General features: G+C 49.3%; 3 protein-coding genes and 2 long non-coding RNA genes across 13 annotated transcripts in view; 2 read left to right on the forward strand and 3 right to left on the reverse strand.

The window, feature by feature from the left end:
• Window positions 1-33,901: 33,901 nt before the first annotated feature.
• On the reverse strand, window positions 33,902-54,168 carry LOC136151875 (uncharacterized). Its single transcript, XR_010660099.1, has 3 exons — window positions 53,980-54,168; window positions 34,102-35,194; window positions 33,902-33,986 (listed from the first exon to the last, which is right to left on the reverse strand). It is a non-coding gene; the product is annotated as an uncharacterized lncRNA (long non-coding RNA).
• On the forward strand, window positions 53,032-173,668 carry EXOC2 (exocyst complex component 2). 4 transcript variants are annotated; one of them, XM_065913310.1, is made up of 29 exons: window positions 53,032-53,431; window positions 79,933-80,090; window positions 84,511-84,687; window positions 87,105-87,231; window positions 94,461-94,574; window positions 95,941-96,065; window positions 97,261-97,341; window positions 104,018-104,163; window positions 104,294-104,375; window positions 105,090-105,192; window positions 108,319-108,437; window positions 114,602-114,727; window positions 117,388-117,512; window positions 122,498-122,563; window positions 122,736-122,893; window positions 123,259-123,380; window positions 124,653-124,714; window positions 129,226-129,306; window positions 129,541-129,600; window positions 130,293-130,354; window positions 131,807-131,873; window positions 135,371-135,487; window positions 141,572-141,713; window positions 163,813-163,868; window positions 165,855-165,977; window positions 169,085-169,146; window positions 170,446-170,505; window positions 172,115-172,217; window positions 172,609-173,668. In XM_065913310.1, the coding sequence occupies exons 2-28, from the start codon at window positions 79,973-79,975 to the stop codon at window positions 172,206-172,208; spliced, it is 2,775 nt and encodes a 924-aa protein (XP_065769382.1). In that variant the 5' UTR covers window positions 53,032-53,431; window positions 79,933-79,972; the 3' UTR covers window positions 172,209-172,217; window positions 172,609-173,668. The 4 variants fall into 4 exon arrangements, with proteins under 4 accessions (XP_065769382.1, XP_065769381.1, XP_065769384.1 ...); XM_065913309.1 differs by having other exon boundaries at window positions 172,115-173,668; XM_065913312.1 differs by lacking the exons at window positions 172,115-172,217; window positions 172,609-173,668 and adding an exon at window positions 171,340-172,107.
• A 30,822-nt stretch (window positions 173,669-204,490) lies between these two features.
• IRF4 (interferon regulatory factor 4) lies at window positions 204,491-228,200 on the reverse strand. Its single transcript, XM_065912551.1, has 9 exons — window positions 228,161-228,200; window positions 226,769-227,044; window positions 225,605-225,791; window positions 224,752-224,840; window positions 223,970-224,114; window positions 221,871-221,978; window positions 219,262-219,615; window positions 209,763-209,875; window positions 204,491-207,818 (listed from the first exon to the last, which is right to left on the reverse strand). Exons 2-9 carry the CDS (start codon window positions 226,982-226,984, stop codon window positions 207,675-207,677), a joined length of 1,356 nt encoding a protein of 451 aa, XP_065768623.1. The 5' UTR covers window positions 226,985-227,044; window positions 228,161-228,200; the 3' UTR covers window positions 204,491-207,674.
• A 17,011-nt stretch (window positions 228,201-245,211) lies between these two features.
• On the forward strand, window positions 245,212-255,223 carry LOC136151785 (uncharacterized). The gene is made up of 4 exons (XR_010660089.1): window positions 245,212-245,550; window positions 249,678-249,734; window positions 250,005-250,169; window positions 254,004-255,223. It is a non-coding gene; the product is annotated as an uncharacterized lncRNA (long non-coding RNA).
• A 2,122-nt stretch (window positions 255,224-257,345) lies between these two features.
• The window catches only part of DUSP22 (dual specificity phosphatase 22), a 46,875-nt gene continuing 17,888 nt past the window's right edge, over window positions 257,346-286,332 (reverse strand). Inside the window, exons 4-9 of one of the 6 annotated variants that reach the window (XR_010660052.1) lie at window positions 273,573-273,622; window positions 265,148-265,222; window positions 262,780-262,951; window positions 261,326-261,444; window positions 259,510-260,685; window positions 257,346-259,027 (exon numbers count right to left, since the gene is read on the reverse strand). Coding sequence is in view for 5 of the 6 variants with exons in the window: in XM_065912665.1 (XP_065768737.1) it covers window positions 260,490-260,685; window positions 261,326-261,444; window positions 262,780-262,951; window positions 265,148-265,222; window positions 273,573-273,622 (612 nt within the window). In the remaining variant the exon portion in view is untranslated. Of the gene's footprint in view, window positions 261,445-261,469; window positions 262,462-262,779; window positions 262,952-265,147; window positions 265,223-273,572; window positions 273,623-286,332 lie in introns of those variants that run through there. The other 5 variants (XM_065912665.1, XM_065912670.1, XM_065912667.1 and 2 more) reach the window with 5 other exon arrangements.

Genomic DNA, 286,332 nt, shown 5'->3' on the forward strand with positions numbered 1-286,332 from the left:
GTAACTGAGCATGATGATAAGCAAAGCTAATGAAAATATATGAAGATGGGCACAGACATCTCTTAGAAGATCTTCTTTAAAGACCCCTCGTGGGCACAGGGACCTCCTAGAATTAGCAACCAGCACTAACTCTTCTTCTAGCATTGGATATGCATCCAAGGCTATTTCATTGCCAAGAGCATTCCGAAGGAGGTTTGAGTCTGTTAACCACTTAGCCATGCTTGGGTTGACCTTCCCTTGGAAAAAGAAGCCCTTTCTGCTGTTTTGTGCAACTTCTCCTTTTAGAGCTCAAGTCCCATTAGACAGTAGGCAGAATAAAGCACTTCTCGATTTCCCCTCTATTCTAAGCCCTGTGTAAGAAATAGGATCCTAAACTTCTGAGTATTAGGATTGCTGGCTCTGGTTCAGACCAACTAGAGCAGAGCTGACTTCACGGGAGGTGGCGAAGGGGCAGGTGGAGTGGGCCCCACAGTCGCTGTTCACAGTGACCGAGGACCTTGCTCTTCTCTGAGTCTCCAGCACCCTCATCTGTCCGGGGAGGTGTAACCCAGGTACAATCCAGGCCTGATTTCCAACCCCCCTGCCCCCATCTGATGAGCAAACCCCACTCTGTTCAGTTCAGTCCAGTCACTCAGTGGTGTCCGACTCTTTGCAACCCCATAGCCTGCAGCACGCCAGGCCTCCCTGTCCATCACCAACTCCCGGAGTTTACTCAGACTCATGTCCATTGAGTCAGTGATGCCATCCAACCATCTCATCCTCTGTCGTCCCCTTCTCCTTCTGCCCCCAATCCCTCCCAGCATCAGGGTCTTTTCAAACGAGTCAGTTCTTCGCATCAGGTGGCCAAAGTATTGGAGCTTCAACTTCAGCATCAGTCCTTCCAATGAACATTCAGGACTGATTTCCTTTCAGATGGACTGCTTGGAACTCCTTGCAGTCCAAGGGACTCTCAAAAGTCTTCTCCAACACCACAGTTCAAAAGCATCAATTCTTCTGCACTCAGCTTTCTTTATAGTCCAACTCTCACATCCATACATGACTACTGGAAAAACCTTAGCTTTGACTAGATGGACCTTTGTTGGCAAAATAATGTCTGCTTTTTAATATGCTCTCTAGGTTGATCATAACTTTTCTTCCAAGGAGCAAGTGTCTTTTAATTTCATGGCTGCAGTCACCATCTGCAGTGATTTTGGAGCCCCCCAAAAATAAAGTCTGTCACTGTTTCCACTCTTTCCCCATCTATTTGCCATGAAGTGATGGGACCAGATACCATGATCTTAGTTTTCTGAATGTTGAGTTTTAAGCCAACTTTTTCACTCTCCTCTTTGACTTTCTTCAAGAGGCTCTTTAGTTCTTCTTCACTTTCTGCCATAAGGGTGGTGTCATCAGCATATCTGAGGTTATTGGTATTTCTCCCAGCAATCTTGATTCCAGCTTGTGCTTCACCCAGCCCAGCGTTTCTCCTGATATACTCTGGCCGAGGATAAAGAAGGTTGCTGACCCTCAGGGCAGGCAGAATGGCCACACTGCTATGTCGCAGGTTTGAACACTGAAAATCTTTCAGCAAAGACAGTAGGATTGCTTGTAAGGCAAGACGTAGAGAGGATTTGTTCACAGGAGTTTGGAGAGGACCGTTTCTAAGTTTCTTCACAATTGTCATTTTAAAATTCTTCTTACCTTCCATGAGCTTTGTTACTTCTGCAGTTTCTTCCTGTTTCACCCTCGTTACAGGTAAGTTATCAGACCTCTCTACACAGACTTCAGGGAACTCAATACTGATTGGCTGATCAATGGCTTGGTAGTTTTATGTTGTTAGTGGACTTGCCAAGTATAAAATTACTATGCCCTCCTTTCCACAAGGCCGCAATTTATAGTAATACAGCAGTTAGGGCAGAAGGATAAGAAATAGTGAGCCTGGTTCTAGGGTTTGGGAAGCTGATCGTGCTGAGACAGAGGGCGTCTGTCATTCCTCGGAACTTCCGCTCGTGGGGGAAGCCTCTTTTTGGTCTCACATCCACAGCTAATCAAAATCACGACAGGGTCAGGATGAAAGACCCCGTCCCACAGCATCCCACGTCATCTTCCTCTTTTCAGAGTCTTCTCCGGTCGACTTTGAACTGGGTGTTGTATCCTGTTCAGGGGCCCTTGACCTGCTCTCGTTAAATCAAAAGGAAACTGAGTCTCAGTCTTTACCACGCAGAAGCCTGCTGAGGTCTGTGTGCAGCACCCCCAACTCCCCTGGAGAAGGGAACAGCCATCCACTCCAGTATTCTGGCCTGGAGAACTCCATGGACCATATAGTCCATGGGGTTTGCGAAGAGTCGGACACAACTGACCAACTTTCCCTTTAAAGACCTTGAAGGTGGACACAGACGTCCCCAGCAGGAGGGAGGGGAGCAGAGAGGTGGGTAAGGGAGGGGAGGGGAGGGGGGGAGGGAGGGAGGGGAGGGGAAGGCAGGGGAGGGAGGGGGGGAGGGGAAGGCAGGGGAAGGAGGGGAAGGCAGGGGAAGGGGAGAGGAGGGAGGGAGGGGAGGGGAGGGGGGAGGGGAGGGGGGAGGGGAAGGCAGGGGAAGGAGGGGAGGGCAGGGGAGGGGGGAGGGGAAGGCAGGGGAGGAGGGGAGGGCAGGGGAGGGGAGGGGAGGGGAGGGGAAGCAGGGGAGGGGGGAGGGGAAGGCAGGGGAGGAGGGGAGGGCAGGGGAGGGAAGGGGAGGGCAGGGGAGGGGGGAGGGGAAGGTAGGGGAAGGAGGGGAAGGCAGGGGAGGGGAGGGGAGGGGAAGGAGGGGAGGGGAGGGGAAGGAGGGGAGGGGAGGGGTGGGGAGGGACTGACAGGGCCGCAGACCCCTCCAGCCCCACCCCACGTATGGGCAACCCACATGGCACCCTGACTTTTCCAATACTGAGAGAAAAAGCAGCCAGGGTTTTATGAGAACGAAAGGCCTGAAGCCCTTCAATTTCCGGTGTTAAACAAAAGAAGACACACGAGAAAAGCCAGTTCAAGTGCACGCCAAAAGCTGGACAGAAGAGGATCGGCATTTAGCCCGAACAAAAGGAAGAAGAGAAATGGTCTCGCTATTTGGATGGAGCGGTGTTGCCTCACAGGTGTCTTTTCATAAATCCCTTGGGCATCAGGGGTGGGCTAGCAGGCCCGCATCCATCAGAGAGAGAACAGGCCTGGCCCTGCATGGTCACCGAGCACAGCTGCGGAGAGGTGAAGTCTTATTGCAGATGCGGACGGTGGTCTTGATTTCCGCCTGGGTGGGCCTGGAGCCCAGAGACATCCAGATTTCTCTGTGGGCCCACAGCCCTCGGAGAGCAGGGCCGCCCGCCCCACCAGGGCAGATCTTCTGTTAAAGTGCCCATCAGAGGCGTCAGGCAGAGGGGAGTCGGGAAAAGCTACAAATCGATTCCAGACCAGCTTCTCTCAGGCCTTCCTGGGAACACTTGCTGGATTTACTGCGGCATTCCTGCCCGGCTGTGACTCTGCCGGTCACTGCTCCCGAGTCTCCTGGGAGCAGGCTGGGGCGGTGGGCGGTGCAGGAGAGCGTCGCCTGAGCTTCCTGCAGGTGAGACGCGGGTGCCACCTGAGGCCCGCGTGGCCACCACCTGCGCGTGTCTGGGAAGTGCCTTCCCGGCACCTTTTACTGGCACTTGGATACAGCCCCTTCTGGGAAGCGCGCGTGGACCATGTCTAGTCGTCTCTGAGGAATCACGAAGAAGCGAGAACTGAAGGAAAGTGTTGTCGGGCGTGTCTGTCTGTGGCCTGGGCGGGCGGCTTCGGTGATGCAGCTGCAGCAGACGCCGGGCTGGCAGGACGGCTGGTGCAGGAGACACAGCCCACGCCAAGCGACCGCCGGGCCCAGAGAGAGGAGGCAAGAACAAACCGCCGAAATTTAGCAAGTTTAAGAAACAAGGTTCTGACTGCAGTTTCGCACAAATAAGTACACGGTTCCAGTACAGACAGCATCGCGCTCTGGAGGAAGGCCTGGGGTGAGGGGCCACAGAGACAGACAGAGGCCCTGTGGCTGGGAGCTCGGGGTCCCATCGTGGGGTCCACGGGGCCCGGGGCCCCGAGCTCTCAGAGTCCCATCCCGGGGTCCTCGGGCTGCCAGCCCCAAGCGCTCGGTCCGCGGCCAGACCGCCCTCCTGGCTCCGCACCCGACTCCCGCGGCCCCCCTCCCCACCCCACCCAGACGCTGGTGACACCCACAGGCCACGCTTACCTGTAAGGAGGTCTCTCCCACTCTTCAGCTTTGGAAACACGACAGCCCTGTCCATTTCAAGGCCAAGTTCAAACCCCATCTTCCCTGCCTGGTTCTCCTTTCCTCACCAGTAGACGGTCTGCTCTCGCCACCCACGGACGCCACGGCTCAGGGTCCCGGGGACGCTCAGTGGCCTCACCAGAGAGGATCTCATCCGAGATGGATGGTTGCCTGTTACGGCTCCTGAACAGTTCTGCCGGCGGCTGAGCGTGTGAACTGTACTTTCAGAGTCTGTGCTGGTCACATAGGCCTATCTGTGTGGCGGGGAAGGAAGGGGGTCTGGTGGCCACAGTGGGCTCTCACCTCCGTAACCCCAGGAGGCGGGGCCCCACTCGGCCACACGTCACACGGCACGTGACGCCGGTCGTCGTCATGAGGCTGTAGAGCGCTGGCCAACGTGAGAGTCAGTCCCCACGCGCCTTGAGAGGGTCAGGCCCTGTGTTTGTTGACCGCCAGTTCTGGGTCCACACGGACGGGCCCCTTAAACGAAAAGCTCCACTGTTGTCAAGGCCCCTCCACCCCCGAGGGAGGCGGGTCTGCAATATGCCCCCAGAGAGAGCCTCAATCCTCAGGGAACAATGCTAGGTGCAGAGAAAAACAGCAGTAATTTATTAAAAGGTCAGGGGGATATGCAAGCATTTTCCCCCTGAGGCATATGTAGACAGAACTAGAAGAAAATTGGAGCATAAAATATATTACGTTTCAAGCCAGTAAGCAGTAGTTCAAAAAGCTGTAAAGAGGTATGACTACACCGTGAACCTGGGAGCCGGTCTGCCCGGCTCTGCTCCGGGCCTCGGAGGGTGCTGGGGAGGGTTAGGTCCGTGATCAGGGTTTACATTAACAAACCCAGGTTGTTTTGGAAACAGATTTCTTCTAGAATGTCTTAATGGGCTCTTACTATTTTTACTGAATTTCCCTAATTCCTGCTTTTTGCTGGGATTTCAAGTTTGCCAACTGTGGCAGTTTAGGGTCTGTGGCTGACGACCACGAACCTGTGAGCACAGCGCCCGCGGTCCTGGATCCCTGGGACAGACTTACACACAAACTCCCCCGGAGGGGCTCCGGGCGCAGGTCTCGCTTGACCCATGCCAAGATGCAGAGGGTGAGTCTGAGCTCCTCCTGTCAACCTTGAGCTTGGATGTGAACACCCTCTGGGAGCAAAACAGACTTGTCTACCACTCCACCCGGCCCAGGGACCCCAAGGTCACCCGACCCCCATCTCCCACCAAGATGGCTCTGCTCAGACGCGAAGGCTTGGCCTGTGAGCGTCAGTTGAAAGAACTCTCATTCCGCCCCTGCACACCCCACCCATGAAGACCCCATAAGGGTTTATACAGCCTGTGGAGCTTGAACACAGACACGTTGTTGATGGAGAATGCTGGGCACTTTGCCCTATTTCCTACTTTGAATTTATTATTTTCTCCTTTTAAAATATTTTTTGCAGAGTGTAAAATTTGGATCAAGCCAAAACCTCAATCTTTATTTTTTATTTCTGAACGTATTGTGAGTAGACACTTGAAAATAAATGTCGAAGTACTTGGTCTCTTAACTAATCCATAACAAAGAATTTAAAATAAACTTCCCGAGACGCTTATCAATTACACGATGTACAAAAATTCCGCAAACACATGAAAATCTTACTTTTAAACATGTTATTTACATTATAAAAAAGATATCTTCAACATGTTTTTCTTCAACCTCCAGACAGCTTTTCAGATGAAGTACCTCTAAATTTAAAGCAATGATCCTATTGTTAATCTGAAACAAAATTGCAATAAGTACACTCCAAATATTCTGGAAACATGGGGGAAATAGTATATTTATTGTATTTTTTCAGGCTAGAGATCAAACCTCTTATTTTAAATTTAGTTACTTTACCTAAAAGGTGTCTGGAGGTTGAGGGGAAACATATTAAGTATATTATTTGAAAATGTAACTAATAAACTATTTGAAATAAGTTTATCCTCTGTTGCCAGACTTTTCAGACAGCCTGGATATTATTTTGGCTCAAATAGCAGAGCATTTTACATGCTAATGAATTACATATGGGTCGCAGAATTACTGCCCAATAAAAACTAAAGACATGAGCATACATATCGATCTACAGAAAGAGGTTGGTTAGGCAAGGGCAGGGCCAGAGTCTCTCTGAACCCTCGTCAGAGAAAAGAAACTTGAACAAAAGCTGGGATGGACACAGCCCCCGGGGACCGGGGTTCTGGGAGGTGAGAGGTTCCTGAAGGCCTGGGTTGTTCAGTGACCCATTAAGCAGGCCCGGCGCCTCTCAGGCCTGCTCACCATCACCTCATTTATTCCACACACATCCTGAGTCTCTGCCCTGCACCAGCATCACCATCCCAGGGACGCTCTTTTGGGCAAACAGGCACCAAGTCCCTGAAGGGCATAAGGCTCGACAGAGGGCAGTTTCACTCACAGCACTGAGCCCCTGCCCCAGACACTCCAGGGACCTGGGCCCAGGGTGCTGGTCACCCTGGGCACCCGACAGAGATGTGGTCCCCACGTCCTTGGGAGGTGGCTCCTGGGCACCCCACTGCTCACTGCCCCAGACATCCCTGAGATGCTGGCAGATAATGCTAATCTGATGCTTCTGATGAAGAGGCAAGCCCTACACATGGTGTTCAGTCGCTCAGTTGTGTCCAACTCTTTGCAGCCCTGTGGACTGTAGCCCACCGGGCTCCTCTGTCCTTGGGGATTCTCTAGGCCAGAATACTGGAGTGGGTTGCCATGCCCTCCTCCAGGGGACCTTCCCAGCCCAGGGGTTGAAACCAGGTCTCCCACATTGCAGGCAGATTCTTTACTGACTGAGCCATCAAGGAAGCCCAGGAATACTGGAGTGGGTAGCCTATTCCTTCTCCAGGGGATCTTCCCGGCACAGGAATCGAACCGGGGTCTCCTGCACTGCAGACAGACTCTTTACCAGCTGAGCCACCAGGGACACACAGCTGGTACCTCACTCTTTAACTCTAATCTCACTTTAGAATAAGCATCACAAAACACATTCGCCTTTCATCTCTGACGGGCTGCATTACACAAATCTGGGCTACATTACCTGATTAGATTGTAAATGGGCAACACTACAATTTATTAATTGCCTAATGCCAGTTGGGGCTTCCCTGATAACTCAGTTGGCAGCAAAGAGTCAGACACGACTGAGCGACCAACACTTCCACTTTCAATGTCAGCCTAAGTGGTTTAACATGATTGCTCCTGCAACTCCTACCAAGAAGCACCAACTATCCGTTTTCTCAGCCAGGTGCACCCATCACAGTCACGGGAGCCAACGTTCACATGCCGGCACAAGCACAAGAAGATCCCTCTGCTCTGGGAGATGCAAGGATGGTGTTGGGGACACACAGGAAGGTCTCCACACCTACTCCTTCCTCGTGCTTCTCTGCTCAAAGCTCTCCCTATCAGCACAGTCCACAAGGGACCAACCCTGTGCCCGGAGGGCACCCGAGGAGATACTCATCAACCTTCCTCCACCAGATCAGGTTCTCAGGAGACGGCCAGAGACCACCCCGCACCAACCTTCCTGACTGTAAAGGCCGCCCCTCACCACGCCCCATGAATTTCTCCCTTCTCTGAACTCTGGCACTTGCTGCCCACCCCTTCACCCAGTGATCATGACAGCAGGCATCACGGAGGTCCCGGCTGGTCCTCGGTGCCTGCCAAGAAGCCGCTGCCAGAACCCGCGCTTTCCCACTGGCCCCACCCGACCTGCGAGGGGGAGGCCGGGCGTGGCAGCCGTCTCCACGCTGGGGTGGAGCAGCCTCAGGCCATCTGTGCTGCAGCCGGCTAATCCTGATGGGACTAGCCAGTGCCCATGGCTGGTCTCACCTCTTCTGTGGTTCTGCCCCAGCTCTGGGTCACCCCTAAACACACCCAGGTGGGCCTCAACCCTCATGCCAGTGTCTGCTTCTGGGGCCCAAACAGAGACCACCAGGCCCCACCGTTCCCCTTCCCTGGAGCTCTGGGAGGTTCTCTCGTCGCCCTTCTGGGCTCGGCAGAGGCTAGGGCTTTGCAGAACTGACTGGATCTGCATTCTCCTTCTCTGCCCTGAAACCAGTGTGGTAGGTAACTCATGAGGTCAACACCCAGGTTGCCCAGGAGCGGCGGCTGCACGCCCAGAGGCCTATGGACCAGGCAGGATCTGCCTGCCACCGATCACGCGGATTCCACCCAGAAGGAGGTTCCTGGGCTTACAAAGCACGGTTAGTGTTTGGGCTTCCTCAGCACCACTTCACTAAGCAGGTCAAGGTGAGGTTCTCCGCTGGATGGGCTCGGCACCAGGCTTTGGTCACCTTCTGTCGAGTAAACACGCTGATTCTGATTCACAGAATCCAGTGTTCACATGAAGACCCGCTGTCCACTGTCCTAATGAGAGCCCCAGATGGCTCCACGGGGCTGAGAGTCCCCACTAGGCGCCCTCCCCGCCTGGAGGGAGCCCCAGGAGACCCTTCCTCTCAGGCACAGCCACCGAGGAGCTGCTTGGATTGGATTTGCATGATCACTTTTGCTGTCTCTGGGTCATTCATAAATTTTTGCAGTTGTGTTTGGTCACACGTGGAGAAATTTTTCAAGCATTTTAAATTCGGTAAAAATCCAGAAGAAACATTGCCAAATCTGTTCCCTTCTTGCATTTTAAGCCCATATACATTTAAAGGGATATTCAATCCTTTTGTTTTTGAACTGGTTACCCACACCCCCATTAAAGAGTTGTCTTTTAAAAGCTGTTGGCTATTCAAGGAGTCTTGGGAGCCCATTTAAAATCCTTTTTAAATCCTTCTCTGAAACAGGAAGCTGCATTTTGCCCAGAGTAAACACTCTGACCTGAGTGCAAGCTCAGGTGTGTGAATCTCCAGGGGAAGCCTCGATCAAGGCAGTCAGCGTCAGAAAGCAATAAAAGGAAAATTAGAGGCCACGAGGAACTTGTTTGTCTTCGATGACCAGAGAAGATGCCCGTTTCCCAGCATCTCGGGAGCTCCCAGGGCGGGCGGGCCGGAAGGCTGGTCTGTGGCTCCTTGCCCGGCTGCCTGGACTGCGGTCAGCCGGACGGTATGCGGCCCCAGCGACCATCTGGACTGTCTCACCCCTCACACTTCATGTCGCCTGTCACCAGCCCTTGGGGGGCACACGCCACCCAGGCTGGAAATAGCGTGGTGAGCTCCCCTTTCTCTCGCTGCTTCCTGCCTCTTCACGGAGATGTGGGCTTGAGGAAATGCATGGCCGCAAGAGCAAGCACTCACCGGATGACTTCAGACGGCAGCAGTGCGTTTCTCCTCCTGAAGTTCTGGAGCTGGCCACCCGGCCTCCTCCCTCCTCAAGTATGACCGCATCCTAACTACTAACACCTGCAAAGACCCTGTTTCCAAACAGCATCACGCTCTGAGATCCCAGGTGGACGTGACTTTCGGAAGGATGCTCTCCCACCCCGGAGCACCCCCTGCTGGCCCCCAAGTGTGCATTCGTCCCAAGTGCAATTTACACTCACCCTGCCCCAGCTTCCCCAAGGTCTTATCTCAGCGTCAACGCCAAGTGCAAAATTGCAAATAAATCTCATCATATCAGCCAGACATGGATGAGACCCTGGAAAATTCGGAGGTGGGCGGACTGGCTTTCTAGTCAAGGTAGGTGGCAAAGGGGCCACCTGTCTCAGGCAAGTACAAAGCAGAGCAGGTAAATTCCGTCAAGTTTCAAGGTCTGGTATAACATAATAGCGTAACCCAACAGTATAATAATGCCCTGGTCTCCATGCTTTGGTGCCACAGAGACTCCAGGAAAAATCCAATCAGCTGGGAGGAACTCCAGCAAAAGGACTTCATAAATAAGCCCAGGGATGTGTTGGGCTGTGTGACAGGTTTTCCAAACAGGCATTCACAGTTAAATTGCTGTACTTACCCACAGAGTTCCCAACTTACGCTGAGTCACAGAAGTTGGGGGCCCACGGGCTGGGCACAGCGGGCAGGGGCTGGCCCTGAGCCGGCAGGGTAGGTGAAAAGGAGGGCGAAGAGTCAATCCAATCTTTCTTTCACATCCTGCTGTCTTCATGTCCAGTTCCTCTTCCATCAGCTTGGCTAATCGTGTAGTTGGTTTTTTACACCAGTGACAGGACCTGGAGACAGAGGCGACCCAAGGCAGCGACTGTCAGCAGAACAACAAGGAGGTAGCTTTGGAGTGAGCCGCACTCACGTGGAGATGTGATAGAGGGGCCAGAATGGACCAGCCAGCTGGTGATCCGGGGCCTCCTGAGCAGGCAGCATGGGCAGCCCCGGCCCCACACCCTTGCCTTACAATCTGGTGTGCAGGGTCTCCATCCTGGGAACTCCAGCAGAGCAGACGGCCTCTGCAGATGCCATCGAAACCAAAAAAAGCCTCTGCCTTTCCCAGGGACCCCCAGGCTCCGCTTTGCTTGGAAGCACCACTTCTCCTTATAAGAGACAAAACCTAGAGCTTCACGGTTGCACAAACGCGTCACTGACTCTTGACTGGGCCCAGTACTTGAGATCCTCCCAGATCCAGCTCCAGCCCACGGTTGCCTGTGCTGCCAGCGGGAAGCCCCCACCCCAGACCCTCTCCTGTGACGTCCTCCCTCCTCTCTCCCTCTCGGATGCGATGCCCGAGTCTCCTTGCTGCTTTGGGAACTGAGGACCACAGCTGGGGCTGGTATCAGTGCAGTTCTCTCACCATCGGTAGGGATGGAGTCCACTCGGACTCCTTGGGCTAACATCATGCATTTGACAGGACTGAGGCCTGGCTGGGCTTCTGTCAGAGACTCCGTCTTCTCTTCTTCCCAGCTCCTGGAGGCCCCGTGTCTGGGGCTCAGGACGCTTCCTCCCCTCCACAGCCAGCCGTGTCCCATCTCTCTGACCTTCTGTGGTCACATCTCCCCCAACTCGCTTTTCCTGCCACCGAGCCCACTTCTAAAGACACTTCTGGTGACCCTGGGTCCCCCTAGATAAGCTAAGATCATCCCCCTACCTCAAGGTCAGCCAGTTAGCAGCCTTAATTCCACTGGCAAGCTGAGCTTCCCTGTGCTATGGAAGGCAGGCTACGCCCAGTTTCCAGGGCTCGCGGTGGGGCAGCTTTTGCTGGGGAGGAGGGAATGTTTCGGTACTCCCATACATGGAGGCGCACATCTCTGTCATGAGCGTCTGCCCTTTGCTTCCATCACGGCCTCACCTCAGGCTGGTCTGAGCCATTGCTTGCTCATGGATGTATGCTCCGCTTACTTGCTTCTTGAGGGCAAGGACCATGCTTTAAACACATCCTGTATCTGAGGTAACATCTAGATGTTCCCACGAAGGCTTCCCTGTCGATTGCAAAGGCTGCCCTCTCTGTAATTGTCTTGCAACCAGAGAGGCTCTTCATATGACAGATCATATGAGACGATCACAAAGCCATCATTAAGGAGATAAAGTCACAAATATCTTAAGTTATCAACACCTATGAAAGATTCCAAGGAATGCTACCGTTTTATATAATCTCTAAAAATGAAGCCAATGGATTTCAAGGCTAACAAGTTCAGGCTCACTTTAACAAATCAACTTAACTGTAGCAACAGATCTATGATAGAGGATCTTTTCACACTTTTCCTACAAATCTTGGTTTAAAAAAGGTGTAAAGCTTAAGATTTGGTAGTGTGGGGTAGTTACAGAGACTTTTTTTTCTAATATTCTCTATACTTTTATGTTTATTTAAATTATTTTATAATTTAAAATATATATATATTTCAGAAGTGCTTAGAAGTAATACAATTAGCTTTGAGTTTAACAATTGAGACGTCCCCCAAAAAAGCTCACAGAGAATGATCAACATTAAGAAACAACCATAATAAAGTAACTGGACTTTTCAGAAAGAACACATTGAGTATCCAAAGTGAATGAACAAGAAGCACACATTAGATGAATCTCTCTGCGAAGAAACTGCCAGGCCAGCCTCAACTTCTCCCAAAGTCAAAAGTGACTCAGGAGACAGGTGACTTTGCCTGTGATGGCTTACTGACATAGAAGAAGGCCTGAGAACGTCACATCAACTGAACGCTCACATAAAAAGTCAACAGCAAAAGCACAGAACGTGAAGGAACTCAGTTCCCATGACTCTGAACTAAGGAAATCATTGAAGGGTGGACTTTGGCCAAAAGCTGGCGGTGAGCACTGAATCCATCAAATTGCAGGAGCAGGAGTTTAAATATGGGTCAAAAACAGTATATTTTGTTAATCTTGTCCATGGAAATAATGCCACAAACGGTGTGAGAAGAAAAAAAGAAGAAAGTGCAAATAAAGCATAAATTTGTTAGTTTCATCCTCATCTTTTACTCTGGACAGAGTGTTATGCCACTTGGAGCTGATGAATCAGGTAATAAAGGTATATTTAAAGATATAAGATAACATAAGAATAAAATAAATAAAATTGCTTGATGGGGGAATAAAAAGAAGGTGAAAAGGGAAAATATATTAATCATAATAATATTAATAGAAGGAAGTCAAAAGATATTGTCTAAAGAAATGGAAACTTATAAAGTTGATCATTAGAACAAACATCTAAACCATCCAAGTTATCAGAAGAAATAGTGAAAAAGGAATTAAAATAAAGCCATATTATGAAAAATTTAAATGTAGATAAAAGGTATAACGTTAATAATCATGGCACGTAGCAACTGGTATAAGAATCAGACTAACAAATACAAATAGGCAAAACATACTTAATAATAGAAGCAGACTTAGAAGTTGTACTACAAAGCAAAGCCCAATATTATGCCATATCTAATCTAACCATAGAGCTTCCCACATAGCGCAGTGATAAAGAACCTGCCCGCCAAGCAGGAGACACGGGTTCGATCTCTGGGTCAAAAAGACTCCCCGGGAGGAGGGCATGGCAACCCACTCTACTGTTCCTGCCTGGAGAACCCCCATGGACAGAGGAGCCTGGCGGCTACAGTCCATGGACTGCAAAAGAGTTGAGTACGACAAGCAACTGAGCAAGCAAGCAATCTAACCATTAAAATAAATGATGGTGAAACATATTAGGCAAATACAAACCACAAACTTTGTTTTTAATGTTATTTAAGGCTGACTTTAGAGCAAAAGTATTGAGTCAAGCAAAGAAGGTAAATGCATTAAATTCTATAAACCAAATAATATAGTACCTACATTCATAAATCAAATAAATAATCACTATAAGAAGAAATAAACAGAAGTGCATTATTCTCAGAAACCTTTATTTCACATGTCTCAACCCAGGACAGATCAAGTGATCAGAAAGATCTAATTAGCACAGTGAGGCACATCCCTGCAGCGACGGGATGCACCGTGCAGGTGACCTGCCGGGTTCTGGTCAGACGGTCCGCCCCGGCTCACTTCTCACCTGGGTGGAAGGAAGCCCGTGGTGCACACTTCCCGAAACCCCACGGGCCAGCCCCTCTCCCGAGCTGTGCTGCAGTCCAGCCAGACCCATGCAGGTGACACTGGGCTGTCCACACAGAGCCCCGGGCGCGTGGATGAGGATCCCAGCTGCGCAGGACCAGAAGGGAGGGTAATGAGGCTCCCATCAGCAACTTTGTCCTTTCCGTGGGTTTCCTTCCCTGAGGACGGCCTCAGGTCCCACCTCCTCTTTCCCTACAAGACCTGCAACAATTCCTCCCCAAATCCACTTTGCAGAGCCCACTCAGAGCCTCTCAGTGACAACCCCCTTCCCCAGGCTGGGTCTCATCTCCCAGGGCAGGCGGCTGTAGATCCCAGCCCCCGATGTACACGCCCAGGTCTGCTTTCTTAGGAGGCCTTTCCCCATACAGGGTCTAAACTGGGCTTTTTTCAAAAGGTTTTTATAGAAATCCTATAGCGAGTACCCATTGAAAGTCTGAGTTTACGGTTCTACAGAAGATACAAAAATGAACCGATCTTTAGCTCCACCTGAGATGGGGAAGCCAGGTCCCTGGAAGAACGGGTGGCCCGTCCAGTCCTCAAAGCTGATGGGCAGTCAGCCTGTCCTCAGCCTGTCCTCAGAGCCCAACCTTCTCACCATGAAAGAGCACCTCCCAGTGAGGACCGCTTTTCTGATTAAATTGGCTCCTTCATCTTTTTCTCACTGATCAACTGAAGCTACACTTAGTCCTGGAAACTTCAAGTGGCTTCTCTGAGGACGTAGGCTGTGAATGTGTACACACTGTGTGTTTCTTAGAAGAAAGAGCTCTAATCAATTCAAGGTGTCACTCTAACAAGATCGAGTTTTGACCCCGATACATGTCAGTGACTAATGTCATGCATTTCAAAGCAAAGTGTAGCCCGATATTGTCTGGGTAAACCAGGCATGTAAATTAACTCAGCCGTAAAACCTTCTTAAAAATTTTTAAAAGAGAGGGGCCTTGGCAAGTCATTAAACTGCAGAACAGCGTAAGTACTTCAGGCTGTCGGCGCGGCCCGCTGCCGGCCTGGAGGTTATGGCGGCAGCACCCGCAGACTGGCAAGGCCGGCGCCTCCGCGGGCAGAGATGCTTGTACCCAGGGTCGTTCACGCTGACCCCGCTCTCATGGAGCAGAGGACAGGGAGACGACGGTGAGGCGAAGTGGGCGAGCAGCCCCACCTCCCACCTCCGGCCCCGGGGCTCGGCCGGTGTAGACGAGGCAGCAAATGGATCGGAAGGGACGGCCGTTCGTCCTTTTTCTGTCCAACACGGCTGACTTTGTGGCCAAGTCCATGACGGCGTCCTAACCCATGGGTGGCAGCTGGTGAACTGCACGGCATTAATGTCATGCCCAGAAATCTGAAATTGCTTTTTCTTACGCTTCGGTTTTTAATACAGAAACACATTTGAAATATATTTTCCTGGTAGGGAATGAGATTGGCATAAAGGTAAACAACGGGAAGACTGTTCATAGCAATGAATTTGTGCAGTGGATTTTCATTCCAAAACTTCAGAAATTAGAGACTGTTCACCAGATGTTGTTAAAAGATTTTTTTTTTTTTTTACTAATTAACTACTAAATCGCTAAAAGGTACACTCTGGTAAGTCCTCTTTTAGCTGAAAATGTCTGTGTATTGTTAACTGTTTATTGAACAGAGTAATTCTACTGCTTTTGCTGTTAAATGATATTGACATTTTTGAATGAAGGTTTTTGGTCAAGAGAATTGAATGTGCCTTCTGGCAGTAACCTTACATGTGACATTGAAACAAACAAACAAAAAGCTTGGACATTTGTATTCTTTTTCCCATTTCTCTTCCCCAGATTCTCTGGGTGTGACTCACATCAGAACATACCTAAACATGAGGACTTTGTCACTTATCACAGAGATGTTTGGGGTGTATCACTAGTGAGTTGGTGGCTGCCGGAGCTGGGATCCATTTCGCCATGAAACAGCTGCTTTGCAAATGCTGGGGCAGCTGCTTGGTGATGGCAAAAAGGGAAAGATGATTCTAAAACAGACGATCTAACCACCATTCTTTTACAACATTGCCAGAGTGTAATGCTTTGTGCAATAGGCTTCTTAGGACTAGGGCACCGCAGCAGAGGGAAGCTAGTCTCCGGGTGGAACTGTCAGTTTGCTACAGACCTCCTTCTCCATGCAGAGCATTCTAGTTTAAGAATCTCAACTTATCTGTTATATGACTGGCCCTTCACAAAGCAGCTATAATTAGGCCATAGGAAGAGGGTCATGGCGGGTCGCCCCTGTGCTCTGACACACTCCTTTCTTCTCTGTCCCGGTTCCCACTGCGCAGCAGAGCGTGACAGAAACTTGGCTCACTGCCCCCCAGAACTCCTTCTTCCTTTAAAGACACAGTTCTGAGTCTTGTGGAAGACACGAGTTGAATGCAGCCCTGTCTCACAAGGAATCTGTGCAGTGGCTTTCATTCCAAAATCCAAGGCAGATTTTTTTATTTTAGGTTTCCCTGTCAAAAAGTAGATTTAGACATCAGAATAAGTCATGCAAAGGCCTAACACCAGCTGCGTCTACACAGCAAAGCAGCAGTTGACAAACCAGCTCCCTTAATCCAAGCCCGAGTCTGGAGGCGTTTATTCTTCTTGAGCACCTGGAATGGTTCTCGGGAAAGCCCCCAGGTGGCCAGTTTCTCAGCGTGCTGTTTGCTTTGCTTACTTAAAGCTTATTCCTGCACAGTCAAGGCTTCACCGTGAGGCCAAGAGATCTAGTCTCTGCCAGTCTGCTCCTCAGCACAGCTGTTGGGATGGCCTGAAATAAACAGGAAGACTCCAGCTCTGCAGTCCCAGAACAGGCCCCTGATCTGAATGATCTCTGCTAGCTATGCAAACAGGCCTGGAAACACAGAGGGAACTGACAAAGGCTCCAAGTTCACTGCAGTACAGGCGATAAAAACCATAGGGCATTTGTGGTGGAAAATGGGTAGATCGAACAACTCAGAGTAGGAGGTTACGTTCAGTCTGGAAAGATGTGTGGGTGGCCAATGGTGGGTGGACATGCAGGACGGCTGAGTTAGCCAGGCAGGCGAGGGTGACTGCCAGTGGTCCAGCAGGCTGGAGCAGGACCTCTGAGAGTGGACGGGTGATGAGCTTACCTTGGCCAGAGTCAGGCAATGGAGTCCCTGGACACACGGAGGAGTATGACTTTCCTCCATGTGGCAGAGGCGTCTTTGGCGAGCCTGTGTTTTAGAATGATCACCCTATGACAATATGGAGGTGGGTCGGAGGGGCAGTAAAGAGAGAACCACTGGGAGGAGAAGTTCTGAAAATTTCAGGCCAAACCTCCTTGTTGAGTGGACAAGGATGGTGATGAAGGGGGTTCAGATTGCTGTCTCCATGGAGGGCTCATCCCAGATGCAAGGAAGGAGTTTGGTCTGAGGCCGGATGGTCTTAGCAGGGTGCTTGTGAAACACGGCGTCTGAGCGGCTTTCCTGGTGGCCCAGTGGTTAGGGTGCTGCATGGTCTCTGCCAAGGGCACAGGTTCAGTCCTTGGTGGGAGCTAAGATCCTGCAAGCTACTCGCTGATGCCAAAAAAGCCAACAACAACAACAGAAAAAACATCGTAGCTGAATTTCCAGCAGATGGGTAGAGAATTCAGGAAGGATCACCTGAGCAAATATATGCATTATGTATATATATAATATGTATAAAATGGGGCTTCCCTGGTAGCTCAAAGAATCTGCCTGCAATGCAGATGACCCCAGTTTGATTTCTGGGCCAGGAAGATTCCCTGGAGGAGGGATAGGCTACCCACTCCAGTATTCTTGGGCTTCTCTTGAGGCTCAGGCGGTGAAGAATTCGCCTGCGATGTGAGAGACCCGGGTTCCATCCCTGGGTGGGGAAGATCCCCTGGAGGAGGGAACAGCTACCCACTCCAAACTATATAAATATGTATTTTATACAGAATTATTCTGCATCTCTAAAAGTAATACAGGCTTATTTTAGAAAGTTTAGGGCAATCAGTAAAGTGTGGAACATAAGCTCTGCAGTGGGGCTGGACATACAGATTCAGCATTAAATATCCTGAATGATCATTGCCCCCTAGTTCACATGTGAAGCATACATTTTCAAAGACTCATCATATGATAAAATGCATTTAAAAGCAAAACTTAATTGTATACAGGACGTACTTTGACTTTCACGAGCTGAGAACAGCCTTTAGAAACCGAGTGGCCGTTAGAAGGAAGAGGTCTGTGTTAACTGCACGGAATCTAAGTGACATTCACATCCACCTGACTGAGGCTTTGGGTGCGTGGGAATGTCCCTGCCACTCCCCCAGCCCAGCAGGCCCTTTGGACATGGTACCGAAACCTCACAGCCTCGGACTCATCTACAGTTGACACAGCTCCCATGAACACCCTTCTGTTGTCTATGGATGGAATTCTAAGGTCTCAGGTAGTAATCACCCTCCACACGAGCAAATCCAGGCTCCCAAACCCAAGAATCTGGCTCTGTCTTTGGTCGTCTCTACAGCTAACGTGCATGACGAGGTGGATCCTGGCTGAGGCGAGAGTGAAAGCCAGCCCCCACCATGTCCATAGGTGCATCTCACCCATGTGGAACCTACGCACTCCAGCTGTTTGCAAGCAGCCCGATTTGTCCAGGGGTGCATTCCACGTAGTGTGCTGTCTGGAGTGGACAGGTAGATGCCTTCTGACACATAACCTCCAAGGTCTAGATGGAGGACCCTTGCACTCAAATGCCTTCCTTCCCTGTTCATGAGGGCTTGCGGGAGGTGCTGGGGAGATGCCACACTTGGGGTGCCCCGGGTGGCGTGGGTAAGACACAGTGAGCCCGTTCTGTGGAGCGGTGTGCAGATGCAAGCTGGGGCTTAGGAGGCTGAGAAGCAGGAAGACGTCCCAGTGGGGCTGAGTCTTGCCCCAGACATGGAACAGGACCCTTGAGGACCCTCTTGGGTGTAAGAGCCCCCACCCCAGGGCCCCTCTCTCTTGAACTCAAGGGCCTTGCTCTAGACCTCCCTGGAGCCCCAGAAGCCCAGCTTAGGAGTTAATAATGAAGAAAACATGAATGCCTGGTGGGTGACGGAAAGGAGGAGAAGTTAAACAACAGAGCAGCAGAGCCCAGGACCTCGGCTCCTCCCTGAAGGGTGCAGGACACAGTGACTGACATGCATTCCTAAGTGGTTTTATGGAAACCAGACTCGCCGTGATGGAAACTGCTGACCACAAGCACATGGACCCCCGACAGTTTAGGGCCAGAAGGTTGAGGATGTGGCCTCCCAGAACACCACCCTGTCACCCCACCACCCACCAGTCAGGAGGGTGTCTGCAAGCTGATCTTGCTTCCCAAAACCCTCTCCCTCCTCCTGTTGTTAGAATCCCTTCCCTGACAACCACCACCAAATTCTGGTCTTCCAAGTATGAGCTGCCCGTTCTCCTTGCTGGGAGCCTTCAGTAATCCGGGCTTTCTTTCAGCACAACCCCAAGTCAGCAGATCGGCTTTGCGGGGCAGGGGACCCAGGTGAGTTCAGAAACAAGAGGTCAGGGAGGAAGGCAAGTGGCCTAGTTGTCAAGAGGGCATCCAAGGTGTCGGCCCTGATAGTGTGGACGCTGGAGACAGGGTGAGCGAAGGAGAGATTCCAGGACAGTTCTCTGAAACGTAAGCAGGCGGGATCTAGAGAAAGAAAGAGTCTGAGGAGGAGAAGGGTCAGCCCCCGTCATGGAAGGGCCTGCTGGGGAGGCACAGAGGGAGAGTCAGGCTTCAGATGAAGAAGGAGGAAAAATGTTGAAACATGTGTTCCAGATATAAAGGAGTTCACTAAATATTAAATGAGGGAGTCATAAGAAAGGTCCAACTACTACTTTGATAAGGAATTAATTAATGAAAGCAAAAGGCCAGCGACCCATGTTAAAGCTGCCAAGCACTTCCCGCCAGGCAAGCCTGAGGCTGTCCCACCCTCCTCCCCTCATCTGGGTGCTGGGTGCTGACGCGGAGGCAAGTGTTTCACTAGGTCACTCTTTGCAAATCACAATTTTAAATCAAGAACTTAGCTTGACTGTCCAACATCTTGTCAAATGAATTCTAATTGATGGCAGCATTTAATGCCCATTGGTCAGAACTTCAAACGTAAGGGTAGAATTATGGGAATTGACCCACTTTCCCAGGGTTAAATCTCCTCCCACATAAAAGCATATTCTCCATCAGTGAAGCTTCGTAAGCCACTGACACATTTAAACACTGCTGGAGTTCTGATGTGAGGTGAAAGATTGACTTGCGAGTACAGTCCTGTCCCACTAAAAACTCTCCTAGAAGCTTTCTAATTTGGTGCATCAGGAAAACCAAGGAAACAGGCTTCTGACTTTAATGCTGTCATTAAATAAGTCCTAGGAAGGAACATATTACTTTTGAAATTATTAGACCTTAGTGGCACTTAACTTCTCCTTGCTCTTACTTCCGTTGCCATATTCTAGCATTTTTCTTTAAAAATAACTGCTTTCCCTTGTTACAGAACACTCAGATGATGGCAGCGCCTGGAAGCCTGGTTTTTCCCCTTCGTCATGAAATTATTGGCATCATATCATCCAAAAAGTGTTCATTGAATAAAGGAAGCCAAAAGTGTTACAAGACCATCTTTTAGAACTAGTTGTTCTTCTTATAGTGGCAGTCTAGTATAAAGCCTGGAGAACTGGATATCCACAGAATCCAGTCCTTGAGGGAGCAGGCAGTGTGGTGGAAGTGCCGGGTCCCAGAGGACGTCTGCCTGCCTGGCCGAGAACCGGGCTCTGGTCCCCAGGAGGAGATAGGCTCTGGAGTCTGCAGGAGGGGCCTTCGGGTGTGTGCTCGGCCCGGGTACCTCAATTTTAAGTCTCAGTGGACTGCCCCCAGGAATAGAGGGACAAAGCCAGGACCTGTACCACTAGAAGATTCGCTGAGAAACTAGAAAACAGCTGGAGGAGGGGCACTGCTTCCAGCCAGAAGGGAGGGGCACAGGGAAAGAGGAGGCCCGCTGCACCCCACTCCCCTCTCACCTTAGTGCTGGCACCCAGGGACTCACTTTCTTTTTATTCCCCCAATTATCCACACTTTCTTTCCATCAGGTTGTTTTAGCTTGATGTGAAATACTTGTACTGAAGTCAAACTCATGTCAAAATATGAAGGGCAATTTCAATTAAAAAATGACCTTTGTTGCCCACAAAAAGCACAGTTAATATGTTAGCATCTGTGTACGCACAGTCACTCCGGAGGACTTGCGTTCACAGCGGTTTCATAGTAACCTGCCTCCTAGACCTCATCGCCAGCACCCTGCTCTCGGGAATCAGAAACGCTGAGCCGGGCCTTGTCTGAGGCTGAAGCTGCCCACCTCCCCGCTTTGCCATCAGACCTTAACAGGTGACCCTTCAGAACCACGTCAGGAATGACGTGCTGAGAATGACGTGCAAGTTTCTGAAAACCAAATTCACATACCCCAAGCAATGGCCACAAGTGGGGTTTTATTTTAATTTTCCAATATTTGAAAATAGTCCCGAATAGGAAACGTAAAGTACTCATTTCGAGGAATGGCCACTCACCAGAATATGTGTCCAGCTTCCCAAACAACAACACTGAGGAGGCCAACATTCACTCCAAATTCAAAAACTTTATGTTATTTTTTTTTTTTTTATGTTATATTTTTAAAGTGATTTCCTTAATTTATTTTAGAACTAGTTGTTCTTCTTATAGTGGCAGTCTAGTATAAAGCCTGGAGAGTTGTTTCTGACAGCCCACAAATCACCTATAGAAGACGACAGCCATTGAAATAGTAAAGTTAATATTTTCTTTCTTAAGTACTTGAAGAAATTAAAATAGATGTTGTGATTTGCTATTTTAATTGGATTCAATTGAAGCATACCCCTAGCCTTCAGACCTAGCGTCCTGAGGACAGCTGCAAGCCAAGAGCGAATGGCCCTCCTCACAGCTCTCAGAGGCAGGACTCTAGACTGGCCACTCTGCCTCCTGCTCACCCCAAACCCAGGAGGGCACTCCAGCCTGGGCACCTCTGCCCCTGCTGGTCCTTCCACACAGACAGCTCCAGCCTGGCGCCCACATCCAGGTCTCTGCATCTTCTCACAGTGTCATCACTTTATGTGAGCCCCTCCCCAGCTCCCCCGCCCCTGGCCTCCTCCTCATCTTCTCCTTTGGTGAGAAGATTCAGGTTCTGTTCTCTCAGCTAATGTCAAGTATACATCACGGAGCAGTCACCGTCTCCACATGAGGCCCTCAGACCTCACCCATCTTAGGGCTGGACGCCTGCGCCCTGGTCCGCACCCCGCCACGCCTCTCCTCTCCCCTGTCCACACCTGCTTTGCCTGTTTGGGAGCCCTGTGTTCGGTGCACAAACATTCACAGACATCACATCCTCTTATTGGACTGACCCTTTGTCACACAGTACTGTTCTTATCTCTGCTCACCATGTTTGGCTTGAAGTCCTCAGCCTTTGCTTCTTCACAGCCCCTGTCGCAACTGACGTCTTCACACTCTTCATGGGTTTTGTTGTCCGTGTTCCCTGCTGGAGTGTAAGCCCTGCACTTGCAGGGAGTTCCATTTTGTTCCTGCTGCATCTCCAGCACTGGGAAGAGAGCCCAGAACTCAGCAGACAGCAGGGAGTGTTCTCAAATGAGCGGATAGAAGGGGCTGCCCAAGCTCACCTGCTTCAGGTAGAAATGCCGAGGGCCTTCGGGGATGCCGGGGTGTCAGACATCGAGGCTGTCGGGTGGCCTCTGAGCCTCGCATCTGCGCCAGGATCGTAGAGCAGGGGACACTCGTTAGCGCTCATGCCTCGCTTTGCCCCCTGTTGAATCAGGTGAACATTGGGGAAACCTCCCTGACGTCAGCAGATGTTGCCAAGCCCCCCCCAATAACTCCAGGGCCGGCCCCCCAGAGCTGGAGCCCAGGGCCAGGAGCAGGCCCACTGGCAGTCAGTGGCCTCCTCTCTCGGGTGCTTTCCACACGGCAATTTTTCTCCTCACTTCTGCTGTTTCCCCCGGTGAGAGAGCTAACTCCTGGCGTTTTCGGTGGTGCGTGTTCACTGAGGGATGAGAATGGCGGTTAGATCAGGACAGGAGGTGCGTGGTGCCTAGGAGCCCTGAGCAACGCGATCGTCCTCCAGGACGGGAGCCTGGCCCAGGCAGCTCCCGCTGGCAAGACAGGGCCAGTCCTCTCTCTGCAGGCTCAGCCGTGGAACCTCAGTGCTGTCCCAGCATGAAGAGTAAATGGTGTTTCACATGGCTTCCTCTGCCGCCCGAGGTCCAGCTGCCGCCCGAGGTCCGGCCTGGCACCCCTTGAGTGGGCTCCCCCTCTCCATCTGGAGAATGAGGATGCCAAGAGCTTCCTCCTGGGGTCCCCAGAGGCATCCGCAGGGGTGATCTGCCCTGCACAGGGCAGTCCTGCCGGACAGCGAGCCAGGAGCGTCCAGTGTCCACGAGCAACACGGGGCTCGGCCCTGCCTCTTCTCAAGGTGACCACAGCCAACAGCACATGAGTGGTGGCTAGGATCAGGATGGGGGTGCTGAGGGAGCCTTTCCACTTGTTGCTGTTTCTACCCTCAAGAAGAGCCGAGGTATTATTGTTTGCTTTTTTAAAATCGGGTAGTTTATAAACAGAAGTAACACCGATTCACCGCAAATGTGGGGTGCATTCCAAACAATTCCATGCTTCCAAGTCCCCAGAGGCATTTTCTCCTTGCTCCCGTAGGTAGACAGCAGCTGGCCAGCCAGCACCTCCTCCTCCGAGAGCCCACACGGCGGCATGAAGCTAACCCGGCTGCCCCGGCCGCCGGAACGAAAACAGAAGCACGTGTTCCGAAAGGGACTGAACGCCGCTGCCCAGAACACACAGCTCAGACACCTGCCTCATGGAGGAGCCGCTGCAGGCACCTCACGGCCGGCCACCTGGCTTCCCTTGTCTCATTTATTATTATTAACCGTTTCAAAAACACTTCGGAGATTTTCAAGAAAGGAATAGATTATGATCTCTGCTTTGAGTGTGGTCCGGCAGAGAGGCCCACTGGCTTTTTAAAGGTCCCAGAGTGACATGGTTCATCTTAACTGATATTTTCCTTTTAAAAACAGTGGTCCTTTTGGGGAGCGCCCAGAAAGGATATTAGGGATTATGTTTGAATAAAAACACTGGAACTTGCTTTCCTGTGCCCCCTCTTTTTCAGGAAAGAAATCCTCTTGGAATGTGGAAAAGAAATGAGTTTGAGCATGCTAAATCCAGATCCCCCAGCCCTGACCAGCCCTCGTCACAGGTCAGCACAAGAGCAGAAAGCCCTGGATGCTCACCTCCCTCCGGGAGTGGGACCGTGCATGCCTGTCTACGTGAGACAGGCGGGTGGTCTGCGGCTTGGGTCCTCCTGTGAAAACAAGGGCACACACACATGCTCCAGACAGCTCCCTGAGGGGGCCTTCTGGGGGACCCCTGGCCCCCAGTTATTCCAGCTACAGCTGAAGAGCCTCTGGCTCTCCAGACTCTTCCGATGCACGTGTGCATCCCCAGTTGCTCAGTCATGTCCGACTCTTTGTGACTCGTGGACTGTAGTCCACCAGGCTCCTCTGTCCATGGGATTCTCCAGGCACAACACTGGAGTGGGCTGCTATGCCCTCCTCCAGGGTATCTTCCCAACCCAGGGATCAAACCCACGTCTGTTATGTCTCCTGCCTTTGAGAGGCGGGTTCTCAGCCACTGCTGCTGCCTGGGAAGCCCTCAGATTCTCCCTAAGTGACTCCAGGAGTCAGGCTTTGCTGTGTTCTCCTAACGTGATGCTTACTGGACTGGCCTAATCAATCCCTGTCTGAGAATAACCTCCCAGCTTCATACGTGATTCTCTTCAAACCCTAAACTATGGTGGCCTCTCCTCACCATCCTCCAAAATGAACGTGAACCGGTGGATTTCAGGACAGCCAAGCCCCGGCTCAGTGACACACAGGAGCAGATGACCACAGTGACCCACACGACCCTTTGGTTCAGCCCAAACTTACCCGAGAGCACTTGCGAAGTTCTCACTTAGTGTGACAGCAGTCTGTCTGCAGGGCTGGGCCACATGTAACCTCACTCGTGGTAGGAAAAAAACAGGTAGTTAGGAGGGGTATTGCCTTCCAACACTGACCCACCCCCTCTTCCCACCCCCACCCCCCGAAAAACACACAGGTGTTAGCAGTCTCCTGGGAACTGGTGAGAAGCTGATTTCTCTACCTGGCATAAGTACTTCTCCTGAATTCTTGTACTAACTGAATCATTTCACATATTAAAAATGTAATAAGTGCCCCCAGTTATGGAGAATTTTACAGCTAAAATGTAGAAATACCATAGTCAGAATATTTTATGAAAGAGCCAAAACACGTGGTAAATTAAGATTGATTTGCATGAAACTTTGCAGATGCCCAGATAATATAAAAAGGAAACACACATTGCTTGAACCGCGTGGCTGTTTTATTCGATTGTCCCGTCTGCCCTGACTCCTGCTTCTGATTTAACACCTGTAAACGGCCATGGAAATTGTGTATAAAACATGCATTTCATATTGCAGAGGTAGGAAGTTCAAGCTGTATGAGAGTCTGAATTTTATTAGAGTTTCTTACTCATGCCTTTTCCCAGCCTTGAAAATGAGGTCAATCATTTTGATCACTTTTTGTAACTGGGAGGGTTTGGTGGCAGTTGCCAAAGCAGGCAGCAAGCTGGGAGATGTTGCTGGGCGTGAAGCACAGCCCAGAGGTGAACCAGACGAGTCTGAACTTAATAATGAATGTAATCTACTTTTAAATTAATTTCCTGAACAAACAGAAAAGTTGGAGAAGCCCCCTGGTGGCTCCTGGAGACAAGGGGCTGGACGAGGAGAGGAAGGCCCCGCGGCCCCCAGGCAGCGAGGGCGCTGTGCTTTCCTGGGTCCATCCCAGCCTTCTGCTTTCCACGGTGGGACTCGATCCACTGCGACAAGCATCCGAAAGCTAAGGCGTCAATCAGAGCAGCTCTTTCCCAGGCCACTTCTGGGCGCATCCCTCTGGCCATAGACTCAGCCAGAGCCTTCTAGCCAGAGAGCTGGGCCATGGCTGTCCCTGCCGAGGTGCCTGTGTCTCTTCTAGCTTCTTGTCTGCCCCCTCCCCCCCGTAGTGCCACCTCTGTGTCTCCCGGTCTCTCTGTCTCTCTCTGTATCCCTCGGTTTCTCTCTCCATCTCCGTGGCCCTCAGCCCTTCTGGCTCTCCATCTTCACGCCTCTCCTCACCTGTCTCTCATCTCTGTGTCTCTCTTCACCTCTCTGTATCCGTCTCTCCATCTCAGGAGGATGGTGCCCAGTCCCCGCGACAGTGTCTAGGAGAAAAGTACATCCTGGGTCTGGAGGAAAGGGAAGCGGCCCGAGTCCTCACCAGCAGCCGCAGTCGGGAAGGGGCTCCTCGGTCTTCACGTCTCAGGCTCAGCCATGCATGGAGAATCTCCCGAGGACACTCCCGGCCAGACTCCCAGACATGCTGCCTTTGTTTTTATAAATGCAAGAAATTGCCCACGATTTTAAATCTAGAAAACAAGTGAGACAGCTTTCTGAGCACAGCGCCCGTGGTGGGGGACCCGGGACACCCCTTCAGGTCTCCCTGGCGCCCCCGGGCCTGTGTGCCCTGATGCTCCGTCCACAGCCTCGGTCACAGGACGTCATGGGCACAGGAAGCAGGGCCAGTACTATCTTCACTGTTACTACTATTGTGCAAAGCTCCTGGGCAAAACTTTCAGTACCTACTTTCTAAATTGACAGAATCTATTGCCAGGCTTTAGAAATACGTGACATGTGAACTTCCTGATGTTCAAGCTGCTTTTAGAAAAGGCAGAACCAGAGATCAAATTGCCAACATCTGCTGGATCATCGAAAAAGCAAGAAAGTTCCAGAAAAACATCTATTTCTGCTTTATTGACTATGCCAAAGCCTTTGACTGTGGATCACAATAAACTGGAAAATTCTGAAAGAGATGGAGATACCAGACCACCTGACCTGCCTCTTGAGAAACCTGTATGCAGGTCAGGAAGCAACAGTTAGAACTGGACGTGGAACAACAGACTGGTTCCAAATAGGGAAAGGAGTACGTCAAGGCTGTATATTGTCATCCTGCTTATTTAACTTATATGCAGAGTACATCATGAGAAACGCTGGGCTGGAGGAAGCACAAGCTGGAATCAAGATTGCTGGGAGAAATACCAATAACCTCAGATATGCAGATGACACCACCCTTATGGCAGAAAGTGAAGAGGAACTAAAGAGCCTCTTGATGAAAGTGAAAGAGGAGAGTGACAAAGTTGGCTTTAAGCTCAACATTCAGAAAACAAAGATCATGGGATCCAGTCCCATCACTTCATGGCAAATAGATGGGAAAACAGTGGAAACAGTGGCTGACTTTATTTTTCTGGGCTCCAAAATCACTGCAGATGGTGATTGCAGTCATGAAATTAAAAGATACTTACTCCTTGGAAGAAAGGTTATGACCAACCTAGACAGCATATTAAAAAGCAGAGACTACTTTGCCAACAAAGGTTCATCTAGTCAAAGCTATGGTTTTTCCAGTAGTCATGTATGGATGTGAGAGTTGGACTATAAAGAAAACTGAGCACTGAAGAATTGATGCTTTTGAACTGTGGTGCTGGAGAAGACTCTTGAGAGTCCCTTGGACAGCAAGGAGATCCAACCAGTCCCTCCTAAAGGAGATCAGTCCTGGGTGTTCATTGGAAGGACTGATGCTGAAGCTGAAACTCCAATACTTTGGCCACCTGATGCAAAGAGCTGACTCATTTGAAAAGACCCCGATGCTGGGAAAGATTGAGGGCAGGAGGAGAAGGGGAAGACAGAGGATGAGATGGTTGGATGGCATCACCCACACAATGGACATGGGTTTGGGTGGACTCCGGGAGTTGGTGATGGACAGGGAGGCCTGGCGAGCTGCGGTTCATGGGCTCGCAAAGAGTCAGATACAACTGAGCAACTGAACTGAACTGAACTGAACTGCTGAACTAGAACTAGAATCTAACTATCTGAAAAACTCCGTCTGCCTGCTGCAGCAGCTCCATAAGCTCTGTTTGGTGTGAAAACACTCAAATCTCCTGTTCTCCTGGCGCCTCCAGCAGTGGAGAGGTGTGCTCTGATCGCGGCAGACAGGTGGATGTCAAAGCCTAGGGACAGGGTGACCCCAGAACTTTAAAGCTGTGTAGTTCTTCCTCCTCCATAAGTGCAAACTTCCCATTCTTAATTTTAAAAAAATTGCTCTTTATCTAAATAGCAAAACGATAGCTATTATTTTTAAATTGATTTTTTTTAATCAAAGAAAGGAAAGCAGAAATCTAACCAGTTGTTGCCTTTTCCCCATCTACCACATGACCCTAGGCCTTCATTTTCAAACCTCCTTTCTGCTGGCAGCTTGTGGCGAATGTCTGGGCTGCCTGTCCTGCCGCTCAGGGCATGGGCAAAGGTCCTGGGGCTTCAGAGATTGGGGGAAGCTCTCGGGTGCTGGGCAATGACATCAGGAGATCCTGATGCAGGAACCTGGATCCCTAGCAGAAAGTGACTGTTTCACCCTGTTTGTTTTGAGTTTCCACCACCTGTTAGTTACTCAGGTTCACTAACAGCCCTAATTTGCATGTTGTACTCTGTTTATTGAGCTTTACTGTTGATAACAACCTGGACCCACAAACTGCTTAACTAAGAAAAGTCTGAATAAAATGAACAAGTCCCAGAACAGGTCCATGCACTAACTGGATAATTACACATCCACTCATTGGAACTGCCACTCCCCCCCGCTCCCAGTCACCAGAACCCCCTGCTGGGCTCCAGTAACACAGTAGAGCTTCGGCACAACTGCGGGATGAGAAATCCCAAGGGTCACTGTGATCCACTTATAAATTATAATTTCCCTCTGTGTGGAAGAAAATATTCAAGACCTATATCATTCACATACTTAGCAATGAAAACAACTTATTTTTGCCCTACTTTCTCAAATTGCTTGGAGGTGAAAAAATGTTAAACGGATAATATCTTTCAACACTGAATTGATTTCTCAGCTTAATTTAAACATGGAAATTATGTGCCAGATGGCATAATCAACATGTTCTGTTGAAAGATTGCAATTTTATTCCTATAAGAAAAAATAAAATAAGCATTTTTCCACGTGGTCTACTCAGCAGGAAGGAAATTTTATACACACTGCCTCCAACAATGCCATCTTTGACAAGAAAAATGACAATAGCTTTGAATGTATGAACGCAGCCCTTTGTTCCACCCTGCCACAGGCCCACACGGGAGGAAAAGGAGCAAACAGAATCATCATGAATGCAGTAAAACTTATCTTAGCGCTGCTGGACATTTAAAGGCTTTCAGAAAAGCATTTCATTTCCAATCATGTCATAACTCTGTTTCACTCAATATCCTGAGCTTCATGCTATAAAATCGGAATATGCCCTGGTGCTCCCCTCCTGGGAGGTTGTCCAGAGATCTCCGAGTCTTGGGAGAGATGGGAACTGCCTGTTTTCACAAAACCCATTCTGTTTTATGTGACATTCCCACTCCTGCACGACCATAAAGCGCTTGGCCAAGGAGCTCAGTCATGAGCTAAAGAGAAAAGCATGATGTTTACAAAGAGGGACGTGCACGGTTCATTGTGCAAACATCTGAGTGTGGAGAAAGGTGGGGTGGGGCAGAGGAGGCAGGCGCAGCCCAGCGACTGACAGGCGCCCGTGTTCCTGTGGGGAGAGCAGCACTCTTCCCACGCACAACAGCTATTGCTAGGGGAGAGGGGCCGCTTCTACTTACCATGAGCAAGCACTTAGTGTTAGAGCAGATCCTTGGAGTCAAACGTGTTCCAATAAAGCAGTAACCTCTCCGTCTATGCTTTATGGGTTCAGTCAGCACTCATAAGGTCACAGGGGTAAGTTCTTTCAGCTCCAGGTTGAGACTCTTCCCTCTAATCTTGAAAACACCTGTATTTTGATGCCTCATCAACTCTAGGCACCTCTGGCCCAAAAATGACACCCTGCTTGGCAGTATTTTGCTAAAATATGTTTTCCAGTCTTCTCATATAAAAATAACTACTGAAGATGCATTCACTTATCATTCAAATGCATCTCAGAAAAACCATATTATGTTTATTCAGGCATCTAGATCTTATTCTGGAGTTTCAATTTTTCCCTTCATTCTCATAATTACATACTCACCACCATATTCTCCTACACAGGATTGCACGATAGACCATCTTCTTTGAAGTTTACTAGGTGTCAAGCAGATCGCTATTTACACATGGTTCAAAGATGACAAATCACACCAATTGACATGTTAATCACTCTGTACCTGCGATGTTACAAGTTCCGCAGGTCTGGGGTCAAGTATAAATTTTCTAGGTGTTCCAACTATATTTCTATCCCCACACCAATGAAAATAGCATGAATCAAGGAAATTTATTTTCAAATGGTTGCTTTTTAGCTTACATTCTAGAATAAGTAGCCCAAATAAGTGGAACATGGGGTGGAGGGAGTAGCTTTTATTTATCAAACAAAGCAACAGAAAAGCCGCACTTCAGGAAGAGAGCAGAATGAGGAAGAATGAGGTGCAGAGACCGTGGAGCCTGTGTCCGGAGCAAGGAGAGATTCCAGAAGGAGGTCTCGGCATTGCTGTCGAAGGTGGTGCAGGGTCGAGGGTTCAGCTCATCAGAAGTCGCTGGTTAGCAGTTAGGCCGTGAGGCGAGTCTGAGCCCAAGTGTAGGGTTTGGGGTGTGAATCTGCCATGGGTAAAGGGGCAACAGAGAGTCTTCTGCAGAATTTAGAGCAGTCGTTCTCCATTTTTTCCCTTGGAAGGAAGAGTGAATGCCTGCTCCACCCTCAGTTCTTTAAGTACCATCGAGTTTCTCAGATCCGTGTGTCACTTTTGCACTCTACTTATTTTGCATATGAGTGATATGGAGTAGTCTGTGTCCTAGTGTTGACTCTTCCCCAGGGCAGAGCCTGAGAAAAGACTTGGGTGCAATGAGGACTGAGAGAGAGAAAGGGGAGGCAGGGGAGGTGGGCGGAGGGTGCTGAGCTGGCTGTGCGGATGGAACTGAGCTCTGCTGAGATCCGACTGCGAACCGGCTCAGCAGAAGTGCCCTCTTGAATGAAGCCCAGAATAATCATTTTCCTTAACGACCCTTCACAGACACACTGAGGGTGTGGCACAGCCTTCGGGGGTTTCTGGCGATGACCTTGGTCTGAGACCCTGCAAAGGGCACGTTCCTGTTGCAGAGACAAGGATGGGGATGAGCGCCAGGGCCGCGGCACCCTCATCCCACAGGGTCTCCAGTCAGAGAGGGCTCCATCTGAGGGGAAGCCCGCCAACAGGCAGCACTGCTGAGAAAGGCTGGCCCGGGCCACTGGAGAAACAGTGACTATCTGAGCATCAGATGGTTGTTGTCTATGATCTGAATGTAGGTACAGAGCCAGCTGTGGCTCTGAAAACCCTGCAGGACAGTGGCTAGAGTTCCAAGTGTGAGGATCAGTTCTGTGGTTCTGGACTGACCTGTGGTTTCACATGAGAAAGACCCACAGCTGTTGAGGAAACCACAAAGGTCCGGGAACAGCAGGCAGAGGTGCATAGAGCCGCAGAGCCTTCTGCAAACCGTCACAAGGAGCCACAGGGAACATCGAGGGAAAAATTCATTCCCTGGTTGGGAACTTCAGCTCAGTCGCTCAGACGTGTCCGACTCTTTGCGATCCATGGACTGCAGCACGCCAGGCCTCCCTGTCCTTCACCAACTCCCAGAGCTTGTTCAAATTCATGTCCATCAAGTCAGCGATGCCATCCAACCATCTCATCCTCTGTCGCCCCCTTCTCCTCCTGCCTTCAATCCTTCCCAGCATCAGGGTCTTTTCCAGTGAGTCAGTTCTCTGCATCAGGTGCCCGAAGTATTGGAGCTTCAGCTTCAGCATCAGTCCTACCAATGAATATTCAGGGCTGGGAACTTACTGACTGTTTAAAGTCAGGGATCAGGCTGCTCAGATGGGGAAGGGGGTCTCCTAGGTTTCAATTCCGCAAAGAAATAGCAGTTGAAGCCTACATTTTAATTTCCCATTAAGGACAGTTAAGAACATAATACAGCAGAGGGGTTATTTCAGAATATGTCATTGTTTCACTTTGGATTTGGATCCCATTTCTGCATCTCTGTAGACATTAGGAAGGGATGTACCTTTGCAAACTTTGAAAAATACTGAAACTTTGTTAACAGACAAGCTTTTACAGGAGAAACATTCAAATAAGGAAAAATTTCACTTCTCCAGCTTCAGCTTTGGCATTAGCACCAAGCCCACCCCCGAGCAGACAGTGGCCAGAGCAAGAGGTGGCTGCCACAAGGAAGGTCCGCTGAGGGCTGCGGCGGGCCCCCCAGAACCCACAGACTCCCCCTGCTGGCAGCTCCTTCAGAGCCGGGAACAGGGCACCGCAGAACTCCACAGACAGAGCTTAGGGTGGACTTTCAAGTCCCCAGCAGCTCCGTGGCTAATGCCTGTCCCCTCTGAGACAAAAGTTCCTTTTCCTCACTGCACTGGAAATACAGGGGCAGGGTTTTACTTTGTGGCAAACTCCAGCACAGCATTTGCTTAATCATTCTTTAAACTAGTCCTTAATATCATAATTTTAATGCTAATACTTACACATCCTGTCAGAGACAGTGTTTAATATTCAAAGCGCAAAAAGACAAAAGTTAATTCTTTAATTATAAATTGTCTGCTCTACAAAAATTAGGAAGACAGAAACTGAATATCCTTGCAAAGGTTTAGAACATTTAAAATTAGGGAGAAACTTCAATTCTCTGACTTCAGCTTCTTTTGTTTCCCGTTATTTGAATTGTTTTATATTTAATTCATTTTATCATTTTTAATTTATTTACTTTAATTGGAGGCTAATTACTTTACAATATTGTGGTGGTTTTTGCCATACATTGACATGAATCAGCCACGGGTGTACATGTGTCCCCCTCCTGCCTCATGTGATCCCTCAGGGTCCTCCCAGTGCACCAGCCCAGAGCACCCTGTCTCATGCATCAAACCTGGACTGGCGATCTATTTCACATATGATAATATACATGTTTCAGTGCTATTCTCTCAAATCAAAATCAATATCGTGAAAATGAGTATACTACCCAAAGCAATCTATAGATTCACTGCAATCCCTATCAAGCTGCTGCTGCTGCTGCTAAGTCACGTCAGTCGTGTCTGACTCTGTGCGACCCCATAGACGGCAGCCCACCAGGCTCTGCCATCCCTGGGATTCTCCAGGCAAGAACACTGGAGTGGGTTTCCATTTCCTTCTCCAATGCATGAGAGTGAAAAGTGAAAGTGAAGTCGCTCAGTCGTGCCTGACTCTTAGCGACCCCATGGATTGCAGCCCACCAGGCTCCTCCATCCATGGGATTTTCCAGGCAAGAGCACTGGAGTGGGGTGCCATTGCCTTCTCCACCCTATCAAGCTACCAATGGCATTTTTCAAAGAACTAGAACAAATAATTTCACAATTTGTATGGAAATACAAAAAAACCTCGAATAGCCAAAGCAATCCTGAGAAAGAAGAATGGAACTGGAGGAATCAACCTGCCTGCGTTCAGTTTCTTTGGCATTGTTGTTTAAGTGCCAAGTCCCCCCCTCCAGACCACCTGGGGTGAAGCCCTTTCCCACAGCCCATCCGTCAGTGTGGCCATGGCTCCTGCCCATCCCCGCAGCTGCCCTGGCCTCGTCCTCATCCACCCCCATCTCTCGTCCCCACCCACCCCCATCTCTTGTCCTCACCCACCCTGTCTCTCATTGACGCACTCGAGCTTGTTCCACTGTCCGCCCCATGATCTGCGGGACTAGCCCTGACCCAGCACACTCCTGCCTCCCTCTGGACACACCCAGTGCTCCTTTGATGCCCTTCCTGCTTCCTGAGGGGGTCTGGGCCCCTCTAACCCCCAGGGCATGAACCTCCACCTGCTGCCCTCTGCAAACAGAAGGAAACACAGTCCCCCAGGCCAGCGGGACACTGGGTCACCCAGGGCCAGCCAGACCTCTGCTCCCACACCCACTTGCCCCTCACATTCACCCCCTCACACCCACAGCTGACCCCCCACACCCACCCCTCACACCCCCCTCAAACTTGCCCCCCCCACACACTCCCCCCAACCCGAGTCACCTTCTCAACCTCCCGGCCCCTTCCCCGTCTTGCATCATCTCACCAGCAGAAGGTACATTCATCCCGGTCAAGGGTCTTTTCTTGTTCAGCCACCACCAGGTTTGGGTGCCAAGCGCTCATGATGTGGCCTGTTTAGTGAACCAAACAATGAAGGAGTCAGTGATGCGGTGAGCTGTCTGGGACTGTGCTGGTCACCCCACTGGATCCCCTGTGTCCAGGGCCTGGGCCTGTGACCATTTCTACCTCAGCTCCACGTCCCCGGCACCAGGCAGGCCTCCACTCATGCTCTCCTCCTGGCTCTGGTCCCAGAGGCAAATGAAGGATGAATGGAGACACACGGAGGCGATTTCAGCAGTCCAGGAAAGAGCTAAGTGCCTGAGACACGGCCCCAGGATGGCTGGTGGACAGCGAATACACTAGAGATATTGCAGCAGTAGAACTGAGCATCTTGGTGAGAAGCTGGGAGTGTCCCCGACAGCAGGGCTACAACAGAATGCCACAGATGGGGCTGCTTCAACAACCCACGCTTACTCCCCCAGTTCTGAGGCTGGAACCCGAGACTAAGTGTCTTGCTTTCTTCTGAGGTCTCCTCTCTCCTTGACTTGCTGGTGGCCACGTCTCACAGTGTGTGTCTGTATATGGGCAGCAGTCCTCGGGAATTAGGGCCCCACCAGTGACCTCCTCTAACCTTAATTATCACCTGAAACATTCATCTCCAAATACCACCACACTGGGGTGAGTCTTCCACATGAATTTGTGAGGAACATGATTCAGTCCATAACAAGAAGAAGACTCGTTTAGGTTAAGAAGCATCTATAATGATTTCCAAAATGATATGAGTTGCCTAATTGTTCTTCATTGCTATTACAGATGTCTGATTTATTTTATATATTAAGGACATTAAGTTCAGTTCAGTTCAGTTGCTCAGTCGTGTCCAACTCTTTGCAACTCCATGGACTGCAGCACACCAGGCCTCCCTCTCCATCACCAACTCCTGGAGTTTACTCAAACTCATGTTCATTGAGTCGGTGATGCTATCCAACTATCTCATCCTCTGTTGTCCCCTTCTCCTCCCACCTTCAATCGTTCCCAGTATGAGGGTCTTTTCCAATGAGTCAGTTCTTTGCATCAGGTGGTCAAAGTATTGGGAGTTTCAGCTTCAGTATCAGTCCTTCTAATGAATATTTAGGACGGATTTCCTTCAGGATGGACTGGCTGGATCTCCTTGCAGTCCAAGGGATGCTCAAGAGTCTTCTCCAACACCACAGTTTAAAAGCATCAATTCTTCAGTGCTCAGCTTTCTTTACTGTCCAACTCTCACATCCATACATGACTACTGGAAAAATTAAGGACATATGGTCATTTTAAAGGACAGGAAAACCTTCTGTTACTTGAAGAGCACAATCTATAGACTAGCTTTAGAACATAGGATCCCTCAACTTCCAAACCAACACCTGCAAACCTCTTTGAACCAGTTTCTGTGTCATTTGGATGAATGTTTCTAGCGGTTCCACTCCTTAAGTGCCTGAACCATCACTGCTGCCTCTCAATTCTTTTTGGAAAGATTGGGAAGTGCTGAGGACACCATGGTCCCTATGGAAGTGCCAGTTGAAGGCTGAGGGTTTGAAGATCAGAGGTTGCACACCCCAGGTGGGACAATGTCAGTGATGGAACCAGGGTGCTATCCCCAGAGACCCCTGCACCTCCTCTCCTCCTCCCATGAAGCACACACAGGCCACGTCTGTCCTCGTGGAAGCCCCTCCTGCCCCAGTCTCCAAGACCTCCATGTACCACACTCCACTGTACCGATTGCTGGGGCAGAAGCAACACAGCCAGGTGTGCCTCTGCTTGAAGCTCCATCACCCTCCAGCCCGAGGGGCCCTCCTGCACCTCTCCTGGCACCTCCATCCCCAGCTGCTCCGTGCTCACAATCACCCTCAGGACCCTTGCTCTCAAGGTCACATCTGTGTCTCTAGCTCTGTCCTTGCCCAGCAACTCCAGCTTGACCTTCATCCACGCAACACCTTCAAACAGGATTCCTGATGGTCCCCTCAAGGCATGTCCATCACCATCTTCGGCACCAAATTCACTCTTAATATTGATAATAATACCCACTAATACACATATGCCTATTAGAGGCAAATCCTGTTCTCAACAGGAAACCTGCTCATTTTTAAGGTTTCACGTATTCTGCTCTGAGCTTCCTTTGTGCCTTAGTTTCTTAGGAAAGTTCCTTCTATAGAAAGAAGGAGCATAATCACAGGACAAGGTCCCAGCTATGCTCCCATCGCAGACCTCCCGCCAGTTGGACCACGGACGCTGCAAGTCTGCACCGAGCAACTTTGCCCCACCTCCAAGAGAGCCGTGCTTCCGTCTCCGCGAGAGGATCAGCTGATGGAGATAATTCCCACAACAACTTCACACCCAGGAAGGAGAGCCCACAGGAGATGCTGCCTCTCAAAAGTGCAGCGGGGAAACTATTCAGACACAACCTCAAGAACAGGCTTTGGCCGCAGATGCAGGGGGTCTGCGATGCTCCGGTCCACTCTCCCAGCCCCCCTCCACCCCACTTCCAGCCCCAGAAGACACTCAGCGACTGGCCCGGTCCCACGTCGGTGGGCGCAGGGTGGTGGCTGTGGACACGTGTGTCCCTCCATCCAGCTGCGGGGGCGTCTCTGTTGAAGGGCTCAGGCAAGCGGCTCAGTTTCACAGCCGTCAGGACTCTGGATAAACACGCTTGACTGATTAATGATAACAGCTCTTAAACCCCACAAACGTTTCCAGTACCCAGAAATGTTTATTTTTTATACTAAATTAAATTCATTTTTCCTCTCACTCCCTCTAAGGAAAACGGTGACAAATTTAAATCCCGAGTGGCCCACTCCCCTGGAGGTGGCCCTCTGCCTTGACCTCTAAGCAGGCTCTGGTTTGGGTCTGTCTTTCAGCGGGAGGCGGGGGAGGGGGTTGAAGGGCAGGAAGAGGAAAGTCCCGGGCAGCGCCCTGAGCCCACCTCTCCAGCAAGAAGGAACTTGATGAGTATTTCATGTTTACCACGTACCTGGTGAGTAATTAGATGGAAAAGGAGACAAATCCTTCAGGAGCAACTGCCTTGCGCCAGACACCATGATGCTGAAAACAGAAGACGTGGTCTCCATGGCTGACGATCGGAGGGGCTCACGTGCCCAGAGCACCGCCAGGCGGAACCAGGGCTTCACACGCATCTCTCGGGTCCCAAAGCCCATTTCCATCTCTGCATGTTTATCCTCACTGCCTCCAGTGAGGAGGGCAGCAATACACTCTGACTTTTACGGTGACTATTTTATTTATATAAATCATTCTGGTCTGGTCATTTTTCTGCTAAGAAATTTGTTCCCTCTTGGAAATCTATATTGGACTAGACAGTCTTTGTGGTTCTTTCCATGTTGACCCGCCCCCAGCAGCTCCCACCAGCTGCCCACTGACCAGCAGACAGATGCACTCGGATGAGCACGTTCCTCCAAGGACTGCCTGGCCCTGCACGCCAAGCCTCCATCTCCAGACTCAGGGACATACTCAGCGCCTCCAGGAGCTGAGACAGGACAAGAGATTCAGATTTTTTGGAGCATCATTTTAAAATACTGAGCTGAAATAAAGCCATGGTGTGTCAGTCAATTTAAGGACAATCAGACATTGCTTTTTTCCAGTTTTTTTTTTTTTTTTTAATTTTAGTCATTGACGAAATTGTAAAGGCACACACAGTTCCATATAAAATAGGAATATATACAGCTTAGTTGTGAATTATGATCTTCATGGAAAGAAGATATGTGATTTGCTGCTCAGGAAGAGTTGTCGTAAATGTTGGGCAAACCTTGACGTCTCTGATTTTTTTCTACATGTTAAGCACAGGCCTGGATTTCCTTCGCTTCTTAAAGTGTGACAATTTCCTAAGTTATGTAGACATGAGGAAGGCCAGCAAGTTGGACTGGTTGCTCTTCACTGAGCGCCCGGGTTCAGGATGGCGGCTTAGCCAGACACCGGCCGGCGCTAGGTGGGGACGCGGGAGTGAGAGCAGAGGAACCACGCGAACGCAGCTGAACCGTCAGCAATTGCCGGGAAAGAGATGGCATTTCAGTACCTTGTCTCCCATCGAAACAAACGCACACTTGCCCTGATGTAGTAAATACTGTTTTTTGGAGTTAAAGGTTCACTGGAAGAATTCCAGGCCTTCCTCCTGGGGCATCTCGGCAAGGTGAACCCGTGAGCTTGGAATGCTGAGCTCTGGCTCATTCCTCAGAGCCCAGCAGAAAGGCTGCCTCCTCCAGGAGGGCCTTCTGGATGCCCAGTGGTGCTCTGTGCAGGCTCTCCTGCTATCTTAGAGACCGACCATTTTCTGCCCATCATGGCAACCTTCTCTGGCATTTGCCTGCGGGAACGCACGGCCCTGGTGGAGGCGACCTGAAGTACCAAAGACAGAAAGCTCTCCTGCCTCCTTTCTTCTAAAGACCCTCCTCTCATGGCGCCTAGCTGATGCTTCTGACATTTGGTCAGATGAGGGTACTGAAGCTGGGTGCATGGGCCTCTGCCCTCCACAAGCCCACTTTTTGAACTTAGTGCAAAAAGCTGGGACAGTGATGTACAGAATCCTGATCACGGTGAAGCAGTGCAGAAGGACGGGACCTCGTCAGCAGCACCGCGCTGCCTAAGCGGTGCTTGCTGCCGTAACAAACAATCCCAGACGCTTGGAGCTGACAACCGTGGTGCTCCTCTCTGGCTCTTGGGGTCCCCATCCTGGCTGAGGCTCTGCTCCACCCAGTCCTTCTCCCAGGACCTGGACTGAAGAAGCTGTCTTCATCCAGAACAAGGCAGACATCCTCCAAGAGGGGAAGAAGGGGACAGAGCCGGTGATAGCCACTCGCTGCCGCAGCTCCCACGTACAAACAAGCCTGGGTAAGACCAACCCCAGGGGGGCGGGGAGCCCATCGCAGGGACGGGAGGACTGTCACCCACCACGACCTGTGAGAAGGACAAGCCACTGAAGCCACTCAGAAGGAAACTAGCCCAGCAGGCTCCTGCAGAGTCTTACTGAACAGTCACTATACCGGCTGTCGCGTTCTAGGCCTCAGCTTCTTCATCCATGAAATCAGAGCCATGTGGGCTTGAGTCGAGCCCAAAGCCTTGCCATGTAGTTATCTGTCTCAGTGTCTTATCCAAAGGGCAAACACCAATGTCGTTCCTGTATTTCTCACCAAGTGTGGCGCGTGAGAACACTTGCTGAATAAATAAGTTCAACCTAATGAATAACACACTTCAGTGGGAATTCCTTAGATGACTTCCTGGGAGTAGGTTTGATGGCCTCGGTCATGGCAAAGACGGGAGAGAAGAGGGAGAAGAAACAAGGAGGTGGCACTCGGGGGCCTGGGGATGCCCGGCTCATGGGGACCCCCAAGGGCAGCTCCCTCCCCCCTGGGCTGGACCCCAGATCTCCCCAGGGCTGAAAACTGCTTAACTTACTAAATGTAAAGGCATGTATATACACAGAGAGAAACTAATGCAAATGGAAAGAGGTTTCTTTTTTTCCCCTGTTTCTTATTTTGTGTAGGAAAACTGGGTAAAGAACACACCCCCAAACCATAAGATTTCAATTATTGTGTAGGAAATGCTGCAGCATTCTGTGAAACGGGCATTCATGACTTTACTGTGAAAATGAAACGATAGCCTTTCGAACCTAACAAAATAGCTGATTTGCCAAGAAAATGTTTCCAACAAAAAGGAACCCTCCAGGAAGAAAAATAGCCAGTGCTCAGGTCCCCTTGACTCTGGGTTTGTAAGGTGATGAATTATCGGTGTTTAAAAGCTCTCCTATATATATGATAAATGCACGGTATCCTTGCTTCAACAATGACAAAGCATCATTTGGATTTCACGCTTCATCCTCAGCTGCAGAGACAGGCATAGTCTTCCACCAGCCCTGATCCACCTGTGAGTTTCCTCCTTGTTTTAACAATTGTAGTCCACAGCAATGCCTCAGTTATTTCACCCCTTGTTGTAAAAGTAAATCCAATGTGTAGATTCACTTTCCATCAAGGTAGTGTGCAAGATGACCCAAGGCTTTAGTGTGGATTGAAATTAAATATAAGTAGACACACAGCACAGATAAAACCCATCAAAATAACAGGGGCTGCTTTGTGAGTTCAACCAACAACGTGCGACTGTAAAACAACCCTTTTTCTTTAACTAACTTCAACATGATGAGCTGCAAAACTCCAAACGCCGTAGTGAAACTTGAGAAGTGAAAGAATAAGCCAGTGAGGGAACACGAGAGTCAGGTACAGACACACAGACCTGAAGAGTCTGTGGTCTTCCAGCTCTCCTACCTTGAAACCAGCGACTGAGCATCTCAGAAACACACTTAAGGAAATGAAGTTCTGCAGCGTCACTGTCCACCCCTCAGACACCTGTCCTCAGGAGAAGCCAGCCCTTGCTTTGGGGCGGGAAGGGCCCCCAGTCCCCGGCTCACGACACGCCCACGGGCTGCAGGCTGAGCCACCACAGGGAGGCCGCCCACCTGCCTGACACTGTGACTCGCGAGCATGTTCTAATTTTTACCAAGTGTCTGGAGCATTTCTGTTTCCAGCGGCTACTGCTCTGTATGTGAGGGACAGTGAGAATGTTCAGGAAGCTTGGGATGTAACACATAACGCAGCAGAACTTTGAAGTGTTCCTCCACCACGACACCCATGAGCCGTGCAGCCTGGCAGCTCCCGGGCAGGCTGGGAGGCCCGCCGGCAGCCCCAGCCTCAGCGCCCCCAGCGGGCTGCAGTTTTCCTTGGAGGCGGGCCATCTCCACACCGCCCTGCAGCCCCTTCCAGCCTCCTGCACCGCGTCCGTGACCTTGCCTGGGGCGCCGGGACGGATCTCCTGCCACTTCCTGCATTCTGCACAAGCTCTAATTGAAAATTTGGGTGGCCTTGCTTATTTACTTTCCGGGAACGCAGTAGGTTATGTTTTCATGGCATTTTCTCAGCAGTTCAGTGTTTCCACTTCAAACTAGGACAATGAGAAGAAAACGCAGTCCCCGTCAGCAGAAGACGACTGTGCCCCATTTGGCTTTGCAGGACAGTGTTTATAAATTGCAACTAAATGTAAACCATCAGAAATGCCTGTTTTTTTCAGGAAACTAAAAAGACAAGTTGGCTTTCTCCTTTAAAGAAAGAAAGAAAGAAACCCAGTGATGGGCTCAGTTACCAGAGAAAATGAACAATGAATCGGAGGTAAAATTCAGAACTCTTTGGTAAAATTCAACAATTGACTGTCCATGTCTGAATCTTCATAAGATGCTTTGGCTCAATTCCTCTGTTGGACTCGTGCATGTAAGAAGGCTTCATGGCAGCACTGGAGTTTCTTAAAGATCACAGCCTGGCTGGCATGGGCATTTCTCTTTAGGAATACGAAGTCTAACAGTGGAATTTTTAATTTTATCAAGATGTTATCCCATGTTGTTCTAATAATCTACCACTGCTGTAAATTTTGTACTGCCTAATATTCAAAGGGGAATCTACTTCAATGTAGTTGTATAAAAACACAATTTTGGCAAAAATTGAATTATACACATGGCTTAGAGAATTTACACCTTAAAACTGACTTTCCATTTCATCCTGAATGTGTGCGTCTTTCATTTCCGAAATAAGTGCATACAGAGAGAGTGAATTTTTAACATCTGATACCTTTTGCATGAAATATTTTAAAATCATAATTTAGAATAGTTGAAAACAAACGCACATGTTAAGTAAATTAGTTACCAAAGACAAGTACTTTAATTTGGCTCCCTGAAAGTATGCCCAGTTGAGGGCAAAAAAATTTTCAGTTTTGTGTCCTATGCAGGGCTGGTCGAGGCCACTTTCTTAGTCAGGAGAGCTGCCTTCCCGTGGTCTGTACATATTTCTGCCACTGGTGTAATTGATGGGCACACTAACCACACGTCAATTCACCTCAAAGAGGACATTAATAAGACCGTTCCATGGAGCAAAACTGCCAAGGCTGAGATCTGAAAGTAAAATCTTCAAATATAGCTGTTCTAATTAGTCTGGGCAACTGATTTGGGAAATAAAAAATTCCATCTGTTCATTTTAATCAAACAATCAATAACACTAAATTGGTATTCTGAGTTACTTTTTAAAACATAAATAAATAAATTGCTATTCTGAGTTACTTTTTAAAAAATTTGAAAAATAGTGCTAAACTGTCAAAAATAATCAACGACAATGGCACATATCTTCACATAAAAATAAATACATAAAGGTGTATGGCTGCTCAGGTGATCAAACTTATTAAAACTTCACTATAATTCTTAAATGGAATTCCTTTTCCATATATATTTTGTCTTAAAATTAAAGGTGCTAAAAGAGGAAAAATGTCTGCTTGGACTATGCAAATATTGCTGAAGTACTGATCTTGAATATACAGATGTGAGCTGAATAACATAATTATGGTTTTTCATGTGCTACTGATTATGTATTTGAAAGTCACTCTATAAGGAATGCTGTGCCTGTAATAACGGTAACACTTCATGTTTACACAGCTCTTCATAAACTACAAAAGTATTTTTCAGCATATGTAATTGAGGCTCACAATAATTCTCTGAGGCTTGCTTGTTTAAGAGGCACATTAAACCATGTGCTTTAAGAAAAGGTATTAAAGGAAAGTAAGTCTGTTTATTAAAAATACAGACATAGTCATGGAACCAAGCATGAAGAATAGGAAAATATTACAGCTTAAATAAAGAAGACACTTGACCCTGGATGGCCGTGCCAAATGTTTAATCCAGTGCAGCTCTTTTGACCTTCTCAATGGCGTAGAAAACAGGCTGGCAGAACTTCACTAACTTGGTAAATTCAGATAACGTTTTAGGATTTTTTCATTTCACTTGTTTTAATAAAATGTTAAAAAGAAACCACGTTATCCACATTCATATCATTTTTTCCAGTAGTGGTCTCTTCTCATGTCTGTCTTGTTGGGTTAAATTAGACCTTTAAAGGAAATAAATGCCATCAGAGGCAGTCCATCAGGAGACTCGCCTTCGGCCGTTAAGTCAGAACAGACACAAGGGGAAGGTAACGCCTCACTACTTGTACAAAGTCTCAAAGCTAAATTATGTGTTTCTAATATTTCCCACTATCGTTTCCACTTTGCTGGAGTTAACAATAAATTTTAGCATGGCCGATGATTTCTTCCCTAGATGTGAAATGGCAAAATATTTTTAAAACGAAGTGGACTTCACAGGAGAAATGAGAACCAAACCCCTACTTGTGACCAGCCCTGCCCTGCGTCTGGCAGAGAGCTGCTGCCGCTCCCAGGCCGGGCTGTGCAACGCTGACTGTACTTTACAACCAGCGCGCTGACATAGTTCACAGCCGAACTTAGGAACTGCCCAGCAGACATTAATTCTGAAAACGTCTAAACCACTCCTGATAAAACGCCCAGCCTGGGCTGAGGGCTTCTATGACAGGGTGGCTGTTACCTGCAGTGTGGGCCATGGGGACACAGGCGGCCCAGAGGGTCACGCAGAACAGAAAACTGAAAGCCTGAGTATGAGCATCTCGGCTGTGCCCCCTCTTGGGAGGTGACAGCTCGGACACCAAATGAGGTGCAGGCACCCTGTTGGAGAACGGGACGGTTGGATCTGTGTGTCGTTTTCTGCGTCTGACAGCCAGCTGTACACAACTGACAATTCACCTGAGTTTGACTAGTTTATCCAACGCACAAGGCAAAATAAACCAGGCTGGCCCTGATTTCTTTTTCTTGAGAAAATAAGCTGGTTCTTCTGAACACTTCTCTGTAAGAGAGGCAAAATGCAGTGCATAGCTAAGAGAACAAGGCACCCAACAGACTTCCAGGCCAAGGCTCTGCCAGCATGGACTGTCCACTCACTTCAAGACGAAGAGACGAAGCCCAGACCCTCCCAAACGTGGTTCTCCCATTACACGGCCTCCGACACTCTCAAGAGCTGTTGAAAGCAAAGCACGGTTTACAACCTTCCTGTGATGAGGAGGTTGGCCACAAAAGAGAAGGGTGTCAATCGGAGAATGTTTTAAAAATGAAAAAAAAAAAAATGAAAAAAAGAAAAAGAAAAAAAGAAGAAAAAAAATTAGAACACTGCTGTCAGCCTTCTTCTCACACACAGAATTCTGCCGAAGGCCTCAATTCACAGAAAAGATGAAAGAGATGCAAGGAAAATAAATATTTGAACTGTGATTGATGAGACAGGATGAGGAAGGTGGGTTAAACCGGGCTAAGACAGTGGAATCTCAACATCCAACGCGTGCAGTCCCCACGGCGCCCCAGGCCTCACGCCGGCACCCGCGGGATTGGGCCTCCCGGGGCTGCCCCCCACTGTCGTGTCGTCTTCTCAGCTGCTGATACCTCCTAACTCGGCTTTTCATTCTGGGGGTGTGTGTCTGGATATGGGTGTGTGTGCATGTGTACATATATATGTGTGGCTGTGTACATATGCATGTGTGCACATATGTGTGGGTGTACTTATGCATGTGCACACATGCATGTGTAGGTGTGTGCACACATATGTGGGTGTACATGTGTACATGTGCATGCATGTGTGTGTATGTGTGCATAAACAAGGTGGCCTAAAGAAGGTGAAAGCCAAAGCCCCTGCAGTCAACATGAGACTCTTAATTTTCTCAGAAGTGTTTGCTCTGTTGAGAAATGGAAATGGAAGGAGGGGTGCGCAGGAAGGGAGGGTCCCATATGTGGACCCCCCATTCCCACTCCGTCCTATCCCCCATCCTCACTCGTCAGCTGAGGGTCCTCGTCTGCCTGCCTGCTGCTGCTGCCTTTTCTGGTTTCCTAACAATTTTTCTCCTCACTATGAAAGTGTGATTTTCAGAAGATCAAAAGCTACAGGATATAATCAACCACTGTGAATCTAAGATGAATTGTTTTTGCAAAAGGGGTAAGAAGCTGACACCTGCTGCTCCCATCACTGGCAGGTTCAAGGCCACCACCCCTGCCCTCCAGGCTGGCACCCCTGGACTGGCCTTGAGGAGCTCCCTGCGATTATGTTTACAGGGGCCTGAAAAGAACTCAACACCAGACGGAGAGGTTTACACCCCAGACTCCCACAGATGATGTATGTGAAGGAAGGTTTGGTCTGTTTCTCAGCAGTTGGTGACTATAATTAATTGTTAATATTATTAGCAATATTAATTTTATTATAAATATTACAGGTATGTTAAAAAGCTAAGTCAGTCTAAATTCATATGCCAGAGTTACTAAAATGTTTTATTTTTAATTTTTTCATTTTTAAATCAGCTACTTGCTTAGTCTTCCTAGAAGTGCGGTTCATTAAAATGCTTCTACGAAGAGAACTATTTTAATTTCCACTTTAAAAAATGTAAGGTTCCTAAAGGTTATAAAAGTTAATTTGCTGTTGCTGTTTATATGCTAAGACAACATGAAATCTCACTGGGTAAAGGAGATAGCTTTGATTCCACAAAAGAGTTACCTGCAACCTATATTTTATAAGCAAGGCCAGTGTTCTAAATTATTTAGGTTCATAAAATGTCGTGAAATATATAACATTTATAGTAATTTAAAACCGTTTAACATCCAGTTATTAGATTCCTAATCAGGATGGGCATATTGTTTCAAAGCACGTTTGAATGATTTGTTATTGTCCTTTTCCAAAAATAGTGATAATATGTATATTGAAATGTATTCTCATATGAAGCTTACCAATGGCCTATATTTCTATGTCTCCATAGAGATCACAACAATGTGAATGTGTGCGCATATACTGTGGATATATATACTGCTTCCTACACAAACAAGGTTACATTGAAAAATTCAAAGGTTAATTGTGTATAGGTCACTCGCTTTGAAAGCAGCAAGTTTATCAGGGCTATTTCCACCCCTAACATGGCTTACATAACTATCAACTCAAACCTCACCAATACCCCCGTCCTTTACTTGTTTCTACTCAAAATTTGCTGATTTGAGTATGTTAGTGTCTGCTTGGAAAACAAGCGGGAGAGTCAGATTCTTCACTGTTTAGCTGCTATTTTCTTATTTGTTAAACGTCTTCCCCCAAAAGATTCTCTCAGGCAATCAATTTGTTTTGGCCTGAATTGTAAATATTTATGAAACAGGACCTGCACACAAAAAAATACAAAGACGAAAACCAGGATTTTTCATTTATCATCCTCACCTCCCACCAACCCAAAATAGACCTTTCTTATTTTACTTCTGAAAAATAAATATTGCAAAAAATCATAATTACAATGTCTTTAATGGCAGATAAGCTTACTTCACAGAAACCCAGAAAGGACATGCAGGAGAGACGAGCAGCACCAGACTGCGAGGCGCTGCTTCAGTACTTGTGGGTCTGAGAAGTGAGCGCGGACGGCTGCCAAGAGCTCACATAGAGTGTCTGAATTCCTGGTGGGGCGATTAGTTTTGTGCAGAAAATAAACTTTCGAAAGTGCTTTCTAGAATTCAACTGCCTCTGGCATCAGTTAAACATAGATATCTTAGACATTTTAAAAAATTACTACCAGCTCTATTGAAGTAGAATTGAACACAAAAATCACACATATTTAATGCATACAATTTGGTGAGTCTGGAAATTAGACATCTTTAAAGGAAAGAGTGTGGTGGTGTGTAAACCAAGAAAGGAAACCCATGTGAAAATTCTGTAAGTATAGGAGATATACTAAAAATTCAAAAAGTTTGCCTCTGTTTGATGTAGGACACTGTCTGGTCTCATTCAGGAAGACATTCTCAGTTCTTTAAGAACTAATTTGTCTCCATTTCTCTTACAGTATGCCGACACCCCGGGGGGAGGAGCAGACAGGGCCGTACAACAATGCACTGCACCCTTTATTTGGATGATGTTCCACTTTACATTACAATTTTTGGTCTGAAATTATATTTACTAGAAAAACTGCTGCCAAATTTAAAGTCAGTCACTAGCTGGGCTTCCTAGGTGGCTCATCGATAAAGAATCTGCCTGCCAATGCAGGAGATGTGGGTTTGATCCCTGGGCAGGGAAGATCCCTTAGAGAAGGAAATGGCAATCCATTCCAGTATTCCTGTCTGGGAAATCCTATGGAGAGAGGAACCTGTTGGGCTACAGTCCATGAGTCGCAAAGAGTCGGACATGATTTAGTGACTAAACTATAGCAACAACAGTTAGCAGCATGTTTTATGCAAAGTACTATTAAATTGGATGGTGTTTAACTTCCTTCTAGCTATTAATCCATATTGTGTCCTGTCACACCACGACTGGTCGCTCTTCAGTTAGACAGCGAAAGAGAATGAGCACTTCAGACCAAACCAGCACTGTAGCCAAGGAAACTATGTTTTATAAATTCTGGTTCAAAAATTATTCTCCCAAAGAACGAAAACCTCCTTCTAAATGTGTTTTGACAAATACATGCTTACAAACAGAAGGCCACTTAACAGCAGTGAGAATGGCATTTAAACATACGCAAAGCTCAGATGGTATGAAAGGACTACCAGCAGTCCCTGAAGTTTCCTTCCACAACCCATAATCAGCAAACAGAGCATGTAAATTTCTAGGATAAAATATAATTACAGCATTAGAGACATAGTCTTCACAAATGCTCTAACAAAATTTTGTTAGGGAGCCTCACACATCTACAGTTTGAAAAGCTCTTGTATATTAGAAAGACAGCACATGCACAGGGGGAAATCTGTCAGCGTGTCTGCACGTTGGAGTGCCTCGGATAGCGGGATGGGTGCACAGCATGATACGTGTATGTAAAGCCTAACAGTGTGAATCAACACTGCCCCGTACATCTGGGATCCAAAAACACGAGGCCAAGCTTAGAAGGAATTACTTTATGGAAAGGTAGGAATTCAATAAAAACACAAGGCTGACAGTCACCTCACATGTCTACATTATACTCTTCTCCTCTTATTTTCCTTCACACCTAACCTATTGTTGGCATTCCAACTCAGCACCCAGCCAGGGGAACAGAAGCAATGCAATCAGTTCACAGGGTTTGGGGGAGCTCGGAGGGGTGGATGTGATTCAGGACAGAGGGGCAAAAGTCATGCAAACAGAACAGGATCAATGACTGGCTTCAGGTTCAGAGAAGGTAACTTAGAAGTTCTGTTTTAAAATGGACTGCCTCATAGGTGGCAAATTTAAGGAACAAAAAATTCTTTTAATTGAATACCAAGAGCAGTTAATGTGACCCACTACCACTGGCATATAGAGTTATTTGGAGAAACTCCACTAACACCTGCCATATCCCGTCCTACACGTATGGTCAGATGGAGTTGCTAGAGGAAGGTCTGCAGTTCAGCCAAAATTCACTGTGAAGAGCTGCTTGTTGGGAAGAGGGGTCATAAAATTTGAGAGCTTAAAGGACTTTTCAGTGACTCCAACCCACCACCTTATTTTAAAAATGAGACGACCAGAACTCTCAAGGGGTCACAGAATGTCTCTGATCAGGGTTCACATAAGGCCAGGCTCAGAATGTGGGCTTTTGGACTCTCAGTATAATCAATCTGTATCCCTACCTATCTATCTGTCTATGAAAGTGAAAGTGTTAGTTTCCCAGTGGTGTCTGACTCTGCGACCCCGTGGACTGTAGCCCACCAGGCTCCTCTGTCCATGGGATTCTCCAGGCAAGAATACTGGAGTGGGTTACCATTCCCTTCTCCAGAAGCCCTTCCCAACCTAGGAATTGAACCCAGGTCTCCTGCATTGCAGGTGGATTCTTTACCATCTGACCCACTGGGAAAGCCCACTATCTACATCTACATTTATACCAATAGTAATATAGTCAATTCCTGGTTTTTCAGGGACCGTGGATATTTGTTTCTTTATTTTTAGTATGTCACTGTTCAAACTCCACCGGGAGCACAAAAATAAAGTGAAAGTGAAAGTCACTCAGTCGTGTCCAACTCTTTGTGACCCCATCTACTACACAGTCCATGGAATTCTCCAGGCCAGAATACTGGAGTGGGTAGCCTTCCCCTTCTCCAGCGGATCTTCCCCATCCAGTAATCGAACTGGGGTCTCCTGCATTGCAGGCAGATTCTTTACCAGCTGAGCTATCAGGGAAGTGCACAAAAATAAGTTCTTACTCAAATCAATTGCCTACACTTTATGTCATCACTTTTGTTATAAGGGTCCAGTCAGAAAGAACAAAGGTACAGGCTGTTGTCTGAAGAGTGGATTGGAGAAGAGTGGATTGGACATTACCTTGGCTTTTAATTTTTTGTGCACTTGCCCCTCTGTGCCACGAAAAGTGCAGAAGGAGCTCCACCCTGCTGGGGGCCGGCTGACACTGGGCCCTGAAAGCAGCAGCTGCTGCTTGCACAGGGCAGAGCTCCCAGGGGGAGGGGGCTGGGGGCGGGGTGGGGGGCCGAGACAAGCCCCCTGGTTCATGTTCACTACCCAAGAGGGGACAGCTTAGTTCACAATGTAGGTAAACCTACCGAAGACAGGAGGAGAAAACTGCCTTCAGGGAGTTTAAAGTCTCTAACCGACTTTGTGGCAAACAAGGTGTTAGCCGAGCAATGAAGACAGATAAAAATCAAAGGAATAAGATCTGAGGCCAGGCTATGTGTGCATGCGAGGCATTCCTGAAACTCCTGAGAAGCGGGAAGCCTTCACAAAGAAGTATCCAGAGGACTGGGATCCTACACGAAAGCCAAGAGGCTGGCAACACCTCTCCCTGCCTGGGTGGAACCGAAATGGTGACATTCGTGCACAGCAGAGGAGAGGGGCCACTCAGTTCCCCAGGCCATCAGGGCAGGATCACATCAGTGGAATTAACTGGGAACATGGCACCATTTTCCATGGCCACTGACAGAGGCAAAGTGGAAAGTCTGAAGACAAAACACACACACGGAAAAACCTACAACAAAGCAAAAAAAGGCCCCAACCACCTCCTACTGCCTAGCTATTTAAAACAAATTAAAATGCAACCTTGCATTCAGTGAAGGCCTTCACTTAGAGCATAAAGAGGTCTAAATTCCTAGTCGGAGATCCCCAGCAGCAGCAGGACCTAGCAGGGCTGCACACCTCTCATCCCCCTAGCAGTCACTGACTTCCCGCAATTCCTCTGTTCTCTTCCAGACCACCTACAGACACACCCAGGAGAGAGCCCGAAATAAACACAGCTGGGTCTTTGTGCTGGGTGGCAGCCGTGGAGTTACGCCATAACCTTGTGTAGACCAAGCTTTATTTACAGTTTTCTTAACAAAATATGCAAATAGAAGGTAAGCTGAAAAATACAAGGGCTCTGCTTTGCAATAAAACTAGAGACATTTACTTTGAGTCCTTTGTGCTACAGAGCTTTGAAGCTGGAGACAGATAGATCAAGCGACCACAAAGGCATTTGCTAGGAGTACAGGGTAGCAAGACTCCTTAACCAGTAGGCCCAATTCAAGAATTGCTAAAACAGCCTCGTGACTGTTACAACCTTGGAGGATTTCAAATCATCTTTGTGGTCTTAGACCATAAGGATTCCAGCAAAGAATGACAAAGTTGGGTGGTACTTGATAAAACATCTCCACAATTCACATATTGTCAAGATTTAGAGTACACTTGCTTCTAAGTGAGCATTAGGCATATTTTGAAACAGACTTTCTCTCCAACTCTGCCACTATCATAATGTATTGTCATGACATTTTCAGTTTTCAATTCAACACTTATTTAGGTTATGGTTAGAGTCATTATAAGGCAGCTGGCCTTTTGTATTGAACACCTGCTGTGTAAGGCTCTGTGGTATCTATAATACAGACAGGAATTTGCCGCAAGGGGCTTTGTTAAGCGGTGAATTAACACAACAAACAATGGTCAGTCTTTGGTAAAAAAGATCACTAGATATGGCAGATTACAGTTGGTCTGAGGATTAGAATCTGTACTAATTACAGTCCATTACAAGCTGATATGCATGTAGCAGGAAACACTTCAGGTGCTCTTTCTGTTAAAAAAAAAAATCTATAGAATAGCGAACTGTGAGGTCAAGTGTTTCCTGACTGAAACCAAAGGAATTCCATGCTTCAGAAATATCTTTTCCTCTCTAGGTCAAATGAAATCTGATGCAGAATTGAAAACACAAGCTATACAATGGTATTTAATTGCTTCAACAGCTACTACAGCAATTTGGGATTTAATGCTTTCATTTCTGGCCAGCTTCTACATGTATGGCACTAACATGTGCCAGCTGGCTCTAGAATGTGGACCAGAAGTTTAAGAAAAAAGAAGGGAAACACTATCAGTAATTTTTACATTAGTAAAAGACTCTCTCTCCTTCTTCTGATTGTTTGTCTCAGGGATACAGTATTACTTCTTTTTTGATCCAGGAGACACCTGTGAGTCCTCAAGAGTCATTCAAACCAGCTTAATGGCAGGATCGCCTGACTTGGGAATGACGCATCATGGAGACAGAAGGAGCAACAGAAACAGGTTCAGTTTCACCAGGAGGCGGTACTACCAGCTGCCTGTGTTTAAGGGGAGTGATCCTGGGGCAGCTGAGTTACTGCGCACGGGAGGGAGCACTCCCTCCGAGGAGAGGGGGAGAAAAACTGAGAAAAACTCAGAGGGTTTGTTCAAAATTATTACCTTTTTCTCAGGATGTATTTCTCTAACAGGTGTTCAACACATATTCAAATTGTAGTAAGTGTAGGCTCCTTTTTTTTTCTGTGATAATGACTATCTTGGCTAGATTCCCCAGAAGCTGACCATGAGATATGGTTTCCAGGCTACTATATAACTTGGGAGGCGAGGCCAGGAAACACCAGAAGGGGATAGGGAAGTGAGTGGGAAAGGGCAGGAAGCAAGAAGAGGTGTGGGTGAAGGGGGTCCCCTGGGTACGGGGCCCCAGTCAGAAGTGGAGCTCTGGACATGCTGGATCTGCTTCCCAGCGGCCCGGGGAGCCAGGCAGCCGGTCTATCCCTGCAGCCTGCTTTCAGCGTGCCCCATGTCCAGGGAAAAAGCCCCGAGGCACGGGGACAGGCGTGAGAGCAGAGGGGCCACAGCGGGTATGCATGGGCCCTGGTGAGTGCTGCTGCGCCCGGCTGTACTCAGGTGGTCCTGACACCCGGTCCTCACACTGATGCCACACCCACGCCAGGGGTGCTGACAGGTGGGGCTATGGGCTCCCGCCACCGTTGGTCCTGGGGCCATAGATTTATCTTCCTCCTTTACCACTCGTTCTGGATTTCCTTCCCTCTCCACCAGCCGGTCTAGGCTGCTTGCTTGACGATGAGACCAGACCTTTGTCCTTGTGGGGTCTGAGCTCCTGGCTGCCATGCCTGCCAGGCCAGGGGTGCTGCTTTACCCATTTGCTGGAATCACCAGGCACAGAAAAGATGCCCAGGGAGCGCCTTGAGTCCAGAAGTATCCCTCCCTGCCCCGATTTCCCCCTAATGAGAAGGCTCATTTCTCTGTCGCCTGTATGAGGAGCCCGGAGGAGAGGTCTCAGGGTTGAGGGGACCCTCTTACGCCCTGGCAGAGCATCCTTCCCTGCCGCAGAAGCCAGGGCTCTACTGGAGACACCGCACCAGTGTGGTATGAGGTCCACAGGAGCCCTTGCGGCCACACAGCACTGCACCACAGCGCTGTTCCCGGCCGGAGCCACAGCCGTGCCGTTGAGGCCGTTCTACCATCCCAGCGGGATGGCGGCTTCTGGGTGCGCGATGCGGGGCAGGGCAGTGCGTCTGCGATGCCGGCCCCTCTGTCACAGCGCTTTCCCTCTGAAAGGCCTGTCCCAGGTGCCACCCGGGGCTCTCGGGATGAAGTAGAAGACACCGTGAGCGACGCTCAGCGCCTGCTCGAGCCCTGCCGTCACAGGAGACTAACCCGAACCCGGCTCTTAGGAAACCGCCAGCCACCAGCTGCTGCCTGACCTCTGGGAAGGGAGGCTCAGTCCCCCGGCTGCACCGCGGGGCGGACGCAGCGCGCCGTTCTACCGCGGTCAGCACCGCGACACCCCCAGAGCCCGGGGCGACACACGGGCCCGTCTGCTGGGGCACCCGCTGGAGTGACCACACAGCCACGTGGATAGGAGAGCCGGACAGGCAGCAGCGCAGGCCCTAGCCGGCCACGCCAAAATTGAGCCCTGGACGCGCGAAGAGCCCTGCGGCCGGAAGAGCGCGCTCCCTTCCGGTCCCGCCGCGTCCGGGGCGGCGCGTCACTTCCGGCCGACCCGCGGCCGCCGCTCCCTGTCAGGCAGCCGGTTTTCTCTGGCCAGGCCCGCAAGGGTCTTCTTTCCGTGTCCGGGGCCGGCGGCCGAGCCCGAGTGTCCGCGCTTAGGGCTCCTGGCCGCTAATACCGCGGCCTCGCGGGCAGCGTGTCGCTGCTGCCCAGACGCGGGTCAGCCCGCGGCTTCTGAAGGACCGGGGTCGCGGCCGGGTCCTCGGCTCCCACCCGTCTCCCGACTCTTGCCCCCGCCCCGCCCCGCCCCTGAGGCCCGGTTGTCGGGCGCTCGACGCTCGGTCGCGCGGTCGATCGACACCCTCGGCGCTCCGACGGCGGAAGTGAGGGTGCGGGCCGCCGGCCGCCGAGGCGCGGGGCCCTGTCCGTGCGGTCCTGCAGGTAGGTGTGCGGGCCAAGGCCTTGGAGAGGCCTCCGGGGGCGCGGGCGGAGGGCGGGAGGGTCGGCAACTGCCGTCAGGCCCGTGTCACTCTGCAGCCCGGACTCTTGGAGTGCAGCTGCGGGCGTCCCGGGGCCCCAGCCCCGCCTACCAGGGAACCGAGAGGGTCCTGGAGCCGCGGCCCAGCTTCCTGGGCAGCTGCGGGCGTCCCGGGGCCCCAGCCCCGCTGACCCGGGGACCGAGAGGGTCCTGGAGCCGCGGCCCAGCTTCCTGGGCAGCTGCGGGCGTCCCGGGGCCCCAGCCCCGCTGACCCGGGGACCGAGAGGGTCCTGGAGCCGCGGCCCAGCTTCCTGGGCAGCTGCGGGCGTCCCGGAGCCCCAGCCCCGCTGACCCGGGGACCGAGAGGGTCCTGGAGCCGCGGCCCAGCTTCCTGGGCAGCTGCGGGGGTCCCGGAGTGCGGCCCCTCCTCTCTGCTAGCGCCCCTGGAGCGGGCTGGCGCTCGGGGATGGGTTGCAGTTGGCCTCTCCTGCCCCTCGGCGCACCTGCTTACCTGTTACTCTGTGAAGTTTAAGTGTTTATCGGTGAAGAACGAATCCCAGAGGCAGGTTTTGCTTGTTCCCTTCGGTTGCGTCACTGGAGATCTATACTGAGACTGATTCGGTGCCCGTCAGTGTTTCTCTGGATTGAAGGCATCGTCCGCGTTTTACAGATGGGGAGACGGAAGCTCAGAGTGCTTGTGTGAGTAGCCGGAAATCGTGTACTCACTCAGTGTTTATCTGCCAGTGACAGCCTGCAGTGAGGCCCTGGGGCCCAAACTCTTGTGTTCTCTCCTAAGAAACAGCTGTCTTTGAATGGAAGTAAGCTTTGCTTATGTCGGTGAAGACTGCTCCTACTAATACATATGAGGAAACGTGTCTTTTCTTTTTTTTTTTAATCTGAGTAAATTTATAAGGAAAAAAAATTTTTAAGTATTTTAAAAATCTTAACGAGTTCATTTGGGTGTACTGTTTTGAAAAGCTAATTCTAGCTGACGCTGTGTGGATTCCTTTTCCAATGCATAATATTTTGATTATTTTCTAGGCAGGCTTGGTGTCAGGGCACTGGAATTGGAAGCAGAAAGCTTCCTAAGGAACCTCTGTGTTAAAAGTTGCTGACCCAAAGGGAGGAAGTAGAAAGAGGGTGACCTGTGCTTAGTACTGAAATCTTCTCTTCTGTCTGGTTAAGTAAAAATTTGGTGGTTTTTAAACAGAGAATCCCCCAGTGTAACATGGAACAATGCTTGGAAGTTTCAGAAAATGATATTTTCTTCTTTTCAGGTATTTAATTTCCTAAGCCGAATATCATTTTGAAAATTACCTCTCTAAAAGATGATTATTAACCTGACAAGTTAAATTTTCATTCATTCCACGAAAATTTGAGAGCCTGTTATGGATAAACCTAGTGGGAAATGAAATTAGTACTTAGCATTTTTGCACAGGCAGTCCTTTAATACATATAGAACAATTTCTAGGGTCAGGCCCGGCACCCTTAGGCAGCCTGGGGAGTGCTGCTTGTCCAGTTAGTGTCTGCATCACTTTCCACCCCTTCTTTAGTTTACTCATCTCATCTAGCTAGGATTCCTAGATCAGCATCTGCCACAGAGTGGAGAGCACCTCCACAGAGTGGAGCTTACACGTTTGCTGAGTGGGTGAGTTTTAGGCCAATTTTGAGCAGAGAGGATTTTAGATTGACTGGAATGGGAAATAATGCTGACAACTCTGGTGAGCAGTGTGCTAGGGCCTTGCTTGTTCTCAGATTCCCAGGAAGGTGTTCCTGGGTCCCCTGGAGCGCCTGGTGAGACTGCTTGGTGGAAGTATTGAGTTTCAGTCATGTGATTTTCCACACTGTTATGTTAGCTTAAAAGAATTATTGACACAGACGCACAGACTTACAGTGACTGTGGAGAAATTACGCACATTGGAGCTGTGGACACACCTGCAGGCGTCCTTAGACTTCAGTTTTGGAAAGCACGGGGGTTGAAGCTCCGCCTCCTGGTTGGTGTGCTGCCGCCTCCTGCTGTGTAGCTGGGCTCAGCTGTTCAGCAGTCTTTTTGGGCCTCAGTTTCCTTGTTCCCGAGAATATAGAAAACTAGATCATCTCAGAGTTTCCTGCTTTGAAAGTTTCCAACTCAGTGGATCCTGTAACCACTTAGCACTTGTCCTGTCCTGTGTTATCTTAAGGGTTGTAGCTATTTACACGTCTGTCAAAAGAAGAAGCTCTTGCCAGACAGGGATTAGTCTTAGTCATTTTTGTGTCTCCCAGTTTTAACATATGCCTGACACATGTTAGCAATAAAAGTGGTCTGGATTCATAAGGGGATATTTTTGTCTTCTCCATTAAATAGCCAAGAACTAAGCTGCAATACTCAGTGTAAATATAATAGGAATTCGGAGAGGGGAGAGGATGTTTTGGGGTTGGAGGAATTGGGAAGGCTTCATGGAAATCAGACTTTAGTGGGGGAGGATGTGGCCCTCTGGAGAGAAGGCATGTGAATGTCTGGCTGGCTTACTAGGAACAGAGGCCCAGGGCTGAGATGTGAGTGCATTTTAGATTATGGAATGCCTGGAGTTCAGGCAGAGGAGTTTGGAACTGACTTAATAAGCCTGTATATGTGTTGTTTTTTTTTCTGGAAAATTGTACTGGGTTTGTTCAAAAGCTTCATTAACATCCTTTAATACTGTTGGTGGCATTTAAGACTGGGGCAGACTATACAGTTTGCCTTAAGTTTTGGTTTTGGTGTTAGTGGTTCCTTCTGCTTGCTCTTTCCCCCTTACAGCTTGGTGTCAGTATGGAAAGGATGGTGGACAGTGGGTCTCAGGAAGCCTGGATCGTAGTTCGAATGTAAGCTGCACAGTGTAGGTCCTCAGCCCAGTCTGGGGTGTGCCTGCCGCAGGGTAGCTCTCAGGAGTCCTGCAACCCTGAAGAGCTGGCCCTCTGCCTCTTGCCAATGGTCTGTTTCTGGCAAGGTTGGCCTTTAGTTTCGTCTGTAAGCTTCTGTGAATTGTTTAGGACCATATCCACTTGTAAAGTGCTGTGATTTGGCAGCAGGTGTGTGATGTTAACTTTTGTTGTATTGTTGTTCAGTCGCTCAGTTGTGTCCAACTCTTCGCGACCCCATGGACTCCAGCACGCCAGCCCTCCCTGTCCTTCACTATCTCCCAGAGTTTGCTCAAACTCATGTACATTGAGTTGTCGATAGCATCCACCGATCGCATCCTCTGTCGTCCCCTTCTCGAGAACTCCTGCCCTCAATCTTTTCCAGCATCAGGGTCTTTTCCAATGAGTTGGCTCTTCGCATCAGGTGGCCAAATTACTGGAGCTTCAGCATCAGTCCTTCCAGTGAATATTCAGGTTTATTTCCTTTACGATTGACTGGTTTGATCTCCTTGCTCTCCTCTTAAAGAGTCTTCTCCAACTCCACAGTTCATAAGCATCAGTTCTTTGGCACTCAGCCTTCTTTATGGTCCAACTCTCACATCCACATAGGACTACTGGAAAAACCATAGCTTTGACTATGTGGACTTTTGTCCGCAAAGTGAAGTCTCTGCTTTTTAAAGCACCGTCTGGGTTTTTCATAGTTTTTCTTCCAAGGATCAGGCATCTTTTAATTTCATGGGTGCAGTCACTGTTTGCAGTGATTTTGGAATCCATGAAAATAAAATCTGTCCCTGTTTCCATTTTTTCCCCATCTCTTTGCCATGAAGTGATGGGACCGGATGTTTATGTTGCATCCTCAGCTGTGCCTCTCTTCTAAAGTTTGTGCCCTGCCCCCTTCTCTGTTTCAGTACCTGACTGGGAAAGACCACCTGATCCCTTGTTTTGTTCACATTTCTTATCTGCTATTCATAAAAATTCTTCCATACTAAATAGTTAAAGAAAAAATTTAATCCTTTTAAATTGATTTAAATCCTTTTAATCCTATTTTTCGGCTTACATTTTCTGCTTTTTCTCCTTTAATGTCACTACTTGTTATTTTTTTCTATGTACATCTAGTCTGAAGTTATGTAAAAAACCATTTACTGTCTTTTATTCTACCAGTAAGTCTTTTGGAAAATTAAAGATTGTGCCACAGTGAAATACGGAAAAAGTATAGAATTAAAATTTTCTGACCTCTGTTGTAGAAACACTTCACATTCGTGTTGTGTGCTTCATTAAAGGAAAAGAGGCATGCGGGTTAAAATCAACGGTAATATAAATCTAAAAGAATGTGTGCCCTTATTTAAGTATTTATTATAGATTATAAGAAAACGTATCTGTCTTTATCTTAATGAAAGGCTTGTATAATGGTAATTTTCTCTTTTGACCTGTGATGGACAGGAGGTTAATTGATGTTAAATGGATGCTTTGTTAATCCTTCATCAGCTACTAAATTGGTTAGGGGAGTGCAGGTCAAGGCCACACCGGGCCTGGCGGCTTGTTTTCTCAGGAAACCTCCTCACTTCTCGGAGGCTATGCGCCGCCCCCGCCCCTTGCCCATCTCCCCTCCCCTCCCCTCCCCTCCCTCCCTCCGGAGTGGCACAGGGTGGACGGCCCCTTCCCCGCCCCGCCCGGCTCCCCTCCCTCTCCGTCCCCGCCCCCCCCCCTCTTCCCTCTCCCCCGTCCCCCACCCCATGACAGCTGGTGGACGTTGCGTGCGAGTTGAGCTGGCGCTGTGTGGTCCGAGTGTGTGGTCTCCCTCAGCCGCGAGGCTGCTAACAGGCTGGATGGGAGGGAGCACGACTGTTTACGTTACTTCAGATGCCGGGACTGTGCCCAGAGTTCCTCCTAAGCCGGCTCCGCAGCAGCAGCTTCATCCCTCACAGCTGGGCTGCAGCCTCCTCCGGAGGCGTCTCCCCGTTTGATCCCCCGGTTCAGAAGTGACGGCGCTGCTGAGTGCGGCGGGATTTTGCTTTCACTGTGTCAAGATTGGTGGCCTTGGGGAAGTTTCTTTTTGAGGTAGGGTTAGGCAGTTAAAGCAGAAGTTTTAAGGTAGGCGACAAAGTTGATGCATTTTTAGAAATTGGGAAAGCTATTATGTAAAATTTGGGTCAAATTAATCCAGCTCTGCTCATGTAAAGGAATCTGGGAGTTAAGTGACATTCTGTCATGTTGAACAATTTCAATAAAAGTTACTAATTCAAACCGACAGTTGATTCCGAGACCTTTTTTGAAAATCTACATTGATTTCGGCATACCCGTTTACTGTAGTTATATTTGTTAACAGTCATATTGACTTACTCATAGTAAAGATTCCACAAGTCAAGACTATCAAAAAAAGATAACAGGCCCCATATGGAAGCGTTTGTGCTAAGCCCATGTCACCGTGGGACAAATGAAACTTTGTTTTTGTGCAGTAATATAAATTTAGGACAATATCTTTTTCCCCTAATTTTTTCATTGTAAATAATTTAGCAGTAGTTTCTCGATTGCATTCCTCTCTCCTTCCGAACATTCTCGCAGAGAAGGTTAAGTGTCTTGTGATTTAATTGAGCACATGTAGACTGTTGATGGTATTGGGTTTTTCACTTTTGACTTCTTCCTCTTCCCGTCTTCCCAGCAGTCTTGCTGGGATGGAGTTAGTGTGGCCAATGCCTTTCGGGAGGCCACTGACACTTGCCAGAGGAGCTCATGTAGGTGGCTGGTTGTTCTGCTTTCCTGCTGATGTTAACCCTGGGCTTCTGTAAATGATCTGAGAGGGAAAGCCTCCCTCCTGTCCCTTGCTCACTTTCCATACTGGCCTTGAAAATGAAAGGCGCCCAGTCGTGTCTGACTCTTTGTGACCCCATGGACTACACAGTCCATGGGATTCTCTAGGCCAGAATACTGGAGCAGGTAGTCATTCCCTTCTCCAGGGGATCTTTCCAACCCAGGGATCAAACCCAAGTCTCCCGCATTGCAGGCGGATTCTATACCATCTGAGCCACAATTAGAAGATTTTAGAAGTTAGCCATGTCAGAAGCTTTTTTTTTTAAGTGCCGTCATCCTGTATTCTCTCTGGTGTCCTTCTCTGAGGGGTTCTTTGTTTGTGGTGATAGTGATACCCTAATGCTCCCAGGAATTCTTAAGCACAGTTAGCGTATCCCTTTACAGAGTCACACATGGAAGTGTTTGTGGGTGAGACGGTGTACCTGGGATTGGCTTTAAAGTGCTCACTGAACACAGCATAAACGTATATTGAGGAGGAGATGTGGTTGAAAACGGACAAAACGGGAATGTGGAGGTTCCTTATGCTGGGCTCTCTTCTTTTACGTATGTTGAAAATTTCCATAATAAAAATTTTAAAAAATCACACGGAGAATCGAACAACATGGCCCTGAGGCCTGGTTTTGAATCTCAGCTCTGCTGCTCTCTACCTGTGACTGTGGACAAGCTAATCTCTGATGTCTTACCATTACTAGTCAAACTGTTCAACATTTTAGAATGCTAAACTTTTTCTGTACATCCTAAAATCAATAAATATATAAACTATATAGTAACATTTATCAGTGTATAGATTATCTAATTATTATTTTTAAAGGAATTATATCTTTTTATTTGCAAAAGTTGAAAGTGCTTATATAAATTACTAGCTCAGCGCTTGAATTTCCGTTTAGTTGATTGCAGGAAACAAGAGTCAGTCACTTCTTGCCAGCTTTGGGGCCCTTTTCTAGGACTTTCTAGGCCCTCTTTGAGGAAGCTGATACTTTTCAAACACAGCTGGCTGAGGTGGCCGGCCTGTTTCCTGCATCTGGACCTGCAGGTCTGCTGTGGCCCCAGGGGGCAGGAGGGGCTGTGGTGCTGGCCTGGCGTCACTCCTGGGGATGCCAGGCCTCCCAGGTCAGGGCCAGGCTCCCCTGTCCCTGGAGGCTCTGCTGGGGGCTCCCTGGAGGCTCTGCTGGGGCTCCCTGGAGGCTCTGCTGGGGGCCCCCTGTGCTGTGCTGCTGCCAGCGGGCCGGTTTTGCTCTTTCTTCTCAATAGGGTCTTGTCCAGGGAGGTCGCTTGCTGTGCAGACTGCAGCTTCTCTGAACATCTGCTCAGGAAGCTGTCCCGTGGAAGCTTTATGTGTATACACACCTACATCCATGTATGTGTGTGTATAGGTATTTTTGGTTGTTTAGTCGTTAAATTTATGTATTTAGTTGCTAAATATATGTATTATAAAAGTTATATAAGTACCTATAATATGTATATATAAAAATATTTATAATGATTTAAAATTTATAGAAAAATTTTCTGGCAGTAAGTATTCTGAAATGACAAATATATAGCTAAATATATGTGTGCGCGCGCGCGTGCGTGCATGTATTTTTTTTTTTAACCCCTTTGTTTAAGTGTTCTCTTGGTCTTGCATTCTTTTCAGAACATTTAGAGTATCACCCTGTCAGCTAATTCGTGGCATCACTTTGAGACCAATCACTTCAGTTCAGTTCAGTCGCCCAGTCGTGTCCGACTCTGCAACCCCATGGACTGCAGCACGCCAGGCCTCTCTATCCATCACCAACTCCTGGAGTTTAGCTCAGACTCATGTGCATTGAGTTGGTGATGCCATTCAATCATCTCATCCTCTGTCATCGCCTTCTCCTCCTGCTTTCAAAGACCCAGCATCAGGGTCTTTTCCAATGAGTCAATTCTTCACATCGGGTGCCCAAAGTATTGGAGTTTCAGCTTCAGCATCAGTCCTTCCAATGAATATTCAGGACTGATTTCCTTCAGCATAGACTGGTTGGATCTCCTTACAGTCCGAGGGACTCTCAAGAGTTTTCTCCAATACCACAGTTCAAAAGCATCAATTCTTCAGCGCTCAGCTTTCTTTATAGTCCAACTGTCATATCCATATATGACTACTGGAAAAACCATAACTTTGACTAGACGGACCTTTGTTGGCAAAGTTGGACCAATCACTTAGAGAGCTTAAAGAAAAGGAGTTAGAGTATAGACATTATGAGCTTTTTAAAGGATAAATTTTTTTACAGTTTTTCACACTAGAAGTAAAAAAGCCACTTAAGCATCCTATGTTGTGTGTGTGCTCCGTCATGTCCGACTCTTTGCAGCCCATGGACTGTAGACTGCTAGGCTCCTCTGTCCATGGGATTCTCCAGGCAAGAATACTGTAATGGCTTGCTGTTTTCTTCTCCAGGGGCTCTTCCCAACCTAGGGACTGAACCCACATCTCTTAGTCTTCTGCACTGGCAGGCAGGTTCTTTACCACTGGCACCACCTGGGAAGCCCTGAAGCATCCTACAGGTTTTGATTTCTAATAAAGTAAATATTAATTGCTATCGCTTACATAAACCAAAGGCCCTTTGGGGGGGGTACCCCTCTCTTCTTAAAAAAGGGTTTAAGGGGTCTTGCAACCAAAACAGTGAGAAAACCACTGTGGATTATCTCCAGCTCCTGTTGGCCTGTTTCTCGCTGTGACCTCCTAAGGAACTACTGTTAGAAACTACTTTAAAGGATTTTCGTTGTTGTTATTGTCGTTGTTTTCTTATTCATGTACAGTTTAGGGGACAGGGTGGAGGGGTGGAGGGATGAACACAGGGAGCGGGGTCTAGGCAGCAGGTGGGTGAGTCTCCTGTGCATTAGGGCCTCTCTGTGGAATGACGTGAAACAATAGTGACTGAGACTCTTCCAGTGTTAACACTGGACAGCAATGTGCAGATCCAGGAGGCTTGGAGAAGACCGTGCAGGATCAGTGCTAGAAAATCTGCATCTGACCATGTCATATTTAAACCGCAGAAAATAACAAAGAAAGCATCTTGAAGTAAGCCAGGGGAAAAAAGCCTTACCTGTGGGGGATCAAGAGTGAGAATTATATTGGATTAGAACAAATTAACTAAGTGTTCAGTCCAGACAGATAGAAAAGCAAAATAAAATACAAGGAAGAGGAATTGACACGTTGAAGTTGTCAGAAATGAATTAGTAAGCTTGCTCCTGAAAAAGAAGATAGAATGTATGGCTTACATCAGGACTGTTGTTATAAAAGGTCGTTAAAACAAAGTATTGATGAGTCTAGCCATGAAGAGATTATAGATACTCAAGGCAATGAAAAACATAATAAAGTCATAGCTATGGGAGAAAGTAGTATGATATTCAACTTGAAAATCAGAACAAAATAACTAACTTTCTGAAAAATACACTAAAATCGTCTTAAGATTTATAAACCTGTAAACCCAGAATCATCACGATTTATAAACTACAGACCCAGAATCATGGTTAGGGTTAGGGCTTCCCTTATGGCTCAACTGGTAAAGAATCCGCCTGCAATGCAGAAGACCTGGGTTTGATCCCTGGGTTGGGAACATCCCCCCGGAGAAGGGAAAGGCTACCCACTCCTGTTCGTTTTATTTTTTTTTTTTTTTGCCTTTTTACTAAATTTATTTTTCAGTGGGTTTTGTCATACATTGATGTGAATCAGCCATAGAGTTACACGAATTCCCCATCCCGGTCTCCCATCCCACCTCCCTCTCCACCCGATTCCTCTGGATCTTCCCAGCCCAACAGGCCCAAGCACTTGACTCATGGCTCCCACCTGGGCTGGTGGTCTGTTTCACCACAGATAATATACATGCTGTTCTTTTGAAACATCCCACCCTCCCCTTCTCCCACAGAGTTCAAAAGTCTGTTCTGTACTTCTGCGTCTCTTCTTCTGCCCTGCATATAGGGCCATCGTTACCATCTTTCTAAATTCCGTATATATGTGTTAGTATACTGTAATGTTCTTTATCTTTCTGGCTCACCTCACTCTGTATAATGGGCTCCAGTTTCATCCATCTCATTAGAACTGATTCAAATGAATTCTTTTTAACGGCTGAGTAAGGCTACCCACTCCTGTATTCTGGCCTGGAGAAGTCCATGGACTGTGTAGTCCATGGGGTCGCAAAGAGTCAGACACAAATGAACGACTTTCACTTTCATAATCATGAAGGAAATAATCATACCCAAATAATACCCAAATCACACCCAGTAATTATACCCAATGTGATACTACAATGAGATGGTTTTATAGGCTAGTAACAGGAACTTACAAGGAATAGAAAATTCCTATACTATGTATAAGATGACAAATATGAAAACTTCAGGTTCTTTCTGTAAGCCAACATAGCACTCTGGATACAGTAAGTTCTCGATGATACTTGTAAACTGCTGCATGCTTCCTGATACTACCACAGACAGGCAATGGAATAAAAGAGAAGGTAGTTTCTGACTAATTGTTAATGAGATTGAAGATGCAGAACTCCTAAATTAGCAAATCAAATCCAGGAATGCCTAAAGGACTAACAAAACTGAACCAAGTATGCTTATTCTTAGAACATACATAATTCATTAATAAGGAAATTATTTCAGTTCATTGTATTAATAAGTAAAAAAATGATCTTGATGCTGAAAAAGTATTTGATAAAATTCATTTCTAATTAAAAAAATTAACTTTCAGTAAATAAGAACAAAGATTTTCTGCAGTGTAACCACATAATATCAGTAGCAGACATCTTAGTGGTAAAATGCTAGAGCATGTATTCTCAACCGGTGCAGTAACTGAGAATTAGCTCTTGAAGGGACCAAAAATTCTTAAATCTTTGTGTATAATGTGCAGATAGGCATAGATGCAGTACATAATGCAGGTTTTATGGTGTATTTGTGATGTTAAAATTTCTCTGGGGTGGTTAGGAAAAAGACCTAAATAAAAAGGCTTCTACTGGGGTGGTAAGATAGGTGGAGAAGCAGTGCTCTTGAGGCCTGCCTGCTGTGGTCGGTCTGCTTGCGAATACCATGGTTGGCACTGTTTGAGACTTTACAGCAAGTACAGTAAAGCAATGGAAATAAATGATGCAAAGATTGATGAGTAAGAGCCCGAGCTGTTACAGTGTTTGAAGGCAGTAAGATTTTCTGCAGAGAAAACATAAAAAGCCTTTTGGGAAATGGTCTCCGTTGAGAAAGACTCAGTAAGGTGGTTTCAGATTAATTCCATGAACTTTCCTGTGAACAGAGCTGAGTAGTTTCTTGACGGTCATAAAAAAAAATGAGTATGTGGGAAGATTCAATGTTGGAGATATTTTAACTGTTCTGAAATTACCCAGAAATTATGTGTAACTGATACATTTGTTCATTTAACAAGTATGTGTTAAGCATTCATTGTATGACACTCTGTTCTGCATTCTGGGGGTACAGCAGTATATGGGGCAGACAAAACCCCTTCTCTACGTGAATTTTAGTCAGTAGACAGAGACGAAAAAATGATAAAGTGTTTCAGGGTGGTGATACTCCCCATCCAAATCCTAGTAGGATTAGTTTTACAATGAAATAAAATATTTTAGAATTCATCTCGACCAGTACCTGTGTGTTGTGGTTAAGATAACTTGTTAAAGATTAATCGTACTATCAGACAATTGATTATAACGTAAAATTATGTCATCGGTGCAGGTTAAATCAGTAGGGTGAAAGATGGTCCAGAAACAGACTCAAAATGAGAACTTTTGTCAGTGATAAAAGTGGCATTTCAGATCAGTGGAGGAAACTGGGTTATTTGGTGAGATGGTATTGTGGTCAGCCAGCTATTCGCAGTACTCCAAATGGATTCCAAATGAGTTAAATAATCTTAAAGGTAAAACAGCATTAAAATACCAGGACTTGACTTTGAATGTGTGACTGTAGGGTAGCAAAGAAAAGGTCAGTAGGCTTGATGTTAAAAGACTAAAAATTTCTGGAGGGCCAAGAGCTCTGTTGTTATTGTTTAGTTGCCAAGTCATACCTGACTCTTTTTCGACCTCATGGACTGTATGTAGCTCCTCTGTCCATGGGATTTCCCAGGCAAGAATACTGGAGTGGGTTGCCATTCCCTTCTCCAGGGGATCTTCCTGACCTAGGGATTGATCGAACCTGCGTCTCCTGCTTGGCAGGTAGATTCTTTATCACTGCACCACCTGGGAAGCCCTCAAGAACACCATAAGCAATGTGAAAAACAGTAATAACTGGGAAGATTCGGACAATGTGGACAGAGAGTGAACATTCTCATTAGAGGTTTTATAATTAAGGAAATTAAACCTAATAAAAAGATGCAAAGGTAATGAAAACTGGGATCACACACAGTGCAAGTTGAAGCTATTGGTTTTGTTTTGCCTGTCTGATAGCTGCAGATTAAACAGGTTGCTGACGCCCACTGTTGCTGGTGGGAGGATGTGCTGATAGCCTACAGGCCAGTTTGGTGTTCATGTTACATCCTTTGGCCAGCAATCCCTCTTTGAATGTTTTGAAAGAAAATATTAATAGCTGGGTAAATGTTCAAAAATCTTTTGTGGTCAAGTGTTCGTTGTTATGGTATAATCAGAAGCCGTCTGACTGCCACTTTGATTCCGTATCCATACAGTGGAACACTAAGGAGCCTGAAACTAGTATAGGTTTGTATTTACAGACATGGGCGGAGACTGGACCCAGTGAGCTCACTGGTGGGTAGAACACGTTCCTGAGTGTCTTCTGCAGGATCCTGGGGGTCCTTGAGCTGATGCCAGCCAACCGTTGGGTGAGGCCCGTGACTGACATGGCTGGGTGCAGGCTCCAGGAGATCCCAAAGCTGGTGTTGGCCCGTGGTGGGCAGAGCTGGGGCCCAGTGCCGCTTATTCACACAAGGATTCAAAGAAACAGTCAAGTTGATGTGGAGCAAGATGTTTTTATGGGTAATTTATGTAAACCAAATTCCCTTGTTTTCCCCACATGTATCCCAGGATTCCATTTAGAAAATAATTCTTATTGCTTTATTATTTTAGGAAGAGGAAGAATAGATCATAAAAGGCTAGTACAGTGAGTTAAAATCTTGTGAAGAGGGGAGTTATGAATCTTGTTCATATTCTTTGACTTTGAATGTTCGTTTGTTAATAACTTACGCAATAAGCACTAACTTGGCAGCCTTTATTTTTGCATACTCAGTAAATTCCCACAACTCTTATTTCCATCAGTAATGAATAATTTCCTACTAGATTTGGTGATAAAATACTTTGTTAATTTATTTTATTTGCTAATTTCTGAATTCCATTCCTGGTGTTTTGAAAAGACACAGAAACACAAGACCTAGGCAAGTCCCATAAAGCCTGGCTCCTGCAGTCTGTTCTGGTTTTGAATAGATTCTGATTCTCTGCAGGTTATAATATAGGACAATTAAACAGTTGTTTTCAAAAGTAGTGTCTTAAAATTAATAATGCACAACCATTTCAGAGTTAAAGTTTAAGCTTTGTGAAGCTGTTTACTTTCTGATTTCTGAGTTATACTCAGGTGCTTGGTGAATATTTTCAAAGCTGTTTGTGAAGATTGTTTTAAAAACTACTTTTAATGCTTTAAAATTCCTTGAATTTTTGTAGACCTTAAATGAAAGATAAAAAATGCAAAACAGATCTTTAACACAGAAAATTATAAGATCTGTATTTTTTTTTTATTGTGCCGTCACACAGAAATGACATATCATGCTTGTTTCTAGTATCTTTTCCACATTTTCCTTTGGTTTATTAATTAAATGAGAATTTCTAAGCTATAATTAAATTCTCTCTTTTTACCTAAATGTTACATCCCCTATCCTTCCTTCCCTCTGTCTGTTCATCTCTTCCTCTGTTTCTTTTTTTTTTTTTTCCAGTGGGTTTTGTCATACATTGATGTGAATCAGCCATAGAGTTACACGTATTCCCCATCCCGATCCCCCCTTCCACCTCCCTCTCCACCCGACTCCTCTGGGTCTTCCCAGTGCACCAGGCCCGAGCACTTGACTCATGCATCCCACCTGGGCTGGTGATCTGTTTCACCATAGATAATATACATGTTGTTCTTTCGAAACATCCCACCCTCACCTTCTCCCACAGAGTTGAAAAGTCTGTTCTGTACTTCTGTGTCTCTTTTTCTGTTTTGCATATAGGGTTATCGTTACCATCTTTCTAAATTCCATATATATGTGTTAGTATGCTGTAATGTTCTTTGTCTTTCTGGCTTACTTCACTCTGTATGATGGACTCCAGTTTCATCCATCTCATTAGAACTGATTCAAATGTATTCTTTTTAACGGCTGAGTAATATTCCATGGTGTATATGTACCACAGCTTCCTTATCCATTCATCTGCTGATGGGCATCTAGGTTGCTTCCATGTCCTGGCTATTATAAACAGTGCTGCGATGAACATTGGGTGCACATGTCTCTTTCAGATCTGGTTTCCTCAGTGTGTATGCCCAGAAGTGGGATTGCTGGGTCATATGGCAGTTCTATTTCCAGTTTTTTAAGAAATCTCCACACTGTTTTCCATAGTGGCTGTACTAGTTTGCATTCCCACCAACAGTGTAAGAGGGTTCCCTTTTCTCCACACCCTCTCCAGCATTTATTGCTTGTAGACTTTTGGATAGCAGCCATCCTGACTGGCGTGTAATGGTACCTCATTGTGGTTTTGATTTGCATTTCTCTGATAATGAGTGATGTTGAGCATCTTTTCATGTGTTTGTTAGCCATCTGTATGTCTTCTTTGGAGAAATGTCTGTTTAGTTCTTTGGCCCATTTTTTGATTGGGTCATTTATTTTTCTGGAATTGAGCTTCAGGAGTTGCTTGTATACTTTTGAGATTAATCCTTTGTCTGTTTCCTCATTTGCTATTATTTTCTCCCAATCTGAGGGCTGTCTTTTCAGCTTACTTATAGTTTCCTTTGTTGTGCAAAAGCTTTGAAGTTTCATTAGGTCCCATTTGTTTAGTTTTGCTTTTATTTCCAATGTTCTGGGAGGTGGGTCATAGAAGATCTTGCTGTGATTTATGTCGGAGAGTGTTTTGCCTATGTTCTCCTCTAGGACTTTTATAGTTTCTGGTCTTACATTTAGATCTTTAATCCATTTTGAGTTTATTTTTGTGTATGGTGTTAGAAAGTGTTCTAGTTTCATTCTTTTACAAGTGGTTGACCAGTTTTCCCAGCACCACTTGTTAAAGAGGTTTTTTTTTTTCCATTGTATATCCTTGCCTCCTTTGTCAAAGATAAGGTGTCCATAGGTTCGTGGATTTATCTCTGGGCTTTCTATTCTGTTCCATTGATCTATATTTCTGTCTTTGTGCCAGTACCATACTGTCTTGATGACTGTGGCTTTGTAGTAGAGTCTGAAGTCAGGCAGGTTGATTCCTCCAGTTCCATTCTTCTTTCTCAAGATTACTTTGGCTATTCGAGGTTTTTTGTATTTCCATACAAATTGTGAAATTATTTGTTCTAGTTCTGTGAAAAATACCGTTGGTAGCTTGATAGGGATTGCATTGAATCTATAGATTGCTTTGGGTAGAATAGCCATTTTGATAATATCAATTCTTTCAATTCACGAACACGGTATGTTTCTCCATCTGTTTGTGTCCTCTTTGATTTCTTTCATCAGTGTTTTATAGTTTTCTATGTATAGGTCTTTTGTTTCTTTAGGTAGATATACTCCTAAGTATTTTATTCTTTTTCTTGCAATGGTGAATGGTATTGTTTCCTTAATTTCTCGTTCTGTTTTTTCATTGTTAGTATATAGGAATGCAAGAGATTTCTGTGTGTTAATTTTATATCCTGCAACTTTACTATATTCATTGATTAGCTCTAGTAATTTTCTGGAAGAGTCTTTAGGGTTTTCTATGTAGAGGATAATGTCATCTGCAAACAGCGGGAGTTTCACTTCTTCTTTTCCTATCTGGATTCCTTTTACTTCTTTTTCTGCTCTGATTGCTGTGGCCAAAACTCTCAACACTATGTTGAATAGCAGTGGTGAGAGTGGGCATCCTTGTCTTGTTCCTGATTTCAGAGGAAATGCTTTCAATTTTTCACCATTGAGGGTGATGCTTGCTGTGGGTTTGTCATATATAGCTTTTATTATGTTGAGGTATGTTCCTTCTATTCCTGCTTTCTGGAGAGTTTTAATCATAAATGAGTGTTGAATTTTGTCAAAGGCTTTCTCTGCATCTATTGAGATAATCATATGGTTTTTATCCTCTGTTTCTTCTTTAATGAAACTGGGGAAATGAAAAAAAACCTGTGGTTTGTTTTTAAAAATGAATAATTGTATATTTTAATCTGTGGTAACTGTTACTGTGGTTTGTTGTTGTTCATTTGCTAAGTTGAGTCCTGCTCTTTTGCAGCCCCGGGGACTGTGGCCTGCCAGGCTCCTCCGTCCCCGGAGTTCCCCAGGCAGGAGTACTGGAGTGAGTTGTTAGGTCTTTCTCCAGGGCGTCTCCCCAGCCCGGGGGCTGTACTGGCGTCTTGCATTTCTCATGACTCCTGCAACAGCAGGTGGGCTCTCTACTGCCTGAACCTCCAGGGAAGCCCATTGTAATGGTCTACTGTTAATAATTTATTTCTAGAAGTATCTGTGAAAGCTTTGCAGCCTAGACAGTAAAGTTATATTGCAAAGATAACTTTGGAGTCTTTGCAATATAACGTTCAGAAATGAAAGGGACAGTTAAGCTATCAAATACCCTAACATTGAAATATAAGATCTTAAAAACTCAGATTCTTCTGATATATAAAAATGTTTTATAATAAGTCCAAGGATTTTTAAATGACTAACAACATGCTTTTATTATAGTTTAATTGTTAAAAGCTAAGAAAGCCAGTTTCTATAGTCTTATATTAGTAATTGAATTTAAAACCTTTGTCCTAATTAGTAAGACTTTCATAGAATCAAGAGCTAAAAAGTGACCTTCAGAGTAATCTCATTCAACCACCTTTTATACAGATGAGAAAACTGAGAGCACATGAAAGTAACCCAGGGCTTTTAGTCATCAGTGCCAGAACCCAGCTCAGAGCCCAGGTCTCCGAACTGTTAATAGATGTTCAGTTTTTGAGGTGGTTCTATCAAAGCTTCATTCAGAGACCTATAGCTTGGAATATTTTTGGTTTATTAAAATATATCTAGATTACCATGTGATCTATTACTTACCTGAAAAGATAAAATTTAAATGACAAGTCTGAAACCTTTTTGAAGATACCCTTATTGTTCTTGTGTGATGTCCTTTGTTCTTATAGGTAGGAAGGAATTTATTTGCCACAAAATGATAACTCTGTGGTAAACCAGTACTTCACATTAAAAAAAGAAAGGCATCAAGTTTAGAATTTATTTCAGCTTCTTCCAGTTCTTTGTTTTAGAGAAACAGGGCTGAGAAGCAAAGAAACACTTAGGCTCTAACTTTCATTGTATCTACAGAATAAACCATTGACCGAATGTAGTGTTATAGTGCTTCCTTATATCCAGAAATGTTTCAGTGTAGTTTTTACTGTCCCACTGACTATAATTCGCTAAGAACTAGACTAGCAATTTATAAGATACAGTGACTTTTTTATTCCATTACTGAAAAAAAAATCACTCTTAAGTGTACGTTGTTTTTCAGTGTAAACATATCAACACCATAAAAAGAAATGAGAGAATTGTCTGTTAATTCCCATATGGGTCCTCTTAGTCCTGTTTATTCCCATTCAGGTTCAGGTAGTTGAAATCTTGGTAAATTAACATGAGTCTGGAGACATGTCAGAATTATTGCTTTTTAAAATTTCCAAAATTTTTAAGTTGAATATAGTTGACTTGGGCTTCCCTGGTGGCTGAATGGTAAAGAACCTGCCTGCCGATGCAGGAGACACAGTTTAGGAAGATCCCCTGGAGAAGGAAATGGCAGACCACTCCAGTGCCTGGGAAATCCCAGGCAAGAATAGAGGAGCCTGGCAGGCTACAGTCCATGGGGTCACAAGAGTCAGACATGACTCAGCAACTAAACAGCAACAAATAATTGACTTATAGTATTGTATGAGATGCCTCTTGAGAAATCTGTATGCAGGTCAGGGAGCAACAGTTAGAACTGGACATGGAGCAACAGACCGGTTCCAAATAGGGAAAGGAGTACGTCAAGGCTGTATATTATCACCCTACTTATTTAACTTACATGCAGAGTACATCATGAAAAACTCTGGGCTAGGTGAAGCACAAGCTGGAATCAAGATTGCCAGGAGAAATATAAATAACCTCATATATGCAGATGATACCACCCCTATGGCAGAAAGCGAAGAAGAACTAAAGAGCCTCTTGAAAGTGAAAGAAGAGAATGAAAAAGGTGACTTAAAGCTCAACATTCTGAAAACAAAGGTCATGGCATCCAGTCCCATCACTTCATGGCACATCGATGGGGAAACAGTGGAAACAGTGAGAGACTTTATTTTGGGGTTCTCCAAAATCACTGCAGATGGTGACTGTAGCCATGAAATTAAAAGACGCTTGCTTCTTGGAAGAAAAATTATGATCAACCTAGACAGCTTATTAAAAGGCAGAGACATTACTCTACCAACAAAGGTCCATATAGTCAAAGCTGTGGTTTTTCCAGTAGTCATGAATGGATGTGAGTTGGACTATAAAGAAAGATGCGTGCCGAAGAATTGATGCTTTTAAGCTGTGGTGTTGGAGAAGACTCTTGAGAGTCCCTTGGACTGCAAGGAGATCAAATCAGTCCACCCTAAAGGAAATCAGTCCTGAATATTCATTGGAAGGACTGATGCTGAAACTGAAACTAATACTTTGGCCACCTGATGTGAAGAACTGACTCATTTGAAAAGACCCTGATGCTGGGAAAGATTGAAGGTGGGAGGAGAAGGGGACGACAGAGGATGAGATGGTTGGATGGCACACTGATTCAATGGACATGAGTCTTGAGTAAACTCCAGGAGTTGGTGAAGGACAGGGAGGCCTGGTGTGCTGCAGGTCATGGGGTTGCAAAGAGTTGGACACGACTGAGCTACTGAACTGATTGTATTAGTTTCAGGTGTACAACATAGTGATTCAGTATTTATAGATTGTACTCCATGTAACATTATTATAAGATAGTTCTGTGTTTCCTGTTCTGTACATTGCATCCTTGTGATTTATATGTAGTAGTTCGTACCTCTTCCTCTCCATCCCTGATAAGACTCATCCCATCCCCCCCTCACTGCTGGTGACCACTGGTTTGATGTCCGTATCTGTGAGTTTGTTTCTGTTTTGTAGCTTTCATTCATTTGCTTTCTTTGTTAAATCCTACTTATAAGTCAGGGTTTCCCGGGTGCAAGACTGGTAAAGAATTCGTGTGCCAGTACAGGAGACATAAGAGATGTGGGTTCGATTCCTGGGTTGGGAAGATACCCTGGAAAAGGGCATGGCGGCCCACTCCAGTATTCTTGCCTGGAGAATCCCATGGACAGCAGACCTGGTGGACTACAGTCCATGGGGTTGTAAAGAGTCGGACACGACTAAAGTACCTTAGCATGCACATACAAGTGAAAAGATACAGTATTTGTCTTTGTTTGTCTGACTTTTTTCACTAAACATGATACCCTATGGGTCCATTCATTCATGCTGTTGCAAATGGCAGACTTTATTCTGCCTAACAGCTGAGTAATGTTCCATTGTGTGTGAATGTGTGTGTGTCTGTGTGTACATGTGTGTATATCTACACACACACACACACCCTGCATCTTGTATATCTGCTCATCTGTTGATGGATACTTGGATTGTTTCCATATCTTAGCTATTGTAAATAAAGCTGCCATAAAGTTTGGCAAGGTTCGTGTATCTTTTTGAATTATTGTTTTTGTTTTCTTCGTATATATACCCAGAGTGGACTTTCTGAATCATATGGTAGTCATTTTTAGTGGTTTTTTTTTTTTTTTTTTTTTTTTTTAGGAACCTCTATACTGTTTTCCGTAGTGGCAGCACCAACTTAGATTCCCACCAACCCAGTGCATGAGGATTCTTCACATCCTGGCCAACACTCACTTCTCCTCTGTTTGAGGATAGCCATTTTGACAGATGTGAGGTGACATCTCGTTGTGGCATTGATTTGCACTCGATTGGTGATGTTGAGCATCTTTCCACGTGCCTCTTCACATCTGCATGTCTTCTTTGGGGAAATGCCTGTTTGAGTCCTCTCCCCAGTTTTTATTCCGGTTGTTGGTTTGATATTAAGTTGTGTAAATATATTCTGTGTATTAACCCATATTAGACATATTATTTGCAAACATCTTATGTTCAGTAGGTTACACATTTGTTTTGATGATGGTTTCCTTTGCTTTGCAAGAGCTTTTTGGTTTGATGTAGCTCCATGTGTGTATTTTTGCTTTTGTTTCCCTTGCTGAGAAGACAGAGACAAAAAAAAAACACTGCTAAAATCAATGTGAAAGAGTGCAATTCTTGTGTTTTCTTACATATAGGTCTTTAATCCATTTTGAATTTTTGTTTATGGTGTGAGAAAATGTAATTTTGTTTGTTTGCATGTAGTTGTCCAGTTTTCTCAACACCATTTACTGAAGTGGCAGTCTTTCCCATTGTGTAGTCTTGCCTCCTGTGTCATGAATAACTGTATATTTCTGGGCCCTCTGTTCTGTTCTGTTGACATGTGTATCTGTTTTTATGCTAGTATTGTCACTTTGTAGTACAGTCTCAAGTTGGAGCGTGATTCTTCCATCTCTGTGCTTTCTCAAGAGTGCTTTGACTATATGAAGTCTTTTGTGGTTCCATACACATTTTATTATTGTTTGTTCTAGTTCTATGAAAAATGTCATGGATAGGAATTTGATAGGAATGGCTTTAAATCTGTATATTGATATGGATAGTACAGACATTTTGATAAAATTATTTCGTTCAGTTCATGAACATGGGATATCTTTCCATTTCTTTGTATCATCTTCAGTTTCCTTCATGAATGTTTTATAGTTTTCAGAATATTGGCCTTTCACCTCCTCGGTTAAGCTTTTTCCTAAGCATTTTATTCTTTTTGGTGTTATTTTAAATGGGGTTATTTTCTTTCTAGGCACTTAATGACCACTATAGATTAAAGCTTTCCTTTAAAAATACCCTTGTTAATTTGGCATGAGTTGTGAAACTAAAAATGTTTAGAAACTACATTCTGTTTAGCAACACAGCAGATTTTTGTATGATTCCTTTTTAGCAAACCTATAACCCTGTTTGGTACCTAACAGGTTTTAAGTGTGGAGCTAAGGCTAAGAGCCAGTGTGTAATGATTTGTGACTCCTCTGCCCATGCCTGTGTGTGTGTGTGTGTGTGTGTGTGTGTGTGTGTGTGTGTGTGTGTGTGTGTGTGTGTGTGTGTGTGTCTCCTCTGCCCGTGTGTGTGTGTGTGTGTGTGTGTGTGTGTGTGTGTGTGTGTGACTCCTCTGCCCATGCCTCTGTGTGTGTGTGTGTGTGTGTGTGTGTGTGTGTGTGTGTGTGTGTGTGACTCCTCTGCCCATGCCTCTGTGTGTGTGTGTGTGTGTGTGTGTGTGTGTGTGACTCCTCTGCCCATGCCTCTGTGTGTGTGTGTGTGTGTGTGTGTGTGTGTGTGTGTGTGTGACTCCTCTGCCCATGCCTCTGTGTGTGTGTGTGTGTGTGTGTGACTCCTCTGCCCATGCCTCTGTGTGTGTGTGTGTGTGTGTGTGTGTGTGTGTGTGTGTGTGTGTGAAGTTCTGCTCCAGTTCTGTCAGCCTTTATCATTTGTCAATTTGTGTCACTGAATCCTTTATTATTAGTGTGCTTGGGTAAGGATATTGCCTTAAAAATGGCTTATTCTGTATCTGTAATAATTTTCCCTACATGAGTAATAATAGCTCCTTTACCTCCTGCCTCTGTCATTCTGCTTTCAAAAGATAAAATTAGCTTGTGGTGTGTAATTTTAGATAGGTTCACTTTTTATTCCTTACCTCTTTCACTCTTATATGGCTGTATATTGTAAAGGCTAGATATTGTTTTAATTAAAAAATGAGGGTTATGACAGCAAAGTCAGACTTTTGTTAACCTCTGTTCAGTGTATTTATATAAGAAAGATCTTAGGACAGAATTTCAGACTTGCTTTATCACGTTTCTAAAATCCTTGTGAGGAAAATCCGTAGGCGCTTAATGACAACTATCGATGAAAGTTTTCCTTTAAAAATATCCTTGTTAATTTAGCATGAGTTATGAAACTGAAAATGTTCATAAACTAAATGATGTTTTCTTGAGTCTTAGTCCTTCTTGAGAATGATAGTAATGTATTTCATGTATTTCTGATTTTAAATATAAAAACATTATCTGTAATGCAAGATGGTTCTAATTGGGGGTGGGTTGAAAAGAGATATCTTCCAGGATTCATGCAATAGATAATTACGGAGTGCATACCTTGTGAGTGGGTACTGTCATGTACATTGTGGATGTTGGAATGTAGAAAGCAGATACTCTTATATTTGTAAGTTAAATGGCTACTGATCTGCCTGAGGTAATAGTTTGTCCATGCTTGAAGATACGTAGATGACGCATCATGGTAAGGGAATGCCATTTAATTTTTGCATATGAACCAATGTAATGAACACTGGATTTTCAGCTGCCTTTGATGTGTGTGTCTGGAATAGAGCTGTACTTTTCCAGTCATAAATAAGAAAATAGATTTTGTGCTTGTGATTCATGACTGTCCATTGTGGCCCAGATAATTACCTATTATTACCAGACACCACTTTGTTTTACTTGGACAAACTTTGAGGATGCCAGAAGTAAGATTATGATCCTCTGTAAATGCCTTCAAAATGGATTTAGAAAATTGGGAGTAAACTGAAATGTCTGTTCTAGTTGTTTATGTTTTGTATGTGTCTGTGTGTGTGTGCACATGCACATGCTTTTTTTTTTTTTTTTTTTTTGAGTCCAGAGGTATTTTAATTTCAGTTCTGTTTCACAGCAGGATGAAGCTCTGTGGAAGGAGGGATCCGGGAGACTTTTTAGAGAAAGTAACCTGAGGGAGAGAGCCAGTCAGCCAAGAGGGTGGTGGTCAGGCTCTGTTGCCCCGTAGCCCTCGCTCTCGCCCCTTGTTTTGTAAATGCATGGTTATGTAACCACTGAGATCACTCATGGCACTGCACATGTACGTCTTGATGTCGCACCGCACATGTGCACTGGACCACGGGCTACTTTTGTTCTGTAAGCTTATGAGCTCCACCTGAAAATCCCTCGCGGCTGCATTACGGCTGCTGCGCCAGTCAAGAGAGAATAAACGTGTCGGCAGTTCCTACAGCTTCTCAGGTTTTCTTCCATCTTCTCCGTGCACCTTGCCTACCCTGGGTTCAGTGAACAGTGAGAACAGCGAGATAATTGGCGTAGTTGGAAGATGACACAGCGAGACAGTAACATTTAAACTTGACTTTAAAATATTGGTAAGGATTTAACAAACTTGGAAAGACGTTCCATTTAGTTGAAATAAGGTAAATGAAATCAGGAAGGCATAAAAGAACTTGGTAGTTCATAAGAAGTGAGTGGGCTAGTGTAGTTAGTGTCAGATGGATGACAGAGAAGATGAGGATGCCCGGCAGGGTAGACAAGTCTGATTGCAACAGGTTTTAATAAGTGCTGAGGGTGTTGTGTGCACTGGAGACCACTGAGCAGTGGATGTCATGGAGGTGGTTTTTGAATCAGGAGTGATGATTAGACCTGTAATTTGGAGAATTGATTCTGGTGTTTGCTAAGGGTGGATTGCAGGGGAGGGCTAGTAGGGACAGAGTGAACAGGTAGGCAATGGCTGGCTTTGGTATCTAGGCAGAGAAGCAGTTGATCTAGCGCTCTGCAGGAGGTTCTGACTGCTTGATTCACGGTGTGTGAGGGGAGGGAGGGGAGTGCAAGATAACCTCGGCTTGCATATTTGGTTTATTGGATGAATGGTAAAGTCCTCTAGCCCTACACCTTTTGCTGCTGCTGTTTGCTCTTTTAATTATGTTAAATGAGTTACACAGGTGTGATTAAACCCAGTCTCCAGCTCCCTCGCTTTTTCCAGAGGAGACAAGCTGATGGCATCTGGCTCAGAAGCCCAGCCCTCTACTCACAGGGTTGCTCTCTCTGGTTTGGCAACCCTGACACTGGGCTGTCATGAGGAACACGTACAAATGGTACTAGGGCTTGTGGAAAGTGAAGACACTCCTTGGGTTTTGCGTCTCCTACCAGAACCCAGAGGCAAAGGCCCGTCATCTCCGTATTGTCCCCCACACCCCAGACTTGCTGAGCTCTCTGCCAGCACCACCTCCATGTTTCCAAAAGCCGCGACTAATCTGCCAGTGTCTTGATGGTCGCTTCTGGATGAAGTTTAAAACTCCTTCCCCCTTTTCCCAGAAACACACCTGCTTATTTGCAGCCTTATTACCACTTTGGTTAAACTGATAGTCAGTTCCTACATTAACAGGACAGTATAAATCTTGTTTCTTTTGCCTCTTTTGAAGATTTCAAGAGCTTTTATTCTTGGATTGATTCCTTTTCATGGCATCTTGTTCTTTTAAGCATAAGAGTTTTCTTCTTCTGCATACACTTAATTTGGGATCAAAGTTTACAGTACTTTTGAAGGGTGATTTTTTTTTTTTTTTTCTGTTATCCAGTGTGTTCATTTGCTGGGGATGCCATAACAGAGTACAGTAGGCTGAAACAACAGACATTATTTTCTCATGATCTGGAGGCTAGAAGTCCAAGATTGAGGGTGTCACAGGACTGGCTTCTCCGGAGGCCTTCCTACTGGACCCGGAGGCGCCACCTTCTCCCTATGTCCTTGTGTGGTCCTCACTCCTCTTCTCGTGAGGACGCTGGTCCTGTGGGATCAGAGCCCGCCCTTGTGACCTCGTCTAAAGAGGACGGTGTTTAGAGTCCTGACTCTTAAACACAGTCACTCTCTGAGGTCCTGCATCAGGACTTGGTAGAGAAAGAGCAGATTATCCAAGATGGCACGGTCAGGCTTTCTGTCCCCCAGGGCCTCTCCTGCTCGCCCCACATTTTGTAAATAATGACTGAACGGCTGAAATCACGAACAGCACTGCACACTGCGTGTGCGCGTCATGAGGTGCTCGCTTGGCCACAGGCTGCTTTCGTTCTGTAAGCATATATAAGCGCCACCTGGAAAGCGCGTGGAGTTACGTCACGGCTGCTGCTGACGGCTGCTGCATCAGCCGGGAGAGAAGAAGCGTGTCTGCAACTCCTGCAGCTCCTCGCACCACCTTCCAGCTTCCTGGCTCGCGCCTTGCCTACCGTGGGTTCAACAAGCAGTGTGCACAGTGAGACACAGAGACAGACTTCAGCACAAGTCTGGGGGAAGCACTTTAGCCCACACCACCAGCCTTATCTCTGTTTCCTCTGGGCCTTTTTTTAGATCTTTCACCTCTCGCATCTTCCCTGACCAACTTAGTTTCTGTCTGTCTTTGAGTATTTTAGGACGAGGCTGTGACAGCTGTTCGTCTCGTCTGTGCGTGGGCAGAACTGGTCTGTGTCTGGCTTTTCTCTGGGTGGTGTGACTGCATGAGGCCTTCTTGGGAGGAGCTTCCATGTTGGAGTCTTTGGTTCCCTCTTCTCAGGGCCCCTTAGCTTCTCCAGAGTAGCTGTTGTTGCCCGAACAGGGTGGAGTTAGGCTAGAGGGTGGGCACCCTCCTCCCCCTGTGCCTGATGTCCCTGAGTCCTGGTCCTTTCTGTTTGGTCACATCAGAGACTGAACTTCTCACCTGGCTAATGGCAGGGTAAAGGCAGGGGTCACAGTCTAAGTTATTACCCCATAAAAAGACAGGCATCCAGCAAGTTCTCAGTGCTTTTCCTCTGAGCCCACCCCCCTCGTCTTGTGGGACATGTAAAGTCTTCAGCACTTAAGAGTTCTCTTCATTTACTAGGCTTCCGAGGTGGCACAAGTGGGAAAGAGCCCGCCTGCCAATGCAGGAGACAGACCAGGTTCGATCCCTGGGTCAGGAAGATCCCCTGGAGGAGGCTATGGCAACCCACTCCAGTATTCTTGCCTGGAGGATCCCATGGACAGAAGAGCCTGGCGGGCTACAGTCCACGGGGTTGTAAAGAGTCGGACACGACTGAGTGACCAGCATGGACACATGTACTGTGCGCTAGGTGTGCTGCTTTGCTGGGATTATCTTCTTGATTGTAGTTGCAGCCCTGTGGAGAGCTCTCTTACTGACGGCAGTGTCTGTATCTGAAAATGGAGTGAAATTAGCCTGTCGGAGCACTAGTCAGAGCAGAGCATCTGACCTCAGGAGCTTCAGTTCTGCTGCCCCACACTGGGACAGTCGGCAAGTCGCTGCTCCTGCCTGTGTGTTGAAAATGTCACTGTGTTGATCTGAACACATTTAAAAGTTGCTATGCTAAGTCTAATACAAAAACAAAATGAAATTCCATACACCTATGAGAATGGAGATGTTCTTTAACTTTTATGAATCTGTTTAGATTAGAACATCCTCCTTGAGGCGCTTCCAGCATGTACCTGGGGGGCAGAGGTGGAGCTCAGGAGGCCTCAGTCTGTCTTTCCTGTGGATGTGGAAGTCCATATGCCTGCTTCCCGCCCGCCCCCCCGCCCCCGCACAAGCTCGTGTCCTGGGTCACTCACGTTCAGGAGGTGTGGCCAGTGGGCTAACGCGCAGCTGGACCCCAGCACCCGTGTGTGAAGAAGACGGCTGGGTTTGGCACTGCACGTGCGCCTCTGGCATTCCTGGTAGATGCTGGCCTCAGTCGGCACTAACTCTTGCTTTTCTTTTCATAGGTTGCTTCTGTATCTTGACCTCGTTTCTTCAGCAAGCACAATGTCTCGATCCCGACAGCCCCCTCTTGTGACAGGCATCTCTCCAAATGAAGGCATCCCGTGGACGAAGGTCACGATTAGAGGAGAAAACCTGGGCACTGGGCCAGCTGACCTCATAGGTAAGGGCGGGGCCGATGCTGTGTGTTCATGGTAAAGGCATCTTTGTGTTGGCAGCTGAAGCAAGATGCCAGTTCACTGTTTGGAAATAATGAAGGTGACAGAAAAACACCCCTGAGGTCTGTGCAGGGCCATCTGGATGGAAATGAAAGAATTGTTTGGTTTTCTGATTTTTTGTTAAAATCATTATTTTATCAACTTTTGCCTGTGTTGTCTTTCTCCTGGTCCTTGAGACAGACCCCAGCCATGGGGCACTGTCTTACTGCTCAGTGTTGGCTTATCCTGCCTGGGTTGCCAGTGCAGCTGCCCAGCTCTGCTCCCTCTCCTCGAACGGCCGTCTGTGTTCCTCTTCAGGTTCAGGTCAGCTTAGCCTCTTCTGGTCCTTAGGGCTCTTGGAACCAAGTCTAAATTCCCTCTACCTGGAGGAGCCTGTACTTTCCGCCTGGCCACACGGGGTACCTGCAGGCCACCTGTCTACACGAAGATGCCCTCCAGGGTGGGGATCACCAGGGCTCCAGACACAGCCACACGCTGTCTGTAAACTTAACGCCTGTGGGTAGGGAGCAAACCATCAGTGTCATTGTGAGGTCAGCTGTGAACTCTGTGAGGTTGTGCAGATACATTCAGGGTGAGGAAGGGAGGCACCTCAGTATGTGCTTCTGAGTATGTATTCTGATTTCCCACTTAAATTTATTTGGATTCAGATATTCTGTTGACTCATTTCTTAATTTATGAAGGAACCAGAGCCTCTTGATGAGGGTGAAAGAGGGTGGAAAATCTGGCTTGAAACTCAAGATTCAAAAAACTAAGATCATGGCATCCAGTCGCATCACTTCATCTCAAACAGAAGGGGAAAAAGTGGAAGCAGTGACAGATTTTATTTTCTTGGGCTCCAAAATCACTGCAGACAGTGACTGCACGTATGAAATTAAAAGATGCTTGCTCCTTGGAAGGAGAACTATGACAAACCTAGACAGCATATTGAAAAATGGGGACATCACTTTGCCAACAAAGGTCTGCATTCTCAAAACTATGGTTTTTCTAGTAGTCCTGCATGGATGTGAGAGTTGGACCGTAAAGAAGGCTGAGCACCAAAGAATCGATGCTTTCAAATTGTGTTGCTAGAGAAGACTTCAGAGTCCATTGGACAGCAAGAAGATCAAACCAGTCAGTCCTAAAGGAAACCAAGCCTGAATATTCATTGGAAGGACTGATGCAGAAGCTGAAGCTCCAGCACTTTGGTCATCTGATGCAAAGAGCCGACTCAATGGAAAAAGACCCTGATGCTGGGAAAGACTGAGGGTAGGAGGAGAAGGGGACAACAGAAGACCAGATGGTTGGACAGCATCACTGACTCAATGGACACAAGTTTAAGCAAACTCCAGGAGATGGTGAAAGACAGGGGAGCCTGGCATGCTACAGTCCATGGGATTGCAGAGAATCAGACATGACTTAGCAATTGAACAACAGCAACGTGGGTAAATACTAGAGGTTAGGAGTTGGCGCTTGTCTCTGTTGACGTTGTTTTCTGGCTGCACAGAAATCCCTCGCAGAGGAGAAAGCTGACTGGAGTTGGGTACCACGTTTAGTTATTGAGTCTTGCCCTTCCCAGCTTCTTGTTTTCACTAGTGTTACTTAAATATGTCTCATTTTATGTTGTTTTCTTTAGCTATAGTTTGTGATTGTTAAGTAAATAAAACTTAAAGTTTATTACCCTCATGAAGGTAGTCTTGGTTCTTGACAAAACTCATTCCAATTTGTTCTTTATAAAAGTGGAAACATACCTAGAATTCTTGGAAATGACCATCTAGCTGGAAGTTCTGTCCTGCAGTTTCACTGGTGGCCCCTGAGCCCCCACATGGGGCTGTTACAGACCTGTGTGGGTGCTGATTTCATGCTAGCTTCAGGAGTGTGATTACTGCTGGACTAAGTATTTTGGACTTTTATAAACCTGCTAGTCCAGCTTTCAGCTTGTCCAGGTATTGCAAAGAAACCATTTTTTTTAAAAGCAGATTTAACCTACTAAATAATTTAAACATTTTTAACTGATGACATCTATACAGTAAAACACTTTAAAAACACTTTATTTGGAATTCTACAAGGTATTTTTTAAAAATGTTAGATTTCATGAAGATTTCTTAGCAGAATATGCTTAAGAAATAGATCTTATGGTTTTACTTAATTTCCATAACATTTAAAATGACCTGTTTAAATCTGTTTTAAATTATATGATGATTATTCTTTTTTTTTTTTTAGTTGAAATACAGAGCATATTAAATCTGAGGAACCTTGATAACAGCTACAACCAGATGAGCAACTATTACTGTGGTTCCTGTCCTTCAAACTTGGACCATCGTGGCTGTCATATGTGTTTGCTCATCTGGGTGTCTTCTTACGACTTTGTCTGTATATCTGAAGTCTCCCTTTTCTCAGTTTTAATGTAAGGTAGCTCCCCAGCAGTGAACTTATATTAGGAACTTTAATACTTTGAGACCTGATATTTATCATTCTGTTATTTCCTTTCTGAAGTTATTTAAATCACAAAATCTTGATATTATAAAATTTAAAAATATCAACTTATGTATTGACCTAGAGTGATATCAAAATATCCAACATCTGTAATTAAACAGTTCATAAATTAAAACATTTTCCATTTATTTAAATACGTAGCCTGTTGAATGTGTGCACATAAGGTATTTGAGCAAATATGTATTGAAGTGTTTTTCAGGCTTATCTTGGAAATGGAAAAATGTTCCAGGGGAGCTTACAACTTCTTCAATTGCTTAAACTTTTCATAATAAAAATTAAGTATCAGGAAAACTAATAAACACTCCCATTTTGAAAAATAATTTTGAGTTACAAGTGCATTTTAAAATATGTAAATGTCATCATATTAAAAAAATAGAAAACTTAATTCTAAAGGAACTTTTAAGAAAAACTAAATTTCTTACATGAATAAATAATAATAGATCTTGTAGGAAAATCTCTGAAATTATTTCAATTATTATTCACTTAGTCTTTATCTGAGTCTTTGCAACCCCATGAACTGCAACACACCAGGCTCCCTTGTCCTTCACCATCTCCCAGAGTTCACTCAAGCTCATGTCCATTGAGCTGGTGATGCCATCCAATCATCTCATCCTCTGCCACACTCTTCTCCTCCTGCCCTCAATCTTTCCCATCATCAGGGTCTTTTCTGATGAATCAACTGTTCGCGTCAGATGGCCAAAGTGTTGGAGCCTCAGCATCAGTACTTCCAGTGAATATTCAGGGTTGAATATTATTTCAATAAATTATTATAATTTATAATTATTTTCAGTAATTATTTCGATAAATAGAATGGAGTTGTTATGATTCTTTTATGGTTAATATGGCATTCTTACTAAATAGTGCTTTAAGTTGTAACAAAAGATGACTTGAATCCCTCACTACATTTTTTTAAACTGAATTTGGCATAAGTTGAGGTGTTCCTGGTATCTGATTTTTTAAAAAAATATTACATTTGCCAAACTTGACTGCTGAGCAGTATCAGAAGTTAGATGATGAGAAGAAAAGGAGCCTGTGTTTGCCGCATGCACTTTGGTGGTCTCTTTTCTCCCTGAATGGCTCCCACACTGGGGTGTGTCCTGTAGAGAAGTGCGTGGGGGGTGCTGGCGCCCTGCTGGGGCCACGTCTTCCTCGTGTGTCTACTGCCCCACAGTTCACGTGGGGTGGGCAGAGATGTCAGGCGTGGGCCGAGGTTTTGGAGCAGAGTGTAGTGCAGCGACAGGACCCTTAGGAAAACACTGAGGCAGCGTGGACCGACCCCATTGCAGGAGTGATATGCAGGTGTGAAAAATGCACTAGTAATCCAGTGATGCCTGAGAATACTTGCTGACTCAGCAGACTCCAGGCTGTGCTTAACATGAAGTTTGTTTTAGTTCCTTCTGTAATATTACGTGTCACTAAACACCAGGAGAAGTGTGTGCAGCCTGTTGTTAGGAAAATGGTAAATTTTTTTAGAGAATAATGTACACATTTATTAATAATACACTCTAGGCTTCTAAAAATAGCAATAATTCCCTTTCTAATTCCTATGAAAGCAATTTAAGATTCTTATAGAGTAATCTGGAATGCCTAGCCATTGTTGTGGTTATTAGTTCCTTATTCCACTGATGTTTGAAGAAAATTGAAAGTAATCTAAAGGAAGTCTTAAATATTAGAGAAAAAACAGATTAGACAGAATTCAGTAGAGACCGTAGTTTATTTGCAAATAATATTGGATATATTAAAAAAAATGGGAATAACTAATGAACCAGGATATGTTATTTCTGTATTTGCTTTTCAGTTCATGAAAAAGGCCTAGTGACACTAACAGAATTGTCTTTTCATGGACATAGTCATTGTTTTGGACTTTGTTACAGTGCATGCTTTTACTTTCAGGTCTGACAATTTGTGGGCATAATTGCCTCCTGACGGCAGAGTGGATGTCTGCAAGTAAAATAGTGTGTCGAGTGGGACAGGCCAAGAATGACAAAGGAGATATTATCGTCACGACCAAGTCGGGTGGCAAAGGAACCTCCACAGTGTCTTTCAAGCTGCTCAAACCTGAGAAAATAGGTACCATCTCCTGTGACTTTTCTCTCAAGAGTAATCTGGAATTGGGTTTTGTCTTTTAAAATTGACAATTGATAAATTAGTATAAAATTTACTTACTCTCAGGTTCAGTTTGTTTCTTTCTTTAGGAATAGGATATTGGTTAAAATTTGTGTTACTTTTGAAAAAGTAGTTTACTGAGCTAACAATAAACCCTAAGGATGATAATCCTTAGAAGAAATGTTGTTTTAAGTTCTTTATAAAGTCTGCACATTTAACATGTCAAAATTCCAGTTTTAGTTTCTTGATCTTGAATACAATAATGGCATTTCTTTCTGTGATACAAATTAGCCAGTAATATCATCTAAATAATGTTTCATTTTTCTTCCCTTCCTGCGTTTCTGGCCTGGACAAGACGTTGATGGCACAGGTGTGCCTCTCGCCTCCAGATGAGAAAAGCCTGCTGCTCGTGCCCCAGGCAGCTCTGGGTTCCCTCCGTGCACCTACCTGCCCTTCCTTGCCTGGGGCGGAGCTTGGTGTGAGACGGGCCTGGATTGTCTAGGGGCAGCCCTCAGCTGTGGCACAGTGCTACCTAACCTGCTTGCCAGTGCGGAAGACACAGGAGGCGCAGGTTCAGTCCCTGGGTCAGGATGGTCCCTGGAGGAGGAAATGGCAGCCCACTGCAGTGTGCTTGCCTGGAGAGTCCCATGAACCAAGGAGCCTAGCGGGTTACAGCCCGTGGGGTCGCAAAGAGTCAAACACGACTTCTCATACACACAGCCCCCAGCTGTGGGTGGGAGCGCAGTCCCAGGGTCACCTACGCCAGAGGACTGATGATTAGGACATTCAGGGAAGTGCTTAGTGTAACCCCTCACGTGGAGTCGGAGTAAGTGCTCCGGAAATGATCGTTTTGCTTCTTCTAGCTCTCCGTGTGCGCAGCATCCCCCTGCTTTGTCCTTGTGGTCTTGTAGTGGCTGGCCCATGGTCAGTGGGTAAACACTTAAATGATGTGGAGCTGCCACAGGCATAGTTACACCCAGGCCGTACTTCTCTCACAGCGAGAAGCAAAGAATTTTGCAAATATTGTTTTCTGTCTTAGAGCATAAAACCTTTCTTTACCATTATATCGTTTAAGTTTTTAATACATAAATGATTTTTAAATTTTTTTTATAAAAATTTGAGGGATTTAAGGGAAAATTCAGAATATGATTTACATATAGATGCTTGCTGTACTGTGCTTAGCTGCTCAGTCATGTCCAAGTCTCTGTGACCCAATGGATGTAGCCCTCCAGGCTCCTCTGTCCATGGAATTTTCCAGACAGGAATACTGGAGTTGCCGTGCCCTTCTCCAGGAGATCTTCCCAACCAAGGGATTGAACCCAGGTCTCCCACATTGCAGGCGGATTCTTTACTGTCTCAGCCACCAGGGAAGACCTGTACATAGGTATACAAATGTGTATGCAAATACATGTACACATTTTTATATGCACAATATTCTTATTTTTGCTTAATTTTGTTTAATGTCTTTGAAAACTGAACTGTGAAATTACAAAGTAGGAGCTTGTTTCAGTTTTCTGGAGGAACCTTTTTGATTTTGTCAAAACATTTTGACAGAATCTAGTACCATCTTGTATCATGTTTATACAGCAGATAAAGAGAACTTATTATCAAGTATTGACTTTATTCTAAAATGCTCTGCCCAGGACTTAGCATGTACAGGCTCAGGAAAGGCTTATGAAACCGCACTTGGGAGCGCCTGGACCTGCACTTCCCTCTGACAGCCTTCTTGCGTCCTGGCGTAAATGTGGTGCTGATTGAAACAGAGGGCTCACAGGGAGTCCTGCCACTGGAGGCTGCCTGGCCCCAGAGCCCTTCCTTCAGGGGGCCCTGCCCCACCCTGCACTCCGCTTCACCCAGCTCCCTGCCCATGCCCTGGGTCTGAGAGGGGACCCTGGGAAGTGCCTGCCAGGGAGAGTGACAAAGGGCTCAGTCACGTGAGAGAGGGTGCTGCTTTCAGAGATGACGTTTTGTTTTTCCTGAACGGCTCAGTCATTTCCATCACACAAGCTATGCGTTCCTTGGAAGGTGTTTGACTGATTTCTTTATATAAGGAATTGTCGGATACTTTGTTGATATACCAAATTAACTGTACTGCTTGTTATTTGTAAAATACATGTGTTTTAGCAGAGCTTTTTCTCAGATGTTAATTTATCTTCTATATCGAATAATGTACATTACAATAAAGAGCTGTTTCTGCCTTTTTATGTATTTTTAGTGCTTTAATTGAGAAAAAAATTAAAGCTTTTATGCCATCAGATCTTAAAAAATTACTTTGGTATTCATTTTGTGTTAGGTCTTAAAACAGTAAAGCAGTATAGTAAGATTTAGACAGGGCCTGGGGCATGTGTATCCTGTTAAGTCTATGCTCCTTGTTTTGGTAGGCATTTTGGATCAGTCCGCTGTGTGGGTTGATGAGATGAATTACTATGACATGCGCACCGACAGGAATAAAGGGATTCCTCCCTTGTCCCTGCGTCCTGCCAACCCACTCGGCATCGAGATTGAAAAGTGAGTACTGCCTCACCTCAGTTGTCTTGCTTTCCACGTGCTGAAGCGTTTCATGTGTTCAGGCTCCAGAAACATGCAGGGAAGCACGACTGAAGATGCCTCTGTCGTTGGGAATCTGTGTCATTTCTGGAGCCTGCTAGAGTGAATGTTCCAATTAAAATGTTGGCAAAACGTACCTACCTCTTTAGTTTTTGAGTTTTCATTTTGTGAAGGAAAAATGTATTTTGAAATTTTTAATAAAGAATACTTCTAATGATACGAGAGTTAGTGTGTTGTCTGGAGCTGGTAAGTTTAAATATTTAGATGGTATTTGAGATTAAAATAGACTTTTCCATGTGCTTGATTTTTCAGGAAATATTTGACAGTAATTAGACCCAGTGTAGTCTTGTCATTTTGTTTACGTTCTCTACCTGTAATTCATACTTAATTCAGACTTACTTTACCAGAATTATGGCGGGTAAATGGTATCTTTCCAATTGTCTTGGACCAGATCCAGAATTCCCGGTTCTTAATCCCAAGGGCCGTGCTCAGAGCTCCCATGGCGGCGCCTTTGTCCCTGCGTCTTCCTGCCCAAGCTCCCCTGCACGTCAGTCCTGTCTGATTTGTCTCTTGGCCTTGGCGACTCTGTTGGTGATAATGATACCGAGTGTTGCTCTATAAACACTTCTGCCGCTGACAGAGTAATCCCCTAGCCCATTAGCCATAGCTTCTTTAGGTTTCTCTAGGAATGGGGAAGGTTGTCCATTAACCTTTATGTATTTAACCTTCAAGCCTACACTTGAAGACCACCAGTAAGCCACCAGCAGGCTGCTTTTCCCCTGCTGGCATTTGTGCCAGCTGAGAGGGAGGGAGCACATATGTGTCTTGGGAGGTTGTCCTGTTTTGAAAAAGCCCTGAGGTTTTTAAAAGTCAGGTTTTAGTGAGCGTGAACTGTTCTGGGTCACAGCTGTTAAGCTCCTTGGCCACCATGGGTCATTCTGGAGCTGTTTAAAGGGTTTCAGTGCCTGATAAATTAAGAGTTTAAGGATTAAGAACATCCAGGAAAGAAAGGTAATTGCTGGGTCTTTATTTGAACGGGGTTTCCTGCACAAGGGGACCTTGTGGTTGAGAGTAAATCCTCCAGTGGCCTGCTTCAGCGACCTGGATTCTGCTTCTTTCTAAGGTCCACCATATGCAGTGTGGAGCAGAAGGGCCCTCTGGGGGGTTCTTCTGAAAAAGATTCCCACGGGAGTATAGGAATACATTGTGACTTTTGTTTGAGACTTAGACAGTCCATCTTCAAGGAGATCAGTCCTGGGTGTTCGTTGGAAGGACTGATGCTAAAACTGAAACTCCAGTACTTTGGCCACCTCATGTGAAGAGTTGACTCATTGGAAAAGACCCTGATGCTGGGAGGGATTGGGGGCAGGAGGAGAAGGGGACGGCAGAGGATGAGACGGCTGGATGTCATCACTGACTCGATGGGCATGAGTTTGAGTAAACTCCGGGAGTTGGTGATGGACAGGGAGGCCTGGCGTGCTGCGGTTCATGGGGTTGCAAAGAGTCAGACATGACTGAGCGACTGAACTGAACTGAACTAGACAGATCTATCAAAGTTAGGATTAAATTGGTTATTTCTTGTCATAAAATGAACTTCCCTTGTGGCTCAGCTGGTTAAGAATCTGCCTGCAATTCAGGAGATGTAGGTTTGATCCCTGGGTTGGGAAGATCCCCTGGAGAATTCCATGGACTGTATAGTCCGAGAGATCATGAAGAGTTTGACAGGACTGAGCGACTTTCACTATCATAAAATGATTTCCTTGAGTTTTAGTTTGTCTTGTAATCCACCGCAGTTTAATCTCTTTACCTTTTCATGCCCTCTCACCTTTTGGTTGTCTTGTTAGTGCTGCTGCCACTAGCCGTGAAGGGGGCTTGAGCTCTCTCTTACTGTTCTCTTCCTTTATTTTATTTTTCAAACCTTAAACTTTATTTTGTATTGGGGTATAGCCAATTAACAATGTTGTGGTAATTTCAGGTGAACAGTGGAGGGACTCAGCCATACATATACATGTATCCGTTCTCCCCCAAACCCCCTCCCATGCTGTAGAGCGCTCTTTCTGAAGAGGTTTCAGGGTAATCCTTATGTAATGGTGACCAGCCAGAAGGCACTGAAAGTGCCCGACTCTTTGGAAATGGGTTTTCTTTCTCCTCTGAAGGAGTGAGTTGGGTCCAATCCCTTCTCTCACTTGGCTCCGGGCCCTCCCGCTGCCTACAGGGTGACTTGGAGTCTGCAGGCAGGGGCCTGTGTCGGGGCGTGTGTTTGAGCGGGCGGGGTGAGGGGGGGCGGGTGTGTGCTCACAGCGTATTAGTCAGTGCTCTGCTGCCCAGGAGAAAAGCCTTTTCATGACTTAGGATTTCAGGGTGATAAATTGTATTCAAATCTTAAAATAGTAATATGTACATTCAAGAAGTGCTCAAATGGTGATAAAATTTACCATAGTATTTCTTCCAAGCTGTTGCTTGAAAGTTTCAATAATAATTTGCTCAGCCATGGAATAACTAAAGGATAGTTTTAGAAAAGGTAGAAGCTTGACTGTCATACAAAAACAAAATGCAGACATGTCCAAGCTTTTATTTAATTCATTCATTAATGGGAAAACCAGTGAAATGTTAAACCAGTTGAGAGGGAATTCCAGGGGGCAGGCAGGGTGGGCAGTGAGGAGTGCTGGAAGCTGCCCCACCGGTCCCTTCTCTGCCTGGTGGTTTTCCAGGTGCACACTCATCTGACAGGTGTTTCTGTGCCGGGCACCCCTGGTCTCTGTCAGCCCCCACTTCCGCTTCTGTGACAGCAGAGAGCAGGCGCACCTGGACGGCGTGGGGGCCCTGGCACACAACAAAAGGACGGCCCGTTCACAAGTGTTCTCATCAAAAGGAAGAATGAATAGAGATTCCAGAAAGCACGAAAATGGAAGGTGAAAGTAGGAAAATGTATTGAAACCAAGAGAAGAGAGTAGTTTTGGCCAGAAAAATGCTTTTCAGTTTCCTTCTTAGCTTTTAAAGATACTGTCAGGAAAGCTGCATTTGTTTTATTGAAGTCTGACCTCAAATAGAGAAGCCTTATTTTAGAAAAAGAGGATGGGAAAGGAAAAGCAGATGTTAAAATATGGGTATGGATTTTATTTCCCTGACTCACTTCATATTTTTTAGATAAAAGCTTTGGTCCCTGTAGAGAATGGGGCTGCACTCAGGTTAGAATCCCTGAGAGCATTTCCTCTTACTGTGTCTTTTATTTCTGTTTATTAATCTCATTTGGGGCTGCTTTTGTACTTGGAAGATGGGAGACAACCTATTTTTAATTTTTAAAAAAATGTCATCAGAGAAGGAATAACAGGATTTAATTACTTGCTTGTTGAAATATATTAATTGAAAAGATTTGAAGAATTACAACTACTTGTTGTAAACTGCTGTGGTCCTGATTTATTCCCAGACTGAAGTGCTGAGGTCGTCTGTGGAAGAGGAGTCGGCTCCTGTCTATGACAGTGTGAATGTTTATGGAGTTTCTTGTCCCACAGTCACATGTGCGGGATGGAGCCCGGGGCGCCCTGCAGTGCCTCTGAGTGTGAGCCGCCAGCGAGAGGCAGCAAGGGGCGCGTCTCCCTGTGTGCGCGTCAGGGTGCTGCGGTCTTTCTGCCCACAGGCCTAGCAGTTGGCGTTTATGGGCCTCCTTCAGCTGCTAAAGGCCTTCATGTTCCTAGGCTTTTAACTGATATTTTGCACACACAGTGCCTTGAAACTTATAAAAATGTTACTAATTACTTGGAAAAAAAATAACTTTACTTTGAACTGAGACTAGGATTTGCTTGTAAAAAATCTGTATTTCTAATAGACTGATTGTCACAAATGGGCACTTTTTGCAGTGCTTAAATTATGATGGAGACAAACTATTTTAACTGAAAAAAGAAGATAAAAACATGTTCATATTAATAAGTAAAAGCCTTCCCTAGGTTTTATTTCTTGAAAGTCCTCTCTACCTAATAAGAGAGTATTTGTAAGTGAAGCTTTTGGAGATGGTACATATATGGATGAAGCACAAGTTGGAATCAAGATTGCTGGGAGAAATATCAATAACCTCAGATATACAGATGACACCACCCTTATGGCAGAAAGCGAAGAAGAACTAAAGAGCCTTTTGATGAAAGTGAAAGAGGAGAGTGAAAAAGGTGGCTTAAAACTCAACATTCAGAAAACTAAGATCCTGGCATCTGGTCCTATCACATCAGGGTGAATAGATGGGGAAACAGTGAGAGACTTTATTTTGGGGGCTCCAAAATCACTGCAGATTGTGAATGCAGCCATGAAATTAAAAGACGCTTACTCCTTGGAAGAAAAGCTATGACCAACCTAGACAGCATATTAAAAAGCAGAGACATTATTCTGCCAACAAAGGTCCGTCTAGTCAACACTATGGTTTTTCCAGTGGTCATGTATGGATGTGAGAGTTGGACTATAACTAAAGCTGAGCACCGAAGAACTGATGCTTCTGAACTGTGGTTGGAGAAGACTCTTGAGAGTCCCTTGGACTGCAAGGGGATTGAACCAGTCCATCCTAAAGGAGATCAGTCCTGAATATTCTTTGGCAGGACTGATGCTGAAGCTGAAACTCCAATACTTTGGCCACCTGATGTGAAAAGACCCTGATGGTCGGAAAGATTGAAGGCGGGAGGAGAAGGGGATGACAGAGGATGAGATGGTTGGATGGCATCGCCAACTCAATGCACACGAGTTTGAGTAAACCCTGGGAGTTGGTGATGGACAGGGAGGTCTGGCGTGCTGCCATCCATGGGGTCGCAGCGAGTCAGATACGACTGAGTGGCTGGACTGACTGACATGGGAGTAAGGGCGTCACGGTGGAGCTTCTCCCTGCCACACCCTGCTCCACGTTTGTATGATAGACCTTTTGTTGGGAGTTACTACCTGGGAAGAGTGTCTTGAGCAGTGAGTTGATGCCCCGTGACCTCCGGGTTGTGTCCACAGAGGCTTCATGAGCCTCGCAGCCTGGCCTGCCCCTCATCAGGCTGCCTTCCAGTAGAAAGAAGAGGTGACCAGTTTTCCTGCTCCAGTTAAAAAACAAGGAAAGGTGACAAAGTAGTTCTTAGTATGAGTGTGGAAGGGAAGCGCATTGGAAAAGAATACCTTTTAGAAGTTTTTTAAAAACAGACTTGTGGACTGTGGTACAGTGTCTGCGTGCAGAAACTGTGTGAGACCAAAAGGAGAAAACACACAATCCCCAACAGGCTGACGGTCTTTAACACACAGAGTAACGCGGGGCTGGAGTGAGAGCTGTGCGGACCACGTGTGACACGTCAGGAGAGCCGCACTCCGCCGCTCCTGCACCTTTCTGCCTGCAGTTGGGAGCTGGAGCGCAGGGGCGTGGGCTCAGCCGGGCTACTCACCCAGCCCTCTCTGTGGGGTCAGCGAACTTTTCGCAGAAGGACTTTTGTTGTTCTGCTGACTGGGGGGTCGTCAGATCAGTTTCCTCTTTGAGAGTGAATGCTGCTGTGTTGAGGACATTCCTGTAGTCTTGCACCTGACCACTGTACCTGGGTCCTCATGGCTAAACCCTGCGGAAGGTGTAAGCTGAGTTCACACTGCCATCTAATGGGGAGCGTGCACTGTGGGGGCACGAAGGTTGTCAGCTACAGAAACGGTTGGTTCCTTAGTGGAATCACATCATGTGTTACACGTTAGACTCTGTTGCTAGCACTCTCTGGTTAGTGAGTTCAAAGTGTGGATTTAGTCGGTCACTTAGAATATGCCTTGCTGGTAAGCTATGACTTCACTTAGAGGGTCAGACCTTAAGACCCAGTTATTCTGGACAGAGCTTCAAGTCTCCAGACTTCATGCTCCTTTGACACAGTGCTTCTGGTCTTCCTCATTACCAAGACCGTTAGCAGTTTTCTGCATTCTGAATCTTTCCCCCACTTTTATTTTTCTAGATTTATAGCTATATATATATATAGAGAGAGAGACATTTTTCATAACATTCTCTGGTTCTTTATTTGACAGTAGAAGTACTGGGGCTATTTCCTGACTCTGAAATGGGATCATGTAACTCATCATGTTGTTAGGAGAATCAGATAAAATGGTTCTTAATGAAAGAATCTATTCAATATAGAGAACCAAGTGTAAAGAATAAAGGTAACAAAGTAACAGTTTTGAGCATTTACTAAGTGTCAAAAACTATCCAGCCTTCCACAAGCATTACCTACTTTAATCCTCAGCATTTTCTTGAGGAAGGTATTATGATCCCATTGTCCTCATGAATAAATGGAGTCTTAGGGAGGTAAAATAACTTCCTCAAGGTTGTTCAGAAACTGTAAACCCTGCATACAGCCCTGCGCTGCCTCTGTGGCCGTGCTCCCCACGGGGCATCTCTGCTTCCGGGGGCGTCACTCCTTGTCAGGTTTCTCTGGATCTTCTGTCTCCCGTTCCTTTTGAGGTGTTCGTGTAACAGGTCTTTTTAGGGTAGATTTTTTAGGGTAGATTTTAGGGTAGATTGAGGATGCTTTCAGCTCTAAGTAATGGAAAACAAAAACCCGTTGTGCTGTAAGCGAGGAAGATGTTCTTTATTTCTCATGATGTACGACGTCCAGAGATGGTGGGTTCCGCAACTGGCTGAGTCAGGACCCAGAAGCGTCACCGAGCTGTGAGGAGCCTGGCTCTGCCGCCCTTCGCCCGTGGCGGCACAGATCTCCTCGGAGCTGCAGAGGGGCTGCAGATGAGGGACTGCTCATCAGCCTCAGCTTCCCTTGAGCTTGATCTAGACCTGCTCGTAGGATCGTGAGTGCCGTACGAGTCTGCCTGGGCCAGCAGCCGTCGTGAGCACCAGTGTGTCTTAGCCAGCTTTCACATAGGTCTTTAATGTCAGTGTACCTAAATTTTGTCTATTGGATAGGAAATGATTTCTATTTGGATAGATTTCATGAAGTATCAACTCAGCCTCTTTAAGTTTTATATTCTCTTATTGATATGATTTCTGTATTTTATTTAATTTTCTATCATATATACAAAGTTTATATATACAGTTAAAGTTTATATGGTGTAGGAAGTTTATTTTTCACACATACAGACTTAGACTCTGTAATGTCTCATGTATCATTGCAATGATTTGTGTCCATGTTTATTACTCTTGGTTACATCTTTGTAGTAATAGCACCCTAAACACATCTTAAGCCTTTTTCTTCCCTCAGAGGTAAATTTCCCCAGAAGGACTTAGAAATGCTGTTCCCTGGAATGAGTGCTGACTTTACAAGTGAGAACTTTTCAGCTGCCTGGTACCTAATCGAGAACCACTCCAACACCAGGTGAGGGCGCGGGCCGTGCCGTGTGGCTTCTTGGGGTGCAGCTCATCAGACGTGGTAGCGTGGGTTTCCCTGTGCTGCTTAGCAGCCCTCTTGACCTCAGGTGCTTGTGAACACATCAGAGTAGCTGGCTCCTTATTTATAAAATGGGATCATTAATTTGAGGAGCCCTGTTTCCTTCTACCCTGATGTTTCTGTGTGTTTCACTGTTTGTGCCACCTGGTAAGACTTCGGAGTCTCAGCTGCTGTCCTGTGTCTGCGTGTGACCCCCTCCCTGCTCAGGTAACAAGAATTCTCAAGTACTGGTCTGAAACAAGGAAGGTACCTGCTTCCTGACCAGAGAGCAAAGGAAGATGAGTTGTTTATCATTTTTCAAAGACTTGACTTAAAATTAGCCAAAAAATAAACAAGGGTCATATATCCAGTTACAGTGCTCCTCTGTTTATACTACTTAAGAGTTTACCTACCCTCTGGGCAACAGTAGATCTGTGACTCTTAATGCAAGACTAGCTAGAACACTTTTGTGTACTAGAAATGTTTGAATAAATGGTTTATTGTTTAAAATTTGTATCCTTGAAACATCCCAACTTGTTAAAATATACCTTAGAAGATTTTCTTCCTTCACCTATTGGGATCAAAACCATCATAGAAAACAAGAAAAGTTGGTATATACTTAGAGTAAATTTGGCCTGGTAAATTTTTAGAGCAAATGTCTGAAGTCTTTTCTTTGGGGAAGATGGTTCTGATTTCACGTCATAGATGTGCTTTTCTGTTACCGTAAGTCAGGATTGATCTCTGTTCTCTTTGTAGTACCATCTTGGCACTCAAGAATATGCTCAACAGTTTATGGCCAGATTTTCTTAGCTTTAGTGGAAATAAAACTTCTGAAATGCAGAGACCAGCCCATTTTTCTCTGCTTGAGTTATAAAGATGCAGTAGTACGGTCTGTTCACTTAAGTTTTGAGCTGCCCCCGTGAGTCCTGTGAGATCACTGCTAATGGTGGGGCCTGGTGACGTGCACAGAGGGGACGTCCGGGGGGTCCCGCCACCCACCCCCGGGTGGTCCGGGCCTCTGCCTCGGCAGGTGCTCTTCAGAACTCCTTACCTGGCAAACCCTGTGTTGATTTGGGTCAGGTGTAAGCACGTCTGCGTGTGTAGTCACTCCCGGGTCTGACGCGGGAGGGCTCGCAGAGCTGTCGTACAGCTGCTGTAACTTGGCGTTTGTCATGTGCGAAGGTTTAGGTCTGGGTAAGAATTTGAAAGCTTGGTTTCATCTGATTACATATTGTATTAGTCTGTGTCTCCAGCGTAGGCTTCAGTATTTTACAATTATCAATTGTCTTCTCGTGGTTTCTTCGTTTCACTCCAGTTTTGAACAACTCAAAATGGCGATCACCCACCTGAAGAGACAAGCTAACAAAAAGAGCGAGGGCAGCCTGGCGTACGTGAAAGGGGGGCTCAGCACTTTCTTTGAGGCGCAGGACGCCCTCTCAGGTAGGTGACCCTCGGTGTCTGTGGGGCTTCCCCATTGACTCCAGTCCTGAGCTTGCAGAGGGCTAACAGGCTGTGATACTGGGGCTGTTTGCATGGCTGTTACTGTGGAGAGAAGTCTCCTCTTGGTGACTGAACGCTGTTCCTATGCACATAGTTCTGTTCCCAATTTACAGACGTGGAAGCAGGCTGAGGGCTTTTGGGTCACCTGCCATGTAGTGTGGGTAGGATGGGGTGAAGCTTTTGTCCTGGGATCACACTGCCTCAGCTCAAATTTTGGGTTTGGCTGTATGACCTTGGTCAACTTATTTAATTTCACTGAGCCATGGTTTCCCCATCTGTGAAATAGAAATAATATTAGAGCCTCATCACTGGCTTCTTATTGGATGCACATCATGTGTTAGAAACTTACTATGGTGCTCTGCTTAAAGTCATGTCTCAGGAATGTTTACCTTGCTATTTTTATTACTTTAGCTGTGTCACAGTTTTGAATTTGAAATTGAATTTTGGAGACTTACTTTGAAAGTTTTCTTAATGATTCACCTGAGGAAACCTGATTTGCTTTTAAAACTACCTCTCATTAGTAGGTATAAGTTTTTAAATATAAATTAATGATTTCTTGATACTTTATCAGAATCATTCAGACATATATAAATACTAGCAAAAAAGCTCTAATGTAATTTGCACATCCACAAATTGACATGTTGGTAGATGTTACTAGATATTTCTTGAGAACCTCCAGGGAAATAATTATAGACTGAGTAGAATATGAATAATATCTATTTTGCCATGTTATGTCCCACAGCTGAAATTAAATATTTTGAGGTTGATAGATATCAAACAGTAATATTTCTATTTTGTAGATGGTGGAACTGAGAAATAAAAATGACTTTCCTGTGGCCAAATGGCAAACATATTAGTAATTTAAGCCTTATTTTTCTTTTTTAATTCAGTCATCTTTGCTGCTCAGCCTCCTTGATGAGATGACTAGGCCCACGCACTGTGAGCTGCTTTACCAGTGCTGACCTGCCGGGACTCAGGCTGCTCTCCGCTGTCACTGTGCAGCCTTTGTGTTTGTGCTTCTTTCTAGCAGTGAAAATAGAACCATTGTTTGAGCTGTTTAAAAGTGTCTTTTTTGATGTACCATTTTCCCACCCATTAAAATAGCCTACATTTTAACTTGGTGCTTTTTTTCTAGCTATCCATCAAAAACTAGAAGCAGATGGAACGGAAAAAGTAGAAGGGTCCATGACGCAGAAACTGGAGAATGTTCTGAACAGTAAGTTTCGTCCTACCACCCAAACTTATTTATGGACTTTATAACAAGCTTTGATATAGTTCTTGGACCTGGTTTCACAGAAAAAGGCAGTTAGGTTGTATTTTGGTATTTATTTCTAAATATCAGTGATTTAATGAACATAGAGGAAAGTAAAAATATTGAAAATGAATGTTCTGGTTTTGTTTGCATTTTATTTATGAGAAATCATCATTTGAGATCAAGCCAGTATGCTTCTTAAAAAGTAAAATTTGCTACCATAAAAGAGGCTAGTACATAAATGACATCATCAAAGGTAAAAGATTGCTGTGGCAGTAGCCAGGATCATTACTGACCAATAGCACAGAACAGCATCTTGAAGCATCTGCCAGTGGTAACACAAATAACATCAGCTGCTGGAAGGACAGATATACCGAGCTGTCTATTTGTTTATGCCATGCCTTTTTCCAAAACAAATTTAAGACAGCTGCATTCTTGAGTGTTTCTAGCTCTGAGACATTTTGTAAGAATTGTAGGCCAAGAGAAACTGATACATGGAATTCAAGGCTGTATCCACCTCCCCTTCTTTCTGCTGACATATGAACTTCCAGCTACTTACCCTACAGATTTAGAAGAAACTCAGCAGATAAATCAGTCCCTGTTATAATATTAGTAGCTTGAAAGTAAACTGTTGTCTTCACAGATATAGTGAAACACTTGACAAGGAGCAGTGATGTCCAGGGGACTTTCCTAGTTGTCAAGTATAAGCATGTAGAGCATACAACTTCACCAGGAAGTAGAGTCGAGAATAACTAAAATATTGGAGACCCCCAACATCGGCCCTTCAGTGATTCTATAATGTAGGACTGTGATAACAAGTCAGTTTTGCACTTCTGTCTTAGTCCCATCAGCAGAAGTATCTGGGCTTTTTTGTAATAATCTGTTCATAAACCTTGGGATCTCTGATAATAAGTGTTTTCTAGAAAGTTTTAATTTGATATACGCTTTCCTGTAGTAGAACTTGAGTACTTCGATTTCATCTCAAAATGTATGAGTTTTACAACACTTCAAATATTTTTCTCTCTGTTTTTTTGTATTATTATCATTTTGCCTTGAGATTTTACCTCATTTCTTTTTCTTGTCTCTGAGTATCCAGTCACCAGCTTTGTTCAAATGAATATAGTCTGAATTCAGCCCAAATAAGCATTTACTAAAGCTGTTTCTGTATTAACATAGTCAGATATTTTAAGGGCTTGGAAGGCTGTTTTCTACTTGGGGATGTTATTTTCCCTGGGGAAATTTCCATCAAACCATGATAATCTGTTTAAAAAAAAAGTGATTATGGTAACTTTGAAAAGGTGATGAGAACAAGCTGTCTTAGTAAGTATCTCATTGTATCTGTAGAAGAAAATGGATATTTGTTAAGGTTGGAAAAAATTAAGATCTGTTTCATGGTGAGACCCACATAGTGTATAACATCACTTTTTTCTTTTTAGTAGTTTAGGTAATTCTCCCTTGAGACATGTGGTAGTAAAATTTGTAGGAGAAATTGTTTTACTTTTATTCCTTTATAAGCACAAACTTTTTCTAGAAATGTGTCCTTTTAAATTTCTACTGAAAGTTTGCTCTTTTTTGAGTCAATTGGCTTAACATGAATGTCACTTCTTTGAGAAGTCCTTTGAGATTCAGGACTTCCTGGGGTAAACATTTTTTGTAGAATATATTCCTTTGTAGCAGTCCCTTTTTCCTAGAATATCTTTCTGTCAGCTGTGTGTTGATGCTTGCATTGCAGGATGGGTTTGTAGTTCAGGTAAACCTGGCCCACTTCGGCAAGGCTGGTCGTGTCTAGTGTCGCGCTGGTCCAGCGTCCTGCGCAGACCTGGGAGGCGTGTGACTGCCGCCCTCAAGCAGGTCCCTGCCCAGAGCGTGGGACCTGGTCACTGCTCTTGAGGAGCTGTGCAGAGATTATGCAGGAGAGTGGGTGCAGTCTGGTGCGTGATTACGTACTAACTTACAAGTGCTTTCCCTGAGTGATTTTAAATGAAACTTCTTAAGATCTGGGAAATCCTTTTCACTTTAAGTTTCTGAAGGGTGACATTGGCCATAAGAAATTTAGTCCATTTTGTTCAGAATTTACCAGTTTTGAAACCGTTCATTGAAATGCTTGAAAACATGTTCTCACTGATACATTTCTCATATTTGCTTTGGTATTTAGTAATTCCTTCTTAATTTCAAAGCAGTGATGCAGTGATGACTGTTGATTTCTATAGACTCCATATTCCTCTCTCTGTGTTGTTGCCTGTTCCAGGAGTGTACCGCCAGCAGCTTCTGTGGCAGTGGAGGTGTAGCTGTCGAGCACTTAAAACATGGCTACTGTTACTGAGGAATGTAATTTTTAACTTTATTTGAAACAGTCCCATGTGTCCGATGCTGCGGGTTAGATGGCGCTGGTTGCAGGGAGGGACGGTGTGGCCCAGGCGTCTGTAGTCGCAGCTGTGACAGCCAGACCTCGGCGCCCCTCGGCCAGGCCCAGGTGCTGCTCCCGCATCCTACAGGCGCTCAGGCCTTGCAGTTACTCTGGGAAGCTTGTTCTGTTATCTTCATTTTATTGATGAAAAAGGTGAGGCTCAAAAGGCGACATGCATTTCCTAAGTCACTTCTGTAGTGAGTGGCATTTGTGTCTGGAGATCTGACTCCGAGTCTGTGCTGTGAACTGCAGGCAGGCTCTGTTGGGTTGGAGTGCGCGGCTCTCAGTAGCCAGCGTTCTCACCGCGTTGCGTCAGTGCACGCCTGATTTCTGGCTCCCCATCTACCCAACGCTCACCAGTTACGGATGCCCAGCTGCCCTCGTGGTAGAGTTGGGGGTGCCCAGTTCCCCCGCTTGCCAGTCACGCTCAGACACAGAGTGTGCCTGTGTGTGGCCTCCGCGTCTCCCAGAGAGAAACTCGCAGGAGGACGTGGTCCACGGAGGTGACCGTGCGCCTGCACAGGGAAAGCGGGGTTCAGAGCCCATCAGCTGGGGGTGTAGACAGGTTGCGCTGGGGTCCTGTCACCACGTGGGAGCCCCGAGGAGCTCAGTGAGGGTGTGTGTCCCCACGGAAACCAGGAGGGTATGACGAGGGGCTCACCTGGGGTGCTTGGAACATAGCAGACAGCTGTGGACAAGAGCGTGATCGTTTGTCGGAGCTCAGGAAGAGTGCCTGATACATGCTGCAGATTTTATGACAAGAAGAGAAGGCAGGCTATCTTGATAATGTTGTTTACAAAGAAATTAAACACTTGAATTTTCAGTGCTTCTAATGTTTTATTATTAATAGTGTACTAAATAAAAAATGAGTTTTACTGTTTTTTTCTTCTTTAAAAAAAATTTTCTTAGTGGTTTATAACCAACAGCAAGTTTTTAACATTTCAAAAAAATTTTTAGAAGTCACAGAACAAGCGTCATCTTCCAGTTGATTGTTAGGATTGTTTGCTGGGCTCAGCCGCCCCATCCCTGACGCGGTCCTGCACGCGACCCTGCGCTGTCCTGCCCTCAGTGGGCCCAGGTGCGCCCCCAGTCAGGAGAGCCGCCGCAGTTCAGTAAGCGGGATCTGAGAGGTGAGGCTGTGGGCTGAGGGGTCTGCTTGAGAGGCGCTTTCTCTGCATTGTCTTGGAATTTGTCTATTCTGAGGCTACTAGTGAACCCCGGAAGGGTTTTAAATAGAGAAGTCAGAGTGTGAACTTAAACATTCTGCCATTTGTTGAGAATGGACTGGAAGGAAGCTGGGTGGAGACAGAAGAGGAGCCAGGGAGATGCGTGACTGGGGCCGTGAGGCTGGGGGGGTTCAGCCTCAGGCAGGCTGGAGACGAGCGCTGGGTGACTCAGAGTGGCCTTGTCACCTCGTGTCGCCCTGTGATGTCTGCTTGTCCATTTCTGGAGTTTGTTAGGAGAAACAAGACACGTGGCAGATTGTTCAGTCTCTTTGTGTCAGAGTTTTGCTATGAGTTTAACTGTATGTTGAAAAGTTACCTTAAATTTCGTTAGCTTTCCTGTTCCTGGGGTAGATTGTGTCATGGGTCTGGGGGGGAGCCCCAGCTCGTACCAGACAGAGACACAGGTTACCGTCGCCTGGGCTGTGGTCTATGCCGGTGCCAGCAGCCTGAGCAGGGCCACAGAGAGCGCGTGTCTGCTTTGATAGACACACTCGAAGTGACCAGGCACCTCAGAATCACCTGGTGTTTTCTTTGGGTGACGGTTCATGGTGCAGGCTCAGGCTTTCCCATCATTGAGGACCGAAGCTCCGGGGGCAGTGCTGCAGTGGCCCATCTCCCCATCTTTTCCTCCAGCTCTGCTGAGACACAGTTGACACGGATATTGTGTAAGCTCAAGGCGTGCAGCGTGATGGCTGGATACCCGTGTGTGATGCCGTGTGGTCGCCCCAGTGCTGTCGCTGCATGGAGTGCCTCGCGTGGTCTGTGGCGAGAGGGCGTGAGGTTTTCCCAGCGGCAGTGTTGTTCTCTCTACCCGGCTGCCGTGCAGGGGTGTCAGCTCTGTCCCTGAGGCTGCCCGTCTGCACTCCTCCGGCCCCAGGAGCCATGCAGCGTCTGCCTCTGGCTCCATGTGCGTGGAGCCCTCCAGACCCATGCCTGTCGCCCTGTCTTAGGCCGAGGGACATGTCACTGCCCTGCCAGCCCAGCTGAGGCCTCTGTCCTTGCGTCCATGCTGGGGGTGTCCGTCCCCGAGAGCAGGACACACTGCCCCTGCGTGGGGGAGGGACGGCCTTCAGTCCAGACGGGCCTGGGGCTGCTGCGTGCGGTGGGGCTGCTCCAGGGCGTCCTGCCTCCGCTCCCAGAGCCAGCCTGCCCTTGTCTTCTAGTTGCCCCACGGAGTGAAGACCTCAAGTGGCTGGTGAGCTGCTGCTGGTTTTTATCTGCTTGCCCAAATCTTGGCTTCACTGCTTTCATTATTTTCTTACTGTATATAATCATCCAGTTATCAGTTATGAGCTCCCAAAGTTTTATTGTGAATGCAGTAAAGTTCACAGCAGAATGATAATGTATGGACAAAGTGTTTTATAAGTTAAAATCATAATTTTATAACTTAAAATTTGTGTATAAATTAAAATTTTATATATATTTCTGTATAATTATAATTTGATAGGTTATAATTTCTGCCTCTGTGATTTCTGTATCAGATATTTGTATTGTTTAATTTTAAGTGGATTTTCTACCTGTGCTTGTTTTCATGCTTTTTAGGGGTGTTTAAAATTATTAGTTAGTATTGTTTTATTGTCTTCAAGATGAAAAAAATCTAATTTTGATGTTTTGTACTCCTTCATTGTAGAGAAAGTGCTTGAGGATTTAACATTCACAGCACACACCTAAGTAATCAGCCTTTTAAAATATTCAATCCTCATTCACGAATCTGTTCATTTATGAAGCCTCAATTCATGAAGTCTGTTTCTAAATGATAAATGCTTAATAATAAGTATTCCAAGAAAAATAGTTTTAACCTTAATCAGATTTCCAATATTCATTTACTCATCATTATCTGATTTGGTGGTAATAAGGGAATACATATACTTTTCTCATGGTAGAAATTTAGTATTCTACGTTAAATAACATGTGGTGAAAATAGCTATACTGACAAAACAAAGTTTTTATATCAGGCCTTTAAAATTTCAACAGAATTTAAACATTATTTAGATAAAACAATTATGTTACAAAGACGACTTTTAACACACTCAGGCCACCCACAGTGTGGACTAGAGAATGTGGTATGCCAGCCACCCAGTGAGACTGAGGTCATTTTTTTCATCTTTGCTTAAAGTATAGTCACTAGACCAGATAATGTAGAAACTGTATATGAGCAGTGATCAAACAGCCAAAAAGAGTTTATCCTTTTTCTCCCCTTTTGTTGTGACTAATTAAAAATAATTCACAAGTTGAAAAAGCTTAAGTATTTTTATATACAGTAAATTTTGTTTTAGATGAACTTTCGTTAGTGATTCATATAATTTGAGGCCTTTAAGGTAAAAAAAATACACATATATATGTAAATATAAAATGTTCAGTTTATGTATCATTTTAAGAAATATTAAGCTGATTTAAGAAATATTCATTAATGATGGTGTGTTAAAATTTGGTATTTTAAATTGCTTATGTAGTTTTTCTGCCTGCTGCATAGATAATTTTACATAGAAATAGGGTTAGGTTTAAAATACTTCTTTTGAATAACTTTTCGGAAAAATTTTTCTTCCTTTTTTTTTTAATTACTATGAATATATAGATATTGAATCCAGAGAATTTAACTAGTGTACTTGTGTGTGCACGCATCATGTATATGTGTGTGTTTTAACCTATTGTCTGAATTAATGAAATAACCTAAGGGTCCATAATGCTGTAAAACTTAAAAGAAGCTAAAATAAATGTAGATTCACGTTAGAGAATTTATTTGGGCCTGGTAAGTATGGTTATTCTTAATTGGATACCATTAATTGGTATACACATATGAAAAGACTTAGCAAGCAAGATGGAAACTGTGTTTTAGCAAACTGTAAAAAAAAAAACTCAAAACTCCAATATAATTGACTTTTAGAAAAGTCTGCTGAGTTAAGTATCAAGTATAATAGCAGTCTAACATTTTGTTTTTTGGTCCAGTTGCACATTTTCTGACTAAAATCAGTTTTTATCTAAATTTCTTTTTCTCCTTTTAAAATAGGAGCAAGTAACACTGCAGATATGTTATTTCAAGAAGTCTTAGGTCGAAAGGACAAGGCGGATTCCACCAGAAATGCCCTCAATGTGCTCCAGCGATTCAAGTTTCTTTTCAACCTCCCTCTAAGTATTGAAAGGAACATCCAAAAGGTACACCGCCTATGTATGTGCCTGTGGCCCTAGACGCCTTGCATTTCAAAGAGCTGCTAAGATGTTCTTTATCTTAACCAAATTAATTAAACTTTACTGACAATCTCCAAAATGTTTCTTTATTTTAAAGGGTGATTATGATGTGGTTATTAATGATTATGAAAAGGCCAAGTCACTTTTTGGGAAAACAGAGGTGCAAGTTTTCAAGAAATGTAAGATTTATTACTTTAAGATTTTCTACTTTGCTTTTATAGGAAAATTGTGAAATATATTTTGCAAAGAATGTTTACGTGCATTTTAGCTTTTGTTTCTATGGTCCCCTTTTTCAAGTGTAAGATGGGTACTTCAGAAGTAACATAATGGAGTTTCTTGCTGACCTGGAGAGAGAACTATAGGATGGCTGGACATTCTTTGATGCTTGGTAATTGTGATGCTACTTAGGTCTTTTTACCGAAAAGAATCGTTACAGATATTTTACAGAAATGGAAATCTACATTTTATTCTTCGCTCTTTAGAAAGACGACTAATATATTTATGAATTCTAACCCTACTTTAAGCAAGTTTTGAAATTATCTCTATGGTAGAGTTACAGAAAATAAAAGCCTAAAATGCCTTATTAACTGGGAGAACTATCACTGGACTTGATTAAATTTGTAAAGAAATCCATAAGAACCCAGAAAAGTTTATTTATTGTGATAAATTTCCATGCAGCGTATGCACAGGCTTGCACCCTGCAGTCCAGTGAGTTTGACAGGTACACACACCCTGTAACCTGAGCCCTGGAGAGAACGTTTCATCGCCGGGGCAGATCCCCTCCTGCCTCTTCTCAGTCAGCCCCTCCGCCCCACACAGCCAGTCTGCTTTCCATACTTTGATTTTAAATTTTCAGTCTGTAAATCTTGTAATTCTTTCCATTTTTTAATCAGATTATGCTGAAGTAGAAACACGGATTGAAGCTTTAAGAGAATTACTTCTAGAGAAGTTGCTTGAGACACCATCGACTTTACATGACCAGAAACGTTATATAAGGTAAACCTTCTACGAGAGTTTTGATGAATCACGTATATCTGGGTGATGCTGGACACGTCCTGTCGCTCTTACAGAGATTCGGGGAAACTGGGAGAGTGCTGAGACGGCAGGAGGGAAGACAAGCAGCAGAGGTCTGGGGACCCACGTAGGACACCAGGTTCTTGTGTGCACTCAGAGACTGGGGAGCAGTCACCCTTTAAAGGCAAGAGGATCCTGCCGGTGTGGGTGAAGGGAAAGCAGCCTCTTTGCCCTCTCCTCCTGTCCGCAGGGTCTAACCCGGCTGGGGCGCTGCCCCCTGACTGGGGGGCTGCTCCCTGGCAGGCTTCGGGGGTGGCGCTGTCCCACAGGGCTCCAGTGCTGCTGGCAGGGCGGGGCTCAACAGCGGAGGGCTCTGAAAGCTTCCAGGCTTGGAAAGGAAGTGGGAACGCTTACTTGGAAAGGATGGCAGTAGCAGCAGAAATGTGCACCCCACAACGTGGTAGGAACTGTGTTGCTCAAGAGGGAAGGAGTTTTAACGTGGGCAGGCGTGGGGAGCTGGGGTGCCGGCTGCCCCCAGGTTGGGGCCTCCGGCTGTCTGCCTTCACAGCCTGTCTGTGCTTTTCTCCAAGTGTCCCCAGAAGAAAGCATGCACTTAGGAATTTTTCTGGCTTGTAGAATCATAGAAATTTAATGCTGCTAATTAACTGTGTGTTGTTATCCAACTGCTTTTTCTTTCTTTTTTTTTTTTTTTTAACATGTAAAGTAACAGTTCCAAGAAGGTTAATCTGTCATCAAGGATACGAAGCTGTTTAGCGTCTTGTCTGTGTTCTGCCATGCTGCTTCACTAATAATTACAGTTATTCTGTTACATTTCCTGGTAGGAAAATGATGTTAAACCTTATCGAGTGCAGGATTTCTTTATGTAATGAATTGCCATTGTGTAGATAACTCATGCACAGTTCCCGTGACTGGTTAACCTACTAGATACCATTTAAAAGATAGTGATATTTTAAAAGGTTCTTTTAAATGGCCTATTTAATGCTTTATTCCCTGTCCTTTCAAAAGGAAAAGAACAAGAATGTCACTGAAAATGTCAGGTAATTTATTTACTTTTTAATCTGTATTTTTGACACTTTGAGACTACATGGAGCAATTTATCATCCTTTTTAAATTAAGAGTTTAGTTATTAAAGAATAGGAAAAACATCACAACCAGGTTAAATATCTGTTGGAGTTTGGAATCTATGATGAGTCATCCCGTGAGCACCAAGTGGGGGTGGAGGCCCTCAACTTTATTATCAGCAGAACTGCAGTCTCAGCTCCCACATGTTGGAAGCTGTGCAGGGCCCGAGCGTGTGGCCCAGCCTGTCGCCGTGCGGCTGCTCACTGCTGACTCTAGGTCAAGGCGTTCTCACGATTCCCTCTCTCCCTGCTCTGCTGCTGCTAGCAGCTTGACCAAGCAGCAGAGTACCACGCATCACTGCTTCTTCCCATATCGGTGTGATTCTCTCCTTGGTCATTGTTAAAAATCATGTCTAAGTATGCCTAATGGCTAATTCCTAAAGTTTAAAATTTTGAGTCTGTGCTCATTCATAGTTAACATTCCTTACCTTTTTCCTACTAAAAGACCTTTTAAAAAAGTATTCTTTGGTAACAAAGTTTAAAAGGAAGTAGCAATAATCCGTATCATATTCTAAGCCAAGATCTTTGAAATGAAGCTATATGTTTTTAGCTACATCCTAAAAAAATGAAAGTTACTGAATTAAGTCATTTAACCAGGGGAAAGCTTAACACAAGTTGTACTTTTGAACTGAAACACTGTAGAGTTTCTGAGACAACAAATTTATCTTTCTTCATAAAACTTTTGTGTAATACCCATTAACAAGATGGTAGAAAAAGGATTATTCTTAAATTTTGGAAGGGCTGAAGAGCCTTAAAATTTGAGGGGGTACTGAGCAGAGGGACGTGCGTGCATCAGAGAGGAAGGTGGGGGGGGGGGCGGGGGGGTGCTGTGTTTACCGCTGGTGCAGGAGCCTTGGGGCCCACACAGCTCCTCCTGTCTGAGGAGAAGCCCCAGCAGACAGACAGTTCACAGGCTCAGCTCAGTAGGCTCCAGGCCCCGTGAGCCCAGGGCCCACACAGGACAACCCCGCAGAAAACCACCGCCCCCGTTGAGCGTGCAGTGGGGAGGGGGTTGTTCCCGAATGCCACGTTTTGTTGGTCACTGACTGACTCCTCCTCTGATTAACTGCTGGTTGAGAAGACTGGGTAAGGAAGTGCTTGGCGCTGGAGGACCTGGGAGAGAGGCCCAGCTGTGTCCCTGCAAGAGGTCACGCTTGTCACCACCGTTTGTTCTTAAACGGAACTTCAGCCCCAAGACAATAGACAGCTTAAGGTTTGGAGTAATTTCAAGACAGCAAGTCCAGCTTTTGGAGTTGATTTAATTTGCTTTAACGTGTTATATTTACGTATTTCATGAGGGCTAAGTTTTGAATAATATTTGTCAATTTTTTAGCAGAAATGTACTTCAGTTGTGTATCTGGGTTGGGAATTTTCACAAACAAAGAAGACTTTAAATATTTTTCAGCCTATTTTAAAACTAAGAACAGTGCTCATCTGTACTGCGTTTTTTGGAAGACTGTCTTCTCCTGAGTTAGAGTTGAGACTTAGAGCTCAGTGCTTGCTGGCCCCAAGCCTCTGTGTAGTGCGGTGGTTGACGTTTCGGTTGCCCTGCTTAGAGGGTATGGAAAGCAGGGTCACACTGCCCTCTCGTGGCCGTGTGTTTCAGACCAGAGAAGAAGGTCATCAGGCGGAGGGAGGCCTCTGCTGGTGTTTGTTGTGTGACAGGGAGCTCAGTCGGAGCACTGTGATCAGGACCACAGCACACTTGTCTTTGTCATCTTGGTCGTCTTCTTATAAAGTCCAGGCGTTTTAAAATGTACTTTTATTGTTAATTGCATGCAAGGACATTTGAATACGTTTCACTTAGAACTGAATATTAAAGAGTAAGGATTGACGAATGCTTTACTAGTTAACAAAGTTTCAGGTATCCTTAAAAGCTGTGACTTTAACATATGCTGGCTTTCGTTTTGACTTTACGGCTGAGCAGCAGAAGCCGACTCGGTCAGCCGTGGCCTTGCCGTTTCAGGTACCTGTCCGACCTCCACGCGCCTGGCGACCCTGCGTGGCAGTGCATCGGGGCCCAGCACCGGTGGATCCTCCAGCTCATGCACGGCTGCCGGGAGGGCTGCGTGCGGGACCTCAAAGGCAAGGCCCTCCGTGGCGTCCTCCCCGGTCACTCGACATGCTCTGGGGGACTTGACTGAGGGGGACTCATGCTCATCATGCCCGTGCCACCCTCCCCACCCCCACCTTAGCATCCCCCCTGAGCCGGGGACTGAGGGGCGTGGGGTAAGCCTCAGCACGCCTGTCTCGTGGGGGACTGGCCGTGTGGGCAGAGCTTTGGGCAGGGGACAGGAGCTCCAGCGGAAGTGACACAGCGTGTAGGGATGGTACTTGTGTCTATCAGCAGGCACGTGCCTTCGTCTCTCCATCAGCTGCCGGTTGAGCTCTTCTGCGCACCAGGCCCTGAGCTGAGTCCAGGGGTGCCCTCCCCTCTCGGTGACGCTGGGTTTGGGAGGAGAGTGAGGCGGCGAGGGAGCGGTGCTGGCACAGAAGGCAGCACACAGGGAGGCCGCAACGTTTGTTGACAGTCTGTCGTGGGTTAGCTGGCTTGGATCTGAGTGTTCTCTAGCTGTGAATCAGTTTTTTTCTATTCTTAATGTTTAGGAAAACCCAAATATCTCTTTCCTGATACCATATCCAAACTCCTATTGTGTCATTAATTATTTTATAGTTTTAACAAGTGAAAACATCAGACAGCACACACAGTCTGAGGTCCACGTGGGTTTCTGGAGGCCTCAGTTTCTTGTGCTTGGAGTCTGCTCGGTCAGGCAGGTTCTCACCCAGGGCTGCCTGACACAGTCCCCTGGTGTTTCTAAAGACTGTCACTCCCCAGCCTCCTCCCCTCCCCTCCCACTGTGTTAGACTCTCGTGGTGGTGTCCACACATCAGTGGTTTCACAGCTTCTGGATGACTCTGGTGCAGCAGGGCTGGCAGACACTGTGGTGGGTGCGTGCTCAGGACTGGAGTACTGCGCTGAGCAGACCCATGTGGTCTCCAGCCTCTTGGAGCTTGTCCCCTAGCGAGAGAGACATGGTTTAAAAAGTCACATAGGTGTTTATTTGTCACGTAAGTATAATTGTGAGAGGTATTCCGAAAAGGAGAGTACAGAACTCTGCCTCAGCCTGGTTAACCAGAGGCCCTGGGACATTCCTGGAGGAGGCGCTGTTGCCACTGAGCCTCAAGGAGTGTGGTTTTCCAGGGAAGGGCCGCAGAAGAGTGGTCAGATGGCCAGGAGTACAGACAGGGCTGGGGTCCGTCAGAAGGCTTCCCTGCTCAGGCTTGTAAGAAACAATCCGACTGCACGATTTAGTTATGAAAATATTCAAATTTCTGGAAAACGTGTGTAATTTATAAAGACCACACAGGAAATTTCATGCTTACCATTACATCAGTACCTGAAAGCTCCGATACCCAAAATCCCGTCACTAAAGTCTGGGTCCTTCTTGGAGGTAAATGGAGATGCAGCCTTACCTGGTGGAGTCCTTCCTTGTCATCTGGATGCTTCATACTGCTAAACTTAACTCACTCAGCACTGCCAAGAGGCAGCGTCTCTGGGGAGAAGGACACTTGCACTGTGTGACTGGAGACCTGCCTTTGTATTTCCTTAAACTTACTCACCCAGCACTGCTGGAAGTCAGCATCTCTGAACTTACTCACCCAGCACTGCTGAAAGTCAGCATCTCTAGGGAAAAGGACACTCGCTTCTGTGTGATTGGAGACCTGCCTTTTTACTTGATCTGACCAAGCCTATTGTCGAGGTTGCTCCTTGCTGGCGGCATAATTGAAGGAATGCGCGTCGACTGGAACCTTTTTGTTAGTGATGAGGTTTACGTAAAGTTATTTCCATAAGTTGGTCTTTCTGATTGAAAAGTGCAACGTAACAGTTTTAGCTCTTAGAATTTACTCCACAAATTTCATGACAATACAGTGTAAGTTTCCTAAATCCATTAGCCAGATGTTTATAGATTATGATTTTAACTGTCCTTTGACATTCAGAAGAACATCTTGAGCCATATCCACCTGTTGTCAGCAAACACACCTAATATAAACAATATAGACAGTCCTAACAAGTCCATGCTCTTTAATTGCAAAGCTGGTATATTCTTTGAGCTCACATCAGAAGGAGTTTATTATTTTGGAGAATTCCAAACATACTTAGGAGCACCAAGGGTGATCCCCTGACCTCTTCTGTGTCTGCCCAGTTTAGACAGTTATCTGCTCACAGCCAGTCTCATTTTACCTACAACCCATCCCTCACCCTGAATTATTTTTGAAGTAGGTCACTTCATTTCACCTATAGTTATTTCAATATGTAATTTTCAAAGATAAACATGCTTTGTGAAAACTATATCACTTGAACTTCTTGAAAGCTATTATCATTACCTGAAGTGTTACCAGTACTTTCTTGATATCAAGCATTCAATTAACTGTCAATTCCAAAAGCCGTTTAATATGTCCAGTAGCTCCTGAAGTACATAGATACTGTGGCTTTTTAATCAATGGTCAGTGCAGAGGCAGATGATGGCAGTGCAAAGGCATCAGGCAGATGGAGACAGAACTTGTATTTTTTACAAGAAGTAGCCGCTAGTGACATCGTGTCCCTGGGGCCACCTGGCCCCTAGATGCTCTCCTGCTTGTCGTCAGTGTGAGTGTCCCTGGACACGTCAGCTCTACTGTGCGTCTGTCTGCTCTGCGCGGGTGCTGTAATGATGTAGTGAAGGCGTGTGTGTGGGGGGGATGTTTATAGAAAATATTGGCCTTAGTTATAAGTTTGCTGGGAATAACTGTAGCTTTTGTTGTTGTTGTTAGTTTACAACTAGTTGTTCTGATGGGACTTCCGCTTACAGATATCCTAGTTACGTGTAATAGAAATTAGGTGAGTACGGGGCAGGGTTCCTAAATATCATTTGGACTTTCTGTTGGCATCCTCTCATAATCACAAGCTTGTGGGTCTGGTAGAAACCTGGGACATTGTCTGGTTCAGACATGACTTAGGTCTCTATTTCGCATGTGAGGGAGCTGCCTCAGGAGCCACAGGACTGCTCAGCTTCTCCGAGTCGGGCACACAGTTCCACAGACTTCTCTGTTCTGTTCCTGAAGCCAGTGCGCCATCACATGGGTTTCTGAACTCGATGAGCTGATGGCGTGGTGATGGCAGTGCCTACGTCTCTTCGAACACTTGTCACTTCTTGTGAAGCTTCTTCACTTTCATTCAGGTCCTCTCAGGAACCTGTTTTCAAACCAAAGGCTTGTTGGGTTCTGAATCTAAAGAATGGATTGTGAGTTCTTCTGTTGTGACATCTGCACTTGGACTTTAACACCAAAGAAGAGAAATTGATTCACTCACCCCCAGGCAGAAGAGTTAAGACATGAGACAGTCTTTGTTATGTGAAACAAAAGATAGACTGTAAATATTTCAGACAGGAGAAGATGTCTTCGTAGGTAAAGCTGGTTTTTATGCATTACTTTAAGGAACCTAATATAATTTTTTTAAAAGTTTTGCATGGTGGTTTGGGTTAAAAATGCCAATTGTATTTGTCTTGTGGTTTTCAAGAAAAGCTCATGAGCAAAGATGGTGGTAGATTTTCAGAGACAGGGAAACCTGGCATGCTGCAGTCCATCGGATCGCAGAGTCAGACATGACTGAACTGAACTGAATCCTCCATAAAAGCCACGTTTTTCCAGGACCGATTGTTTTGCACATGAAGCTTTGTCCACAGAGGTAGGTCCCAGGGTGCTATTCTTGTGAATACTGCAGCAGCACCTTCTCTGGATGCCACTTTTATGGTAATAGCACATACCAGCCTGGTAAGTGGTGCCTGATGGTGCACACCAGGACTCAGACAGGAGGTGACCGCTGCCCCTCAGCACCGCCAGCCGGTCACCCGGGAGCGCGTCGCTGCTCCTCGTGGCCTGCCTCTGTAGCCCACGTGCGAACGTTTGGCTTTTCTAAAGGGAGACAAAGATGGAGAAAGAGCAAGAATAAAGATCAGCATTAAAGAATTCATCTTTAAAGCATAAATGCCTGTGGACAAATCTGTTTTCTTCCAGCCTGCGCTAGTTTAACTGTTTGGCTTCTCTTCCGAAACTTTTACCGCCTTATAAGAAGTGTCGTTTGTCTCTTAAAATTCCTATGAAATAGGGCCAAAATGAGACTAAATCTTTAGGTTTCCTGTCAGGAAAAACTTTTGGTTTAACCCCCTACCGACATTCTCAAACAGGATTTTTAAAGGTAACCTTCAAAGGCATTTTTTCCTTTGTTCTGAAAATGAGTTTAAGTCTTAAAAAATACAAGCTAGTAACTCCAGGGAGCATCAGTCTGTTGCGTCCTCCCAGGTCATTCCCAGCGGCGTGGCGGGGTAGAGGCAGACCAGCGCTTCTAGAATAGATCGAAGCAGGAGGGTCTGTACACAGCCACACGACACAGTCACACGACAGAAGGAGATACATTTCTGTGTGGCTTCGGTTCTGTGTGAAAATGCAGATTGATACCTCACGTCTGAGAGGTTTAATCTGAACCATCACAGTATGGATCTATTATAGAGGGACAATATTAAGCATAGAGGCTGTGCTAAATATCTCCTGTTTTAAATATTTCAAATGTTGAGCAGATTATCAGGTTAATTACTTGCTGAAATAAAATGTTTGTTTATCCAATTGTCTTAAAATACATAAAGGCTGTATTTTTCAACTCAGGCTCTTCAAATACATGCATAAATTACATTTCAAATTTATGTGCAGTTTTGTGAATTGATACAGTATAACTAAACTATATTTTATTTTGATATTTAAAAAACACAACTGGGACCTTTATGTAGACAATCAGTGGGGTTACTAAGTTTAATTCCAGTGTTTCCATAACGTAGGCTCAGGTGGCTCCCAGGCAGCAGGTTAGGTGTAGCTTCCACTAGGAGACTTGCTACAGATTCCTCAAGTTTTCTGCAAAACTACAAAAACAGGTCTGTGCTTAAAAAGACAGTAAATGTGTTTTTATACATATATTAGATATCTTAATAAAATAAGTTTTATTTTAAAGTTGTTATAATGAGGATATATATCAGGAAGTTTCTAAAGTTTATTTTTTGGAGATTTAAAAAAGTAGTTTCTCTCCTCAATGTTTTTCACAGCAACATGAACCCAGAATGATCGATGTTGATTTAAAGAGAAAAGGCAAGTCCAGGTGGGCAGTGCTGGTCGTGCTTCCCCCACCCTGAGTCCCGCATAGCTGTGCCCTCCCTGCTCACCCTTGTTTCAGCGGCTTTAGAAGAGACAGTGCTTCCAGACTCTTGTACTAGGATTTTATTCTCTTGCTTTGAGATTTGTAAGCCATAGAGGATATACAGAAGAAAGTTATCCAGGAGAGAGGGATTGGAGAACAGTACCAGCTTGTGGCTGTAGTGGCAGCAGCCTTCTGTCTAGCGCAGTGGGGGTCTGGTTGTCCTTTCGCTTTGTCCTTTCTTCAGGAGAAGATATCAAGATGATATTCAGGGTGCTGTGAATCTGATTCACAGTGCATCCCGTTGGAAATTGCTGCTGTTGTGGGTAAGCAGTGCAAGTTTATTTAAGCTGTTTTCATACTAGATGCAGTTCAGCAGGATTTTACACGATTGTACATTTGTTTCTTAATCTAATTTGAAAAGACAAAATTAGCTTCCAAATTAAAATGGAGACTAGTAGTAAGTACACCAGCGCTTGAACATCTGATTCGCTGTTGGGACAGTGCAGCATCCACCGGCGGTCCCGTCAGTGACGCGTTAGCTTCTGGGATGTTCACAGTGTGGGCTGGGAAGGACCCGGCCCAGGCGGCTGGCAGCGGTAACAGAAATGGGAAGCCAGGCCCCATGACCCAGAAAAAGAAATGGTGGAATTCAGAGGCAGAGGTGTATGCTGCAAGTCTGCCCCACTAGACTCTGTACCCTCCTTTCCCAGTGCCGAGTTGCTTTTCAGAAAGTGATTTTTCATCCTGATTTGTATGTTTATGACCCCTCCCCCTCTGTTTTACCAGACATTCATTCTGAAATGATATACAAGTTCTGTGTCTGTACTAAGCCAGAGTAACAGATTTAATCCTCCAAATCTGTATGGTAGGAGTGACTTTTAAAAGCTATTTAGACAAAATGTTTCTAGTTCTACTTTAGTTGCTATCTTATTTAAAAGATGGAAATTTAGAGCGGGGTCTAAATTTCGGTCCATTAAATCACCTAGTACTTTCCGGGAGTCCAAGGAAACACTGCGTCTCTTTGCAGGGCCCCCGGGCCTGCACGGCGCCCCGGTGGACCTCGACGCTGAGGTGCGCGCCCCCGCGCCCGGTCACCTCGGGCAGACGGCGTCGCTGAAGAGGGGCAGCAGCTTCCAGCCTGGTCGGGATGACGGTGCGTGTCTCCCTCCGCTTTTTCTTTCAGATTTGTGTTTGTGTAGCTGCCGTTTTTCTCCTGGAAAATTCCATCATTACTTGTGTTCCTGCTGCTTTTACCAGCCATCATGCTTTCTACTTGTTAACAGCCCAGAAATTAAACTTAGATAATCACAATGTATTTTACATTGAACATTAAAGAAGTGCCATTTGATTTTTTAATAAATCATTGGGCATAGGTCAGTGTTACTCACGTTTCTGTGGTTGAGTTTTTCAAAATATGTCACAGAAAAAATTCTCTGAGAACTTCTTCAGGATGAATGTTGCAACAAAAGTTAATTTCTGTAGGCAGTACAGAAAAATAGTAGACAACTTTTTACTGAATTTTAAAATTTGGTTTGAAAAAAGTTGCTCATTTAATATTAATCATAAATTGGTAATCGTCTTTCCTGGGGTAAGGCATCTCAAATTGTAACTGTGTTACATTTTTTCCTGAGGTTGACATTTGTCTGTTGTTTGTTTACATATGTGAAATACAAAACACATTGGTTATAGTGCATTCATGTAGCAGTTAGATGCTATTAGTCACTGATTACTTATAACCTCAATAATCAATGTAAGGAATGCAGATAAGGTAATAGAAATACTTCTTATTAATTTCAAATATCTCTGAAGATTATTTCAAAGTATTTCATATTATTCTTTCAAGTATTGGAGTAGAGATAATAATATGAATGAATGTCCATCATAAGCACGACTTAAAATCAGATGATTCTTTTGTGCTAAGTGGAAGGTTCTCTCTGTAACTGTCAGTGTCCCCCTTTAAGACACTGGAGTAAATGCTGGGAGGAGCGCCGCTGCCGGCCGCTGTCCAGTGTGTGCCATGCAGCTCTGTGAGCAGAGGCTCCCGGGGTCTGACCTAGACAGACTGCCGAGGGTCAGAGCACGCCTCCTTCCCTGACCAGGGTGACGATGTCCGTGCGCCTTGTGTGCGCCTCTCCCTGCTGCTCTGCTCTGCGCTGCCCTGCTGCCAGCTGACCCTCTAACAGGCTTAACTCAGAAGTGACACTTGAGGCTGACTGAATTATATCATCTCCATCTCTAGTCAGTTCAGTTCAGTTCAGTCACTTAGTTGTGTCTGACTCTTTGCGACCCCATGGACTGCAACCCACCAGGCCTCCCTGTCCATCACCAACTACTGGAGCTTGCTCAAACTCATGTCCATCAAGTCGGTGATGCCATCCAGCCATCTCATTCTCTCTCGTCCCCTTTTCCTCCCACCTTCAATCTTTCTCAGCCTCAGGGTCTTTTCCAGTGAGTCAGTTCTTCACATCAGGTGGCCAGAGAATTGGAGTTTCAGCTTCAGCATCAGTCCTTCCAATGAATATTCAGGACTGATTTCCTTTAGGATGGACTGTTTGGATCTCTTTGCTGTCCAAGGGACTCTCAAGAGTCTTCTTCAACATCACAGTTTAAAAGCCAGTTTTAATTCTTTGGTGCTCAGCTTTAGTTATAGTCCAACTCTCACATCCATACATGACTACTAGAAAAACCATAGCCTTGACTAGATGGACCTTTGTCAGTGAAATAATGTCTCTGCTTTTTAATAGTCTGTCTAGGTTGGTCATAGCTTTTCTTCCAAGGAGCAAGCTTCCTTTTAATTTCATGGCTGCAGTCACCATCTGCAGTGATTTTGGAGCCCCCCAAAATAAAGTCTCTGACTATTTCCATTGTCTCCCCATCTATTTGCCAATAAGTGATGGGACCAGATGCCATGATCTTAGTTTGCCATGATCCACCTCGAGTAGTTCAAATTTATCTTGCCTCGGTTTTGTCAGGCCTCTTGCATCTACTTTATCAAATTCTGAAAGTTTTCATCAAATTTGGGAGATTCTGGGCAGTCACTTTTATCAGATACCTTTCTCTTCTTCCTTTTCTGGACCCCCGTGGCATGTGTGTTGAGCCAGTGGGTTTTCCATGGACTGTGGAGGTCTGACCCTCACCCGTCTTTCCACGCTGCTTCATTGTGGAGTTGATTACTCTGCCTTAGCTTCTCTGATGTTTTATCGTCAGTGACTAGCCTAAGCATTTCACATGGTTTTTCCATCTCTAGACGTCCATTTGGTTCTTTTGAATTTCTCCCCTTTCATTCTTCATCATTTTTGTGTTTTTCTTTACTTAAACATTGTCCTTGTGGGTTAATTCCATCTCTGTCATTTACTCTTAACTACTTTTAACTAGTTTTCTCCCAGTTTTCTTGTTCTCATTCTCTTTTCCCTGCCTTTCATCCTGGCTAATCATGTTTTATTGTTTCTCAGACACTGAGAATGTTCAATGTTGAGTGTCTGGGTTTTGCTGTCTCCCATTAAAGAGTGTGAGACTTTATCAGTTACTTGCAAATAAGTGTGTTTCTTGCAAGGTCTGTGGTTAATTTGCTGGAACAGTAGCCTGCCTTCTGGAACCCCTGCTGAAAGGACTGGGCTGGCCAGGAGGACTGCTCCCCATTGCCTGTGGAGCTCCCGCACCCTTTTCTTCCCCAGGGCCCGGCTCTGAGGTTCCCTGGGCTCCTGGCTGCACCACTGCCCAGCTGTGTAGTTGTGGGCACAGCACTGTGTTTAAAGAGATTTTCACTCTTGATTCAAAAGTATATTAATGCTGTTACCTTCTTTTCCCCTTTAGCGTGGAGATGCAGAATTCCCCATCGGGTGTCATTTGTTGAAAAATTGACCAAGCTTGTTTTAAGTCAGCTGCCCAACTTCTGGAAACTCTGGATTTCATATGTTAATGGAAGCCTTTTCAGTGAGGTATGTGTACAGATTTGACTATAGGTGTAGCTCAGTCATTGTGAGTTTCTAGTCTTAATCATTTTAGATTTTGAAGTGACTTTTTTAAAACCTCAGAAGCCCAGAGCCTCTATTGTCAGATATTTTAAAATTAGTTGAAAATTCTACACAGCCCTAACACTAATAGCTGTGTGGCCTTGATCAAGCGACCTCCCTGTTCTGGCCTCGGTGCCCTTGACTGTAGAGAGAGAGCAGTGAGTATCTCCCGGAAGGTGGGTGAGCGTTTGGGGAGACGGCCACTCAGAGAACAAGACTGTCCTCTGGAGTGAGGACAGTGCCAGTCAGGCTGTGTTGTGGGTGAGACTGTTATGCAGTTGACAGGGAACAATGATAAAACAAGGAAAAAGTGTTTGCATCTTGCACCTGGGTCTGAAGTGAGTGGGAATTTCCTGGTTGGACAGAACTTAAAGACCCTGGTTCCTGGCCCTTGTGTGATTTGCCTGAGAAGCTGTTTAAGCCTTTACATTCTCACAAGCTGCACATGCGCTCAGCGTGCTGATCGTAGACACTTAGTAGCACAGAAGTTAGGGACGTAAGGAGGCAGCTCTGCTGTCTCCCGTCCTGTTCACCTGTGACAGGCCCCCAGGTCCCAGGGTGTAGACTCTGAGGCCTTTTATCAGTGGTTATGAGAAAGCTCTGTTGAAAGTTAACTGTGCAGAGGTCAGTCTCTCATGCAGCATATACACAGCTTGGCATTCACACATGCAGACCTGCTTGTTGCTGCCCAAGGAGGAGCGTGCTTTCAAGTGTCCTGAAGCGGGTTTTGTCAGCGCTCCACTGCACACGGGTCCCACCAGCCCGCATCTTTGTTCATCACGGCCGTGAGGGCGGCAACCTCTGTGGGAGGCAACGCCCCCCCCTGCCATGTCGTACCTTCACCCTCTTACCTGCCCCCCCAAAGCAGGCCCCTCTTGAGACTGGAAAGGGGAGGTGCCTCCACTGCCTGGACAGGCGTGTTCGTAGCTTCTTTTGCAGAGTGTCAGCGTTTGAAGATCCAGTGTGTGTAGCTCACTAGCTGCGATGTGGCAGGTAATGGTACATGAAATGCTTACGACAGTGTCTGGTGGATAAATAAGATGTTGCTCTTACTATTTGGAGACAGTAGTCTTTCCAGTATTTGAAGTGTCGTTGGCCTGGCACACAGTAGGTGTCTCATAGCTGTAAGCAGTGAGGGAGTGGTGTTGACCAGACACGCGGGGTGACGTTGAGGCTGGTGCTCACAGCCTGGGGGAGCGGAGCCCTGGAAACTGCCTGAAGCTTGTCGTTGTTTTTTTCTTTTTTCCAGCAGAGTGTTTTCCTTCCAGTTTTATCAGTTTCTGAAGGTGCTCTCCCCCAACATGGACAGTAGTCATCTTATCTTGAGTCTTTTTAGAATTTTTTATCTGCAATAATGTAGTGAAAAGGGACTATATTTTCCTGCCTTACAGGTTATACCTAGTTGTGGTAAATGTCTAGAAGAAGTATTTAATTGCAGATGAAAAATAAATGAGCTCTGGAATAATATTAGCCCTGAAAAAAAATCACTGTAATTAGTTGTTTGAGTTGGATTTGCCTGTGGAGTTTCTACCTATTTATAGTCATAAACTTCTCTTAAAAGCTTGTAGTAATATTATTAAGTGTAATTTACTGTACAGATTTGGGTGTGTTTTTAAATTAAGTTATCCTCTACTGGAAAACAAGTAAGACCTCAGAGGACAGTGGCGGGAATGGAGTTAGGAGAGGGTACTGTTGTGAGTGAAAACCGGAGACTTCATTAAATTAATGTTGGGAAGATGTCCAGGGGTTTTGGTATTGAATCTCATACAAGAAAGCTCTGAAATATTTAGTTACAACTTACTTGAAATTTCTTATCTTTTCTTGTTGTAAAACTGTTTTGTTTTATTAGAGTTCATCCGTTAAAAGATTTAGATGGAGTTTCCAGCAGTTTAACAGATAGTTCTTCAGACTAGTCACGGCCATGTGAAGTAACATATGTGAATCAAAACAGTGCAATCTAACCGTTGGTCTTACCACAAAGTAGTTTTGGTCTGTGTGTGCAGGAAAGAGTTAAGGGTTTTAGCTAGTGAAATGGTTAATGGTAGGGTAAGATCTCACCTTTAGATATATTTTAAATATGGTGTATTTTCAGATGAGAACTTTTAAAGTATCCAAATTTTTAAATATCAGGAATCAGCATTTTTAAAAGTTGTGTAACTCATAGAATGTAAATTAAAATGTTCTGTTTCAAAATTAAGTTTTCCATTTAAAACTTTGAAAGGGCACACTGCACATAATTCAGCATGTTGGAGATAGTCAACTCTTCATCGAATAAAAATAATAAGTAACAATTTTTTTTTAACAATTGGAAGAGGAAGGCCTTACGACTGATGCCCCCGCCCACTCACTCCACCTGCTCACCTCTTTACATGCTTAGAGACAGGCCCTCGGAGCCCGAACAGCCATTCTGTCCAGTTGGCGTCTGCACGCAGCAGTAGCACCTGTTTGGTGGGCAAAATGTCGTGGAAGAGTTTAACCTTAATTTTAGTATGTTTTTAACAGTTGATTTTTATTCTTTCCTTTGATTCAAAGCTATTTCACAGGACAGAGGACTCTGAAGTAATCTTCCCATTGGACAAGCATTTAGTGCTGGCAGATACAACAAGAAAAATGTCATCTGACAGTCAGGATACTTAGTTTTATATGGGCACAACCCTTCACGGAGACAAATTACGCCTTCTTTCAGAGTCCCTCCCCTTCCTCCACAGCACAGTAAGCCAGGTCTTATGGGCAGGGCTCAGAAAAACAGCTACCAGGATGTTGGCTCTGTTTTCAGCAGTATATATATAGAGGGAATGGATTTATTCCAAGAAACTGTCTCCCAGGACTGTGGAATTAATAGCCCCAAGATCCACAGTCAGCATGCTGAAGACCCTTGTGGTTCCCAGCTGCAGGCCAGCAGACTCCAGACCCAGAAAGCCACCCTTTCATCCTGTTCTGCTCAGGCCTTCTGGGGACACCAAAAAGGCAATCTGAAATTCAGAATCGGAAAGGAGATCTTTCTGTGAGGAAAGATTTGGGCTGGAGATGTGAATTTGGAACTGTGATCTTGTGACTTATTTTAAGTACTGAGAAGTATATATTTGATCTTCACTTCTAATATTGTGACTTCCTAAGTGTGCAGGCATGTTAGTGAGTGTCTCATCCCCACTGAGGCCAGACTCGTCCAGAGGACCGGCCGTGGGTTCAGAGGGTAGGAACTTTCAGTGCCACCCCAGAGAGAAGGGCTGGAGGCTGAGTTCAGTCCCCAGTGATCTCATCAGTTGTGTCTGCGCGTTGAAGCCTCAGGAGGAGCCCTGGGGAGTGGCCACCTCACCCTGCGCCTCTTATCCTTCCAGCTGGTCAGATTCCAACATGAGCTCCTCTGGTCACATCTCACCACAGCTCTGCGTCAACTCAGTTACTTCTCAAGTGTCTTAAAAATAAAGGGAGAAGAGCAGCAATTTCTGTAAATCCTGGTGTACAAAATTTTGAGTGTTGTTGGCCAAGAGACTTAGGAATTCGCTTGTTGAATTATTATCATGATTTTTCATTCTTTCAAAAAAAGCATCACTACAAAGAAAAAAACATTAGAAGTTGCACAAGAAGTGTGAGTTAGTCCAGAGAAGGGTGTGTGTCTGCGTGTGCTGGCTTTGTCTGTCAGGGCGTCTGACTGTTGGTGAAAACACCAGCATCCTTATCCTTGTCTTCCTGCTTCGGGTCAATAGTGTTGATCATGTAGATGACTCTCCACAGTTTCTCTGGCTTATACCTAAAAAATGACATTACCTGAAGTATTTTAAAATTACCTTGGTGTCAGTATCGTAGCATTTATAATGCAGTTATTCCTGACTTAAAGTTCTCCACCTAAATATACCAGTGTTTTTCCTTTTAAGGTTATGGTGGTGAGCTTTTTTATATTATGCCATTTCATGGTGTTCCTTTGGAAAGTGTCCCAAGTTTGTCCTGATAGGACATTCTATAGAATAATATTTGGTTGTAAGAAAATTTGATAATAAAAAGTTAACTGAAATCCAGTTAAACAGATTTCTCTCTTAATCAGTATAAGGTAGTCTTCTACACATTGCTCTAAGGAGAAAGAGAAATCAGAGGAAAACTTGGTTCTACAGTCAGTTCTAGAATACATTCCCTCCAAACTGGACAAAAATTCCTGGGAGAAGATTGCCGATGTGTAATTTTTTAAAAAATAAAACGCCACCATTCATGCTTATAGTCCCTGTGGGTGGAGTGTGGGGACAGGTTTCCCAAGTGGTGCATTAGTAAAGAACTCACCTGCCAGTGCAGGAGATAACCAGAGACGCAAGTTCAATCCCTGGGTCAGGAAGATCCCCTGGAGGAGGGCATGGCAACCCACTTGGGTGTTCTTGCCTGGAGGATCCCATGGACAGAGGAGCCGGGTGGGCTACAGTCCATGGGGTCACAAAGAGTCGGACACGACTGAACACACACACGCTGAGGGAGGGGGGCAGTGGACCGGGGGGCCGCAGATGGCCGCACCCACCCAGAGCTGTTCCTGCTCTCGTTTCTACACCCACTCCCGGGCAGCGATGCTGGAGCAGTATTGTGGGCTGCATGCCTGTAGGTTTAACCATAAAAAGTTGTAGATGAGAACAGCATGTGAAATTCACCCACAGAAAGGATAGCTTCAGCTTAATAGTTAGGTTTATTTATGGGAATTGTACTTAAAGCTTTTAGGAAGATAAATACCTTCTTGTTGGAATAAGGAGGGTTTTCTAATTAGTCATCCCTTAATCAGAGACTTAGACTACTACTTATACATTCCTTTTAATCAAGTTGTAACCATATTTTACACTCTCTTTACATACAGCAGCTAAACATTTCTTATTTTTATGAATTATTTCTAGAGACAACTAATAGGTTTTTGGGGTTTTTTTATTTTCATTATTCAGACCGCTGAGAAGTCAGGCCACATTGAGAGATCAAAGAATGTAAGGCAAAGACAAAATGATTTTAAGGTAAGTTAAGGATAAGTATGTAGACTCCTTCTTGGGGTAGGGTTTTCTTAAAGTGACTCTGGAAGGCCTGATCTCCATTCAAGACGTCTGTCTTGTGCGGGCTGACTCCCCCAGCTGATTCAGTCCAGTTCGATGTCTTTTAGTGCAGTCCTGCTTGTTTGTTCACATGTAGAAAATGATCCAGGAAATCATGCAGTGTCTCGTGAAGCTGGTCCGCGGGGCCCTGCTCCCACCCGGCGCGGCGGAGGGCGGGGGGCGGCAGCACGGAGGCTGGGAGGCGAAGGCCGAGCTCTCCGGACAGTGGCTGGCTCACGTCATCCAGACTCTCAGGTAAGTGTGGGCGCGTTCTCTGGAGAAGGGGCAAATATTTTTGTCTTTTTAGGGAAAAAAAAGATACACTCAGCAAAGAATTTTGCTCTGTCCTTCTGTGTCCACTGTTCCCTGTGTGTCATCTAATAACTCAGCTCCTGAGCCTTCCTGGTGCTTGGGTCTGATGAGAGTCTCACCTTTGTCACTGTTTAATCAATGTCACTGTGAATGCTACAATCCTTGTCATGGATTGTACCATCCTTGTTTTCAGCATAAAGCAGTAGCTTGTAAGTGTCACCGTGAAGCGTGGTGGGATGCCAAAACGCTGTTAAGAACCACTCCAGGCCCCCTGTGCTCACCTCTGTCTCGCTGTGTTTGTTCCGCAGGCTGACGTATGAATCGCTGGCCGCCCTTGAGATCCCTAGTGACCTGCTGCAGACCATCCAGGACCTCGTCTTGGATCTCCGAGTGCGCTGCGTGGTAGTCACCCTGCAGCACACAGCTGAAGGTGTGTTGAGAGAACTGGTGACGTCGGCTCAGCAGCAGTCACCCACACACGCCGCCGCTCTCCAGTCCCCAAATCCTCAGAAACCGGTCAGATGCTCTTAGAGAAATGTGAATGTTTCAGGTCATCTGTCACTGTTCAGTGTAGTTTTTTTTTTTTTTTTTTTTCTTTTTTGAATACTTTTCAAATCCTGTTTGCTTTGAGATGCTGGGCCATGCAGAACTTAAATGGATACTCTTGAAAAATACTTAAGGATATGAGAACATCCTTATGGAAAATGTCAAGTGTAAAAAGTAGACTATAAAATGTGTATGAAGTATGATCTTAATTTGGAAAATATACATGTATATTTAAAATTTTTTATTTAGAAACAGCATTAAGTCAAAAGAATTAAGTTTCTCTTTGCGCAGAAGTTATAGGTGATGCTCATTTTCTTAATACTTTTAGAGTTTTCAGGATTTTTGCATATAGTCATAAAGAATAAAGGTTATCTTTACAAAGCAGCCTTTCGGGTATTACATATTTCAAAAACAAACAAGAACATTGTTATGAATGGTGCAGACCATTGGTGTCTTTCCTCAGGACTTTATCATAGGCCGGCTGTGTCTGCATAAAACTGGCCTCTGGCCCAGGTGAAGGCTGGGCCCTTAAGTGTGCCCAGATCTGTTTCTCCTGCCATGGGCATTGTGCTGTGGTTGTAGGGAACGTGCAGGACAGAGAGAGTCCACCCGGTTATTAGAAATCTTGGGGGAAATGCCCTGTGTCTTGTACCTGTTGGACATCATCAGGAGTGCTGAATAAACGTGAAGTTGTCAGTGAACCTGGCCTGGCATTCTTCAGATTGGGCTGCATAGTAGACAGTTTTATTTACATTGTTTTATTAGAAAAATCCAGTGAGTAACACACATTTAAATCCTTGAGTCTTCCAGAATTAGGTGTGTGTTAGTCATTCAGTCGTGTCCGATTCTTCGCGACCCCATGGGCTGTAGCCCACCAGGCTCCTCTGTCCATGGAATTTCCCAGGCACAGACACTAGAGTGGGTAGCCATTTCCATCTCCAGGGGATCCTTCCCAACTCAGGGATTGAACCCAGGACTCCTGCATTGGGAGGTGAATTCTTTACTGAGTCACCGAGGAAGCCTATCCCTGTTTTCACTAATTTTTTGCAAACTTATATAAAACAGTTACAGACCATAGCCTTGATGGACTTTATGTCTCTGGAGCTCAGTGAGGCAACTGCAGTAAGACATGCTTGTGCACTTGTGTTCCCTGCAGACATCAAGAGACTGGCGGAGAAGGAAGACTGGGTTGTCGACAGCGACGGCCTGACGTCTCTAGTAAGTCTCAGTTCCTCTGGATGATCAGTCGTTAGTGTCTGTTACATTCAGCATAGTTGATTTATTATGATAATAGTGAGCGAGTGCACTGTTGCAACCCTAAAAATTTTCTGGAAATGGAGAAACAAACTTCTTAAAGTTTTCCTTCTCATAGTCATTTTTGGTTAATACTAACCACATATGATTAAAAATTAGTAAAAGCAGTGGATCACCTTTAGAGTGATCTTTCTTCATCCTGTAACTCCTGCTTTTTGTTTGTGTTAACATTTTTTAATGTAATTCTAAGCTTCCCAGCAACTTGAAGTTTTCAGAACAGCAGGACAGAAAAAAACAAAATGTTGTTGCTAGACCCTACGGCAAAACAGAGGACAATAAGAATTTCTCCAGATAAGTACGAGGTCAGGTGGGCAGTTAAAACTGTAGCCTTCCGCTCTAGAGCTGCCATCTGTCCAGATGGGACTTTGAGGCTCTTCAGAGTCCCCTTGACAGTAAGGCCGGGTCCGTGAGTTGCGTGTTGTCCAGCTGTCTCATGGGTCCACAGCAGCCCTCTAGGTGGGTTTTAGGCAAGGTTAAACACGCAGTGGCTTAAACAAGGGGCATGTCCTTCTTCTCTCGCACTGAAGATGTGCGACTGGTGTGGCAGCTGCAGTATGCAATGCAGGCAGGGTGCAGGGCTGCTCTGACCTCTGCTTTGTGATTCTTAGTGTGGCTTATTTCTCAAGATACCTCATGGTCACAGGATGGCAACTGCAGTTCCAGCCATAACATCAGGCCTTATTCCTCTCCACAGGGAAGTCCAGCATTTTCCCAGGAGCCATAACTGACAGCTATTTACATCTAATTGGCCACATGCCTACCACTGTTTGTAACAGATGCTGGGGAAAAAATGTAGTTTTTCGGCCGAGCACCTTGCTTGTCCAATAACTTGTCCTACCGTAGTAGACAGGGACTGCCTTGCCACACCTAGCGGGCAGTGGGTTCAGGCTGCCGAGCAGCAGCCGTCCCCTGGAATGTGTCTTCATGTCCTTGAATTCTTTTCTGTGCTTGTCCACAGTCTTTCTCTGGCAGTTGCGGAATTTTTGACAAGTTGAAATTCTTTCCTTCTTTTCAAGGTTTCTCTTTTAAGTTAATACAAAGATATGCATGTGTGTGTGGAATACCAGTGCTCACTTCTGAATTTTTGTAAATTAAATCATGCTGAAATTAGGAAATTTATTTTTAATAACTCTGTTACAATTATATTTTAAAGGATTTTTTAAAATTTTGTTTTAATTTATTTGGTTTATTTTTCACTATTATTCCTGTTTAAATACAAACTCTCTTATAACTAAGAGATTCTATTAGGAGGAGGAGGTATGGAACTGACCTGTACCGTTCAAACTGCAGCCACTTGGCACGTAGCTTCAGACTCCACAACTCGAAAGAAAAATGTCTCAACTTTTTATGTTGCCTACATGTTGAAATAATACTTTGATATATTGCATGTTATAAATTAAAATTTGTTTTTCTTTCACTTTCCATATTGTGGTTCCTGGAAAGTAAAATATTTCACCCACAGCGTATGTCTGGCTGGCGCTGTGCTTGTGTCGGGCACAGCGAGGAGGAGACGCTGCCCGGCTTCAGCGTCTGACCTGGCTCTCCTCGGCTGTCTCAGTGCTGAGCATCTTCCAAAGCTACGTAACGTCTCTGCCTCTAGCTAAAGAAGCAGCAGAATGTTTGTTCACTGTATTGTTGGTTAGAATTAAACAAGATGCTATAGAAATAAGCTGTAACCCACAAAGCTTTATACATACACAGAGGATTTTAATTTATTAACCTATATTTGTAACACTAGGACCACTATAATCAAAGGACCCTACATTTACATGAAGCCTTACCATTATCAAAGTTCTTCCTATACTCCTGTCCTCCCTAATTATCACAGCGAGCCTGGCAGCCCCACGTCACTGGACCAGCCCCACTGAATACCTGCCCTGAATGACACAAGCCAGGGCAGAGCAGATAGTGCAGGCCTGACCCTGGGTCTTGGTTCCAGCTTCAGATCATGTTGTACAAAGAAAAAGATGTATGTTCATCTTGAGAAAACACAGCATCTGCCTTCAGGGATTTATGTTCATTAAAAAAAAAAAAAAGGCCTAATAGAAATCGAACTAGTTAGTCATAAAATACTATTGGCTTCAGGTCCTTCTGCAGGTCAATGTCCCTCGTGCACACGTGAGTGTGTGTGGTGGCTGCACGTCTGGGTCCACAGTGTGTGAGAGATGGCCACGTCTGAGGTTTGTAGAAGATGAATGCCCTGAAAGGTCCTCTGAGATGGTTACTGTAGAGACTTGTTTCTAGTCAAGTTAAACCGTAATGTGGTCAGAGACTGTAACCGTAGAATAGCTAATTTCATGTCTCGTGACACACAAGCCAGAGATCTAAACCTTTTACGGTGATTTGGCGCCAGCCAGTATGTCTCATGATCGTTGTTGAGGAAGCATGTTCACCCCATCAGCCTGCGGAAGCTGAGCGGCTGTCAGCCCAGGGCACAGACTTCCCGGGATGGAAGATGAATCCCGGCTTGGAGCCACATGCAGGGTCCAGTCAGGAGTGTTGACCTGTGGCACATCTGGAGTTCACAGGTTTGAACAGGGCGTCAGTTGTTTCAAAGGCTGTTTCACATAGGACTCTGTTATCTTAGCATTTTGTGGTATTGATCCCCTTTGTTTGACATGAGGCTGTTTTGCTTTCCCTGTGAGTCCTTATCGAGTTAAGGAAGTGCTCTCAAGCTTTGCCCCAGGCCTGTGCCCGAAACACTCGCTGGAGAGCATCCTGTTTTCTACAAGTGCTGAAAATATTTTCTGCCTGCTTTCAGTTTGGATAATTCTGAGAATTTTCTTCTTTCAGAGTAACTGGAATGATAATGTGACAACTTACAATGCGCTAACTTGGGTGATTCACTGACAAAATGCAGAGATGGTGCCTTTTCTTTCTCTTCAGAAAAAAAGAAGTAGCAGCCGTGTGGACGCACTTGTCCCCGCGCCTTTGGGCCCCGGGGCTTCCTGCTCACTTTCTGACCCTGACCCTGACCCTAGTGCAGGAGAGCAAAGTGGCCACACAGGAGAGCAGCACTGAGCTGCCTGCCGCTGAAATCTGGGGTTGAGCTCCCAGTGTTACTGTGGTAACGGCTTAGATTTTCCTGCCTTCTGGGCAGGTAGGTGGGTTCATCAGCTCTAAGAGGCTTTTCACTCTAAATACTTTGTGTGGGTGGCCTTTCATTCTGTATCCGCCCCCAGCCTTCTTTTTTCACTTGGACTTTGGCACGTTCTCTCTGGTGCCCTCTGGCGGCTCCAGAGTGCAGTATTAAAATGACATCCAGTTGAGGTAGCTCAGTCCGTAAAGAATCTGCCTGCAATGCAGGAGACATGGGTTCGATTCCTGGATCGGGAAGGTCCCCTGGAGAAGGAAATGGCAACCCCGTCCAGTATTCTTGCCTGGAGAATCCCATGGACAGAGGAACCTTGCGGGCTACAGTCCATGGGGTCGCAAGAGCTGGACACGACTGAGTGACTTTCACTACTACCACTACTAGCTTTTCTTACGCCTGGATCCCTTCTTGTGAGAAAGTATAAACTTGTGTTTCTTTGGTTTGTGTACGATGTCTCCTTTTTCTGTTCAGTTCCTCCCAAGTTGTTAATGACGGAAGCATGTATGGAGGAGAGTTCTGCCTGCAAGTTCTGCACGGGGCTGTCCCCACAGGCTCTGCTACCTCCTCCCCGGCCCCTCCGACTCTGTCCATGGCGGCCGCCCGTGTCCTTGAGGTCTCGCTGTCCCAGGGGCTTCTCCCGCTGAGACAGACCCCTCCGTTTGTTTTCCTCTGAGGGCCCAGTCCTTCTCTCCATTGCATTTACTCTGCTTTGCCATCCACTATTTTATTTCTGTGCCTTTTTTTTGTAAAAAGTGACAGTTTTGATTCCACTCCAGAATGTACAAGTAACAAGAATGTACAAATAACAAGAATGCGTGCTGCTGTCCTCTGAAGTGGACGCGCACAGAGGAAACCCGTAGGAGCAGCTGGGGCTTGTTTAGACTCATAGGCCATTTGTTGGAGATATTTTCAAGTTTCATTTTCTGACTTGATGGACACAGAAGGTGGCTGTAGAGACAGTTCTGAATGACAGGTGCCAACCCTCATCCTGTCATGGTTGCCAACACACCTGTGTCGATGGGTCCAGAGACGAGTGAGGCCCGGAGCTCACGCTTCTCCCAGAGTGTGTCACAGCTGTGCTTCATCCTGGCCCCTGCCCTCTTCCAGAAGAGTAGAATGTTGAAGAGTTCTCGTTTTACCTGACTTGTGTTCTAGTTGAGTTAGACATCCTCTCCACGGCTGGGAGTGACTGTCTGTCGACACCCAGTGCAGACTGCTGGCCCCGGGGCAGGGGCACCACGTGTGGCCCCGTCCTTTCCGCTCACCTGGGCAGTCGGGTGTTGGGGCCGCGTGCCCAGGCCTGTTTGCTCTGTCTCCGCAGCCCTGCCAGTTCGAGCGCTGCGTGCTGCTCTCCCTGCAGTCGCTGCGTGGTGTCCTGGAGTCCAAGCCTGGAGAGCCCAGCGTGAGTGTCGGGGAGCAGCCCCGGGCGGGGGGCCCAGCACACGGGTTTGGGTCACTGCGGCACCAGAACTGCCGCCCCGTCACTCAGGCCCGAGGCCGTCTCTCTGTCTGCATCCCTCTCAGCATCGGGTTACCCACCCTGGGTGCCCTTGTTCACATGTTCCCTGTTCACATCAAGCTCCATGAACAAAAAGTTTTCTTAGCTAAGTACAAAAATTCTCTTTCCTCCTTACAGGTCTTCCAGCACCCTAAAACCCAGGAGGAGGTTTGCCAACTGAGCATCAATATCATGCAGGTACTTTGTAGAAGCAGTGGAGACCTGAGACAGTGCTGACCGCCGGTCTCCCTGCTGTTTACTCGGTGTAGAGCAGATGCTGACAATCAATCATATGTGCCCTTTTTCATTTTGTGTGAGTGCATAATAGTTTATGGTAGGTAAGTTCAAGGTAAGAATGGTTGCAGCTTGCTTAGCAGTACCTCCCCCAGTAATTCATTTTTATTATGCTGCCCGTTCTGTGTTCTCGTGGTACTTTGTACGTGTGTGTGTATTTATCTGCTGGAGCACAGATTAAAGGACATGACTGATTCACGTTTTATCTAGAGCCCCAAGTTCTTTGGGACCAGTGCCTTATGGGCACATACACACAGTTGAACACATGAGTGAGTGAGAGGAAGGCAATAAAATACATATATAAAATATATTCAAGAACTTAATAGTGGGATCAAAACATAGGTGCTGTAAGTTTTTTTTAATCACTTAGCGTCGTACACGGAGACATGTACTCCCAGTGCTTATGTTCTTATATGTGCACGTGTAGATGTGCTCTGTATATGGGATGCCCAGTTCATCCCCAGCAAGGTATATATGCACATCTACCACTTGGAGGGTACACGCTGTATTTCTGGTTATTTATGGAAAATTATCTTTGCTGTCCAGATGAGCATCTGGGGGTTCCTAATCACTGAAATGTCCCATTTTTGACTTAGGTTTTTATATACTGTCTGGAACAGTTGAGCAGCAAACCGGATGCCGATGTAGACACTGCACAGTAAGTTGAGCTGAGAACAGCCTTGCTGGAGCGTCTGCGCGGATGTTCTGTGTTTGGTCTTGTATCCTGAGACTTAGAATAAGAGAGCGAGTGTTCATGTGAATTACAGGTTTCTGTATTTGGCCTGTATTCTTTGCACAGTTTCTTCATCTTCTGAACTTGTCTCAGCTTTACTAGAGGCACTTTGAGCAAACTGAATACACGATTAGCTTCCTCACTACCCAGAGGAGCAGGGTCTGTAATAAGAGAGTGAAAATGCACGACTCCTCATCGTTGGCAGCCATGCCGCTCTGTGTTGGGCGTTGTCGCAGCCGCTGTTAGAGGCCCGCAGTGTGGGTGGGGTGATGTCCCGGCCGGCTTAGTTACCTGAGCCCAGGGCACACCTGAGTCCTGACGTTTCCAGGTCCGAGAGACAGTTCCGTCATCGTACTGCTCTCTGGGGTTGTTGAAACCTCGTCTTTCTGAATATTTGGCACATGAGACTTACTGTACCTGAGGTTTCTGCTTGCACACAAATAATACTGAAATAAATGCCTCTTAATTAAAGCTGTAACATAACTGATAGCTGGAGATTTTCCCATATTTGTCTGGTTTTTGCCTCTCACTGTATAAGACATTTATTCCTCTGAGGCCTAATAAATACTCAGTTCTGGTTTGTCTTTGATTTTATATGTTTAGCACATTCATTTACTAGGAATTTATATTGTTAGCAGTTTCCTAATATTTTTGATTAAGTCTTGTTTTGTTACCATTTCTGTTCCACACGTCATTGAATTCTAGCAGTGAAGGTATTTCTAAACTTTTTCTGCTCTATTCATTCACAGATGTTTTCCTATCAGTTTTTATTGTTTCAATTATCATTATTTTAATGTTTTTTCAGATTGCTACCCTTTTATTGCTTTTTCTATTTTAAAATATTATTTGATATCTTTTTCATCTTCCATATGAACTCTAAAATCAGTTGGCTAAGTTTAAAGAAAGAGGTCCTGCCGAGGTGTCTCTTGTCACCTGCCGTGTCTGTAAATTTACTGGTGTCTCTTCCCCTGCAGTTCTGAGTCTCTGGCCACTTGTGGGTTAGTAACTAATTTCCTGACTCACCTCTCCTGTTAGTCATTTACTGTGAACATGGGCTTGAACAAGTTCCCTCTGGATTGTGATGGCAAAAACATTTCAATTATGAGAGTCTATACCTAGAAATTAAATTATTGGGAAGATCCCAGAAACACATTTTATATGGCCCATGTAACAGATAGTTCACAGTTTCTACTTTGAGCTATTAGGTGTTAAATATTAAAAAGCAGAAAATTATATGATTTTTAACCCAAATATTTTAAAGTCAAATTTACGTAGGTTTTATGGAATTTTTTACTGAGGTATAATTGGCATATAACATTATATTAATGTTTTTAATTTTAGTGCTTTAACTGTTCTCTTACTTACTTCTCTATTCAGTCTCTCCGTTGATGTTTCTTCTCCTGATCTGTTTGGAAGTATCCATGAAGACTTCAGTTTGACTTCTGTAAGTAAGATCGTAAAGAGATGATAAATAGAAAGTAAAACATGTCATTTGAAAACTACGTAATGACTGTTTCATAACTCAGCCTAAAATTTCTTTGTTACCGCATTATTGCCATAACACACTACTCTTACTTTGGTGCTTTATTTTTGGAAAGTTTTGGTAAAGATACAGTTCTGTGTGTATTCCACACTTACTAGCTGACAGCCACAGCATGAGTGTTTCCGGGTGCTCTCTGCATCATGTCATGCTCTAGTGCTGGAAAGGCGGGAAGGAGGCAAAGGATAAGCACCGTTTCTCTGTTTTCCTCTTTAATCAGAGAAGCTCTGCTTTTCTTTTCTTTTTTTTTGGGGGGGGGGGGTAAGTTCCCTATTAGCATTTTATTTAAACTCAAATTCCATGGCAAAACCAAATCACCTTTCCTATAAACTCACATGTATTTTAAACACATGCGTGTGTTTAGGAATAACTCACACACATGCTTTTTTCTGTATGTTAATTTAGCTGTTAAAATTAATAGTAACCCTCTCCAGTTTGTCATTAGCTTGAAGGATGGGTGTGTATGTTTCTCTCAAGAAAGGAAACATGACCTAAATTTCCTGCCATATATCGTTTCTACAGTTATTATAAGTATCAACCTTGTAGCTCAGTTGGTGAAGAATAGGCCTGTAGCGCAGGAGACCTGGGTTCGATCCCTGGGTTGGGAAGATCCCCTGGAGAAGGAAATGGCAACCCACTCCTGTATCCTTGTCTGGAAAATCTCATGGACAGAGAAGCCTGGTGGGCTACAGTCCACAGGGTCGCAAAGAGTTGGCCACGACTGAGTGACTAGCACACACACACACACATATCATTTCTACAGTTGTTATAAGTGTCAATTCCGAAATAAGGATTTGTTTTATTAGGAAAAGTATAATCAAAGTAATTTTTTTAAAAACTCTGTTGTAGATTTAATTACTGTGTGACTAGGCAGATAATAGTACTTGTTCACAGAGAGAATTCGGGAAGAAAATTGGTTCTACAGAAAGATTAAAACATCAGTTTGGGACCAGATGTGTTGAATGAGAGGTGTTCAGATGGGATGTCTAGTGGGCAGTTGGCCCCCAGGAGAGAAGTCCAGGTACAGATTTGTAAATCAGCAGTGTGAGGCCTGGGATGGGATGAGGATACGAGGGACAGTCCTAGTGGATAGAGAGGAGACCACGTATGTAGAAATCATATTGGGGTTCAAGATCCAAGGGGAGGCCTGAAGAGAGAGCCTGGGAGCTCCAGACAAGGAAGCATCAGAGAGGAAGAAATCCAGACGGAAAAGCAGACTGTTGGAGTCCCCGCGGGTCAGACTGAAGCCAGGGCTCGTGGGGGCGAGTGGACGGCTGTGGGGCACTGCCTGTGTTGGGTCAAGGGTGAGTGGATGCCATCTGGTGAGTTCAGACCGTGCTTCCCCCGTGAACACGAACAGAAGGCTGGAGAAGCATGTGCCGAGGCAGCGTCTTTCTCAGCGGAAGGGAGGGCTGTCCCTTTCCCGGTCTTTGGGACAGGCCCTGTTTGCACACGACAGTCTTCCCAGTGCAAAGGCAGCTGCCGCGTGCTCAGCATCTTCCTTCTCGGACTGACAACGCCCGCTGGGCCCAGTTCTCCTCAGAGCCTGGACCCCACCTCGAACCACGCCTTAATCTCCGTCTGCCTGCTCTCAGCCAGAACCCTGAGTGGGTCACACTGTCTCCTGTCCCCCTCTCCTGAGATTGTTCCAGATTTGGTGCCAAGCTCAGTCCCTGTGCGTTTCCACTGGATGTTACTGCATTAGATTTGACCCTGGGGATTCAGGTCCTTGCAGGGTCTTGTCCTGGTTCCCAGCAGAGGGCAGCATGGGACGAAAGGGGGCTTGTCGCTGGTTCTCTTCTGGCTGCTGTTCACTGACTGAAGGGCTTCAGGCACCACGGAGGGTGGCCTGATGCCTGCATCACAGAGACGCTGTGGAGGGCCAGGACGGTGCCTGAGACCGTGGAGTCCTCAGCCTGCAGATCCTGCCACAGATGGGCCACAGAACAGGGCAGAGGAGACGGGACAGGCTGGAGCAGGCCACTGGTGGGCGGGGCAGGGGGAGGGTGCTTGGCAGCCGGCTCCCCAGGGAAGGCTGGACTGTGGGCCTGGGAGACCAGCTGAGATCAGATTGGCTGCCGAGGAGTCACGTGAGTGCACGTCATGTGCCTTACAAGGGCCACATGATGGCGGCACGGGGCGCGGGCAGGGGTCCAGCCTACCCCAGCCTTGCCTGTCACCCCCAGTCTCAGAGCGGCCATCTCACAGGGTTTGAACGTGGAGCGTGGAGAAGGGTAGATGATAGTTCATTTTCTTTGTTTTAACCTCCACTTCTCATCCATAGAGTCATTCAGGCCGTTTCATTACTTTTAAACCACCGTAATAATTCTGGGCCTTTTAATTATATTTTTTGACGACCACAAAAGACAACAAGTAGACCACACTCTGCCAGAACTTAAATAATGAAACTTTAAATAGAGACCTAGCAGTTTGCACGCTGTGAAGGCCCTGAATGGGACTCTTGGGCAGTGCGGGCCCAGCCAGGGCGGCCCTGTGGTCTGCGCACCTGCCCTTCCCTCCCGACCTCAGTCACTGGTGAGCGCACCACAGTGAGCCCAGTACAGGTGGGAGTGTCTCCTGGGGAGGATCTCCGCCCTGAGTTCAGTCAGGATCTAAACCGAGGCCTCGGATTAGTCACACTTGTTCTAGAGAAACCCTCACCCTGAGGAGGTGGGACAGAGCCGTTCCTAGAACTTTCCTTACAAGCCAGTTCTTCTAAACTCTACAAAGAGGATTGATTCGTCACCCTGGGGGTCTGGTCACTTTGATGCCAAATCACCGTGAGCAGCCAGAAGCCTGGGGGTGTAGCGTGGCCCTCTCTGGGGCTGACTGGGCAGGTGCCCAGCCTCTGTCCCCTCACTTCCCCCAAGGAGGAGACTCTCCATGAGGAGGGCTGCGACGGCCTCGTGGCTGAGGGAGCCCGTCTGTAGGTGCCATTACAGTTTTCTTCCAAGTTATGAAAAATTTACAAGTTATTTTCCAAAAGTTTCAACGTTTTTTGGTAGTTATTTTTAATATCCATTTTTATAGCTATTTTGGGTGCAAAACATGTAAAATAAACAGCAAAGTAGAACCCCTTTCCTAAGAACAGCACCTGACCCCATCTCACTGGTTTCCTGTGCTCCATCTGTCTGCTTTCCATACAGCTGTTAGGTTTCTAAAGCAATTTGAGTTAAACATGATTTGACTCTTCAGTGTATTAGGTCACAGTGATTAGTTAGTAGAATTACAGATTTGTATTATGTTTCTCTGTTACTGGAAAGAAGGAACCAAGATAAACAAAGTGCTGAATATGGATATGAAATACTAAGAGATTGTAATTAGCAAGTGATAAATGTTATCAGTTAAATTTTCAATTTGTTACTGTAAATGTAATTTTTAAAAATTTGTTTTGGTTTTAGGAACAGCGACTTTTGATAGTCCTAAGTAATTGCTGCTACCTAGAACGTCACACTTTCCTAAACATAGCAGACCATTTTGAAAAACACAACTTCCAGGGAATAGAAAAAATAACACAGGTAATGACTTGTGAAGGGACGGGGGTCCTGTCACCCGCTTATTTTCAGCCGTTTTCTCCATGCCGCCCCACCCCGCTCGCTCCGCCCTCTGCTCCTCTCACCCTCACCTCCCGCCCCCTTCTCACAGCTCACCTGGAGTTAATGCTCTTCTCTTTCTCTGGAGCAAAGTCCTTGCAGGACTAGAGCCGGCATATTTCTCACCCAGCCTTCCCAAAACTGAGGGAAGGAAAGGAGAGAAAGGCTTCCAGAGGCATCTCACATGTGTCTCCTTCAGGTTAGAGCTGTCACTAGCCAACAGCAAACCCTGAACCTCACAATCACCTCTCCTCCCTCTCTCCTGCTCCGGGGACCATAGCGGAGCTTCTGTGTGCCTGCTGAAGCATTTGCACAGGTGCGGTGCACACGCACACACGTGTGCACACACGCACACAGGCACAGCTCTAGGTTGCTTTGTCTTTCCTGAAAAACACACCACCCCCCCTCTCCAGTGCTGCATGAGGAGAACTGGACAAAAATGAGTACTGCATAAATAGATCATTGGAGTGTTGTTTTTTTTAAATGATGTTGCACTTTAGTGTTTATATTTTTCAAGTAATCAGAAAAGAAAAAGATGCAGTGATCTTGTTATTATTAAAGGTTGCTTGGTTCCTGGGCAGGGGTTTATCAGATTTCTAAGTAAAGCAAGCTGGAGCCACTTTTTTTAATGTCGGTACAGTTTTCTTAGTGCACAGAATAAGATAGTGATCTTGTTAATCTTACAATCAAAAAGTGCTCTTGATGGATTGCATACTTTTTACAAATGATGGTTCCAGTTCATGAACTTGATTGGGATTTTTTTTTTAAAGATAGAAAATGTCAGAGTGGGTGGCTGTGTCTTCTTTTCCTGCCTTTTCGTAAAGATTAATCATCCTGATGAGAAATGTTGTGACTTAAGACTTCAGGGCCAAATGTCGAGTTTATTTCCAGAAATTTTTGGTTGAGAATTACAAGGTGTTCTCTTGCAGTGAAAAGTTAGTATTTGTAGAAAGTGGGCATTTTGTTTTTATGCAATAATAATAATGACACCAACATTTTTATTGGAGAAGTCGTTTATCATTTTAAAAATATATGAAATGATTAGAAATTGCATATAAAAGCAGGGAGAGATTTCAGTTCAGTCCCTCAGTCATGTCCGACTCTTTGCAACCCCATGGACTGCAGCACGCCAGGCCTCCCTGTCCATCACCAACTCCTGGAGTTTACTCAGACTCATGTCCATTGAGTTGGTGGTGATGCCATCCAACCGTCTCATCCTCTGTTGTCCCCTTCTTCTTCCACCTTCAATCTTTCCCAGCATCAGGGTCTTTTCAAACGAGTCAGCTCTTCGCATCAGGTAGCCAAAGTATTGGAGTTTCAGCTTCAACATCAGTCCTTCCAATGCATGTTCAGGACTGATCTCCTTTAGGATTGACTGGTTGGATCTCCTTGCAGTTCACGGGACTCTCAAGAGTTTTCTCCAACACCACAGTTCAAAAGCATCAATTCTTCAGCACTCAGCTTTCTTTATAGTCCAACTCTCACATCCATACATGACTACTGGAAAAACCATAACCTTGACTGAATGGGCCTTTGTTGGCAAAGTAATGTCTCTGCCTTTTAATAGCCTGTCTAGGTTGGTCATAACTTTCCTTCCAAGGAGTAAGCATCTTTTAATTTCATGGCTGCGGGTACCATCTACAGTGATTTTGGAGCCCCCCAAAATAAAGTCAGCCACTGTTTCTACTGTTTCCCCATTGATTTGCCATGAAGTGATGGGACCAGATCCCATGATCTTTGTTTTCTGAATGTTGAGCTTAAAGCCAACTTTTTCACTCTCCACTTTGACTTTCATCAAGAGGCTCTTTAGTTCTTCTTTGCTTTCTGCCATAAGGGTGGTGTCATCTGCATATCTGAGGTTATCGATATTTCTCCTGGCAATCTTGATTCCAGCTTGTGCTTCTTCCAGCCCAGGGTTTCTCATAATGTACTCTGCATATAAGTTAAATAAGCAGGGTGACAATATACAGCCTTGACATACTCCTTTTCCTATTTGGAACCAGTCTGTTGTTCCATGTCCAGTTCTAGCTGTTGCTTCCTGACCTGTATACAGATTTCTCAAGAGGCAGATCAGGTGGTCTGGTATTGCCATTTCTTTCAGAATTTTCCAGAGTTTATTGTGATCCACACAGTCAAAGGCTTTGACATAGTCAATACAGCAGAAATAGATGTTTTTCTGGAACTCTGTTGCTTTTTTGATGATCCAGCAGATGTTGGCAATTTGATCTCTGGTTCCTCTGCCTTTTCTAAAACCAGTTTGAACATCTGGAAGTTCATCGTTCATGTATTGTTGAAGCCTGGCTTGGAGAATTTTGAGCATTTTTTGTAAGTTTTAAGTGGGGATTTTCTGTAGATTGAATCTGTGTCAGTAAGAAGCAAAAGGAAATTGACATGCAGGTGGGCTCTTGTGTCCTTCCCAGTCTTTGTCCAGGCTCTTGTGTTCTGAAACCAAGGTGTTTTGAGGATCTGGGCAGTGCTATTTGTGGCACTCAGAATTTGGAATTGAGTATTTTGAAAGCATTCAACTGAGCATTAAAGGAATAGACAGTAAACTAGATTTATAGTCTTTGTGCTGTTTCTGTTTTTTATGAGTGGATTTATTAATTTCATGATGACAGTGAAGTAAAACATGTTTCTTGCATTAAGGTTAAAAAGCTGCCAGCTTCCCCTGTTTTTCATGGTTCCCTTCTCAGGTAACATAACTCCGGAGGCCCAGATCCGAGAGCAGTCTGGGCCATTCAGATACCCTGAACACTAGTCACCCATGCTCTGCTCTGCGGTCAGAGGGAAGGCCCCTCGGAGCTGCTGCTGGGCGTCCTCTCCCCTCGGACCCCGCCTCTCGCAAGTCTCCCCCGAGCCGTGCTCGGGGACTTGGCCAAAGTTTCTCCAGACACAGTTCCTTCTGCATTCTGTTTCATGAAGAGCTTCACTGACCTTTTTAGTTCCCTTAATCTTACTCTTCAACTGCAAGAGTAGAATTAATTTTTACATAAATAATCATGCTTGTTAGGAGTTCATTAAAATTTAATGATCATTCATCCTTTGGGGCTTCCCTGGTGGCTCAGGCAGTAAAGAATCTGCCTTCAGTGCAGGGGACACAGGCTGGATCCCTGGGTTGGGAAGATCCTCTGGAGAAGGCAATGGCAATCCACTCCAGTGTTCTTGCCTGAAGAATCCCATGGACAGAAGAGCCTGGTGAGGCACAGTCCATGGGCTTGCAGAGTCGGACACGACTGAGCCACTAACTCACTTTTTCCCTTTTCATCCTTTAAAACTGGAATGATTTTTTTTTACAGAGTTTTGTTTGATGAAAATAGCTCTCTGAAGTAATTAAGGAAATTAATTTCTTTCTGTTTTTCATGCAGAAAGATGCTCAGAGAGAGGGAAGTTAACAAAGCAGGCCTCTCAGGCTGAGTCCAGAGTGCCAGCTCTTCTGGCATCATGCCTGTGCTAAAATAAAGGACAGAATTGTTTCTATGAGGAGACACCAGAGGAATAGGATTAGACGCTGGTTGCTTAAATGTCTATCATTTTGAACTTCATAAACAGCACTAAATAATAAAACACGAAACTTGTCAGCATTTCCAAACCATCTTTCTCTGCGAGACACTCCTTTGGCATGAGCCCCGTTGGAGGCCTTCCTTGGGCTGTGCTGTGGAGCCCCGCGTGCCCGTGCGTGTCCACGTGCGGTGCCAGCACCTCCCAGTCTTAAGTGTTGCAGATGTTTTTTATCGTGCATTTTTTTTTCCTTATTGTAAAAGTAAGACCTCTGGACTTCCCTGGTGGTCCAGTGGTTAAGAACCCACCTGCCAGTGCAGGGACACAGGTTCAATCCCTGGTCTGGAACATTCCACGTGCCTCAGGGCGGCTAAGCCCACATACCACGACTGCTGAAGCCGGAACGCTCTGGAGCCCATGTTGTGCAATATGAGGAGCCGTGGCGAGAAGCCCGCGCGGCGTAACTGGAGACGGCCCACCCAACAGGGAACATCAGCATGGCCAAAAATAAATGATTTTTTTTTTAATTAAGACCTAATCATTTTTTAAAAGGAGAAATACTGAAAAATCTAAAAAAGTTTTTTTTAATCACCTGTAATTCATGAAAGATAAACACTCTTATTTTAGAACATATAGTAATTAGTATCTTACATAGACCCGTGTCTATATATGTCATTAAAATATGAAACAATTTTCTGAATTCAGCTTATAATGAATCTATCTTTTTCTATTGGCTATTCTGTTGTGAGCACTTTCCCATTTTTATGAATGTGAGTTTTATGGCTTTATAGTATTTTAACAAATACCGTTGGATGTGCCATTGTAAAATTCCTGTTTTCACTTTTTCCTGCTGGGAACCTTCCGGTGACTCTGTGGCTGTCACTGAGAGGAGATGCTGGCCACATCACCCTCCTCCCTTCCTCACAGTAAATTCCTGGAAGTGAACTGCTGCTGCAGAGGCTCCCTCCTGGCAGACTCTGCCTGCCAGGTTGCTGTTCAGAAGCTGCACCCTTACATTCAGCTGTCACTGATGATTAGTTCACATTTGATAGGAAACATCCCCTTGTGGTGTTTTCTTTTGCATGTCTTTCCTTGCTTGGCAGGTTAACACTTGCTCAGATGCTCATTGGCGAGAACGGTCTCTTTAAAGGGGCTCAGAGGCTGCAGGCTGAGCCCTTTGAGGAGGGAAAACCAGAGCTGTATGGTTAATAAGCTTTGGTTCATAATTTTACTGCAGTAGCTGTAATTACATAAATCCAAAGAACGATCCTTACATATATAAAGAGCTGTTACACTCTGTGCCAGTCTTTTTAAAAGAATGATCTAATTTACAGTTTGGATAGTTGCGTATTTTTTATCTACCCAAGAATGTTATAATAGCCATTAAACTCTGGCGTTAAATTACTGTTTTTTTTAAAGTCGAATGCCTAGAGAGAGATGGATGGGATGGGGCCCCCAGCCCCAACCTCTCCTAATCTCCTGAGACATTCACAGGCCAGGGAGGGAAGACTCTCTTTTATACATGTGTACTTATTCTTATTTATGTGTTGCTTATTTGGCCGAGCCATGTCTTAGTTGTGGCATGTGGAGTCTTTTAGTCGTGTGGCATCCAATTCTTGAGTGAGGTTTTCTGTGACACCTGTAAATCTCTTTCCAATGTTTCAGCATAGAGGTAGAGAAAGGACAGGTTTTTTTTTCTTTTAAGTCCAGGGAAACTCGTTTATAGCAAGCAGTTTTAAAGATTTTTGAGTCACTTGAACCATAGGCAATGTGTTTTACATATTTGATTATTTTTAGCTTAATTGTATAAATTTTTTTGCTGTTTTTATTTATTCTAGTTAAAATTTTTTTGTTTTTTTTACTACAACTATAAAATAGTGGCTCTGTTCCTTGTCTTAGAGCCTTGTACAGTCCTTCCTTGAGCCTCTTGAGCCTGTCTTCCCAGCAGTTTGCGCGAGCGCACACACACATACACACACACACACACACCCACCCCCACCCCTGCTGCCCACCGTTCCCCGTAGTGGTTCTGAGTATAGTTTGATGAGTTTATTTTTATAGCGCTGGCTCAGTTAAAAGTGATCTTTCTGTCATCTTTGAAATGAAAATAACAGGGCTTTTTTTCTGTAATTTTTTTCTTTCTCAGAAGTTTTAATTTTTACAAAGTATTCTTACCAAAAAAGTTTTTTCAATAGTAAATTAGAAAGTTTAAGTTGGAAACATTAAAATAAAACAATGATTTTATGTTTCTGTAACTGCTTTGAGTGAGCTTCAGAGCCCTGTGTAGACAGTGTAGCAGGGCACCTGCCGTGCTAGAGTGCTCTTTATTCGCAGCGGCGGAGTAAAAGTCACGCCTTTCTGTGGGAAAGCCGGTAAGTACTGTTCAAACCTGCTCGGTGTTTACTTACACTGTTCTGCCGTTTCTTCACCCGCGAGTAGACGCCCGTGCGTGCTCCGCTTGTGCGCTTGAGCGAGCATGGTCTCACTGGTGTGCTCCCGCTGTGCTCACAGGTGAGCATGGCCTCACTCAAAGATCTGGACCAGAGGCTGTTTGAAAGCTACATTGAGCTGAAGGCAGACCCCATCGTGGGCTCCTTGGAACCTGGCATTTACGCTGGCTACTTCGACTGGAGGGACTGCCTGCCCCCGACAGGTGGGTGGTTTCAGATTACTGGTCTCCAGGTCCATGCATCCTAAGACATGAATATGGATTTGCTTTTCTTGATACATGCTTAAGATGCTTTTCTTTTTGTTCCCATTCTTTTCATATTTAACTAAGAGATTGGCTTGATTTTTAAATCTTTATTAGCTTAAACGCACTTTTTGATAGTTTGGAGATTAGGAGACTTTAAATTATTAGTGCTTAAAATGGCTTAGAGATAACCGTAAATTCCAGAGGATAATTAATTACACCTCAGAGTGTGTGATCACCTCAGTAATGCACACTTGCTTCCTGGGGTGCTTCTTACCTGCATAGAAGCAGTAGGCCTGAGTGCAGTTTTATGCAATGACCTTACGACCTTCATCAAAAAATTTACTTAAGACATTTGGTCGCTTCTATGGAAGACCCAGTTACGGTTGCCAGAGAGGTGAAACATTCAAGGAGAAGGTATGGGAGTAAGATCATCATCATTTAGCAGAGAAAACTCAACTGTGGAAAGATGGCAGATAGTTCCAATATTATCGTGTGATGTCAAATAAATGTCACTTAGATCACTTGGTATTGTATGTTTTAGAAATAACTTGCTCATTGAAAGAAATACATTTTTGATTGATCAGATACTTCTTTCTTTGTATGAAGTACCATGGAATACATAAAGCCAGGCCACCTCCTAACATGTTGGTGTTGCCTGGTGTGAACATGCTTCTGTTCTTACTAGATACCAGGTCTTCGGGGCGCGTGTGCCTGCACCCGTGACCTGCTGGAAAGCTGTGTTACCTTTATTCGTTCAACAATTTGTTGTGATATCCTGTCATTTTTTGTTGTGTGATGCTTTTATTAGATGGTGATAGCATCATTTACTCTTTAAATATTTTTTTTTTATTGTTACTGTTCATATTGTTGTTCAGTCACTTAAGTCGTGTCAGACTCTTTGCAACTCCATGGACTATATAGCACGCCAGGTTTCCTGTACCTCACTATCTTCTAGAGTTTGCTTAGACTCATGTCCATTGAGTTGGTGATGCCATCCAACCGTCTCATCCTCTGTCGCCGTCTTCTCTTCTTGTCCTCAGTCTTTCTAGCATCAGGGTCTTTTCCAGTGAGTCGGCTCTTTGCATCAGGTGGCCAGAGTATGGAAGCTTCAGCTTCAATGTCAGTCCTTCCAATGAATATTCAGGGTTGATTTCCTTTAGGATTGACTGGTTTGATCTTCTTGCCATCCAAGGGACTCTGAAGAGTCTTCTCCAACACCACAGTTTGAAAGCATCAAGCTGTTCATATTAGGGGTAATGATGCAATGATGCCAGAAGTACAAGCTGAGAATCAGAATCATTAAGTTAGTAATGTTTATGTTATTGTAGGTATTTAATTCCTGAAGTCACCATCCATCATTATAGACGTTTGAGCCTTCTGCCTAAAGCTGATCATAGTTGATCTTTCTCCCGTAAGGCCATTCATTGCCTTCCTAAATGCTCCTTCCTATATTACCTTCCTAAAGCTCCCAAATTGTTGAAATTCCCAAAATCGCCTAGCCTAAGAGTTTTGAAAAAGATTGCAGATCAAAAGTTCCAGAGGCTGTTCAGATGACCTTGAGACCAGTGATCCACCCTGGGAATTAGGTTCGTTCAGGTATACATTCTTTGCTGTGTCCAGACTGGATGACAGCTCACACCCCAAATACATCCTTTTACAGTATGTCAAATCCTGTCAGAAACTTGCTTAAAATTTTTGTAGTGTCTTACAGTAAAATCTGCAACGTGGTCAGTACTGACCCATGGCCTCGCCAGCTGCCCACAGCGCACAGGGAAGACTTCCCACATCCTCCCTGCAGGGTCCTCCCTTTGCCCATATGGTCATGAGTCCTTTGTCCTCAGGCATCTGCTCAAGTGTCAAGACCCCAGCCATTTACTCTGCATATGTGATATGGCCACTGGAGGGTAGGCGTGGTGTTTAGATGGATCCTATGGGAATTACATGTGTTTTATGTGCAAGATAATTATCTACGAGGGAGTATCCTGTCCATTGGTTCCCAGCACTGCCCTTTACGTTGGTGGAGCATCTTACAGCCCAGTCCATGAGCTCAGGGGTAGTGATCAGTTATCCAGGGCCGTTGATGACATGCACCTTCTGTGTAAGCTGAGTTCCTGACTTCGCATGAGCAAACCTAACTCCCTGGGTGGATCACTGGTCTCAAGGCGGTCTGTCAACAGCCTCTAGAGCTTTCGATCTGCAGTCTTTTTCAAAACTCTTGGGCTAGGTGACTTTGGGAATTTCAACAGTTGGGAGCTTTAGGAAGGTAATATAGTGGCATATGCCACAGTTCATGTTACATCCCAGTAGCAATTGCGGCAGGGAAATGGGTGAAATTAGATTAGGGGAGATGTCAAGATCCTTATCAGTTCAGGTGACATGTGCCACCATGAAGGTTTATTGGGAGTTTGCACATTCACAAACAAATGATTTGGGCCCTGCTGTACTGAACGCTTGTACCAACAGTTAACCAGTCCCTGGTTCACAAATAAAGGACTTGTTGCACAGCAGGCCCTGCACACCTGTATACACATGCACACTCATGCGCACGCCAAGTGCTTTAACTCCTTGCAGTTTCAGTCATTTGTGTGCCTGTAATGCATGTTCCTCATGTATACTTAGCTCTTAATACTTACTCAGTTCAGTTCAGTCGCTCAGTCGTGTCCGACTCTTTGCGACCCCATGAACCACAGCACGCCAGGCCTCCCTGTCCTTCACCAACTCCTGGAGTTTACTCAGACTCATGTCCATCGAGTCGGTGATGTCATCCAACCATCTCATCTTCTGTTGTCCCCTTCTTCTCCTGCCCTCAATCTTTCCCAGCATCAGGGTCTTTTCAAATGAGTCAGCTCTTCACATCAGGTGGCCAAAGTACTGGAGTTTCAGCTTCAGCATCAGTCCTTCCAATGAACACCCAGGACTGATCTCCTCTAGGATGGACTGGTTGGATCTCCTTGCAGTTCAAGGGACTCTCAAGAGTCTTCTCCAACACCACAGATCAAAAGCATCAATTCTTCGGCACTCGGCTTTCTTTATAGTCCAACTCTCCGATCCATACATGACTACTGGAAAAACCATAGCCTTGACTAGATGGACCTTTGTTGGCAAAGTAATGTCTCTGCTTTTTAATATGCTGTCTAGGTTGGTCATAACTTTCCTTCCAAAGAGTAAGTGTCTTTTAATTTCATGGCTGCAGTCACCATCTGCAGTGATTTTGGAGCCCAGAAATACAAAGTCAGCCACAGTTTCCACTGTTTCCCCATCGATTTGCCATGAAGTGATGGGACCGGATGCCATGATCTTTGTTTTCTGAATGTTGAGCTTTAAGCCAACTTATTACAATTTCCTAAATTTCAGCTGTCTTAAGACAAATCCTCATTCCCTCTGGAGGGTGGGGAAGAGGTGGCCAGGACATCAGGCTCAGAACCCCTTGAGCTCCTGTCACTCTGACTACTCACAGCCTGACAGGTTCCACTTTACAGTCTGGCATGAAATAGCTGTCTGGGCGGCGCCTCAGAGATTCCGCCTGAGGCCCCTGTGTCCTCTCGTGTCTTTCTCACGTCTCCAGCCATCCTGGGGTCCATGGACGTGCTGGCCTTGGTGCTCTGTGGGGTGCTTCCAGACTGGTCCCACCCCTGGGAGAGATGCCCCTTCGCTCATGGGCACGGCTCCTGCTCATCCTGCTCCTGGTTCCTCCCACGCCGCCTCCAGGCGGCCAGGGCCTCTCCTGGTTCCCAGGCCCCACCTGTCCACCAAGCTCCAGTCGTGCAGTGGGAATTCATAGTTCTCAAGTCTCAGCAAACGTGGGTCATGCCTTAGTTTATCTTTCGAGTATTTGCTCTGTGCTTCGGCAGTCATTTTTCTCTGTTATTTTTTGATAGGAAAGTAAATCGTGTGATATTCTAGTTTCCATTAATCTTGTTCACTTTTTAACAAATAGTACACAGTGGATGTTGGCATTTGTTTAATTGAGGTGAGCATTTTAGCGCTTGTGCCCTGTGGAAGCTATGTGCAATCCCTCAGTCATAAGTAATTGCATTTGATTTAAACATGAGTGTCAAGGATACCTGATGTGAGCGCGTTTCTGCCTGGCATCTCTGTGCACAACATACTTGCTATTCAGGGACGGTTGAGGTGCATCTTGCTCAGTCCTTGTGAGGACTCAGGAGGGCAAGGGGGCGGGGCGGACATCGTCAGGCTCTTTGGGTCTTCCCTGCTGCCAGGCGTGGCCTGACTCAGTGTCCAGGTCTGGGGTCCTTCTCTGCCCCTTGCGTCTTCCCAGCCCACGGTGTGAGTGATGATGGATGCAGAGTGACGTCATGGTTACCCGGGGAGCTTTTTGTGCAAATTGAGGTGCTGCTGGCTGTGTGGCATGGAGGCCCGTGGTGCTTTCTTTCAGGTTAGCATCCTCTCCTCGGCATGTGCACACACCACGGCCCCGTCCGTCATTCACGCGCCATTCCTCTGATGCCAAAACCTCTTAGAAATTGTCGATGTCGGTTTCACTTTTCTAAGCTGTGTCTAGTTCTGTTCTCAGTGTGGTTTTGACTGGATCCCCAGCTGAACCTCAGTCTCTTATAGTCATAGAGCAACTTTTCGTTTCTTTAAAGTTGACTGAAGTTTTGAGACCAAGCTGAGCAGCCACAGTAGTTTGACTTTAGTCCTCCAAAAGAATTTCAGTTACCTTAGTATTATCTTTAGAATTTTCATCTCCAATTTCATTTTTCATTTCAGAGCTGAATTTTGCAAATCATATAGCTACCTGTGTATTGCTGTAGTTAGAAATAAATTTTAAAAAAAATTTACTTTCTGACACTGTAGTAATTTTTTTTAAAAATCCAGTTGATCACCTGTTTAATTTTATGTATATATATATCAGGAAAGATTATTCTGGTTAGTTCTGAGTCACTTAACTGGTTGTGTCATTTTTCTGTTATCCTCAGTTATTAAGGGCTCTGAGTATTTGCATTTAATAAGTTTTAGCTCAGTTAAAAATAATCTCATTTACAAGTACACTTGAAAGTTTAAATCTTAAAAACGTATTAAAGAAAAAAAGTAATCTTTCTTTAAATTTTCACTTAAATATTTGTTTTCTATCTAGAACATGTATGTTTACATATATTCGTAAAGGTAAAATATTAATTTAAAATCAACCATTTTTTAATAAGTACTTAACTGATTTTTACCTCAAAATGCTTTCCTGTTAACTGTAGTCATTGGAAGTATCGGGGAAGGGAAGACGTCTCTGTGGTGGATGCTGTGAGTGTGGGGGGCCAGGCGGATGGGGAGGGCAGCCGGCTCATGTGGGATGCAGGGTGCTTCCCTCGGTCACCGTGGATCCGGCGTGCGAAGGCTGAGACCAGTCTGCAGTTGTGCTCTTCATCCTCGCTGATCGCCTATTCCTGCCTGTAAATGCATTTCCACTGCCGTGTGAAGAGTATCTTGATTGCCTGTTGTATGTCTCTTTTTTCCTCAACACTTCTCTTATACTCTTTTGTGATTTAACCAGACCCTTGTATTCCAGTGAGCTAATTGCACTTACCTCAAGTGAAGAACACTGGGGTGGTGGGCAGGCTGCCTGCTATCTGTCTCATCAAATCAGCACCGCCATGGAAACACCCATCTCACTCCTTGTCAAACTGTGCACACCCCTAGGGAGAATGCTTTCCTGGAGCGTGTGGGGAGGTTTACCAAGTGCGAGGACAGCTCCTTGGATCCTCCTAAGGGAGGAGTGGTCGTGTCCCACGTCGGAGGGACTCTCATCCATCGCTGCCTCAGCCTGCACGAAGGAAAGGCAGGAAACACCATTAGAATCTGGGCCCCGGGAACTGGTGAAGGACAGTCCTCTCTCCCGATCTCACACCAATCGCAGGAAAAGACACAGGTGCCAGCAGGCAGGGAAGTGGGGTCTGAGCAAGCCTGGTAGGATAAGACACAGGCGCCAGCAGGCGGGGAAGCGGGGGCTGCGGGAAAGCGGGGGCTGCGGGGTCCGAGCAAGCCCAGCTCTCACCAGCTCCTCCTGCAAGTATCTGCTCTGCCCTCTCGCCGCCTCCCACGGGCCGGGCGGGGAGCAGAGAAGGGCACAGAGCCCGTGCGCTGCCATCCCCCCAGAGGTGGACGAAGGCTCTCCTCCCTCCCACGGGGAAGCCCCACTCGGAACCCAGCAGTGCCGGGAGACACCATTCTCCTTAAGCCCAGTCTACAGCCAGGGCTGGCTCCAGGTGTGCAGGCAAAAGATAAGAGCTGAGTTGAGCAAATAAAAAGTTTGTTTTGTCCCATTAATAAAGAAGAGGAGTTATTTCAGCATCCAAATATTAGTTCTGTTTTTTATAAAATACCCCAGCGGCCATTCAAGGGTCCGTTCACAGCATGTGTCAAACTAGACAGGGGCTCAGCAGTGGCTCCCCCGCACACCCACAGCCTCTCCCTCCCCTCCGGCCCCTCCCCACTGTCCCCAGGCCTCCCTGCATGCCACCTCCATCTCTGTGCCGTAGCCCTCCTGGGTGCCAGTGTAGAGAAAACTGTCCCCAGTACATTTCCTTCACCAGTTGGTTGATCAGTGAGAAACCCCTTGGCATAAATTACTCGAGCCGGAGATGACAGGGAAAACACATCAAGTAAAATACTAATTTGAAGTTTGGTTTTTACCCTAGTAGGTATTTTCAACAGAATATCAGATTGAATTATCCTTTAATTCAGTTAATGTTGAAGAAGAGAATTTTGGGTGATTAAATAAGAAAACAGTTACCAAAAACACCATGTGAACTATTCATTTAGAAGTAATTAGATTATTACAAAATAGGTGTAACCCAAAGGTCTCTGAGTGTCATTTCACCTTTCCAGATTTATTCTGAAGACCGAGCCTTGCAGGATTCTGAGGGCGCCTTTGTGAGCATCACTATTGTTGTCACTAACACATCACTAGTGTTATAACTAACACTGTCTGTTAGACCCTGTGCACATCTGCCCTTGTCTCAGCGTGGGGCCCAAGTGGCAATGCCCGGTGACCTGCCGTTCTTCTGATCATCCTCCACAGGGTTCCTGCGCCCTGCTCACAGGCCAGCCTGCCACCTTACTGATTCTGCTTTAACTGAAAGAGATCCCAGTCACGTGAATTCCACCTTTGAAGAGGCATCCAACTCAGTGGTCTTTCCTGGTGCTGAACTCAGAGTAGTTTTATCAATTTCTTGACTTGTTCTTCCTAATTTCATTTCAAAAATACTGTCAGGAAGATTTTAATAAATTTGTATTTCATCTATTTATAGGAGAAAGGCAGTTTTACATTTTTCAAAGGAGGATGACCCTAGTCAGTCCTCTTTTTTTAAATTGCACTTTCATTATTTAACTTTACTTTTTTCCCAGCCATTTTCCCTTTTTTATAAGCAGTTTACTGCATCACCATCAGTGCTGCAGAACTCTACAGTGCTTTGGACGTTTGGTTGCAGAGTGTCTGCCAGGCATTTTCAGTAAAGCTAAGTGTTGGCTCTGATGGTATTCAATGTGAAATGTATTAACCTTAAAATGACCTATGGCCTACATACTTTAGTCATTGCATGTATTATCTGTTGAAGTATTTATTTTATTGTGTCTTAAACTGATAGCTGTTTGGCACCAGGGTGAATTAATGTGCTGTTGTGCAAAAGGTCATTGTTTGAACTTATTTTGGACATTCCTAGAGGTTGATCACAGCAGAACAGGGAAGCGCAGAGCTGACTTCGTGGCGGCTTCAGCAGCCCTGAGCTCACGGCCAGTCCCCTGCCCTCTCTGGATGAAGGGTCATTTCATCCACACACGAATCAGATAAGGATGATGTCTTTGAAAACACTGTCCCAATACTATTACCAGATCTGGAAAAAAATGTAACAATCCATTAATTTTATCAGATATCCAGTTGGAATAGGAAAGAACCTTTTGTATTCTATTACAGGTTAATCACTAAAGGGATGGTGCCTGTAAGCTTAGATTGTACGTGGCTCATCTCTGGGAATTTTGCCTCGGGTCATGAGCATCGAGCTAGTAAAATGCTTTGGTTTAGCTCACAGAAAGCCTCCCGACCAGGCCCCCGTGAATGGCTACAGGGAGGAATTCACACATGCCCTCTGGAGGCTGATGGAAACAGGGACGTGTTTGGCTTTGCCCTCTCCCTTTTCAGTGTAGAAGGAGCCTGAGTCCTGACTCAGGCAAGAAGGCTCTTTGGGGCACGAGCCCACCCTCCTCTTGTTTGCCAGCTTTCCGAATTCAGCTGCGTTCCTTGTCCTGACAGCTCACCTCTCAGTTACTGGCCTGTTTTGCAGCAAGCAGTCTGAGCTTAGACTCCGGAACACAGTCAGTGTCCAGAATTTTCATAAATGTTGTTTAGACAGTTCGGTCAGATCAGGGCTCCTGTCAGGGTCTATGTGTTGCTTTTACTCGCGTGTCTCTGAAGTAATTTTTCCCTTCTCTAGGGCCTTTTCAATCCTAAAGGAAATCAGTCCTGAATAGTCATTGGAAGGACTGATGCTGAAGCTGAAACTCTTAATACTCTGGCTACCCTGATTCAAAGAACTGACTCGCTGGAAAATACCCTGATGCTGGGAAAGATTGAAGGCAGGAAGAAAAGGGGGTGACACAGAGGTTGAGATGATCAGATGGCATCACCAACTTGATGGACGTGAGTTTGAGCAAGCTCCGTGAGCTAGTGATGGACAGGGAAGCCTGGCGTGCTGCAGTCTATGGGGTCGCAAAGAGTCGGACACGACTGAGTGATTGAACTGACTGATGGCCCTCTCTTCAGCTTATTTGTTGAATAAATCAGACGGTTCTGTAGATACTCTCATTTTCTGGAGTTTTCATATTGTTTCCTCCTTGTGTCATCTGCCATGTTTCTCTGCCCCTTGTGTTTCCGAACTTATGATTAATGAAGCTTTATCAGTTTCAGTCTTGATTTTAATTTGGATTTTGTCACCAGGACGTCCGTAATGTTTGATTGTTCCCCTCTTTGTGATGTTAAGATTGAAAACTGGATTCAGGTGTTATCAGCTCGCTTTACCCTTTAAAACTGTCAAGCTTTTCATCAGTAGCTTTAGCACCATTGGTAATTGTTGCCATGATCTTTTATCTCCTAGTTGTTGTTCAGTCGCTAAGTTGTGTCCGACTCTTTGCGACCCCAGGGACTGCGGCACACCAGGCTTCCCAGTCCTTCACAATCTCCCGGAGTTTGCTCAAGCTCATGTCCATTGAGTTGGTGATGCTATCCAACCATCTCATCCTCTGTTATCCTCTTCTCCTCCTGCCTTCAGTCTTTCCCAGTATCAGGGTCTTTTCCAGTGAGTCGTCTCTTCTCGTCAGGTGGCCAAAGTATTGGCCTTATTTCCTTAGAGGTTGCAAACTAATGATTGGTAACTGGAGCATGAAATTAAAAAATAAAAAATTTCATCAACGATTTGGTTATTCTGAAGTCCAGTTCATACAGGAAAGGCTGGATAAAACTTGATTTTACTCTCTAGTTTTCAGAATGAGTTGGTTCCCTCACCATTTTTATTTAAAAGGTAATGAAGATGTTTTCTAATTATCATGGCTTGAGCATATTTTTCTAACTCAGCTTGAGCATATTTAATTGAGTGTCAATTCATTATCATAGTAATCAAACTGTTCCCTCTCTGGCTGGGAGTCTTTCCACAGGGGCTCCAGGCCTGCCTGCTCTCTGTGTCCAGGGGCCACACCCACTGAGTCCCTTCTCTCCTCAGACGTGCAGCCGGCCATCAGTCGGGTATGAAATGATACGAAATACGGAAAAACTTCCCTCTGTCAAATTTGTTTTATTCTTTCCACGTATGTGTCTGTCCTCCCTAGATCCCCCCTTGCCTTTTGTAATCCCTTTTGCTCTCGTTAAACCGCACCCAGAAGTCCTGCACGATTGGACAAGCACTGCGTTCCCTTTGGTTTCTTGCGTCTCAGCAGTACCATCGCTTCTCTTCAGTCCCATCAGCTGGCCCATTCCTTAACCACATGATCCTGCCAGGCTGTGTCCCCTCTGGTGTTCGGGAAACAGCGTGGACATCTCGTAATTGTGAGTCTGCAGAACTTCCGTTTCTAGGTCCTGTGAACAGTATCCGAGGTTTTTTCACTCACTTCACCTGATTTTGTCTAATTATGACCAAGAGTCTTTTTCTAAAACTTGTGTGCGCCATGGGAGATGGCGGGGGGGCCTCGTGCACACCCTGCTGCTGGGGCGCTCCTTTCTGCTCCCAGCTACCTGTCATCCCCGGCGACCTTGGCTGCCGGGAGCTCAGTGCTCACTCCGAACTCACAGGTGTGCGTCTGCACACGGTTCTGGGTGAGGAGTTTGAAAGGGCACCAAAGGGTCTGCCCCGGCTCTGGTCTCCAGCTCAGCGCACGACCTGGAGGCTGGTGGAGGCCGTGGCCCAGCATGCTAAGCCGACAGCGGTGCTGGCCCCTCCATTTGTCCACAAGCCCAGCCCGCGAGCAGGCAGGCACCCCACGCGTCCACGGGGTGGACACTGCGGCTTGGCCCAGGAGGCACTGGCCCGTCATTGAGCAAGTCTGGCCTGGCTGTTGGAGCCACGCTGTCTGCACTCGGATTCCTCCTCAGAACCAGAGGCGTGCCCCTGTCCTCCTGGCGCTGCACAGCACTGGTCCCCGTGCCCAGCGTCGGGTGCGGGTTCCCTCGGAGTGCTGGAGTGCCCCTGGATTTGGGGGCACGGGGTGCCTGAGGGGCATGGTAAGACAACAGCTCCAAATTGTTGCTTTCACCTGAAAACGGTGGCAAACGCTCACTTTCCCAGTTGTTGAAAACATGCACCACAATGGAAAGGTGAGGTTCAGGTGATTCCAGTTGTTCTATTTTGACTTCTTAACATCAAGTGTTTTAATAAATTAGTGGTTAACAGACTCTAAAGGACTGAAGTCACAGTAGTCAAACTGAGGATAGACTGTGTCTAACGGAAACCCAGGAAGCGTCTTTGTGCTCAGGGCAGATACCCGAGGACGGCGCACGGGCGTGTGTGTGTCTGTGTGTGCACATGGTCTCCTCTCCTTACTGACAGTCATTGTTAATGACATTATGTAGTTGTTACCCCTCCCCCAGGACTAGTGAGCCTTGTCAGCACACGACTTCCGCCTCCCAAGACGGCTTGCCTCCAACCGTGGTGCAGGCGTTTTGATTTCAAAGGGAGCAGGGGACATTACAGAACAGCCATGGGTAGACAGGTCTGAAGACTCGGTGTAGAAAGGGTAGAGAGACGTTAAGGACACAACTTTTTTCATCCTTCCATATTCACTTCCACTGCCTGCCTGGAAGTTCTCTCACCTACCTTCCTGAACTTTCTGTTTTGAACTTCACATTTCCCTTTGGTTTCTGGAATGGGGTGGGTCAGTCAGGGCCCCCAGTTGCTGTCTTCTAGGCAGAGCTGCTCTTCTCTGTGCTGGAACAGCGGTGACTGTTCGGAGGGTTTGCTGTGAACCCCAGGATGTGTAGTGTCATTTAAGTTGTGCATCCATGAACCTTCCCCACCGTGGGCTGGGGGAGAACGGCCCCGAGCCTCTGCTATGCTTAGCCTCAACGCTCCCACCCGCTCAGGTCTCTTGCGGGGCGTGCTCAGGGACGCCTTTTCACCCTCGCTTGGCATTTCCGGCCCTTCCTCCACTGCAAGAGCAGCCTTTGCAACCTGGCCCAGAGTCTTGTGCACCTGGGGAGTGTCGTTACCTGAGTGTACTGCACACTCGGAAACTGCCAAGTTCACTGGTTCCAGCAGAGCATGCACACCTGCCAGATCTTGTGAGAACACCAAACCACGGCACGATCTTTGGATGTTTCACCTCCTCTGGCCTGTCACAGCCAGACCAGAAATGCCAGCTCTCTGTGTCTCTCCCAACACCAGGTGAACTTTCATGACCATCTTGTCTTAATAATGAGCCAAGAAAGCCAACCCCTGGCTATTCTGAGTATAGCTTAACAGTTAGCCATTTGGATGGCCCTTTATTCTGCACATTCTGGTGGAAAACTTCTGTGTGTTTTAAAGCAGCGTCTTGAGAATTTCCTGGAAGCCCATGACAGAAAGGAAATTTCCAGGCTGGCCTCCCTCCCTGAAGCCGAGGACGTGTGGCTGACAGAAGCTGGACTGCCCTGTGGCTCCGGCAGCCCCCCGTCTCTGCCACTCGTGGGACAGCGGGACTCCCACGGCTGCAGGGCAGGTGTCCTCCACAGGAGCAAATGGAAGAGACTGTGAATAAAACCTTCATGTTGTGCAGGAGGGTACTTGAGTATGAGTTTTCTTTTGGATCATTTTACTTCAATTCTCTGTTAATATCTCATACTAGTAATCAAAATGTTTGAGTGACAGCCAGAGTATATTCCCAAGCATGATATATTTGAAAATGCAGTTTTCAGCTTTGCAGCTGCTTTCACTTCTGACTGCAAACGCTGTGTCAGCCTGTGATTGCAGTAGTAAGGGCCTGAGGTTGTGCGTGGAGTCATGTCACTGAGCGAGTTTGTGTATTGAAGGAGATGATGGTAGGCTTTGTGAAACCACAGAGGCACTTTCAGGGACTTCAGACGTGATGGAAACGAAAGGCACGCGCCTTCTTGTATTGCACAGTTGGGTTGTGTTAGTGAAAAGAAAAATTGGTGTGCATTCTTAGACTTTTCTCTTTTTTCCTCTGTGCTGTGACTTTTTTATCTTATGCTAAGGAAAATAGGTGTGGAAATCCTTTTTTTTTTTTTTTTAACTAGAGCAAGTGCTCCTTTTGGACACATTGATGGGTCCATATCCACCTGGATGGCATGTAGACTGCTGCTGATGTGGTTTGGGATGCAGGGTCGCTCTGCCTTCCCCGGGAGAAGGCTGGCAGAGGCAGCGGTGCGCTTGGCGGGGGCCCACTCCCTCCCAGGACGTCCCCGAGGGGAGCAAACGTCTCTGCACCAGCAGACAGCGTCTCCACTGCAGCTGTGAAGTAACTGGAAGCCAGAGACCAGTTAGCGCCCACAGCATGAAGTGGTCATGTGAGCGTGGCGCGCTCATCCAGGCAGGGAGACGTGCCCCACCCGAGGCCAGGCCCAGACGTTGAGTAGAGCCCAAAGGGCGGCACGCTGCTGTGCGCTCCCTCCTCTGCTGGGGGTGCGGGCAGTCTGCGTGGGGAGGCGCGGGCAGGCAGGGCCGCCTCCCAGTCCTGGGCCGACAGGGACAAGGTGCAGGAGCACCTGTGGAGAGCAGGCTGCCGTGTCTCCCTTGGGATGCTGGTACGTGTGTGTGCGGGAAACAGGATATACATGCTTTCCCATGTGAGAGTTCTGTTTAATTGGAAAAGGGGACAACTCCTACTTGCAGACTTAGAAACCTTAACAGCAGAGCATCACAGTTAGCCAGGATGACCATGGGCGCTGTTTCCAAGCTCACATCTTGCGGTGGCGCTTTGCAGGCTCTCAGCTCTGATAGCCGCAAGGTCCAGGTCTGCACTGCGACTGGCCACGCCTGCAGCCCCTCCTCACAGTTATACTTCTCCGTGTGCTGACTCCAGAGATCCCTTCTGATATACATGAAGACGAAGCTCCAGGTTAACTCTTGGCTTTCATGTTTTTCTGCCTTTGATTTTATTACAACTCCTCTCTTCTTGATTCCAAGGCCTTTTCTTTGGATTAATAGCAGAAGCTTGGCCTAGCTGGACCTTGCTGCTTACACTGTGGGTGGAACCTGGTCCTGAGAGTGGACGCTCCGTGCTCTGCTCACCATGCCGGCTCCAGCGTTGGAAGCAGAGCTGCGCAGGGCCAGGCCACCTGCAGCGCCACACACGTGTGCCCTCGGCCGCGGCCACGGCTTAGACAGTGGGGCTGCCGTCCTGAACCAGGCTGTCAGGCTCCAGAGCCGTGGTCTGCAGTCCGGCTTCCCTCACAAGCTTTTATTAGTTTGATTTCCTTTGAGGTCATTCTTGTTGAGGGCTGGGGCCGGGCTCCTAGAGATTGTGAAATCTGAAGATTCTACAGACCTTTATGAGGTATATAGATAACTGTAACACCTCACAGGGTGAAACAAACACATTTGCATATGTAGGATGAGTTCTGTTTTCTTGTCACCTTTATATTTTTTATTTTTATTTGAAGGGTAATTGCTTTATAATGTTGTGTTGGTCTCTGCCATGCAGCAATGTGAATCAGCCATAAATACACATTGTATCCCTTGCCACTTGCGCCTCCCTCCCACCCAGCGCGCGGAGGGAGGTTGTCCCCGAGCTGAGCTCGGGTTGCACAGCGATCCCCGATGGCTGTCACACGTGGTCGTGTTTACACGCCAGTGCTACTCTCTCGACTCGTCCCACCCTGCCCGCACTCCGCCCTGTCCACAAGTCTGTTCTCCATGTCTGCGTCTCTGTTCCCGCCCTGCAAATAGACTCGTCAGTACCATTTTTCTAGATTCCGTATTTATGCAGTAATATACAGTATCTTTTTATTTTACGTCACTCTGTGTGACAGGCTTTCGGTTCGTCCAGCTGATTCATTCATTTTTACTTTTCTAATTGAAGTTGCCTTCTAATGAAAACATTTTTTTCCTGCCAAAAGAAGAAATTGAAACAAATAAAATTGATTTATATTAATATTAATTAAATTTTTATACCTTTAAATCTAAAATTCAGTATCAGTTTTGAATGTTGAAACTGATACTTCATGCTAAATGTATCGTGTTCTATAATATTTTAGGTTAGAATAAGTTCACAGACTATTTTACACATCAGATTCTGACTTTGAAATCGGAGAGATTGTGACTCCCTTGCCTGTATTAGAATCTTCAAAGGTAAAGTTTGTCTCTGAAGTTTATGAAAGGTAAACTCTTATGAATATAAATCCTCTTAGAAATGGAAAAAGTAAGCCATGAAATAAATTTACTATTATTTTCATGGGTGGTGATATTTTATTTTCTGTTTTCATAGGACGAAGTTTTCCTATTCATATTTAAAAACTAGGAGATATATTCAGTTCAGTTGTTCAGTCGTGTCCGACTCTTTGCAACCCCATGGACTGCAGCACGCCAGGTCTCCCTGTCCATCACCAACTCCCGGAGTTTACTCAGACTCATGTCCATTGAGTCAGAGATGCCATCCAACCATCTCATCCTCTGTCGTCCCCTTCTCCTCCCGCCTTCAATCTTTCCCAGCATCAGGGTCTTTTCAAATGAGTCAGTTCTTCGCATCAGGTAGCCAAAGTATTGGAGTTTCAGCTTCAACATCAGTCCTTCCAATGAACATTCAGGACTGATTTCCTTTAGGATTGACTGGTTGAATCTCCTTGCAGTCCAAGGGACTCTCAAGAGTCTTCTGCAACACCATAGTTCAAAAGCATCAGTTCTTCGGCACTCAGCTTTCTTTATGATCCAACTCTCACATCCATACATGACTACTGGAAAAACCATAGCCTTGACTAGATGGACCTTTGTTGGCAAAGTAATGTCTCTGCCTTTTAATAGCCTGTCTTGGTTGGTCATAACTTTCCTTCCCAAGAGTAAGCGTCTTTTAATTTCATGGCTGCAGTCACCATCTGCAGTGATTTTGGAGCCCCAAAAAATAAAGTCTGCCACTGTTTCCCCATCTATTTGCCATGAAGTGATGGGACTGGATCCCATGATCTTTGTTTTCTGAATGTTGAGCTTTAAGCCAACTTTTTCACTCTCCTCTTTGACTTTCATCAAGAGGCTCTTTAGTTCTTCTTTGTTTTCTGCCATAAGGGTGGTGTCATCTGCATATCTGAGGTTATTGATATTTCTCCTGGCAATCTTGATTCCAGCTTGTGCTTCCTCCAGCCCAGCATTTCTCATGATGTACTCTGCACATAAGTCAAATAAGAAGGGTGACTTATTTACAGCCTCGTACATACAGCCTTGATGTACTCCTTTTCCTATTTGGAACCAGTCTTGTTCCATGTTCAGTTCTAACTGTTACTTCCTGACCTGTATACAGATTTCTGAAGAGGCGGGTCAGGTGGTCTGGTATTCCCATCTCTTTCAGAATTTTCCAGAGTTTATTGTGATCCACACAGTCAAAGGCTTTAGCATAGTCAATAAAGCAGAAATAGATGTTTTTCTGGAACTCTCTTGCTTTTTTGATGATCCAGCAGATGTTGGCAATTTGATCTCTGGTTCCTCTGCCTTTTCTAAAACCAGTTTGAACATCTGGAAGTTCACAGTTCACATATTGTTGAAGCCTGGCTTGGAGAATTTTGAGCATTACTTTGCTAGCATGTGAGATGAGTCCAATTGTGTGATAGTTTGAGCATTCTTTGGCATTGCCTTTCTTAGGGATTGGAATGAAAACTGACCTTTTCCAGTCCTATGGCCACTGCTGAGTTTTCCAAATTTTCTGGCATATTGAGTGCAGCACTTTCACAGCATCATCTTTCAGGATTTGAAATAGCTCACCTGGAATTCCATCACCTCCACTAGCTTTGTTCGTAGTGATACTTCCTAAGGCCCACTTGACTTCACATTCCAGGGTGTCTGACTCTAGGTGAGTGATCACACCATCGTGGTTATCTGGGTCGTGAAGATGTTTTTTGTACAGTTCTTCTGCGTATTCCTACCACCTCTTCTTAATATCTTCTGCTTCTGTCAGGTCCATACCATTTCTGTCCTTTATTGAGCCCATCTTTGCATGAAATGTTCCCTTGGTATCTCAGATTTTCTTAAAGAGATCTTTAGTCTTTCCCATTCTGTTCCTTTCCTCTATTTCTTTGCCTTGATCACTGAGGAAGGCTTTCTTATCTCTCCTTGCTATTCTTTGGAACTCTGCGTTCAAATGGGTATATCTTTCCATTTCTCCTTTGCTTTTGGCTTCTCTTCTTTTCACAGCTATTTATAAGGCCTCCTCAGACAGCCATTTTGCTTTTTTGCATTTCTTTTTCTTGCAGATGGTCTTGCTCCCTGTCTCCTGTACAACGTCACAAACCTCCGTCCATAGTTCATCAGGCACTCTATCAGATCTAGTCCCTTAAATCTATTTCTCACTTCCACTGTACGATCGTTAGGGATTTGATTTAGGTCATACCTGAATGGTCTAGTGGTTTTCCCTACTTTCTTCAGTTTAAGTCTGAATTTGGCAATAAGGAGTTCATGATCTGAGATATATTAATTAAAGCCCATAAAAAAGGATTCTGAGAAAGAAAATAGAAAAATGTAGAGACCTGTTTGTTCATTCATATACTACATATGAAATGGGTCCTTTTGACCCCAAGCATTCATTTACAAATCCCAGATATGTCCAGAAAGAGTGAATTAAACATAAAGACCTGGACCTGAAGCTGTTCTTTGCTCCAGCACAAGTGGTTTTGCTGCAGAAGTTTTAAGCCTTTCTAACTGACAGTGTTGATGCCGTTTCTGGTTGCCTTTAATAGGCTGTAATTTCAATAATGTGTCTTCACACTGTAATTGAATAGTTGATTTACTTGAAAAGAAATACCCCAAAGTTCTTTCATGTAGTGTTTCAGTTTGACCAAAAAAAAAAGTACATTGTGGGATATTTATAGTATTTTTCAATCTATTTTTATCTGTAGACTAGGACTGGTAACTGATTTAGGGCACAAGGGTTAAAAACAGGAAATGTGGTTTATAAAGTAGGCAGTCTCTCCAGAGTTTCCAGAGTCAGACTTTTATTACTGAGTGCAGTGTTTCAGAACAACAAGAGGCAGGATGCCTGAGACCAGCCGTGTGTGGAGGATTTAGCAGGAAGTGCCTTGGAGGAAAGCTGGGTGTTGGGGGGGGAGGACCAGTGTCTTCTGTACCTGCAGTGTCTCTGTCCACCTCTCGCTCAGACACTTTATTCTGTCGGTCTAAGTCTTGTATAACAAAGTAAATTTCCTTTGACCTTTGCATTTTGCTTGAATTTTTCTTACAGTGTTTTGATGGAAAGTTTTGTCATCATCATAGTTGAGAAGCGTATATTATGGTTTTTATTCATTATAGTAAGTAGAGAATCCAAGTAGAAAGTAAAAAAGCCTGAGGAAGTGGGGGTTTAATTTTGAGTGGCCTTTTCAATTTCAAGTTGGCAGAATGGATCAAAATCTTTGACTCAGCAATTTCACTTCTGGAAGGTATCTGAGTAAATTATTCTATGAGAGTGTAAGGACCGGTAGCCTCGTGGTGGTGTTGATGATGTTGTATACTGAAAGGTAGTGTGACTGCTGAGTAGTAGGGTAAGTTATGAGTGAGTAGAAGTAATGAAACAACGTAGAATAAATAAGATGAGTAAATTACGGCACATCCATGCTAAAAAACCCTCAGCAGCCAGTAAAGATAAGGTCAGTGTGTGCACACCAGCACGGAAGAGTGCACGGACATCAGGGAAAGAAGCAAGCGAGACTCAGGAATGAGCACTGTCATCTTACTTTTTAGGAAAAAAAATTATATTCGTAGGAAAAGATCTAGACACACCATGCTAGGGAGAAAGATAAAGGGGAAGCTTACTGGACTTTTATTTGTTATTAGGAAAACTTACAATTCTTTTTCTTCTTTTCAGTGTGCATTTAATATTTTCAAAACAAGAATATAGTCTTGATCAATCCAAAGTTTTCACTATTCTGGTCTTTAATGTGGATACTCTCTAGAGAGGACTGCCTAGCCACTTGTCCAAATTATTATAGGAAGACTCAAGTCTGCCTATATAGCACTGTTGAACTGAATAGACAGTTTCCCATTTGTCCAAATTATCATAGGAAAACTCGAGTCTGCCTGTATAACACTTTTTAATTGGAAAAAGCAGTGTCCCATATTTCGAGGAGAAAACCCGAAGCTTCATTCAGTGTGTGCCCCGGTGCACCTGTGTTTCAGGCTGTCGCTGGGTGTCGTTCCTGAGGGAGGCACAGAAGGGCTCTGCTTGCTTTTCCGCTGGCAGGGCCCGTTTCTCCACAGACAGCGCTGAGGGGTCTTGTCAAGCAGAAGCGCCGTTTTACTGCTGCGAGCGGTTCTGTTCCTGGAGCCTGCTTTCTGAGGGCTGCTTCCGAGACCCCTTAAGGCTCTCTCCTGTGGGGGGACATGGGGGGTGTGTAGCCCTGTGAGGAGGGGGCTTTGTTTTTTGTGAGTTTGTTCTTGAGGCCACTCCCCTGTCCCCAGCACGTGGATCAGAGTCTGGCAGGTAACAGTAATAGGCATTCAGTAAAAATTCTGCTAGTTATTCCAAAATGGTGTCCTCCCTGTTTGATTAAAACAGGAAACCAATAAATACAGCTAGAAGAGAGACTTCTTTTCCACTTTGATGTATGAAAAACAAGACCTTCATTGTTGGCAAAGATGCTCTGAGGTCCAGGCCCCCGTGTGAGAAGCCCCTCCTGCGGGGGGCCCGGGGACTCTTGCCCAGAAGAGCTGGGCTCTGCCGCTCCGTGGGGAATTCCCGCCTCGCCACTGGGCGCGCTGCTCAGCGACAGTCTGGACTGGTGCTGTGTGGGTGGGGACACTTCTCTCGTCAAATACCATGACACACTCTGATTCCACGTTCGGAGTTGAGGAGGCAAGATTGTAAATACTCAGAAGCTCTTTTCATTCTGTGTCTGAAGAACATGGAAAGTCGTGGGCGTTCATCTAAGAGCAACCTTCTTACAAACAACACCGACTGCCGCATCACAACAGAGCGGTGCTTGCTCTGCCTTCCTGTGTGCGTGCCCGCCTGCTCGAGGCCCGTGAGGTTGGCATTCATGAGCCGCTCTGCTGGGCCGACCCCAGAGCCAGCACCCATCCCGAGTGTTCACAGTTCTAGGAGGCGGGCGTCTTCTAGGTACCTGGCATAGTGAGCGTCAGGCCGTGTTGATGTTCTGTTCTTTGGAGCAGGCCGTTTGCTCAGGGATACAGCTGGTAAAATCAGGCTGAAAACAGATGTATTTAGCCTCAGCAGTATTGTATTCTGCTGTACTTTCTTTATTCAAGTTATATTTTCCAAATGGATCCTGAAAACTTACTTCAGAAGGCTCTCTTTGTTTTCTTAAATCCTGTGAAAGGGGAGAGACTTGCTTTAGCAGACATCCCCTTCACACAGACACCCAGCGTTGACCCTCTTTGTGGATACTGCAGAATCCTGCCTGTGCTTTTTCTCTCACATTTGTTCACTCACGCGTTCACTTTTCAACCTAAGAGGACTCAGCCCTGGGAGCGTCATCGTGAGTAAGCACATGCTGCCTTTGCTCTCTTGTTTCTTACGCGTAAACATTCTTGAGCTGCCGCCCAGCCTGAGTGGTGGGTGTGAGGCCCCAGAGGTGCAGTGAAGGGGGCAAGCCCCATGCCCACGGAGCTGACAGTCCAGCAGGGAGACGGCGTCAGCCAACTTGGCCGGGGGGCCTGGCGGAGCCTGCGTGCCGGCCCGGCCGCACTGGGGAGAGCTCCCTGCCTCGCTGTCCTCTGAGAGATGCCCCATGTGGAGCAGGCAGCACCTCTGCTGCAGCCCCAGGCAGCCCACCAGTCAGGGCCATCCAGGAGCTCCGCGGAGGCCTGAGGTCAGGGCCGGCTGCGGTTCTCCTTCACTGAGCCCATCTCCCCGATGTCACCTGGGAGCCAGGCGCCCCTTCCATGGGGCAGGCGACATGCACCATCCTTCCCAAACCCGTGCAGAGTGTGAGCAGAGAGTTCCGGCAGGCTCACAGCCTCCTGAGGACTCTGTGTGTGTTTGCGCATGCATGTGTATGTGTGGTCACTGTGGCGGGCCCAGGAACTGCTTTTACCTCTGGATGTGCAGAAGCCAGACCTCCACACGGTTCAATTTAAAGACTCGAGTCTTAAACCCAGTGGTCGGGTTGACCAGAGCACAGCGCTGAGGCCCACAAGCCCCTGCCTGGCCTAGGAGGCATCCTCTCGGGGAGCCAGCTCTGCTGGTCATCGCACTAGTCACACATTTCACCTTTCACCTTCACTGGTATGGCTGTTTCCTCCCAGATAGCACTTGTTACCACCCTGCAGCTGTCCTTGTTCTCAGGAAGAATGAGCTTACTTCTATATTGTATTTAATTATGTTTCAATCTGTTTTCTCAGTTATTCCATCAGCAAAATAGAACCAAAGAAATATTTATGAGATTGGCTCCTCAAAATTTGTGAGCATCCATACACGGCCCAGAACACAACGGCCTCTGACGCAGCTGTGTGTTTAGAATCCACACATGCCGGGTCCTCACGGGGGTTGCGGTTCAGCCCTCCTAACTCATCAGCAGCTTGGGCAAATTGTGGGGAAAGTGACTTTGCAACACAATTTTCTGTTTCGTACAGAAGAAATTCTCAGTTCATGCTGTTAACTGTGGAAGGTGTCCTGAAATACTATTCTCCTCCAAGTGAAAGTAATTGTTTTGGAGTTACTAGAGCAGTATTTTGTTTTTATACTTTTTCTTACAAAATAGCACTGGGGCTCTTAGGAGCCCTGTGAGCACCAGGGCCTCCTCACTGCAACCCCATAAAGGGTGTGAACCTCACACTTGTGGATGGGGGATGGGGTGGTCTCCCAGTCCTCCTGCCGCAGGTCCTGGCTTGTGGGGAGGAAACGGGGCTGGACCCACGCTCTCACCTGCTGACCACCCCTCCCCAGTGTGTGCCCGCGCTGGAGGGCAGCCCTGCCAGCCTCAAGTCCTGGGTTTGTCCAGTCTCTAACTTGCTTACAAAATCAGGTGGAATGTATCTTTTTCAGAAGTTTCTCTCAGAACTTACATTTCTAAGATCAAAATATTATTCTGCATAATTTGACTTTAAATTTGAAAGCCGATGCTGCAGCAGGTGTGTAGCAGGTGTTTCATAAACTGGTAAATATTCTCCTTTGGTCTTGGTCTGGTGTGTGTGTGTTTACATACACACATATGAAGAACATGTATGAAGACATCGATGGGCCGTTTTAAATTTCACTTTTGAAGCAGACTGATTACAGAGGACAGAACAATGAGAGAAATGGAAAGACTATGAAAGAAAACTCGCAGTTCCGCCCTCTTAAAGACTTGTACGAGCGTAGCCCTCTGGCCCTTTGCCCCCAGGAGCTTTGGGCCTGTGCTGTCCGTCTGCCTCCTGGAATGTGCGAGGCACTCGCATCTCCACTGAATGCCTTTCCCTCCCCCGTCTGATTGCAGGGGTCAGAAACTACTTGAAAGAAGCATTGGTGAATATAATCGCCGTGCATGCAGAGGTAAGCTGTCGCTAACTATTCCTAAGGGGTGTGGGTAACTGGACAAGAAAGCGGGCAAATTCAGTCGTTCTTAAGGGGATCTTCTCCCTTCAGAATGTACTTTTAGTCTGACTAAAACACGGATTTGAGTGTTTTACTGAGTTTTACTGGATAAAACACAGCATCTGGTTTCAATGCACATATGTGCGTGTTTTAACTATGAGAATATTTTTTCTGAAATTTGGTATGTTTTTTTCTCATAATTAAAACTAATGGGTATTTGGAAGGTAAAGAGGTTAGAGAGTGAAAGGGTGTTTTCTCCACCTTGGTACCCGCTGCCCTGGTTTTCACCGGGTACCAGTGAGCGTTGGCATCTTACTCCGGCAGCCGTGGGGCGGGGCGTGCTGGAGCGACAGGCCCAGCCTGCCTCAGGGCGCAGGCGGCGGCCTCCCCTCTGACTGATGAGGGTTCCCGGACACCGGTGCTGCCGGTCACGCCTGGCCCGCTCCCCGGGGAGCTTTCCACTCGTGTCCCATCCACCATTGTCCCCGCTGCGGCTGCCTTCGCAGTTCACAGTTGTGGACTTCCGGCTCAGCTGCAGCCCGTGGGCCATCGTCCAGTAGGTGAGGTGGGCCCAGCAGAGAGGTTCTCGGTAGAAGACTGCTGTTGCAGTGACCACTGCCAAAAAGCCTCCTTCTGAGTGTCTTCCTCTGTGCAGGCGCATCAGGGGGTGAGGTCTGCATCACCCCCTGTACCCTCACGCGCCGTCTGGGTCACCTCGGTGACCTGGAGACACATGGTCATGGAGGCTGAACCAGAGCGTGAGCGAAGGACACAGTTGCCTGCTTGCCGAGGCAGCCACGTCCAGCAGCCTCTGCAGAGAGCGGGCCGTGGTGTCCATCCTTCTCAGGTCCTTGTGTGGCATGGTACACTCATTTTCCGTGAGATAAAGTTTTACATGGTTTAGCTCAGGCGGGAATTTACCACATACACCTTTCTATGATGAGTGGCATACTTTAAACTTTGATACTTTTTATACATCAGAGATCTTTATAAAATAAACGCTCTTCTGTTAGGTTAGCTTCTGGAAAAGTCAGTGTGGCATTAGATCCTCAGGCAGTGGAGACAGCCCATCGCAGGCGGTGCCAAGGGCGCTGCACGGTGCGTGTGCCTTTGCGTGATGGTGGTGACTCCTACTGAGGCACCCACTGTCATTGTTTACAAACAAACAAACAAACAAGGCTTTTCCGGTCCCTTTCCCACACATCCCAGTGGCTGAAAGTAGAATTCTGTACGTAACATTTACTGTTTACTGTTCCCAAACAGTCTTACCTTGCCCAGAATTTTCTTCAATGCTAAGGTTATGTTTGGGTTGATCTGAAGTTGTAAGACTAGTGATTAAATCTGAAAAATGGAAAAGCTAAAAAGAAAATATGATTTAGTTTAATATATGTCAGGATAGTAATGTTTCACCAAATATAGTAATTCTTAGTTGGAAACTATCAAAATTCAAAACTTGAAAATGGTGTTTTTGTCAAATGAAAGGAAACATACTTTTAATTCAGCAAATAGTGAAATTGGGTACTCTTGTGGAATACAGAGTTATGTACCCAGTATGAAGTAGCAGTTGTTTTGATCCAAGGAGAGCCTGACCCAGTATGTTAAGGAGAGTCTGACCCAGTATGTTTTTGTGTCTACAATTTCCTCTTTAGAAATCACATTTCTTCTTGTGAAAAGGGTAAGAGGAGGAAAAAATCCTTAAAACTGTTTCACCTTGTCACCATCAGCAGCACCTTTCAGAGTTCTCTCTGCCGATCTGTTTTCGGAGGTTACCTTTTGTCGTGCGTCGCGGAACCCGGCGGGAGAGTCGGCCTCGTCTCCCTCCCATTCCTGGCTCAGGAGGCCTGGGGGCGGTTTTGCTTCGCGCATCCCTTTATATCTAACACATTCAGGGTAAGGAAAGTCCCCCTAACACACAATTTCTTCGCATTTTCAACCTTCCGTCAGGTGTTCACTATCTCCAAGGACCTGGTGCCCCGGGTGCTGTCCAGGGTGGTGGAGGCGGTCTCTGAGGAGCTGAGTCGGCTCATGCAGTGCGTCTCGTCCTTCAGCAAAAATGGAGCTTTACAGGTACCACGCCAGTCCTGTGCCTCTGGACACAGTTGTTTAAACCTTGAGACGTGTGTCGGTTGTAGCCCCAGGAGGTCCACACAGGCTTGGTGTTATTTTCTCAGTGGCTCTGCCAGTTGCGGGGTGCATCATCCGCTGGGACCACATCCAGGACGTCAGCAGTCCCAGAGCTGCTCTCCCTTCAGAGTGTGACAATGCTTGTGTGCCTGTCTGAATGCAGAGTCCTGCAGCTCTGTCATATTTTTCTTGTTGTTTGTTTTACAGATGTCTTCACTACATCTAATTTAACAGGGAATTTTTAGCAACTTACTTGTAAATAGTCTTTGCAGAGCAATCAGTGCGGTTTGTATAGAAATGACAGCTATTTCTTTCCACTCATACTCCATTGGTTTATGTTGTATTTCATGGAATTGCATAATTACAGTAACAAATGTAACTTGGATATCCAAGTCAGATGGGTCTGAGTTTACATGTAGCCAGATTGTAGGAGCCAGGACTGCAGATTTGTGGGGGCCTGAGCCCCACCCATGGGCCTCATGGCAAGGGCCTCGTGAGAGTTTTTCTAAAAGTCCCGGAAGTGTTGCTTCTAGTACTGGCTGAGGCCCTGCTTTCAGGCCAGCCCCCTACAGATAACAACTTAAACCTGAGTAATAATAAAAATAAGAAAATGTATCAGTAAAAAGAAAAACCTGAAGACTCATAACAGGAACCTTGTGTGTGTGAAGACGAACTGAAGGGAAGTTGCAGTATCTGCTTTGGGCCTCACGGGTCTTGAAAGTGAAAGTGAAAATCGCTCAGTCCTCTCGGACTCTCTGCGACCCCATGGACTGTACAGTCCGTGGAATTCTCCAGACCAGAGTACTGGAGTGGGTGGCCATTCCCTTCTCCAGCGGATCTTCCCAACCCAGGGATCGAAGCCAGGTCTCCCACACTGCAGGCAGATTCTTTAGCAGCTGAGCCACCAGGGAAGCCCAAGGGGTCTTGGAATTGCAACAAAAATCCCCCCTCCCCACAACCTTCTCTGCAGCCCATTTAGCTGATGGCTGAGTTTCTCTCATGGTTGACAGGAAGGGGCCAGAAGAGATGTCAGAATCAGCTGGAGGCCTAGCCTCCACACCCGCCTGGTCTCCCATGCCCTCTGCTCACTGCCCACTGCTCTTTCAGCTGCCCGTGTGTGACTTCTGCCTTAGCAGGTGACCGAGAGGGCCTAGCATGAAGAGCTGAGTGGCCAGCAGCCTCAGACCTTCCCAAGAGCCGGCCAGGAGGAGCGTTTGCTGGCCAACAGCCCATGTGTTTTGTGTGAATCATCACAGCTCTTATAATAGGTATAATTCATAGGTTAATTAAAACACCTTGTCACTTTGTCTGAATAAAGTTTCTAGCAAAGATTAATTTTATAGTGATTTAGTCCATCTCCTAAAATATTGAGCTGAAAGTTCTACCTTATTTTTTCTCTTGATATTCTCTTTGTAGGTCCGTTTTTATATATACTAGAACATAAACAGTAAAGACAGATAGTCACATGAACACTTTCTCATCATGAGCCGTTTCAGGCTCCTGACCCCCTGAAAAATGGGCCCAAACGTCTGCTTTCTAGACTGCACATGTATCTTATGTAAGTCAGCCTTCCTCTCTGTGGGTGAATCTAAACCCAGCCTGGCACTCAGCCTTGCCTGTGTGTGTCTTAGACAGCCTCCCGGGCAGCTCCAGGCCCTTCTGTGCTGTAGCCTGCATCGCGCCTTTTTGTGGCTAACATTCCACTGTGTAGGTTTGCTGCCTCGTGTCTGTCTGCCCATCGTTTGATGGACACCGGGGTTTGCACTTTTTGGCTGATAGGAAGAATGCTTCTCTGAACACTTGTGTGCAGATTCTCTGTGGCCACATGTTCTCATTTCTCTTGGGCATATAGCAGGGACTAGAATCGCTGGGTTATGTGGCTCCTGGAATCACTGGATGAACTCTAGACTGCTTTCAGAGGAGCTGCAGCTGCTTTCCTACGCCGTGTGTGAAGAGCCCAGATCTCCCACATCCTCTTCGGCAGTGTGTGACTGGCTGGCCGTGGCCAGGCCCGTGTCTGCCGAGGGTGTCTTGTTCTGTGATCATCACACCTGTGATGATGTCCTTTGTAGCACAGGATGTTTTAATTCTGAGGAATTCCAAGTTTTCTCTTTTTCCTTCTGTCACTTATACTTCTGTTGTCATTCCTGAGAAGGCAGGCCTAGCCTGACGTCACAAAGGCCCACTCTGGTTTTCCTCCAGGCGTTGTGCAGTTTTATCACGTATGCGGTCTGCGCGCTCCTTGGAGTCGGTTTTTGTTTTAAGGAAGAGGCACTTGCAGTCCTTGGAGTGTGGACGTCCAGTTGCCCTGCTGCCCCAGCACCATGTGTTAGAGAGGCCATCTCCCCCACCGGATGGCCCTGGCACCTTGTTGGAGGTGACTTGATTGTAAATGTAAAGGTTTGTTTCTGCCACTCAGTCCTGTCCTGCTGATCCACGTGTCAGGCCATGTGCCAGCGCCACACTGTTGGAATTATTGTAGCCCCACAGGACATTTTGAAGTCTGAAGGTCTGAGTTTCTCTGACTGTGCTATTCCTTTTCAATGTTGTTTGTCTGGGACCAACTTGTCATATTTTGTTTTTAAAAAGAAAAGAAAAAAGAGAAAAGTCAGCTGTAGTTTTAACAGCACGGCACGGAGCCTGCAGCACGTAGCGCTAAGGGGAGCCGCGGTGCTGGAGGGCAGCATGGGGACCGTGAGGCAGCCTCTGTGCTTCCGTCCCCGTCAGCCTTGGGGCAGTGAGACCTCGCTTCCGCCCCGAGGAGACCAGGAGAGGTGCTGTTGAATGGTGAGGCCTGGGGCTGGACGGCCCTGGCATTCTGTACCTTTCAGAGCAAGACCCCTGCCTCCACGGAGTCAGGCTTGCTGAGTAACAGGGAGCGTTTCCACGGCTGGTCTCCCTGGGCTGATTTAGAAGGTCTGCGCTAAGGAGCTGCTGCCGTGGCCGTGGCAGTCTGCTCTGCGGGGAGCAGCGTGGAGCTCACCCTTGCTGCTTTCTGCTGGACGGTCGGCATGGCTCCCCGTGGTCACCTGTCCCTGTCTCACCTCCAGGCCAGGCTTGAAATCTGCACCCTGCGGGACACTGTGGCCGCCCACCTGACACCGGAAAGCAGGTGAGGAGCTCTGTGTTGCGTCCCGGGCGCCCCGAGGGCCCCCACGAGGCTCTCGGTATGGGTGGTGGTCCCGCACACACACTCGTGACTCGGGTGACGTCATGTTTGCATCTGACCAGCTGTCTTGTTGAAAAGCACTGAGCGACACCAAGCCAAGGGCGCATAGGCGCTTCCTCATGGTGGAGATGAGCCTCGGTCTGTGAGCGCTGTCACAGAGCATCCTGTACTTCCTTTGAAAATGAGAAAATAAGAATCGAGTCAGTTTACTCATCGCAGACTCTTAATGAATGTCAGCATAAGAGGAAGCCTTGTGGTTTCTCTGCAAAATTTTGTAGTGGAAATTTGATGATAATTTCTAGCTGTTTTGAATGAAAGTCAGGATTTCCTATCATTGAAACATCATTAGGTGAACTGAAACAGCTCTGCCTACACAAGACTGTTTACCCCGTTGGCAGTGCCGCCTGGGAAGTGCCGGGTCCATGAGGAAGCCGTTTAAACATGTCCCAGGATGCACTTGCCGTTTGTTTCCAGCTTTGGATGGTGTGCTCAGGCCCTCAACCTGACTGCCACCATGTGGCTGGGAAGACTTCTTTTCTTCCTAACGCATGAGGATGCTCACCAGGAGCCTTTCTGACGGCTCCCGCCGCCGTCTGCTCTGCGTTACTACTTGATTTAGTTACTCTGCTGGCACTTCCTAGTTTAGAAAGTTAGATAAACCAAATCATTTGTTAAATTCTCTCGCTTTTCCATATTTCATGAAATGAAATGATATCGAGTTATGCATATATATACATATACCTCTCCATTATCATACAAATTTTAGATATAATAGCTAAGTGCTCTTAAGACATGTTCAATTATTATAAGAAGTTGGCTGTACATCAGGCCTGGAATGTGTCAATTCCAAAAGTGCCCCTTTGTCTCATTTTGCACAAGATCACCCCTGTTCCTACCTAGCTCTCTTCCTTTCTTAGCAACTGCTTCATCTGTATAGTTCAGTTTTGTTTTAAAAGTAAAAACCTTTTTAAATTTAACAACTCCACACCAAGCTCTCATCTACTATTAGAAGCACCTTGTGTAAAATTCAGTTTCTCCTTTGCTTTTCAAATCATGTTTTATTTCCTGCTTTAGTTCTTCTGGCCCTGCTTCTGCAAACCCTTGCTTTCATTTTCACTTTCCCTCCTGCTCTACTTGCTTCACCGGCCTGTGAGTTCCTCTGAACAGAAGACATGCTTTTCTCTAACGTCCCTGTTCCCGGCGGGGCCGGCGTGTCTCCGCCGGGGATGCTGTCTCTTGCAGATCCAGTTTCAAGCAGGCCCTGGAGGCCCTGCCTCAGCTCTCAAGTGGAGCGGACAGAAAGTGAGTCTCGTGCTGTTCTCGGTGACGTGCTGTCACCTGGACACCTCTTCAGGTGGAGCCTGGAGGGAGGTGGGGCTCGGTGGCCCTTGGGCGTGCCTGGCGTTAGCCCGTCTCCCACGTGGCAGGAGGAGGTGGAACCTGGTTTATGACGTTTCAGAAATTACTTCTTAAAAAAAAAAAAAAAAAGAAATTACTTCTTTCCTTGTTTTAAGTAACTATACCAGTCACTTAGACTTTTTTATAAGAAAGTTTATTTTGACTCAGAAAACTATTGTTATCTGAAATTTGTAAGAAGACAATACTTAGAGAAATGTAAAGGAGAGGACAGCATAGTAAGATTCAGGACTCAGAGACTTTGTCTTTCAAGTAGGTCAGCAGTGTATGTCTGTGCTCCGGGTGATATGAAGCATTAACACGTGACGAAATGAAGTTACGTATATTCCACTAGTACTGTATTAATAGTCTCAGCTTGATCTTCAACTTTGCTACTCATGTAACAGGAAACTCTGACCTGAGACAAAAATCTAGGCCAGGCAGATGTCAGCGTGCCTGAGCTCCTTCCCCGGCCCAGCCGAGGTCCCCTACCCTGCAGCTGCCGGACGGGTCGTGCACAGTTGGGGAGCCCCGACCGCGTGCAGCCCTCAGGGTCAGCTGTGACGGCGTAGGGAAGTGTGGTGGACCTGCACGGGCAGAGGGGTCCCTGGAGGCGTGCACAGGGCCGGGAGAGCAGGGTGACCTGGTCTGTCTGAGAGGAGCTGGGCAGCCCTGCCTTCCAGTCCTGCCTCCTCACTGACCGTATGTTCAAATGCTCTTCTGTCCTTTAATATAATTAAGTGAAAGATTTGAAGCCTCACTTACCGTCAACCCATGCGAGTAGTGCTCACTCATCTCCTCAGAAGACCAGTGGTTTGGGGCAGTTGAGAGCCACAGATACAGTGATGAAGGCCAGACGGGGCTGTTTTAGGTCTGCTGGGAGCATCGTTAAGCCAGGAAGCAATCCCTTGACCCAGGTACCAGCAAGCTCATTTCTTGATTGCGTCATCTGAGCCCAGGGAGCTGTCAGACCCCTCATGGCCCTAAAGTTATCCAGTTGTATCTGGCCAGCATAGGGGCCAGGTGGAGTCACTGCTGCAGCTTGGACTACCCCGACTCTGTGGGTGCCTCTTCATGCCTTCAGTTCACCTCTCCAATACTTGTTAAAGGCAGAAATGCAAAATAAGGAGAATGGAAGATAGATCAGTCATTGCCAAGGAGTGGGGTGAGGGCAAGGTGACTACAGATGGGCAGCACAAGAGGGTTTGTCCTGACGTGGGGGTCGTGAGACGCTGCGCTGTGTTATCAGAGTCACAGAGAGTGCATGTCAGAGCTCTGGAGTGCTAGACCCCAAACGTCAGTCTGTTTAGGGAGGGGTCCAGTTAACCAGGGGAAGGGGCAGAAGGACGGTTTCATGTATAAACCTAAGTATGTCTACAGATAGATATTCCCATAGAGGACCTTCTTTATTTGAGTTTCTTTTGTCTTGGAATTCAGAGCCCATAGAAAAGTGACTTTTCTGGCTGGAGAAGCACCACGGGCAGGAGCCACGTGGCTATCTGTGTCTCTCCCACAGGCTGCTGGAGGAGCTGCTGAGCCGGGTCAAGAGTGGCATGCACCTGCAGCTAGCCTGCTTCCAGGCTGCCCCCCCACCCGCCGTGAAGACGTAGAGCCTCCAGGTGATGCTCCGCTGAGCGCCCGCAGGTGTCTGCATGGAAGCTTAGCTGGCCCTCTCTCTTTTCTTTCCCCTCACTGGGGAGCTTAGAAGGAAGTTGGTGTATGTTTTATTTCAACCAAACTGACCTGATTTAAAATGCCCAGGAAGTATTTGCTTTGCCATTCTTATTACCGTAGGCCTTGTATGACTCAGCTGGTAAACAATCCACCTGCAACGTGGGAGACTTGGGTTCGATCCCTGGGTTGGGAGGATTGCCTGGAGAAGGGAAACGCTACACACTCCAGTATTCTGGCCTGGAGAATCCCACGGACTGTACAGTGCATGGGGTCGCAAAGAGTCAGATGTGATTGAGCGACGTTAACAGTATGACTTTATACCTTTCTAAAAATTAGGGAGCATCTCAAAGCTACGTGCTGCATGGTGAAGGCTACAGAAGGTAGGGCAGCTCAGGCCCTGAGTGTCTTCCCGAGTGTCCTGCAGCTTCCGGGACACCTTGGGAGGGGATGCGTGGGTTATGTGAGCACCTGGAGCTGCCCTGAGCTGTGCAGCTGTGTGAACACCTTCCTTTGACGCCGATGGCTCTGGCGCCCCCAGCCCTAACCCAAGTGGACTTTGAGAAGAGCGTGAGGCCTGCCCCCCACGGTGTTCTGTTGGGGAGGCTGCCTGTGGCCTCGGGTTCAGAGTTACCTCTGCCGCCTGGCTTCTATGTGCACGGCGCTCACGTTGTCAGGCCGCCTCTGTGGGACTCGCCCTGAACCCGACGTGGGCCTCCTGCCCCCTGAGCCCCGCACACGTGAGGGGCTGCAGTCAGCGCCTCCTCCAGAACGGGGAGCCCTGCTGCCCACCCGCACCACCTTTCTGGCCTCTCCAGGGTGCTGCTTGGTGGTTCGGGGTCTCTGCTCTGGTGGTGTCTGTGTCACCAGAACAGGTCAGGCCGCCGTGTCCTCCCGCAGACTCGGCTTCCTTGGCCTGCCTTCGTCACACCATTTGCTTCAGAAAACTGAGTCAGATTTTAGATTTTTCCCCAATGCCACGGTCCTGTTCTCAATGCTGGCGTTGATGCATTAGTACAGGGAGCTCTGAGGTCCTCCATGGCCATGTGCTGTGTCCATCATTTGAAGTAATTCAGTCTTGTGTTTGTTCATTTGGTGTCAAGGAAGGTTTTGTCTTGAACAAAACTTATGAAGAAATACACTGAAGGTGGTCTCTCCTAGGCATGTTCACCCCTGTATCTCCTGCGTCTGTGACTCAAATGACAAAACCACAGTCCTGAGCATTTGTCTTATTTTAAGTGCATGATGAAGACCCTTCAGCCAATAAAGAATGTGTCTTTACTACAAGATAATTTCGTTGATATTTTTTCCCTAAGCATCTTTATTTCAACACTTTCATTTGCTATGTAATTTTTTTGTATGTCTAATTTTAACACCCAAAATAAATACTTAAATCCTGGTTTACCTGTGTCTTCTGATCGTTGTTGGATAGCATTACCAGGTGTCCTGCTAACTGTCCTCTCGTCGGTGGCTCCACCCTGCCGGGCCCCTGGTAGCCAGACGAGAGTGTCGGGCTCAGAGACAGACAGCTCCCGAGGACAGTGCCAGTGATGCAGAGACTCAGCATCTCCAGCTCTGAGTGGAGCGTGGGCACAGACAAACTCCAGACTCAAAGCCGGGCTCACGGAGGAAGCAGCTCCTGGAGAAGACCTGCTTGGGCTGCAGGAGAGACTTCAGTAGAGGAGATCGCTGGACGCGGTGGTGTTAGGAGGAAGCCAAGAGGTAGAGCAGGACATGGAGGGAAAAAGAGGTGCTGAGAAGTGAGGTGCACAGAGGCCCTTGGGTTTGGCACAGCCACAGCTGGCCTTCTGCACTAGGAGAGTCCTGGAAACAGTCTGGGTTTGCAAGACCGTGGTGTCCGTGAAAGTGCATTCCAGAAATGACCCCATCATAGACGACAGGCGTCACTGCCGTGGGTGTGGTACCCAAGGCAGTCCCGCCCCATCCTGCCGTTGGTTTTCTTGAAGGTGAACCGAAGAGATTGTCTTCTACTCTGAGGTGGTTCCAGACACCCCTGCCTCTGTCCTGCTCATGTGCTTAAGGGATCGGCTGGTGGTTGTATGAGGGTCAAAACGTGTCCCCACCAGCTTTTAATGAAGACAAGTTTCCTAAAATATGTGGAGTTGAGTGTGTCGCATGTACTAATACTCGTGTGAAGTAGTTGTCCCGAGTCAGTTCTCTGGCAGGGCTGTAGCAGAGCTTTTCACGCAGGCGTCCACGCTGCTCTGGCCCAGTACCACACAGGCTCCTGCGTCGCCGTCGAGGAGAAGGAAGCGCTGGCTTCACCTGGTGGGTTGGTGGGGGTGGGGGGGGGGGGCAGCTGTCTCTTCTTAACAGCCTTTATGGACCGTTGGACTTTATCCCCATTTGGGGAGTTCCCATAGCATAAGTTCTTTACTCTTGGGCTCAATTCTGCAGTGTGAACTAGGTTGCATCTTTGTTCTCATGCTGCCAATTTACGATCTAAGTTTGACCCCGTCAGTTTCCACTCACCCATATTCTCGGTAGCTTTTAAACTCCTGTGTGTCTGTTTAACTGTGGTGTTAACTCCGTCTGTGTAATTACATCTGTGTTGTGTGCAGAAGGTGGACTGTGCATGCCCTGGGCATGAACGCTGTGTGCACACACATGCTGCTCTGTCATTTTCGTAGGGCTTTGGTTAGAGGTAAGGTTAATGTGTGGTTTCAATCTGCCTTCTGTAACTGAAAGTTCAGGTTAACTTTTTGTTTTTTTGTTTTGTTTGATCATAACACCAAACTGCTCACATGTGTGTGCTTCATATTTCTTGCTCACGAACGTGAGCATTTACAGCAACTTTTAAAAATTGAAAAAGGAGCCATGAGCCTCCTGTTTTGACAACCCCACTCCCCATTCCAGGGGCTGATGGTACCAAGTCAGATGGAGTGTGCAGAACATACCTTTTATCCCATAATCAGAAATACGTCTCACAGTACAACGACGAATTCTTGCTAAAAAGAGACTCGAAGTCTGGATTTGTCTGCCTCATAATCTACAGGAAATACAGAGGAGTGAAGAACGCACCGTGGACGATGAGCAGAATTGCTCCAGTCGGCCTCCACCGTGGGCTCAGCCCAGACCCCCGCAGTAGAAGGGGCAGGCATACAGATTGTTGGGTTCTCAGAGTGTGTTTGCACTCTAAGTTGCAACAGCATACCTAAGAAGTGTACATACTGCAGTTAAAGCGTGATTTATTGCTAAACAGTGCTACCCGAGTATCATCTGGGCCTCAGTGAGCACAGTCTTTCTGCTGGTGGATGGTCTTGCCTCTGTGCTGACAGCCGCCAGCTGTCCGAGTGGTGTTTGCTGAAAGTCGTAGTGGCTGCGGCTGTTCCTTAAGAGTCAGTGAACTTTGCCTCTTGGATTGACTCTGCCTTTCACCAGTGGCTTCTCTGCAGTATCAGTGCTGTTCGGGGGAATTTTACCCATAGTAGAACTTCTTTCAAAATTGGAGTCCATCCTCTCAAACTCTGCCACTGTTTTAGCTTTTAAGCTTTATAAAATATCCTAAACCCTTGTTATAATTTCCACAGTCTTCACAGCATCTTCACCAGGAGTAAATTCTGTCTCAAGCAACCACTTCCTTTGCTTATTCATGGGAAGCAGCTCCTCCTCTGTTCAGACTTCATCCTGAGATCCATGCACTTCAGTCCCGTCTTCAGGCTCCATGCATGACTGCAGTCCTCATGCTGTTCCCCCACACCTACTGCTGCTTCTTCCACTGAAGTCTCTTCTTCCTCTCCCCACCCCCTCTTTTTTTTAAATTGAAGGATATTTCTTTACAGAATTTTGTGGCTTTTTGTCATACATGAACAAAAATCTTGAGCCCTGAGAAGCCATCCCTGAGGGCTGGGATCCACTTCCTCCAGCTCCTGTTACTGTGGACATTCTGACATTTTTGCACAGGTCATGAATGTCCTTCACGGCATCTGGAATGCCAACTCCTCTCTAGAGCGTTGCCCAGATCCTTCGAAGAACTGCTGTCTGGCAGCTGTAGCCTTGTGAGATGTGCTTCTTAAATGACAAGACTTGAAAGTCAGGTTGACTCCTTGCTCCACGGGCTGCAGGTTGGCTGTGTTAGCAGGTGTGAAAACAGTGCAAGCCTCATCGTCCGTCAGAGCTCTTGGGTGAGAAGGTACCTGTCAGCGAGCAGTAATTGGGAAAGAATTTTGTTTTCTAAGCAGTAGGTCTCAACAGTGGGCTTAAAATAGTTTTTAAAAAAAAGCGTTTGTCGCTCAGTCGTGTCCGACTCTGTGACCCCATTGACTGTAGCCCACCAGGCTCCTCTGTCCATGGAATTCTCCAGGCAAGATTACTGGAGTGGGTTGCTGTTTTCTTCTCCAAGGGATCTTCCGGACCGAGGGATCAAACCTGGGTCTCCTGCAAGATTCTCTACCATCTGAGTCACCAGGAAATTTTTTAAAATAGTAAACTATGCAGTAAACAGATATGCTGTCATCCCAACTTTGTTGTTCCATTTACAGAGCACAGGCAGAGTAGATTTAACATGGTTCTCAAGGGCCCTGGGATGCTCAGATGGTAAGTGAGCCCTGGCCTCACTTGGCCCCCAGAGTCCTGGGCAGCACTCCTTCCAGTGGACAATGGCTGGTGGCACGTCGCCGTCTCCCTGGCTCCGTCCTTTGGGCGCCTGCCTGTGCTCCGGCTCCAGCGCCTCACGGAGCACTCCCGTCCCGGAGGCAGCGGCCTCCCGGCGACCCCGCGAGCCAGCCTCTGTGGTCTCACACTCCTCCCCGGCAGCCTCCTCACCCGCCTTGGCCTCACAGTGAAGGGAGCTGGGCCTTGCTGTGGATCACATGTCCGCTGAGGGGATGATGGGGCTGGTCGGTCTTCTCTCCACTTTCTCCGTATCAGCAGTGAGGCTGTTTCACTTTCTCATCACCCGTGTGTTCAGCGGAGCAGCTCTCTTCGTTTCCTTTAAGGACTTTGCGTTCACTGTTACAGCTTGGCTAGCTGGCACAAGAGGCCCATCTTGCCTTTCAGTGCGCCTTCCTCACTAAGCTTAAAGTGAGATACATATATATATATAGCATTCTCTTCACTTTTGATACATTTGAAATTGTCCATAGTAAAATTTTAAACAAGAAAGACAAAGATAGCCACAAAGTAGCCCAGCTCAGTTATACTGAAGTATAATCGGTTGGAAAAGACCCTGATGCTGAGAAACATTGAGGACAGGAAGAGAAGAGGGTGACAGAGGATGAGATGGTTGGATGGCATCACCGACTCGATGGACATGAGCTTGAGCAAACTCCGGGAGATGGTTAAGGACAGGGAAGCCTGGCGGGCTGCAGTGCATGGGGTCACAAAAGAGTTGGACATGACTGAGCGACTGAACAACGATCAGTTGAGCTGGGAGAGGTGACTGATGGGAAGCCCCTTTGTGATTGAAAAGATGCCTGGAGGGTGAGGGGGCCTCAGACCCAGGGAGGGGCCGCGAGCACCACCACGTGCCTGCCCGTGCTGCCGAGCAAGAAGGTGTGGCTGAGGCTCTTGGTTAAGGCACATTGCCTGGGTCACGTCCCGAGCAGTCAAAGCTGCAGTCTTGCCTCAGCATAATGAGGGCGCTGATGGCTGCTGCCGCGGCACCAGTCACAGATTCCGACAGGTGGAACAGTCCTTCTCCCAAATTGTGGATATATTCTGAAAGTGACTCTCAGGAAAAAAGATGAGCTCTATGAAAGACAAATTTACATAGAAAAACACAGGTATTTCTCTCATGCATCCTTGAAGTGTTAGTGTTTTAGGGGATAATAATTACCGTCAAAGTAAAGAGTCTTTCAAAAGGTAGAGTTCTAATTCTCCTTGCTGGGTAAAATCCACTCAGGCGACTCTCGGGGTTAACAACCAAGAACTCTGGCCATCATCCATAAGGCAACCCCCTGAAGGCCCTGAGGAGTGGACAGAGCAGGCGGCGTCCACTCAGGATCATGGCACCTGGAGCCGCTCCTATTCTGTGGCCTGAGGCTGGGAACCAGGTGCAGTTGGCACGGCGAGGAGGGTGGCAGGGGGCACCGGGGGGAACTGATGTGTTTCTGCTCTTAGAAGATTGTGTCTGGAAAAGTACCCCTACTGGAAAGAGAGGAGGGATTTTAGGAAAGAAGGAGCCAGAGATGAGACCCCCAAATTCTGCTGCCTAACTCTCTGGCCAACATCCTTGGACACCTGAGTGAAGTAGAGCAGTTGAGCTAAAGAGGAAGATGCAGCCTGAGATTAAAGCTACAGTCAAGAAACTCGCACAGACTCTTTGAATGTAAGTCTAACCAACTAGCTGCAGTTGGTTGTTGATCCAGATTATTAGCAGTTTATCTCCAGGAGTTGGTGATGGACAGGGAAGCTGGTGTGCTGCAGTCCATGGGGTTGCAAAGAGTTGGACACAACTGAGCAACTGAATTGATCTAGAATTAAAACCCCCAAATCACCTAACACATGAACAAGGAAAATGGAGGACATTTTCAAGAGAACAGAAAAATCAACTGAGACCGATGTCTACAGGTCACTGGGTTTGATCTAAAATATAGAATAGGGGGGGAAATACTTGGGATAAAGTGTTAGATGTTGTCAGATAGTATGCCACGTGTATCTGGACTTCTAGAAGGATAACAGTGAGAGGCAAAAAAATAAAGAGCAATCCAGTAGCAGCAGCAGAGAAACAAGGTGTCTCAGGCGAGCAAATTTTGGATTCACTGTGGCCTCACATCAGAAACCACAGACCCAGGAAAGTGAGATGGCCATGTCTAAAGTCAACCAGAATTCCACATCAACTGAAAATACTCTTCCAGAATGAAAGCAAAATACATTTTCAGATAAAACTCAGAGGGCGTGTTGCCAGCAGAACTGGACCATAAGGAGTGCTAAAGGAAGTTCTTCAGACTGAGAGGAGGTGACTTCTGGTGAGGCCTCAGTCCCTCAGCTGTGGACGGTGGGCATCTGGGGTGGTTGCAGCCCAGTATTTGTACAGACACCTGCATACATCGTGTAACTACATCTCAGGAAATGCAAAGGTTTTTGGGTTTTTTTGCTTTTCTGTTAAGACATAATAGATATGCCATACACATAACATATCTGATTGTTTAGAGTAAAAACTTAACAATTTTTGTCATGTGGGTCTATAACATTTGTAGATATTACATGAGAGAACAAGGTATGGACATACAGTTGCAAGATTTCTGCAAGTTACATGAAATAATATATTGATTGCAAATGGACTGTGCAAAGGGATGCATTGTAATCCCACAACAATCACTAAGACAATTATATAGAGAAATACAGCTGAAAAGCAATCAGAAAACTGAAGAATTCAGTTCCAATTGAAATAATATTTTGTATTCAAATAATATTTAAAATGTTTGAAAGAATAGAAAATAAACAATAGAGTGGTTTACCCAAACAAAACCATAGCAATAGTTTCATTAAACATTAATAGGCTAAATGTCAATTAAAAGGGCAAAAAGGATGTCAAAATGGATATTAAGCAACATAAATCCAAATTATGCTATATACAGAGATTCACAATATATTTAAAGACACAGAAAAAAAGATGTACTTTATCATTAAAACCACAGATAGGTTGAAAGTGAAGTGAAAGTTGCTCAGTCGTATCCGACTCTTTGCAATCCCGTGGCCTATACAGTTCATGGAATTCTCTAGGCCAGAACATGAGTGGGTAGCCTTTCCCTTCTCCAGGGGATCTTCCCAACCCAGGGAACAAACCCAGGTCTCCTGCGTTGCAGGCAGGTTCTTCAGCAGCTGAGCCATCGGGGAAGCCTAGAGTGAAGATAACTGGATGGAAAAAGCACACCGTGCAGTTACGCGTGAAGAAGGCTCGAGGGGCTCTGCGAATATGAGATAAAGTAGATTTCAAGACAAATGTCACAAGCAACAAGGAAGGACTTTTCATAATTATAAAGCATTCAAAAAGATGATTCTGCATGTGTCTGACCTAATAATAGAACAAATAGAACATTGAAATACATGAAGAAAAAATGAGAAAGGGAGAAGTGGGCAATTCTGATGTTACCATATTTGGAGAGTTTTAAACTCAGTTCAGTTCAGTTCAGTCGTTCAGTTGTGTCCAAATCTTTGCGACCCCATGCATCGCAGCACGCCAGGCCTCCCTTTCCATCACCAACTCCCAGAGTTTACTCAAACTCATACCCATCGAGTCGGTGATGCCATCCAGTCATCTCATCCTCCGTCGTCCCCTTCTCCTCCTGCCCCCAACCCCTCCCAGCATCAGGGTCTTTTCCAATGAGTCAACTCTTCGCATGAGGTGGCCAAAGTACTGGAGTTTCAGCTCCAGCATCAGTCCTTCCAATGAACACCCAGGACTGCTTTCCCATAGGATGGACTGGTTGGATCTCCTTGCAGTCCAAGGGACTCTCAAGAGTCTTCTCCAACACCATAATTCAAAAGCATCAATTTTTCGGCACTCAAGCTTTCTTCACAGTTCAACTCTCACATCCATACATGACCACTGGAAAAACCATAGCCTTGACCAGACGGACCTTTGTTGGCAAAGTAATGTCTCTGCTTTTTAATATGCTATCTAGGTTGGTCATAACTTTCCTTCCAAGGAGTAAGTGTCTTTTAATTTCATGGCTTCAGTCACCATCTGTAGTGATTTTGGAGCCCAAAAAAATAAAGTCTGACACTGTTTCCACTGTCTCCCCATCTATTTCCCATGAGGTGATGGGACCAGATGCCATGATCTTAGTTTTCTGAATGTTGAGCTTTAAGTCAACTTTCCCCCTCTCCTCTTTCACTTTCATCAAGAGGCTTTTTAGTTCCTCTTCACTTTCTGCCATAAGGGTGGTGTCGTCTGCATATCTGAGGTTATTGATATTTCTGCTGGCAATCTTAATTCCAGCTTGTGGTTCTTCCAGCCCAATGTTTCTCATGATGTACTCTGCATATAAGTTAAATAAGCAGGATGACAATATACAGCCTTGACGTACTCCTTTTCCTATTAAACTCCTTAGCAATTGACAAAACTGAACAAACAAACAAACAAACAAAAATCAGGAAAGATATAGGTTCTGAGTAATACCACCACCTATCTTAACCTGAGTGCATTCATGAAACTCTACATTCAGCACCTGTAGGATACACGCTGTTAAGGTCCACAGAACATTCACCAGGACAGACTGACCTTACACGGGGCTGCAGACAGATCTAACACACAACATCTGTACATCGTATGGAGAATTAAGAAGTCAATAGACTGTGTTAACTTTTATTAGAAGTCAATAAAATAAAGCTAAGTATTTGGAAGTTAACACACTTCCAAATATTTGGAAGCTAACCCAAGGAGGAAATCACCAGAGAATTTAGAAAATACTTTGAAATGGAATGGAAAGGAAATGAACTGAATGAAAAAAGAAAATGCAGCTAGGGGAGTGCTTAGAGGAGGGTTGCGGGCTTTAAAGGCTCGTTTTAGGCAGGAGGTGGCCATGGATGGACGCTCTCCGTGCCCGTGGTCGGGAAGAGCAGAGCAAGCCCCCATGTGAGGACAGCACAGGAGGCTCCGGGTGGCCCCCCTGTCCAGCCTCCGCCTCAGCTCTGCAGCAGCCGGGAGCACGTCACCTCCCGATGCCTCTGTTGACTCATCTGTAGCAAGTGGTCGGGCTCAGACGACACACGCAGTGCTCTAGGTTGCTAGGTGCTTCCAAGGCAGAAAAGCAACAGGAGTGGAATTGTAACTGTAGGCAAGTGCTGGTAGTTGCTCAGTGAAGATGCCAAATAAATGAACCTCCAAGTACAATCCCGTCTCCAGGCTACAAGATCACCTGGCATGTGTTCTCTCAGCACTCAGATGTTTTCCGGGGGTAGACGTGGCACAGTCAGTCAGTTCTGCCTCAACACCAGATGGTTGACTTCTCCGCCAGTGAACTAGTTCTCAAACCAGAGGCAGGAGGTCCAAGCTGATTTCTGTTTGACCTGCTCCTGAGGCCCTTGGAAAGTCACTGTCTTTGTTCTTTGGGTCTATTTCCCCTTGTAAATTGCCTGCATGATTTTTAAGATTTAATCAGATCCTGAGCAAAGTCAAAATTTTCTGCCTTAAAATAAATTCTGGTAAGACAGGTATAAGGAGCATCTCTGATTTGTCCCCAGCTCTCATTAAAGGAGGTTCTTTCTCAAAGTTACTGGATTCCTGCAATAACAATTTAGAATATGGTTTAATGTCGAAAAGGAAGCACACCTCACTGGATCTTACACTTGAATAAACCACCCTTCTGAGTAGTATCAGACCATCTCAAGTTAAATTCTCCAGACCAGCTCCCAGGAGGCTGCCTTGACAGCCACCCCAGCGGCCTCTCTGGGCTGTGGGAGGCCACGGGCTGCCTGGGGCTGGCCTCATCCCACTGAATCAAGAGGTACGGTCAGAACGGTATGTGATAAGCACAGTATTTGGAACGAAACACCTCCAGTTTGCCAACTGGCAGCATTAACATACTTTTTGGCAAAAATGTCAGAGAAGCAATACTCATACATTTAATCAAAAAGAAACACGAAGCAAGCATGACTAAGGGACAGTCCACAAAGTACTGCATGGATCGTCTCCAGAGTGCGGTCACGGAAGATGACCAGGCACTGTCCCAGGCTGGAGGCATGACAGTTACCTGAGACATGTGGTCCTGGGTGGTCCTGAGCCACGAAAAAGACCTCCATGGACACTTGGTGATGCTGGAGTAAGATCTGCAGATGCATTAATAATAAATCTTTCCATGGGATTTCCTGGTTTGGGTCGTTGTGCAGTGGCTAATATTTGGAGAGGTTGGGTGAAGAGAAGGAATACGCGAATCCTTCATACTATTTTTTGAAACTTTTTATGTCTTAAATTATTTAAAAATGAAAAATTGCCCTTTTTTTCTAAAAGAAAATTACAGATAACTTTCAAATCAGTGTATGTTGGTGAGGAATTAAAACAGTGGAATTAGGGGAAAGTGAAGTATAAAAAAATAAATAGAAAATGTGAACACAAAAGTAAAAATATTTTTAAATGAATTAAAACAATATTACAATGTTTTCAGATAAACTAGAACCTCAGATTAGAACAATAACAAATTCCATGTACATGGTATTTTTAAATATGTTATTTCTGGGTCCTAAGTGGGCTTCCCTAATGGCCCACCAGGTAAAGAATCTGCCGGCAGTGCAGGAGACAGGAGATGTGGGTTCGATTCCAGGGTCAGGAAGATCCCCTGGAGGAGGGCATGGCAACCCACTCCAGTATTCTTGCCTGGAGAATCCCAAGGACAGAGGAGCCTGGCAAGCTACAGTCCACAGGGTCGCAAAGAGTCAGACATGACTGAGTGCCTAGACAGACACCGATCCTAAAAGATAAAGATTCATAAAGATTAAAAGCAAAAGAATGCCAGGCCAGGGAAAAAAAATAAATAAAACAGTATGCCAGGAAAATATTGATGAAGGCAGTCGTGCTTATTTGATATCAAATAAAGGAGACTTTAAAGCATAATGTTCTCAGGAATAAAAATAGTTACTATGTAATGGTAAAAGTAATAATTCTCAAGGAAAATAAAATAGTTCTAAACTTAGGGTACACTTAATGATATAATCTCAAGAAATATAATTTAAAAACTGCTGAAATCCACAGATTGGTAGGTTTTTTTTTTTTAACACATTCTTCTCAGTATTCATGGATTAAGAAGGCAAAATAATTATAAAATTTAAAGAAAACTTGAAAAGCACAATTAGCAATCTGGCAGAAATTTACAGAAGCCTACTATCTCTATCTATTAGATAGAGAATTAACCATATAGTAGCCACAAATCAAGTGTCAAGAAATAACGAAGAATCAGCATCATGTTTCCTAACCACAGTAAAACTGTATTAGAAATTAGTGATGAGAAGGTAACTATAAAAAAAAACAAAAACTGTACATGTGTGAATTTTCGACCCGATTTCTGAAGAACACATTGGTCAAAGAAGAAACCATCACAAAAATTAGAAAAAATCGAGAGCTGAATAATAATAATTCCACACCAAAACGTGAGATGCAGCTCACATGTTGAACACGAGCTAAGCGTCAAACACAAAGGTAAAAAGGAAAAACGATCCCAAAGGAATCAAAAACAGATTCAACAGGGGCAGTTGGGTCCGAAGGCTGGACAGAGGCAGACCCAGAAGTGGGCGGCGTGAGAAGCGGTGGAGACTGGAGCCAAATGGAGGGGAAATGGGAAACGCAAGCTGCTTCTCAACAACAAGGTGGTTCTGTACTCAGACGGGACCCCTGGCCCTGGATTCGATGGTCAGCTGGGAGGAGGCCCGCACGGCCCCTCCGCCAGAACCTCCTCCCATCAGAGGAGAGAGCTGTGAGGCAGCAGAGTGTCCCCAGGCCGGCCCCGGGGCTGGCTCAGCTCAGAGCGCGGAGCCCACGCGCGGGAGACGGTGCCCAAGGAGCCACCCGCACCGACCGTGGAGATGGCGCCTGCGGGCTCCTCTCGGAGCCTCGGAAAACTGGCGTGTGGTGAAGGATCAAGCTGTCTTTGCCTGCTGGTGACGTGAGAGAGGTGTGCGTCCTGCACCGGCCTCTTCTCCTCCAGCCCCACCTGCGCCCAGCCGCTTGCCCACCTCCTGACGCCAGCACAGACGGGCCCAGGTGCAGAAACCCCAGGCCGCAAGGCCTGCGCCCCCCCAGACCCTGCGCCCCGTGGTCGGGGGACCTTCCCCTGTCAGGCTCACCTGAGAGGACACTCAGCAGCGTTCATCCTCATCGCGCCCAGCAGCCTGACGCTTCTGTTTGCGTTTGAAGAAGCTGGATGTACCACTCAGAACCCCCAGGGCCATGAGCACGGGAAGGCATGGAGGGATGGGTCCCACTGGCCAGGAAGTCCGGCGGGTCCAGGGCAGAACTCCTGGGTCAGGGGTCAGGGCAGGTGCAGGAGGCACCAGGGGTCCCGGCGGACACAGGGGCTCTGGAAGAGGTGACACCAAAGTCCACTCTAGAAGTGTTCAGACCTGGAGCCTTAGCTGACCCACGTCCTGGGATGACGGCGTCCCTGCTCTGAGCACCTGTGCCCTTTACAGACATCGGTCCCCAGGCCTCCCCCTACCTCGTGCCTCTCCCTGCCAGGATCCTGTTCCATTAAATCCAGGGCGGTGAACCCAGGAGGGTCCATCCAGGCTTCCAGTGGCTCTTCCCAGGTGGCTCAGGTGGTAAAGCGTCTGCCTGCAATGTGGGAGACCTGGGTTCAATCCCTGGGTCAAGAAGATCCCCTGGAGAAGGAAATGGCAACGCAGTACTCTTGTCTGGAAAATTCCATGGACGGCGGAGCCTGATAGGCTACAGTCCATAAGGTCACAAAGAGTCGGACAAGACTGAGCGACTTCACTTTCCCTTTCAGGCTTCCCGTATAAATTCCCCGCATTCTAAGCCTCTCCAGCCTCAAGCCAGTTGGGTAAGGCCTGGCCAGCCTCTGAGGCCGCTTCTCAGCAGGACACATGATGCTGAGTGAGGCTGGGGTGGCGGTTCCCCACGGATAGGGCGGTCGCGGCCCCTGACAGCCTCACCCGCCAGGCCTCGCTGGCTCTGTGGAGGTTCACCTGCCTCACCATCTTGGAAAGTGAGAGTTACGCCGATTTCATGTGACAGTACCTGGCACCTTGGCACTGAGTCTTTAAATTAATATACTGTTGAATAATATTTGTCTTCAAGTATTTGAATGGCTATCTCATAGAAGATGTATTGAACTTACTTTTAGCCTAAACAGGTGGATTTAATGAGAGGAAATTATAGGAGGACTAACCTTTCCAAAGACAGTAGATAAACATCTTTAGTACTGAAACAAATTGCCCTTCTGAAATTCTTTACCAAGTCAGCGTAGCTCTCCAAAATGAGGGGGTAAAGTATGGGTGTTTTCAGATAAAGTAAAGCTGAGGCAATTCGTTTCCAGCAAACAAAGACCTATGTTATAAGAAATGTTCAAGGAAGATTTTCAATCAAAGGGGAAGATGCTAGGTGGAAATTATTACCTACACACATGCTGAAGAATACTGAATGTTTTAAAAATGAGAAAGAATATACATCAACGACATTTTTTCTTATTTTTAATTGCTTTAAAAGCCTGTCTAAACCAAAAGTAGGAAAACGGGTCTGTAACCTGCAGATGCAGGATTCATGACAGAGCCCGGGGTGGAGGAGTGGCCTGTAGCGCTTCCCAAGCCGAGGGCTGGGCGTGCCGCCTCCGGGGCGCAAGTCCCGGCCCAGAACCCACAAGTCTCGGTCCCTCCCGGAGTCCTCGCCCCGCCCGCGACCCTCTTGCCAGCCCCACGCTCCCTCTTGGCTTCGCCCAGACCCCCCGCCCCCCCCGCCCCGGCCCAGCCGGGACCTCGGTACCTTGTCTGAGCCCAGGACCTGGGGTCTCTGCAGCCAGGTCTCGGGACTTGGCCCACATCTGATCTACTGGCAGATCCTGTTGTCTCCCTTTAAAGTGTTTCCAGAACTTGCCCCCAGCACCCTCAGTTCTCACGCTGCCCTGGGGAGCCTCCTGGAAGGGGGAGCCCGTCAACTTGCTCAGTGGTTGTGGGTTGAGCTCAGTTGCATCACAGATTTGGGGGCTCATTTTCCTCGTCTGTAAAATGAGGGGGACTCGCTGTCTTCCAGGTATCCTTTTTCTTAAAAAAATGTCTCTAGAGAGATGGTGTGGGTCTGCCAAGGCCGCCACAAATAGCAGTACCACAGACGGAGCGGCTGAAGCCAGAAAAGTTGTCCACACTCGGTCCTGGAGGCTGGCCGGCTGGGCGCAGGGTGTCCGTGCCGAGGCCGCTGTCCTTGGCCTGGGTATGCCGCCCGCGCCGCTGCCCCCGGGGGCTCACTGCCCCGTGCGTGCCGAGTTGCCTGTGTGCTCACCTCCCCTTGGCCTGAGACAGCAGTCCCGTGGGGTCAGCACCCACCCTAGTGACCCCACCTCACCTCTTTACAGGCCCGTCTCCAGACCCGAGGTGCGGGGTTAGGGCTGCAGCGCATGCATTTTGAGGGGACCAGTTCAGCCCCTGACAGATGACGGGGGTGCAGCTGTGACCGCCGGCCACCGGCGCGGGCCCGGTGCCCAGGCCTCAGGGCGGCCAGGAGAGAGCCGATCGTGAAAACAGCACTGGGTGAAGAGAAGGCGGTTTCAAGATTGCTGTGCTTCCGACTCTGTTTATTAGATTTTCCAGTAAAGCCTCCTTGTGAAAAAGTGGGGATTTTTTTTCCTCCCGTTGTTTTGCTGCCTGATCACCACCCAAACAGGTGAGTGGAACACGCGCTTTGCCCAGACGGCGTGGCTGCCTGGCGTCACCGCTGCCGAGGAGGCTGTTTTCAGCGAATTCTTTCATCTGGTTTATTGTCTTTCACTCTGGTTTAAATATAGACATGAACCCAGCGTGTCACTTCAAAGGCAGCTCACTCGGGCTGCTCATCCTGGAGCCTCCTATGAACTTTGCTTCCGAGGGCAGGAGGCCGGGCCCCCCAGCCTCAAGCATCCAGCCCATTGACCCCAGCCCCCAGCCCCCAGCCCACGGCCCCCAGTTCCCGGCCGCCAGCCCCCAGCCCATGGTCCACATTCCACAGCCGGGGCCTGGGGCTGGTCCTCCACGGGCGCTGTGTTCTAGGAGTGTGGCCGCCTCCCAGGGTGGCGGATACCATTCACACGTCACCGGAATAGCCGCTTTCTCGCTTCGGCCCTTACCAGTGCAGCCCGGTCCCCACAGAGTAGGACTGTGACCTCTGAACTGGTTTCTGGGGAAACTGCCAGCCTCAGGGTCCCTAGGACGCCCGAGCCCCAGCCTTTCAAGGGTCCCCACACCCCACACACCTGCTACACGCTGACCGTCCTCCAGGGCGCCCGGCCCAGCCTGGCCCTGGGGTGGCCTGTGACCCCGCCCCCCGGGTGTCGGCTGTTGGCACGGCCCATCTTGAGAAGGCGCCGCTGGACAGAGGGCTCGGCCCGGTTCCAGCCCGGAGCGCGCCCCCTCCCAGCCCAGAGCGCGCCCCCTCCCTGCGGGCGTCCTTGGGTTTCCCCAGCGCCTCCCGCCTCTCAGCCCCCTCCCAGTGTTCCACTGGGGGCTTCTTGTTTCTTGTAAAAGACAAGATTAGAGTAACCACGGGGCCTATTCCCACCTCATCTCATAAACACAACAGGGAAATGCCGGTGACACATGCGCCCTCCTGAAACCACTTGTTTTGAGCTGAGTGGAAACACGACTTCCTCCCTGAGTCAGGCCGGGGCCGCGGCTCTGCTGCCCAGGCACCTCGCGGCTCCATCACTGTTTCCACCGAGGCAGCCCCTCTCCTGGGACCTTCAGGAGAGGGGGGCTGTTTGTGTTTGTCCAGTGCTGTGTTAAAGGCACCGGGTGGGTTCTCAGGGGTGAGCGCCTCTCTTCCCACCATCCACCTTCCCAACACAGTAGAGCGCCCCCGACCCTGGCTCCGGACAGGCCGGGGGTGACGCCTGCGTCCGCGGCAACAGGAGCCTCCGGAGCCCGGGACCCCCAGCGGGCGGCTGCGGCCCCGCACAACACGGGGCCCCTCCAGTCACTCCGCCTGCAGCCCCCTCCTCACGCTGCTCTAGAACCTTCCCTCCCCGGCCTGTGCCCCCTGCCCCATGGGCCTTCCCAGGCGGGCCAGGGGAGGGGGCCAGCGGGCTCCGCGTCCTGGGAATCAGCCAGGGAGAGACAGGGAGCCCCCGCCCAGAGGGGACACAGGATCTGAATCGGGCAGGCATTCAGGGACAGGCCGCAAGTACGTCCCTTAAAACCGTGGCTTGGCACTGAGCCCGCAGAGCCCTCCAATGCCCCTGCATGTGCGGTGAGCAAGACCCCTGCCGCCGCCTCCTCGAGGGCTGGACCTGCTGGGGTCCAGCGCCCGGACCTCCCACCCTGGGGCCCATGAGGGCTGTGCGCTTGGAGGCTCGGGGGTCTCTGCCCCAGGGTCCCTGAGGGGCCTGCTGTGCCTCCCCACCGGTCTCTGATTCTGTTACTCATTCTGGCTGGGCTCGCCAAGGGCAGGTGTGCTCATCATGGCTGGTCCACTTGCTGCCGTTTTCCTGCAGTTTCTTTGATCGGTTCCCACGACAGCTTCTGCAAAGGCCAGACCTGGGCTCCAGGCGAAGCCCCACGCCTCAACCGTGTTTGTTCCAGACTCTGTCGTAACACCTGCTCTGAAACCACAGAGGCCAGTGGCAGGTCGTGAAGATGTGCTGGGCTGCTTATTTGCCCTGATTCTTACGAATCCCCTAACGGATCACTTCAAAGTCTGAAAAACCAGAAAAACAACAAAACAATCACCGCTGTCATCAGGGAAGGAAAGAGCAGAGCCGCGTGTCTCTGGGCTTCTGAGGCCCTGCCCCCCACAGGCCCACTTTTCCATCCCTGCAGGCTCACTCTCTCTGCAGCCTCTCCGCTTCCTCTCATGGGCTGTGGTTTCGTCTTTGACTTCAAGCTCATTCAACACTCAGCACAACATTGTCACATGGACTCCCCTCGTACCTGCTCTGTGCCCCCCGGGCACCCCAGGCTCCCTCCAGGCCCCAGACCCCCCAGGCTCCCCCCAGACCCACCAGGCTTGACACCCCCCTTTGCCCCTTTGAGGCTGGCACTGCCCCCAGTGAGGCAGCAGGGGGGCTCCTTCCCCCCCACCCCCCACTCACACTCCTCCAGGTGCTCTGAACCCGCCTGTGCCCCAAACATCCAGACGGGGTTGACGGGTGCCCAGTCCTGCTGTGGAGACGGCACGCCAGCAGTGAAGAGGCTGCTCTCCCAGAGCCTGGACGTGGGGGCCAGCCTGCATCCCGGGACCCTCAGGCTTGGGCGGAGGGGGCTGGTCGCCCTCCATATCCGGGCCGTGTCTGGTGTGGACACAGTGCAGACACAGGTGGGAGACCCCAGCTGGCTTGAAGGTGAAACTGGGGACTTTGAAATGCTCCCTCTTCAAAGCAGGGCTGAGCGACTTTCCTTCGCCCACGAGGAAGCCCCCAACAGAGCGGATGTGCCAGGCGCTCTTGTCACGCAGTGTGGGTGCCTTGGGAACGCAGGCGGGGACAGGCAGCCCGCACGGCCGCTGTGCGGCGGACTCCGGGGCCAGGGGGCGCCTGCCAGCCCGCTTGTGGGCATCACACATGCGCCTCACACCCTGGGCTCCGGGCACAAAGCGCTGACATATCAGGGATGATGCTGGTCTGAGCTGTGTTGCCTGTGAGCACGACGTTCCGGGGGGCGGGCAGCAGCCCTCCGTGTTGGGGCCGCCTCCTGACCCCACGCAGCTCGGCAGGGAGCGGCCTTGTTCCATCCCCGCCGCACGTCCGCAGGGCTCTCCAGGGAAATTAGCCTTTCCTGTTTCTAATATTGCGTGATGTTCTCTTTGACCATTCTTTTTTTTGTTGTTTTTTTTTGGAAAAATGAATGTGCACTGGAATCTGATTTCAGTTCAACTAGATTAGAAAGATGTCTCTGGCACATTTATGTCAGGAAATGTTGAGGTAAACCCAGATGAATCTGAACAATACAAAATCATGGAGTTTTAATATAATCCTTAATTGATTTGCTTGATATGTTATGAATAAAAAGTTTTCTAAGACATATGTGCTTTTAAAACTCATTTATTTCTTGGTGTGATGCCTGGGAGTCATTTCACACTAATCCTGGGAGTGAGAGTAGCGGCGTGGTCACAGATGGAGCAAGATGCACCCCCGGCACACACAGGGACCCGTCAGAGATGCTGCAGGCACAGAGCCCTGGGCTGTGTGCTGGGAATGGTCGGAACAGTCGTTTTAGTTACACTTTGGGCAGACAAGGTCATTTAAGGCCTCAGAGCAATTCCTAGTGCTGCTGTCGATAACGGAAATTGTTCGATGAGGTCAAATCGCATTCAATGAGGTCTAAGAAGTGTTTCACATTTTTTTTAAAGGCTGGTGAAAACTTCAAACCCAGTCAAATGGACCGGCCCCGTGGACTGTGGTGTGCAGACCCTGCTATAGTACCTGGTAGAGACACATCTGAGACAAAAATAAGGGCACAAGACCCCCACCCCGTCCTGGGGGCCCATGCTCATCAGACTTGAAATATCAGTTTCCACAAACAGAGTCCAACTGGAGCCGCAGTCACCGGGCCTTTGGCAGTGTTGTCTGACGAGGTCCCCACCCAGCGGGCCCTCGAGGAGCTACGGCAGAGATGGATGGACAGAACATTCCGGGCTTTCCGCCCCGCCCTGCTCCGGGCTGTGTGTCTGCTCTCCTTGGGGGTGGGCGTCCGGGTGCAAGCAGAGAAGGCGGAGCCCAGCGCAGAGCCAGACAACCCGGCCTGAGCCGGGTCCCTCCCCATCCGCTGTGGGACCTCGGGTGACTCTTCACTTGGGTAAGTGGGGGCTTGTAGCTCCTCCCTCGTGGAGCTGTGAAGGAGTGAGTATGCTGACACCCGTAAATCACAGCTCTTTGCAGGTTTACTGTGATTATTACCCTTGAAGTGTCTGAACTCCTATCAGCAGGTCCCTTGAGTTGACTCCCCAAGAACTACCTCCAGGTCAAAAAGGCCCCCAAAATCTGAAACCCCACATGTTCCCCAAGCGCGTGGTCCTTCTCCCCAGTCTCGCCAGGTTCAAGCGGCTGCACTTCACCTTCCAGGGTTTCCCTCATCTCCATCGAGAACGCCACCCAGTGCACAGGTGACCCTCGCCACCTCCTGCCAGAGTGCCCTCCTTCACAAGGACACATCTGAAGAGGCCCCAGAAATGCTGGTCAGCTGGCCGGCTCTCCTGGGGTTCCTGCTCCCCCACATCTACCTTCCAGCTCCATTTGGTTAAAACCGCACCTTCCTGTCTCTAACATAGAGAAGATTCGGTCCTGGGGAGCTGTGGTCTGGATGCCCATGTCTCTGAGTTAATCTGCTGAAATCCTGATCCTCAGGGTGTTTTACAATAAAGACCCTGATGCTGGGCAAGATTGAAGGCGGGAGGAGAAGGGGATGGCAGAGGGTGAGATGGTTGGATGGCATCACCGACTCAATGGACATGAGTTTGAGTAAACTCCGGGAGTTGGTGGTGGACAGGGAGGCCTGGCGTGCTGCGGTCCGTGGGGTCGCAGAGAGTCAGACACGACTGAGGGACTGAACTGACTGAAGGGAATGGTCTCAGGACGAGGGGCCTCTGGGAGAGGGCTGGGTCTCAAGGCTCAACCCTTGGGGCTAGCAGTCTGGTCAGTGGGACCCTGAAAGCTCCCGCAGCATGGGCATCCACCACGTGGGGACACAAGCAGAGACCTGTGCACCAGAAAGATCCTCCCAGATACCACCCCTGCCCACACCGCTGTTCTGGCCTTCAGCCCCCACCCCAGAACCGTGCAGAGCAGACGCTTCTTTTTTCTCAACAGGCAGCAGCTCTGCAGCAGCCGGCGGACAGCAGCGTGACGGCTCCTCAAGACCCTGAACAAGGAAGGACCCCGTGGTCCAGCAATTCCACGCTGGGCGTGCACCCAAAGGACAGGAGAACGGGGACTCCGGAGCTATTCACGCTCGCACATTCACAGCAGCTAGGAGGTGGGGGCAAGCCCCGTGCCCGTCTGCAGAAAGACAGACAACGTGGTCCATCCACACAGCGCGGTATCGCTCAGCCTTCAAAAGGAGGGAAATCCCGACCCAAGTTGTGCCGTGGATGACTCTGAGAACACAATGCCCATTGAAGTAAACCAGTCACCGTGAGACAAACACAGTGTGGTTCTGCTCACAGGAGGTCCCTGGAGGAGTCAGATCCAGGCAGCTGGAGGGCAGGAGGGTGGGCCCCGGGGCTGGGGCGGGGCCGGCCGTCCCTCTGAGTTTCGGAGGAGAGTGCTGTGCGGTGATGGCCGCACTGCAGGGTGGATGTGCGTTTGGTCACCGAGTCGTCACGTCAGAGCGGTCAGGACGGTCGTTTTGGCGTTCTGTGTATAAAGCCCTGGGTCAGAGCCAACGTCCCCGCTCTCGGAGTCTTTCCAGGGCAGAGTGTTGAGGTTCTTCTGAGAATTCACAGCAGTCGTCTATGAGATTGATTTGGGGAGGCAGCCAAGTATTACTCAGGGTCCAGGCGGTGCAGTGTTCGCCTCATACGTGGGGCTATCTCAGCGTCTTGAGCCCGGGTGCCCAGGCCAGCCCGCAGGCCCCGAGGCTGGTCGTGGGGGCTCGTCTGCGGCTGGCAGACCTCCGTGCGGGAACCTCTGGGTCAGAACTCCTGCCTCTGCAGGTCCTGAGCCAGATGTGGCCCTAGAACCTCAGAAAGACCTGCTATTTCTCGTTTCTAACACAAAGTTCATCTTAATCAAAAACAAGTGAGGCCAGTGAGCGGGCAGCTCTCTTCGCACACTTGGCTCGTGCCAGTGACTCAGGCCAAGGACGGGGATCCACACAGTGTTTCCAATAACTGAAGAACTGCGTTTGACCTGGGCGTCTTCCTCTGAAAGCGAACGTTGATCGCTCCTGCAGAGCGAGATGAGTCACTGCTCTGACCACTCGTTCTGGCTACGGCTCCTCCTAGCTGCATCCCCCCCAAGCAAGCCCCCGCCCTGGCGTAGAGAACAGACACACAGCACACAGAGAGCCCCTGGGTGCTCCTGCCCAGCCCGGGGGGAGCGGAACGCACCCCTTTTAGTGTCACTTGGCCGGTTCTGTGATTAAGGTAATTCTCCTGTCAGTTATGAAATAGCCATTCTGAGTGTGTGTGGTCAGAGGCGCTGTGCAAAGAACTCCTTTGAGGTTGCTCACCTTTCCCCTCTGGAGTTTCCCCCTTCCCGGGAGAGGCAGAGCCGGGACAGGAGGCCAGCCGTCGCCCTGTCTGCTTTCTTCGTGCATGTACGTCCTCAGAGTCAGCGATGCTGGAACCTCGCGTCGGTCCCTGAGGACTCGGGTCCAGTCGGACGCAGCCCACAGCCCCAGGACGCGGTGGACAGAGGACGCCTACACCCAGGGACCCGCATCCGCACAGCACGGCCTGCCAGGGGCTCAGGGAGCCTGCGGGGTCCTGGCCAGGAGAGGAGGGCCCGCAGACCTGGACTCCTCTGTGCTCCAGGTACCTGACTGGAGTTGCTACTCATTTCCTGAATCCCGGCCTTCTGCACTCTGTGCAGCCAGAGAGAAAGGCCAAGGGCCGGGAAAGGGCCGCGAGAGCTTGGTGATCGGCGAGCCCCGGCCCTGCCATCCCCCCTCCTCTCTGTCCTCAGCCCCCACCGCCCATCAGCTCTCTGGGACCCAGAGTGTGTCCACGCGCGTCTGAGCAGAAGGCGGGCGGGAGGAGGCCCGGCTGTCAGGAGGCAGCTGTACGCAAGCCCCATAGGCAGAGCGTGGTTCAAGGCTGCTTGAGGGCCGGGGACGACACTCAAAATGGAGAGGAGGCGTTTCCTAGTGTCGCCCCGGCGAGGCACGAGGTCTCGTGCTCACATGCCCTTGTGATGTGAGGCTCCACCCTTGGACACAGGCCAGAGCCCGTCAGCTGAGCCTCAGCTCACCCTAACAGCGGCCGCAGACCTGGGCGAGTCACTCCATTTACCTGCTCCCTACTTCCTACCTCTGACATTTATTCAATGTTGTCTCCTTATCCTCTGCCGTATCCAAGCTCGTCTGGATGTGCCAAAGCAAACAAAAGGAAAAGACAACCCTCAGAATGGGGGAAAGTATCTGCAAACAAAGTGGACAGCAGATTCACCTCCAAAACATACAAAGAGCTCACACAGCTCTGTGTCAAAAACGCAAACAGCCCAGTCGAAACATGAGCAGATCTAAATAGACATTTCTCCCAAGACACACAGGTGGCCAAAAACACATAGAAAGATGCTTGACATCACTAATTATCAGAGAAAAGACATACAGGAGGTTTCTGATAACATGTATTTAACAACTTGAAGTGATTGATCGTCTGAGGAAGCAACACCCTTCTCGGAACACAGGGAAGGTCACCCCGTAAGGGCCCCCATGCCTTGCTCTGTACCGGGGAGCACTGAGCCTGAGGAGGTCATGAGGCTGTCTAGGTGACCCCTCGGAAGTGGAACCCAAGCTCGCGAGTCTCCACAGTCTCCCCACCCTGCACCGCCGTCTCCATGTCCAGAAAAGCGGAAGGATGTCCACCTCGAGCCTTATGCTAAAGGCAAATGACACCTGCTTCTCTCCGCCCCTAACATGGCCCATGGCCCCAGTGGCTTGTGGTCGAGGCTTCCTCTGGACCTAGAGGACTGTCAGCCGCTGTTCCCTGAACCACAGAGGGCATGTGGCCCATTCACTTGGACGACACTTGTGGGCAAAGGGACGTTTAGATGCAAGAAAGCCAGCTCGCTTTGGTTCTCAGCGACTCATACAGTTTATTTCTTTCTTGTGGTTTATTTATTTCATCAACAGAGGACCTTGATGTAATCATTTCCCTGTAATCTGGAGATAACATCTCTTTCACTAAATATAGAATGTGCCTCTGTCAATGCATTTTACAGGCAAGCCCTATCTTGCATGGAAATTAAGCAAGAAATTGGGATTACTAATAATGACATATCGGTGGTGTGGGTGGGCAGCTGAACTTAAGGTGTCCACATTAGAATAGCATCACTGGAGTAAACTAGAAAACAAATTACACCCCCTGTGACCCCAGATGCACACCCTCTGAAACTGACCCCTCTGTCTGCACGGGACTCTGCACGTTAGTTCAGACACTTGGTAAAACCTCGGCCTCTACAAACAGGACTGCAGTAGTCCCTCATTGTTTCGAGGGGCTCTGTCTGCACCTGGAGAGCTGGCCTTGACCATCAGCGTCTCAGGAGCAGGAACTGGGGGGAGACCAGACAGGTCACCCAGGCGTGGTCCACCCTGCAAGGGCGGAACCCCGGCGGCCGGTGCCCTGGTGCACACTCGCCCTCTGGGTTAGCCCTCCGCCCAGCCACCAGGGGAACCCCCGGAGCCCCGCCCGCCCCCGACGGACGAGGCTCAGTGTCCATCCACACCCACCCCCCTCTCTCCAGAGCTCGCCTCCTCTCTGTGGGCGCCAGGTGGTGAGGCGGCCAGGGACCAGGGGCAAGCAGGCGCTGTCAAGGAGGCAAGGCGGCACACACTCTGGGCAGAGCCCACCGCTGGCCCTCGGTCACCCTGCCCGGGGCACACCCTCTCCTGCTTCCTAGGTTGGGGTGACAGTCCGGGGGGTGTCTTTTCTGTGCCTGGGGAGGGGCTCCAGGAAACACCTGGGGGGCTGGAGAGCCTACCCTGGGAGAGACTCGTGGTGCATTTCTGTGGCCAGGAGAAGGCCCCAGAGGGAGGCCAGCAATGCCCAGGGCAGGGCGGCCACTGTCGGGCATGCAGAAGCGTCTGTGGCCTGGAGCACCCCCACTCAACCCGCCCCCTCCAGGGCCCTCAGGAGACACCACGGCTGTTCCCGTCTTCCACCTCCCTCTCTCTGAGCCGGGCTGGAGGGGATGCCCCCAGGGCCAGGGGCTGTGGGGCGAACACCCCACCTCCATCTGTGCTCACAGACGCAGAAAGTGACTCGGGGCCGCGCCGTGTACCACAGCACACACTACCCGTAAATTCCAGAGCAGAGATGGCGGTAAACGGTAGCCAGGTAACTTGCAAATAATGAGAATTTGCTGTTTTTCTTTTACCATAATTTATGATATTTAATTTTCAATAATGGCTCTGTTTAATGACCCTGGAGCCAGCAGACCTAGCCCAGCCCCGAGAAGGGAGGAGGTGGAGGCTGGACCAGTGATGCCCGCTCGTGCTCAGCCACACGTGTCCTCCACCTCCTCCTCCCGGGCCCTCAGGGCGGCACCAGCAGGGCCGGGCGCTCTGGGCAGAGGGCACTCCGGCTTCTGACTCACAGGAAACCTCCGGTGGCAGTCAGTCTCCCCCCCGCAAGGAGGCGGCGGAGACCCTGGGAGACACACCTGGGAGGGCAGCCCGGAGTTTCCGGTTCTGGTTTGCGGGCGCCTTCCTGGGCCTGGCTCCCTGTGTCCAGCGCTGCCCAGCCGGCGGCCCAGCGGCACCCCGGGGGCCTGTCCAGCTGCCCCTCTTTCCTGCCTCAGACCTCCCTCTCTGGCCAGCACCGCGGCCCCTCAGGCCCTCCCCACGGGCCTTGCAGCCCCACAGAGGTCCCGGGAGGCCTGGTGGCCTGAGAAAGCCTGGGTCCCCGATCCCAGGAGAGGGGGAGGGGGACGGTGGACACCCTGCGGGACCCCCACGGAGGGGGTGGGAACCCCCAGATGGGGGCGGGGTCTCTTCCCTCTCGTGGCCCCCAGGGACCTAGAGCCACGGGGGTGGGGGTCAGAGGGATGGGGGTGGGGGTTGGGGGGCTCATGGGCTAGGGGGGTGGGGTGGGGAGTTGAGGGTTGGGGGTTAGGGAGATGGGGGATGGGGGGTCGGGGGGTGGGGATGGGGAGTTGAGGGATGGGGGTTAAGGAGATGAGGGCATGGGGTGGGGGATGATGGGTTAGGGGGATGGGGGTGGGGAGTTGAGGGATGGGGGTGGGTGCGGATGGGGTGGGGGTGGGGCCCCGGGCCCGGCTGTCGGAGGAGGATGGTCCGTGTTTCCCCGCCTGAGGTTTGGCTGCTGCCGGTCGGTGCTTTCTAATCGCGGAACAGTTATTCATCGGCTGCGGGGGCTTTTGCTGGGCTTCCAGGAACAGGCGGGCGCTTCTCGCTCGGCGGCGGGACTGGGGGCGCCTGGGGGGCCGGGGACTGGGGTCTGGGAGTGGGGTCCGGGAGCGGGGCTGCAGGGAGCCCCGCAGGTCCAGCGCCCCCGGACGCCCGGCCAGGGGAAGACGCTGGGGTCCCTCACAGACGCACTGGCCTCGCCGCCTTGGGAGACCGCGTTTGTTGCCCCAGCCTTGCCCCCCGGCCGCGGCGTCCGGCTCCTGGACCAGGGCGCATGGGCCCCACCCTGCGCCCACTACGTTCTCTGCCCCACAGGTCTTGTTAGTCTAAAGGGCCGCGTGAAACGGTTGGATGTCTTGCTGTCTTTCCAGGGGGGCTCCTGAGGGCCCTTTCCCGAGAAGACATCGGGGTTAGTGGAAGTGTGCAGACCTCTCCCTCCCCCCACCCCTCTTAGACCCTCAAGTGGGGGAGTGCCCTTGGCAGAATCTTTGGTCCCCAGGGTGGCGGAGTCCTGGCTCCAGCTGGAAGGAGCGCAGAGCCCCGAGGGCTGCGGCAGTCACAGACAGGGGTGACGAGAAGGGCCCACGTCCGGCCCTTTGCCCACACCCCCACACCTTCTTCAGAAGGAGAAAGGACACTTTCATCTAAACCTGAGCGGTGTTTCCCCCAAAGTGTGGCGCTGCATGGGACGACGGGGGCCGTGAGTGTCCGTGGACCTTGACTTTGCTGCTGCAGCTTGTTCCCCAGGAGGAAAGCAGCCCTCGAGGTGGGGTCCCAGGCAGCAGGGTCCCAGGGAGACCAGGGTCACAGAGTGAGTCCCGGGGGCCACCCCAGCCGGGGCTGCTGGGCCCGAGCACCCTGTGGCTGCCCTTCTTGGTCCTCTTGCCGGGAGAAGTCCCTGCTGAGTCCCCGTCTACAGCGAGGAGCCAGCGTGGAGAACCCACAGGATGCAGGAAGAGGGGAGGCAGGAGTCAGGGAGGCCCCAGCCTCCAGGCCTGTCACACCTGAGCGCTAGGGACCCCTGGGCGCAGGGTGCGTGGTCCTTGGGATTGCAGGCTTCGTTAGGAGCCGCCGAGTCCCATTTCTACAAACTGAACCCTTGAAGCTTTTTCAGAAAAAGAAATTGAGATGTATTACAGCATTTTCATTAATAGGAGATTTCATCGCCAATGAAAGGTACCAGGTTAGAGATGGAACATACTGATATTTCCCATGAAGCCAATAGTCAATTAAGAAGTTAATTCTTTTTAATTAACTTATTTAATTAATTTAACTGATTAAATAATCCATTGATTTGACAAACACTGACACCTAAAGACCACGCCGTGTTCCTGGGAAGCTGAAGACCAAGAAGCTTGGTGTTTCCCCGGGAGGCTCGTTTCAGATGCTTCAGGGGAGGGTGTCTCTAAAATCATTGCTGTTTCAGTGGATACTGGGAAACGGAAATAAAACAATCACACTCACTTAGTGTATTTACAAATTGTCATTACTTACAGTGACACTAAAGCAGAATTTAAGCTTGAAAAGTGAGTCAACTTAAAGGTTTTTTTATTTTAAGTACTTTTAAATGTATTTTGAAAAGTCACATTTTAAATGACAATAACGAATTGAATAAGGATATTTGTCATAAACCCCAGGGAACTTTTTGGCCAACCCGACAGTAACTTTAGGATTCCTGAGCCTGTTTCTTCACCTCCCTTCCTGAAGGCCATCCTGCCCCGAGCCAGGGAGAGACTGCCCACGTGGGGCCCAGCTCCACCATGGACACCACTCTCGGAGGCTGCGCATCCCTGGATGAAGCAGAGGCCAGGAACACAGTGGGTCTTCAGGAAGTGCTTCGTAGTAAATAGAATTTTTTTTTAATGTTCCAACCAGTGTTGGTGAGGATGTGGAGAAAAACTGGAGCACTTGTGCCCTGGTGGTGGGAGTGTGAACCAGTGCAGCTCTGTGGAAAATGATATGAAATGAAGGGTCCTCAAAAATTAAAAGTGAATTACCAGATGGCCTGATAATTCCACATATGCCCCAGAGAATTAGAAGAAGGGTCTCAAACAGGTATTGTACCCCATATTGACAGCAGCATTATTCACTACAGGCCAAAGGTGAAGGCAACCCAGATGCCCATCTGTGCAAGGATGATGGGTGAGCATGTGGTCCTTCCCCCAAAGGAACATCACCCAGCCTTAAAAAGGAAGTCCCAACACAGGCTACAACATGGATGGACCTTGAGGATATTATGTTCATGAAATCAACCAGTCACAAAGGACAAGTCCTGAATTATTTTACTTACACGAGGCCCCTAGAAGAAGCCTCTGATTCATAGACTGAAAGTGGATGGTGGTTTCCTGGGCCCGAGGGAGGGGTAGGGGAGTGAGTATTCTCGGGACCCGTTCAGCCTGAGAGATGAAGCGCGCGGGGGTGACGAGGGTGATGGCTGCGCAGCGTCAGGTGAATGGCCTTGGTGCCGCTGAGCTCGCCTCACAAAGCAAACGATTTGCTTCTGTTGTACCGCAGTTAAAAGTCTACATCAGTGTTCCTTTCCTTCCTGCTTTTAAGCAACCTTACCTTGCCGTTCACAGGAGGTAAATAGTAGAACCAAAGGCAGAGTGACCCTGCAGGGGCAAAGAGGGTGGGGGAGGGGTGATGGAGGGAGGTCCCCAGAGAGGGTGGGGGAGGGGTGATGGAGGGAGGTCCCCAGGGAGAGTGGGGTGATGGAAGGAGGTCCCCAGGGAGGGTGGGGGAGGGGTGATGGAAGGAGGTCCCCAGGGAGAGTGGGGTGATGGAGGGAGGTCCCCAGGGAGGGTGGGGGAGGGGTGATGGAAGGAGGTCCCCAGGGAGAGTGGGGTGATGGAGGGAGGCCCCCAGGGAGGGTGGGGGAGGGGTGATGGAGGGAGGTCCCAGGGAGGGAGGGGTGATGGAGGGAGGTCCCCAGGGAGGGAGGGGTGATGGAGGGAGTTCCCCAGGGAGGGTGGGGGAGGGGTGATGGAGGGAGGTCCCCAGGGAGGGAGGGGTGATGGAAGGAGGTCCCCAGGGAGGGTGGGGTGATGAGGGAGGGGGGAGGTCCCCAGGGAGGGAGGGGGTGATGCAGAGAGGGGTCACCTCAGACAGAAGGGCCAGAGTAGAGTTCAGCACAGTACAGAGCTTCCCTGCCGAAGAGACAGTTCTGAGAGGACAGTCTCCCAGGGGAAACAGCAGAAAGACACAGGTCCAAGGAGGGGGCGGGGACCCGGGACAGGAGGGCTGAGCCCACAGTCTCCTGCTTCCCTCCAGAAGGGCCCTGTGCCCGTGCTCCGTGCCCTGGCAGACGGGGCCACCACGTAACCCGACGAGCATTTCTCCACTACACGTGCTGCAGTGGCACACGGTACGAATTCTGCAGTGGCCTTCACTTCATCCTCACACCCGACACTGCCTTCTGAGTCTCGAGGGCAGGCCCCGCAGGCACCAGGTATGCGGTGAGGCTCAGCCCTGTCTTCAAGAACCTTATTTTATGAAAGAAAATTAATGAACAGTGACTACAACACAGAATGCACACAGTTCGTTTCAGTTCAGTTGCTCAGTCGTGTCCAACTCTTTGCAACCTCATGAACCACAGCACGCCAGGCCTCCCTGTCCATCACCAACTCCTGGAGTTTACCCAAATCCATGTTCATTGAGTCGGTGATACCATCCAGCCATCTCACCCTCTGTCTTCCCCTTCTCCTCCTGCCTTCAATCTTTCCCAGCATCAGGGTCTTCTCCAGTGAATCAACTCTTTGCATCAGGTGGCCAAAGTTTTGGAGTTTCAGCTTCAACATCAGTCCTTCCAATGAACACCCAGGACTGATCTGCTTTAGGATGGACTGGTTGGATCTCCTTGCTGTCCAAGGGACTCTCAAGAGTCTTCTCCAACACCACAGTTCAAAAGCATCTATTCTTTAGCCCTCAGCTTTCTTCACCATCCAACTCTCACATCCATGCAAGACCACTGGAAAAACCATAGCCTTGACTAGATGGACCTTTGTTGGCAAAGTAATGTCTCTGCTTTTAAATATGCTATCCAGGTTGGTCATAAATTTCCTTCCAAGGAGTAAGTGTCTTTTAATTTCATGACTGCAATCACCATCTGCAGTGATTTTGGAGCCCCCCAAAATAAAGTCAGCCACTGTTTCCACTGTCTCCCCATCTATTTCCCATGAAGTGATGGGGCCAGATGCCATGATCTTAGTTTTCTGAATGTTGAGCTTTAAGTCAACTTTTTCACTCTCCTCTTTCAGTTTCATCAAGAGGCTTTTTAGTTCCTCTTCACTTTCTGCCATAAGGGTGGTGTCATCTGCATATCTGAGGTTATTGATATTTCTGCCGGCAATCTTAATTCCAGCTTGTGGTTCTTCCAGTCCAGCGTTTCTCATGATGTACTCTGCATATAAGTTAAATAAGCAGGATGACAATATACAGCCTTGACGAACTCCTTGTCCTATTTGAAACCAGTCTGTTGTTCCATGTCCAATTCTAACTGTTGCTTCCTGACCTGCATGCAGGTTTCTCAAGAGGCAGGTCAGGTGGTCTGGTATTCCCATCTCTTTCAGAATTTTCCACATTTTATTGTGATCCACACAGTCAAAGGCTTCACAGCAGGTGCAAATCTAAGCCGTGGCTGATGTTTCAAAGAAATATGTTGTGTTTCATTTAGCAGTGCAATTTTCATTTTAGCTCTTACTCCACCAAGGGAGCTTGATCTCGGTTCCCTTCAGATTGCACCCCTTCACTCGAGCTGGCACAAACTTTGGTGCTGGCCCTTGGCGTGGCCTCGCTCAGACAGCCAGCACCCACGGCTCTGCCCACCCCAGCATGGCGCTCTCCCATCCCGCCCTGGGCCCCCAAACCCACACGGATGCTCCTCCCGCACCCTCCTCTCAGGTTTACTCCGTGGTGTTTCTTTCCAGGAGGACAGCTGGCCTTCACCTGGGAGACACTGATGCCTGGGCACACGTTTCTTCTCAGGTGGCCCCTTTCCTCGGCTCTGAGCATCTTTCTCTGGTCCGGCTGAGTCCAGAGGGCTGAAGAGGGGGCTGATCTTTCTTAAATTCCCAGCCTTCTTGAGCCCTCCCTTTTCCCACCAAGGACCAGTGTCGTCTTTCTGCCAGGGAGTGAGCCAGGTGGGGTGTGGGGGGTGTACACAGTGGGGCAAGAAACGCCTCCAGAAGGGCCACAATCAGAGCTGGGCCCTGGGGGGAGGTGTGGCAGGGAGGAGAGGCTTTCCGGAAGAGGAGGTGTCGGGCCACTGTGGGAGTGTGACCCGGAGGAGAGGTCAGGGGAGACAAAGACGCCTCATCCACTGGGAAGATTCTCCACGCAGCCGCCGTCATGCCCAGCTGATGGGAAGGCGGGGGCAGATGGGGGGTGGGTGAGAAGGAGAAAGGGAATTTCTAAAGAAGCAAAGCAACAGCTTTCAAAGATCATAAGATGTCCACAGATTCCAAACTTCTGACCATTCGCTCAAGGACTGAGATAAAATGAACTTTATAATATATTGAATCAGACGCCCACTGACAGCGCCAGGGTCCCCACCCTCCAGCAAGTCTCCCCGGACAGCCGTGGGCCACACGCTGTCCCCTGGCAGACGAGGGTCACTGAAGAGTTCCTGGCTCTCCAGGTGCCTGTAACAGCCCAGGACTCGTAACTAATTCAGAAGACACTGGCCCAGTTGCCGGGGTCAGCTCAGGGATAGCACCTCCTGGAAAAAGATGACCTCCCTCACTCAACCGCTGGAGCTTCTTTGCAGAGAGATGACGTGGGAGACAGTGATCCTCCCAGCAAATGGGAGCGCTTGTCGAGGAAGGTGAACCCAGGACAGCCAAACCTGCCCAGTGGGTGGAGAAAGGCTTACCCCTGCGGCACCCACAGCCATGGAGAACCGCCTGAGGCCAAGCGCAAGGGCACAGAGTCCCTTGAAAGCCTCTTTCAGATGTAAGGCGAGGACAGACTGAATAAAACTTGCTGTGAGGCTAAGTCCACCCACACTTTCTGAGCAGACAGAGCCCCCAGAGCAGTGTCATAGTTTATTCCCCCATTATTTTGGTTTGGTTACCATTTAGCAAATCTGAAATTATGCAGCTCTAGCATTCTAGTGTTCCTATATGCAAAGGACACGTACTTCTGAGAGCATCACACAGTCTTCAGCTGCAAGGGTTTTAACAGCACAGGTGGGGGCCGGAGCCGGGGGCTGAAGACCTGGGGCGGGGGCGCAGGCCTTGGGGTGGGGTTGTCTCATCTGTGCCGCCCGCACCTGACTGGTCACTTTCCACGGTCCGGATGCTGGCGAACTGACACCCCCTTCCCTTTAGCAACAGCGACGGAACAGCAGGAAGCGACGACACAGGTCCTCAGCGCTGAGACCCTCATGGTGGGAGGGAGCAGGGTGGGGAGCTGCCCAACACTGGGACGCGAGCAGGGTGTGTTTTCTTTCTTAAACAAGCTGAACATGTGAGATCTGATTTTTGGGAGGCTCACAGCAACCAGGAAGGAAACAGGCAGCCAAATGCAACAGAAGGAGGAAGTATTTAAAAAGCTATCAAGATGAGGGTTTAATAACACACACAGCCCATAAAAGACTGCTTTTTAAAAAAATCTTTATTAAGATTCTAAAATATCACAAATATAAATCTGCTTTGAAAAGCAATTTACAGCAAAATTCATACGATTATGTACAATTGTCCAAGGACTGCTCAGCCTGGAACAGTCCCAGGAGGGAGGTTGGGCGGTGGGAGAACCTCTGCGCCTGCAAAGCCCCTCCCCAAGAGGTTAACAGAGAGTTTGCCCTGAAGAGGCTGGCCTGTCTCTCCCGTGCTTCAGCTGTGCTCCACACACTTGCCTTCCTAAAAGCCGGGAAGCGGCCCTCACAGTCTTCCACAACAGTAAACAGGGCTAGAGGAGACCACCCCACAAACACCGACATGTGTCCAGCTCCGAGTCGGGGCCCAAGAGGCGAGCTGCAAGACGATGCACACGGCAGGACAGCCCACTTGAGCTACAGCTGTTTAGGGAGACAGGTAACAAAGATGCTGAGCTTAAGGAAGCTCAGCACCTTCAGAGGAGATTCGCCTGTGGAGAAAGCGGGGTGATGTGACCGCAGGAGAATGGAAGGGCTTATGCTGTGTCTGGATTTTCGCTAATAAAATGATTCACAGAAATAAAAGACCTTCACTGGTGCAACCTTCCCTGGGGACACAACCCCATCACCAGCCTGAGGACACAGCCCATGTCAGACCTGCACCCGGGCTTGTTCGCAGTGACCGGGACGAAAGCCTTGTTCACACCTGAGCCCGTGGATGCCTCTCTGCTCATGCAGGGCACTGCTGGACTCAGGAGGTCCGCACGGTTGTAGGCTTGTTGGGCCACATGGATCAGTTTCTCCATCACAAACCGACCGCCTGGCTGGGTCTCCGTGTGGTGACAGGAGCTTCTGAAGCCATGGTGTGAAGGAGCTCTCTGTGGTGCTCCAGAAGATGCTGGTCTGTCCACAGTGTGACCAAACCTCAAGAACAAGAAACAAGCCAGGGGCGCCCCGAGACCTGCCCCGCGGACCTAAAACTCTTCCAGATAATAAGGGCCTAAACTTGACAGCATCCTCCACTAACACACTAGACTGATTTGCTGAGCCCACATCGGGGTCCCTCACTGGGCCTGCTTCATGGTGTTCCACCTACCGCCCCACACTGTGGGTCCCCCAGACCACAGAAAGCTGCCGCAAATGCACGCTGTGCTCATGGACGGATGTGGCCCCGGCCAACAGCATCTGCCAGACACGGAGCTCGAGTCAGAGCAGCTTCGTGTTGGAAAAGGAGACGAGGGAGTCGCGCGTCTGCTTGGAGGGTGTGGTGCCGGCCACATGTGGCAGAGCCATGCCGCGGCCCGCAGCCTCCTGCCCCCTGGGGGTAATGTACCCCAGATGCTCACATCTATAAGATGCATAAGGCACTGTAGCCCACCGAGTACAACCTGCTGTCGGAAGGGGTGGACTCCGTGTGGGTAATGAACCGCTTAAACCCGCTGAGGGCCTCAAGTTGGGCTCGGCAGGAGCACCCCAGGAGCAGGTGAATCTGCACCTCTGGGTGCACGAAGGACCCCTGAGATTTTTTACGTTTGTGTCTATCTATAGAAAAGTAAAATCTGCTGGAAGAATCAAATTCTTCTTGTGGGCACCTATAAGGAGGAGGATTTGGATTGGAAAAAAAGGAAGATTCTCTTTGAGTTTTGCTTTTTTATACTAACACTTCTGTAGGTAATATGTATTATTTTATCCCTAAAAACGTTTTCCAAAAAAAAAGAAGAAATGACATTTCCAGCCTTCATTGCTTACTAAGCTGGGTAAAAGCTGATGCTGCTAAGTCACTTCAGTCGTGTCCGACTCTGTGCGACCCCATCCCTGGGATTCTCCAGGCAAGAACACTGGAGTGGGTTGCCATTTCCATCTCCAATGCATAAAAGTGAAAAGTGAAAGTGAAGTCGCTCAGTCATGTCTGACTCTTCGCGACCCCATGGACTGCAGCCTACCAGGTTTCTCCGTCCATTGGATTTTCCAGGCAAGAGTACTGGAGTGGGGTGCCATTGCCTTCTTTGGATAAAAGCTACAATCTGTCTAATGCAAGTTTGTTGAATTACTTAAAGACACAGCCTAGAATAAGAGAATCATCAGTTCATACACTGAGCCTAAGTTACGGCAGTCACTTCCTAGCAGGACAGAAATAAACTGCTAGACCATGGTCCAAACATCTGTACTTTTCCAAAAGGAAGAGCAAAGAAGTGGTCAGGTTCACTTAAGCAATTAGATATCTTAGTGATTCTATAAAAAGCCGTGTTTGGAAATAGCCCAATAATTTCAAGGCCCTGTCAAGCGGTCACTGGCATGAGGAAGCACATAATACACAAAGTAAGCAAAAACAGCCCCCCTGGCCTGCGGTTGCTCAATCTGCAGGGCCCTGTCCTGCCCTCGCGCAGGGCTCTCCCCGGGCGGGCGGGCACGCCTCCTCTTAGTGTTGCCATGGTGGCCAGTCTCCTAACAAACAGGACAAGAGGGGAGACGTGCACCAAGCTTCAGAAATACGTCTCAGGTCGTTGATCTGTCAATCTTTCTCTTTTTGCTATAGCAATAATTTCCATAGCATGAAAGACAAAAAGACAAAAAGTATCTTAACCAGTCAGTATGAGGTGACAAAACACGGCGCTTAGGGTGGCCCTGATGCTTTTGGCTCGGGAAGCACCACAGGGTCACACCAACTGGGCTCCGGGCCTGGGGGTGCAGACAGCAGGCGGCGGGCCACCCAGGGAGGGGCCCCAGGAAGGTGGGGACCCCCGGAGCCGGGTCTGTCTTCCCGTCAGCATCCGGAGGTGCGCCATCCACCGCGGCCGACACACTCCTCCTCCGGGCAGAACACGTAGGTTCTACTTCCCTGAGAAACAGAATGGCACTTGGGTACCTTCGTGCCATCCTGGCGGTCAGCGATGAAGCACAGGTTTCTCAGTCTTCATGCAAGAAAGAGTCCACATCAGACTGGAGACAGCAAGTCAGTAAATGTAAACCACATGATGATGAGTTTTCACGTTATCATCGGGGTCCACAGAAGACCCTGAAAACCATTCTTTCTTCTGGAAAAAGCTCATCTGTCAAGTTGATTTTCTACCACTGTTCTCCTCAGGGGTGGGACTGAAGCCCCCGTTCCCACATTTCGCAGAGAAAGAGCAGGGGCTCAGCCAGCCACCCCCTCGCGCATATTTACTCGTGCGCCATCTCCGGCCCGGGGCCCTCACTCCTGGATGGAGGAGTGGCGGGGGGGCCTGTGGAAGTCCTCCGGGCCGCCGGCGTGCTCGGGCAGGTCGTAGCCCCTCAGGAAGTGTCCACTGTTTTGCTGAGCAAAATAGTAGAGCTGTCTGGCTAGCAGAGGCTCAACCTGCGTGGAAGAGCGAAACGAGACATCGTCGACACATGGCAACAACGCGCCACATCTAAGGACGCGGTCACACGTACAGTCAGGTGCCCTGACCGTGAGGACGTGCCACGTGAGGAGCCTTTTGGAGAACACAGCGACCTACAAACAGGATCTACTGAATCTGCGCTTCAGTTGAAAGGAAAGGTAATGATGGTGTTTGTAAACCAACTGCCACTTGACATTTACACTAAACTAGAACTAATCAAGCACATTGGTAAAATGACCGAATTAAAGGTAAACGTAAAAATTAAGGTAAAACTAAAGGTAAATTAAGGTGCGTGCATGCTCGGTCATGTCAGCTGCATCCAACTTCACAACCCTATGTTCTGTAGCCCTCCAGGCTCCTCTGTCCTTGGGATTCTCCAGGCAAGAATACCAGAGTGGGTTGCCAAGCCTTCCTCCAAGGGGATCTTCTTGACCCAGGGATCAAACCTGAGCCTCATTCAAGTTTAATGTAATCCGGTAAGTTAGGCCATTGGACTTATTTTTCCACATCTGCCGTCTAACAGGGATGGTGGAAAAAGAGAAGTTAACTGACCCCAGATCCCTCTAGTCTCAGTATGAGGGTGGAGCACATCCACCAGAGAGTATTCAATGCTCAGCTTTTTCTGAACTCACAGTAAGGAACGGAGCACATTCATCCCGTCAGCTGTGCTCCTCAACTGAGCCTTTGTGAGAGTCAACATATAATGGCTCAGGCATAACTCATCTGAAGTCGCTGAAGCAAATTCAATCCATAATAAGAGGAGCAAGACTCCTGGGTGCACCCAGGGTCCCGGCTGACCCAGGCCAGTGAGTGCCAGCCCCGACACTCAGATGCAGGGCCCACCACCATCTTCCGAGGTGTTGTGTGCCTGTGCCGAGGTCACTCAGTCCTTGGACAGCTGTTAACAAGAATCTGTTATTATATCAGTAACTGTCAGGTCAGTGAGAGAATTCATGAGAAAACTCTAAAGATTTATGGGGACTGTATTTCTCTTGGTTGGTCAGTTGTTTTTTGATTTTATAATCAAGAAGCAGACGTTGTGTGGATGCATATATGTGTGTGCGGCAAGTCCCTCTGCTGTCCACCTGAGACACGTTGTCATGTTGTTGGCTAAAATTAAAGCTTTTTGAAAATTTTAATTACAGTATTTTTTAAAAGACCTGACCTGAATTCTCTTATTGTTTGGTGTGACTTTCCCTGCTGCTATTTGTCACCTGGGCCTGTTAATAACTTTCACAGATCACAGCCTTCAGAGGCTTCAATTTCAAATTCGAAAATCCCGAGTACTCAAAACTCTGCTTTCTGCGACAAATTAATGCTACATGTTATCTCTCTAAACCTTCCTCCTTTCCTTTTCTGTGAAAGATGTTTGCTCGGTACAGGTGAACCCATGCCAGACTCTGCTGGAAAGCGTGCCCACGGCCCGAGCTGCCCGAAGGCCACAGAGACTGTGCTCCAGCAGACGCTGATGGCCCTCAGCTCCCACAATTAAATAAATTCTAATAACCCTAACCCTAACCCTAACCCAGAAATAGAGGAGGACGGGGGACTTTTGGAGGGGGCTTACACAATACTCAAGTTAGGGGGAAAGCTTCCCCTTAAGGGAAGATCAGCTAGAAGTCATTTTTAAAAGTAACATTAAATGTCAAGAATTTTAAAGGGCAACTTTTAGCCCCATCCTTTTAAATCCCTATGAAATGGGAATATGACTATTTCTTTGGAAAACAAAACATATGGGACGGGTGCAGTGCAGGCCAGAGGTCATCCCAGGTGGTGATGGGCAGGTGTCCAGGCTGGGAGGCACCATCCCCGGACACCCTCCCTCCCGCTCCACCCAGGGCCCCGGACATTGACTTCCCACCTGAACCCCTCTAAGTAGGGCCCGGTCCTGAGTCACCCGAAGGTGACCAGACACTCACGTGGGCAGTGATGAGCTTGCGCTGCCTCTGAGGGTCTGGGAACTCCTCCCCGAAGCACAGAGTCACCTGGAACCTCGGCAGCGGCCGGCCGTGGTGCGCGAACACCTGCAGCTCTGCAGATCAACGGAAGCAGTTCAGAGACCCGCGTGCTGGACGCGGGGAGGGGATGGGAGCCCACGCGGATGTGGAGGCCAGGCATAGGTGAGGGAGGGACCAGATGCGGGGGTGCATATGAGTGTTCCCAGGGGTCTCCTCCGGGGCACTGCCTTCGCCTCAAGGGGGCTGCACCCCAAGAGGCGGGGCTCGTTTTGCAGCTTTGGACCCACAAGGAAGCAAAGGTCTCAGAAATGATTAGGGGAGGATGAAAAGGAAATGGATCTGTGTTGGGCCAAAAGAATCATTTACACAGAGGAGAATCTTTTTCCAAAATATCAAAATTTTCTGATTTGACCCAGGACCTCTAATCTACAGTCTGTGTTGCCCACGACCTCTGACACCGCAGAGTGCTGGAAGTTATCTTGGAGACCCAGTGACTCTGAGCTGCTCCCCTCAGAACGGAGGGTGGGATGGGGCCCTGGGCCCGCCCCGCGCCCACGTCGCCGGCACCCTGGCCCCGCCCGCAGAGCACATGTCAGTCCGCAGAGGAGAGGCTCACAAGGGCGCGGCCGCGTGTGCACAGCCGCGGCGGCCTTATCAGATGTGCGCCCCGCTGCGGGGCTGTCCCCAGGAGGCTGCAGATCCTGAATGGGTAGATATCAAAGATTTCCACTGTTCTCTTCAACCGAAGAAAAGTTTCTAGCTAACTCACTGGACCATTGACTTCCTGCTTTATTTTTTCTTCCAGAATTCAAATCAAACCTAACTGACTTCAGCAGAACATGCGCCAGGCTTCCACACTGTGAGGGGGCGGGGGTGACACCCACGCCTCTGCGTTGGCTCAGTTCTCTGAAACAGTTGGCTGAGAGGCCTGGCGGCTCAAGAAGGTTCGCGGGAATCCCTGACTGGAGGGGCCCGCCTGCACAGCTGCAGCTTTTAGTTCACAGTTTCCTCCTCGAACCTCAGAAAACACTTCAAGACAAGAGGTTGCAGTAGCACAGAGCACAGCCCTGGGTCACAGGGGAAGAGCAAAACTGAAAAAGCTCTTGGTCGGACACAACATGAGGGACGGGGACACAGCCTCACATGAGGACATGAGGGGACACAGAGACCCACACGAGGGGACACAGCCTCACATGAGCACATGAGGGGACACAGCCCCCCATGAGGACATGAGGGGACACACAGCCTCACATGAGCACATGAGGGGACACACAGCCCCCCATGAGCACATGAGGGGACACACAGCCCCACATGAGGGACACACAGCCTCACATGAGGGACACACAGCCCCACATGAGCACATGAGGGGATACACAGCCCCCCATGAGGACATGAGAGGACACACAGACCCACACGAGGGGACACAGCCCCCCATGAGGACATGAGGGGACACAGCCTCACATGAGGACATGAGGGGACACACAGCCTCACATGAGGACATGAGGGGACACACAGCCCCCCATGAGCACATGAGGGGACACACAGCCCCACATGAGGGACACACAGCCTCACATGAGGGACACACAGCCCCACATGAGCACATGAGGGGACACACAGCCTCACATGAGGGACACACAGCCCCACATGAGGGACACACAGCCCCACATGAGCACATGAGGGGATACACAGCCCCCCATGAGGACATGAGAGGACACAGCCCCCCATGAGGACATGAGGGGACACACAGCCCCCCATGAGCACATGAGGGGACACACAGCCCCACATGAGGGACACACAGCCTCACATGAGCACATGAGGGGATACACAGCCCCCCATGAGGACATGAGGGGACACACAGCCCCCCATGAGCACATGAGGGGACACACAGACCCACACGAGGGGACACAGCCTCACATGAGCACATGAGGGGACACAGCCCCCCATGAGGACATGAGGGGACACACAGCCTCACATGAGCACATGAGGGGACACACAGCCCCACATGAGGGACACACAGCCCCCCATGAGGACATGAGGGGACACAGCCTCACATGAGGACATGAGGGGACACACAGCCCCCCATGAGCACATGAGGGGACACACAGCCCCACATGAGGGACACACAGCCCCCCATGAGGACATGAGGGGACACAGCCCCCCATGAGGACATGAGGGGACACACAGCCTCACATGAGCACATGAGGGGACACACAGCCCCCCATGAGGGACACACAGCCCCCCATGAGGACATGAGGGGACACAGCCCCCCATGAGGACATGAGGGGACACACAGCCTCACATGAGGGACACACAGCCCCACATGAGGGACACACAGCCCCACATGAGCACATGAGGGGATACACAGCCCCCCATGAGGACATGAGAGGACACACAGACCCACACGAGGGGACACAGCCTCACATGAGCACATGAGGGGACACAGCCCCCCATGAGGACATGAGGGGACACACAGCCTCACATGAGCACATGAGGGGACACACAGCCCCCCATGAGGGACACACAGCCCCCCATGAGGACATGAGGGGACACAGCCCCCCATGAGGACATGAGGGGACACACAGCCTCACATGAGGGACACACAGCCCCACATGAGGGACACACAGCCCCCCATGAGGACATGAGGGGACACAGCCTCACATGAGGACATGAGGGGACACACAGCCTCACATGAGGGACACACAGCCCCCCATGAGGGACACACAGCCCCCCATGAGGACATGAGGGGACACAGCCCCCCATGAGGACATGAGGGGACACACAGCCTCACATGAGGGACACACAGCCCCACATGAGGGACACACAGCCCCACATGAGCACATGAGGGGATACACAGCCCCCCATGAGGACATGAGAGGACACACAGACCCACACGAGGGGACACAGCCTCACATGAGGACATGAGGGGACACACAGACCCACACGAAGGGACACAGCCTCACATGAGCACATGAGGGGACACAGCCCCCCATGAGGACATGAGGAGACACACAGCCTCACATGAGCACATGAGGGGACACACAGCCCCCCATGAGGGACACACAGCCCCCCATGAGGACATGAGGGGACACAGCCTCACATGAGGACATGAGGGGACACACAGCCCCCCATGAGCACATGAGGGGACACACAGCCCCACATGAGGGACACACAGCCCCACATGAGCACATGAGGGGATACACAGCCCCCCATGAGGACATGAGAGGACACAGCCCCACATGAGGACATGAGGGGACACACAGACCCACACGAGGGGACACAGCCTCACATGAGCACATGAGGGGATACACAGCCCCCCATGAGGACATGAGAGGACACAGCCTCACAAGAGGACATGAGGGGACACACAGCCCCCCATGAGGACATGAGGGGACACAGCCCCCCATGAGGACATGAGGGGACACAGCCTCGCATGAGGACATGAGGGGACACACAGACCCACACGAGGGGACACAGCCCCACATGAGCACATGAGGGGACACAGCCTCACATGAGCACATGAGGGGATACACAGCCCCACATGAGGACATGAGAGGACACAGCCTCACATGAGCACATGAGGGGACACACAGCCCCACATGAGGGACACACAGCCCCACATGAGGGACACACAGCCCCACATGAGCACATGAGGGGATACACAGCCCCCCATGAGGACATGAGAGGACACAGCCCCACATGAGGACATGAGGGGACACACAGCCCCACATGAGGACATGAGGGGACACAGCCTCGCATGAGGACATGAGGGGACACACAGACCCACACGAGGGGACACAGCCTCACATGAGGGACACACAGCCCCACATGAGCACATGAGGGGACACACAGCCCCCCATGAGGACATGAGAGGACACAGCCCCACATGAGGACATGAGGGGACACACAGACCCACACGAGGGGACACAGCCTCACATGAGCACATGAGGGGATACACAGCCCCCCATGAGGACATGAGGGGACACAGCTCCACACGAGGACATGAGGGGACACACAGCCCCCCATGAGCACATGAGGGGACACACAGCCCCACATGAGACATGAGGGGACACAGCCCCCCATGAGGACATGAGGGGACACAGCCTCACATGAGGACATGAGGGGACACACAGCCCCCCATGAGGACATGAGGGGACACAGCCTCGCATGAGGACATGAGGGGACACACAGCCCCCCATGAGGACATGAGGGGACACAGCCTCGCATGAGGACATGAGGGGACACACAGACCCACACGAGGGGACACAGCCCCACATGAGCACATGAGGGGACACAGCCTCACATGAGCACATGAGGGGATACACAGCGCCCCATGAGGACATGAGGGGACACAGCCTCACATGAGGACATGAGGGGACACACAGCCCCCCATGAGGACATGAGGGGACACAGCCTCGCATGAGGACATGAGGGGACACACAGCCCCCCATGAGCACATGAGGGGACACACAGCCCCACATGAGGGACACACAGCCCCACATGAGCACATGAGGGGACACACAGCCCCACATGAGGGACACACAGCCCCCCATGAGGACATGAGGGGACACAGCCTCACATGAGGACATGAGGGGACACACAGCCCCCCATGAGCACATGAGGGGACACACAGCCCCACATGAGGGACACACAGCCCCCCATGAGGACATGAGGGGACACAGCCTCACATGAGGACATGAGGGGACACACAGACCCACACGAGGGGACACAGCCTCACATGAGCACATGAGGGGATACACAGCCCCCCATGAGGACATGAGGGGACACACAGACCCACACGAGGGGACACAGCCTCACATGAGGACATGAGGGGACACACAGCCCCCCATGAGCACATGAGGGGACACACAGCCCCACATGAGGGACACACAGCCCCACATGAGCACATGAGGGGATACACAGCCCCCCATGAGGACATGAGAGGACACACAGACCCACACGAGGACATGAGGGGACACACAGACCCACACGAGGGGACACAGCCTCACATGAGCACATGAGGGGATACACAGCCCCCCATGAGGACATGAGGGGACACACAGACCCACACGAGGGGACACAGCCTCACATGAGCACATGAGGGGACACACAGCCCCGCATGAGGGACACACAGCCCCCCATGAGGACATGAGGGGACACAGCCTCACATGAGGACATGAGGGGACACACAGACCCACACGAGGGGACACAGCCTCACATGAGCACATGAGGGGACACACAGCCCCACATGAGGGACACACAGCCCCCCATGAGCACATGAGGGGATACACAGCCTCACATGAGGACATGAGGGGACACACAGCCCCCCATGAGGACATGAGGGGACACAGCTCCACATGAGGACATGAGGGGACACACAGCCCCACATGAGGACATGAGGGGACACACAGCCCCCCATGAGGACATGAGAGGACACAGCCTCACAAGAGGACATGAGGGGACACACAGCCCCCCATGAGGACATGAGGGGACACAGCTCCACATGAGGACATGAGGGGACACACAGCCCCACATGAGCACATGAGGGGACACACAGCCCCACATGAGCACATGAGGGGACACACAGCCCCACATGAGACATGAGGGGACACAGCCCCACATGAGCACATGAGGGGACACAGCCTCGCATGAGGACATGAGGGGACACACAGCCCCACATGAGACATGAGGGGACACAGCCCCCCATGAGGACATGAGGGGACACAGCCTCGCATGAGGACATGAGGGGACACACAGACCCACACGAGGGGACACAGCCCCACATGAGCACATGAGGGGACACAGCCCCCCATGAGGACATGAGAGGACACAGCCCCACATGAGGACATGAGGGGACACACAGACCCACACGAGGGGACACAGCCTCACATGAGCACATGAGGGGATACACAGCCCCCCATGAGGACATGAGAGGACACAGCCTCACAAGAGGACATGAGGGGACACACAGCCCCCCATGAGGACATGAGGGGACACAGCTCCACACGAGGACATGAGGGGACACACAGCCCCACATGAGCACATGAGGGGACACACAGCCCCCCATGAGCACATGAGGGGACACACAGCCCCACATGAGACATGAGGGGACACAGCCCCACATGAGCACATGAGGGGACACACAGCCCCCCATGAGCACATGAGGGGACACACAGCCCCACATGAGACATGAGGGGACACACAGCCCCCCATGAGGACATGAGGGGACACAGCCTCGCATGAGGACATGAGGGGACACACAGCCCCCCATGAGGACATGAGGGGACACAGCCTCGCATGAGGACATGAGGGGACACACAGACCCACACGAGGGGACACAGCCCCACATGAGCACATGAGGGGACACAGCCTCACATGAGCACATGAGGGGATACACAGCGCCCCATGAGGACATGAGGGGACACAGCCTCACATGAGGACATGAGGGGACACACAGCCCCCCATGAGGACATGAGGGGACACAGCCTCGCATGAGGACATGAGGGGACACACAGACCCACACGAGGGGACACAGCCCCACATGAGCACATGAGGGGATACACAGCGCCCCATGAGGACATGAGAGGACACAGCCTCACATGAGGACATGAGGGGACACACAGCCCCCCATGAGGACATGAGGGGACACAGCCCCACATGAGGACATGAGGGGACACAGCCTCACATGAGGACATGAGGGGACACACAGCCCCACATGAGCACATGAGGGGACACACAGCCCCACATGAGACATGAGGGGACACAGCCCCCCATGAGGACATGAGGGGACACAGCCTCACATGAGGACATGAGGGGACACACAGCCCCCCATGAGGACATGAGGGGACACAGCCTCGCATGAGGACATGAGGGGACACACAGACCCACACGAGGGGACACAGCCCCACATGAGCACATGAGGGGACACAGCCTCACATGAGCACATGAGGGGATACACAGCCCCCCATGAGGACATGAGAGGACACAGCCTCACATGAGGACATGAGGGGACACACAGCCCCACATGAGACATGAGGGGACACAGCCCCCCATGAGGACATGAGGGGACACAGCCTCACATGAGGACATGAGGGGACACACAGCCCCCCATGAGGACATGAGGGGACACAGCCTCACATGAGGACATGAGGGGACACACAGACCCACACGAGGGGACACAGCCCCACATGAGCACATGAGGGGACACAGCCTCACATGAGCACATGAGGGGATACACAGCCCCCCATGAGGACATGAGGGGACACAGCCCCCCATGAGGACATGAGGGGACACAGCCTCACATGAGCACATGAGGGGACACACAGCCCCACATGAGCACATGAGGGGACACACAGCCTCACATGAGGACATGAGGGGACACAGCCTCACATGAGGACATGAGGGGACACACAGCCCCACATGAGGACATGAGGGGACACAGCCCCACATGAGGACATGAGGGGACACAGCCTCACATAAGGACATGAGGGGACACAGCCTCACATGAGGACATCGGGGGACACAGCCTCACATGAGACATGAGGGGACACACAGCCTCACGTGAGGACATGAGGGGACACAGCCTCACGTGAGGACATGAGGGGACACACAGCCTCACGTGAGGACATGAGGGGACACACAGCCTCACGTGAGGACATGAGGGGACACACAGCCTCACGTGAGGACATGAGGGGACACACAGCCTCACGTGAGGACATGAGGGGACACACAGCCTCACGTGAGGACATGAGGGGACACACAGCCTCACGTGAGACATGAGGGGACACACAGCCTCACGTGAGGATATGAGGGGACACAGCCTCACATGAGGACATGAGGGGACACACAGCCCCACGTGAGACATGAGGGGACACACAGGCTCACGTGAGGACATGAGGGGACACAGCCTCACATGAGGACATGAGGGGACACAGCTTCACGTGAGGACATGAGGGGACACAGCCCCACATGAGGACATGAGGGGACACAGCCTCACGTGAGGACATGAGGGGACACACAGCCCCACATGAGACATGAGGGGACACACAGCCACCCATGAGGACATGAGGGGACACACAGCCCCACGTGAGGACATGAAGGGACACAGCCCCCCATGAGCGGACACACAGCCCCCCATGAGGAGGCGAATAGCCCTCCATGAAGAAGCACACCACCCCACATGACGGGGCCCACAGTCCCAGAGGCTGACAGCCATGTCCAACAGAGCTCCGTTCCTACAGCTGCGGGGCCAGAGACACCCCAAGAAGCGAGGGCCCCTTCTCCAGGATGAAGCCCCTCCCACCCGCAGTGACCCTTCTCAATCCAAGACCTGTCCCCTTGAGGAGACCCAGAGCCAGGCTGTTCCGGACTTGGCCCCGGACCTCAGGTTCCCGGCTCCTCAAGCTCCACGGCAGGCGGTCCACACACTGGGCCCAGGATGGACAACCCCATGCGTCGTGAGGCCTGGGTCAGGCAGGGGCTGCTGCCAGGGACCAGAGGCCAGCTCTCCCTCCTCCTGCCGGCTTGCCCCGGGGGAGGGTGAGCCACCAGGGACATGTTTGCTTGGGCAACGAAAGAGAATCTAGAGCAGCCTCAGCAAACGTGAGCCACGGACCCCGGAGCTGAGCGCAGTCTCTGCTAGTGGACTGCACGGGCTTCGTGCTCCAGGTGAGCTGAATCAAGAAGCAGCTTCGGGGAAGGGGCGGCCCATGAAAGCCCAGACACAGGCTGTTTCTGAAGGAGGCACTTATACAAAAAGAGCTAAGGATGCTGGAGAACCAGCTCTCCGTCCAGAAGAGGTCTGGTGATGGTGACAGCCGAACGGACCCTGGGGACGGACTTCCCCCACAAGGTGGCTGCAGGACTCGCAAAAGCCAGCCCAGGCCTGATTTAATTGCCACGAAATCAATACTAGGAAAACAAAACTTGGTGACTCTGGAAAATGTGATTTGAAATCTAGAAACAACTCATAATTTCCCCTCTGCAAAATCAGTTCAGCACACTTACCGGGGTCCCACCTGCTGGGAGACATCTGCTGAGGGTGACACATCTCACAACCACAAACGTTAACAACATACCTCTAACCTTACAATTTTTCTAGGAACCGTAAAAGAGATGAAACATCAGCAGATATGCTTGCTGAGACCACTTGTGCCAGTAAAACAGGAGCCTTATTGGCTGGTGAGGAGTAGGTACATCCTAAAATTTTTAGACCTCAGCCTGAACCACAGGTCCGGGACAATCTCCCGTGCTTCACAGGCTCCCGCAGATGGGGTGACAGGTGAACCAACAGGAGACCTACCCTGGGGTCGGGCCTAGTGGGTGCAGGGCCGCACAGAAGGAAGCCCCGCTGAGCAACCTGCTGCCATGACCCTTGCGGGGGGCACACCGACCATCACCAGCTCCACGCTCCCAGGCCCGGCTCGCACGGGCACCCCATTCCGGCCGAGCCTCTCCACCTCACCTGATAGGAACTGCTGCGTGTCAAACAGCTTGCAGGTCTGGTCTCTCTCCAGTTTGTTGGGCCGGTCGCTGCACAGCGCCAGGGGCCCGTCCCAGTAGATCCTGCTCTGGCACAGTCTCTTGGCATAAAGCCCATCGGGGGCCATCCAGAGGACCACGCCCCTCTCCAAGTGGCTCAGCAGCTTCTCGATGTTCTTCCTCTGGCTGTTGTCCTCCGGGTAGGGAAAGAGGACCTGGTCCAGGCTGCTGGCATCGTAGGTGTGGCCATGGGAGATCCGGCAGCCCTCGGGGCTGGACGTGGTCAGCTCTTTGACCAGGACTTCCCGGTAGTAGAGGCAGATGTGGAGCCGGCAGTCTGCAAGCACAGCGCTGGCGGTCAGTGCAGGCTCACTGCCGGGAGCCCGGAGCTGGTACTCAGCAAGGGGCCAGGCAACTGCCCAAGAAGAGCATTGTTGGTGGGACGCCTGTACCAAGGGGTCTGGGGGCAGACACTGCAAGGCCTACGACCCTCTCTGAGCCTGAGCCTGCCCAATGGTGAAGGACTTCTGCGTCAGTCTGTGACACTATCTAACCCAGCATTTTTCCAAATGTGTGAGACACAGAATCTAGGGGAGAGCTCAATAGTGGTGATGACAGCATTTATGTCTAACACACCAAGTCACGTGCCACCAAACAAAAGCTCATTTTAAGCATGGCCATCAGTTTTGAATTTGGAAGAAGTAAACCCTACCTTGCTGCTGCTAAGTCGCTTCAGTCATGTCCGACTGTGGGACCCCATAGACAGACCCACCAGGCTCCGCCGTCCCTGGGATTCTCCAGGCAAGAACACTGGAGTGGGTTGCCATTTCCTTCTCCAGTGCATGAAAGTGAAAGGTGAAAGTGAGGTCGCTCAGTCGTGTCCGACTCTTCACGACCTCATGGACTGCAGCCCACCAGGCTCCTCCATCCATGGGATTTTCCAGGCAAGAGTGCTGGAGTGGGTTGCCATTGCCTTCTCTGAATCCTACCTTAAATAATTCTTATCAGCAAAAAAGTACAATGGTCTTTCAGAAAAAAGGCAAATATGTCCACACATCCAAAACTACACTAAAAACATCAGTATGATGTCATTTAGGAAAAGAAAATCATACACACAGAAGCACATTGAAGTTTGGGGAAGGACAAGCCTTAACACTGGTGAGCTCTGAGTGGGACTATAATGTTTTTATTTCACATTTTTGCTTTACTGACTTTTAACTTATTTTCCCACTGTGTGTGTTCTACTCTTATTGTAAAATTACCCTCATGAAGGAAACAGCCCAAGCGTAAAGTCAGTTGAGACACACCTTGGTTTATGTTTGAGTCTGAGGATGGCTCTAGAGTCGTGCTTTCTCCAAAACTAAACAATATGAGCTCATTTCTGAAATTTTGCTGATTTTAGAATCTTCTCTAAAATCTGACCGATGGGCTGAAAGGACCAACCTGGTTTGCCGAGGGCCCTGAACTTGAAGTACCAGGGGCAACTGCGTGGGGTTCAAGCCTGAACGGCTGGCTGACCTTGGATAAACGGCCAGAATGGTAATCTGTACTGAGCGCACCCAAAGAAACCCACAAAAGCCTCTCATTCCTCAAGGGTAGGTTTTGAGACTCAGACAACCCACATTACTGCCTCCAGCCGCCTCTGCCGCTCCTGCCGCTGTGAACCCCAAGGAGTGGGTGTCGGCCACTCGGGGTTTCATTTCATTGAACGTCATCAGAAATCACGAGGTCACAGGGATATAAATAGCTGTTTATTTCCTACTCTCTAGGCACACACTCAAGTCCTAGGTGCTTAAGGAAAGGGTTTGAAAGTTTCTAAAAACAACACAGGCCTTTCTGCTCAGACACCTCTGCTCCCTCCACCATCCAGGAGCATCTGAGAAAGGCAGGAAGCCTCCTTCAGAACCTCAGAACCAGAAAGAGCAAGGAAGAGCCCCAGCTGTGCTCTCCTGAAACCTGGAGAATCCAGCTTATGTTTCCTGTCGCTGATTTTCAAAGAGGGCAGGGGGCAGGGTGAGAATTCCAAAGCATAAGCTATTCATTTTTAACATATGCAAATCTCATTTTAAAACAATCAAAACACTATCTAAAAGATAAATATGCATATATCACACACGCTTAGTACACCTCAAGGTATCTTCCTTAAAACAGGTGAGACGGCTGAGACCCGGGTCTCTTTTAGAGATGAAACTCTAAAGACCAGATCTGATCTGGATTTGTTTGTGAGACACACCACGCTCAAAGGAACAGCAAGATGCTGGCTGAGAAGGCACTGTATGTGATGAGGAGAAAGAACCCAGAACTAGCGTCCTGGGATGCCGATGGGCCACCTGTTTGCAGCTATGCCTGCAAGAACGATGAGGAGCCCCTGCAGCGTGGTTTGAGAAGCTGGCTGAAGGGGGCCCTTGGCAAACGGAACTGGGGCACCTGCACATTCTTGGAGAGCTGACACAGCTCAGATCCACCTGGAGAAGTGGGTCAGGCTGGGAAGCCGGCCCCTGATACTAACTCTTCTACCCACTCCAGACCCCTCAAATCCACCCAAGGTGAGAGGACCCTCGCAGACACCGCCTCCAGGGGGCCCCCACTCACCTGAGAGGGCCAAGGCTTCGGCAGACCTTATGCTTGGCTCTATGGGGATCCCGGGGGCCTGGGACTCAGGCGGGGCACAAGCATAAAAGGTTCCTGTGACCTGGCAACCTGCGTTTGCAAATAAAAATCAGATGCCGTCTAACAGAGTCCCTCGGAAGCAGAGGGAAGCTGCCTCTGCCTGAGGGTGGCCCGTCAGCCCCGGGGTGTACCAAGCTGGGAGGGAAGGGCCTGGGCCCTCCGGAGCAACACTGCCCACCCTGCACACACTCCCTCCCGAGAGGCAAGGAGCCTGAGGTCCTACTGAAAAACTAAGGCTGAAGAGGGACGGAGCCTCTTCACAGCAGGAAGGAACCTTGGCATCGCCTCTACAATCTTCTTCCTCTCTCCCTTCCTTCCTTCCCTTCTTTTTTGTCATTAACCCCTCCAGCGCCTCAGAGTCACCTGTGTGGGTGTGTCTGCTGAGAACGTTTGAGACCTACTGTCCTGGTCACTTTCCAGGCCCCAGTGCAGCGTTCACTGTGCGCGCCAGGCTCAGCACCAGCGTCTACCCGTCTCGTAACTGGAAGGCTGTGCGCTGTCCCTGCACAGCTGATGGGCAGGGTGACTGAGTTCAGAGGCTGTGTGATTCACCACATGCACACAGAGAGCTCACAGCAGAGCTGAGCCCAGGTCTCTACATGAGTTCCAACCTCCGAGAGCCAGACCAAACCCTACATTGTTGATAGGCCCGGTTCATTAGTTACTGCTCCTGGGTTCAGGAAGAAAGGGAACCACGGCTCCAGCCAGCACAGCAGCTGTGTTGAGTGAGATGTTAACACAGAGTGTGTGCTAGAACCTCAGCTGGCTGGCACATCACCTAATGTCACTTATGTGTCAAGATCTGTCCACCAGCTTACCCTCTGCACCATGGTCACTAGTTCAGCAGAGCTGATGCACCAGACCCAGGTCTGAACTGCAGGAACCTGTCCAGCATCAGCTGACTCTCCCACCATAATATGGAAAACCAACTTTTGCTGCAAATCATTCTTAAAAAGCTAATAAAACCGAATGTTGCTATTTTTTAAAAAAAATATGTCACTCAAAACCAATCTTAAATAATAGGCTACTTCTTCAATTCCACAAGCCAAGAGTGAGCTGGACATGACTGGAAAAAGGAGCCAATACTCCTAGAACATTCAAAACATCTAGGTGTTGACGGGTCTCAGGATTTCTATGTAAACAATTAACTCACAGGTCCTGACAGCTTGTGCTTTGATGCGCTGAACACACTGTGTGAAATCTTCTCTGTACTTAGCAAACTAGACCTCTGAGAGAGGTCTCATTCTGAGGGCTGGTGAAGGCCTCCGGGGACCACGTCATTCAGTCCAAGAGCAGCACCCACCAGGCCCCCTTCTGTGGAGACCTTCTGTGTTTCCTTCACAGAATTTACACATCCTCTTCTTACTATCACCTCTAATCCCAGGAACGACAGCCTGGACACACCACTGCTTAAGAGAAATCTACCAGCACAAAACTCCCCTGGGGTCCCTGTGGGCTGAGGTGGGTGCAGGGGGGCTAGGCCACAGCTGTGGGATGCCAGCTTTGCAGATGTATAGACAGAGACAGTCAGGATTAAGGGATGGTCCAGCCTTCTCTGGGAACACTAACAAAATCAACTACTTCTTGCCCAAGGTTAAAAATAAAATTTAAGATTATTCAAGGAGGGAGAAACATGTTAGCTTATCAAGCATAAAGTCAGCCAGTCTGAATTCTGATGTTCCCTGTCCTGCATGGCTGGGCTCTGGGTTCAGGAGACCTGGAGGTGGACCCCAGTCCTCAGCCTCACTGGGCAGCTGTGGGCACACTGCTTACATTCTGTGAAAAGCAGGGCAGCTCCCTGGAGCCTGGCGTGACCCTGGGTTCCATGACGCAGCCCTGAGCCTGTTCGGGGACACAGCGGTCCGGGCACCATGGACCTGGAGTCCTCCTCTGGGACCCGTGCCCTCCTTTACTGCATGCGGGGCCTTCCCTGGCAGCTCTGAGCAGGCAGAGAGCCGTGGGACTGCCCGGAGGTCAGGCCAGGAGGGGCCAGGCCCTCTGACCACAGGCACTGCCCTTACCATTTTCACAGGCTGGGCCTTGCCAGTGGTGGCCGCGGGGTCCGAAGGTCATGGGACACTGATATGGGATCTCTGCGTGCGGCTGGTCGGGGACGAACTCCCTCCAGCCCCGGTCGTGGGGCGGGATCATGTAGTTGTGAACCTGCTGGAGGAAGCAGAGGGGGGCTGGGGTGGAGCGCGGCCAGCTAGGGGTCAGCCTGGGCGAGTCCCCCCAGACTCCTCGGGGACCGCTCGTGTGGCAGGCAGCCAAATCCTCTTATCATCAGAAAAGTCGTGGTGGAAACTCGCCACAAAGAATCCAAAGCACAAACGAGACAGCGCTGTAAAGCGATGCTTTATGTGAGGCTTCATCATATGGTTAAACCAAGAGCCCTGCTGGGGGCTCTACCTCCCTTCCAGCAAAGTGAATAAAACAGAGCTGGAATTCACATCGGAGAAGTCCGACGGGGTCAGCTGCCCTGTGGTTTCACATGATAAAGCCCTGCTTCCAAAATCTTTGGCTTCCACAAAAGGTCTGTTTCCCAGAAGATTTCAGAGTCAGTGGGGAAATCTAACCAGCAAGCAGATACACCCACCCTCATCTCCCTCTCTTCAAACCAGCAACACCAGGTGGAAACTGAAACATTCATCCTGCAACCTGGGATGTGGCTTGGCAGTTTGACAAACAGCAAAAACGGAGTTCTGCTTGCTTCTGTTTGCAGGTCTCTCCCTCCACAGGGGATCTGGCCCAACTGCCTCTCATAGGCCCCGACTCCCTGCTTGAAGCCCTGCCCCTCCCATACCTGAGCAGGCAGCGAGGAGTAAGGGGCCGGCATGCTGTACGGGTGGCTCATGGGCAGCTGTGGGTCCTCCAGGGTCAGCTGCTTTGCTCCTGCGGGTTTGGGGAAGAGGGAAATGCACAGTGTGAAAAAGGAACTGACAGGATGAAATGTCAAATCTTAGAAAAATACCTGAGCATCTAATTCCTAGAATGCATAGCACAGTGTTGACAAATAAGGCGTTCTTCTGCAATTCCCTTGGGCAATTATTTCTCCAGTCCATTAAACTGGTTCCTACAAGGTCCCATAAAGGGAGCACAAGTAGAGAAGCCAGAGGGTGATGGGCCTCGTGGCATGAGCTCCCCCAGCAGATGTCCGTCTAGTGAGGTCACCTGTAGTTTGTTTAAACTGGACTCTGCTCTGGGTCAGAATCTTGGAAAGTGGGAACTTTAGTTTTAACAAGCAGCCCAGTTGACCATGGCAAAGTTTAAATGTTGACACTTCTCTTACTACAAATGGTAACGATATGTAGATCATGAACCTTCCCTTCTGCAAAATGGCTAATCACAAGAAACAGATGAGTAAGTAAAGCTTCAAACAGCTTTTCCATTTTTGGCTTGGAAATCTGGCCCATATCTTAGGAGAACTAACTAGAAAACACACACATATGCACATACACAGGAAGAGACCAGGAGTCTGAGAAATTATCCTGCACTAACACCACGAGAACTTCAATTCCAGAGAAGCTGGGAAAACCACCTGCTAGGCTTGAATGGGAGGCCGAGGCAAGCAGGCTACAAAAGTAGCAAACAAAAAACCAGACTCTGACAGTGAGCGTGAGGTGTGAGTGCAGGCGGCCCCAGCCCGGGAAGCCCACCTTTCTTGGCTCCCTCGGGGACAATCCGATACACTTTGTAGGGATCCGAGATGTCCAGCTGGCTCCGCTCCACCAGCTCCTCAAAGTCATTGCTCTTGTTCAGAGCACATCGCAGGCGTGTCTTCCAGGTGGGAGGGTCTGGCTTGTCGATGCCTTCTCGAAACTTCCCTTTAAACAGTGCCCAAGCCTGGTGGGAAACAAGCAGGGAAAAGTTAAAATGTAGGTCTTTCAAAAATGAATCTGGAACTTGTATTTCTAAAGGAAAGAATGGTGGAGGGGGGGGCGCTTCAGAGTCACAGGAATGTGGGACAGAAAGACACCAGGTGTTTATAAAAGATGGGTGAGGTTGGAGGACCCCCACAAAGGCTCACCCAGCCAATGAAGCAGTTAGGCTGGAGGCAAGGACAGAGCTGTGGGCTGAGGGGCCACCACAGGGCACCTCTGGACGTCAGAGAGCCTGAGGTACTCTTCGGGCAAGTTCCCTGAGGAAGTCCCCATCCACGCTCTGCCCACAGGTGGTGGGGCCGGGCCCTGCAGCACTGGCCGCTGGGTAAACGGCCCAAGGGGAAAACGGTCAGGACAGGGACACACACACGGGGCAAAGAGAAACCCCCAGAGAGAGGCCCGAAGGAGACCCTGGGAGGGAGAGAGAGGAGAAAGAGGAAGGGAGACTCGGGAAGAAGGAGTCACACAGAGACAGTGAGACAGAGGGAGAGACACGAAGAGAGAGCGCATCGAAGGCCTAAAGGAGAGCGCCGGCCAGAGAGGGGGCGTGAGGGCGGGACAACGTGGGGAGGGGCGCAGAGACCAGACCTGAGAGGCGCAGCGCACACACCTGCCCGCGCGCAAGGAAGAGACACAGCCGATCCGCGGAGGCAAGGAGGTATCCAAAGTTCCAGAAAGAGGCCGCCAGGGACAGAGAGGCGCAGCCTTGGCCCACCCCTCTACCCGGCGGGAGCGCGGGCGGGCACCTGACTCCGGGGGACCGTGCGCCCCACGCGCTCAGGCTTGGCACCGGTTCTGCCCTCTGCGAAGTGGCCCGGAGGAGCCGCGGGCCACCCGCGGTCCCGCACAAGGCCAGCAGCGCGCAGCGCCAACCGGCCCGCGGAGCCCGGGTCGGGTCGGCGCGAGGGCCCTGGCCCCTCCCAGCCCCGCCCCGGGTACCTTGAAGAGGGCGGCGTCCTCCTCGCGGTTGTAGTCCTGCTTGCCCGCGTGCTTCCAGGGGATGCGGAAGATGCTCTTCTCCTCGTTCTCCCACACCAGCCCCGGGTACTTGCCGCTATCGATCTGGTCGATGAGCCACTGGCGGAGCTTCCCGTTGCCGCAGCTCACGGAGCTCATGCCGAACTCGCCGCCTCGGCTGCCGCCCTCCAGGTTCATGCCCCGCGCGCCGATGCTGTCCCTTCTTAACCCAGGCTCTGCTCCGGCACTCGCTCTGCGCTGCGGGGAGAGGAGGCGGTCCTCCGGCAATGACCACGAGGCCGCGGAGTCTCGGGGGCGGCGAGGCGCGCGCCGCTGAGTCTGTGACGCCGAAGACCCGAGAGAAGGCCCTTCCCAGACGCCCCGGCTCGTGTGTGCCCTCGGCGCGCCGTCCTGCCGCCTCCCCGAGCCCGTCCGCGACCTCCCCTTCTGAACGCTCCACTCGCGTTTCCCCCGCGGCCCGCGCGCTGCCCAGACTCGGGGCTCCGATCTTCGCGCACCTCCGAAATCCAGCTGCCACCGCGCGTGGCCCTCCTCACTCGTACTCCCGCTACCATGCCCAGGCCTGAGCCGTGGACAGTTCCTTTCTCCTGCCACGGCCAGTTTCCGCCTGCGCCCTCTCCCGAGTCCCCACTCCCCAGTGGCCCCGCGTGTTTCGCGGGCTCCCCTGTGGCCTGGCCTTCCAGGTGAGCGGCGGCTCTCTCTGAAACCCGCACTCTTTGCCCCAAGAATGCCCCGGAGCCCCAGGCAGGTAGCAACGACCAGGTGGCCCGGGAGCCACACGCGACAGAGCGACCTGGCCTCGGGCGGCGACCGCAGCCTCGTCGTGGGGGATCCCCGCGCGCCGAGCATCAGCCGGGGGAGCGGGGGCGGGAAGGTGCCGGGAAGACGGGGGTCGCGGAGCGCGGGGCCCCTAGTGGCCTGAATTTGGAGCGCCTCCTCTTCCACCACCGGTCGGGAAGCCGCGAGCCGGGGGCTGAGGTGAGTTTGAGCCCCTCAAGAGCGAGGAGCAACAGAAACAGCCTCGGGAGGAAGGGTCTGTTCCCCGCGGTTAAGCCTGCCGCCCGGTGTGGGTCCCTTCGACGACCCCCTCGGCCGCTGATGGCCCGGCGACCTCGTTATCACACCCGGTCCCGCGCGTGGCCTCCCAGGGCCCGGGCTCGGCCGACCCACGGACGCTGGGACCGCGGGACTCCCCGGCCAAGAGCAGATGGGGTGGGCGTCGGGGCTCCCTCGAGGGGCGTGCTCCCTCCCGGAGCCGACGCTGGGGTACCCTGCGCTGCCCCGAGGTGGACCCCGGACGGGTTTCTGCGGTACCCGCCTCGCAGCCCTGGTCCTTCCCGACCCAAGTCTTACCTCGCCCGGACTCGAGCTGAGGGCAGCGGTGAGTCCCAAGTCCAAGCAGTGAAACTAAGTCTCCGAGGTAGGAAAGAGGAACTTTATAAAGCTTAAAAGCCGCGCTTGGGGCGGGGCCTACGCGGGGCGGGGCCAACCGGGGCGCCTCCTGGCAGGGTGGGGGCTGAGGGCGTCGAGCTGGGCGCGCGGGGCTGGTCTGGGGGTTCCGGGCAGAGGGCCGGGCGCGCGGGGAGCGGCGGGGTCTGCGAACGGAGAGCCGGGGCCGTGGGGCCGAAGCTGGGCTAGGGGCTGCGGACGCAGAGCCCAGGGCGCGAGGCCGGGTCGGAACCCGGGCTGGCGGAGCGCCGGCTCCCAGCTGGGGCGCAGGGTTGGTCAGGGGGCTCTGGGCAGGGAGACGGGTGCGCGGGATGGGGTAGCGGGCTGCGGACGGAGAGCCGGGGGCGCGGGGCCAGGCGGCGCTTGGGACGCACCTCGAGTCGGGCTCACGGGCCAGGGGAACCTCACTCGGGCGGTTTCCTGCCGAGGGCAAGGCGCGAGGGGACCTCGCCTCCGCGCGGGGACCGCTGAGCAGTAGCTCAGCTACGCCGGCGCTGTCAGGGCGGGAAGTGGGGGCGTGCAGGAGCGGGAATCCGGTGCGAAGGGGACTGGGCTTGCAGAGTTCGTAACCAAAGACAGAGGACTGTCCGTGTCGAACGACCGTGGGTGGGTGGGGGGCACCCTTGACTGTCACCGGGAGCCCCGCCCCTCCGCCGTGTTTAGAGAACATCACACTCATTGAAAAGAAAAAAGGAAATGGCCCAGATACCTTGAGCTATAAACTGCGCTCACACGCTGTCTGCGCTTGAAATGCTCGCAGCCTGCTGGTCGGCACAACTTGTTGGAGGACTTCAGTGACTGAGACAGCACCCCCAGAGCTTTAGTTGTGGCCGCAGGAAAGAACTGGAAGAAGCGTCCAAGTCCTCCTCGCAGTGGCATAGTTTTAACAGCAACGTGGAAGAAACGATTTACAAGTGGGGGTTTAAATGGCCAGAATAAGAGCAATATTTAAACAGAGGGATTTTACTTAATGTTCCAAGATCTAACCACCCCCACCCCCACCCCCCTACCCAGCATCTTGAATGCTTCAGCATGTTTGTGTAGTTACCAATTTCAGGTAAACCGTCAGATCACTGGTTTCTATATGATTTTAGACCACCACCACCCTAGGTCAACTCGCAACTTTTGAAAAGCTTTTGATTTCACTTATTTCTCAGTTTTTCTTTTAAATGTTGGGCCACTGTCTCCCACCCAAAGAAACAACCAAGCTTGGCCTAGAGCAAAACAGCCACGAGGTGCAGAGTGGGTAAGCTTTTCCTCAAACCAACGACTTTCTCAGAAATTAACAGGATGCTATGTTTTTATTCACTCAAGTAAGTTTTCCACTATCAGAGTCTATGTAGTAAACAACAGGGTATTTTTCAAAGAAAATTCTGGTTACGGCGGTTTTCCTTCCTTTCTTCTTTCATGGATTCATTCATTCAACAGATATTTTTGGGGCCCCCTCTACCTGTCAGGAGCTGAGCTCAGCACTTGGATACCTCAGCCAACTAAGTGGACGTGGCTGCCTCCCAGCTGCCTAGGCTTTAGTCAGCGGATTGCTTTCCCCAGCGTGCTCACCAGCAGCAGAAGGGGGACTGCTGAGAACAGACAGCCGCAACTAGAGCTTTCTGCACTTTCACACACATGTCCTCTGCCAGGACTTAGTGGTCTCACCGTTCCCCTCACTCATGCACTTTCAGACGTTGAAAACCAGGTCGCCTTGTTTTAAAATGGGATTGCAAACCTTCAACGCCATCTTCTGGTTTACTCATTTGTCATATTGATCTACCAGAAGTGGTATTTTCTCTGTTATGATGAGGTGGATACAGAGAATCGTGTGTTTTAATCACTGAACTCTCGAAGTCCTCACTGCCCCAGAAGATGGGGAGGGAGGCTTGGCCTTGCCAGCTCGCTGCTCACTGCAGTTTTTCGTCTTAGTCACGGTTCAAGCAGAAGGGACAGAAGGTTTAGACTGACCCTCCCCCACACGTTGGAGGAGCTCAGAGTGCCCCTCAGAGAAGACCTTCAAATGGCGCAAGTAGGAAATCAGTTAGTTGAACGTGTATCAAAAACAGAGCCCATCAGAGAGTTCTGTGAGGAGGTTGTTTATTTCGGCCACTTGTCCAGATGGTCAAGTGCTGTTGTAGACCGAGCCCAGTCTGAACGCAGGAGCTCAATTTTCACTTCACATTTATCATAGAGAAACCATAAGAAAAGTTGAATTTACCTAAATTCAGTAATTTAGAAATCAATCTTTTAAAATTATACATTCACATGCAAGAAAAGTATTTTAGAAAAACCCATACTAGATACAAAAAAACAACCTTGTTTTGGATAAAACTATTTTCTCACCAATTTATTTTTCAAGAAGGGAGGAACTGTTGTTTAGTTGTTCAGTCGTGTCTGACTCTTTGTGATCCTGTGGACTATAGCCTGCCAGGCTCCTCCTTCCATGGGATTCTCCAGGCAAGAATACTGGAGTGAGTTGCCATTTCCTTCTCCAGGGGATCTCCCTGGGGATGGAACCCACATCTTCTGCATTGCAGGTGGATTCTTTACCACTGAGCCACCAGGGAAGCCCAAGGAGGGAAGGACAATGTATTAAAACAGTGCAACCAAAAAAAATAAAAATAAAAAAATAAAAACTGTGCAACTATGTATATCATTGAAAACATTTATAGGGTAGTGGTTTTAGGAACTTACAAAAATCCAGGAAAATACTAAAAATGTTTGATTGTTATGATGTGGTTAATTTAAGGTAAATATCTCCTCTAACACTCTTCGGCTGTTCGTATATGCATTGCTAATTATTACCTTTGACTGTGGCATCCTATATGACAATATTTTTATGTTATTATTGTATTATTAGTAATATATAGTAAGCCATGGAATTCTCAAGGCCAGAATCCTGGAGTGAGTAGTCTTTCCCTTCTCCAGGGGATCTTCCCAACCCAGGAATTGAACCAGGGTCTCCTTTACCTGGCAGATTCTTTACCAACTAAGCTATCAGGGAAGCCCCTGAGTTGGTGATGGACAGGGAAGCCTGGCATGATGCAGTCCATGGGGTCACAAAGAGTTGGACACGGCTGAGCAACTGAACTGAACTGACTGGTAATCTACGCTGTGTGGCAGTACAGTAACAAGACAGTAAGACCTCTAGTGTGCCCCGTACAGCATGTTCTGACCCTCTTGTGAGGCTGTGTGCGTGTGTTAGAGCATTTGAGAGGTAGACTGTCTGTGTAGCAGACACTGAGGTGTCGCGGTGCTCTGTGATGGCGTGGGGCTGGATTCTGTAGACAGTAATGTTACCATGTGGTGACATTAGCAGCTCAACGCTCAGGCGCGGAGGCAGCGGCCCTGGCTCAGACTCCTGAGGTCTGAACTGACTGAGGTTTCCCCTTCCGAGGTCAGCGGTGCGCGTGGCTTTCCTGTCTCCCAGAGTCCTGCGGGGACCCAGACCTGGCACACTCCGTGTTCAACCCGTTGAGACTGTGGTCACTTATGCGTCAACATCCAGGGAAACCTCATAGACTTTTTCTCACTTGATCGCCAGCTGAAGCTGCCCGGGGGCAGGGCGGGCAGCACCCAGGCCGCGCCCAGGTGAGGAGAGAGAGACGGCCCGCCGAGACCCCCACAGCTCCGCTCGGCCATGTCCATCCTCCCCCAGCCTGCAGGGCCTCGGCTGCCGTGGAGACGGCTCCGAGGCGGGTCTGTCTGTGGCAGGCAGCACTCCCAGGGCAGCTGGGCCCCCCTCCAGTGAAAGAGGAGAGGCAGCCCTCCCGCTGTTGCAGAGGCTGGGCGCAGGGACCAGGGAAACTTCTCCAAACCCTGAACAGCTGTTTCCTCCTCTGCTCTTAGAACCAGTGGCCTTCCAGCTTACAGTGAGTTCAGAGTAAGAAAAACTGCCTTTTCTTCAAGCCACTGACCTAACCTCTGGTCTCCACTTCGTTCTCTGTACAGCTCTGTTCCACACTCAGAGCATCCTGCTCATGAATATTTCATCCTCCGGGAAGTCTAACCTCATCAACCATTTGCACAGGACAGGAGTTGCGGTGGAACACTTTGGATGGAAAATACATGAACCTTAAATGCTGTCACCACCACACACCCAGTCTAAAGGAACTGAGCTGGACTTTGTTTTGTGGAGGTTTTACCCAGTGGGTGGGGTTAGACGATTGGCTTGTCAAGGTTTCCTGGTTAGGGAAGCTTGCGTCGGTGTTCTGGTGCGTGGATCTTGATTTCTTCTCTTTGGAGAGCAATGGAGTGCCCAGTAATGAGTTTTGAGATGGGTCTATGTGTTAGGTGTGACCTTGGGCAGCCTGTATGTTGACGTTCAGGGCTCTGTTCCTGCGTTGCTGGAGAATTTGCGTGGTATGTCTTGCTCTAAAACTTATTGGCTCTTGGGTGGTGGTTGGTTTCAGTGTAGGTTTGGAGGCTTTTGGACAGTCACTTATTACTTAAAGTTCCATGTAGTCAGGAGTTCTCTGGTGTTCTCAGGTTTTGGGCTTAAGTCTCCTGCCTCTGGATTTCAGTTTTATTCTTCCTGTAGTCTCAGGACTTCTCCAACTATACAGCACTGATAATAAAACTTCTAGGTTAATGGCGAAAAGATTCTCCCCTGTTAGGGACACCCAGAGAGGTTCACAGAGTTTGAGCTGGACTTTCTAAAGTGATGAATCACTTGGCAATATCAACAGTACCCCTGAAGCTGGTCTTTTATCACGCAGGACTGTATACACTTTTTCACTTAATTTAGTGGCCTGAGCTTCTTCAATGAACAGCCTGGAGCGTCCCCAGAGCCCAGGCCTGGCTGGGGACCCTGTTGCCCACAGGCACGGAGAACAATCCCCTGCCAGGCACATAGGAAACTGGGTTTGTGATTTTAATCAATTATGTGACAGAAAGTCACAGAATCAAAGACTGTATAAACAGCTGTTCCCTTTTGTCTCCTCTTCTTGCCAGTATTCTGAGAAGCCTCCTGTGATGTGTCTTCCTGACTACATCAGCAGTGACGTGGCTTGAACAAGGAGCTGTGTGATTCTGCCAGCTCCCTTCACCAAACCAACAAAAGGGCAAATGGTTTGCAAAGACTTTGGGCAACTTTCTGAAAATTGAAGCACTAGGTGAAAAGCCAGTTCCTCCTGTTTACAGCTGGCTTATTCTCAAGCTCACCCCTTCTTCCAGCTGGACCTTGTGGGGCAGGCTGTCACTTGACACATAAAAAGTGTCACTCCTGAGTCTTGCGGGTCCTGCCGGGGGCTTGCCCCGGCACCCAGTACCCTCAGTCCCAGGGGCTTGGAACCACGCAGGCTGCCTCTTATTCACATGTGGTCATCTTCACTCTGAGAATTCAGGCCAAGCAAGCTGCATGCACCCAGACGTTCCTGCTCACACAACATAGAGATGGTGCTGGTTCTCTGAGCATCGTCTCACCACAGCCCCTGCACGCTTGGTGGGAGATAAGGACTCTCCATGGAAAGCAAGAGGGCCTGGGTGAGGCAGGAACCTAGGGGCCCAGGGAGAGCAGGGGCTCTTGGTCCAGGGTGCGTGGAGGGCGGTCAAAGGAGGGCAGCAGGTGGCTGGATGCAGAGAGTTGGAGCTGAAATGAGGAGTTTCCAGGCCCAGAGATTAGGGGTGGAGGCAGCAGGTTTCGGGGGTGGAGAGGACTCTGGGAGCACACCTCCCCGACATGGTCTCTGGGAGTGATCACCCCGCTCCCCCTGATTACCCCCACCCTGGCCCTCTGAGCCGCCTGGGCAGTCAGTGGTGAAGACTGTGCCTGCAGGTCCCACACCGCTCCCACCGCCGCCCCCTGGGTGGGGCTGTCACTCTCACCTCCTTCCTGCACGTGGCCGGCCGTCATCTCTGGGGCCTTGCTGGGGGTTCAGTCCCGTCTGTCTTAGGTCCCCGCACCAGACGCCTGGTGCCCTCACAGTCCATCCAGGAGCACTGGCCTGCATCCTGCCAGTTCCTCTGCCTGACAGGGCTGGGGTCCTCCTCACACCGGGCAGGGTGTCTAGGAACCTGACCCCAGTGGCCAGCCTGAAGGAGCAACAGGGCTGAGTCTGAGGGGTGCATGTTGTCTGCATCGATTTCCAATAGGGGAGCAGTAGCCTCAGTAGGAAGGGGGGCTCCTGCCTGCTGAGAGCGTCCAGGACAGGCTGGTGGTCGGGCTCTGCTCAGGGACCCCCGCACGCCCCTCATCCTCACCTGTGCCCCACGGGCTCTGCTCAGGGACCCCGCATGCCCCTCATCCTCACCTGTGCCCCACGGGCTCTGCTCAGGGACCCCCACATGCCCCTAATCCCCACCTGTGCCCCCCACGGGCTCCGCTCAGGGACCCCCGCATGCCCCTCATCCTCACCTATGTCCCCTGTGGGCTCCGCTCAGGGACCCCCGCACGTCCCTCATCCTCACCTGTGCCCCCCGTGGGATCTGCTCAGGGGCCCTGCACACCCCCTCATCCTCACCTGTGCCCCACGGGCTCTGCTCAGGGACCCCGCACGCCCCTCATTCTCACCTGTGCCCCATGGGCTCTGCTCAGGGACCCCGCACGCCCCTCATCCTCACCTGTGCCCCACGGGATCTGCTCAGGGACCCCGTACGCCCCTCATCCTCACCTGGGCCCCCCACCATGGGCTCTGCTCAGGAGCCCCGCATGCCCCTCACCCTCACCTGTGCCCCACGGGCTCTGTTTAGGGACCCCGCATGCCCCTCATCCTCACCTGTGCCCCCCATGGGCTCTGCTCAGGGACCCCCGCATGCCCCTCATCCTCACCTGTGCCCCCCATGGGCTCCGCTCAGGGACCCCCGCACGCCCCTCATCCTCACCTGTGCCCCACGGGCTCTGCTCAGGAACCCCGCATGCCCCTCATTCTCACCTGTGCCCCCTGTGGGCTCTGCTCAGGGACCCCGCACGCCCCTCATCCTCACCTGTGCCCCACGGGCTCTGCTCAGGGACCCGCACGCCCCTCATCCTCACCTGTGGCCCCCACCGTGGACTACGCTCAGGGACCCCCGCACGCCCCTCATCCTCACCTGTGCCCCACGGGCTCTGCTCAGGGACCCTGCACACCCCCTCATCCTCACCTGTGGCCCCCACCGTGGACTACGCTCAGGGACCCCCGCACGCCCCTCATCCTCACCTGTGCCCCACGGGCTCTGCTCAGGGACCCCGCATGCCCCACATCCTCACCTGTGCCCCCCGTGGGATCTGCTCAGGGACCCCGCACGCCCCTCATCCTCACCTGTGTCCCACGGACTCTGCTCAGAGACCCCACACGCCCCTCATCCTCACCTGTACCCCACGGGCTCTGCTCAGGGGCCCTGCACACCCCCTCATCCTCACCTGTGCCCCACGGGCTCTGCTCAGCGGCCCCGCACGTCCCCTCATCCTCACCTGTGCCCCATGGGCTCTGCTCAGAGACCCCACACGCCCCTCATCCTCACCTGTACCCCACGGGCTCTGCTCAGGGGCCCTGCACACCCCCTCATCCTCACCTGTGCCCCACGGGCTCTGCTCAGCGGCCCCGCACGTCCCCTCATCCTCACCTGTGCCCCACGGGCTCTGCTCAGGGACCCCGCATGCCCCACATCCTCACCTGTGCCCCCCGTGGGATCTGCTCAGGGACCCCGCACGCCCCTCATCCTCACCTGTGTCCCACGGACTCTGCTCAGAGACCCCACACGCCCCTCATCCTCACCTGTACCCCACGGGCTCTGCTCAGGGGCCCTGCACACCCCCTCATCCTCACCTGTGCCCCACGGGCTCTGCTCAGCGGCCCCGCACGTCCCCTCATCCTCACCTGTGCCCCATGGGCTCTGCTCAGAGACCCCACACGCCCCTCATCCTCACCTGTACCCCACGGGCTCTGCTCAGGGGCCCTGCACACCCCCTCATCCTCACCTGTGCCCCACGGGCTCTGCTCAGGGACCCCGCACGCCCCTCATCCTCACCTGGGCCCCCCACGGGCTGCGCTCAGGGACCCCGCATGCCCCTCACCCTCACCGATTCCCTGCGGGCTGTGCCAGGCTGGCTCCCCTGCATCTGGTGGAGGGCTGGCGCCCCTCCCTGAGGTCCTAGCAGGGGAACCGAGGGTGACGATGTGGGAACTCGGGGGGGCTGGCAGTGGGGCCAGGATCTGGGGCGCCCCCGACTGGGAAGCAGCCTCGTCCAGGTCACCCTGGAGATAGTTGTTTCCTGTTTGCTCTGTGCTTTAGGCACGTGAGACAGCCTCTCACGTGCAGCTGTTTAGAGGCTTTGTACGCATTAACTGATTTTAGCATGAGTTGCTAACCTTAATTTGAATACTAAAAAAGTTTCTTTCAACTACTCTCCACATATGTTTAGCTTAAAAAATCTGAGCGTATTTTCTTTTTAATGTTCTAAGGTCTTCATTTATGAACGCGAATGTTTCACCCTGTTTCAGAAGTGTGAGGGGCCCAGCCCGACCTCATCTGAGGACGCAGGTCACCCACTGAGCCCGCCCCGCCCTTGGGCTGTGGGAGCAGATGCCCTGGGAAGTGCAGTGTGGATTCTGGGCTCTGAGCAGAGCCAGGCCTCGGTCTCCCCTCAGAAGGTGCGCGGCAGGACCCCACAGACCACAGTGCTCTGCCCCTTCCGAGCTCGGGGGGTGGCAGGGTGGCAGCGTTCCCCGTCCACCTGCCAGTGGGAAAATGAGACAGGTGTTAGGACTCCATCTGAGAGGTGGACACTCGTGAGTGGGGTCGGGGCACTGATGTCAACAGGACCTGCTGGTCCGTGAGGCCACACAGCTTGCCGCAGCCCCCTGGCCTCTGAGCCGTCAGCGGCCTTTCTGCGAGGCCCCTGGGATCTGGCCCCAATGCACCCATCCCCCGGCTCGCTGGTCCAGAGGACAGCGCTGCCCACTGCTCTGGCGCCCCCCTGCCCTCATGTGCCCCCCACGTCAGAGCGCACGCTGCCCGGCTTGCCTTTGTCCAGAGACCATGGCAGGAGCAGAGGGCTGGACGGAGGCGCCCTCCCAGAGTCCCGTCCAGGTGCTGGACTTGCAGCCTTCAAAGGTCTGAACGGTCTGTGCGGCCAGGGAGACAAGGCAAGCAGGGTGCTTGTGGCCCCCGGGGAGTGACAGGGGTGTGCCGGACAGGGAGAAGCGTCCAGCTTTCTCGAGAGCTTGTGGTGGCTGTCCTTCATAAGGCTTACCCTGCCATGGCCCCGACGTCAGCAGCCGGGATGGCTCTGCAGGAAGGGCCGAGGTCTCCAGCGGGCGGGCGCTCTCCCCCTGCTGACTCTGTCAGTGTCCGGCTGTCCCCACTTCTGTCCCCTCTGCTGTGTGTGGTCCCCCAGCGCCCTGGGAACCTATCTGACCCCCGCAGCTCCTCCTAGGTACGCTGAGTCCAGGAGGCTCTCATGGGTTACTGAAGTAGCCTGTGTACTTCACCCCATTTAAACTGAAATTTAACTGAAAACTCCCTTCAGAAAATCCCTTTCTCTTCTAAATGTTGTGCTTCAACTCTTTGCAAAATCATCATTCAAAGCCAGTAGGCAGTGCACTTTGAATAAACCCATGAACTTGAGTGTTCCTTTCTGCTCACTGAATTCTGTTCTGTTTTTGGTTGATATTGTCTGTCTAGTGTAAAAAGGAACCAGCTTATACAGAAGTAAGGCCTCAGAGGAGCAGTGCTGTGCACATCCTAATCACACTTCTTTGGCTCGTGCACTTTGCTTGTGTCTTGAAGAAAGTGTCACCAGCATCCCTGATGGTCACAGGTGATGAATGGATTCTTATAGATTGTTCTCTGAGGTGTTCGTTCTAGGCGACCCACATAGAATCTTTGGGAGGCATAACATTTTGCATTTTGCCAGTTTGTGATTTATACCAGTTTTTATTTTATAAATTAATATGTCATCCCTCTGGGGATACATTTTTGTTATTTCTTGACTTCTTTTTGTAGCATCTATAACAAAAGTCCTCTAATCCATTCTTCTCTGCCTCCATCTTTATAAATTAAAAATCCTTCTTAAAAGTTTACTAAAAAAAAGTTCAATGGAATTTCCCAATTCCTTCAAAATTTCTTCCTTTTGAAAATCAAATTCAGGGTCCATCAGCAAAGTCCTTATTTGTTTCCTTTGCTTCTCAAATTAAAGCACCCAGTGGATGAGTGTGTATGGAAAAAAACAGTCGGTGCTGTTTTTCTTCTGTTAGCTAACTGGATAATGCTCAGGAAAAAAAGCTTATTCTTGAGACCCTGAAAATCACGCACAGGTCCCAGTGGGTGGACGCCTCAGTCCTTCGTGAGGAGGCCCCGTGCACCTGCCCACGTCCCTCTATCTGTCCATCCCGAGGCTTCTGTCCTATTGTCCATGCGTCTCGACCAACAGCACAGAACCTCAGGCCCCGGCTTTGCCACAGCCTGCGTCCCTCACTGTGCGGCCAGGTCTCGGGGAGGTAGAAGCAGGTGCCCCCGTGACCCAGGCCCGAGCACCTGTCCAGGTCCCACCCTCCTCCACGGGGGCAGGGATGGCGGACAGTCCTGCGACTGCAAGGTCCCCTCTCTCGGTAAGATTCTGCTGTGGTCCCCCTCTTGTGGGAGGCAGGGCTTGTAGAAGCAGGGTCCCAAAATTGGAAGTAAGGACCCTACTCTCCCTTTCAGGCTGGAGTCATACCTTGGGTCTCTGCAGAGATCTTCTGAGATTCTTGGGGTCCTGGGGCCAGGCTCCTAGGAAGCCAGGAGAAGGGCCCGCAGGAGCCCCCCACACCCCGAGGCACCACCTGCCCCCGAGGAAATCTGGTCAGGCCGACAGGAAGGGGGTGGCACTGAGGGAACTCTGCGTCGCAAAGATGGTGTTTGACCTGGACTTTGAGGGCATCAGTGTCACAGAGGAAGGGAAGGATGTTCGAGCTGGGACCCTGTGGGAGAGCGCCGTCCGGGCGAAGGGGTACTTGGGGATGAAGGGTCAGGAAGGGTTCGAGATCCAGCAGGAAGCCCACGAGAGCCTCAGTGGGGGAAGCCGTGGGACCCGCACCGTGTGGGCAGGACCCTGGCTGTCCAGCGTCACTGGGGTCCAGGGTGTAGACTTGGCCACTGGGCCCAGAAAACTGCATTTCCATCCACTTGTCTCTGGGGTTCCAGGACCACTCACTTTAGACACAGCTGGGAGAAGGGGACTGGGGGTCAGGAAGGCCACTTCGCAGTGGGGGACTAGGGATCAGAGGAGCCGGCTCGGCGGGTGGAAGATGGGCACTGCTGGGCCTGGGGGTGCCGAGACGCAGGCTCGGAGGGTGACCATGTTCAGGGTGGAGGATGGGAGCCGGATGCGGGATCAGGACCGTTTGGGTGGACTGCCCTCTGAAGAGCAGCAGAGTCCTCCTCAGAAGCCTGGGGGCGGGCAGACAGGCCCTGGAGGGCAGTGAGGTGGGGGGACCCCAGCTTCTCCAGCATGGTGGGTCCCCAGAGTGCTCAGGCTGGGCAGTGGAGGTCAGGAGGGACACGCTCCCCAGTGTGGTCCGGTCACTTCCCTTCCAGGAGGTTTCCTGGCACAGCTTTGGGGTGGCCCTGATGGAGCCACCCAAGGTGACTTCCTTCAAGGCTGCGGGTCCTGGAAGGAAAGCCCGGGCCAGGCCCGCTCTGAGCAGACACGTGCTGGGGCGGCAGGAAGGAGAGGGTCGGGGGGAAAGGCAGGGGCACCCCGAGGAGGCAGCAGCTCTGTGGAGGCTCTTCTCCCAGACCGAGCCCAAACTGTGACGCTGCCCCGCCCTGGAAGTGGGGAGCTGGGCTGCGTGTGGTCAGGGACCTGCTCCCATGACTGTCCCCACGTGGTTTCCCCGTGTGGGGAGGTCAGAGGTCTCCACAAGGTGAACCTTTGGATCAGGGTTTGGGTCAGGGGGCCAGCCTCACCTCTGGTCTGCAGCTGCCACGCAGGGCTATCGACGCTGCTTCCCTGCTGCCCACAGAGAGCAGGTGGGGATGGGGTGGGTGCTAGGATTCCCCTTAGGGATGAACCCTTGAGATCAGGGGGTGCTAGGGGCACCCGTGTCAACAGATGAGCGGGACACAGAGGCCCTCAGCCTCCTGCCTCTTGTGAGCGGAGCCCGGTGCGACCAGCATGGAAACCACCACACAGGAGCAGCCCTGGTTCAGACGGACCTTCAGGTCAGAGACGGTTGGCCTCCTCTCCCGTCACTGTCCAAGCCAGTCACCCGCGCTCTCTGGAGGTCGGCCCTCGAGGGCGGGGTGGTGCTCGCACACACCAGACACTCCCAGCTTGATGCCACTTTCTGCCCCGCATGTTTCTGTAGCCCCTCAGTCTATGCCAGCCCCATGTTCCCCTCCTTCTTCCTGTAAAATTTCTCCTCCAATGTCTTTGATGCAAGTTATGCATCTTCACGCTGGTGTGTTTTTCTGGGTTGTTTGAAGTCTGGCTTGGACTGAAGCTCTTGGTAGGGAAACGTAGAATTCCACTGTCAGAATTCCAGGATGGTCTTCTGGACGCGTTGGGTATTTGGGTGGAAATGCAGAGATTTACTGGGCTTCCCAGGTGGCGCTAGTGGTAAAGAACCTACTTGCCAGTACAGGAGAGAATAGAGATTTGGGTTCGACCCCTGGGTCGGGAAGATCCCCTGGAGGAGGGAAAGTCTACCCACCGCAGTATTCTCGCCTGGAGAATCCCGTGGACAGAGGAGCCTGGAGGGCTGCAGTCCATGGGTCGCAGAGTCGGACACTGAGTGACTGAGCACACAGAGATGTGACCCGGCTGCCTGCTGCTCCCGATGCATTCTCAGTTGACCTTTGGTTCTCTGGTCTTCACCGTGAAGAAGCTACTTTTATTAATAAACCACCAAGGACATTCTCCTGGCAGAAATCCAATGGCCCCCTCCCTTTTCTGAGTCTCGGGGCCTCTCAGCTCCTCTGCAGAGACCGACCAGCCCCTTCTCCACAATGGGCTCGGGTCTGGTCTTCAGAGAGCTCCTGCTCTGTCTTCATCGCTTTCATCTTCCACTGGCATCTAACTGAATTCCTTTCCTGCTTCTCAACATCTCCTGGCCTCATAGTACTCTTGAATCAACCCTGATCATCTGACCAAATACTTTGGAGATATTCATCTTCCTGATACAATCACCCTCATAACCTTGGACCCAGTGGCCTATTCTATTCTCTTCAACCAGAAGCTCGAACCTCACTGATGCCTCTCACCTCCATCACCCCCAGCTCCTCTTGACTGAGTGCTGTGTCTTCTGTGGAAAAAGGCAGGTGGCCCTCCATCCCAGAACAGTCTTCTTGCATCCCGAATTTGAGCATTCACCCACAGCTCTTGACTTCTTCTTCCTGGACTGGTACTGTCTGTCCTGCTCACCTTTAACGCGCTGTCCCTTTGTTTGGCAGGAGTTCCACATCAGAGCTCATCTAATGTCCATGTGCATAGTTTCTAAAAGTCAGTTAATTATGTATTTAAATTGTGAACTGCTATATTGAGGTATGAATGACATGTGGAAAGCTGTACCTACTTAATGTGTATAACTTGAGTTTGGGGATAACTATCGTCTGGGACATGATCAAGGCCACAAACATCCATCACCTCCCAAAGTTTCCTCCCATCCCTTTTATTATTACTATTGCCACTACTATTGTTGTTACTTTGCGGCAAGAACACTTAACACAAGTCAGTCATCTCAGCCAAGTGTGAGTATGTCACAGTGCCGTCAGCTGCAGGCACCAGGCTCAACATTGACTTCCAGGACTTGTGCGCATTCAGCCTGGTGCCTGCAGCTGACGGTGCTCTCTGAACATCACCTGCTCTCTGAACATCACCCGCTCTCCTCCTCCATGCCCCTCTGCCACTCTTCTCCTCTCTGCTGTGAGTGCTTGAGATTCTGCACACAAGTGAGGCCACAAAGGATCTGTCCTGCGTCTGCCCTCCACCCCGGGTTCGGCATCTGCCCACCTCACCGAGTACAACACCCTCCATCAAGGTCCGTCCATGTTGTCAAACAATTCCCATGTATGCATATAACACATTTCTTTATCCACTCATTATAAGCATTTTTAGGAGTTGTAAGACATTTTATTCATGGAACAAATATTTCTGAGTACCTTTAACAATATGCAAGGCACTCCCTAGGCTGTGAGATCAGGCACTGACGGATTGACACCCATCTTCAAACGATTGCACTTTAGGGCTTCCCTGGTGGCCCAGTGGTTAAGAATCTACCTGCCAATGCAGGAGACACAGGTTTGACCCCTGATCTGGGAGGATCCCACAAACCGTGGGGCAGCTGAGCCCCCAGTGCGCCAGAACTTCTGGGCCTGTGCTCTGCACATACTGAAGCCCACATGTCCCAGAGCACAGGCTGCACAAGGAGAGAGGCCCCCACAGTGAGAACTCTGCTCTGCACGCCTGGGGACAGCCTGCACCAGCAGCAACGACCAAGTGCTGCCGAAAATATAAATAAATAAAGTAATTCAATCCCCCGAAACCACTTGCAATTTAGAGGCTAAAAGACTAGAGTTGGCAAGCGCTGTAGGTGAGGGGAGTGTGTGGTCAGTGATTACAGGCATATTCTAATCTTTGATTTGTGTCTTTGTCTTGTAATGCCTTATTTTCCCCTAGGTTCTGAGGGTAAGGATCCTGTTTTCTAATTCTTTTCTTTTTCCAAAGACTTACAATAGTGCTCTACATAAAGCAAGTTCTCAGGCAGGCAAAAAGAATTCGAGAATTCAGGCAGTTTTTCAAATGAGACTAAATTAATAATAATAAAAAAAAGACATCTGAGTTTGTACTGCCTTAACTGTCCATCTCCATCTGCCACACTCAGTGCTTTTCTCTCATGCCTCATTTCATCCCGACACAGACTTTGGGGCCACGTTGCACTGGACTGGCAAGGCTTCCAGGTGACGCCAAGCTCAGGCCAAGCTTACGAGCTTCTCTGCATCTCAACCTTCACCATCTGTTTGTTTTTTAGGAGAGAAGGTCATGAGAACTTTTCTGTGGTTTCTCAACATTTTCTTGTCTTTCACGCCCTTGGGCTCATGGTCTTATGGAAAGTGTCAGCGTGAGTACTTGTCTGGCGTTTCCTCAGTGCAGAGCGGCTGAGGGGATGCCTTTCAGCAGGAATCCCACAGAGATGTGCATGGCCCTCCACGAGCATCACCTCAAGGTGTATCTTCTGCTGGAGACGGGACTTCCTCACCGATCCCCACGCTGTGGGTGCTCACCACGGTAAGGACTGTGCAGTCAGTTTCTTTCTTTTTAACTGACCAATCTCTGGGGAGGGATAAGTTGCCTGTCTTATCATAATAGATATCTTTCATAAGAGACTACGAAAACACCCTATTTTTCTCTCAAAGTCCAGTGACTTGCGTCCATGAGCAGAACTTTCCTGTGATGTCTTTTACTGTGAGGTTTGCCTGTTGGTGATTTGGCCCTTTCCTGTTTCTTCCACATTTGTTGGCTTGAATTCTTCTGTAAGGAGGCGCTGCCGGGCTCTGTCCTTTGTTTATCTATTTATGTGTTTATATCCATCACTGTGGACTCACAGACGCTTACTTTGTTCCATAGATTAGTACCCAACACTTGTAATCCATGGGTGGGATGCTCCTATCTGCTGGCTGCTCACAGGAGGTGCGTTTGCCCCTGGAGGTGGGAGGGGCCAGGGCCCCTCCCTCTCTTCCTCAAGCCGCCTGGTTTCTGGCCCCACGCATCTCGGGTTCCTGGGTAGTTTCCCCCACTTCCCCCACTGCCAGACCCTACAGCAGGTCATCTTGCTGGAAACAGACCTCGGGGTGGTGGGGCTTGAGCCTTGCCTCTGTTTCTGAGTCTCCTTTCACAACCACAGTTGTGCCCAATCCACACCTCCTGGAGCAAGGCCTCCGCGTCCATCCCTGGCAGAGGTGCCCCCCAGCCTGCACCCCGACTCCCAGCCCACCCCGACCCTTATCCACCCCTCACCCCCACCCTCGCCCTTCCCCCCCGACCCCTGCCTGCAGATTGCTCTGGAGCCACTGCCCGCATGTGGGCCACAGAAGGAATCAGGCTTTTAGGCAGTTCCAGCTTCTGCCAGCCTGGGGAGCCGGAAACTAGGAATCAAGCATCTCATATTTCTAAAAGTAGCTGGTAAGGTAACAGAATCCAGACATAAGTCACCCTGCAGAACTGAGAGCTGTCAGAGCAGCCAGGACTCAGGACAGCTGTGTCCTGGGACATCAGGGGGCAGGGCCACAAGGGCGCACAGGCAACAGGTCGTCAGGGCTCCTCTGCCCGCTCATGGGGGACACACAAGCCCACGGGGGAGGTGGGGGTGTGGTGGTGGTGGGTGTCCAGAGCTGGGGGCATCCAGAGCCGGGGGCATACAGAACCACGGGGTGTCCAGAGCCTGGGGGGCGTCCAGAGCTTGGGGGCTTCCAGGAGCTGGGGGTGTCCAGAGCTGGGGGTGTCCAGAGCCAGGGGGTCCAGAGCCGGGGGCGTCCAGAGATGGGGGTGTCCAGAGATGGGGGGCATCCAGAGCTGGGGGCAAGCAGCCCCAGGAGCGAGGTGGAGGGCGACGCACTGTCCTGAGCGTGACTGTTGAATTCGCCTACAGTGAAGCACTTTTACTTGTATCTTTATTATTGTGAGAACCCCCGCTCTGTTTGAGGGTGGTACTCAGGGCTCCTGGCGGACTCCTTGGTTCCCAGCGCTGGGAGTGTGAGGCAAACTCACAGGGCACACATGCTGTTCCGTCAGCCTGGCTCCCGACTCACTCCAGGAGGTGAGAGCACAGAAAGCAGACTTTACACCCCGAGTCTCCCCCCGGCCCCCCCAGAGGCGTCACTTCACAGCTCATACTCCATGGGTCACATGCGAGAGTCTGGAAAGCTGCCTGAGCACCCGCCCCCCAGACTAGAGGCAGCTCGGAGGCTCAGCTCCACCGGAGCTGTCACTTGGCCCCGTCAGTCATGGACAGGAAGGTGACTCCTGCCCACACTCCTCTCAAACAGTCAGCCTGTGTCAGCACGCGCCACACGCACTGCTCTCTTCTAGGCCCGGGGCACCGCAGGGCCAGCTGTGTGTTCTTAGCAGATCTCCAAAGGGGTATGCCAGAACTTCTGTTTGTTTTAACGCAAAGTTTAAACAAATGAGCTGACTCCTTGCTTAGCCTAGAGAGCGACAGTGGCCGCTCCTAGAGGTGACCAGCATGGGCACTGCAGGGCCCTGTATGTGGATTTGAGCAGACAGGCCCCCAAAGAACTATTAGCAAGAAACCGTGACTGAAGGTGGCAGGAGTGAAGAGCAAGCCAACAGAAATGGCGGAGCCTCCTCGCTCTGAACACAAGCCTTTTGTCCACGGCCTTTCCAGGTGAGGAACGTGCAGTACTAACCTGACAGGAAGTCGGTGCCACGGGTGAGCTCCCCGGAACGGCTGTTTGAAGGGTCGGTGCCACAGGCATTCGTGTCTGCAGCCCTGGCCCCGGAGGTGGAGGTGTTAGGAGGTTGGGCCTTGGGGGTGGAGCCTCGGGAATGGGATTGGCGTCCCCACAGAGGTGAGCCAGACGGCTGCTCGGCCACAAAGGAGGATGGAGATCTGTGAACTGGGAAGGGGCCTCCCCAGACGCCGTGTCTGCTGCTGACACCTTGACCCTGGACTTCCACCTCCAGAACTGGGAGATACAAATGCTTGTCATCACCTGGTCTGTTTATGTTGGGTACAGATTTTAAAGGCCAGGAATTTGGATTTAGAGAAAACTTCGTTCTAATCTCTACTACTTAACAGCTGTGTGGCCCTGTTCAAATTACTCAACCTCTCTGAGCCTGTGGCCTCAACTGTAACACAGACACAAAATAACTACCCGGGGGTGATGAATGTGTCTCCAAAGTGCTTATGGTCATTCTGAGGAATGTGTGTGTGCATCTGTGCCGTGTCCACGTGTGTTGTGTGTGTGTGCATGTTGTGTGTCATGTGTCATGTGGCGTACATGCAGACACCCATGTGCATACACATGTGCACACCTGCACATGTATGTTTGCATTCGCCCTCAGTTTACCTCCACCATGTAGTTCTGACGTGAAGGCAGGAGGAGCTGATGAGACCCAGGGGCGATACGGGAGGTCAGAAAGCAGGCAAGCTGCCAGGAGGCCCCGCTCAGCCTGCCCTGCGCCCTGCCCCGCCCGTGGGGACACAGGAGTGGTCTGAGCGAGAAGCCACCCAGAGCAGCAGGGACACACTGTTTATTTGCCGGATCCCCAGAGGTGCCCCTGCTGGGGACGGCTTTTCCACTCACAGCACTTCAGTCTCCTCTTGCATTATTAAGTTCCAGGGAACTTTGTTTCTTACTCATCACCACACAAAGCTCAAAGGAACCAAGAGACAATCCCACCTCTTGGTACCTCAACCACTTGAGAGGAAAAGTCAAGCAAGGACCCTAGTCTCAGGTAAAACAAAATATTTTAATTCTGGTTGATTTCTTTTTCTCAAGAGAGGTGTTAGGCTGGGTGATAAGAATGTCTTCAGTTTTGTTTTTTGGATCTGTTTCTTCTAACTCCTGCCCCCTGTAAACTTTATTCATTAATGTTAAGAATAACATTGAGATTCAAAGGTCTGGAGATGAAGTGGAAAATTATAACCAGGGTACATAACACTGTTATGCCACAAAAATTATGGTGCAATGTTTTCCTAAGTAAGCTTAATGCCCTTTATTAAATTCCTTTATTATAAGCCCCCAGTGATTCTTGCAGCTCCTAGAATTTAAGCTGTACAAGCCATACCATTTGTCCCTTATCTGTCAATAAATTTCCAGAACCAAGTTCTACTGAGACCTCAACCAGGAAACAAGAACTATCTACTCGTCTTCCTCCTAGTTCTCCCTGGTGGACAATGCAACCTGTTGAATAATATTTTTGGAGATTGCAAAATTTTCCAAAATGGTAAAAAATAGTATCAATTTTGCAAATGAGTTTATATTTTAAACATACATATAAATTAGGCAAACATAATGTCAATGATATTTGGTACACACAAGGAAGAGTCCCTCAGGTGACACTTGGCTTTGAGCATGTGCTTTGAGGGTCAGAGGATGCTTCCTGAGGCCCAACCCAGGGGGTCTCAGCTTCAGCACCGCTGGCGTGTGGGCACAGGCCACGTTTGCTGTCGGGCTTGTTTATCAGCATCGCCAGCCTCTCCACCAGATGCTGGGAGCAGCCTGCCTCCACACGTGACAACACAGTGCCCCCAGACAGCCCAGTGCAGAACCATGGATGAATCCTTAACTCTGGTAAAAAGCAAGACAAAACAAAACTAAAACGACGGCTGTTCAATAAAAAGGGGAGAAATACCAGCACATGCTGCACCGTGCACGACTCTCAAAAACTGCGCCAGGAAGGACACCAGCCCCAGAGGTCCCATTTGTACGACACATTCTGCAAGGCAGCTTGCAGGGAACGACAGTGCATGGGTGGGCGTCGGGGGGGGTGGGGCACGGGCTGGTGGAGACACGCTGCATCTGGTTTACGGTGACAGCTGCACGGCCAGGTCAGGGTTCCCAACCTCACTGACATGAGCACTCCAGACAAGTGACGTTTATAGTATGTAAATTTGACCTCAATAAAGCTGTTTTTAAAAAAGTGGAAAAAAAAAACCCCAATAGGAGGGCAAACGCACTGCAGAAGGGTGGGCGGCCCCATCCCAGGGACTTCCCTGGGGTCTGGGCCGTGGTCTCCCCAAACCAAGGCCAGACCCCAGCATGCTGCTGACCACAGTGACCGTTAGACCGAGCAAGATGTTTTTGCCGGTCAAACAGCTGCACCGTCTGTTAGCACCTGATGTAACCCAACGGGCTGTGTAGTCAGTGCTTATGTGTGTCTTTCTATGGAAAACAGTGTGTACGCATGGTCACCCATGTCCAACCTGGCCAGGAAGAAGACAGGCGACCCACGGGGTCTGCCCCGTAGGACCTTGTGCATTCTTCGTGGTGAGGTGGGGACCATTCATGATGGAGTATGCCTACTGTGACATGAGATGCAAAGGGGAAAAAGGCTTGAAACCCCCCAGAATCCCCCATGGCAGACTCAAACCTCTGCCACAGTAAAAAAAGAAAAAAGAAGCCTATCTCCTTTGCTGTGTGTTAAACAACAGCTACTGTTGCTAGTCAAACAATTCTGGGGCCTCTTTTTGGGGAACAGAAATACTCTCCCTTACCTGGAATCCCAGTTATTCCCAGGGGTTTGGAGCCTTCCTGATGAAGTTATAATTACCTAATATAAATACCCAATACATTTCCAACCCTCCGTGAGGCAGCACTTGACATTTCTAGAATCTTCAGCTCTAATGGACCTGTGAAAAGTGAACAGTGGGTTAGAAATGGAGGCTGTCGGGTAAATTATCCCAAGACCTCATTGTGGCCAAGTTTTGGATAAAGGTGTTGGTAGTGAATTCACCCCCCACCTCCTTTCGCTGGAAGCTGTGGGGACTTTGTGGAAGAGAAGAGATGATTTCAATTTCAATTTAAATTTAACAATTTAAATTTTCCCCAAGGCCTCTCAAGCAAAAAGATAACTTTCTGTTTTAATGATTCTACATCTGATATGTTACAAGACAGTGAAATTCTGAGAAGTCTTGTCCCTGCTTGAAGGCCAGCAAACTGAGGACATGGGAACTCACACCAGCCCCAATGGAAGGTGCTAGGAGGAGGTTCACCCAACAATGCCTGCCAACAACTCAGGAAAAGCAACTGAATGATCAATAATTCTGATTAGGGCCAACCTCTGAAGTGAGCTGAAGGGCAGGAAGGATGCTGACCTACCAGTTAAATCCCACTGGTTTCCTAGAAAGTGTCATGTAGAACGTTCTCTCTGACTTGCTGATCAGCCACAACAACGGGCAGTAAAAGACAGAGGCTGTCTCACGCACATTCTGTGAAATATGCACAACTTTACAGCAGTGTTTTGCTGAGCAGAGTCCGGGCAACAAACACATGTTAAAAATAAGCATATTCTAAAACACGGGGGAAAAGGTGACGTTGCTAGAGTAGACCCAAAGTCAGGGTTTTCTTCCCTACCTCTGTTTGACAGATGCATAAAGATAAGCTTCAGGAGTAATTTTTAAAGTTCTCTTTCCATATATTGACAGTTGTCAACTGTCATGACCAGAGTGAGCAACATGGTCCTCACTGCCCAAGTGATGCAAGCTAAGTTAAGAATACAGTGGTGACTCGGCTTTCTACGCTTCAAGTTTTAAACTTACAGAAAAAAAAGTGGGAGGCAGGGTTACTGGTTCAACAACTCAACTAAGTTTATTCTAGCTAAGAGAGTCATAGATGTAGTCACCACCGTACTTAACCATCATCCATGAAAATATTTACGATTGCCTCTTTAGATCGGTTGTTGTAACTACTTTTCAGCTGCCCCATGGTTTCCTTTCCTACTCAAATTTTCTCTTGAAAAAGTCAATTCTTTTCCATGGACCTCAGACCTATTTTTTTTAAATTCTAGGGTAAAAGAATTTTGTACAAGAGGAGACCGAGACTCTGGTCTTAAAGTTATGTTGAGGTACGTCTGATGACTCGGTGTAGACTGAAGACCTCCCACCGGTCTAGAGCTGTGCTGGAAATGTGTGACTCACGCTGACCTGTCCAGCATGACAGCAGCACACTGCCCTCTTCCCGGCCAGCTCTCAGGACCGTGGGCCCTGCTCCTGGTCCGTCCCTCCCCCAGACCAACTTCCCTCCTCCCTGTCTGCCCAGTTCTCGGGCCACCTGCCTGCGGCCGCTGCCGCGCCCCTTTAGCTTATTGTCTGCGCCTCTGTCTTGGTTCTTCCAGCAGGTGCCCGCGGCAGACCCCTCTCTACCTGCTGCCCTGGCTTCTCTGGGCCTCGTCAGTGGATCTTTGACAACCAGCTCCAGTCTACAGGCCTCAAGACAGTTTCAGAGCCACCTTCCTCGAAGAATGACACTTTCCTGTGTGAGTGGATCATGTGGAGACCAGGTAACTGTGGCCTGCGATTCTGTGATTCAATTCCGCTTTATTAAATCATAAATCAATCTGCTGGGACCTGCTTCGACCTTTGTGCCCAAATTATTTTGGCGGTTATCTTTGTTTTGCTCACACAGAGAGCCTGTTGGTTCTGACGTGGTGTAGAGCAAAGAGCACTGGACCACGAGTCGGACCTGAGTTCCAGGTCAGCTGAGCACTGGTGCGGGACACTGACCGGCTCTGTTGGGAAAATGAGTGAATGCACCTGAAGGTGCTCTCTGCATGGCAGCATTTTGTGAAGCATTATAGAATTGACCAAGCCAAAGTAATTTTCTGAATGCCATTGTAGATGCCTTTCATTTGCAGAGGGTGGATGAATTTTCATAATCTCAGGAAGAACTTGTTGGAGAGAAGACCTAGAATGTGGACTTTTTCCCGAGAAACCTGGAGAAAAGGGGTGCGGGCATAAAGCAGGCAGGTCTGCACATGGTAACGCAGCAGAGCATCTCGCGCTGAGCCTGGGGCACACTCAGTATTCCCGCCGCCGACGTCGTCCCGCGTCTGTTCCAGAAAGGTGTGCAGTGCCAGGACCAGCCATGCTTCTCGAGAGAAGAAACATGGCTTTAAGCAGCCATTTCAACTGGTTCTGTGAACTTTGTCCGGAGCTAGTTTCACAGCAAGCAATCAGCATCACCCTCTTCTGAGAAGTGAGCATAAATTGTGAGAAAGGCAGCGAATTAAGAAATCCAGGAAACAGAACAGGCCTATCAGATAGCAAGCGCATGGACTGGAGTGAAAGGTGACAGACGAAGGTCAGTGATACTGTGAGAAATGCGTAGCCGTGTTTAAAAATCCCAGCCACAGGAACGCATCTGCAGTCAGAGAGGTGGAGCTGGGCTCTGGCTCAGAGGGAATCCTGGAGGAGACCCTGGAACGGGGCTTTCTGTGTGCAGAGCAACCTGGGCCCTCAGTGGGTCCATGGGCTCGGCTGGGCGGGGGCCTGGCCCAGGGCTGTGGGCACAGTGGGGCCACTGGTGGTTTTGACTGACTAACTTACATACAGAGAAGATATAAACATGTCAGCAGAAGTATATTATTAGCTTGAGAAGCAAAATAAAACAAGATTCAGGTGCTAGTGGTGAGGCCTTGATAAAAAGAAAGAGGCTAAGATTCAATTCTCAAAACATTTGACTTTTATGTATTTACTTCTTAAAGAAAGGGCTCAGAAACGAATGATGTGGGCACACGGAGGGCTTGACGCTCCGGGTGGGCTGAGCCGGGTCCTGCTCAGATTCCTGCAGTTCCCACGGTGCTAACTGCATGCCAAACAAGGCCCTGAGTGCTGTTCTGGGACTGGGCGGGTGGGCGGGCAGGAGTGGGGGCTCCTGTCCTCTAACGATGGCTCAGCCCACACTCCAGGAGCAGGGGGAAGCACAGACTGTGCCCTGGGGTCTGGGAACAAGGTGGGCAGGAGCCGGGTCTGGGGGCTTGCTGGCCCGAGGGGTGCCCAAGAAGGGGCTGGGAGGGGTGGGAGAGGGGGCGGACTCAAGCTCCTGCTATGGGCCAGGCCCCGCCCCCTAGGCGCTGAGGGTCCCTTGGCCTAGGCTGGTACCCCTACCTTAGAAACGCACTGGTAAGGGACAAGGATTTACCAAATAGCACATGGAATTCTACTCAATATCTTGTAATAACCTATAATGGAAAATAAAATTTTTAAAGCATCAATATATAAAATTGAGTCACTCTGCTGTACACTTGAAGCCAACACAATATTGTAAACCAACTAAACTTCAATTAAAAAAAGAAACGCACTTGGTAGTTTCTGACACAGGAAAGGCATGCTTTTTAAATTTTTTGAAAGATATTTGTTTTTATTTCTGGATCACCAGGGAAGTCCCAGGAAAGGCATGCTTTATGGCTGGTATTCATCAAAGCCTCACAAAAACTTAAATTAGGTGCCAACAGCAAGCAGAAAGGCATTGTGATTTTTGCAATAGAGGAGATAGTAAGTTGTATGTCTGTAGAATGATTATATATCTGAGTCTCTGAAATGCACTGGGAGAGAGGGGGCCTTTCAGCCTCTGTTCACCTCTTGTGAAATGCACTTGTTTGTATTTGAGTCTCTTGTGAAATGTATGTGTTTGTACTTGAGCCTCCTGTGAAATGTATGTGTGTGTACCTGAGCCGCTTGTGAAATGCACGTGTGTGTACCTGAGTCTCCCGTGAAACGTACGTATTGTACTTGAGTCTCTTGTGAAACGTACGTATTTGTACCTGAGCCTCTTGTGAAATGTACGTGTTTGTACCTGAGTCTCTTGTGAAATGCACGTTTTTGTACCTGAGTTTCTGAGTGGAAGGGACACCACAGGAGAACACTGCGCAGGAACCAGCTTTCTCTCCGGGGGCCTCGGAGAGCAACAGTACACTTCAATTCTCTTTGAAGAAAGGACCAGAAAAAATAGACATGGGATAAGTCAGAGACTGTTGAGTCTTTTCACTGGAGCCGCTACAGAGAGTGAAATGGAAGCACATTGGCCACACCCCGGTTACCAGGAAACATGGAAAAGCAGATCAGAGTGGCTCCGGCCCCCATGCACACAGGCCGCAGTGCACGGACAGTCTCAGGGCCTTGGGATTTCCCTGGGAGACTGGTCCACACGGCAGAGACGACCAGGAGTCTCCACGTGACAGCCAGTAACGGCCACGAAATGAAACAAAAAACAGTACGGGACAGAAGAGAAACACGTGGTGTAAAAATCTTCTTATTGAATTTTATATTTATTATCATGCCAATAAGTAAATGGGAACAAAATTAAAATAAATGTCACAGTAAAAAGGATAGAAAAAGTCATGGACTAATACTTTCAATTGCGATGAAAATGTATTTTGAAAAATGGGAAAATGCATATATATCTTTGTGTCAGTCTGTCACATTAATGAGTAATGACAATTTGTTTTAACGCCTTAACTTTTGCAAATTTGTCGATGATTGTGTCAAAGCTAAATTTCTCTTCATGTCAGATTTTCAGCCTATCTTTACTCATCGTTGATCACAGACCACTTTTGCTTTAATTTTGAAAATTTTCTTTCATGTTAAGTAACAAATAGGAAAAGTGTTAAAAGGATAAGATTGGAAGAGATTCATAGAAATCCCATGTGATGTCAAATTCCATTAATAGCAAGTCCATACTTCTCTCCTGGTGGCTCAGACAGTAAAGAATCTGCCTGCAATGTGGAAGACCTGGGTTTGATTCCTGGGTTGGGAAGATCCTCTGGAGGAAGGCATGGCAACCCACTCCAGTATTCTTGCCTGGAGAATCCTATGGGCAGCAGAGCCTGGTGGGCTAGAGTCCACGGGGTCGCAAAGAGGTGGACATGACTGAGCACAGCGGTACTATGCTTCTTTGGGACCAATTCTGCTGGCTTTCAAATACGTCCCAGTCCCAATGTTGTTTAGGCTGGTAAATGTACAGAGGGGCTGCCCTTGATTATTTCAAATCTACTCTGCATGTTAGAGACCAAACTGCCCCCATGGGGCTCAGATCCCAAGTCTTCCTGAATGCGAAGTGTCAGTGGCTCAGCCATGTCCGACTGTTTGCGACCCCATGGACTGTAGCCCACCAGGCTCCTCTGTCTACCGGGTTCTCCCGGCAAGAGTACTGGAGTGGGTTGCCATTCCTGCCTCCAGGGGATCTTCCCAACCCAGGAATCGAACCCAGGTCTCCCACATTGCAGGTGGACTCTTTACTGTCTGAGCCCCCAGGGAAGCCATTTTCTGAATTTACTGAAAAAGAAAAGGACAAAACTAAGACTAACGTATTCTCTGTCTTATTCTTCCTGTGCCAGGGCTGCTGTTAGCGGGAAGTCTTCCACGTTCACGTCCATGTAGGAGACACTGCTAATTAAAGGGTGTGTATTTAAAATGACCATGTCTGAGGTTGCCATTATATTATTAAAACTACAGCATACACAGTGGTTACTGAGATTTAGATGAACCACAGAAATTTGGGAGAGGGAGTATTTTAGCACTTGTATGGTTTAGGATTGCTGGTTCTTGGTGGTAACAAAAGACAGATGAACTATGGTTCTTTATTACTACGAGACATTTGTCATCAGGGCTCTGTAGCCGGTGTGTCTCCCCCTCCAGCGGGAGCGGCAGGGGCACAAGGACCTCGGCTCCCAAGTCCCGGTGCTGGGGAGGGGCGGGCACTTGGGTCGCCAGGAGCACCCAGTGTCCATGCGGCCCGGAAGCTCCAGGACTGGAGTCTGGAGTTTGGGTGAGGAGTCTCGGCAGCCCTGATGGGGACACACTTTGTGCAGAGGTTCCTTCGTAGGGTCACACCTCAGCACTGGGTGACCCCAGGGTGCCCCACCCTCTCTCCTGGGCGTCCCCCACCCAAGCCTCTGCAGCCCGACAGCCCTCTCTCTGCAGGGGCTGCCCTGCCGATCACCTCTGGCACCTGACGCTTTCTGCTCTGGGGAAGCCACACCAGCCCTGCCCGCCACCATGTCAAGGTGACCTACCTGCGCCCGCCACCCTGCCTAGTGGATGGTCTTTGGGAAGGGCCTGTGGGCGTCCCATGGGACACCCACCCGCACACCAGCTCTTGTCCCCGCCTCCAGCCCACCCTGCCCGCGAGTCACAGCCAGGGCCCCATGCCTCCAGGTCACCCCGCCCTGCATGCTCTTGGCTGCTGCCTCCCCCGGTCTCCATCCGCAGCCGGCATACCCTGCACAGGGGCCCTCTTGGCCTGCACTTGTGCTTCTAAGTGCAGCGTTTGTTCACAGAACATCCTGGAGCGACTGCCTCCTGTCCCCAGCTCAACTGAAAGGCCACTGAAGGCAGGGCTGCCAAGCCGCACCCCTCCCCTCCCCCAGGCAGTCCCGGGCACCTGCGCAGGTGGGCACCGTGGCCCGACCGGGGCCCTGCCCCACCTTCGTGGGGCAGATGTCAGATGAGTCCTGACTCCGCTGGCCTTCCCTTGGAGGGGTCACTCGCCCAGGTGGGCTGCGGGAAAGTGCAGGTCGGGGGCCCACCGGGAGGCCCAGACGCTTCAGGGACAGTTTTCAAAGATGAGGGCGGTGAGTCACAGGCTGGTTCCCGACACCACGCTTCTGGGGCAGAGCGTGCAGGCGACCAGGCTCCTCTCTCTGGGACCCACTTTCAGCACCAGCTGTCCACACACACTTCTTGGAAGCCGGGGGCGTGTCCTCCGTCCTGTCATGGGGTCTTCGCCTGCGGAGGGCCCAGCCGGTGGGACAGAGTCGGGCCCAAAAAGAGCAGGACACCCCGCCAGCCGGCTGAGCTTCGGGTTTGGGAGTCAGGACGGGACACAGCCCTCCGTACTTCTGGACACCCCAGGTCTCACCAGGCGCTGGCTGCTCCCCACACGGCTTCCTAAGAGCACACCTGCAGGGATGCCTGCGCCTCCAGGGACGCTGGTGTTCAGAGGGAGGCGACCTTGGAGTGGCTGGTCAGGCTGCAGGTCTCCAGGGTTCACACGGCCACTTTCTGACCTGAGACTGGGCAACACTCAAGTTCTCTAGAATCTGGCCTCTTCATCCGAAAACTGGGGATAATAGTAAAATCCATGTGAGGAGACTGCTGAGAGGGTGTGACTTCAGAGAAACATCACACACGAAGTGCTCAGTGACTACTGACCATTCTGTCCTCCAGATGGGAGGCGGGGTGCACACGGGGGTCCCTAGAGCAGCAGGGCGATGGCCAGCCCCACCCAGCTCTCCCAGGCACTTCCTTCACACCAGGCTCCCCACGGAGAGGCTCCCCTTGGGAGGGAGCTGCCTTCTCGCAGCTTCCCCAGCTGTTTCAGAGACTCCAGGACCCCACCGGCCGCTTGGTTTCCAGCCCAGGCCGCACCCTCCCTGCCCCGCGCCACCGCCACCCCAGCTACACGCGGGACCCGCAGCTCCGAGCTCCCAGCATTGGACATGGCAGGAGGGGACGCTGTGCTGTGGGAGCCGGGACACCCCCTGTGCCCCCAAGACGGACCTGGCCTCACGCCTTCCTGCCTGCCGGCCTGTCACTGACCCTGAGTGCGGCACACACGCCGGGGGAACGGAACGTCCCGCAGGAGGGGCCTCTCTGGATGCCCTTCTGAGGAAGCTGGGTGCCCGCAGCCTCTCGCCATGAAGGGCACACCCTTTGCAAAGCAGAAGGTGGCATTTCTCTGGGGCACACATGGAGGCCTCTTGATTCTTATGTTCTAAAGAGGCTGCCATCAGTGCCCTGGGGAAACCCAGAGTGACTGGCGGAGGACGGAGCAGGCCCGCTCACCAGGGAGCGTGGTTCCTCTTTGTGCCGGCCTGGCTGCATCTGGGGGCGAGTGGACTCTGAGGGAAGCGCACGGCTGTTGCACAGAGCGCCCGAGTGGGGCGCCTGCCTGGGTCCAGCTCACCAACCGCACCTGGGGTGACCCGCACTGTCTCCAGAAACCATCCCACCACCCCGGGAGGAGCTGCTCGCCCAGATTCAGCCCCCACCGTGCCTGGGTCTCCTAAACACGCCTGGTACGAAGGTCGCCCTCAGGCCCCATCAGCACACTGGCAGCCTGGCTCCTTCGCCAGTCGATGCTGCCCCTCACATCCTCTCAAACTGAACCAGAGGCTTCAGGAAAGGGAACTGTGGATGGCTATCTCCTTGTAATCGACCTCACCTGGAGCTAAAATACCCCAGACTTGCAAGTGTTCAGCCGTGGCCGGCGAGCCCAGCCCAGCCCTGCCGCCCTTGTCAAGGTGGGGGCCTCGGGGGCCAGAGAGAGTGCTAACCCCACTCCTGGCCGAACTGTCACAGCCCATCGCTGCAGCTGGGAGGAAACAAGAGGGCAAGCGTACCCCTGAAATGCAACTGGTATCCCTGCGTTCAAGCCCCTGATAGCCCAAGGAGACCCCGGTACATCCCCAGAAGGGACAGTGAACATTCTCAAGCCTCAGGGACAAGTCAGAGACCAGTTTTTTTTTTTTTTCTCCCTTCCTCTGGGCAATAAAAAGGAAAGGGAAGAGGAACTTCCCTCCGAGGTCTTGGTGATTTCTTGTTAAACACATCTATAAATACAGGCATGTTGAAAGCACATTCTTGATAAAATTATTAATAACTCAGTGTCAGCATGGGAGGGGTCACCTAACGTGGGATCACAGGATTTTGTGTCTTAATGTTTCCCTGTTTTCAAGACTAGACGCTGGTGTGCAGGGTGGCAGGTGGTGAACAGCTCTGAACCCCACTTGCTGCCCAAGCTACCTGGGCTCGACATGCCCCTTGGCTTTGCACATGTGACCCCCCTGAGGGCTGAGGAGTCCTCTGAACTTTAACAACACGACACCGCAGGGCAGAGACACTGGGATTCACGGGCTGTCTCGAAGCAGCAGCCATGGGAGCAGCCCCACAAGTTGGAAGCGGGAGTCCCTGCTGGGACGGACCTGGGGAGCCAGCACTCCATAAATAATAAAGTCCTGCAGGAACTGTTGCCAGGGAGAAGCCTGATTAACAAAGGCTAACAAAGGCACCCTGAGAGCCAGTGTGGGCGGAGGGCGCACACCGGGGTGGCTGCCAGGGGCCAGACAGAGACCTCCGTGGTGCAGGCTGGGCAGATGCTCCAGCACAGCATCTGTCAGGACCACCACCCCCGCACCCAGACCTCAGCCCCACGTCAGGAGGGCAGGGTGATGCCTCAGGACCAGTTCACAAGATGCTTTACTTTTTGTCAGCTTTATTGAGACATATCTGACTTAGAACATTGTGTCAGTTAGGGTGCACAGCACACTGGCTCCCCAAATCCGGCAATGAAAGACAACCTGGTTAGGGGTCAAATTAGTCTTTATTAACCTAGTATTTTCTCTTTCACAATAAATTAACAAATTAGATATCTAAATTGGACGTTAATCATCACAAGTCTAGCTCCTGGGAGTTAGTTCTGGGTTTGTGGACAGACCTGAGCACCTCTGCTGCAAAGCTGGGTCCCAGCGGAGGCAGCCCCGCCGACCCCTCAGACTGGCAGCCCCGTTCAGTCTGTCCTCTGACGAGGTAGAGCCCACTACTGCAAGAGGCCGGCCCAGGGAGCCAGCGCCAGGGAGCAAGCCCCGGGGGCCCAGCCCTGGAGCAGCTGCCCACCTCCAGCCTCCCCAAGCCCCCTCGCTGCCTTGGGCCTGTTCATCTCCACACACAGCCATGCCCTGGGCTGTGACGATCACCTGGACAGCCATGATGGTGGCCCCCTGCACGGCCCCCATCATGGCCCGTCTACCCTCCCCCACACCCATCACAGTGCCTGCTCACCCAGAACGCCTGGCGAGCTCCTCGCCGGCCGCATCCGCAGGATGGTGTCCACACGCTTGCCAGGCTCCACCAGCCCCCCACCTCCCGGGCTGGTTGAACCAACCAGTCGCTGTACGGCAGCACCGAGCAGATGGAGAGCCCGGGCCTGCTTCTGCAGCTGTCTGCCCCTCCCTGCCATGCACGCCATGCTCGCCCTGGGCACACAGTGGCTGTGCCTTCGCTTCTGCACATGTGCCGGCCCTGCCAGACTCCCCTCCCCGCATGCAGCAACTCCTGCACTCGGCTTCAGCCTCCGTCTCTGGGACGCCTTCCCAGGACACGGCCCTCGCCCCGCACTGGGACGGCCCGTTTCCTCCCCAAACGTAGACCCAGGAGCACCCACACTAGTGCTCATGGCCGACTTCCCAACTGTCAACACCACCAACCAGCGTTTCTGAGACTCAGGGCGGGTCTGTGCATCCTGCCTGGGTCCCACAGCGCCTGCTGGGATCTCAAGCGAACCAGCAAGTGATCAAACAAAGAGAAGCAGCGCAGGTCTCCTCCACCATTGGCCACGATTCCGAGACCAGGCTGGACAGACCTGCGTTTGGAGGAAATCATAGAAAAGGGAGCCTAAGGAAGTTGCCAGGGCCACGGCCCGCTCCGCCTCGAGGGAGGTGGGTCACCGTCCCCGTCCATGTAAACTAAACACCCGTCTGGGCTTCAATGGGGAAAGGCCTCTACCTCTAACATCTAAGTGTGGTCAACACCATCCCAATGGAAATGTCCGTGAGCTTTCGGTGAGGACAGGAACTGACTACCACCCACCATGCCCCGGACCGCCCCCAGGGGGCTGGGGGAGCAGGTGGGAAGCTGCGCTCGGACAGGGCACACAGCGGCGGGGCCGGCCCCGCGGGGCCTGGGGAGCCTCACAAGCCTGAGACCAAAGGTCGGGGCACTGCTCCCTCTTCCCTCCCACCCTGACACTGACTTGGGACTAGACCAGGCTCAGGCAAAGCACACTAACACCCGTAGTTTCCGGCGTGTCCCTTGGCCTCTCTGAGCCTCCAGTGAATGAAATACCTGCTCTGCGGTTTACAAGTTTCGCGGGGCAGTGTGCGGCCTGCAGAGCACGGGTTACCAGGTGGCTGCCGCTGGTGCCACGAACAGTGGGGTCCCAAGAGGAGCCTACTTCCCCGGTGCTGCTTCCTCACGCACTGTGCTCAGCCTGGGTCTTCCGAGGCTCTGCCCCTGCACTTCCCCACAGGTGGTTCCCGGGGGACCCTCAGGCCTTGAGACCCAGCACATACACATGGACTACTTGTGCATTCCCCAGGCAGGCCTGTCGAGTCAGAAATAGCATTTTAACACCCATCATCCCACACCCTTCAGGCCTGCTCTGGCACAGGGTGCTCTCTGCTGGCACGTGGCAGGAGCGTGCCAGCACTGGACACTCAGGACACTGGCCAAGCCTCCCGCGGCCAACGAGCCCTCGACTCCCTCTGTTTAGCCAAACCTCTCCTTTAAGCAAAAATCACATTTCCTTCCTCCCTCACCCAACCCCTACGCCCCCCCACCCGCTGCGAGTTAGATGAGAAAACACAGGGAAACTGTCTTAAACTGCTGTCCACACCAGTTAACATTCTTGGATCGAAGCCGAGCTTGGAACGAGGAGAAGTCCCTGGGGAGCCCGGGGCACCCCTTCTCTGATTTCCCTCTGCTCACAGGGCACCCACTGTCTCAGGGAAGGGAGTTCTCGTCTCCTGTTGTCAGTACACCTCCTTCTGGAGGAGGGCAGTGGCCTTAAAATACAGCAGAGCAGCCCCCGAACCCGCCTCGTGGTGTTCATAGCAGGAGCATGTGGGCCCCCACGCCCAGGCTGAGGACGGGGAGGTGCATGGGGCCTCACAAGCCCTTTATCAACATGCACTTGTGCATATGGCGAGGGCCACACACCCTGGATGAAACTCAGCCCGGGAGACAGTCCCTAGGAGCAGGGTGCGCCCGGCAGGGCCCTGAGACAGCCTGGAGGCAGCACAGCTTCCAGCAAAGAAGGAATTAAGTCAAAATCGTTCTCTTGTCAAAGAGGGTACATAGCTCTCAACGTGGAGCAAAACAAGTGCACGTTCACACATCAGGTCTGGACACTTAAACTGAACTCTGGTTGCTTTTCTTCTGGCAGCACCTAAACCCTGGCTTTGTTTCAGGTGCATTATGGTCTTCTGAGAAAGGACCAGGACTTCAGAATGCCTGGGGCAGCTGTGGAGAAAGAACGTCACAGGTGACAAGCATTGAAATAGCATTTCAGGTGCAAGAATGTATCTGGGCATTCACACTATGCAGGCACTGAAGCGTTCACGTGGATTCCTAAATACTCCTTCTGATCATATATTCACATTCCTTTTTGGTTTAAGGGAAAAATTACTTTACAGCAAACTGTCTTGGCTATTGGTGGGGAACTCGCAGCCATGCTTCCGTTCCCCGCTGCCCAGCTGGGGTTTGCACATGTGTGGGGCACCCAGGGTTCATCTGGGCTTGCCCTCTGCAGTGTGGGACCCCAGGGTCTCACTGGGCCTGTTCTCTGCACAGCGTGGGACCCCAGGGGCTCACTGGGCCCACCCTCTGCACACGTGTGGGGCCCCAGGGGTTCATCTGGGCCTGCTCTCTGCACACATGTGGGGCCCCAGGGGTTCATCTGGGCTCACCCTTTGCACGCAGGGAAAGCTGTTCTTACTCAGGGTTCCTTCCGTGGTGGGGTTCAGAGAAAGCTTTTTAGGGAGAGGCCGGGCATGTTTTTTCGGATAGCTCTGAGTGCTTAAACCACATGGGTCGATACAAAGGGTCACACTGTGGGTCTCTCCCAGCACAGCCAGCACAGCCCGACGTCAGAGTCACCCACCACCAGGCGCTCCCAAAGCCCGAGTCAGAAGCTTCGAGCAGCCCAGAGATGCACTCCTCTCCCTTTGGCTTCCAGAGCAACTGTGACCACACACTTTCAGCACAAGGCTGCAGAGACAACTGGAAAAATGAAAAACAGCTTTTCAGAAACCATTTAATGAGGTAGCTGAGATCATCTTACATCCACAGCAGACAGAGGTGCTTAATGAGTTCACAGGCATTTAAACATATTCATAAACCCATGACAGTGCCTGGTAACTGCTCTTTCTTCCCAAATCCCAAAAGTGCATGCATGCCTTGCGAAGAGCCCCAGGAAGAGCACCGCAGCAGGCCAGGAGGGAGGAGCTGGACGGGAGCTGAGGGCGGGCGTCTGGGGTGCTCCCCACACAACACCGGTGCAGGCGGACAGGGCCAGGCGAGACTCCGAGAAGGGCAGGGCTGAGCGGGGCTGGCATGAGGGGGGCCTGCTCACCCCTCCACACCCAAGAACCACCCTCAGGAGGCTGCCCCCACGGCCACAGGGGTCTCCCCGCTGTCTGCTCGCAGGCCCAGGCTGCTCTGGAGAAGAGCTCCTCTACAGTCACCTCCCAACGCCGCCCAGTGGGTCTCAGACGGGGAGAGGCCAAGAGACCAGTCTGGGCAGTGTGGCCTTCATGAAGACACCCCAACACGCACAGACCCATGCCACACACATCCACGCACACACACACCCGTGTCACACCCACACCTGTGTGCAGACGCGCCTGTCACACACACCACACCTGTGTACACACACACCCGTGTCACACACACCCCGGCTCAGCCGCGCGCATGACAGTCAGCAGTGTCTGGCAGCACGGAAGCTGGGGGGGCGGCTGGGGGTCTCGAGAGGAGCCTGGATCCACTGGACACCCCCTTCCGGTCCTCAGGCCAGGCAGCGACTAGGAGCCGGAAGGAAGGCGTCCGAGGCGCCGGCTAAGCCTCCGGGGCGTAGCTGCCGGGGGCCAGCGCGGGCGGGCCTCGGAGGCCAGCCCAGCGCCGCGCGCCCGGAGGGGGCTCCGCGCGCCCCCGCTCCTTGTATTTACCCAGAATGCTCCGGGCCTCCTCGGCGTCCCGCAGCGGGCTCTCTCCATACTCCTCCCGCAGCCACTGGCGGAACTGGGGAAGTGAGACCCGCGGGGCGTCAGGTGGCGCGGCCAGCCCTCCACGCCCTCGCCCAGCGCGCCCACGGCCAGCGCCCAGTGGTAGGTGGCCTCGGTCAGTGCTGAGGCGGCCAGCGGGCGCCGCGCGACAGCATGACTCCTTCCAGGCTTTGGCCTGGGGACGTGAAAGCCAGTCTGATCCAGATGGCTGCACTTGACCCCCAGGCACAACAGCAGAAGCTAACCTGGGGCCCGTGGAAGGCGGAACGGCTGCGAGGGGCTGGAGGGAGCCCCTGGGCCAGCCGGCCTGTGGGGGAAGGTGGGGCGCAGTTACCTGGTGGACCTGGAGCTCCTCAAACTCCTGCAGCTGCCTCTGGAAGCCCAGGTTGGGGTTGGCACACGACCTGCCTGCGCGCACGGTGTGCAGGGCGTCCTCCCAGCCAAAGTCGGTGACCGTCATGATATAGGCGACCACCAGGGTCACGCTCCTGGAGACGCCCGCTAGGCTGCAGGTTGAGAGCCACACGGCAAGGGGCGGTCAGGGGACTCATCTAGGAAGCCGCCTGTCCTCGGTTCTGAGGAGACAGCTAGCCAGTGGGTCCTCAGAAATCACTCAGAAGCACACCAGCTCTCTCCGCTTTACCACACTAGGGTCTCGGGCACTCCTCACCCACATGGCCTCAGTCTTGATTGCTTTTCTACTGGCTATGGCTGCAGGCACTTCGTGTCGTGATTCTCTTTCTCCTGACCTCCCCTTCAGACAGTCCCCGTTCCCTGGACAGGAAAGTAGCGAAAGGACATCTGGGAACTTGAAGGGTCCAGTCAGTTATAACTTCAGCCATTCAGACGGCTTCACACTTTTAAAGTCTGATCTTCTTAGGTACCTCTTCCCTGGTGGCTCAGACAGTAAAGAATCTGTCTGCAATGGAAGAGACCTGGGTTCGATCCCTGAGTCGGGAAGATCCCCTAGAGTAGGAAATGGCAACCTACTCCAATATACTTGCCTGGAAAATCCCATGGACAGAGGAGCCTTGTGGGCAACAGTTCATAAGATCGCCAAGAGTCGGACATGACTGAGTGACTAACACTTTCTTAGGTACATAAGGGTCAAGTCTATCATTTAAAAAACTCATTAAATACAGAAGCCCTTACCCAACATTCTCTGATATCCTCCACAGACCCAAGCAGAGTGCCCACATGGCACACTCCACGTGCTCTGGGGTGTGGGGGTGGGGACGCTCTGCAGGTGATAAAGGCCAGTTTTCTCCAGCAGGCTGAATAAGGGGACCAATTTTAAATGTACATGCAAATTAAGGCGGTCACAGAGAGGTTGTGCTACGTCAGACTTGGAGTGCTCAGCAACGGTTTAAGATGGGGAAGTTTAGCAAATTTCTCATTTTTAGAAAAGCTTATCTTCAGATTGACACAACCAAATGAAACACGAATTCCTAGAATATCAGCCCTGCACTTATTCAAATATAAATAACAATAAAAACCACTCTCAAGTAGTGGTTCTTCCCTTGGGCTGTGTATCAGAAATACTGATAAATCTTTTAAAAAGCTCACATCCTCTTGGGGTGCAGCTGGGGAGATGCTCACCCCCCGAAACAGCACTGGCTGCAATGCAGAGAGTGCTGGAGCAAATGCGAGCGAACCTCACAAACCTGCACTTTGTGTTTATTACACGCCCTGCTCTTTTTAAAAGTAAAATGAAAATTCACACCGTTGCAAGTGCATAAAACTGCAGAACAACACTGCTAAAACAGGCAGTCTACCAGTCTGCCCGACTGGGGGTTCTGTGAGGTTCCTCTGGTCCACATGGTGGGCCCCTCATCCCTCTGTGGGGCAGCAACACCCCCAGAGGCGGGCCGTGCGTCTCCGCAGAGCTTTCCCTGCAACAGCAGCTTTCTTGGGGGAACTCAGATGACTTGAGATTCTCTCGTGAACCCAGACAGAACCTCATTCAGGGATGAGGGGGCCTGTTTGATCCGTGCTTTAATGACAGCAGGCTTCTGTCCCAGAACACTGGCCTCTGGTCGCCAGATGTATCACCATTATGAATATCAGCTTATGTTGTCCCTGTTAGCCATATAACCACTGGCAGTGACGCAACGAGGGCCCGCAGCCCCTGAGCACTTGGCTGTGCCAGGCGGGGGCACTGTCCTTGGGGGCTGTGCCCAGCGGAAGCCTTCGCCACAGAACGTGCACACAGGTGTATGTCTTTATACCACACATATGGTGTGTGAATGCATAGACCTGCTGAATTCTAAAAGTCTGTTCAGCTCTGCTTAGAGCCAAGTACAAGCTCCAAACACATAAAAGCCCCAATCTGTAAATGGAGGAGAGATGGTTGTTCTGGTGTGACAGTAACACAATGCTAAACACCCACATATGCAGCCAAAACGCTCCAACAAAAAACAGAGCTTCGAATGGCTACCGAGCAGAGCCAAGCTCTGAAAAGATGTTGGGAGAGGCTGGAAAAGGGGCTCCTTTTTTCCAGCAACCTTGACAGTCCCTGCAAAAACCTAACTGAGAAAATGAAAATGCTAAGTGACAAGGAAGGAACAACTGTTTGGCTCTCTTCGCACAAAAACCAACCATGGCCTACACGCGGCCGGGGTCAGGCAGGTGGGTGCTGGGCGCTCAGCGAGACCCTGAGCGGTGCAGAGCAGGCCCTGGCCACCAGGCAGGGACACACGTACCAGTGAACCAGGCAGCCCTCGCCCTGGAGGCGGCACTCATGGATGAATCTGATACTTTCTTTGAAATGTCGCGTCCTGTGGGGAGGAAAAAAGAGAGAAGTGACATCTCTCTACTTTACTCAACATATGAGGAAAAGAAAAACCCGCTGAGGTTTCTTGAAAAGGTCTTGAGTCCACAGGTCCAGACCCCAGTCACTGTCCAGGGCTTTGAATCTGACCCGCAGTGCTGAGGCCGGGAGGGGATGGCCCATCCACTGGGATTTTTGGAAGTTCTCTGCAAGGAACCCCCGAAACATGCAGGGGCCACACGGATGTTTGGGGGCAGGTCCGGCCCAGCCCCACGGTCAGTCTGGGCCCCTCAACACCCAGCAGCACGGTGACCCCCCCAGTGACCTGCTCACCACCCACCAGGTGAGGGAGGTACCCACCCAGTGTGGGCTCCCCAGTTCATGTATGACCGTCTGGGAGGAGGTCCTGACTGCCCGTTCTCCAGGTTGAGCAGGGGAACTGCAGCCCCCAAGCCTGAGGGGCCTGACCGAATGTGTGACCATGGGAACGTCACCTGCCTTCCCTTAGCCTCACTGGGAAGTGGGAACCGGGCTTCACAGGCTGGGACAGAGAAACACACAACAATGGGCTTTGCAGACTCTGAGGTCCCGTGTGACCATGAGACCGAAATCTTTTCTCCTGACCCTTAGCTTTTATGGCTTCCCTGGTGGCTCAGACAGTAAAGAATCTGCCTGCAATGCAGGAGACTCAGGTTCAACCCCTGGGTCAGGAAGATCCCCTGGAGAAGGAAATGGCAACCCACTCCAGTGTTCTTGCCTGGAGAATTCCACGGACAGAGGAGCCTGGTGGACTACAGTCCGTGGGGTCGCAAGAGTCGGACATGACCGAGCCATTTTCACTTTCACTTTTTAGCAGCCCTCTTTTCCCGCCCCTGGTTCACGCCCAGCAGTGTCGCCCAGACAGTGCGGCGAGTCGAGGAAAACTCTCAGGGGAACTAAAGAGCCTGTGCTTTCCCAAGTCTCCTGCCTTGAAGTGGATTCTGCCCATGGACTGCAAGCACACCACCTACTGAGCACTGCGCGTGCAGCAGGGACTCTGCCAAGCCTGGAGAGATTCAGAGATGCACAGAACGTGGTTCGCAGCCACACGTTGGTCTACAGTTCCATGAAGGCTGACCGGGTGAACGAACCTCAGAGGAACAGGGGGTTCAGGTGGGGCACACAGACACAGCCAGGTGTGGACTGCAGAAGCAACTGAGCAAGCCGAGTGTCCTGGATCCGGGCAGCAGGCACAGAGGACTTCGGTGCAGGCATCTCTCACACGGCCTGAGGCTGCTGTGTGCAGAGGGGCCAGGGTCCCACCCACAGACTCCAGACTCTGAGTGGAGACCCAGCTAGACACAAGGCAGGGTGAGGTGAGCGGTGTTTCTGCTGACCTCCCTGGGTACACGTGCTCCCAGTGTGGGTGCACATGGCGACCCCGAGCACTAAAGCGCCACCCCTAAACCGACGTGGTGTAAGACAAGCAAGGGAAGATGCTGCGGTGACCCTGACATGCAGAGACCTCGGAGCAGAGGCCGGGCAGAGGGCAGGGAGGGGTGCAGTAGCCCCAGAGGTCAGGCTGCCCAGCGCTGAGCACAGCGTCCAGGGCGGGGTGCTCCCATCCCTTATCTCAGGTAAAACCCACCTTGAGCATGAGCTCTTCTGACGGGAAGTGCCAAGGCTGGGGGCGGAGAAGGGCCGAGGAGGCTGGGCGGGGGGCGGAGGCTCATCCGTCCCCACCCCCCCAGGCTGTCAGAAGCTCCCTTCTTCCCTGCAGTTCCAGCCACAGAGAAGCAGAGGGGAGGCTGGGGCTGGACTCCAGGAAGGCTCCCTTCCTGACAAAAGGAGGGTCTCCACCCCCGGCTTCCTGCTGGGCACTGGGTGGCCAGCTGGTGCCCAAAGCTGGGCCAGCTGCCCTCTGACCACAGGCGACAGGCCTCGGGGTGCAGTGGGGGCTCTGGGAGCTACTGCCCAGACCTGCAGCCCTTGCCCTGGGCATCTTAGGCAGGGAGTGAAGTAAATCAATGTCTTTATAACTTAAAACACTGTCAATCCTGCTATTTACAGCCAGGCACCATCTACCTGACATCAACAAATGCAACAATTTAAGGACACTGAGCCCCTCCTGTGGCCGAGGAGCGGCTCCGCCTACCATGGTCTCCCGTGCAGATAGGCCAGCAGCCGGGCTGTGTGCCCAGACCCCAGGCTCATGCCAGCCTTAGCTGGCGGCTAAGGGCAGGCACCTCTCTCCCTCAGGCCGGCCACACTGTGGCACCAGGGTTCCCAAAAGGATGCGCCACACTGCAGTCCATGCTCTGTGGTCCTCCATGGATGGGATGAACCTCCTACCAGCAAAGGAAGAGGCAATCAGGAGGCGAGACACAGTAGCCTGGGCTTGTGAAGGACACGGGTGGCCTCAGAATACACCGCGAAGGCCACGCCAGGCCAGGGACTTGTCCTGGGGATGTGTCGGCCCTGTGAGGTCACCGACGTCTTGCACAGATGACAGCTGAGCCTCCTTCCTGAACCCCTAGGGCGGGGGTGTGATCAGCAGGGCGACATGCAGACTGACCTAAGCCCAGAGCAAGTGTATGAGGGGCCCCAGACAAGGAAGCGAGAGGAGGGTCCCACCAGCCTTTCCTCCATCACCTCTGTCCGCATCAGGCGTCAAGTCCAGGAAAAGCCCACAGACAGCTCCTGCCCACCACCGTGTCGGGACGAGGGCAGGAGAGTCAGGACTCTGACGGAGGGCCTGCTCTGAGCCCCGCCGTGAAACCTGACTCATGGACAGGACCGGGCAACAAGGCCGCGCCAGACAGACATTCCTAGAAGCGCCTCTTCTGAGGAAACCCAGGACGCAGGCATTCTTGGGGCCCCCGGGGTGGGTCATTTCCAGGGAAGCTCATGACGGGAGCCCAGGCCTGGTCACTGCAGCCCCTCCCCCATCGCGGGAAACCCCCCGGGCTCAGGCCTCTGTTGCTCAACCCCAGATCAAAGCAGAAGCCCAGATGGAAGCACACCCCCACAGGCCGTAGGTTCCCTATTCCTGGTCTCCGCGTTGTGCCTTTACTTCCACGCAGAGACGTGGGGCGCACTCTGTCGGGGGACAGCCAGCAGGGTGCGTTCACAGGAAGCACACCCACGTGAGTGTGCAGCTCACGTGTGCAGCAGACCTGTGGGCCTGGCGAGCGCTGTCCTCCGTGGGGCTGGCAAACAGCCCGACCGCAGCCAGCACCCCTGGCTCTTCCTCTGCGGTCAGTGCTGGCCCTCCTCACGGCCAGGGCACCCACCCAGAGGCCAAGAGCAGAGCCAGAAAGGTCTCCCTGACCTTCAGGAAGGTCAGGAAGATGGGTCCAGCACAGCCATGCCACGCTATGCCATGTGCATCCTCTGAACCTGAACAATCACTTCTTACTCCAAGATGGCAGGACGTGTGGGCTGTGGTCCACACTGAGGGGTCTGTGGCAGGAAGGACTCTGCTTGGGGGAGGTCTGGCCCAGCACCATGCGGGCAGCTGGGCTCCCCCAAAGCCAGCAGAGACAGACCAGGCTGCTTCTCCTGACCCTCATCAGAGTCCAAACGTGTGTGCACAGTATGTGTACATGTGTCTGTACAAGTGTCTGTACACGTGTGTACAAGCGTGTGCAGTATGTATATAGAAAAGCAAAGGAGAAAAAGCCCAGGAAAGGCCAGCATCCTCGGGGGTTTTTCCTCAGAAAAGATGTTGAAAACAAAGCGCATGGGTGGCGTGTTCTCCTGGGCACTGGCTCTGGGGGTGGCTCAGATCAGTGAGCTCTTCCTCCTGCAAAGCTGTCCAGCCCCCGGCTCCACCCCTGGGGCCCCGCGCTGACCGTGCAGCTCTCACTGCAGCCGAGGTGAGCAGGACAGAGACATTTCCCCACCCGGCATACCTCACAGCCTTCAACACGCTTCTGCCAAGGATTCCCCAAGTCCTACATTTCCTGCACTGTCAACACTTAAGAAAAGTCAGGGGAAGCATGTGTAGTGTACACTTCACTGTGCCAGGTAAGGTCATTTTAAAAAGAATTAAACAAACACCCTCTCTACCACCTGCTACCTCTGCATTTCACAGTTTCACCCACCAAACGCAAGAAACGTAGTCTAAGACTAACAACTAGGTTTTTAAGTTGAATAGGTGAAATCTTACAAAGAAAGCAACACACATTTCCTACACCTTTCTCCTTTCTGCTACAAAGTTCTCAGGAGTTATGTATGTGCATTTCTGTCTGGAAGTAGGACAGTACTCCAGGGCCCACCTACCTCTGATCTTGCAAAACTGCTTTTTAACATTAAAGAAAAATGTAAATGAGAGAAAAAGAGAGCTGGAAGTACAAGAGACATGAGCTGAGCTAAACTAAAGAAAACACACACAAAATGACAGGAGGTGGGCGAGGCAAGGAGGGTCTACTGCTGTTTACTTCAAGCTCTCTGCATCGCTGATGCCTCTTCTCCCCACAAAAACCCCAAGAAATTTAGACCCTGCTTGGATCTCAAGCCTCTGTTGTCATCAAGGCTCTGCTGTGAAGATGCAAACCTGCCAGCTCCTCAAAGAAGACAAAATGATAACCTTTCTCTTATGGTGTCTAAATACAGGCACCAATTTGAAAAATATTAAAACAAGAATGAATAAGCAGCAATACCTCCAAGCACTCACTCTCAAGACACGTGAACACTCCTTTCCTGAATAAGCAGAAAATGGAAGCTAATTCTTTGGAGACACTTAGGGTCTGTAAACACTTTCACCACCTCACCTAAAGCTACAGAAATTGTGTGAGATAGATACTGCACAGAGGAGAGAATGAGGTTACAATGACTCGCCTGAGGAAGCACACAGAGAAAGCAAAAGCAAACATTTCCAGAAGCCTCAGTCCAACCACTGCACGTCAGCCACTGGCAGGAGGTGTGTGTGTCTGAGACAAAGCCTACGATGCCTCTAATTCTGCAAATCAAGCAGAACACACCGGCCTGGGTCGGGGTTGTCGCCACTATGAAACCCTGAACTTTCACGTTTCCTGACTTTGTAAGGCAGGGTGGTTGGGGGAACCGAGCTAAAATTCTGATGTGTTAACTGTCATCACAAACCAGGTTTCTGCAATTTAAGTTCCTGGAAGATCAGAGGGGGAGTTTGTAAGGAGATGGCCAAGTCAGAAAACTGACCTTTCTGAAGCCTCTGGAGTGACTGAATGCAGTTATTCTCCAAAGGTCATGGCCTTCTGACTGACGTAAGTAGCAAGAAGAATTCCTACAGGGATGTGTGGGTAAAGATTTAGGATACTAACCTTAAATCCTAAGTTGGAAACAACTTTTTAAATCTGTTTAAATGAATAAGCAATACAGTTTTCTAGAATGTACTTTGTCCCTAAATATAAGAACTCTTAGGCACCAAGAAGAAAACTGCTCACCTCAAGGACCCTGGTTCTAGCCGGGTCCCAGAGCCCGAGGAGGTTGTGTGTCCTGACTGTCTATGCTGACTGGGGGTACAGAAGCTGAGGGCTTACGGTCAGCCTGCACACGCTCCCCTGTCTGGTGAGTAACGAGCACAGGAGGCGGTCACACAGTCGAGGGCTCTGCCTGTCAGCGCTAGTAGACTTGCTGCATCGTGAACTCACGCTCACCGTTAAACTGCAGGCTGTGCTTTCCAATGAAATGCCTGTAACGGGCAAAGCGAAACTCAAGGTGTTTCATAGGCTGTCTCTTAACATATGAACTACACTCAAATTCCAAGCTTCACTATCTTCATAGAATTTCACTAAAGCAAGACACGTTTACAGAGTCATGGACACTTATGCACCCAAAGCCTTACTTGTGTGTAAGCTCTGCTATTACTAATGAATCAAAAATAAACATTTCCCCAAAGACTCACCCACATGCCTACGGGCCTATGAGCATAACCCCATCTCTGATGAATTATGGTCTGGACCCCTTTTCCAACTGCAGCACCCACCTGCTGACCACCCTCTCATCCAGATACAAGCAAAGGGTTAAAATAAGGCAAATCACACATCTTACAAGACCTCTGTACATGTTTGGGACAGGAGAGAACTAGTTCAAATCTTATAAGCTAGTACTCGGGGCCCAGGTTGACTGTCGCTGTGCTGGTTTTGCCAGAAGATGTGAGCAGACCCAGGAGATGCCAGAAGTCAGGGGACAGGCTACGGCAGGCTCAGTCCCCATCCTTCCCAGGGGCACATCCTCCTGAGCACCAGATGGACCCTTCCTGTGACTCTCAGGCCACACCAATGCACTCTGAACAAAAACACACTCTTGTTTTCAAAAGTGCTCGGAGGTCACAGAGAAGACTTCCACACATGGCCTCCTCTCCACAAACGCTAAAGGCAGGCCTTTGCAGATGAGAGAACTAGGGCTCAGGGGCCTGAGAACAACCTGCCCAAGGCGATGGAGGTGGCCTTGAACCTGAGATTTCTAATGTCTGCACAGGGCAGGGTCGGGGTCCTCACCCTTGGACATCAAGCCCAGTGCTGCCCTCTCTAAAGCACCAAAGCTGGAGAGTCCTGGTGGGCAGGATGGTCCAAGCACAGCGGCCATCTGCCCTGACTACAAATGCCCAGAGGGTGCGGCAATCAGACTCCTCCAAACAGTGAGAATGCCAATCAGGTATTGACAAGTTCAACAGCATGTCAGAATCTCGGTTTGAGATAAGACCAGAGCAACCATTCTAAAAATAGCCACCAAAACATGGGCAGAAGATTGCTGTGGTCTCGAGAGAAAGGCAGTGGCTCACTTCCTTCCGTAGACACCATGCCCTCCAACCACTTCTGTTTCTCGACACGACTAGTAACCAAGGAAGTTCTCTGATACTTCTCCTCCCATATCCAGGCTACTACTGTTTTCCTAGTGACCCTGTAAAGTCTTTCCTCTATCATCTTCAGTCTTAAAGATGGACTTTTCCAAACATGGAGAGTCAGTGTGGAAACACGACCTTGTGTGGGAACTGCTGCCCCTCGGCCAGGCTCCCCTGCCCCTTCCTGGTCCGACCTGCACCAACCACACTGCCCCAACCCCCGGTCTGCCCCACATCAGCCTATCTGACTATGCTCCCCTTTTCTCCGAACAGGTAGGATCTCACAAAATTCTTGCATAACCTAAGATGTCTCTGCTCTCCAGCAGTGGAAAACCAAGGCTGGCTGATATTCAGCAGCGGACAACTTTCAGGGGGTAAGATTTTTATGGTCTGCATTTCTGTAATATAGGACTTGTAGGCAATAGAGCTTGAGAGCCATGAAAGATGAATGCTGACAAGCTCTTGGACTCCCAAATCCTCAAACTACAGAAGCTCTTCCTGCTGAAACATGGCTATGTGTCATCTGGGAGGGTCCTTGTAGTCGACTGAAAACAGGCAGCAAAACGAGTTGGTCAACGGATGCTTGGGACAGCCATGTCCTCAGCTCCTGAGCCTCTCAGCTGTCTGGCTCAAATCCAGGCTCAGGAAAAAGTCAACTGGTCCACATCACCTCCAGACACCGAGCAGGGTGGCGTCACAGCTGTTACCTCGTGGGTCTCCAATCCCTGTCCCCCATCCACCCAAGCCCAGTCCCACGGACCTCGTACAACCGTGGGGATCTGGAAAAGAGAGCAATTATGACTCTCTCCTTGGATGGAGATACTTCCAGCTGTGGGAAGAGAGGGCAGGACCTTCCTAACCAGAAAAGACTGGTCTCTCAACTCAGACAAGCTTCCCAAGTACTCTGGCCCTGGGGTAGCCACTGGCCACTGGCTGCTGGACATTTGAGACAGAGCTGGTACAGATGTAAGTGTAAACTTACACTTTACACTTTAAACTTACACTTTACACTTTAAACTTACACTTTACACTTACAGATGTAAGTGTTACACTTACAGATGTAAGTGTAAACAGCACCCCAGGTTTTGAAGACTTAGTTTGAATAAAATGATGCAAATATCTCATCCTTAAAATGCTGAGCACATGTTGCATTGGTAGTACTTCTGGGTATACCGAGTTAAATACAACGTATTATTAAAATTGTTCTGACCTCTCTCTTTCTTACTTTTTAATGTGGCACCTAGAAAATTTAAAATTACATGTGTAGCTTGCATATGTGGCTCATGTTCTGTTTCTGTTCCACAAAATTCAACAGTTTACAGGGAAAGGTGAACATGCTAAAGCGTGGTCTGAGACCCTTTACAAGATCAGTCCCTCACACACACACACCGCCAGAGCTGCTCAGTTGAAGGACCAGCCACCCGGAATACAGACTTGGAGGGCCTCCTGTTCCCAGCAGGGCAGCTGCCAGGCACCGAGGTCCCTCTGCTCTGGTGACTGCATGTCCTTTCCCTTTAACATGTCCAAATAATACAGAAAGAAAACAACTTACAGGTTTTGAGATGGTGAATCCGCTGCTGGAATGCACAGGTATTTAACCCCCTGTGGAATGATAAAAAAGTACATAAAATAAAAAGATGATACTCTGTGGAGAAAAATATTTAAAGGAACTATTTACTCAGGTCAAAAAATAAAAAATAAAAAGGAGAAGTTTTTCACTCATCCTTTGTTGCCAAGGAACTGGGGGAAAACTCTTTAATTAAGGTTCCTGGTTACTTTCCATGACCATGTGCACACGAAAAGCAGAATAATTAGAGTACTTCTCAGTAAGTGTCCACATACTGAGCTTCAAAACTATCACCTCCAATGTGCGTTCATATTCTCTACTTTTTAAATCTATTTCATTTAAGACCCTGAATGGCCAGAAAGGAAGCACTGAGAATAGAAGCCTTGTCATGATGACATGCTATGTGTCAGTCCCAGGACAGGGAGAGTAATACGTCCACTGAAGAAGTGCTTGGACCTTCACACACTGGAAATGATTTTGCTTGTTTTTCAGAACAGTAAAAGTTTATATCCCAAACTAATTTTTTTTACAAGAATGACTCAGTTTGAAAAAAAATGAACTTCATATTGTTCACTATAAAAATCTATAAAAATGTTTATGCAAATTTGTGCTATAAAAATCATGCTGAACTCAAATTTTATTAAAACCTCTTCTTTGAAGGGACTTAAGATACAGTTGCAAAACTCTACAGTGTCAGGTCAAAGTAGAGTCCAGAAATCTCAGCAAACTTAGCAAAGCAATACTGCTCCATGAAGACTTATTAATGAATAAACCACTTTTAAACCTTTCTTTCGTGATAGCCTAATCAAACAGAAGATAGCCACCATGTCACAGAAAACCAATGGGGGGAACAGACCAGAAAAATAACCAGGCTGAGTGTAAATGGAGGAGAAATATGTGGAATCAGAGTACAGACAACCACAAGTCCCTCAGCACTTAAAAGTCATAAAAGTATTATTTCTACATTATTTGCATTTTTTTTGCAGTTGGGACACTAAAATTGTAGTGTCAGCTCACATGATTAGGAACTTTTGTGTTGTATTTGCTAGTGTTGTCTTGTAAGGAGCACGTGGTCCTTTGTGCTATAGATCCCACACTCCAACATGGAAGTTACATAGACTGTTTCTCAACCTCTGCTGCTGGGGTGCAGACCTGGGACCTGGTTTCATCAGCTGACACACCTGCTCAAGGCTGATTCGGAAACAGGACATGGGAAGAGTCAAACAGGCGAGGAGCACCTGTTCAGCAGGTGCAGGGGGCGGCCTGGGCGGGGAGTGCGGGGTGGACGTGGCAGTGGGCCACAACGGCAGCTGTGCACTGTGGTCTGCATGCTGTCCCTGGAGCTTCAGAAGACAGCCTGTCTGTCCAGCTCTTCTGAGGAGGCCACAGCCTGGACTCCTTAAAAGGCCCCCTTCTGCTGACATGGCTCAGAGTGGAAACTGTTGCCTGTAACTAAGACCAGGGTTCAGTTCAGTCGCTCAGTCGTGTCTGACTCTTTGCAACCCCATGGACAGCAGCACGCCAGGCCTCCCTGTCCATTACCAACTCCCGGAATTTACTCAAATTCACGTCCATCGAGTCAGTGATGCCACCCAACCATCTCATCGTCTGTTGTCCCCTTCTCCTCCCATCTTCAATCTTTCCCCGGCATCAGGGTCTTTTCAAATGAGTCACCAGGGTTAAGGGACACAATTCCCCTGCCTGTCTCCCACCGTTAGAGAGACCAGAAACAACATTTTTCCTGCTTATCTCTCTCTCTCTCACATACATAGTTTTAGTTTTGAGTAAATCATTACATCTTCCAACTAAGATCCCTCTGGATTTTAAAGAAGGTGAGTTTTATAGCTACTCATCCACAGAGCAGCACATCACATGGGGCCAAACGCCTCACAGGCGAAGGGGAAACGCAAGGTCAGCTGTGGGAAAGAACGTGAGCCACAGGTTGCCCACCCCCGCCCCCGCCATGCCCGCTCAGGCTTCTCCTCGTTGTCCACTGTCTCCTGCCTCTCTCTGTCCCCTCTCCTTGTCCCCTCTCCCTGGGCTCCTCTGTTCGATTGCAAAAAGCGAGGCAGCTGCCTGAAGTTCTAACGCAACTCTTGACCACAGAGGTCTGAGAGTCCCAATTTAAAGAGAAGGAAAAGGGAAAAGGAAACGATACTATTGGAAGAGTCATTTCACGCCTTCCCTCACCGAGGCTGCACAAGCCGTGGTGTAGATACACTTGCTGATCAGCTCATAATTCTCCATTGAAATGACTCACTCACTCTTTGTCTTTTGCTCCCGAGTGAGGGTTGGCTGTGGACTGGGCCCAGAAGCCTGTGAGATACTCCCCTCCCACATGCGTCCTCTGCTCCCTGCCAACCGGTCCTCCAGAGCCTCCACTTGCCGTGCTCTTGGCACTGCTGCTCTGAGCAGCTGGCCACCCAGCCACACGTGGAGGGTACCTCCCTGGGGCAACAACTCCCTCTACACATTCCAACCAACACCCCCTCGATTCCAGCAGAATCCAGGGCCAGCCAAGCCCACGTATCTGGCGGAGAGAGAGAAATGGAGTGGAGGAAGAGAAGAAGGTAGGTGAACAGCTCTCGGCCCACGGCCGGCGTCCACGCTCGACCCCGGCATAGTGTGCCAGACGCACTCTGCTTCTTTGGGGTTCTGTGCCATGGTCTCCTTTCCCGTGGTGGTGCCCGAGGCACAGAGGGAAAGGGGCCAGCCCCGCACGGTAGGAGAAAACAAGGCAAGATGGCCAGGGGTGCCCCCTCTGGGCCCACAGAGGCTGAGGAGACTGCTCCTGTCCCAGCTGGGCCAGCTGGGACGGGCGTGTGGCCACTACGGCATTCTGTCTGTGACGCATCTGAGGAGGAACAAGTAGCCCCTGGCCATCAATCTGGTGACCCTCGCTTCAAAGAAAGGCACAGAAAATATGAAATATGAGATTTTGTTCTCTCAAAGACAATAACAACAATAATAGTCTTCCCTGGAATGATGCCTGGCACACAGCAGGTCCTTACTAATGTCTGGTGAATGATGAGAACACAGTGAAGACCAGTTAACATGAAGAACATATTATAAGCATAGTAGAAGGGAAGAAAGCTATTGTGAAATTCAGGCCTTATTCTGGTGACCACGATAACTAGAGCCACACCACGCGGGGGGCACGCCACACACACACATGCTCCAGGTGTCAGCCTCCAGCCTGCCTGCCCCAGCGGCTCACCATGACCTACAATAGGAAGGGAACAAACTATGCAAATGCAATGAAGAAAGGAGCCAAAATTGCCAAAAAAGCTCAGTTGCTCAGCACCCAGGACGTCTACTTATCCTGGCTTAGTCATTAACAAAGCACAAAGCATCTCCTTAGAGGCCAGACTGCAGAACATGAGGTGCCTGAAAGAAGGCTTGTGATGCCTGCACACGTGTACAGTTCAGTTAATTACTAATTCAGAAAGCAGCCAGGTTGCTGGTAGCGTGAAGGGCCTCAGCGCTAACAAGAAAGCTGGACACACTTGAGATTATCCAATTTTAGAGGACAGGCTCTGCAAATGTTTCAGGATGATGTGGAATAGATTCTTCATCTGCTTGGACCTAAACAAAGGCCCACTCTGTAGTGCTGGAGTTCGCAGAGACAGGAATAAGGGCCATGGTGTGTTTAGCTAAGCTATGGAAAGTTTAGCAAAAAGGAAGATATCTCATTGTAGGGCAAAATTCTATAGCAATCTGAAAAATTCATAAGTAATACAAATAGCACCAATGTTTACATTACTATAGCATTCGTTAGGTGGCATTTCCTCCCTCATATTACCCCTATTATTTTAAAAACCCTAAAATCAATTATCTTTTTTGAAATAAAATTATTACTAAATAAATAAAAATTCAGTATTTCCAAAAAGTGATTGGTGGAAAGGCAATTAACATTAAGCTTCTTTGGAACTGATAAATGTCGAGTTGCAGACTCTCTACAGTGTAGAAAGCTGGCCCTGAAGCACAAAGACAGAACACAGATTTCTTCGGGCTCCATGACACCTTGAATGTCCTCACATGTCCTGAGAATGGCATCAATACTGACGAAATGGGAACCAGAGGGAGGAAAAGGCAAAAAACACGTGCTGAGTATGCTAAATACCAAGTGACATCAGTTAGTATGACACAAATGTGGGGAAATACAGGGAAGAAGGAGTGAGGTGGGATCACCAAGGGCCGCTTTTTGGATTAGGCTTCTGTGTTAGGTTTTAAACGAAGCAGCAGTTGGCACTTGACTGAGAAGAAAGTTCAGAAAGCATTCCAGAGGCTCTTCTTGAACAAAATGTTAGAGCTTTCTAACTCTATATTCTCAAAGGTTCTAATACTTTTCAGTTTTCTGTTTCAACAAGCATAGTAACCACCAAGAGTAGGGTTTTCACCTTTCTTGGGGCCTGAAACTAAATATGACACTTAAAATGATACATAGGCAAGTACTTGAGAAGCAGGGCCAAGGGTCTGATTTCAGGACTCATAAAGGGATCAAACTCTCGCTTGTTTCAAGTACAATTTCTAAAACTCACTGCTTTTTTCTTTCTGAAACATCATAAGTAAGAGTCTTCCGAAGAACCTTGCTGACATTTTACTTTTCAAAGGAAAGTCCAGCCCTGCAGAGCTGTCTTCTCTCTCCCAGGAAGGCTAACAGAGACCCCTTAGAGAACACACCTCCTTTGTGCCTACCTATAAGGTATGAGGAAATGTCAGCGGGAGGTGAAGGGGCTCCTATGTGGCGGATATCAGCAAATACAGGCAAAACGACATTAGAAGCCTCATCTTCTCATTTCTCCCATTCAGTGTCAGCAGCAGAACGGGTGTGCACGGGGGTCCCCTGAAAAGACCAGGTTTCCTTTGACCGCTCGTTTGGGGGCTGCACTGCAGAGTCTAAGAAAATAAGCTGAGACCCCAAGGAGAGCTAGTTTCACCACACCCAAAACGCTGACTCCAGAAAAGAAACCAAATTAAAAAGAATTCAGTTTGAACTGTCTCACACCTGATCAGAAACAAGCCCGCTAATTTAAAAAAGTCTGTCTCCTTGAGACACTCATGCTCTCCAGCTGTCATGTGGTATACATCACACAGGATTAACCATTTCCAGTACACAGCTCACTGGCATTACATGTGTTCACATTCACATTCCCGCCGTCTGTCTCTAGAAGATTTTCATCTTCCCAAAAAGAAACTTTCCCCACTAAACACTAACTCCCCCCCCGCCTCAGCCCCTCAGAACCTTCTACTTTCTCTATGAATTTGACAGCTTCTGAACTTTTATATAAACCTAAAGGTAGGCAAACCCTGAAAAAATCAGTCTGGCACACTCTTAAAGGTCACAGACCCAACTGCGGACCTGAAGTTGCTCACAGACAAACAGGCCAGGTTTGACGGCCTCGCGGTCTGTTACTGCTCACAGCCCCCCACCTTGGCAGTCTCACTGTGGAGAAAGCCCACGTGGATGCCCAGACCATTCATACACGTGAAAGCCAGACCCAAGTCCCGGCAAGCTGATTAGTATTTCTCCTCAGTTTAAGCATTTTAAGGGGAAAAAGTACAAACTATATCCACAGAGAGACTGCACCTGGATATCGGCATAAGACACTGATCAGGGAAGGTCCAGAGGGTGGGGGTCCCACCGCCTCCCTGTTTAGTTGCTGATACACCAGCAAAAGTCTCAAAGAAACTACTGTAGAAAAGCACGCAGAAGACAGTCCTCCCTTAGCTGCACATAACACGTCTTAAGCTCAGGCTCTGAACTGACGGTGCATTTTCTTAACGTCCCCGTTGGCCACTGATTCTTCTGCACCGGCTAAATTTAGGAAACTCTACCACAAATAACATCTTCCAAGAACTCTGTGGTGCCCGGTGGGTGGGGAGGGGTGGGAAGGTCAGAGTGGAGAGACAAGATTTAGCCTTCAGTTTGATTTTGTGAGAAAAAAATGCAAATGAGAGCCCTCCAGCACCTGTTGGCTTCTTTCAGGTTAGTCAAAAGACGACATGCATTTGACTGGTCACGTCCACAGATGGAGAGCCCAAGTGCTTATTTTTGCTCAAACTCCTTTTGCTAAAGTGGGCACAGTCAGTGTGTCCAAGCTCCTTGGGCCTCATGGGTGGGCGATGGGGAGACCACGCCAGCCACACCACCCAACCCTCTTCCGAGTTCTTCCTGCTGGTGGCGTGCCACCAGCACATGACTCATGAAAATGGAGCAGTTTAGGCAAAATCTCCCCAAACGGAGCAATTCTACAGGGTCACTAACGGGCGCTAATGCTACACGACCACGCTGAAAGTCACCGTGGATGAAGTACTCTCTGGGAGTGATGGGCAGTGGACAGTCTGCCTGTAAAAGACGCAAAGGTGGAGCTTCATCTAACTCTGCATCTCGGCTGGTCAAACAGCCCGTCAGCAAAGTGAAGAAGACCCTCCCAAGCCCTGTGTTCTATCACAACGCCATCCCCACCCCCAACCCCCCCCCCCCTTCATCCACCAACAGCTCGCCTAGCCCACCGCCTGGCTGCCCGGGTCTCAGGGTCCTGTGCTCCCCAGGTCCCGTGGGTCCTTCTCTCCCTCAGGAGTCTGGGGGCGTGGATGCTTCCTCAGAAATCCCGCCCCGCCTCATCTCCCTGCCCCAGGCAGACTCTGGAGACGGCCCTAACTGCCGCCAGGACAGGACAGTGTTGGCCTGCGAGGGTTGGGCTCCCCATCAGACCCTCCCCGTCAGAGCTGGGTCCTCACTCAGTTCTTGCTGCAGCCTAGCTCCTCTCTCGCTAGCCATCATCAATAAGGAATCACTAAAAGAAGGAAGGGGATCCATTTTTAGAATCTTAAACTCCCACGTGCCCTGAGAGAGCCTGTGTCCAGGGAGCCAGCGCCCCTGGAGCCGACAGGATGCACAGCCCTGGCCGGGCAGCCCGACAGACTCCGTGTGTGTGTCCTGCGTGCTTTGAATGGCTCCGCGGGATGTGGGGGCCAGACCCAGTAACCATGGAAAGCCATCCCGGCAGTGGAGGCAGGCCGGGTGCTCAGGACTTTTCAGGTGTGCTTTGCACTGGGGACGCAGTAGCCCCAAGCTTCAGGCCTGACGCGGGCTCCAGGAACACGCTCTCTCACTGAGGTGCGCCTGGCTGTGAGCCCTGCCACCTAGCCACGAGGACTGGAGGTGACGCACAGCTCCGTGTGCAGCGTGACACAGCCTCACCTGCCATCTACGTGTCACCTGGGGCTCCTGTCACGACACGGCTGAGAGGGGAGGCAGAGAGCACCCTGACGCATTCACCACCTGGCCCTTGACGGACGTGCGCCGAGCCCCGCTCAGATGCAGACGCTTCCCAAAGTCACGTGACGATCGGGAGCTCGTCTCTCAGGCGGGAGGCATGGGGACAAGGCGGATCGCCTGACTCTAAACCACTGCCTGTGCTCAGCCCCACTCCTTGCTCCCGAGAGAGAGAGGGACCAAGGAACTTCCTTCCAACACAGGACTCTTAAACAAGGAGATGAGAGTCAATGTGTGACACGCTGAATGGCTGGAGGTGCTGAAGAACAAGGCATGTGTTGTTGCCAGCACAGACCAGGCTGCAGAGAGGTTCCCGGTGCCTGGAGGATCGTGTGCCAGCCACCTGGACTACACGAGGCCCACCATCCTCACCTTTTGCAGGAAGGAAGGTGCTGGCTCCTGCCTCAGGGAGGAGCAGAGCGTTTGGGACGTTGTCTGTGCTCCTTTCACAGGTAACCGAGCACTCGAGTCTAGACTCCACCCCTCGCGATGGGACGAGACCTTCCTGCAGGCTGGCGCTCGTCCTCCGGTGCGTTACCAAGCCTCAGCAGCATTCCAGGTCCCTCGGGCATGATGTCGTGTCCTCCAAGTGGGATTAGACCCTCAAAAGGTTAGCAAACACGAACCCTGAGCAAGGCACTGTCCCTAGCCTGGCAGCTGGCCAGTCCTGCGGAGGTGGGGTCAGATCAGGACACCAAACGTGAGCCTGTGACTCCCACCTCCCCTGGGCATCAGGAAGTGCATCCTCTCGCTCCGAGGGAGGTACGTGTGGGGGTCAGAAACCACTGAACTCCCTGGCACATGGGTCGTACTGCAGTGTGGGTGCCCAGCCCCCAACAGGACCAGGGGCTTCTTCCTCACTCAGCTCTAAGGCTGATCAGCTAGGGCAGTCTTCACCAAGGCCGCCCTCCCTCCCAACCAGCTGCCACTGAAAGCAATCTGACAGCTATTTTTATGTTGACAGCTGCATCCTCTCACAGTGGGCACAGAGGGGAGAACCGTGTGGGGAGGCCAGCGGTCCCTGGGGTGGGCAGGACCTAAAGATGCCTGGCGGAAAGCGCTGGTCACGAAGCCCCAGTGAGTACAGGGGCTGCAGCAGGAGCGCGGGGAGGGGTCAGTTCAGGAGCACACGTCGGGAGCGTGAGTCAGTGTCTGTATGAACGCAGCCTGACTTTAGTCAATGTGGGTCCATCTGTGGATCTGGGTGTGCCTTCCAACTGAAGGCTGGGTGGCTGGTCTGGTTGAACAGGTAAATTCAGGTTGGACCAGGCCCACCATCACCAGGCTCCAACTACTCTGAGGGCCAGCACAGTCTGGAATGACCTCTAAATGTCTTGGGTTAAGGACAATTCCCCAGACCAGAAGGCCGAAGCTGAGGTCCGGGCTCCACTCTGCTGCCCTGGATCCCAGGTAACCACACGGGTGAGGGGAGCATCCCTCCAGCTAGGGGAGCATCACAGGACAGCCTCTCCTTTCTCAGGCTCCAGCCGTGGTTCCTGTAGGTGGGACAAGGTCCACAGCTGGCCCTCCAGGGAAGGAGGCTCCCGCTCAGACCAGGCGCACCACGTCCACCCCAACAGCCATGGCTGCAGCGGCCACGGCTTGCCGCCCCCTCACCACGCAGTCACTGGTCTTCCCCTGGACAAGAGGGCCGAGCTGGTGGAGATGCCCTGCCTGGTTACCAATGTTGAGACGACATCTGTGCTCTTTGTGGTGACAACTGAAAGGAGAGAAACAGTTTCTCAATCCAGACCCGGGGCCCGACACCAGCCTCTGCCTCGGGGCACACGCAGGCTCCGACCCATCCCAGGAGAGGGGACGGCAGGACCTCAGCCACAGCGAGGCCAGGCTACTTTCTGGGGCCACTGCTTCCCCCAAGCTTCGGGCCAGGAGGGCCTGCTTCTCTTGCAGGTCTGGCAGGCGCAGGGCCCACGGGCAGTGCCTACCTAAGAATGAATGATAGGAGCACCTGCACATAGCAAATTTGCTTAAACCAGTCTTCAGTAAACCAGGCTACATTTAAATCAGTATTTTTCCTGTGGCTAAAAACAACAACGGCCCCCATAGAGCCGTTTAACTCTGCTTTGGGTCTTAACCAACTAACCACCTTTAACTGCTCATTCAAACTTCTGACTATAGAGTTGAAGGCCCTTCTCCCAAGGAGCCTGCAACACTCCCAACACCCATGGGCCTGCCGCCGGCCTCCACAACACGCGGAGCTCCCACTGGTCTGCGGCGCTGTCCTGACCTGGACCCAGAAACATGCTGACAGTGAGGCCCTACAAAAGTGAGTCCCCTCAGGCTGTGGCCCTTCTCAGACAAGAGCGTGTGCTCCATCAACCTCAGGCCTGAGTGCAGCTGCCGCATGCCCTCCGTCTTACTGCTGAGCCCTCAGCTCTACCGTCTCCCACCTCCTGGGCAGGAAACGTGAGTGTGTCACCTGACTCCGTTCGTGAACCTTGGCTGACTGCTTCACACAAGATGAAGCCCAGACTCCTCAGCTTGAGAGACGCAACTTCCCTTGACCGTCCCTGTGGCCCCTCCAGCTTGGTTCCCTGCAGACCTGTTCAGGGAGCCCTCTGAGCCCTCCGGAGTTCTGGAGCCCACCTGTGCCCGCACACCTGGGGCCCCGCATGCGCTGCCCCCCTCATCCTCCAGGGTCGCCCCATGGTGCTGGCCCCGTGGCGAGGCCTGCAGGACCCGGCAGAGAGGTGGCCCCAGCCCCTCAGCTCTGTGGCGAAAGCATGAGTCTGCACGGTTTTAGGGTTTCCATGCCTATCTCTTGGTGCTGGGCCGCACCTTACTTCTCACTGTATTTTATACCCAATTCCTCCTACAAGGGATGCACTCAACCAGCGTTTGCTGAATCTGAAGGAATAACGCCCAATTTAGCCAAAAAGAGAACTGAAGACAGCAACACCCTCGTCCCAGCGTGCTGACCACCCTAGCCACTAGGTACCCAGCCACCATCCACACGTGTCCTCTGGCCCCAGGGCTCATTTCCCCCTTCCTGACCATCCAGGAAGGGCTGGTCCCACTTGAGACACACCTCTCCCCGAACCGGACATACCCGTCCTGCCAGGCTGCCTCATCACTCCTCTTCATAAAGTCTTCCCAACCTCCAGCCCACGGAGCGAGGCTCTTCACAAACAGACCAGCTAGCACGCTGGTGTCCTGTCACAGTGCGTCCAGGCTGCTGTTCCAGCTAGAGCAGCGGGGAGAGGACACGGTCCTCACCTCTCCTGAGACCTTGGTTTGCAAGTCCTGGCAGATCCTATCTCTGTCACATGCCCCACTAGGGACTGGGAGGGGTCCAACCTAGGAGCACCCCCACCCCCACACGAGGAGAAGCGCTTGGCACAAATCTGAGGACCTGAGCACACAGGGGGCTCGGCAAGAAACACTCATGAACTTGGGACTTGAGAGGAAAGTCTAGGAAGGAGAGTGCTGTGCCAAAGTCTTCAGTTGAGTGGAGAGGCTGATCGGTGAGCGTGCGAAGTCGAGAGACCACCCACAGCTGAAGGGCAGGAGCTCCAGGGAGCCAGGCAGTGAGCACAGCTCTCTCACTCAGAGATGAGGAGGCCGCTTTCCTCTCTAGAACCAATGAACCCTCGACAATTTCTGCCCCTCTGGCCCATTCGAGCTGGAATTCCAGCTCTAGACCTCCACTTGACACAGAAGGCCAGCAGCCAGGGACGGGCGTGGGGGGGGGGGGCGCCTTCTTTGCACTTGACTGCCCCCACACACGGAACTCAGACACAGCTGGATTTAAGAAAGAGAGATTACTAGACAGTTTTCGATACCTACCATAATCATTTCTATTTGAGTCATTTCTATTTAAGTCTGGGGTTGGCTTCAAACAAATTTACCTCAACACATGAAAGCTGCAAACCTTTGGTACAGGACGTGCCGCCGATACTCAAAGACTTTAGTGGAGAGATGGCGACAACTGTCAAGCCGAGAATTGCCCAGGCCCGACACTGAGTAGCTGCCCAAGGTCCTGAGCCTCATCAGCAGTGACGAGAGTGCGGCGGTCGGTAAGGCCAGTGCAGTGACAGAACTCACCCACGCCAGCCACTCCAATCAGGATTTCTTGCCCAGTCTTCAACCTGTATCACCAGGGATCTGCGAGCTCTAAAAGGGTATAAACTTACTCAACTGAAACAATCAGAGGAAAAACACAACTGATGCTGCAAATAAAATGTATATAGTCGGAAGGTGTGTCACGGGCTGTCCCCCCGCTGAAGATCAGGACGGCTGAGAGAGGCACTCTATGGGCACTGGCCACGGGTGACGAGCACGGGTGTGTCTGAGCTCACACATTTACACGTGAATCCATGGGGAGCCCTGTCACCACACACAGAGCCCGGCCCAGCCATGCCTACACACCTAAGTGCAGCCTGCCTGTCACTGCTCTAGACTCCAAGAGGTGGCCACCTGCTTATCTTCCTTTCATGATCCCTCCATCCAAAAAGATACTGTGAAGACCCTCCCACTGAGGAAAATAAGTAAGAAAAAAGTGACACTCTGTGTTCCCACCCTCTTAACTGACACCCCTTTGCCAATCCTAGGAGTATGACGTGGTCCTCGCAAACTCTTAACTGTGCCTTTACACACATATATGTACATGTGTGCATGCTAAGCCACTTCAGTCGTGTCCAACTCTTTGCGACCCTAGGGACTGTAACCCGCCAGGCTCCTCGGTCCATGGGATTCTCCAGGTAAGAATACTGAAGAGGGTTGCCATGCCCTCCTCTAGGGGATCTTCCCGACCCAGGGATTAAACCCAAGTCTCCTGCACTGGTAGCCGGGTTCTTAACCCCTAGCGCCACCTGGGAAGCCCCATGTTTGTACATACGGGAGTACATTATTAATGTATAATTTACATAAATGGGATCATAGTGTGGATATTATTCTGCAACTTGCTTCTTTTGCTTAGCAGTTAACTGTTTCCTATGCATACGTGTAAGCCCTCCTCTTCTTTTTCAGTGGCTGCAGAGTATTTCTTTTCTACAGAGCCATCACCACTGACCAGGGCCTTTCTGCTGGGTGTGCGGCTCGGCTCCAGTTTCCTGATTACAAGCGGACCTGCAGGCAGCCTCCTGCCCACACCCCTGTGCCGGGACGAGGTATGTGGTGTCCAGCAGGCTCTTCCTCATGGCAACAACTCCCGTGACTTGAAGGCCATGGACGGGAGGGGGCTCAAGGTCCTAAGACCCAAGCTGACAAGGTCACCAGCTTGGGAGGAGGGCAGAGCTGGATCTGCCAAGGAAGCCTCTGAGGAAGACAAGGGGGCAGAGGTCTCCCTGTGAATCAGAACGTGGGCCTGGAGCCTGGGAAGTCCTCTCAGCTTCCCATGGTCTGCCTCCAAGCAGGCCTGAGACGAGGTCCCAGCGAACTCTGTCCCCACCTCACCTGCCGTGGCTGTGGGAAGTCTTCTTTCAATTAATCACTCCCTGTTCG

The sequence above is a fragment of the Muntiacus reevesi genome, chromosome 20, assembly GCF_963930625.1.
Source record: "Muntiacus reevesi chromosome 20, mMunRee1.1, whole genome shotgun sequence".
In the NCBI taxonomy this organism is placed as follows: domain Eukaryota; kingdom Metazoa; phylum Chordata; class Mammalia; order Artiodactyla; family Cervidae; genus Muntiacus; species Muntiacus reevesi.

What these genes read in the sequence shown, in the direction of transcription:
- EXOC2 (XM_065913309.1), top strand. Translation starts at nt 79,973, where the DNA reads ATGTCTCGATCCCGACAGCCCCCTCTTGTGACAGGCATCTCTCCAAAT. An exon ending in TGGGCCAGCTGACCTCATAG is followed by an intron (nt 80,091 to 84,510) that starts GTAAGGGCGGGG and finishes TTTTACTTTCAG; the next exon opens with GTCTGACAATTTGTGGGCAT. An exon ending in TGAGCATCAATATCATGCAG is followed by an intron (nt 129,601 to 130,292) that starts GTACTTTGTAGA and finishes TTTTTGACTTAG; the next exon opens with GTTTTTATATACTGTCTGGA.
- IRF4 (XM_065912551.1), bottom strand. Translation starts at nt 226,984, where the DNA reads ATGAACCTGGAGGGCGGCAGCCGAGGCGGCGAGTTCGGCATGAGCTCC. An exon ending in ACTCCTCGCTGCCTGCTCAG is followed by an intron (nt 224,115 to 224,751) that starts GTATGGGAGGGG and finishes TGCTTCCTCCAG; the next exon opens with CAGGTTCACAACTACATGAT. An exon ending in CACGCAGCAGTTCCTATCAG is followed by an intron (nt 209,876 to 219,261) that starts GTGAGGTGGAGA and finishes GTTGATCTGCAG; the next exon opens with AGCTGCAGGTGTTCGCGCAC.